We start from the raw sequence: 243,793 nt of genomic DNA, 5'->3' as shown, positions 1-243,793 counted from the left end.
TCTGCAAAATCTGGTAACACGTGGGCTTGCTCTTGAACCCGTTCTTTTCAAAGTCCCCTCTGTTGCTTCTTATGATAGCAAGTGTTAGAAAAAGCTGAATGAAGCATTAATTTTCTTTCTCAATAAATAGTTGAGTACTTAGAAATGTACTGGTGATATAAGATTGACGGAGACAGATGTGCTTTTTTAAATTTAATTTTTAATTGGAGGATAATTACAATATTGTGATGGCTTCTGTCACACATCAACATGAATCAGCCATGGGTATACATATATCCCAAATCTCCCTCTCACCTTCCTCCCAGTCCCACCCCCTAGGATGTCACAGAGCACCAGCTTTGTGTTCCCTGTGTCATACAGTAAATTCCCATTTTACATGTGGTAATACACCTGTTTCAATGCCACTCTCTCAAATCATCCAACCCTCTTTCTCCCCTACTGTGTACCAAAAGTCTGTTCTCTATGTCTGCATCTCCATTGCTGCCCTATAGATAGGTACATCAGAATCTTTGTAGATCAGATGTACTTTCTTATGGAGCCTACTAATTGTTGGCCAAAAAGTTCGTTTGCATTTACCCATAAGATATTACGGAAAGATCCGAACGAACTTTTTGGCCAACCCATAGACAAGAAAAACATTTAATAAATGTTACCTGGTCTTAAAAGCAAAGTTTAAACGTTCTTGACGGAAGAAAATAAAGAGGTAAAGAGAGACTGCACAAAACGTCATGAGAGTTTTGGAGGAGTGATACATATAGGGCTGTAAATGTTAATTCCTGCGTGAGATTCGTTCTGTGGTCTCTAACTTTTTGTATGCGTGCCTATGCGGGTGTGTATTCCCTTTTCCCTCGCTCAGTGGAGTCCTACTCTTTGCGACCCTATGGACTACATAGCCTGCCAGGCTGGTCTATCCGTGGAATTTTCCAGCCAAGAATACTGGAGTGGGTTGCCACTTTCTACTCCCGGAGATCTTCACTACTTAGGGATTAAACCCATGTCTCTTGCGTCTTCTGCATTGGCAGGCAGATTCTTTACCAGTCGCGCTAGTTGGGAAGCCCTAGGTTTCCAAATTGGTAGATTACAAATCCCTCCCTGGAGAAGTTACTTCCGTATCAGCCAAATGCGTATAACTGAAATAAATGTAAATCTCTTCTGTTTAGCCACACCCTTTTAATTTGAACCACGCCTCTTGATTCACAGAGCACGGCGTCAGCAAAGGGAATATCGCGAGAGCTCTTTCACCAACTCCGTGTTGACGTTTTCAACGGTGGTAGTGGCTTCTGTTCTCGCGATATTTCCGGGTAAATGGGAGCCCGGGCGACCCGGGCTTCTGTGAAACATGGCGGTCGGCTGGGACCGTAACACAAGGTAAGATACTGAAACCCTGCCGGGTGCTGTTCCCTCGCTTGCTCCAGGGCTGTTCAGGGCATGAATGTGGTTAAAGTAGTGAGAGCCAGTTATAGGATTGGCTCCCGGTCTTAATTCCTCTCTTCTGGAGAACGGGCCGGACCTGGGAGCCACTCTACCTATCTTCCCGGGGGCGTTACTGGCAGGACCCTGGGCAGCGCTGCGCCGGGAATCTCCTCGTTCTCCGGTCCAGTGTTTCTGCGCTGTCTTACAACTTGAAGGAGTTTAGGTACTTCCCCGTAGCTTCTGACCCTGGCCCATTGCTGCTTATAGCGCCCCGTGCCCCGGTGGCTCCTCCCGTCCGCAGGCGAGGAGGGTCCCACGTTGTAAAGACCTGCCTGATGGTGTCCGGACTTCCCGGGTGTCTGGCTTCCATCTCCGTTCAGACAGATATCAAATTCTTCGCAGCAAGTTGCTCCCTGTCTGAGAAAGACCTAGATCTTCTTAGCCTCTCCTCAGGAGGTTCGCGCACCGCTTAGGAAAATGAGAAAGGGGTTAGGATAGGACGAGATGCTATAGGAGAGAGAGGTTCGAGTGTCAATACTTTTCAGAAATCCTCGAGAGTTAAGAAACCCTCGTTAGGTAACAGTCGACTCGTGGTAGAGAATACCCTTGGGTATTGGTAATATATAGAATTAGTAGGTAATTGTTTGAGAAAAGGCGTTCTTGTAACTTTTATATTTAGGATTTAATGCCCTCAGGACAACGCAAAGTTACATAATATCTGTTAAAATGTTGCAAGACGGGCCTTCAGAAGCAGTCAAAGATACAGTTAAAAATGGGATTTACTTGTTCGCAATTGTATTTAAATATTTCACTGTACTCTAGTATACAGCCATTATAAAGAAATGAATCAGGTTTGTTCACGAAAGAGTCTAGTAGGTATGTTTGTTTACTTAATTTGTTTATTCGTATCTCCACATTGTTGCAATTATTCCAGGTCTCTTAGAGGAAAAACATGAAAAAAAGAAATTTCAGGCTGTCTTTAGGGGGAGAAGAGGGAGTGAATTTCTTTCTTTGTGATGGTAGAATTCAGTCACAGCTGATTGTTATAATTCAGGGTACAAATCATAAAAATATTCCAAGCTTTAAAGTCTCAGAGGAAATTAGTACTGACTTGGAATAATAACAGCAAAAAAAAAAAAAAAAAAAATGATAAATTTCCTAAAGGGTTAGTGATTTAATTGGAAGAAATGGTGAAACTTATTTTTAATAGAAGTTACTTTTTAGGCTGCAACAAAGTAGCAGCCTGGTACAAATCCTTTTCAACAGTTTTTCAATATTTATTATGATTTTGCCTCTTAATGTCCTGATGGATAAATTAACCTTTTTTTGCTTTAGTTTCCTTATTTGCAAAATGGAGGTAATAATACCAGACTCAGAAGGTGGGTGGTGATGCTCAAAGTGTTAGCTCTTGTTAATTTTTAATTTTTGTTTTCTATTTTCTATAACTACTCACAAAATGTTGCTTTTGTACTTAGCCAAAATATAGAAAGAAGAAGATGCTTTTTAAAGTAATTTATTTGATTCCAAAGTTGATTATACTTTTCAGTCTATATGGTTAATTTGTGCTTAAGCTCCATCTTCCAACTGCTTGCTTTCTTAAGCTGTTATCCTCTCTTTAATTACTAAGTTACAGATTTCTTCTTTCTACTACTTCATGCAGTCTTAATACAGTCTAGGTCAATGACCTAGTGCCTTGGTAACCCATTCTCCTTGCTTTTGGGGAGCTTCATTCTATTGTCAATATATTTCATTTGTCACTGACCTCTTCTTCACACTTTCCTTACTTTCTTAATTCAATTTTGTGTGCTTTTATTGAGTAGTTACTAGAGTCAAACCTTGCTTCATCTTGTTATTAGGTGCATCCAACTTGTGTTGCCAGCACTCTATGTCTCTCAACTTTTATTCTATTAATTTACATAATCCTCAGTCTATTCATGGTATTATCAACTAATTCAGATACTCTTTCCACCTTCCTAAAGACTTTAACAAATCTCAGCTATCTTATAAGTCTTTGCATTTCTTTTGAAAATTAGACACAGACATTTGTCAAATGACTCATTTTTATCTTGATTAAAAACTGTGAGGTAAACCATTATGTCTCCATCCCTCCTTTTAAAATAAAATTATAATAGAGAATTGTGAGAACTTGAGGATCTTTTCAAATTTGTCACATAGCTAGTAAGTGCCTAGAAGAACCCCAAGTATTTCCAATCATAGAACTCACATTTATGCCATCTTATTTGCTTCCAAGTAAACATTTTTTAAAAATGTCACTTGGAAGGTTGTTAGATTTGCTTGAATTATGTTAGTGTAAATAATTGTAATTATTTAACATTTTACTCTATTGTAAAAAGTTTTAAAGTAAAAAGAATGAGTCCTTTTTTGATATCTAGTGCTGTAAAGTGAAACTAAGTTATCTTTCATAAATTTTTTCTTTTGTATTCTAATGCAGTATTATTAAGTGGCTTAAATTTACAGATAAGTCATAGTTTTGTTTTTCATTTTTGAAGTTCAGTGGCAGCCTGAATAGTATTTATTCCACCTCTTTCCTCATTCTTATTAATGACGTGTTAATTTCACAGGGCTGACTTAGCAAATTACCATCTGCCTGGTTTTAAAAAATAGAAATTTGTTTTCTTTCAATTCTGGAGGCCACCAGACTGAAATAAAGGTGTCAGCAGGGCCATACTGCCTCTGACAGCTCTAGGAAAGAAACCTTCCTTGCCTGTTCTAACATTTGGGCAATCCTTGGCTCCTTGGCTTGTAGATTCATCACTCTAATCTCTACCTGTCTTCACATGGCATAGTCCCCAGTGTGTCTGTGTATCCTCACATGGCTTGTCATAAAGGCACTGATCATGGATGTCCGACTCTTTGCTACCCCATATACTATATACAGTCCATGGAATTCTCCAGGTCAGAATACTGGAGTGGGTAGTCTTTCCCTTCTCCAAGGGATCTTCCCAACCCAGGGATTGAACCCAGGTCTCCCATATTGCTGGTGGATTCTTTATCAGCTGAGCCACAAGGGAAACCCTCATTGGATTTGGGGCCACCTTAATATGGTATGATCTCATCTTAATTAGTTGTATTTTTGAAAACCCAGCTATTTTCAAATAAGACCCATTCACAGATACCAGGGATTAGGACTTGGATGTATCCTTTTGGGAGGCATAGTTCACCTCACAACAATGCATATGTATTAACCAATTAAATATTTTTCATATTGTCAAATATATGTTAAAAATAGAAGTTAGCTCATAAAGTGTGAGTAGCAGGAGTAAATTGTGTCTCCACAATTCCCACCTTTCTTCTTTTCTTCCTTTTTGTTTATAGAAATAATTAAATGTAATGGAGCCATGGAAGTGTCATGAATTCTGTATTTTAATTTTGGCAAAGCATCTGATAGTCTCATTGTATTCACATGGATGCAGATGATGAAATACTGGCTGTGTGGTATTACTTAGATTGAGTGTTGATAATATGTGCCTGTGTTCCAGCATGAAAGTTGGTTTCATATTTCTTATGCAGTTTTTCAAAGCATTGTTTGAGTCTCAGTTGTTATCAATGACTTAGTAGAGCTTACGTGTTTTATTTTTTAGTATACACAGCAGTATAGGAGAGAAATTGAAGATATGGTACTGGAGATTGTCAAATTATGAAAACCACTGGGCAAAGGAATCTAGCATAATGGCTCCTAAATTTTGTTAACCAGTACACAAAGTATGTAGAAATCAGGGAAAGGGGCTGGGCTTAAGGGCTAATGTAGAATTGAAGTTTTTAATTTTATTAAAGAAAGACATCCAAAAACAAAACAAAAAACTTTCTGTCTGCTTTACCGTTTCACCAAAGAAAGGATATTTGGCACATTAAAAAAAAAAAAAAAAAAGGAAAATAATTTCAGAATAAAACACAGATTTTTTTTTAATAGAATAAATTTAACTTTAAAAATTCTTATATTATTATTGTTTTTTTCATTTAGTAGGTACAGATTAGAAACTTTTGTGACAAAATGGCAGTCCTGTGGCTCTGGAAATCACTGATCTAGGGTCTTTCTAAATGTGTTTTTGAAAATGGCTAACTGAGCTGGATGGAGAAGCAAATTCAATGGGAATGGGAGCAGTGGAACTGCATGACGGGGAGGAATCCAAGGGATTGAGAACACAGGGAAAGTGAAGAGTAGGTTTTTCCCTAGTCAAGAAATTAAAGAACTGCAAGGATAATTGTTTCTGCTCAGAGAAGAAAAGTAGTGTTTTGGGTATTAGCAGCAGAGCAATTTTAAATTTGAGCTTCCCAGGTAGCTCAAATGGTAAAGAATCTGCCTGCAATGTGGGAGACCTGGGTTTGATCCCTGGGTTGGGAAGATCCCCTACAGAAGGGCATGACAACTCCTCCAGTAGTCTTGCCTGGAGAATCGCATGGACAGAGGAGTCTGGTGGGCTACAGTCCATGAGTTTGCAAAGAGTTGGAGAAGACTCTTGAGAGTCCCTTGGACTGCAAGGAGATCAGCCCTGGGATTTCTTTGGAAGGAATGATGCTAAAGCTGAAACTCCAGTACTTTGGCCACCTCATGCAAAGAGTTGACTCATTGGAAAAGACTCTGATGCTGGGAGGGATTAGGGGCAGGAGGAGAAGGGGACAACAGAGGATGAGATGGCTGGATGGCATCACTGACTCGATGGATGTGAGTCTGAGTGAACTCCGGGAGTTGGTGATGGACAGGGAGGCCTGGCATGCTGCGATTCATGGGGTTGCAAAGAGTCAGACACGACTGAGCGATTGATTTGATCTGATCTGATCTGGACACGACTGAGCAGCTAACACACACACAATTTTAAAAGTTCAGAGGAGCCAAATGTGACCTTGTTCGTGTGTGGCTTTGTATAGAATTAAGATGGAAGTGATTGGAGAATAAATGTTATGCTTACATGATAAAAGAGTTATCACTGTGAGTGAGTGCCTGAGTGTCATAAGATGGCAATGGGATGGGGAAGGAGAGAAGTATAGACCTGGGTTCGATCCCGGGGTTGGGAAGATCCTTTGGAGGAGGGCATGGCAACCCACTCCAGTATTCTTACTTGGAGAATCCCATGGACAGAGGAGCCTGGCGGGCTACAGTCCATGGGGTCTCAAAGAGTCGGATACATAATATGAAAGTTAGGTATAATTCTGTATAGTATGTGTGTTTATTATTATTAGAAGATAGACTTAAAAAGGGAAGAGATGGTCAAGAAATCATGTTGAAACCTGCTCTTTTTTTACCTGAGAGTCTCATAAAAGAAGTAGGATTCAAAGAGAAATGCCACTAGGAGAATGTCAAGTTTCATAAATAGCAGGTAGAAGGCTTGCTTTTAGAAAAACTAGAAGTTTTCAGATGACTTGTTCATATCAAAATAGTGGCTCTATAGAGCAGACTGGCAATTTTTGAGGTGGAACGAATTTCTCGGGTGTAGATTAGTGCTGAGGTAATAAGAATGAAATAAGAGCAGCAGAGTGGCGGGTGCTCAAGTGTAGAATAGAGCTGTCTTGAGGGGAAGGTGAGACCCTCGCCAGTTCACCAGGTACATGGCCTGTTGTTGTCAGCTTTTCTGTTCTAGGTTTGGGGAGAGCCAATGAGAGTGCCCTCTATGCGTTCTCTGGGTCAGGCTGTGGAATTGTAGAAACTAAAAATGGGAGAGGGAGATAGCCAGTGAGTACACTAGTTAAATGATTAAGGGAGGAGTACTGGATAGGCTGTAGGAATTATTAGAGTGTTGGGAAAACCAACTACTTGCTTGCCATATCTTTATACTTAGATTCAATTTATAAGAAAGCATTTGTAAGGCTTATTAAAATACATAGAATGTTTAGAAAAGAAAATTCACAGTTTTATTTTTTTGCTCAACAATGCTGTAGCTACTAGGAGCCAACCACTGTTAAAGGTGCTGGGGATATACTATAGTGAATGAAATAAGAAAAATTTCTACTTGTAGATCTTATGTTTTTACATATTTATCTAAGTATGGATGTTTTGATTGGAAAGCTGTGCTGTCATGAATGTTAATGGGGAATTTCCCACCTTTCTTCTTTTCTTCCTTCCATAAATATTTACCAAGTAACCTCATGTGCATTGGAGATACGAAGGCTAAGTTACCCATGGTCCCTGCCTTAAAATTACTATGGAGCAATCAAGCAGGTAGAAATAGTGTGATAAAACTACAGTGTTCTAGGAGCAAATGCTGTAACTCATGTTCGAGCTCATTGAAGGTTTTTCCTCCTTGAGAGAGATGTTTAGACTGAGACATGAAGAAAGTTAGCCAAATGTAGAGGTGGGGTAGGAGGGGGAGGATATTTCTAGTAGACAGAATAGTGTGTTTAAGGAATAGAAAGTGATTTTGTAAGTTGGGTCTGTGTTTTCAGAGCTTTGTAAAACATGTTGGGATAGATAGATTTCAAACTCCTTAAATGTAATGAGAACCTATATAAATGTTTTAAAATGAAACTTATATGATAAGTTTTATGTATTATATTAAAAATATTATTGACTGTCATATAGAGAGTGAATCGAAGGTTTGAAGATTGTTTGAAGCAATGAAGAAATAGATTATGGCAGCTGAGACTAGGATCCTAGTAAGGAATTTCTCTGGGCCTGGAAAAGTTAGAATTGTGAGAAATTTAAGAAGAGTTTAAGGATGAAATCCATGTTTCTAGCTTGTGCATTTGGATGCATGTGTCATCATTAATTTAGGGACACAGAAGGAGAAACAGGTTTGGTAGGGTGAAGTGTTTATTTTTAGGCATGTTTACTCTAAGTTGTCTTTCCAATGCGCCAATGAAAATATAATAGAAGGCAGAAAGATATTCATGTCTGCAGAAAGATTTGGATTGGTAGTAAAGTTTTGAGAGAAATCAACGTGTTGATGAAAATGGAAGGGATGGGAGACCACTTGGGGAAAGTGTGGAGGTTGAGAGAAGGGCCTAGTGCAGAATCTGAGAGGAAGAAGAATCTGCAAAATAAGCCAAATCAGGAATGTAGTATTACCTCAGCCAAGGTATGAGACTGTTTCAAGAGGAAAAGAAGTGAAGAACAAGTGAGAAAATGTATTCTCTCAGAAGCAAAACTGAATTAAGGCCAAAATTGTCCGTTGGATTTGGTACTAAGGAAATTGTTGATGACCTTGTTGAGAGCAAATTTAGTTGAGAACTGAGGAATTAGTCTCAGGATATGAATGGAGACAACTCATTCCTTTAAGTGTCATATCTTTTTGCCTTTTCATACTGTTCACGGGGTTTTCAAGGCAAGAACACTGAAGTGGTAGCCAGAGATCTGTACAGTAGTTGAGTTGGATTTGAGCTTGCCTTGAGAGTTTTGTTTTAAAGTTAAGTGGCTTGAACCTATTTATTATTTAACTCCTGTAGGAGAGAATGAGTAGAAATTTGAAAGATGGAAGAAGGATCAGTCTTGGTGCTATTACTGCTAAGTGGATATAGAAAATAAATTTGATTACTGAGTTGAACAAACATGAGGAGCCATGGCTTATGCTTAATAAACACTCAGAAGCTGAATTTACATCTATCGTGGGAATCAAACTCTGCCTTCTCTTTTGTCTACATGTTATTTTTTTCCTTAGGAAAACCATCTATATGAAAACCAAATTATAATCTGAAGGCCACTTTTAAACATGGAATCAGTAGGGGGAGTTAGTTGGATGTTTATAATAGCAAATGAAATCAGCCCTGTAATGCACTCAGCTTCCCTTTAGGGCCGTGGTTCTGCATGGGCTGATTACGTAGTGCCCCTGGTTAGGGCCTGCTCTCTTTTGGGCAGTGTTTGTGATTCCTGTCAGTGTTTACCTCTCTGGTCTCCTTTTTCTCCATGAATACTCTTTCTATGGTCTGTTCTTTCTGTATTAATACTATTTAGATTTTAGATAAGTCTTTCTGCTTTCTTCTAGACACTGCTTTTCTTTTAGTGACTTCTACAACCAATAGAATTTGACTTATTCTGTTAGGTGTTAATTTTTTCAATACAGCTTTGATTTTGGTAATGCTTGTAGTATCACCTATCATGTTAATATAAATCAGCCATATAAAATTATATAAATATTTGTGATTTCAGTTATGGCTAGCATATTTTAGATATAGTTGGCATACTGATCAAAAGGAGAATAGCAAGCAGTCAATTTTTAAATAATATTTTTACTATCAGAGCAGATCACATCAGTCGCTCAGTCGTGTCCGACTCTTTGCAACCCCATGAATCGCAGCACGCCAGGCCTCCCTGTCCATCACCACCTCCCGGAGTTCACTCAGACTCACGTCCATCGAATCAGTGATGCCATCCAGCCATCTCATCCTCTGTCGTCCCCTTCTCCTCCTGCCCCCAATCCCTCCCAGCATCAGAGTCTTTTCCAATGAGTCAACTCTTCGCATGAGGTGGCCAAAGTACTGAAGTTTCAGCTTTAGCATCAGTCCTTCCAAAGAAATCTCAGGGCTGATCTCCTTCAGAATGGACTGGTTGGATCTCCTTGCAGTCCAAGGGACTCTCAAGAGTCTTCTCCAACACCACAGTTCAAAAGCATCAATTCTTTGGCGCTCAGCCTTCTTCACAGTCCAACTCCCACATCCATACATGACCACAGGAAAAACCATAGCCTTGACTAGACAAACCTTTGTTGGCAAAGTAATGTCTCTGCTTTTGAATATGCTATCTAGGTTGGTCATAACCTTCCTTCCAAGGAGTAAGCATCTTTTAATTTCACCATCTGCAGTTGTTTTGGAGCCCAAAAAACTAAAGTCTGCCACTGTTTACACTGTTTCCCCATCTATTTCCCATGAAGTGATGGGACCAGATGCCATGATCTTCGTTTTCTGAATGTTGAGCTTTAAGCCAACTTTTTCACTCTCCACTTTCACTTTCATCAAGAGGCTTTTGAGTTCCTCTTCACTTTCTGCCATAAGGGTGGTGTCATCTGCATATCTGAGGTTATTGATATTTCTCCCGGCAATCTTGATTCCAGCTTGTGTTTCTTCCAGTCCAGCGTTTCTCATGATGTACTCTGCATATAAGTTGAATAAACAGGGTAATAATATACAGGCTTGACGTACTCCTTTTCCTAGATAATTTGTAAAGTTCAAAATTTTGTAGAGAGAACAAAATTCTCCCATGATCTACTTAAAACATTTTGTGTATAGGCTTTCAGTTTTTTTCCCAAATATCTTTTTCCCTGCCTCTAATAAAACTGGAATATGGCCTTCTAGTCTTTTCTTAACATGTTACGAGTATTTTTGTACATTATTGTATTTTCTTTTATAAGATTTTCAGTGCTTACCTAGATTCAGAACTTTTAATTCACTGAATTTGTATATTGGATATGAGAATTTTGTGAAATATCCTCATAATGAAATTTTTGTGCACAACACATATATTTTCCTTAGGATACATTCCTAAAAGAGGAATTTACTTGGTGAAAAGAGGAGTGGTGAATATTTGTGTTGTTGTTAGCAATATATGAGCATGTCTATTTTACTTCATTGTCATCCTTTAATGGAAATGTGTTATTTTTGTATGTTTTGTTAATTTAAAATAACCATTTTAATTTGTATATTCCAATATTACAAATATGATTGAGTAACTTTTCACATTATTTGGCTGTTACATGTGTTAGTGTGTGTAAATTGCCTTTCATTAGTACTTTTTTCAGGGTGGGAGTGGAGAAAGAATAGTGTTAAGCATTTTTTTTTTCCCTTGAGGAGGAATTAGACTGTTAAGTTGTTCCAAGGACATTTGTGAGTTATCTAAAAATAAAATCAGCCGTTTAATCTTTCTGAAGGATGCATTTATTCATTTTTTTATTTCTTAGCATGACTATATGAAAGAAGAAGAAGGTTTTCCTGAAGATGAGGCGACTGAATCGGAGGAAAACCTTAAGTTTGGTGAAGGAGCTGGATGCCTTTCCAAAGGTTCCTGAGAGCTATGTGGAGACTTCAGCCAGTGGGGGTACAGGTGAGTATCAGTTCAAATCAGAACTCCTTCAGGAAGTTCATCTTCTGAGTTAGCATGCTAGTGAGGGTTGGGGGTGAAGGCATGTCCACTAGAGGGGAGTGTATGCGTACATATGGCTGATTCACGTCATTGTACAGCAGACTCTAACACATTGGAAAACAGTTATACACCAATGAAAAAAAGAAGAAAAAAGGTTAAAAAAAACCTTTTTTTTTCAAAAAAAAGAACTTACAGAAATGTCGCTATGAGGAAGAACTCATCAGTGAATTTTAAAGTAACTTTAAACTCATCGAAGTAAATTTATAGCTGGTCTGTCCTCATGTCACAGTATTTGCCTTAAATTTATTTATCTATGCTTTTTGTCATCCAACCCATCCAACCCAGCCTATGCATTTAGCACTGTTTATTAAAGCATAACTGAAGAAATTAATTCAGTTATACTGCTTTGGTGCTCTTGAATTATTATTAAGATTTTTATATGTAGATAGACTTGAAGTTATTTAATGATGTTGAAACTGCCTTAGTCTGTTTTGGTTAAGAGTAAGTCACTTTAGATATCATAATAAAAGTCTTAAATTTCACATTACTGAAGAAAGGTATCATAGGATAGTAAGTTAAGAGCTTTTGGAATCAGACTGTCTGGATTTAAATGCCACCTCTGCCCCTTCCTAACTACTTGATCTTCAGGAAGTTCCTCAACCTGTCTATGCTTTAGTTTCTTCTTACACAAAATGGGGATGTTATCAGTGTTTACCTGGTAGAGTTGCAGTAGCAATTAAATAAGTTAATATTCATAAAATACTCATAGCAGTGCCTGGTACAGAGAGAATTTGTTAAATAAATTAATAATGAAATATATCAGAAAAATATGCCACTATAACAGTATTTACTATAACTTTTTTCTATGTGAAGAACTGATAAAACAATATTTCTCATAAGATTCACATTTCATTTGGTAAAATCTATAGTACGTCGGTTGCTATTTCTAATCTCCTGTGATTAACTTTTGTTAATGAATATAGTACAACTGTTCATTTTAAGTGTTTTTTGTCAAAGTAGATGATAGTTCTTTTTCTTTTAATTAGATCTTTTAAAATGAAGTGAAATATTTGTGATATTTCCAAGTAGATAGAGTTTTATCTATCTACTTTGGTGAGTACAGAGGGAGATTTTATTTGACTTTCTGGCACAGATTGTGAACTCTCAAGATCTAAGAAATTAGGCTGTTTTTTTGTTATTTTAATTGGACTACAGAATGGATACCGTTTTTAATTACGAGGGGACTACTTTCAAATTTGTGTTGTGAAACTTATGCTTACTTTCATCATTTATCATGTCTGTGACACTGCTATTTGTAAAAAGGTAAAAGTTTTGTGTCTTTGTGTAATTTTGACAGATCCATTTAGTGAGAAATGTCCTTAATACTGAAGAAATAACATGCTTTCTCAATAATGCAAATGTTTGTGTTCGTTAAATCTTCATTTTTAAGTTGTTTTAGAAAAAAATTTATAATATTTTAAGAAAAATGGTTTCCAGTATTCATTCATATGGCAATCACATTAGGGTATTCTTTGCTAATTTTAATCCCAGTGTCCTGCTGTTCACCTTTTAAAAATTATTTTAATTCTTTCTTTTTTGTTGGTCTCAGTTTCTCTAATAGCATTTACCACTATGGCTTTATTAACTATAATGGAATTTTCAGTATATCAAGATACATGGATGAAGTATGAATATGAAGTAGACAAGGATTTTTCTAGGTAAGTGTTTTTAGTTTTTGAAATGCCTTTAGATTTAAATTGTTCTGAAAATAACATGTTTTAAGTTTTATACATAGTTTATTTTAATTCTGAAGAAATAGTCCTGAAAAATTCTCATTATGCATTAGGTAAAATATTTTAGAATCATTTGAATACTGGTTAAATTTTAAAAGAGAGGTTCTCTGATTGTTTATACATTTGTTTAAAAAGGTTAGGAGAACAGAATGTATTTTTCCTTAAAAGTTGAAAAGATGGAAATTGTTTGATGTTTTGAGACTGTTTACTCTTTAGATTGTGAAATATCTTACTGATCTGTGTGAGCTGGAAAACAAATTATGGTAACATTGTTTATACTTAAAGCTTGATTGTTGTAAATTATGTATAAACTATATTTTAAGGTAAACATCAGTTTTAAACCTTTGAAAATAATAGTATCTTAATTAGGAAATAAAACATGCTTTATTCATATCATTTGGATTTTTTAATTGATTGAAGATAACAGGTTTATAACATATAGGTTGCATTAGATAGCAGGAAACATTTACATATTAATTTCAGTCCCAGATCTGCCAGTTACTTTGTTTGTGACTTTCGAGAACTGACTAAATCTATATCTGCATGTGCTCCAGTTTCTTTTCTGTAAAATGGGGATAATATTTATACTACTTTGCTCTTCAGATCAATGAGAATTCAATCAGCCAACATTTGTAATAGGTCCTGTGCAACCCTGGGCAAGTCATATAGCTGGCTTCTTTTGGGCCTTAGTTTCGTGATCTGTAATGTCAATATTATTCTTAATGCCATTAGTTTTTAAGGAGTTTGTTGTTTTTCTTATTTATTTATTAATTTTTTTAGCCCCAATGAAACACTTTTTATTCTTTACAAATGAAGTCATGTAGTTCACCTCAAGTGTAGTGGGGATGTCCAGAAGCCTGTCCACTTGGCTTCATTTTCCGGTTCCTATAAAATCTCGTGAGCCTAAACTCCGTGGTTATTTGAGTACAGTTTGAACTTTAGACAACTTTAAGACTACATGAAATTCTAAAAATCCATACTCTATGTTGAAACCAGATGAAAATTATTAGGGTGAAAAAAAGTTTTGATAGGAAGCACAGGACAGACAGGACTGATACTGATTGTACTCATTCTGTTATTCTTGGTGCTTAAGTCTTTTTGAAAATTTGATTTGAACTGATCATTTGAAAATAAGGCATTGATTTTTAAAAGGCCATGCAAAACTTTTTAAGAATCAGATTTCTTTTTTTCTAGTAATTTTGGTACATTTATTTTGAGTCACACAGACCTGATTTCCAGTATGCTACATCAGTGGTTATCTGGTCTTAAGCTAGGCATTTATTTATACTTCTGTAAACACCATTGCTTATCTGTAGAACTGAAGCTGTCCATTTTATAGGTCCATGATAAAGAATAAAGATTGTGGTATTTGTAGCATATCAGGCATAATGCTGTATGTATGGTATTTATTTGATAAGGGAAGAAAGACTTTGAATTCCTACCTTTTGATTTTGAAAGTTTTGCATTCTTTAGTCACATAGTCTATAAAAGATTTATGTAAACAGAGGTTAATACTTTTTTCTGAGTTGCTTAGAGTTCTTAGTTGTAAACTTGTCATTAAATTAAAGGATACTGTGTTAAAAACTTGTAAGTCAGAATGGCTTTTGGAATAATTACAAAATAGAATTTTTACTTTTGAAGAGCCTTTGTTTTGGCCATATGAAATGCTGTACAAGTTGTAATTGACATATTCTGTATGAAGTCCAAGTTTTTCATAGATCAGTTGATTTTTATTGCTCATGTTTTGCTGATCAATTATTAGATTATAATGTTTCCTTTTCATTTTTTAGCAAATTGAGGATCAATATAGATATTACTGTTGCCATGAAGTGTCAGTGTAAGTACATCTTTAACTTGATGAATGCATATATAAATTATGGTTAAATAATTGCTGCTGTTGCTAAGTTGCTTCAGTCATGTCCGACTCTGTGCAACCCCATAGATGGCAGCCCACCAGGCTCCCCCATCCCTGGGATTCTCCAGCCAAGAATACTGGAGTGGGTTGCCGTTTCCTTCTCCAATGCATGAAAGTGAAAAATGAAAGTGAAGTCGCTCAGTCGTGTCTGACTCTTAGCAACCCCATGGACTGCAGCCTACCAGGCTCCTCCATCCATGGGATTTTCCAGGCAAGAGTACTGGAGTGGGTTGCCATTGCCTCCTCTAAATAATTGCTAATAAAAAGTAAAAAATACTGGCTGTTTTAACTTTATTTTCCTTTTATGATATTGTAAAATACTGTTGTAGTGTTATTTAAGAATGCAAATAAGAATGTTTTTCTCCACAGCTTGTATTTTTTAAATTTCTTCTCCATGAAGGGATTTAACTTTTACATTAGTATGATTAAACTGAAAGAAAATTGAAGGTAATTTTGATAAATCAAAGTTCTAGTTTAGGTATGTCCTGTTTGGAGGTATTTCTTTTTGGTGTACCAGTTTTTACACCCACCTTCTGCAAACATTGTCTATCACTGTTTCAATTTACAACCCTTTACTTTTGCACACAGATTCAAATCTTTTAAGTTAATGGTGGTGGTACCGTTTTCTGTTTTCTTCACTGGCTTCACTTAATTATACTGGTAGAAGTGAAAAAATGTTTTTATTCCAGATAGATACTGTTTGAATCAGTATTGCTCTCAGAAATGAGGATGCTTTTTCATCTTAAATTGTATGGTAAAATACTGCTTGAAAAGTAGAGACCAAGAATTCAGTAATTCAGAGAGAACTTTTTAAAGTTGTGAACTCATTATATCCAATGTGAATCTCATTATATCCAAATTAATTTCTAAAAGATTTCATCTAAATCTGTTTCCCTTTTCCATTTATATTTTTTTTATGTTAGTGGTTTTAAGATAAATATTTTGTATCTAAACTATTGAGTTAGTGTTAATATTGAATTATCATATTTTGCTTTATTATAGATGTTTGAATACCATTAAAATTTTACCCTTTTCAAAATAAATTTTCCCTATTTGTTGACTATTTAAATGTCATCAGTAGCTTTGCCTTAAGATTTTTTTAATCTCTAAAAATAATTCTTGTCATTAATATTTTGTCAGGCAGCCATTTAATACTGTGATTAGTTTATTGCCAGTTTTTGCAAAGCTCTTCAGTTCAGTTAAGTTTATACTATTTTTACTGTGAGATTGCAAGTCATCTTTCTTACTGAGTAAAAAGTAGAAAAAGCATTATTAATTTTTGGAGTTATTTCCACCAAAACTATATAATACTACTGTTTTAACTTGAATAAATAAGTAGTATAGGAAAGTGATCCCACATACTTGAGAGTTTTCTATTATTCATCTTAATTTGTTAGTGTACATCACATAAAGTTTGGTTCTGAGCATAAAATATAAAACTTCTAATTTTTTTTTATGCAGATGTTGGAGCAGATGTATTGGATTTAGCAGAAACAATGGTTGCATCTGCAGATGGTCTAGTTTATGAACCAGTAAGTTTGATTCACATATCGTTTTCAGTTGTATGCTTTGAGGAATTTTCCCCTTGAAAACAGTTTTGATATTTGCTTTTAGTTTTGTCTGAGCTAGTTTTTAAAAAATACATTTTCTTAATACAGAAGTCACGTATGACAATGTAAATCAGCTATACTTCAATAAAAAATAAAACAAGGAAATAAAAGTGATACATATCATTTGTAAACATTTAGGGGAAGAAAAAAGTTATATTTGATACTAAAGCCTTGAGATAACTATTGTTAGCATTCTGGATATGCCTCTATAACAATAACCTTGTACTTGTTTTATATTTTTTGTTAATTCTTCCTAACAGTTTGCTTTTGCTTATCTCTCTTATACAGTTGCTAGAGTGATGACATTCCTTTTTTTCCGATGATTTAGAAATTCTGTGTCCTATTTGTATTCTTCTTTTACCAAATTTAAGCCCTTAAAAATGTCTGAGCTATATTTCTCGTGTAATGAAGAATGAAGCAGTACCTAGGAGGAGAATTTTATATGCAACACCGCCATTTCCCAGACGCAGTGAAATACTGACATTGTCTTATCGTTTTCATCGCACAAGTTGTGTGTAATAAAATTAATTTATCAGAAGACACCAGCACATTACAGGGGCAGGTAATAAACAGGTCCTGATCAGAACTAGACCTAAAGAAGCTTTAGAGAAGGACATACAGAAATCCCAGCTAGTTTGCCTGCGGGCTGCTCTGTTGGCTTTGTGGTACTTACGTTTACTTATGCATTCTTGAGTTGTTTGTTTACCATTGACAGTTGTGAACTCTCTAGAAACAAAATCGGAAAGTGAAGACTAAAGGTGATGGAGGATTAGAAGTAACTGAATGTGTGGAGGAGAAAAAGGAAGCCCTTAGGTTAGTTTTGATTACCAAGTTATTTTTAGTTTATAACAACAAAATGTATTTATGTCTTTTCATACACACTTTTTAAATAAAATTTTGTAAAGAAAAAGTAACTTTTGTTAGTGCCACTCTGAATCTCTCTACTTCCTAACTCCTCTACTCCACTCAAAAAATTGGTATCACAGTAATTTTTAATGAGGTTAGTTACCTTACAAAGTCAGGTACCATGTTACTGCATACTGTTATCTGGAAGTTTAGATGGTGATTATTGTCAGGCACGTTCACATTTGCATTACATTTCATACTATTTTAGGAATAGTTCTTCAACTTTCACTGAGTTTTACTGCTTTTATTTTTAGTCTTCTTTGTTTCTTTATTTTTATCATTTTTTAAGGGACTTTTTGTGACTTATTTATCACAGAAAGAATATTGGGATGGACATGTACACTCTGCTATATTTAAAATAGATAAACAACAAGATCCTACCCTATAATACAGGGAGCTCTACTCAACATTATGTGGCAGCCTGGTTGGGAGGGAGTTTGGGGGAGAATGGATACATGTATATGTATGGCTGAGTCAGTTTGCTGTCCACCTGAAACTGTCAGAACATTGTTAATCGGCTATAGTCCAGTATAAAATAATTTTCTTAAAAAGAATATGTGGATTATGTTTTGTGACAGACTGCCATTCTGTCATTCCGTTCTTCATACATGTTGGCTTAGGATAGAATTCTTGCTTTATGATACTTTGTACTCAAAACTTTGTAGACATTCCTTTATTGCCCTCTGGCACAATATTTTTTTCCTTGTAGGGAGTGTATTTATCTACTTACATGCTTTCTTTCCTTTACTTTTAAAATTCAAATATTTATCCTATATATATATCCAAATGTAGATCGCCTTTAGTTGTTTTTGGCTTCTGGCGGTATTAGTGATCTGGATTTTTAAGTGTTTTTTGGTTGTTGGTTTGCTTTAAAGATGTTCAGAATAATACTTTTGTTTCTGCTTTTAAAGATTCTTATCAAATGATGTTGACTTTCCTGGAGTGGTTCTCAGTATTTTATCAACTCCTGCATAAGATGTATATTTGGAACTTTACCTCTGACTTCTGGATCAGTCTTTTTTTTCAATGCCTTCATTATGTTTTAAAATTCAGTGATTATACTTCCCACCTCTAATATATTGCAGATCACTCCATTTTTTTCTATCTTCATGATATTAAATCTCATTGAGAGATAATTAGAAAAACTTTTCTTCTTATTTTTAGAAATGGTATCATAGAGGAAAGTTAGGCCTTGGGCCTCAGATTGACCACATCCTTCAAATTAATGAATCTTTTCTGTCTATTTTCTTGTTCTTCTTTTGGATGGGAAAATACATGGCCAAATAACTGACTGAGAGTTGAAGTAGACTGTTAACGTCAGTTCCCGTTTCCTCCTCAACTCCACTTTTTTTTTTCCCAGACCTAAATGAAACAAGAAGGATATATAGTTTAGATATGCTATGTTTCTTCTAAGTAAAATTAAAGCTTCAGATGTTTTTGAAGAGAAACGAAGTCACACTGGATTCAGGATGGCAGAGTGCTTCACTGCTGCTGCTGCTAAGTCGCTTCAGTCGTGTCTGACTCTGTGTGACCCCATAGACGGCAGCCACCAGTCTCCCCCGTCCCTGGGATTCTCCAGGCAAGAACACTGGAGTGGGTGAGGGCGCTAGTATTTCTTTTCCATGTTTATTTTTTGATAGGTTCAATTTAGCTAAGGTAATTCCTGTTTTGTTTAACTGGTGTGACTGTCCTCATTAGCAGGCAGCTGTGGCAGTAATTTTGCTTAATTTATATTACTGTCCAGGTCACATATAAGCTGGGACTAATACTGCTGTGGAATGCAGTCTGTGGCATTGATCAAATTATTAAAAGTGTTCTTAGGATGGACGCTGTCTCTTCCTCAAGTGTGTTATTGTCTTTTATCACCTGTTTTCCTTGTTACTGTGAATTGGCAGTTTAATTGCTGCTTACATGAACTTTTCTTGTCTCATGAAATTAATTATGTGTTGGGCTGTTTTCTCAATTTAGTCTCCCTTGTATGCTGGCTTGCATAAGTTTATAAAAATTTCCAGCAGGTGGATGCTGATTTAAAATAATTCAAAACAATGATATAGTTTGTGTCCTCATTTTTCTGTTTCTTTGAACATTGTGAGGATTTGAGGAAATATCATCTTGAGTTTATCCTCTGAAATTTATTTATGCTATTTTCTAGCAGTCTCTCCATATTCTGAGTGTCTGGCATTCTTCACGTTTATTAAGTCTCTGATTTTTTTTTTTAATGTATATTTTTTCTGGATAGCTTGTCTCTCTAGCTAGATGCTAAACTCCTGAGAAGAAATTGCTTGACTTTTTCTTTTTTTCTAGCTCACAAAATGTAAAGCATAACACATTACAGAACTGGGGCAAGATCATTGATTATTCCATTGTAACAATTTATTCCATTTCTTTCAATCATTTGTAAATAGGAAAGTTTTATTTTAACTGTCATATAATAAAAGTCATGTCTTAGTCATAAAGCTGCTGCTGCTGCTGCTGCTAAGTCACTTCAATCGTGTCTGACTCTGTGTGACACCGTAGACAGCAGCCCACCAGGCTCCCCTGTCCCTGGGATTCTCCAGGCAAGAGCACTGGAGTGGGTTGCCATTTCCTTCTCCAATGCATGAAAGTGAAAAGTGAAAGGGAAGACGCTCAGTCATATCCAACTTTTAGTGACCCCATGGACTGCAGCCTACCAGGCTCCTCCGTCCATGGGATTGTCCAGGAGAGAGTACTGGAGTAGGGTGCCATTGCCTTCTCCAAGTCATAAAGCTAGAAACTTTAAAATATGTATACTTCTTATATGTATACTTAAAAATTGTATACTTTTTGTCAGTAATTTTTAAAATGTTTAACAATGTTTTTGATAAGTATTCACTCCCTTGTCCTAATTTATATTAAAGTATTTGAAGATTATTAATGTAAAATTATTTGAGATAACTTACTTGTTTTTAAATTTTCACTCATTCTTTTAATATGCAGTCTGAATATAAAAATTCTAATAATTTTATAAATTTCTAAACCATGATCACATTATGCTATGTGATAGCTATTATTTATTTAAAGAAAAGAACCATTTTTAGGGATGTGAGAAAGTGAGAAATCTGAGAATTGGGCTTATACACTGACCCTTACTACCTGTGATTTTGAAAAAAAGTTTTTAACCTTTTGAGTTCTTTTTTATATATAAAAGAATAATAACAAACTCACAAGATTGTTATGAAGATTGAGATGTTAATTTAAGTAGCATGTGGCCTAGCCCAAAGCCACTCTGTGATTCCTTACCTGCTGTGTTAATCTGTTGTGTTACCTGCTGTGTTAATATGTTGAGCAGTTTGGGGATACCAAAGGAAAAATGGCATAGTCCCTGCTATCAACAGTTTTATTCACAGAGTAACTGGGGAGCAGGTGTATGTAGCCTTGTGTGTTGGCCTTGGTGTGTTTTTTAGATGTGAGCATTTTCTCTGTGTGCCATGGTATGAAAAGGTTGCAGGAGGAGTAACCAAAGTAATTTCATTGTAATCAGAAAGAGGGGGGCAATTTAACCTGGAACAAATGGTGTATAGAATTTAGACCGACTTTAGGGTCACAATTACAGGAGAGGAAGTCTCCAGGTTAACATAGTTAAATAACCAAAGGCACAGAATTAGAGCTGTTTGATGGAATGAGTGGTTAAGACCAAGAATTTGTAGAGAGTAGTATATTTAGGGCATGTTATGGGCGGCATCATTAATAATAATCATGAGTTAGAACGTAGAATTAATATGCCTAGTTATGAATTGTCTTTATAAATATCAAAGGTGGACTTGCTATTTGAAAATTAAATTATGAGTATTGCCACAAATTATGGGTATTGCCACAAACCATGAGAAGCTTGCCTTTTTCCTTCTGAGTCTACAAAATAACAAAATTTGTCTTTGAATTGATGAATATAGTGCCTAGATAACATTTCTTGAATTATTCTTTTTTGGTTAATACATTTGGGAATTACAGTATTACAGACATTGTTTAGCTTGTTTCAAAACTTGTTGATTTTATCTTGGTAAAATACCATGACAGAAACATAGGCTTTGGATGCTTGAATACTATACTTAAGCTGTATGAGTTTTTCATTTCTTCTTCTTTTTTAAATGCTTAAGTTTCTTGCTGGCATCATTTAAATGATTTTAAGCCGTAAATTATCATTTTGTATATGTGATAGATTGCATTGTATCCATTCCTATAAATGTAGGTTTCTATAACAGGAAAATATTTGCAGTTAGTAAAATTTCTGTGTACTACTTTTGAGTATAAGTATCATATATTTAAATTTATTAGTTTGACTTATGGAAGATTAAATGTAAATTATGAATACTTGTTTTTAACGGCACTATAAATTTGTTCCTTGCTCAAAGAAAATTGTTTTAAATTATAATATTAAAGCTGGGAGAAATTGACAGTTCTAGTGATTATGTTTTGTTTTATTTCAGGCAATATTTGATCTTTCACCACAGCAAAGAGAGTGGCAGAGGTAATAAGTAAACAAAGTATTGTGGTTCATAGAAATCTAGATCTTGCTTTGCTTATTTTGTCTACTGTGAATTATGTATAGATTCCTCTAGGCATTTGTTTGAATGAAATATTAACAGAATACAGTATATAATACAGTCTTTTCAATTTCAAGTTTTATCAAATCTTTGGAATGTCATATCTTTTCTCTAATCCACTTTGAACCATAAATACATTTTATTTTACATTTAAAATTGTATTATCTATTTAAATATTTTTAAAAGCATATGTGATCAAATTTGAATACAAAGGATATTAAGTGAAAATAGAAGCCTCCTTATCATTCTCTAAACCTAGTACCACTGACGAGTGCTAATAACCAGTTTTCTGTATGTGGCTGTATTTGCTTATGTTACTTTTTTCCTAATACAAATGGGGTCATTCTATACATCTATTTTATAACTTGCTTTTTACAACCTAACCTTATATTTTGGACATCTTCCCACTTAAGTATATACAGTGGTATATTTTATTGACAAACTATAATAGTTTTTGGATACTTATTGATGGGTATTTAGATTGCTTACAGGTTGCTAATATCAATGCTCAGTGAAAAGTCTTGAATCTAATTTCTCATGTGAATATATGTATATATTCCTTATGTACTTGTGTGAATATATGTATATAAAATTTCTAGAAATGAAATTTCTCTTTTAGATAATATTTAGTGTTTTGATAAGTTGTCACACAAGGAAAAAACATTTGTAATGATGAGGTGGTTGTTAATTAAACTTATTGTGGTAATCATTTCACATTATATATGTTTATACCTTAATCTTATACAATGTTATATGCCAGTTATATATCAGTAAGATTGGTAAAAGATTTTGATAGATAATGCCAAATAGTTTGATTTATACTCCACAACTATGTGAGGGTACTTGTTTCTTTAACCTCACCAACAGTGGGTATAATCAGACGTTTTTAAAAAAATGTTTGCCATTTTGATGGGTGAAAACTGATAATGCACTTTTAAATTAGCATTTCTTTATAAATAAGCTGAATATCTTTGAATTTTTTTTTCCCGTTTGTATCTTTGTATGAAACTCCTTGTTCATGCCACATGCCAATTTTGCTTGGTCATTGGGTTTCTTCTTACTACTGTTAAAAGAGTTCTTTGTATATTAAAGAAATTACTTTTTTATGGTAAATGGTTACTGCATCCCATCTCTGTCCTTTCTTTTTGGTTTCTAGGCTGTGTCTTGTGTTTAAAAAGGCATTAACTAATTTAAGATTATTAAAAAATAAATTTTTTTACTCATCCTTTTCTTTCTTTTTAGTCCCTAAGTATTGGTTCATTTCAAATGCCTTTTTCTTTTAAAAACACTTTCATTGTTTGGAGAGATTAAAAAATTTTTTTTTTTTTACGTATAACTAAATCACTTTACAGTACACCTGGAACTAACATAACATTGTAAATCAACTTCTGATATAAAGTAAAAAAAATTAAATTATAATACCATTATTGCACCTTAACAAACTAACAATAAATGTTTTATATCATCATATTACGATTTAGTATCCAAACTTCCCCCAATTGTCCTTTAAATTTTACATCATTTGTTTGACTCAGGATCCAAACTGCATCATTGAATTGGTTAATGATGCTTCCATTTTTTTTAATGGACAGATTCTCCCACCATATCTTCTTCCCTTTTGCAGTTTTTTTGTTTAGGAAATTGAATCATTTGTCCTGTAGAAGTTACACAGTTTGGGTTTTGCTGATTGTATTCCTAGGTTATTACTATACAAGCTCCTCAGGACTGTGTGTTTCTTGTAAATTAGTAGTTCTAGAGGTTTGGTCAGATTCACGTTTGATTTTGTGCCAAGAATACATTATGGGTGATGCAGTGGCCTTCCATCAAAAAACACGTAATGTCTCTTGATCTGTCCCTTTGAGAAGTGAGCAGCCTGTAATAATCATAGTCCAGATCCACACATTTTGTTAGAGGTTACAAAATGGTAATATTCTAAACCTACCAGTAGTTTTCATTTTTTAACTGAAAATGTTTCTATAAAGAGAAACCTTCATCATGATGTACACTCTACATAGGAAAAGAAAGATAACAGATTCTTCCCCTTTTACAGCCAACTTTCGAAATACTCTAATCACCAAAGGTGACAAGTGGGTTTTGTTGCTCTTGTTACTGTCTTTGGCATATAGTTGAAACAAATTAGTTGAACAAAATAACTTAATGTTTTGGTGTCTCTGGGCTTCTAGACCTTTTAGTAGAGAGCTGTCCAGGAATGAAATGTATTACTTTATTCTAGAAATGTTAAAAGTTATAAGTCTGCTTTCATGTGGAATTTTATTCAGTGTTCAAAACTAGTAATAAGTGAGAGACAACACTGTGTTTTTACTGTTAAAATTATAAATATGTTCCAGCGTGCAGTTTTCTATTTTCCATCATAGTGCACTTTTTCATATCCCTTCATCTATGGAATATTAGCTCGGGTTTTTACTGGCCTATTTGAGGCTCACACACACACACACACACACACACACACACACGGTTTGTTGTCATCAAGCTCTTTTCCCACTGCCCAAGCACTAAAATTTGAACTCTGGAAATATATGACATGCAAAAATATGAAGGTTTCAATTTCTGCTAGCATTAGATATAAAGTTTTTGAGTCTCTGTACATACATATATCTAAAGATGAAATCTGACCTCTTGAAGCTTCCTAAATTATTTGTGTTCTGCTTCCAAACAAATATTTGTGAATGGACTACAGATGCCTAAGGCCTAACAACCTTAATAATGTGCATACCAAAATGTTCTTTTCCTACAGAATTTGCTAAAAGATATTTAAGTTTTCTTTGATTTGTTCTGCTTTCTTAAATATTTAGGATCCCAACTAATCTTTTTCATCTCTCACTTGCCCTTCTAGAAAATGTTTATTATTATATCATGATAGTATGTAAAATATATTCTGATTTATATTTGCTTCTTCAGGTGTTTGTTTATAATTTTTCAAAATTATTTATGTATGTTTATATATGTTTAAAAACTTTTTATGAGTATTTTTAGTTTCACACCAAATTTGAGTGAAAACTATAGAGTTCCCAAATATCTCCTGTCCCTTCATATGCATGGCCTCCACCATTATCAGTATCCTGCACCAGAGTGGTACATTTCTTCCAGTTTATGCACCAATATGAATACATCCTTATTGCCCAGAGTCTGAAGTTTACATTAGAGTTCTTAGAGTCTTAGAGATGTACATTCTGAGTTTTAACAGATACCTAATGACATATACCCACCATTATAGTATATGTATTTTTGCTGCCCTGAAAATCCTGTTTTGTCTGTTCATCCTTCCTTCCCCTCTGGGTTATAAATTTTGTACTAGCTGAGTTTGAGTTCTAATATAGATGACTTTGGATGTTAGTTATATAAAGGTATAGAGTTAAAGTAGGTGAAATAGGATTATATCTAAAGATACAAAGTTATTGTTAAAAATGGTAGAAATAGAAGTAATACTTTTATTCTTGGTCTTGTTGTTCAGAATAAGTAATTTCATGAATTTAGTTTAAAAAAATGTCTTCAAGCAACTCTGTTTTATTTTGGCTAAGTATATTTAAAAAGAAAATCTAAGCATGAGTTCTCAAATGTATACTAAGCTCTCTATAATCCTATATCTTATATGCTGATACTTTTTTTAAAAATTATAGGTAGAATGTAATATTTTGTTTAGAATGGTCATGTCATAGAATAAAGTTCAGGTTACTTCGGGAAAGGCAGATACTAGGTGATGTTAAATTTCACTGTGGCCTAATTTGTACTGAGAATTGGAAGCTCATGTTGTAGATTTATACCCCAGTCATCTCCACTTTTTAGTTCAGTTGCTCACTTGCGTCTGACTCTTTGCGGCCCACAACTGAAGCATGCCAGGCTGCTTCCCTGTCTATCACCAACTCCTGGAGCTTGCTCAGATTCATGTCCTTTGAGTCAGTGATGCCATCCAAACTTGTCCCCTTCTCCTGCCTTCAGTCTTTCCCACAATCATGGTCTTTCCAGTCAGTCAGTTCTTCGCAACAGGTGGCCAAAGTATTGGAGCTTCAGCTTCAGCATCAGTCCTTCCAGTGAATATTAGGACTGATTTCCTTTAGGATTGACTAGTGCGATCTCCTGGCAGTCCAAGGGACTCTCAAGAGTCTTCTCCAATGCCACAGTTCAAAAGCATCAATTCTTTGATGCTCAGCTTTTTTTATACTCCAACTTTCACATCCATACATGACTGCTGGAAAAACCATAGCTTGGAATAAACAGATGTTTGTCAGTAAAGTAATGTCTCTCTTTTTCAATATGCTGTCTAGGTAGGTCATAGCTTTTCTTCCAAGGAGCAAGCGTCTTCTAATTTCATGGTTGGAGTCATCATCTGCAGTGATTTTGGAGCCCAAGGAAAGAAAGTCTGTCACTGTTTCCATTGTTTCCCCATCTATTTGCCATGAAGTGATGGGACTGGATGCCATGATCTTAGTTTTCTGAATGTTGAATTTTAAGCCAACTTTTTCACTCTCCTCTTTCACTTTCATCAAGAGGCTCTTCAGTTCCTCTGCTTTCTGCCACAAGCATGGTTTCATCTGCATATCTGAGGCTATTGATATTTCTCCCAGGAATCTTGATTCTAGCTTGTGCTTCATCCAGCCCAGAATTTTGCATGATATGCTCTGCATGTAAGTTAAATAAGCAAGGTGACAGTATACAGCCATGACGTATTCCTTCCCCAAATTTGAACCAGTGCGTTGTTCCATGTCCAGTTCTAACTATTGTATTGCTTCTTGACCTGCATACAGATTTCTCAGGTGGCAGGTCAGGTGGTCTGTTATTCCCATCTCTTGAAGAATTTTCCACAGTTTGTTGTGATCCGCATAGTCAAAGGCTTTAGCATAGTCAATAAAGCAGAAGCAGATGTTCTTCTGAAATTCTCTTGCTTTTTCTATGGTCCAGTGCATGTTGGCAATTTGATCTCTGGTTCCTCTGCCTTTTCTAAACTTGAACATCTGAAAGTTCTCGGTACATGTACTATTGAGACTGAACTTGGAGAAATTTGAGCATTACTTTACTAGCATGTGACATGAGTGCAATTGTGCGGTAGTTTGAACATTCTTTTGCATTACCTTTCTTTGGATTGGAATGAAAACTGACCTTTTCAGTCCTGTGGCCATTTCTGAGTTTTCCAAATTTGTTTGCATATTGAGTGAAACATTTTCACAGCATCATCTTTTAGGATTTGAAATAGCTCAACTGGAATTCCATCACCTCCACCAGCTTTGTTTGTAGTGATGCTTTCTAAGGCCCACTTGCCTTCGCACTCCAGGATGTCTGGCTCTAGGTGAATGATCACAACACCATCATGGTTTTCTGGGTCATGAAGATCTTTTTTGTATAGTTCTTTGTGTTCTTGCCACCTCTTCTTAATATCTTCTGCCTCTGTTAGATTTCTGCCCTTTATTGTGCTCATCTTTGCATGAAATGTTCCCTTGGTATCTCTAATTATCTTGAAGAGATCTCCAGTCTTTCCCGTTCTATTGTTTTCCTCTATTTCTTTGCATTGATCACTTAGGAAAGCTTTCCTCTCTCTCCTTGCTGTTCTTTGGAACTCTGCATTCAGATGGATATATGTTTTCTTTTCTCTTTTTGCCTTTCGCTTCTCTTCTTTGCTCAGCTATTTGTAAGGCCTCATCAGACAACCATTTTGCCCTTTTGCATTTCTTTTTCTTGGGGATGGTTTTGATCACCATCTCCTGTACAATGTTCTCTATCCAGAGTTCCTCAGGCACTCTGCCTATCAGATCTAATCTCTTGAATCTATTTGTCACTTCCACTGTTCGTTGCTCATTCGTGTCCGACTCTTTGTGACCCCACGGGCTGTAGCCCACCAGGCTCCTCAGTCCATGGGATTCTCCAGGCAAGAATACTGGAGTGGGTTGCCATGCCCTTCTCCAGGGAATATTCCCGACCCAGGTATCGAACCTTTGTCTCCTGCATTGCTGGCAGATTCTTTACCATCTGAGCCACGAATGAAGCCCCCAAGTCTGTTATTTGACCCTGTATTTGTCCTGTTCTTTTTATCTATAACACTTTATTCAGTATCTGACAAAAGCTAATTTTGTGATTGCTGCATATGTGCATGAAGAATGAATTTAGATATTCAGATGAACAGAAAGTCTTTCTCGGTGGCCCTCATTCCACCTGTGATGGACATATAAACAGGATCCACACGCTCATTATTTGTAGAAATAGACAGGATTAGGGACCCCAGCTTTTAGACCTCTAGCCACACTACCTCTCTTTTCTTACTTTCCAGGAAATGACCAAAGAATACTTGGAATTTTATTTTAGAATAAGTTTCTGTAATAATAAATATATGACTTAGCTAAGTCAACTAGCCATTGTTATTTTTCAAATACTGTTGACTTTCTCTTTGTGTCTTATTGTATTTTTAAACTGTTGCTTGTTTGTTTTGTATTTAGGATGCTACAGCTATTTCAGAGTAGACTGCAAGAAGAACATTCACTTCAAGATGTGGTATTTAAAAGTGTTTTTAAAAGTGCATCAACAGCACTTCCACCAAGGTGAGATGTGTATTTTAACTGTGAGACTATTTACTAAGGATTTACTGTGACATGATTTAGTAATGGTTTAGTTCTCTGAATCTCCTAGTTCCTAGAGAAAATATAATCATTCTGTATGATGAAGATGCTTTTTTAATTCTTGAATTTATGGCCAGTGATATTGATCAGGATTATCATAAATAATAATATTTTTATTTAATTTTTCTCTTTTATGTGTGTATGGTATACCTTCATATAAAATTGTACTAAGTTTTAAGAACAAATTAATTGCATTTACCATTATGGTGATGTATAAACTTTGGTTAGGAATTTCATGTTTTTATGTTACTTTTGTCTCTTTTATAGATTAGAAGAGCTGATATTTGGAAATGCTATTGTCATAAAAATGATTATTTAAATTTAAAACTATATAGAGGTTTTACATTTGTTGAGGAAGAAAATGTTCTTATGTATATGAAGTTAAGTGTCATGCCCTTCCCTTACCTCATTCTTTTTCCCATGCCTTCCTATCTCCGAAAGTACCAGAAACAAATGATGAAAGAGTCTTTGTTGGACTAATAATTCTTTACTTTTCATTTTTCTTCTCTCATTAGATTTAGTGTTCTGATTAAATTTGAATAACTATGAAATTTTAGGTTTGTGTAAATATATATTCAATAGTTGGGCTTTCCTGGTGGCTAAGATAGTAATATCTACTTGCAGTGTAAGAGACCTGGGTTCAATCCCTGGGTTGGGAAGATCCCCTGGAGAATGAAATGGCAACCCACTCCAGTATTCTTTCTCGGCGAATCCCATGGACAGAGGAGCCTGAGGGCTACAGTCCGTGGGGTTGCAAAGAGCCAGACACAATTGAGCAACTAACACTTTGATTTACTTTTCACTTTTATATATATTTTTTTCATTTTTGTAGTTTTTAAAAATAAATGTTTAGATTTCAAAAAACTGCTATTCTGCTTTTGACATTCAGAACATTACGTAAAATTGATCTTTAGGAGTTTTTTTCCTCTATAAAATTTCCTCACCAGTAAATGATAACTACTGACTATGCTGTAAGTAATTGTAATGTATCTTGTAACAGGGAAGATGATTCATCACAGCCTCCAGATGCTTGCAGAATTCGTGGTCATCTGTATGTCAATAAAGTAGCAGGGAATTTTCACATAACTGTGGGCAAGTATGTTCTTTTCACTTGCTGAAAATACTTTAGACAAGTTGGCAGTTTGGTTAAAAGTCAGATCTTTGCTAATTGAATAATATCTAACAACTAAAGGACTCTTCAAATGTGTATTTTTGATGTCTTCAGATTGTTTTGGCCTTCAGCCTCAGGATAGAGAAGACTACTGACTTTAAAAACTTCTACTTTAAAACAAAAGGATACCAGTCATGTTATCTTTCATATATTAAAGTATAGAAAATATAGGTAAATGTGAATTAAAACCTTCAGCTTGCCAAGTGTTGGTAACAAACCTCTTACTTAGACATTTCGTTAATTTGTTCGTTTTGTTGGATGATATCAGGTTTTTTGTTTTTCCTTTCAGTGATTCTCATCAAAATGGAATCCCTAATTCAAGACAATATTTTGATGTAGGTAGAAATGTGTCTGGGATAAGGTTAAATTAGGTGAATGTTAAAGAAAAATCTCAGACCACCTGCCTTTATGAACAGAACCCAGCACAGAAACTGTCATATGGTAAACACCTGGTAAATTTCTGAATAAATAGATTCTCTGATTATCTCTTCCCTCTTTCTTTGCTTCTTTCCCTCCCTTCTCTCCTCCTAGCTAGTTTCAGAGCTGAACAGTTGTTCATTGTGAAAAACATTTCTTGAGTATTTGCTACATGGCAAAGTACCATGCTACATACTATAGATTAAACAGTGAAAACCAGAGAAAGGGTTTGCCCTTACGATGCTGACATTCTATGAGAGAATCTGAACTTTAAACAGTGAATTACACTAATAATTACTTAATTATAGTTGTAGCTATAAAGGAAAACTGTGGCTGATAAAAAACTGTATAACAAGGTTGCTGGTCTACTCTGCAAATCAGTGGAGGCTTTATTGAAGAAAACCTTTGAACACTAATGGATGATTCAACATTTTATATGTAAAGGAGAGAATAGCATCTAGGCTGAAGGAAAGGTCATAAAACAGGAAAGAGCATGGCTGGATGGATATTTTTTTTAATGTACAGAGAAAACATTAGACTTTGTTTCCGTGTTTACAGTGATCAGGTCGAGCATTGCTTTGTTTTTGTTATCCCACTCCTCTTAACATTCATGTTTTGTTACTGTCGCCAGGAGCTATTCTCCCCATTCCCAACCTGTAGATGGAAACCTTAGAACTTCTTTGTATCATGTAGTCCAACAGATAATTGTTGGCTCAAAGAAATTTAGAAGAGTTTATTGCATCTCTGGATACAAACAAAATATCCTATTCCAAAATTAACTGAAAGAGGGAAACTGACAAATATATTTGGAACCTCTATATTTTGCCCTTTTTTCTTAATTTCATTAAGAACATTCTTAATTTCATCACACATCTTTCTGTGTGATAATTCACACGTTCAGTAAGAGAGGTAAAACGGAAAATCATTTGATTTGTATCCTATCCATATCATATCTGGGATTTTGAAAATAAGGAATGCCAACTCTAAAGCCCAATTAAGCAAATTGTTCTCTCCCAGAAAAAATACCTGGATTCCAAAAAAAAAAATGCAACAACCTAGATTCCATAAAAGTACTCAGTTACTACTATTATAATTTGAAGTTTATTAGTACGTTTGTGAAAATTTGTTTTCTCTCTTGTTATGTAACTACATGATATTTTCAGTTTTGCATCTTGACCCACAGACCTAAAATATTTACTGTCTAGGTCTTTTCAGGTGGCTCAGTGGTGATGAATCCACCTGCCAGTGCAAGAGACATGGGTTCAGTCTCTGGGTCAGGAAGATCCCCTGGAGAAGGAAACAGCAACCCACTCCAATATTTCTGCCTGGAAAATCCCATGGGCAGAGAAATCTGGCAGGCTGCAGTCCATGGGGTCACAGAAGAGTTGGATATGACTTAGCAACTAAAACAATAACAACTTTACAGAAAATGTTTGCTAACCCCCAGTTTATGGCATCGAGATAAATAGATTGAACTACTTAAATCATAGGTCAAGTATGTTATATTATTTAATTCTAAGAAAATCATATAGTTTAGGAAGGACCTGCTTTCTGATTTTAATTCATTATGTATTTAAATGTTATTACTTTAATCTTTTTTCCCTCCTTTCAGGGCAATTCCACATCCCCGAGGTCATGCACACTTGGCAGCACTTGTCAACCATGACTGTAAGCAGTTTTTGAAATTTCTTTCTGGGACGATATCCTTGGGAAAAGTTTGTTTTTAAATTTTTAGTGCAGGTACAAGGTGGGGCTTTGATAGTGGGCTGCTCTGAAAGAAGATATCTACAGGAGAAAATAAATGATCGAACTTAATGACTAATCCATTTTCTCTTGTCTTTAAGCTACCTATAATTCTATTTAGTCATAGCTCAGAAGTTGCTGAGGTTAGGGGAAGAGCCTTAGTGTCCTTTTTATCACTTAGTACACATTTCTGTTAATTTTTACAATAATGAAGAGAATATATTTGAAGTTTCCATATGTAAATTTAAATAGGGATATTTACACATGGATATAAAGTATTCAAGTTAGTGTCATGTAATGGTTATCATAAAATTTAGTTTTTAAAGTCTCTGCTGGAGAATAAAAACAAGTAATAAATTCCATAAAAAACAAATTTGGTCACATTTAGCAGTGATGTGTATTAAAAATATATCTGATCAGTTTCATGGACATCACCCCAGTTCTTCTAACAACACCGTTCTGTTTCTATATGATGATTTGGACTAGAAAAGAATTATATTTTTGGTTATCAGAATTAGATGTTGTATTATTTCTTAGATGTTAATTTGTATATAAGTATGAAATTTGTGATATAGCATTCCTATGTATTCATATACATTTTTCTCAAAATAATGTGGTTTTAAATACAGTATTAATCATACCACCAGATTTTAGATACTTTCATTTGAGAATAGATAAGAATGTGAACTAGTCTGTAACATGTAGTTTTAAATAATTTAATGTCTCTACTTAATAGTTTTATTTTTTTGCTTCTTAGCTTACAACTTTTCTCACAGAATAGATCATTTGTCTTTTGGAGAACTTGTTCCTGGAATTATTAATCCTTTAGATGGAACTGAAAAAATTGCATTAGATCGTAAGTATTTAAAAATTACTGTTGGAATTTGCATGTAGGCAAATTGTTCTTGTAACTTTGATAAAACATTTTAATTAATTCTTTTCCTAACCCCCTTGTAACAGATAAACAAATCTTTTAAGTGGTTTAAATGGTTGATAATCATTAAGTGACAATGTTTTGTGGAGAGAATGTCCTAGTAGTGGATGAATTTGAATGTTAAAAATGTACCATGAAACAGAATAAGGAATTAGTCAAAAGTAAGCAGAACAAGGAGTAGAATTTAAAAGCTCTCCAAATGTATGAAAGATTAGTGTAAGAGGGTATAACTGCTTTTCCATATTCAACAAAGAAAGAATAAAAGAAAATTTGAACATTATAAGAAGAATTTCTTTGTTTTTATAGATTCAGAGTTCTAAAATGCATGCTATGCTTACCATATCAGAAACCTCTCTGGAGAAGTTTACAAACATCAGAAACCTAGAGTTTTTCTAGAATGGTTTGTTGTTAATACAGAAGTAGTACAGATATCTTTTATAACTGTTTGTTTTAACCATCTGTTCAAACCAAATATAAATAGATTATTTTCTTAAGTTTTGTAGCAAGTTATCAGTTCTCATATTTCCTGAAGATTTTTGGTTGCTTTTCTTCTTAAATACTCATATTGTGTGACTTACCTTGAGGACTTCTAAAGCTTCCTGTGCTTTCATTTTGCAAAAGAAGTCTAGCCTCTGCAAAATTAATTAAGGATTTTGTTTTTTTAAATTCAAATAGATTTATTAATGTACAGTATTTTACTCTGTTAGCACAGTGTTGTAATCAGATACATTAAAGATGTTTTATTTAGAATATTCACATTCATGAGTATTATATGTTTCTGTTTGGGAATGTTTCACTTAAGGAAACTTGAAACATGTGAGTAGAAACATTCTGAGAGTTATAAGCTTTGTTCTCTGTAACCTCATGTTAAGTATATGTTCATTCCACACCGAAATACATTAATTATTACCTGAGGTGCTCATTTGAAACATGTTGGTTAATACTTTGTTTCAGGATCCTAAAATGAACTATAAATTTTTATAAGGAAGCAGATTTAAATATGAACAGATTAATTTTCAAAAGACTCTTGAAGTTTACTTGTTCCTAAATTCAGGGAGACTAAGGTGTTTAGAGTTATTTCGTAAAATGCCATGAGATGAATGTCAGCAGGTTTTCAAATCTTTAAAGCAAGTATGCTCTTCTCCTGCCTAATATATATTCTATTGGGCCTCTCTTTCAAAAAAGAAAAAAAAAATTCAGCATCACAGATCCGGTGGGTTCAGGTAACTGCCCTCTCTGATGTAGGAGTTTTCAAGGGATTACTTAGCAGTGACATCTTTAATGCTGTGCCGATTTGGACAGCAAATCTTGCAACACAATGTAATGCAACAGCATTTTCTGCCTTGCCTGGTCATTAAGTTATCTAGCAGTCTTATATATTAGACAGTCTGTAGCTTAAAAAGCTCTGGTGTTTCTTTGACCCTCATGGGTTATTATTCATTGCACTGGTACTTCACTCCTCATGGTAGGGGATTTCGTTTGTCTCTCCTTTTTTCCTACAAGTCTTAATTTTCCCACACATGTGTACAGCATTGGTTGTAACCTTACCACTCTCAATTTCATCTTTTTTCATAAATACTTAACACTTAAACACCTATCATTTTCATGTTGCTATTTTTGTTTATCATAAATAGAGTTATGAAACATCTAAAAAAATAAGCACAAATTGAGCAGTTCACTTCATATCAAAGAACAACTCAAAGGATGAAAGCTCAGCTGACAAGCCAGTTATTGGTGGTAGACAAAGTTGACACCCTCTTGCTCTAATATTATCTGTGTTAATATTTAGGATTTAAATTGAAATGTATAATAGAAGAACTGGTCAAAAACTGTTGGTGTTTTTGAAGGTGATAGTGGTACAAGCATTAGGTGAAATAAATGGTGAGGCTGAAACAGTCTTTGGTTTATTTTGTCAGAAACTTATCTAATGTTACTGTCAAACAGACCATTACTCTTACTTTTCCCTTCTATCTATAGTTTTACCTTTCCTTCTTCTACTCTGAATTATGCTGAGATAAGAGACTAAAAAATTGAATTGATGGAAATAAAAATTTATTCATGCTGAGCAAAAGAAGCAAGACACGCCAAAGTACATACATATACTTCCATTCATATGAAATTCTGGAATAGGCAAAACTAGTGTGTAACAATAGAAGGTAGGTTAGTGGTTGGCCTAGGCCAGATATGGAGGGAATGGACTGAAAGGGATTCAAAGGAACTTTGGCGGGTGATTTTCATAGACAATTATTACCATATGATGTGAAATATGTCACAAACATAATGAGGCCCTATCACTTACCTAGCTGAAATTATAGATAGGTATATCTAGTTCTGGAGAAGGCAGTGGCAACCCTCTCCAGTACTCTTGCCTGGAAAATCCCAGGGACGGAGGAGCCTGGTAGGCTGCAGTCCATGGGGTCACGAAGAGTCGGACATGACTGAACGACTTCACTTTCGCTTTTCACTTTCATGCATTGGAGAAGGAAATGGCAATCCACTCCCGTGCTCTTGCCTGGAGAATCCCAGGGACGGTGGAGCGTGGTGGGCTGCTGTCTATGGGGTCGCACAGAGTCAGACACGACTGAAGCGACTTAGCAGCAGGAGCATATCTAGTTCTAAATTTTCTAGAGTGTAAGACCTAGAGAATTAACATTGCTTTTTATTATGTGAATTGTTTAAAATCAATAGTTAGTAATATATGCTTTTTCTGACATATTAAACCTAGAAAAGCTTAATGACTATATAATCCCTTTAATTACATAGTGACCCCAGGCCATCATTGAGTAGCTTCTTTTTTTACCTGCTATCGTATTGATTCTTTGTATTTATCCAAAGACTACATTTTGATTCATTTGCCTGAGTGGTACATGCTTACTCACTCAGTCATGTTGGACTCTTTGTGACCCCATGGACTAGCCCACCAGGCTCCTCGGTCCATGAAACTTTCCAGGCAAGAATACTGAAGTGGGTTGCCATTTTCTACTCCAGTTCGGCTTATTTATCCAATGGCTAATTCAATTTTGGTTTATTTTTTTATCTTAAGATATTAGTAGAAACCGAAAATGTATCTCCTGGTGGTTATATACTATTATAACTTTATTTTTATTAGTTTCTGTACTATAAAGAACTTTTTTATTTTCCATATTTTATAAAAGGATGCTAATGACTATAAAGGCTATCTAACGAGGTCACTAGCTCATCTATTTTTTTTGACATCTTCTAATAGATATGTGTTACATCTATTTCTGCTTTATTGACTATGCCAAAGCCTTTGACTGTGTGGATCACAATAAACTGTGGAAAATTCTGAAAGACATGGGAATACCAGACCACCTGACCTGCCTCTTGAGAAACCTATATGCAGGTCAGGAAGCAACAGTTAGAACTGGACATGGAACAACAGACTGGTTCCAAATAGGACAAGGAGTACGTCAAGGCTGTATATTATCACCCTGCTTATTTAACTTCTATGCAGAGTACTTCATAAGAAATGCTGGGCTAGAAAGAAGCTCAAGCTGGAATCAAGATTGCTAGGAGAAATATCAATAACCTCAGATATGCAGATGACACCATCCTTATGGCAGAAAGTGAAGAGGAACTCAAAAGCCTCTTGATGAAAGTGAAAGTGGAGAGTGAAAAAGTTGGCTTAAAGCTCAACATTCAGAAAACGAAGATCATGGCATCTGGTCCCATCACTTCATGGGAAATAGATGGGGAAACAGTGGAAACAGTGTCAGACTTTATTTTGGGGGGCTCCAAAATCACTGCAGATGGTGACTGCAGCCATGAAATTAAAAGATGCTTATTCCTTGGAAGAAAAGTTATGATCAACTTAGATAGCATATTGAAAAGCAGAGACGTTACTTTGCCAGCAAAGGTCTGTCTAGTCAAGGCTATGGTTTTTCCAGTTGTCATGTATGGATGTGAGAGTTGGACTGTGAAGAAAGCTGAGTGCCGAAGAATTGATGCTTTTGAACTGTAGTGTTGGAGAAGACTGTTTAGAGTCCCTCGGACTGCAAGGAGATCCAACCAGTCCATTCTGAAGGAGATTAGCCCTGGGATTTCTTTGGAAGGAATGGTGCTAAAGCTGAAACTCCAGTACTTTGGCCACCTCATGCGAAGAGTTGACTCATTGGAAAAGACTCTGATGCTGGGAGGGATTGGGGGCAGGAGGAGAAGGGGACGACAGAGGATGAGATGGCTGGATGGCATCACTGACTCGATGGACGTGAGTCTGAGTGAACTCTGGGAGTTGGTGATGGACAGGGAGGCCTGGCATGCTGCGATTCATAGGGTTGCAAAGAGTTGGAGACGACAGCGACTGAACTGAACTGAACTGAATAGATATGTGTGTGTGACTTTTATGCTTACTGAGAACTTACTTATTTTATCAAGCATGAATTATTGCTTTCATTGATTCTTTTATAATACTTTTTTTGTTAGACATTGTTATAAATAGCATTAAATCTCAGATTAAATGTATTTAATAAAAGAATGGTATATTTGGAAGCAGTTTCATTGCTACTGGATTGATGGAAAAAACTACATTTTGTTTTTATTCTAGACAACCAGATGTTTCAATATTTTATTACAATTGTGCCAACAAAATTACAGACATATAAAATTTCAGCAGACACCCATCAGTTTGCCGTGACAGAAAGGGTAAGTTGAATCCAACTGGTAAAATGATCTTTTAAATCTTGTATCCTCCACAAATATATTTAAAAGTTTGTATCATGTACATTGTTATTAGATGTTCATAGGACATTTAGAAAAACTGACAAAAAGATAAACATTAAATTTCAAATTAAAAAAAATTTAAATTTCAAAAAACATTAAATTTCAATAAAGTTCAAAAGCATTAAATTTCAAAAAAGTAGAATTCTTTTTTTTAACACATTATTTTTGAAATTATTTTCCCTTATAGGTTTAAAATGAATTTTTTAAAGCATTTATATTTCTGCTACAAAATTAGGTTGAAGTATTAGGTAATGCCCTCCCTCATTTAAAATTTGGAATGCATTGATTGACCTTTTATTTTAAGCAAATAAAATATCAGAAATGGGTACTAAATATATGTTTTAGAAGAAGAAAAGAAGTAGATTTAAAAAATCTAGAATGTTTTCTGTCAATAAACTGTTAAACTATGATATTATTTTTCTCTTAATATCTTAATTTTTGATGTTTTCCTATGTATTGGTATAAGCAGGTTTTTATCTGCCAACAGATTTTCTAATTTCACCATTATTTTTTAATTAATGCACCTACCCTGGGGCATGCATGGTTATTGTGACTCACACGGCAGGTTTAGAGGGTTTTCCTTCTTAAGTTAGGGCTTTGTATTCATCTATTAATAATTGAGAGGAAAAAGGTTCTGTAACCTTAGGGTAGAGTAGCTCTATAAATAAATATTGACAGTGAGGAGCAGAGTTTTAGAATTGGACAGTTTAACAGATTGCTCATCTACTCTGGGACCATATTTTCTTTCTTTTCTTCTCTTTTTTCTTCTTTTGTTTATTTTTATAAGTTATATTTACTTATTGTGTTCAAATATGGTGAATATTCAAATACTAGTGTCCAGAAAAATTCCAAAATTTAAGTGCTTTTAAAAATTTGCTTTCCTCCATATGAGATTTTCCTTTGATAATCTTATGACTTACGTTGATTATGAGCTCAATAACTATAGAATTTTCTTTATTCTTAGGAATCTAAGTACTAAAGTTTTTATGGATGTAGTATCATGTGTTTATAACTTTTCAAATGGTTCAGAAGGGAAAAACCAAGTATATATATATAACTGTGTGTGTGTGTACACAGAGAGAGAGAGAAACTAGCTAAAGTGTCTGTAAGTATATATTGTGTTTGCTTTTCTGTATGGCTGGGGAGATACCATTTCTTGCTAAGGTTGGCAACACTGGAAAGTCAGGCAGTCTACACAGTGACAAGGCTTTGGGGAAAATGAGTGATATACATTGCTAAGAAAGTGTAAAGTGGCATAATAGCTTGGAAGGGAGTTAAGCAATATCTGGAAAATGATGTATGCATTTATCCTTTGACATAGCAATCCTACTTCTATAAATTGAATCCAAAGATTAAGAGAACAGAAGTGATGTGTGTATGAGGCTGTTAGTTGTGTTATTTGTAATTGCAGAGACTGGAAACAACCCACATGATACATCCATACATGGGGGAACATGCAATTTTAAAAAGAGAGAGAGAAAAAGATACCTATTTACTGATATGAAATTATCTCCAGGATATAAGTAAATCAAAAAGAAAAACAGAATCCCAGAGCATTTGGCCTTTGTGGGGTGTGTTTGTACTGATAGGGTAACTACAATAGTTGTGTTTCACTGTCAGAAAAAGTAACTGAAGTTGGCAGAATGGATGGATGATAAGGTCAGCACTGACCTTCATTGGTCCTGGACCAAAAGTGAACCGTTATGAGTCTTTTGTTATGTAGACACCATGATCCCTGAAACGACATCATCTCATATAGATGGCGACAGTATATTTATTATTTTGGCATTATATTTAACTTATCAGAACTCTTAAGATGAAGTCATTTTATATTGGAAACTTGATCAATGGCTTATAAGGAAGCTTGTAAGGAATAAGCTTATAACAATAGTTCTGTTGTGCTAACAGGCAAAGAGATTTTGTAGTACCCACATGAGTTGCTATAATTTTCCTTCTTATTTGTCTTCTTGAAGCTTGTAGTTTAGTTACAACGTAGTAGAAACAGGTAAGGCTTGACACAAAAGTCGTAACAAAGCACTGGGTATCATAGTTGTTTCATGCTATGATGCTGTCGTTCAGTTACTCAGTCGTGTCTGACTCTCTGCCACCCCATGGTCTGCAGCATGCCAGGCCTCCCTGTCCTTCACTGTCTCCTGGAGCCTGTTCAAACTCATGTCCATTGATATGGTCCTCTGTCGTCCCATTCTGCGTTCAATCTTTCACAGCATTAGGGTCTTTTTTGATGAGTCAGCTCTTTGCATCAGGTGGCCAAAGTATTGGAGCTTCAGCTTCAGCATCAGTCCTTCCAATGAATATTCAGTATTGACTTCCTTTAGGATTGACTGCTTTTGAACTGCGGTGTTGGAGAAGACTCTTGAGAGTCCCTTGGAATGCTATGATAGAGATGTATTAGAAGTTTGCAAGCTTGATTTTTGAAGTATAAACAGCATGAAACAAAACATTATTTTCTCACTTAGTGTGCACACTATGGTAGGTTTGTAAATTTAGTTACACTCCTTTCAAGAAAAAAATTTCATATAAAAACTGAACCAGTAGTCAGTCTTTCAAATTAATGCATTCTTTCTTCCTGTGCTATATCTCATATAGTTTAAAATGAACAACAGAAAGTGAAATTGTTTTTAAATTTTTTCAAATGACAAGGAAGTATAATTATTTTGTAAAATCTTAGCAAAGAAATATTACAAAAAAGTATGTTAAAATAGGAATGTATTGGGTTGGCTAAAAAGTTCATTTGGGTTTTTCCTTATGATGCTACAGAAAAACGCAAATGAACTTCTTGGGCAGTGCGCTGATTTTCAATGATTTGGCCAATGAAGAATGTGCCATATAGTTGTAAAGTCTTGGGTTAATAGAAACCTTGTACGTAAAGTGATTTTTTTGAGAAAATGGGAAAGAATGATTCAGTTCTTTTGATTGCTTCAAAAGCCAGTCATACAAAGAATACATAATAGAGAACTTGATCTAGCAGGACAATTCATGAAGAGATTTGGATGTCGTTCTTGTTCAGGAGGGCTGGAGGGCTTCCTGTTGACTGTATGCAAGTAGCCTAATGACGTGAATCCTGTTGTGTCTTCCTTCTCTCTTTCCCCTTCCTTTTGCCTTCCTTTAGGAACGTGTTATTAACCATGCTGCAGGCAGCCATGGAGTCTCTGGGATTTTTATGAAATATGATCTCAGCTCTCTTATGGTGACAGTTACCGAAGAGCATATGCCTTTCTGGCAGTTTTTTGTAAGACTTTGTGGTATTGTTGGAGGAATCTTTTCAACAACAGGTTAAGATTCATTCCTGTTTTTTTTTTTTTTTGTCTAATTTCTAAAAGTATAGCTCACACTCAGTCAAGATACTTTTACTCAAAAGGGGCAAGAAATATATTTTGTATATATTGTATATATATACATTTTCATGTTTCGATATTTAAAGAAGTTTTTCTTTAAGATTTAATTTCAGATGTCACAGATTGTATTGATTAAGTGTTACACTTAAGTTCACTGTATTCAGTGACTTAAGGGAGATTATTTAGTGTGGTTGGGCTTCCCAGGTGGCACTAGAGGTGAAGAACCTGCCTGCCAAGGCAGGAGATGAGAGAGATGTGGGTACGTTCCCTGGGTCAGGAAGATCACCTCAAGGAGGAAATGGAAACTTATTCTATTATTCTTGCCTGGAGACTCCCATGAAGAGAGGAGCATGGTGGGCTATAGCCCATAGGGTTGCAAAGAGTCAGACACAACTGAAGGGACTACACACACAGTGTGCTAGAGAGAGCCTAGAATTGAACCCAGGTTGTGTCGTTTACATGGTGATAGCCCTGTGTCAGTCACCTACATTTTCTAAAATTTTCTCTCTATAAAAAATGGGAATAATAATATCTAACTTGCAAGTGTGTTGTAGGATTAGATGAGAAAATGCCTGGAAGCAGTAGATAGTTTGAACATAAATTTTCTTTTTCAATTAAGGTATTTTTAACAGTATAGAATACAAAATTATATTTTATGATACATTGTACTATGAAATATGTGCAGCCAGCTTTTTAGTTAATAATATTTTATGAGTTCTGATCATTTTGCTTTAAGGTTATGGGATTTTCTTAAAGGTAATCTGAAAGAAAAAAGAAGTGCTATATTGTGAAAGTTAAAGTGTTAGTCATTTAGTCATGTCTGACTCTTTGAGACCCCATGGACTGTAGCCTGTCAGGCTCCTCTGTCCATGGAATTCTCCAGGCAGAAATATTGGAGTGGGTAGCCATTTCCTTTTGCAGAATTGTAATTGTGAAAATTTGAGTGTTAAATATAGAAAGAAAAATAAAATAGAAAGGATAAAGGAAATATTAGGTTGGTGCAAAAGTAGCTGTGGTTTTTACATTGTTGAAATTTACTATTTGATATTAGAATAAATGTGCTTATGTATACATCATTTTAATGTTCATTTCTCACTTTATGTTTTTGGCTAATGACTTATTACTTACTGTTTATTTTATATTTATTTTAGACCATGGAAATGATGTTAGACAAAAAGCAAATTTAAGTGATTTTCTTATTTGAGTTCAAAATGGGTTGTAAAGCAGCCAGTCTGACAACTTGCAACAGTGCACTTGGCCTAGAAACTACTAATGAATATACAGTGCAGTGATGCTTCAGTAAGTTTTGCAAAGGAGACGAGAGCCTTGAAGATGAGGAGTGTAGTGGCAGGCCATTGGAAATTGACAGCTTCAATTGAAAGCCATCATTGAAGCTGATCCTCTTAGAACTACAGAAGTTGCAGTGGAACTCAATGTCAACCATTCTATGGTCATTTGGCATTTGAAGCAATTTGGAAAGGTGAAAAAGCTTGATTTAAGTGGCTGCCTATGAGCTGACTGAAAATAAAAAAATTCATTTTGAAGTGTCTTCTCTTTGTCTGTGCAACAAGCCATTTCTCAATCGGATTGTGATGTGCAACAAAAAGTGGGCTGTATATGACATCCAGAGATGACCAACTCAGAAGCTCCAAAGCACTTCCCAAAGCTGAATTTGCACCAGAAAAGGGGTCATGGTCACTGTTTGGTGGTCTGCCACCCATCTAATCCTCTGTAGGCGAAATCATTACATCTGAGGGGTATGCTCAGGAAATCAGTGAGAAGCACTGAAAGCTGCAGCACCTCCAGCTGACACTGGTCAACAAAAAGGGCCCAGTTCTTCTCTACAACAGTGCCCAGCTGCAGGTTGCACAACCAACGTTTCAAAAGTTGAACGAATCAGGCTATGAAGTTTTGCTCATTTGCTGTATTCACCTGACTTTTCACCAACTGACTACCACTTTTTCAAGCATCTTGACCACTTCTTGCAGGGAAAATGCTTCCAAAACCAGCAGGAGGCAGAAGATACTTTCCAAGACTTCAATGAATCCCAAAACATGGATTTTTATGCTATAGGAATAAGCAAACTTATTTCTCATTGGCAACAATGTGTTGATTGTAATAGTTCCTATTTTAATTAAAAAAAGATGTGTTTGAGCCTGGTTCTAATGATTTAAAATTCAGTCTGAAACTGCAGTTACTTTTGTACCAACCTAAATAGTTCCTTTTTTATGCTAACTTCTGTTTAATATTACATGGAGTTTATAGTTTGAAGTATATTTTTTAAATGAATAAATAGCTTTTGTGGTTACTGCTTTATTTACAACAGAGTCATTTAAATTTGTGGTGGTATAAGATACATTAAGCACCTTTGAAAAGATTGCTTTGTCAAGGTCATGAATTATGTGGCCTTCTGATTTTGAAAAGAAGTTCATTTATTTTAAAATCCAATTGTCTTGATATTTTTAACTATGGATGTCAATAAAGCAAACTGTTAACCTTCCTTAACCTAGTCCATTGTAATTAGTTGAGTTTTATATTCTTACAAATTTAGGAAATAAATAATATAGGAAGAAATTTCATTAAAAGCATAATTTAATTAAAAACAAACATTTTGTTGTTACAGGCATGCTACATGGAATTGGCAAATTTATAGTTGAAATAATTTACTGTCGTTTCAGACTTGGAGCCTACAAACCTGTCAATTCTGTAAGTGATACAGTGATTTCCATCCCAGGTCATAGTATCATTGTTAAATATAAATATTAGTTCTTGGTGCCTGAAAGAAATTGCCCAAAATGAAGCATTATGTTTAGAGGAAATAGTGTAAGAAATAAAACTCATACTTTGGTCTTTTTGTTCCTCTCTAGGTTCCCTTTGAAGATGGCCACACGGACAACCATGTACCTCTTTTAGAAAATAATACACATTAACACCTCCCAAGTAAAGGAGAAGAACTTTTTGCCTGAGACATAAAACCTTTTTTAATAATAAAATATTGTGCAATATATTCAAAGAAAAGAAAATATGAATGAGAAGCAGAAATCACACCTAGGGAGAAAAAAAAAGAAACCCAAACTGAAATCCTATATGTTTCGTGTCTGTTACAAATGTTCTAGAAGAAATTATGCAGCTAATCTAATCAGTGAATACGCCCAGCTGAGTATTGCTTTGAACATGACCCCTTCTGATATTTTCATAGCAGATGGGCAGTACTGAAATCAGACCTTGCTTCTTGATGACAAAGAGCCTGAAGGAAGAAGTCAAACCACATCTAAAGAAAATGGCATTGATAAGTGCAAATATTTTCATCTCTTTGTTTTTTTAAAGATATGATGTCAGAATAAAATATGTAAAACATATGGAAAACTAGTCTAGACTTTAAAAAGTGTGGTCAGGTCACATTGTTAATAAAGGAAAAGGCGGGGTCCCTATGTTATAGCCATATTACTGTTAAGCCATAATGACAAGACCATTTATCCAATTTTGGGTCTTAGGGTGGTAACTGCTTTTCTTTAAACTCTGGCTATTGACATTTCTGATTGTTCAAGGCAAAGTCATGAAAGACTAAGGTAAATACTTAGAAGGGCAGATGCTGTAATATGTAACAGAGGTAGATGCTGTAATATGTAACAGAGGTATCATTCACAAATTGTATAGTGGGCACGTATGCAGGGATAAGAAAGCACATTGTTAAAAAAAGATGCTAAGTTTCCTAATATGATCCTTATTCTTGTTATAGTTTGGGAACAGGGGATGAGTAATAAAAAGATCCACTGCTAATGATGGAAATTATCAGTTTGTAAAATATTAAGAGGAAAAGTAGCATTTTTTATGTGTTGTGGTAGTGGGCAACAGGGTAACTTAAAAATAGAAGTATGAGGCAAATATTTAAGTAAGACAATGTCAGATCTGAGAGATTATCATATTAAACAATGTCATATTAAACATTAATATGATTAAATGTTGATCATATTAAACATTTAAACTGTAAAACTGTATTATGAAAGAACTATCTGCATTCAGTGTCCTGAATGTGATTGATTCTGTATTAGATTGTGTTGGTCTAGATTTCTTAACTATTTTAGGATTAATTTTAAATTTCTAGGTGATATAAAAGATTTAAAAAAGAGGGGTATATCACTCAGGTGCTGTTAAAACCTAAATTTGGAATATATGTGCCAACATCATTTTTCCTTTTGTAATGCTTTATAATGACAGTAGAAGAATCATCAACCAGTTCCTCATGGTTTAAGTCTTTTAGGGAAATGGGGAAACAAAAATTCCAGGTAAGTAACAAGACCAAGACTAAAAGACAAGATTTTAAATGGTTTTTAGAGAATAGGACACCACAAGTGAGAGTTTTTCAAATTCCTTTCTGTTAAAAGGTAAAAGAGAAAAATGTCCTGTTGAAAGCAGTTGGGGCAGATAATGGAAAGAAGAAGAAATACTGATAAAACTACTTTATAGTAAAGCTTATATAAGAATGCTATTTTGAAAATAATAAGCATCATTGTTTAAAATATACAGTTAATATGATTAAGAGCCATTAAGTTAACTAATATGTGACAAGTTTATGCTTTGAAAGATTTTCAAATTCAGAAAATTCCAAATAATGAATGGCCTTCTCATTATTTAGAAACTTCTGATTTCTTCAGATGTTATTTCCAGTGAAGGTAGACTGGGAAAAGGAATTTTTAATTAGAATTTTAGCTATTTTAGACTGAATGTTGGTTCTGTGAATCTGCTTGTCAGAAAATTCAGTTAAGTTTCAGGGTTATTTTAATAGGAAGAACTATTGATTTAGAATTATTTTCTTTCAATTAGGATTATAAAAGTTGAGTATCTTTAAGAAGGATTTTAAAAATTATTTTGGTACTTATATATGATTTTTAATTGTTACCGTTTTGTTTTCCAAATACCATATTAAAATTGTAATGGTATTAATCTGTCCCATTAAAACTGAGTATAAAAGGAATTTCATTGAAGCAAAATACTACTTTGCCATTGATTTTCATTTTAAAAGTTATGAAAGGTTTTCACCTGAAATCCCTCGAATAGTCAGGGTCAGATTTTGGGCGATCAAAGTATTAAGATTCTGACCAGCCCTTTGTATGATGGGTGATGCCGTACACTTGTGTATTAGGATTTAGTAGCAGTTTTTGACCTCACCAAGTGTTTCTTTTCCGTGGCAGAGAACACTGTACTGGCCTATCTATCTATGCCTCTAGTAGGGGATACCTGAGTTTATTACTCAATTTTTTATTTTATTAGGGCATTCATAGTATCTATGTGTATATATTCCATCCTAAATATTTTAATATTGAGATCTGGAATTATGTGAAATGAGTTTTCTTTTTCATCTGTGTTTGCATACATACAGCCTATAAAAAGAGATGAAATGTTTAAATGAAAAAGATGAATAATTCTCTGCTGCAGTATTTGTACACTTCAGACTACCTCTTGGGAAAAGCTTAACTCAGAATTACACATTTCTAATTCTTGACTTAGATGATTAATATTATGCTTTTCTCATATACATTTTATGATATAAAGCACTGAATTTTTGTAATAAAACTTTACTAACGACAGAGTTTATAATCTTTAATACAAGCTTTGGAATTCATAAAGGAATGACTAAGATCTAATTTTTTTAATGGTATAAAGACACATGTTGTACATTGTCTTTTGATGTCTTAGGTTAGTAATTCAGGTACCAAAAATTAAATGTACATGCAGCTCCTTTGTTTCACAATTTAAAACCTTTAAACTTAAGTTTGAGATGTGTGTATTTTTTAAATTACTTAACCTGAGCCTTAGGATCTTTAAAATCTCATCAGGCTTTAAATTAGTACTTAAGCTCTTCCCTGTCTGTTTGGAGGTCTAGCAAACCTTTAAGCCAAAATGAGTGACCCTTTGTCAGCACTATCCAAATAGATCACTACTTGTTCACTACCTTATGGTATGAAGCCTGGAGTAATATCCAAGTACTATTTATTTATTGTAATTCCTCCCACCCCTTTTGGAATATTTTAGTGATTAAATCAGCATTATTTTAAGAGTAGGAAACAAAATGCCTTGGATTTTTTTTTTTCTTGTAGTTTTAAAAATTGTTTTAACAGAAAGAAAGACAAAAGACTCATTCAGTGTCTCAATTCTAAAGATGGGACTCAATAAAATAAATTGTACAATAATTTTTTGTCCTTTTACGATCATGTACCCCCAAATAAGCCTTAGTTCCTCATATTTAAGCTTCTTTTTCCTCCTAGAAAAACTACAGCAATCTTTATCATTCAGTATCTTTCCTTTTGCTTCAGATGGAGCTAAATTATTGTACCATATGCCATTTATTCTATATTTTTCGTGTTACGAGTGAGTGAGGAAAAGATTTGACTCCAATGTGTCTGACTCTTTGCGACCCCATGGACTGTAGCCTATCAGGGTCCTCTGTCCATGGGATTCTCCAGGCAAGAATACTGGAGTGGGTTGCCATTTCCTTCTCTAGAGGATCTTCACAACCCAGGGATTGAAACTGGGTTTCCCTCATTGCGGGTGGACGCTTTACCATCTGAGCCACCAGGGAGGCCCCAAACAGATTATAATCAGCAAAACATTTAATGGTTTTGTTTCAGCGACTGCAAGTTGTATTTATCAAAAGACATTAACAATTCTTCCAAATTCATTTATGCTATTTGTGTAATAATTTTAATGTAAAGCCCAGAATGAGGAGGTGTGGCAAAAGGTATACATTGATGTAAGATACATACTACATACTAAAGCAGACCTTCAACAACACAGCATATAATTATGTAGTAAATATTTTGTAAATTCTCTTCTGCTTTCAAGCAACTATACAAATTAATTGGGTGATTTCTTGTATTATACTTACCTTTGATTTCTTTAAGATATTTTTCTAGAATTGGTGAAATTGACCCAACTCCACATCTTTCCAACCCATTTACGATTCTGGCTTGGAACTGATATTTCAAATAAAGTAGGGATACACCTAAAATATTAATCTATTTTATATCAGAGAGCTCTTCTAGCTGTTAACACTCAATTTCAGTTAAGTATCTGTTGTCATATTTGTATCTGCACCTCACAGGGCATTCCTATCTCTCAAGTCAGTTATATCTTAAAATCAGCAATTCTGGCAATTTGTTATATTTTTAAAAGGTAATCTAGGTAGTGAGCATTTTTTCATATATGTATATGGTTCCCAAAACATAATTTTTTAGATTTGCATAGAAAATGTACAGGGGAAAAGTTACACGGAAATTTGCATGTGATTCTTGGAACTTTGAAACATTGATATTTTTAGAAATGTTCAGTTTATTCACTCAGTTGTGTCCCACTCTTTGCAACCCCATGACTGCAGCACACCAGGCTTCCCTGTCCATCACCAACTCCCTGAACTTGCTCAGACTGGTATCCATCGAGTCAGTGATGTCATCCAACCATCTCATCCTCTGTCGTCCTCTTCTGTTTTCAATCTTCCCCAGCATCAGTCTTTTCTAAGGAGTCAGTTCTTCGCATCAGGTAGCCAAAGTATTGGAACTTCAGCTTTAGTATCAGTCCTTCCAGTGAACATTCAGGACTGTTTTCCCTTAGGATTGACTAGTTTGATCTCTTTACAAGAAACTTTAGGCTGACCTAATTGTTAATGTTCACTATGAGATACACTACTTACTATTAGTCCCTTCTCAAGTCAATTTTACCTTGAGATTCTAAGTCAGTTATTTAAATGAGCTAAAAATTTAAATGAGTTAATTTTATACTAGCTGGAGATGTTAGGTTAGTATAAATTTGTGAGAAATGTTTTTCTGATTTGTGTGCCCTTCTGCCTCAACTTTTTCTAGAATTAACTGCCTCATGTGTTGACTCTTTTCAGTTCTGTATGTAATGTTTGTTACTGTAATATCTTGTGGGTGCAGAATATAGGGATTACCAAAGCTTTTAAAAAGTAACCTTTTCTTTGTACTTACTGTCCCCTTCTCCATCAAAAGTAGAAAGTTCTTATTGGATTGTATATATTAGGCACTCAAATAATTGTTACTGGTCTTGATATAAAGTAGCTAGGGGTTTTCTTTCATGCAGATACCTACTTTTACAGCTTAATCATCACAAGAGAAGTTTGTGTCATTTCTCTAATACCACAGGTAGAACATTCTTCAGCATGTGTTACAAATTGCAAGTCCATGTGCCTGATGCACAGGTGAGGTCTGTCAATACTAAAACATCATAGAGTTTGGAACAGAGAAAGGTTTATTACAGATTCATACAAGGAAATGGGTGGCTGATGCCTTAAGAAACCCAGTTAGTGAAAGCTTTCAACAAGCCCCTTTAAAAGCAAAAGGTGAGGGAAGGGCGTGGTTAGTTGTTGCAAACTTCTTGGCATCAGATCCTTTGTTCCTGAGGTCAGGTCGTGATCAGGGAACAATGTTCCTGTAAATCTCTACCAAACCAATTTTATTCTCTGTCCTGTTAAGAAAGGGCAAGGTCCCAAGGCACAACTTGCATCCTCCAAGGTCCTGGTCCTGGCTAAGAGGAGGCAGATCTCAGTTGGCAGCTCCCTTAGGTCCAGGTCCCCAAACCCTGCCAAGCTGTCATCTCTGCCATGCACCCAACCCACTTTGCCCTCAGTCTCCTCAGGTTGCCCAAAAAGAGGGGAGACCAGGTCTCACAGACTGCAACCAAGGCAGATGGCTGTGGTATTTGGTAGCAGAGACAGGGATGGGGGGGAGGTTCACTGCTCCTCAAGGTCTGGGCCAAGACTAGTGGAGGGCCTTAGTGAGCGCTCTGGAGCCCTGCAGGACATAGTTCCGTCTGTTCCCTGGGTCCTTCAGTTCACTTGCTGGCCCAAGGCTGGATGAGCTGGAGGGCCTCCAGGAGAAGGCCTGAATCTGCCTTTCCACCTGATGACCACCACACCACTGACCCTTGGCTGAATCACTTCCCCAGTTGTCCCTCATTGACAGTTACTTGTGGGGCGTGCCCACTGTGGCACTGACCAATAACTGAGCAGGACAACTAAGGGTTGTTCATTGACAGATTGCTGCTTGTGGGTGGGGCCCACTGAGGCACTGACAATGACTGAGCAAGACCTGTTGCCTAGTAACGGTGCAGCGTAATGAGGCACAGCAATGGCTACCTGTAAAGGCTGTGCTCATCCTGCTCTGTACGCTATTAATGGTGTCTGAAAAAGCATTATGGGAATGTGTTAATTCATATTCATCTGGTAGTTTCTTTTTATTTTCCTAAGGATGAGGGAGAAGATCTACTGCAGTAGTCAGCAGTTAAAGATACAATACTAGTAGAGGAAATCAGTCTTTAATTCAAATTTTCATTTAATCAAGTCAAAACTGAATGATCAGTGGAATTTATTGAGTTGGTGAAACATAAAATAACCAAAAGATAGTAAATTCTTAGAACTATTATGTGTTGTCCAATTTCATTGAATTATATCTTAATTTCCTTTTTATCATCTATAGTTTTTATCTTAACTCAAACATAATCACAGAAATCTCAAACTGAAGATAACCAGCTGCTTTCTTTCAGAGCTGGGTTTTCTGCCCTGGAAAGTAGTTCACATAACTTAGATGAGATTGAGAAAGACATTGCCCAGAAGAGTCTCCCTGCCCCGACCCCAAATGTGCTTTATGGGGTTCAGAAAAATTTCAAATAATACTGGGCTAGAAGTTGCCCTCACAGCTCTAGTACACTTCTACCACATGAATGTGCCTTTCTGAGTATTAACCAATTATCCCAGGAAGTGAGCCATATGTATAACTAACATTGAATGTTTTATGCTCATATAATTTTCTAGTAATGATTATTTTTAGTTACTTAGGCCCCAGGTACTGTTATTTGAATCATATCCCACGTTTTTAACATGAAGTGCTGCAATCTAAAATGCACTCATCTCTCAAATATGAGGAAAGTTGGGATAACAGTTATATTATTAATATGGGAATCTGAGAACAGATTTTTACTAATTCATTTGCATTATACATAAAATATGTTTAAAACAACACCTGTTCTCTGAACTTCCAGTCACTAATGAAGTCTGTCCTTTTCGGCTGCACATTGTATAGGTAACATTCTGCAACTGGAGTGATCAAGATACTAAAGTCCTGGTGAAAGAGTGAACTTCCCCACAGAAAATATGACTAGCATTTACATTTTTATTTGCAATTTTGCTTTTCTCAGTGGCAAATATCAGGAAAATGGGTTTTTACGTGATTTTAGCCTAGGGCCTTCCTCTAACATTAGTCACTCTAATCGAAGGCCTGGGCAATATAAGCTTAAATATAAGGGATTTGGCCAGTTTAATGAACAAGAGGAAAACTCCTAAGAGGAGGTAATCAGGAAAATTTATGATTCAAAAGATTTAGAATAATAGTTGTCAAATTCAAATTACAAGAACCAATTTTTACTTAAAAGCATAATAATCACCCATAATGAAAATATGCTTGAGCCCTCACTCTATATACATTATTTACACCTCTTGGTTCTCTTCAGGTTTCAGATGTGGGTATAGTGAAGGAAAATGTTAGATGTGAACCCACTTTTCTAATTTCCCAGCCCTTGACCAGGACTCCATAGTATAGCACAAAAAGAAAGCAGAAACCTCCATGGAGAACTGTTTCTCTTACAGCATTTATGATGATGTTGAGACCTTTGTCTGCTTATCTTGATTTTCAGCCTTTATACTAAGTACACTATACTAAATGGTTCCAGTGACAACTGCCTTTCTTGAGCGTGTCTCAACTTCTGTCATGTGTCCTTCCATGTTTATTGAGCACATTAGTCCTCTCAAGGAGAACAAAGCTAAATAAGGGAAGATGGGTGTCCTTTGGTGTTTTATATTCAAGAGCACAGAATAGTGTTAAAGAAACAATCTGGAAACAATTTTTTTCCTAAAATTTGTATGATAATTGGCTAGGATATGACTTCTGTTCTCTCACTGAAATGAAATGAAAATTTATAGTTTAGAAATAAGGATGAATACATGACAGCACATTTGACAGGTAATGATGGGCATATTTGTTACCTAATCTTGAGAACCACAGTTGCTGTTTTAGAGGTATCTGAGAGGTTCCAGACAAAGGGAGATTGCCAAATGTTCTTAGACATTAAGTGTGCTAGATGCCCTAAAGTAGGAGAGGAATTTGTAACAGAAGCTCACGATGAAGAACCACACATTCCGAGCCACCTGAGATCTTGCAATGAGAAGACGCCAGGCGATGAGGAAGAGAGCAGTATTAAAGAGGTAGTGAATATTTCGGAGCCTGGAAACAGACATATATAACCAACGTCAACACAGTATCAAATACCCAACTATGTTACCTAAAGCATAAATGTATCTTTTCCTGGCTATGACCAGCAAATAAGTGTCCTCAGGTATATGGCAGTATCTGATAGCCTTTTGATTTTGATAGCTTTCATTTCCACCATGTTCATTCTGAGTAATCATATTTCTACAATATTCCCCTGACTAGTTTCCCTTTCTCATACCTCTGTGCTTTAACCTGTCTTATAAACACGGCTAATATAAGCTTTCTTAAATACACTTTGATCATGTTACTGTATATCACAAATCACTGATTCTCGTTTACTAGAGGGTAAATTCTAAAGTCTCACCTTGCTTTTCAATTCAAGGTTCCTGTCTGTTTGCAATCAACTTTTCCCATCCATATCATCTCTTCATTAAAAACCCTTTGCTTCTACCAGAATTATGCAAGACTGCTATAATTCTGTGTTCCTTAGGGAACATAGAATTTTTTATTGAAAAAAAATTTCAGGCAGTCAAAGCTATTGAAGAACAGTTAATTGATTTGACCATGTTAAATAGCATCATCAGGTTTCCTGCCTGTTGGGTATTCTTTATATCACATTATGACAGGATATGGTAGAAAAAGCAAACTTAGATACAAATCTGGCTCCTCTGCTTAGCACGTACAGCTTGCCCACTTCCCTCCTTTGAACCTAAATAGTTCTTTGATGGAAATGGGATAACAAAAATACTACCTGCCTCATAGAAGTATGGTGAAGTCTAAATAGTGTATACTAGGACATATAGTATAAAGGCTAGAAAAATATTAACTGCTCTCCTGCTCAAATTTCATGCCTGGTATAAAATGAGCTACACATGCTAAGTACTTAATAAATGTTATACTTACCTTTTTAAGTGTTGCTTTGCTTCTGGGATCCCAGCCATATCCTCTTTCAATAAGTACTTCTTAACTCCTAAAACATAATTTTCAATGTATTCTAACCAGTTCAGCTGACGTACATCAAAGTTGAATACCTGAAAGGCAAGAAGAGATTATGGATTGTCAGAACTGCTGGATGATCACTTTGCACATTTGATGAAGTTTCTTTTATATAAATAAGTGGCATTTGGTTTGGAAGATTTAGGTGCTGCTGCTGCTAAGTCGCTTCAGTCGTGTCTGACTCTGTGTGACCCCAGAGACGGCAGCCCACCCGTCCCTGTGATTCTCCAGGCAAGAACACTGGAGTGGGTTGCCATTTCCTTCTCCAGTGCATGAAAGTGAAAAGTGAAAGTGAAGTCGCTCAGTCGTGTCCGACTCTTAGCGACCCTATGGACTGCAGCCTACCAGGCTCCTCCGTCCATGGAATTTTCCAGGCAGGAGTACTAGAGTGGGGTGCCATTGTCTTGATACCCCTCCAAATGAGATTATTTGAGCTGTTATTTTAAAGGCAGTGATAATATGGATTGCCATGTATATAGAAATATTTAAACATTCAGTTCAGTTCAATCACTCAGTCATGTCTGACTTTTTGTGATCCCATGAACTGCAGCATGCCAGGCTTCCCTGAACATCACCAACTCCCAGAGTTTACCCCAACTCATGTCCATTGAGTCAGTGATGCCAACTAACCATCTCATCTTCTGTCTTCCCCTTCTCCTCCTGCCTTCAATCTTTCCCAACATCAGGGTCTTTCCAAAAGAGTCAGCTCTTTGAATCAGGTGGCCAAAATATTGGAGTTTCAGCTTCAACATCAGTCCTTCCAATGAAAATCCAGGACTGATTTCCTTTAGGATGGACTGGTTGGATCTCCTTGCAGTCCAAGGGACTCTCAAGAGTCTTCTCCAACACCACAGTTCAAGAGCATCAATTCTTCAGCACTCTGCTTTCTTTATAGTACAACTCTTACAACCAAAATGACTACTGGAAAAACCATAGCCTTGACTAGACGGACCTTTGTTGGCAAAGTAATTTCTCTGCTTTTTAATGTGCTGTCTAGGTTGGTCATAACTTTCCTTCCAAGGAGTAAGCATCTTTTAATTTCATGGCTGCAATCACCATCTGCAGTGATTTTGCAGCCCAAAAAAATAAAGTCAGCCACTGTTTCCACATCTGTTTGCCATGAAGTGATGGGACTGGATGCCATGATCTTAGCTTTCTGAATGTTGAGCTTTAAGCCAAGTTTTTCACTCTCATCTTTCACTTTCATCAAGAGGCTTTTAGTTCTCCTTCACTTTCTGCCTTAAGGGTGGTGTCATCTGCATATCTGAAGTTATTGATATTTCTCCCGGTAATCTTGATTCCAGCTTGTGCTTCATCCAGCCCAGTGTTTCTCATGATGTACTCTGCATCTAAGTTAAATAAGGAGGGTGACAATATACAGCCTTGACATACTCCTTTTCCTATTTGGAACCAGTCTGTTGTTCCATGTCCAGTTCTAACTGTTGCTTCCTGACCTGCATACAGGTTTCTCAAGAGGCAGATCAGGCGGTCTGGTATTCCCTTCTCTTTCAGAATTTTCCACAGTTTATTGTGATCCACACAGTCAAAGGCTTTGGCATAGTCAATAAAGCAGAAATAGATGTTTTTCTGGAACTCTCTTGCTTTTTCGATGATCCAGCGAATGTTGGCAGGTTGATCTCTGGTTCCTCTGCCTTTTCTAAAACCAGCTTGAACATCTGGAAGATCACAGTTCACGTATTGTTGAAGCCTGGCTTGGAGAATTTTGAGCATTACTTTACTAGCGTGTGAGATGAGTGCAATTGTGCGGTAGTTTGAGCATTCTTTGGCATTGCCTTTCTTTGGGATTGGAATGAAAACTGACCTTTTCCAGTCCTGTGGCCACTGCTGAGTTTTCCAAATTTGCTGACATATTGAGTGCAGCACTTTCACAGCATCATCTTTCAGGATTTGAAATAGCTCCACTGGAATCCATCACCTCCACTAGCTTTGTTTGTAGTGATGCTTCCTAAGGCCCACTTGACTTCACATTCCAGGATGTTTGGCTCTAGGTGAGTGATCACACCATCGTGATTATCTGAGTCATGAAGATCTTTTTGTATAGTTCTTCTGTGTATTCTTGCCACCTCTTTTTAATATCTTCTGCTTCTGTCAGGTCCATACCATTTCTGTCCTTTATTGAGCCCATCTTTGCATGAAATGTTCCCTTGGTATCTCTAATTCTCTTGAACAGATCTCTAGTCTTTCCCATTCTATTGTTTTCCTCTATTTCTTTCCATTGATTGCTGAGGAAGGCTTTCTTATCTCTCCTTGCTGTTCTTTGAAACTCTGCATTCAAATGGGTATATCTTTCCTTTTCTCCTTTGCTTTTTGCTTCTCTTCTTTCCACAGCTATTTGTAAGCCCTCCTCAGACAGCCATTTTGCTTTTCTTTTTCTTGGGGATGGTCTTGATCCTTGTCTCCTGTACAGTGTCACGAACCTCTATCCATAGTTCATCAGGCACTCTGTCTATCAGATCTAGATTTAAACATTGATCAAGCACACATATTTGGCTTTTAGGAAGTCTTAGCAATTTTAAGGAACTGATATTAGTCTGGTGAAACCTAATTTAATTTCAAGTAAAGGAGAATTATTTCTTAAGAGAGAATAATACATTAGGCACCAAGACAAATTACATATGTTTTTCTTTCCATTAGTAAATTTTGCTGTTTTCCCCTTGGGCTAGCACCCTTTCCTGAAATATCACTACTTCATTTTGCTGATTAAGGTAAACTTTGAGAAGCAATGTCTAAGGACTAACTAAGCAGAATTTATATTCTTATTTACTTTAGAGATGTTTATCCACTCTGTCTCTTGGTATGCCACTAGATGGAGCCCTTCAGAACCATTTAGAGTGGAACACGCAGAACACTAGTGTATTTCCTCCTCTTAAAGAATGCCTTTTCATGTTGCCACCAGAAATCTTAAGAACAAATTTCCTTCTCAAATGTAGTGACTTACAGCATCTTTTAGCGCTTTCCAGGTGGTGCTAGGGGATGACAGAGGATGAGATGGCTGGATGGCATCACCAGACCTGAGTCTGAGTGAACTCCAGGAGTTGGTGATGGACAGGGAGGCCTGGCGTGCTGCGATTCATGGGGTTGCAAAGAGTCGGACATGACTGAGCGACTGAACTGAACTGAACTGAGGTGGTGCTAGTGGTAAAAAACCCACCTGCCCATGCAGGAGACAGAAGAGACACAGGTTCAATCCTTGGGTTGGGAATATCCCCTGGAGGAGGACACAGCAACCCACTCCAGTATTCTTGCCTGGAGAATCTCATGGACAGAGGAGCCTGGCGGGCTATGATCCATAGGGTCGCAAAGAGCTGGACACAAGTGAAGCAACAGCACACACGGTAGGATCTTAAAGACTAGACACGAATGTCAGTTTTTTTTCATTCTTGCTCTTAAGTTCCTATTTTAGTACATATTTTCCCTGGCTTATATTTTATTTCTGCTTTGGTCTTTTACTACATGTATTTACTGCAAGTTACCTCAAATCTTTGTCAAGTAAATTGGAGTATTAACAAGGAAAGCAGATAAGACTAACGAGTTCCAGAGAGGTTCACAGACTTATCCAAAAACTGCTTTCTAAAAGTAATTCTGTATCACTTTGTTTGGATATTTTTATTTTCCACAGTACCACCAAATGCTGCGTATTCATCTATATATGCAGAGACTTTTATTTTTATGTTATTTCTAAATTAGATTTCAAAACTATGTTGAATAGTAATGGTGAAAGTGGGCACCCTTGTCTTGTTCCTGACTTTAGAGGAAATGCTTTCAATTTTTCACCATTGAGGATAATGTTTGCTGTGGGTTTGTCATATATAGCTTTTATTATGTTGAGGTATGTTCCTTCTATTCCTGCTTTCTGGAGAGTTTTTATCATAAATGGGTGTTGAATTTTGTCAAAGGCTTTCTCTGCATCTATTGAGATAATCATATGGTTTTTGTTTTTCAATTTGTTAATGTGGTGTATTACATTGATTGATTTGGGATATTGAAGAATCCTTGCATCCCTGGGATAAAGCCCACTTGGTCACGGTGTATGATCTTTTAATGTGTTGTTGGATTCTGATTGCTAGAATTTTGTTTAGGATTTTTGCATCTATGTTCATCAGTGATATTGGCCTGTAGTTTTCTTTTTGTGGCATCTTTGTCAGGTTTTGGTATTAGGGTGATGGTGGCCTCATAGAATGAGTTTGAAGTTTACCTTCCTCTGCAATTTTCTGGAAGAGTTTAAGCAGGATAGGTGTTAGCTCTTCTCTAAATTTTTGGTAGAATTCAGCTGTGAAGCCGTCTGGACCTGGGCTTTTGTTTGCTGGAAGATTTTTGATTACAGTTTCAATTTCCGTGCTTGTGATGGGTCTGTTAAGGTTTTCTATTTCTTCCTGGTCGAGTTTTGAAAAGTTGTACTTTTCTAAGAATTTGTCCATTTCTTCCTCGTTGTCCATTTTATTGGCATATAATTGTTGATAATAGTCTCTTATGATCCTTTGTATTTCTATGTTGTCTGTTGTGATCTCTCCACTGTCATTTCTAATTTTATTGATTTGATTTTTTCTCCCTTTGTTTCTTGATGAGTCTGGCTAATGGTTTGTCAATTTTATTTATCCTTTCAAAGAACCAGCTTTTGGCTTTGTTGATTTTTGCTATGGTCTCTTTTGTTTCTTTTGCATTTATTTCTGCTCTAATTTTTAAGATTTCTTTCCTTCTACTAACCCTGGGGTTCTTCATTTCTTCCTTTCCTAGTTGCTTTAGGTGTAGAGTTAGGTTATTTATTTGACTTTTTTCTTGTTTCTTGAGGTGTGCCTGTATTGCTATGAACTTTCCCCTTAGGACTGCTTTTACTGTGTCCCACAGGTTTTGGGTTGTTGTGTTTTCATTTTCATTCGTTTCTATGCAAATTTTGATTTCTTTTTTGATTTCTTCTGTGATTTGTTGGTTATTCAGCAGCGTGTTGTTCAGCCTCCATATGTTGGAATTTTTAATAGTTTTTCTCCTGTAATTGAGATCTAATCTTACTGCATTGTGGTCAGAAAAGATGCTTGGAATGATTTCTATTTTTTTGAATTTACCAAGGCTAGCTTTATGGCCCAGGATGTGATCTATCCTGGAGAAGGTTCCATGTGCGCTTGAGAAAAAGGTGAAATTCATTGTTTTGGGATGAAATGTCCTATAGATATCAATTAGGTCTAACTGGTCTATTGTATCGTTTAAAGTTTGTGTTTCCTTGTTAATTTTCTGTTTAGTTGATCTATCCATAGGTGTGAGTGGGGTATTAAAGTCTCCATAGTTTTGGAAGTTTTGGCTACAGCAATCAGAGCAGAAAAAGAAATAAAAGGAATCCAAATTGGAAAAGAAGAAGTAAAACTCTCACTATTTGCAGATGACATGATCCTCTACATAGAAAACCCTAAAGACTCCACCAGAAAATTACTAGAACTAATCAATGATTATAGTAAAGTTGCAGGATATAAAATCAACACACAGAAATCCCTTGCATTCCTATACAGTAATAATGAGAAAACAGAAAGAGAAATTAAGGAAACAATTCCATTCACCATTGCAACGAAAAGAATAAAATACTTAGGAATATATCTACCTAAAGAAACTAAAGACCTATATATAGAAAAACTATAAATCACTGGTGAAAGAAATCAAAGAGGACACTAATAGATGGAGAAATATACCATGTTCATGGATTGGAAGAATCAATATAGTGAAAATGAGTATACTACCCAAAGCAATTTATAGATTCAATGCAATCCCTATCAAGCTACCAACAGTATTCTTCACAGAGCTAGAACAAATAATTTCACAATTTGTATGGAAATACAAAAAACCTCGAATAGCCAAAGCGATCTTGAGAAAGAAGAATGGAACTGGAGGAATCAACCTACCTGACTTCAGGCTCTACTACAAAGCCACAGTTATCAAGACAGTATGGTACTGGCACAAAGACAGAAATATAGATCAATGGAACAAAATAGAAAGCCCAGAGATAAATCCACGCATATGGACACCTTATCTTTGACAAAGGAGGCAAGAATATACAGTGGATTAAAGACAATCTCTTTAACAAGTGGTGCTGGGAAATCTGGTCAACCACTTGTAAAAGAATGAAACTAGAACACTTTCTAACACCATATACAAAAATAAACTCAAAATGGATTAAAGATCTCAACGTAAGACCAGAAACTATAAAACTCTAGAGGAGAACATAGGCAAAACACTCTCTCGACATACATCACAGCAGGATCCTCTATGACCCACCTCCCAGAATATTGGAAATAAAAGCAAAAATAAACAAATGGGACCTAATTAAACTTAAAAGCTTCTGCACATCAAAGGAAACTATTAGCAAGGTGAAAAGACAGCCTTCAGAATGGGAGAAAATAATAGCAAATGAAGCAACCGACAAACAACTAATCTCAAAAATATACAAGCAACTCCTACAGCTCAACTCCAGAAAAATAAAAATGACCCAATCAAAAAATGGGCCAAAGATCTAAATAGACATTTCTCCAAAGAAGACATACAGATGGCTAACAAACACATGAAAAGATGCTCAACATCACTCATTATCAGAGAAATGCAAATCAAAACCACTATGAGGTACCATTTCACACCAGTCAGAATGGCTGCGATCCAAAAGCCTACAAATAATAAATGCTGGAGAGGGTGTGAGAAAAGGAAACCTCTTACACTGTTGGTGGGAATGCAAACTAGTACAGCCACTATGGAGAACAGTGTGGAGATTCCTTAAAAAACTGGAAATAGAACTGCCTTATGATCCAGCAATCCCACTGCTGGGCATACACACTGAGGAAACCAGAAGAGTAAGAGACACGTGTACCCCAATGTTCATCACAGCACTGTTTATAATAGCCAGGACATGGAAGCAACCTAGATGTCCATCAGCAGATGAATGGATAAGAAAGCTGTGGTACATATACACAATGGAGTATTACTCAGCCATTAAAAAGAATACATTTGAATCAGTTCTAATGAGGTGGATGAAACTGGAGCCTATTATACAGAGTGAAGTAAGCCAGAAGGAAAAACATAAATACAGTATACTAACGCATATATATGGAATTTAGAAAGATGGTAACGATAACCCTGTATACGAGACAGCAAAAGAGACACTGATGTATAGAACAGTCTTATGGACTCTGTGGGAGAGGGAGAGGGTGGGAAGATTTGGGAGAATGGCATTGAAACATGTGAAATGTCATGTATGAAACGAGATGCCAGTCCAGGTTCAGTGCGATGCTGGATGCTTGGGGCTGGTGTGCTGGGACGGCCCAGGGGATGGTATGGGGAGGGGGAGGGAGGAGGGTTCAGGATGGGGAGCACGTGTATACCTGAAATTAAAAAAAAAAAATTTAAAAAAAAATTTAAAAAATTAAAAAAAAAATTAAATTAAATTTAAAAAAAAAAAAAAAAGTTAGATTTCAATGAAGCCCTAGTTTGGAATCCTCATTCTATATGGCAAATGAAACTGAATTCTGAGCCACACCAGAGCTTGGCAACTATGCAAGTATTCAGGACTATTATCTTTGCTAAAATATTTTGCAAGCATATATATATATATATATATATATGTGTGTGTGTGTGTGTGTATATATATATATATATATATATATATACACACATATATGAAATACACTGCAGCTTTGATTCTTTTTTTCCACAAAATTTTTATTTTATGTTAAAATATTTTGAAAGTGTCAAGACTGAAACTATAAGCTTATTATCTTTTGCATTATTTAGATGGGTAAATTCCATGAAGAAAATGCAATACAGATAAGTCATATGTAATTTATAATAGCATGATGGGTTTTTAAAAATAATCTGGTTTGATCCATTTATTTTAAACATAGGTGCTTTGAAGAATTTTGTCTATACAAGATATGTAGACATTTCTGGGAAAAAGGTTCTATTTCATGTCCATTTTAGAGTTACTTGAGCTTCTCCTATAGCTCAGTTGGTAAAGAATCTGCCTACAATGTAGGAGACCCCGGTTTGATTCCTGGGTCAGGAAGATCCACTGGAGAAGGGATAGGCTATTCACTCCAGCATTTCGGGGCTTCCCTTGTGGTTCAGCTGGTAAAATATCTGCCTGCAATGCGGGAGACGTGGGTTCGAACCCTGGGTTGGGAAGATCCCCTGGAGAAGGGAAAGGCTACCCACACCAATATTCTGGGCTGGAGAATTCCATGGACTATATAGTCCATGGAGATGCAAGGAGTTGGACATAACTGAGCGTCTTTCACTTTTAAACTCAGAGGTAGGCTCCAAAATCACTGCAGATGGTGATTGCAGCCATGAAATTAAAAGACGCTTCCTCCTTGGAAGGAAAGTTATAACCAACCTAGACAGCATATTAAAAAGCAGAAACATTACTTTGCCAGCAGAGGTCTGTTTAGTCAAGGCTATGGTTTTTCCAGTGGTCATGTATGGATGTGAGAATTGGACTGTGAAGAAAGCTGAGCGCCCAAGAATTGATGCTTTTGAACTGTGGTGTTGGAGAAGACTCTTGAGAGTCCCTTGGACTACAAGGAGATCCAACCAGGCCATCCTAAAGGAGATCAGTCCTGAGTGTTCATTGGAGGGACTGATGTTGAAGCTGAAACTCCAATACTTTGGCCACCTGATGCGAAGAGCTGACTCATTTGAAAAGGCCCTGATGCTGGGAACAATTGAGGGCAGGAGGAGAAGGGGATGACAGAGGATGAGATGGTTGGATAGCATCACTGACTCGATGGACATGGGTTTGGGTGGACTCTGGGAGTTGGTGATGTTCAGGGAGGCCTGGCATGCTGCGGTTCATGGGGTCACAAAGAGTTGGACACGACTGAGCGACTGAACTGAACGGAGTGATGATTTCAGTTAAAATATTCATCTAAATCTCAACTGGGCTTTCCTAGTGGCTCAGTGGTAATGAATCCACCTGCCAATGCAGAAGACATGGATTCAATCCCTGGGTTGCAAAGATCCTCTAGAGAAGGAAATGGCAAGCCACTCCAGTATTCTTGCCTGGAGAATCCCATGGACAGAGGAGCCTGGCATGCTACAGTCCATGGGGGCGCAAGCGGTCAGACATGACTTAGCAACCAAACAACAACAAAATCTCAACTAGTACATTTAATATAACAATTATTGCGTCTGACTGCAAATCCAAGCCAGGCTTCAGCAATACATGAACCGTGAACTTCCTGATGTTCAAGCTGGTTTTAGAAAAGGCAGAGGAACCAGAGATCAAATTGTGAACATCTGCTGGATCATGGAAAAAGCAAGAGAGTTCCAGAAAAACATCTATTTCTGCTTTATTGACTATGCCAAAGCCTTTGACTGTTTGGATCACAATAAACTGTGGAAAATTCTGAAAGAGATGGGAATACCAGACCACCTGACCTGCCTCTTGAGAAACCTGCATGCAGGTCAGGAAGCAACAGTTAGAACTGGACATGGAACAACAGACTGGTTCCAAATAGGACAAGGAGTACGTCAAGGCTGTATATTATCACCCTGCTTATTTAACTTCTATGCAGAGTACATCATGAGAAATGCTGGACTGGAAGAAACACAAACTGGAATCAAGATTGCCGGGAGAAATATCAATTACCTCAGATATGCAGATGACACCACCCTTATGGCAGAAAGTGAAGAGGAACTCAAAAGCCTCTTGATGAAAGTGAAAGTGGAGAGTGAAAAAGTTGGCTTAAAGCTCAACATTCAGAAAATGAAGATCATGGCATCTGGTCCCATCACTTCATGGGAAATAGATGGGGAAACAATGGAAACAGTGTCAGACTTTATTTTTGGGGGCTCCAAAATCACTGCAGATGGTGACTGAAGCCACAAAATTAAAAGACGCTTACTCCTTGGAAGGAAAGTTATGACCAACCTAGATAGCATATTCAAAAGCAGAGACATTACTTTGCCAACAAGGTCTGTCTAGTCAAGGCTATGGTTTTTCCTGTGGTCATGTATGGATGTGAGAGTTGGACTGTGAAGAAGGCTAAGGGCCGAAGAATTGATGCTTTTGAACTGTAGTGTTGTAGAAGACTCTTTTTTTTTTTAAATTATTTATTTTTTTAATATAAATTTAATTGGAGGCTTATTACTTTACAATATTGTAATGGTTTTGCCATACATCAACATGAATCTTGAGAGTCCCTTGGACTGCAAGGAGATCCAACCAGTCCATTCTGAAGGAGATCAGCCCTGGGATTTCTTTGGTGGGAATGATCCTGAAGCTGAAACTCCAGTACTTTGGACACCTCATGCAAAGAGTTGACTCACTGGAAAAGACTGATGCTGGGAGGGATTGGGGGCAGGAGGAGAAGGGAACGACAGAGGATGAGATGGCTGGATGGCATCACTGACTCGATGGACGTGAGTCTGAGTGAACTCCGGGAGTTGGTGATGGACAGGGAGGCCTGGCGTGCTCCAATTCATGGGGTTGCAAAGAATTGGACACAACTGAGTGACCGAACTGAACTGACTGCAAATAATCCTTAGGTTTCCTGGTGGGAAGTAATTTTAGGACTTGCATTTGAATCATGCACTATGAGGCTGGTAGATAGGAGCTGACAGGTGAGGGTATTTATCTAACATTTACTTCTCAACATGACTTGGTTTCTTCTGCATGCTGTCAAGTACAAGATAAATGAAGAAATTTATCTTTTTTTTTAAGAAAATTTAGTGGAAAATGTCAGTCAAGAGATTGAAAACTTTAAAGCTTAATTGAAACCAAGAATGTGCTCAAGGAACAAATGGAGGAAAATCAAAGCTAGGAACATGTACAAAATACAGTTTTCTATATTCGTGAATTTCAGGACAACCATTTGTGACTGGTTAGAAGCTAATACAGAGAAATAAATAGTACTTATAGTAAAAAGTAAAGTGAAGTTGCTCAGTCATGTCCGACTCTTTGCAACCCCATGGACTGTAGCCTACCAGGCTCCTCCATCCATAGGATTTTCCAGGCAAGAGTACTGGAGTGGGGTGCCATTTCCTTCTCCAGGAGATGTTCCTGACCCAGGGATTGAACCCGGGGCTTCCGAGTTGCAGGCAGATGCTTTACCATCTGAGCCACCAGGAAGCCCAAATAGTACTTACACTAAACAATTAAAGTATAGGCCTGTCTTTTTTTTTTTTTTTATCAATTTTATTTTTAAAAAAAAAATCACATGCTCCCCATCCTGAACCCTCCTCCCTCCCAACCTCCCCATACCATCCCCCTGGGCCTTCCCAGCGCACCAGCCCCAAGCATCCAGCATCGTGCACTGAACCTGGACTGGCATCTCGTTTCATACATGACATTTCACATGTTTCAATGACATTCTCCCAAATCTTCCCACCCTCTCCCACAGAGTCCATAAGACTGTTCTATACATCAGTGTCTCTTTTGCTGTCTCGTACACAGGGTTATCGTTACCATCTTTCTAAATTCCATAAACATGCGTTAGTATACTGTATTTATGTTTTTCCTTCTGGCTTACTTCACTCTGTATAATAGTCTCCAGTTTCATCCACCTCATTAGAACTGATTCAAATGTATTCTTTTTAATGGCTGAGTAATACTCCATTGTGTATATGTACCACAGCTTTCTTATCCATTCATCTGCTGATGGACATCTAGGTTGCTTCCATGTCCTGGCTATTATAAACAGTGCTCTGATGAACATTGGGGTACACGTGTCTCTTTCCCTTCTGGTTTCCTCAGTGTGTATGCCCAGCAGTGGGATTGCTGGATCATAAGGCAGTTCTATTTCCAGTTTTATAAGGAATCTCCACACTGTTCTCCATAGTGGCTGTACTAATTTGCATTCCCACCAACAGTGTAAGAGGGTTCCCTTTTCTCACACCCTCTCCAGCATTTATTATTTGTAGACTTTTGGATCAGCCATTCTGACTGGTGTGAAATGGTACCTCATAGTGGTTTTGATTTGCATTTCTCTGATAAAGAGTGATGTTGAACATCTTTTCAAGTGTTTGTTAGCCATCTGTATGTCTTCTTTGGAGAAATGTCTATTTAGATCTTTGGCCCATTTTTTGATTGGGTCATTTATTTTTCTGGAGTTGAGCTGTAGGAGTTGCTTGTATATTTTTGAGATTAGTTGTTTGTCGGTTGCTTCATTTGCTATTATTTTCTCCCATTCTGAAGGCTGTCTTTTCACCTTGCTAATAGTTTCCTTTGATGTGCAGAAGCTTTTAAGTTTAATTAGGTCCCATTTGTTTATTTTTGCTTTTATTTCCAATATTCTGGGAGGTGGGTCATAGAGGATCCTGCTGTGATGTATGTCAGAGAGTGTTTTGCCTATGTTCTCCTCTAGGAGTTTTATAGTTTCTGGTCTTATGTTGAGATCTTTAATCCATTTTGAGTTTATTTTTGTATATGGTGTTAGAAAGTGTTCTAGTTTCATTCTTTTACAAGTGGTTGACCAGATTTCCCAGCACCACTTGTTAAAGAGATTGTCTTTAATCCACTGTATATTCTTGCCTCCTTTGTCAAAGATAAGGTGTCCATATGTGCGTGGATTTATCTCTGGGCTTTCTATTTTGTTCCATTGATCTATATTTCTGTCTTTGTGCCAGTACCATACTGTCTTGATAACTGTGGCTTTGTAGTAGAGCCTGAAGTCAGGTAGGTTGATTCCTCCAGTTCCATTTTTCTTTCTCAAGATCGCTTTGGCTATTCGAGGTTTTTTGTATTTCCATACAAATTGTGAAATTATTTGTTCTAGCTCTGTGAAGAATACTGTTGGTAGCTTGATAGGGATTGCATTGAATCTATAAATTGCTTTGGGTAGTATACTCATTTTCACTATATTGATTCTTCCAATCCATGAACATGGTATATTTCTCCATCTATTAGTGTCCTCTTTGATTTCTTTCACCAGTGTTTTATAGTTTTCTATATATAGGTCTTTAGTTTCTTTAGGTAGATATATTCCTAAGTATTTTATTCTCTTCGTTGCAATGGTGAATGGAATTGTTTCCTTAATTTCTCTTTCTGTTTTCTCATTATTAGTGTATAGGAATGCAAGGGATTTCTGTGTGTTGATTTTATATCCTGCAACTTTACTATAATCATTGATTAGTTCTAGTAATTTTCTCTGGTGGAGTCTTTAGGGTTTTCTATGTAGAGGATCATGTCATCTGCAAATAGTGAGAGTTTTACTTCTTCTTTTCAATTTGGATTCCTTTTATTTCTTTTTCTGCTCTGATTGCTGTAGCCAAAACTTCCAAAACTATGTTGAATAGTAATGGTGAAAGTGGGCACCCTTGTTTTGTTCCTGACTTTAGAGGAAATGCTTTCAATTTTTCACCATTGAGGATAATGTTTGCTGTGGGTTTGTCATATATAGCTTTTATTATGTTGAGGTATGTTCCTTCTATTCCTGCTTTCTGGAGAGTTTTTATCATAAATGGGTGTTGAATTTTGTCAAAGGCTTTCTCTGCATCTATTGAGATAATCATATGGTTTTTGTTTTTCAATTTGTTAATGTGGTGTATTACATTGATTGATTTGCGGATATTGAAGAATCCTTGCATCCCGAAAATCAAATCAATAAAATTAGAAATGACAGTGGAGAGATCACAACAGACAACATAGAAATACAAAGGATCATAAGAGACTATTATCAACAATTATATGCCAATAAAATGGACAACGAGGAAGAAATGGACAAATTCTTAGAAAAGTACAACTTTCCAAAACTCGACCAGGAAGAAATAGAAAACCTTAACAGACCCATCACAAGCATGGAAATTGAAACTGTAATCAAAAATCTTCCAGCAAACAAAAGCCCAGGTCCAGACGGCTTCACAGCTGAATTCTACCAAAAATTTAGAGAAGAGCTAACACCTATCCTGCTCAAACTCTTCCAGAAAATTGCAGAGGAAGGTAAACTTCCAAACTCATTCTATGAGGCCACCATCACCCTAATACCAAAACCTGACAAAGATGCCACAAAAAAAGAAAACTATAGGCCAATATCACTGATGAACATAGATGCAAAAATCCTAAACAAAATTCTAGCAATCAGAATCCAACAACACATTAAAAAGATCATACACCATGACCAAGTAGGCCTGTCTTGAGAAATAAATGTCTGAATGGTCAAAGAGACATCATTATAGGGAGGAAGAATGACAATCCTACAGAGAGGGAAATGCTGATGGTAGGAGATCTGAGATGGGCTAGAACGCAGAGGTGGAAAGTTAGCTTTAAAAAGGTAGGAAGAAAGGAACTGTAGCTTTGGTGATGCAGAATGATTTTGATTTGACAAGAACAGTGGATGAGAGAGTTGCTGAGCCATAAAATTATTATTTTTCATTGAAGGCATATGTTTGGGAGGGAAAGACAGAGGTACTGAGGATTTGTTGAAGAGAAGGAAATGGCAACCCCTCCAGTACTCTTGCCTAGAAAATCCCATGGATGGAGGAGCCTGGTGCAGGCTACTGTCCATGGGGTTGCAAAGAGTCGGGCACAACTGAGCGACTTCACTTCACTTTCACTCACCAAAGGTGAACAAAGGAGTGAAACAAAGTTTATGAGACCTGACTGCAGAATAGCAGGGAGAAGCTGACCAAAGGCTAAGAAACTAGATCTCTTACCTATGTTACACTTGTGTCCTGCCATTGTGTTGATAGCATTCACTGATTTTCTTAGCCCAAAAAGAAAAAAAAAAAAATCTGTGTATATAAAACTGCCTTTATTCATCAACTCTCCAAGTCAAATAGTTCTAACTTCCGAGTGGGGAAGGTTTGCCTGCCGGTTGTCGGGACTGTACTCACTCTCTGGTCTTCGGGACTCAGCTCGGACATCAGCATTTCAGTGTTGTAGGTGCTCCATTCCCAGCTCCGGTTGACGAAATACTCCAGCATGGAAAGGGTTCTTAAAAGCCGATTCATGAGCTTTGTCATCCTGAGGTAAAGATCACATAGGAGCCAATATCAGTGCACCACAGGTGGTGGCTTTCCTGCTACTACATAGGGGTATATGAAAAATTAGGTCTGAAAAATATAAAAGTTATTCCTTCCCACGTTTCCCTCAGTTCCTCATTAAAATTCTTATTCTTTTTTCTCTTCCACATTAACCCTCTGTTGAAAGAAGGGATGCAGCTGAACCTAAAGGAGCTTGTTCTAGCAGGCATTTTAATACCACTAAAGCTACTTCTCTGTCTCTTTCCTACCATCTCTTTTTCAAGAGTTGCAAGTATTTTAAAAGCCGAGTAAGATATTCACCCCCAATGACATACTCTTCGTTCTTGAATTCTGAGGTAGACAAGAAGAAAACCTATTTCTCTTCTTTAATGTACGTTCTTGGATTTTTTTTTTTAATTTATTGATTTGAGGTTTCAAATCAATGAGAGTTGTATATAACTCTGGGCAGAAGTGGTGACTATATTAGCATCTGGTGAACCAAAAACAGCTCTTAATGCAAATTTAAAGGGGAAAATATTTTATTTGTTAATAATCTACTCAGGCACAGTGCTGATAACGTTTAAAAAAATATTGTCTCCACTAATACCGGTAACATCCCTGTTAGGTAGGTTTGTGTTTTTATGAACAGATAAAGTTAGCTTAGAAAAGATTGAGTAGCCATGATAATATCATGTGTCAATGCCAAAATTACAACCCAGTTTTGATGGACTTCAAAAAGTCTCTGCTTTTGCAAATGGGACCCCCTGGATCTCATTACTTTAAATGGATCAAATCTTTTAACCCCGTGGTGAGGACCTGTTGTTTGAACTTCCCAATTTTGTAACAATTTATATTTTTAAAAAACATGCTTTCTTAATTTATACAGTATGATTCCATGAGGTAGTCAGGGTCTATATTGTTTATCTTCATTTTGCAGAAGGATTAATAGGTTCAGGGTCACATAGTTAATGCTCAAAACTAGATTTTCTAGCTACAAATCATATCTGGCCTAAAGATCATTTGATTTTTATCTTCCACCAGTTAGGCTAATCTTGGTAACAGTGACTACTATAGTTGACCCCATAATGACTTATGATGCTATTTTGGGAATTTGGTCTTATTTCTGGTCAAATCCTCATGTCCATATCTCTAATGACTCATGAGGTACTTCTCTCATTGTATGGGAAATTCTTAAGCAAGGCTGTAGAATCATTATTCCCTAATTCAAGCATCATAATAGGTTTCCATTTGCTATTGTTATCTAACATCTTGGCTATAGAATGAATATTTATATCCCCCCACAATTCACATGTTGAAACCTATTCCTCCTAATGTGGTAGTATTGGAGAAGGAGACTTTGGCAGATGTGGAAAGCCCTTATAAAAGGGACCCCAGAAAGCTCCCTTGGCCCTGCCAGCCTGTGAGGACACAGAGAACATGGCTGTCAGAAACCAGGAAGTGGGCCCTCAGCAGATGCTGGATCCACCAGCACCTTGATTTTAGGCTTCCTAGTCTCCAGTTCTATGAGAAATAAATTTCTATTGTTTATAAGCCACATAGTTGATGATATTCTGTTACAGCAATCCAAACAAATTTACAATCTTTATTCATTTTACAACTCTGAAGTAATTGATATGATTTCAATAGACTTACTTGTAAAAAATAATCATTGTACAAGTGATTATACAATGTGTACAATGGTTTTGAACTGTGGTGTTGGAGAAGACTCTTGAGAGTTCCTTGGACTGCAAGGAGATCCAACTAGTCCATTCTAAAGGAGATCAGCCCTGGGATTTCTTTGGAAGGAATGATGCTAAAGCTGAAACTCCAGTACTTTGGCCACCTCATGTGAAGAGTTGACCCATTGGAAAAGACTCTGATGCTGGGAGGGATTGGGGGCAGGAGGAGAAGGGGACGACAGAGGATGAGATGGCTGGATGGCATCACCGACTCGATGGACGTGAGTCTGAGTGAACTCCGGGAGTTGGTGATGGACAGGGAGGCCTGGCGTGCTGCGATTCATGGGGTCGCAAAGAGTCGGACACGACTGAGCAACTGATCTGATCTGATCATTGTATGTACAGGACTGTATCAGCAAAATAGTATTTTTTTAGAAAGAAAGAGTACACTTATTATTCTCATGTGGTGAAGATCTTATTAATACATACAATGCAAAAGCTATAAAGGAAAAATGACTCATTTTATCATATAAAATTTTTCTTTGGTAATAATAGTGATTATTTTATGCACCCTAATGTAAAATCCTGTAAAATAGGTATGATTACAATCTCTTTTTAACAAGTTAGTATTTAGAAAGGTTAAGTAATTTAGGGCTCATATGGATAAATTAGTGAAGGCCAGGATTTAGGTCTGTAAGTCTGACCAAACTCCATGCTCTTAAGACTTGCATTATATGTAGTTTCCCTTGTATTAAAAATGCTTCATAATCAGAGCTACAGGATAAGAAACTGACTTCAAGAAACCACATTAATTATATATTTACACATATATACATACCCACACCACTTTCATAATAAGTACAACCCAACAGAAAAATAGAATATTGTTGTTGATTAATTGCTACATCGTGTCTGATTCTTATGACCCGGTGGACTGTAGCCTGCTAGGCTTCTCTGTCCGTGGGATTTCCCAGGCAAGAATACTGGAGTGGGTTGCCATTCCCTTCCCCAGAAGATATTCCTGTCTCAGGGACTGAACCTGCATCTCCTGCACTGGCAGGCGGATTCTTTACCACGGAGCCATGAGAGAAGCCCCTAAATAAACACACTGAGAGAGAATTCCTCCTTTGAAAACTATATATTTAGACATATATACATATACACACAGCTTCCATAAATTAATAAGTAAAGTCCAATAGAAAAATAGAAATATTAGCCATAAAGAAGAATGAAATAATGCTGTTGTAGCAACATGAATGGACATAGAGATTATCATACTAAGCGAAGTAATTAAGACAGAGAAAGACAAATATCATATGATATGACTTATATGTAGAATCTAAAAAGAATGATATGAATGAATCTACTGTGAAACAGAAACAGGATCACATGGAAAACAAACTTACGGTTCCCAAAGGGGAAAGCGGGGGAGGGATAAACTTAGAATTTGATATTAACAGATACATATTACTATATATAAAATAAGCAATAAGGGCCTGAATATACATATATGCATATATATATATGAATCACTGCTGTACATCTGAACATTGTAAATAAATTATATTTCAATAAGAAACAAAATTAAAAAATAGGTGAGAAATAGAAGCAAGCAACTCATAACAGAGAAAACATGAATGTCTAATAAACAAATGAAAACCCAGCCCCTCCGTCAATCAAGGAAAATGCAAATCAAAGTGACAAGAGATGTTAGTTCTTGTCATTAGCTTAACAATTCAAAATATTGATTTCTGCGAAGTATTAATGAGCTGTTGTGATAGTGTATAAATTGACAGAGGCTTCCTTTAAGGCAACCTGGTAGTAGTCATAATATCCATGTTGAATGTACCCTCCAATCTAGCATGCCTACCCCTCAGCATCCTCCACAGACTAAAGGCACATTCTATCAAGATGCGTGTGCACTGACACTTGTCCCATTGTTTGTAATGGGGGTGAAAAAGACAGCGCTAGCAGAATGACTTGGATTTTCACGGAATACAAGTGAAAAAGAAAGTATGTAGGATTGATTTAAACATACATAGAGACACGCCTTACCTCTAAGCAAAACCATACATATGGTTGTAAATGCATAAGTGATTACACACAAACACACTTGGGGAAGGAAAGAGTCCAGAAGGATTCTAGCACTTTCTGCCTTAAAGATTATTCTTAAGATTCCTATCACCAAATGAATCATCGTTTCCCATGAATATTACAATTTAATTTCTTACAAACAAAATACATAAAGATTTTTACTGGGCCTGTTCCTCCTGTGTTTTTCTTTTCTTCTTACTGAACTTTGCTCTTCATCCAGGTCTCCTTCCAACTCTGATATATTTTAAAGGCTTGTGTTTCTGCCAGCAGTGTTTGGTTTTCCTTCTTTTCCCATCTTTATTTAATAAGCCCGTTATACAAATATTTCCCCACAAACATAGTGTCCCCCTTTTCACCTTACTCAAGAAGAAACTGACAGTGAGTTATGAACTCTAAGTAAGATCTCTGAAAATGTGGATAAACTCTACATTGCCTAAGCATTACTCATTTGCTCTACTAATAAGAATGGAAATAAACACACTGAGAGAGAATTTCTCCTTTAAAAGAGGCTAACATCAGGCTTCTGATGGCAGGAATTGCCTTTGGTAATTATGATAATGATGATGACTCAGAAACACAAAGTGTTATTCAAGTGAGACCAGAGTAGAAAGGGACATGCCCTAAGTCACCCAGCGTCAACACCCTGACACTCTACTTTGCTCCCTCTACTCTCTTCACTCATCTCCACGTGGCAGTAAGTTCAGTTCAGGTTTCTCCAGATCTTTCCTCTGTCTCTGCCTCTGAGACTACTTAAAATTCTTTCTCTAACTTCCATTTCCTCACCTGTAAAACTGGGACGAGAATACCCTCCTTGGGTTGTTGTGAGAATTAAAATGAGGTCGTCATGCATCACCCCTTGTGTGTATGTGCGGCTGTTACCATTGTAGCACATTGTAAGATTAACTGTCCTGCTAAATCACTGAGTCACATCCAACTCTTTGTGATCCTATGGATTGTAGCCCGTCAAGCTCTCTTGTCCACAGGATTCTCCAGGCAAGAATACTGGAGTGGGTTGCCATACCCTCCTCCAAGGGAAATTCCCAACCCAGGGATTGAATCTAACAGTTTACAAACTCCCAGATACAGACTCTCAGTTGCTTTTCTTTTTAGGTGAATTCATCAAGCAAGTTCCTTAACATTAAGGTAGGGTTCCCTTGGGGTTCCCACTACTACTGCTTTGATTGTCCCTCTGTAGAGATAAAATCATAACTAGAGATATAGTTAACTCCCTTAGAGATATAATCATAACTATGATTCAACTGTCACTTTGATCCGTAGGTGATGGGAAGGCAAAGGACTGGAGTCCTTAACTTTCATGCAGACACTCCTAAAGCTATTGTCTCCGTTTCTCACCTGGGCTTCCTTCCTGTGAGACGAAGATAGAAGTCATAGATGATGGCAGGGGCCCGGTGACTGACAGCATTCCAGTAATGGGTTGTGATGTTGTTGGTTGTGAAGTCAGCGTTCGGCCTCCTGAAAGCTCTCTCAAATGGGATTTTTTCAAAGGTTGCCAAGACTTGGAGTCCTGGAGAGGGGGTGGGGATGGGGGAGATTAAGTGCTAAATCCAGGAGCATTGCAAATGCCACCCATTATGGTGGATGGCGTTTGCAATGGGTCAAGTCAAGAATAATACTAAGATTTTTACACCAGGCAAGTGGTCATCTGCAAATTTAAACAATGTAAATTGGTTAAGAATTGAATCCTTCACTTGAAACCTTTACCCTAAAACAACTTCTTGGGAAAATAGTTTTAGTCAATACTAAAATTTCAATTCAATTTCAAGGTTATTTAGTCTATTCAGAAAGCCCAAGACAGAGCCTGGGGGTGTTATTTCTTTGGTTGGATCATCACTTGCAGAACAATCAGGAAAGTTTCTTAACACTTTACTTAAACTTTTATAAAGATTTATGTAAAAGAGAGACTCTAAAATTAGGATTCCTTCATGTTGGTTCATTTTAAATACCAGTCTTTTACTTCTTTGGTATTTCTACTACTCTGGCAATATGTCAGACTCAATTGTTTTACTCTTGTCTCCAGAGTTTTCTTAAATAATAATCTTAAAAAGTATATCATTACTTATATAAAACCTGGTTTAAAGCTTTTAATGTACATCTGTAAATCAAATACTTATTTTCAAAAGGTACTCATTCTTTTGAACTCAGTTTTGATTTTATTTTTGTAGAATTTTCAAAGTTGCCTAAGTTCATTGCTCAGTTATGATGAAGTTATCAATTATTATGATAATATGGTTACTGTCCTCTGTAAAAGATACTACCTGGAAGTCTGTATGAAAAATATATACCCCATACAGAAAAGATTATCCAGAAACATCTGATCCTGGGTCTTTTCCTCCCAGAGGGATTCATGTTGACTTTACAAATCCCTAGTGGGGTGATCATTAGACATTCATACCCCTCATCTACTTCTATGTCCGGCTCCTGCTACCCATGTGCAATGAATCAATCATTTACTCTCTCTGGGCTTTGTGTGTAAAATAAAGTGAGAACACTAGACTATTTTTTAAAGAATTTAATTTTTATTGTACCATACTTTCATTTCGAAAATACAAAGTTTGTAATGGTTTTGTGAATGAAAGGCTTTCCTCTAAATTTTATCCTTCTTGTTGAGTGTTAAAGTTAGTACGTGGCAAATAGAAAGCTAGATTTCTAATTTTAAGAAATTAGATATGCAACAAAAGTTTACAGTATAGCACAGGGAACTATAGTTAATATCTTGTAATAACTATAATGGAAAGTAATTTAAAAAATAATATCTGTGTTTGTGTATAACTGAGTCATCTTGCTGTGCACCTGAAACACTGTCAGTCAGCTATAGTTGAATAATATATACATATATAAAGAAAAAGGTTAATAACTGGCTGTGTAACATGGAACAAGCTGCAGTGATTTGACTGACTTTCACTGATTCAGCAATTTCTGTCAAAGCAAAGTTTATTTTAAGAGCAGAATGATATCTATCTATTTACATATCTATATCAGATATCTATCTGAATCACTTTGCTATATACACGAAATTAACACAACATTGTAAATAAGTATACTTCAATTTAAAAACAAGGAAAAGAGAAAAAAGCAGAATGAGAGTTTTATATGTACCATAATCAAAAGAAGTAAGCACATTAGATTATTTTTAAGATCACTTTTAACTATTACACTGTGTATGTTCATAAAATAGACAGTAAGAATTTTCAGCAAGAAGAAGACTATTTTGAATCCCATGTATGGAATTTACATGTAGCATCTTTTGATTTAAGAACTTAAGTATTTTGGTTACTTCTACTAATGCCTCTTTTTATGAGTGATACCTTAATTCTGTTACTGAGATAGAGAAGATTTATTTTTATTTCCAAATATTTCCAGAATTATTTCATTATATGATCTAAATAACTGGATATGATGGTAATAGATAATTTCATTTTACTTTTACTGAAATAATAACTTTGCAAATAGAATAGTGCAGTGGAATGCTCTGAATTGGAAATAAGATTCTAACAAATTAAGCACATTTAATTTTTTTCAACATCTAGTAGCTAAACAGCAATTAGATGATCTAAAAGTTTTAGATATTCATAAGAAAATCAGAAGCAGAGTACAAGATTGGTTAGCTAATTTTCTGGCATATGCAGGATTAATTCTAATTCAATTCAACAGGCTACTTTCAAGGTTACACTATGGCTGACTGCCTAAATTAATAAAGAGTATCACTGACTCAATGATACCAGTTAGTATCATTGGATTTTTCTAAATCTACTTGGCCATTAATCATGGCACATTCTCAGTGATATGTCCGGGGGGCGAGGGCTGTGTGCATGAGCACAGTGGCCAGGAGAAGTATTTTATCACTGATATTGCTTATAAATACTGACTTTGGCTTGACTTTATTTGTTTTTTAAATCCCTACAGCCAATGGACCCCTTATTGCTCACACTCATGCCGCTGTTTCGAGGGTCCCTTTCTTTGAGATACCACAGTGCATTCTAATTAACTCTACACATTCACAATTTGCAGTTATTTTTCTGGCTTTACCTATGTTTTATCTTTTCCCGCATTAGACTCAAAGCTCCACGACACGTTGTTTTCCCTGTGGCAGATGCTAATTGTGGACGCGCGTTCTCTAATGGCTCCTTAGGTACTTGCTACAGGCACTTACCCATTTTGCCCCAGTTACAGGGATTGAGGTTGCCAGATGTACAGTGGTAGACCAATGTCGACTTAGGTCTGAAAAACGAAAGTTAGGTGAATACAAGAAAATGGAGAACTAATGAAAGAAAGATAAGGGAAAATAACGCTTAAACAAATTTTTTTTTTCTCAATAATTCCCATGACTAAGGCACTCTTAGGTGGCTCAGGTGGTAAAGAATCCTCCTAAAATGTGGTAGACCGGGGTTCAATCCCTGGGTTGGGAAGATCCCCTGGAGAAGGGCATGGCAGTCCACTCTAGTATTCCTGCCTGGAGAATCCCGTGGACAGAGAAGCCTGGCAGGCGACAGTCCATGGCGTCACAAAGAATTGCGCACGACTGAGCGACTAAGCACAGCCTGACACACAGGCGCTCCACGCAACACTTGCATCTTTTGTTCCTTCTTTGGGTTAAAAACAAAACGGAAAACTAGGAAAAGTGCAAGTGTGTGTGTGTACATGTGTAGGAGGAACAAAATCCCAGTAGGCTGACATATTTATGGAGCAAATGGAGGCACCACGAGGATGACGGAGCAAATTGTATTTCTAACTCCTTGACATCTTTACTTTGCAAAAATATGGGTTTGTTTTTTCCTAAATCCAATGAAGCGCTGTTGGATTGGACAACACCTAAATATCTAACTTCAGATAATTAATAAAAATTTTGTTTACTAACAAAGTTAAATATACAAACAACCTATTAGTTTTCTTTGTACTAGAAAATACCTCTCTCACACACACATGGTGATCTGAACTTTTGACTTTTATTAGGAACTGAGAAGTAAAGAAAAATATGCTCTCATTTCATCTACTTTTATCTTCTTTGCCTTAAAAAAGGAAGCTGTGTTTTAGGTTGCTGAATAGAAAGAAAAGCTTTTCAATTATTGAGAATTTCATGGTTAAGTGATTTGAAGAATTTATTATTTTATGATCAACCAAGTACTAACTGGTATTTATAAAAAACTCAATGCCTATATTATGACATAACTGGAACTCTGAAATATCCAGATACCCTTTCACATTTGGGGTCTTCTTCAGTAAAATTCATATATTTTGAATAGGTGCCCAACATAGTTACCCTCCTCCTCATCAAATCTTCGAAAGCCAGTTTAAGGATCCACTCCACACCTGTGAACTGCCGTGTACCATCCTACAGCCAAAGTGAGATTGACCACTGTGTCTGCTGGAATCAAATCTGCCACAGCCATCGGAGTAGCTCTTATGGACCGAAGAAACCCTTTCCCAGCCTGCACAGACAAAAGGACATAAATTATTGAACCAGGCGTTAACTAACAGTCGGGGCTAAAGTATATATCAGACAGATAGTACCAATGCTGGTAGTAATAATAACTAACGCTGATCACTTTGCTTGCTAGGTTAATGTGCCAAGACTGACTGCTCTCAGGCCATCCAACCTCCCCAGCCAAGTTCAAGTGCCATCTCCAAGAACCACCAGTAATCCTCAGGTTCCTCTTCAGAGTGAAATTCCTCAAACTTGTGAGGAGTTTAATGTATTTAGCTAATTAATAAACACCAAGAATAAAAGAAAAAAAAAGAAAAAAATAAAAAAAAAAAAAAAAGAATAAGATTTAATATCTTAAAAATTAATTCATAAGATATTCTAAGAATTAAGTTTTCCCAAATTTCCCATTAATTTAACTTACCATTTCTTAAATGATGTCATTTTTAGCTAGAGTCTACTAGTTTATAAGAAGTAATAGGCACTAGAAGTTAAAGAAATGCCTTTTTAAACTGATAAAATTCCACTGCTTAACAACAACTTTTTATTACTTGTGGAAAAGGCCACCGTTATTTACTTTTTGTTCAGTATCTTTGTTTACTTCACAGATCACTGATGCTATATAGATGCAAGAATTGGGAATTGTTCATGTTAATAAATGCCATGTCAATAAATAAAGGAGCCAGTTTATTGACTTTTTGAAGTAATTGATTATTTACACCCTGCATGTTTCCAACATCAATTTGCAGTGGTCAGCACTTACATTCCTAATTTCTGTCTTCTTGTAACTGATTAACCTTCCTTTGGACAAGCATGCCTGCTAAGTTGTTTCAGTCGAGTCTGACTCGTTGCAACCCTATGGACTATAGCCCACCAGGCTCCTCCGTCCATGGGATTCCTCCAGGCAAAAATACTGGAGTGGGTTGACATGCCCTCCTCCTGTCCTTTGGAATGTGGGAAATCAATTTGGAAATTTTTAGAAAATCTGAATGCATGTGTAGCTTTGCCAACAGTGTAATAAAACTCACTCTGGGATCATGTTAAAATAGCTATGTTCTGAGTTACTGAACACTCACTTCCAACTAAGCCTCAAGAGTTGAAGGCAGGTAGGGAACAGAAATCGAAAGAAATTAAAAAGAAGTTCATTGTTACTGTCTTTGACAAGTAGTCATAATTCACTGTCTTTTATTTGTATTGTAGTTCATGTTGGATCTAGTTCTGTGAAGAACAGAGGCACAGTCTGAAACATGAGATCCCTAACAAAATTTAAACTCATTTAAAGAGGTGAAGTCCATTTCAATGTCCGAAAGAGAAGAGTTGTAGTTCTGAGCCTAAAATGCTTCAGTGTGAGCCGGAAAGCGCCGCAGCTCACAGGACCAGTCTCCCCTGCAGGGAGACACACGCAAAGGTCTGCTGACCCAGAGGAGCAGTCGGTGTTTTCCTTGTCTGTGAGAGGATTAGTGTTCAAAAGTGTGTCCTATAGTCATCAATTTTTATATTTGAAAAACTTGCTTTAATTGGTAGTCCTTTTTCTTAGATATATTGAGAAATCAATGTTGATGTATTTATGCATTTATATACTTTCTATCCAAATGCACATAAATTTAATAATCTTTGGGAATATGAGTTTTATCACATCCCTAATTCTAGCTATGGTTAAAGAGCAAAAAGAAGGAAATACCCCCATCCTGTGTTAACTAAGCATGGTACTAGAGGCTCAAAATTCTATCTAAAAATAAAACTCCTAAGTGGCAATTGATGATATCACAGTACTTCTATTTTCCTGATAATGATATTGACAGATAATTACAGTAATTTCATTCTGCCTTTATTTTTCAATCAGCAAAACTGAAATAATTTGCATCAATTGTAGTGAGTAAAGGAACGCTTATGGTTTTGCATCAGTAAAGCTAAGCCAATATTAGAATTTTGTTACTGTCCCTCCACTACATTTGAAGTAATTATTTCCACACTGTTATACATACCGCAATAATGAGCCCACTAGGTCCATTTAAGTTATCAACCCAACCCTAAAAAGAGAAAAGGGAAAAGATCTCTAGTTGGTTCCACATGTCAGAAAATCACAGTACCTTTGGAATATCTGCAATCTAATCTTAAACTTCAAACAACAACACTGAGACTCCAGCCAATAAACTGTCTAGTCCACTATTTCCAAAATTACAAACAGAGATCAGTGAGAAAGCACTGGATATTTTCTGCACTTGGTTTGTGGAAAAATTAAAATTCTGCCGGCATTTATTTCATAGCAGGAATCAAGAATAGTTGCAAGCTGTCTATGACATCTTAGGAGCTAAATTGGATCTCATCTTAATATCATAATCTGCTAATCAATTCATTTTCCTCACCTGGGCCTGATTTTAACTTCTCAGGGGAACATTTCAAACATAGTTTGCGGAAAATTGACTCTTACTTGACAATTGTAAGAGTCATAGCATCTTTCATTCATTCTATCTCAAGATCAACTTGTATTAGCTTGCTATAGATGGTAGAGAAAATATTATCTTCAGGAGCAGTTAGAGAAAAATGTCTTTATGAGTTTGTCTCCTAAGCCCAAAGCAAGCCAGTTGACCTCATTATGTCTGTTTATCTTTGAAAGTCAAAATGTATAAGATGGGAAAGGAGAGAGAACTTGAAGGTATTAATATTAGTTGAGCCTTTTACTAGGGACCAGGCACTGCAGTAGACATACCACTGCTGCTGCTAAGTCACTTCAGTCGTGTCCGACTCTGTGTGACCCCATAGACGGCAGCTCATCAGGCTCCTCGGTCCCTGGGATTCTCCAGGCAAGAACACTGGAGTGGGTTGCCATTTCCTTCTCCAGAGCATGAAAGTGAAAAGTGAAAGTGAAGTCGCTCAGTCATGTCCAACTCTTAGAGACCCCACGGACTGCAGCCTACCAGGCTCCTCCGTCCATGGGATTTTCCAGGCAAGAGTACTGGAGTGAGGTGCCAGTGCCTTCTACACTGTCTCATTTCATCAACCCTCCATAATGGGTGTGGTTAGCCCAGTTTTACATATGAGACAACTCATATGTAAAAGGTTGCATGTCAATAAGTAATGGAGCTTGGATTTATCTGGTACAAAAGCTTTACAGAATTGCTTCAAAAAAGATGGTATAATGCAAAGTACTTTCAAAAAGATACAGAAGTATATGCAGATAAAAATCATTCTTCCTAAACTGAGGACTTTCTCTGAGCTTTGCTCTTCCTATTTACCCTGGCAATTTGTTAACATTATCAATTTGGCCAGCAGGAACATTCTTGTATATTTAAACTATTGTGGAGAAGCCAAGAAATAAAGTTATTTCCCACGGGAATTTTGAGACTAGAGTTATTGAGAAACTAACTGAAGACTCCACCCAGCTCTAGGACAGTCAGTGTAACATCAGAGGAGCCCGGTGGTGAATAAATCCCGAACCAAACGTGCATTTTGGTCCTCACATTTGCTGTACTCAGCTATATATACTGGAAAACAAAAAAGACATCAGAGAGTAATTGGACAGGAGGGATGCTGGTTCAGAAGCAAAGCGCAGAATCCAGGCGAGTGGGCTTACTGGGAAGGGCTCCTGCCACGTTGCTCCCATGATGGAGGGCCGTATGATGGCAATGTTGAGGTTGCCACCTTCCTGCTGCACCACCACCTCTCCCAAGGCCTTGGTATAGGTGTATGTGTTAGGCCAATCTCCGATCAGTTTCGGTGTGATCTCGTCAATAATAGCGTCGTCTAACCACCTAAAGGTAGTCAGAGTGAAAAAGAACGTTGTCAGCATGTATTAGACAACATACCAAAAAGAAATTGTGAGACACTGACAAACAGAACTTCCCCATTCCAGCTTGAGTTCTGAAATTCGGAACTGTCAAAGGACACCAAGGCTTGAGTGTGAACCTATCCAGATGATGCCAGATGGATGAGATCTTTGCTCCCCACTCTTAGCCCAACATTACTAGTTGAATCCTATGGCCTTCTGTCTCAATAGATTTATCCAATTGTTATGCAGTCTGCTGCTTGAGTGTGTGTGTGCGTGCATGTGTGATAAGTCACTTCAGTCATGTCCAACTCTTTGTGACCCCATGGACTGCAGCACACTAGGCTCCTCTGTCCATGGGATTCTCCAGACAAGAATACTGGAGTGGGTTGCCATGCCCTCCTCCAGGGGATCTTCCCGACCCAGGGATGGAATCTGTGTCTCATGTCTCCTGCATTTGACAGATGGGTTCTTTACCCCTAGCGCCACCTGGGAAGCTCCCTGCTACTTGATTACATACAGCTAATTTCTATCTTCAATTATAGCCTCTCAGAGCGAATGTACCTATCAAGGTACATTCAATGAATGTATTGTGAGTGCCAGTTGGGTGTCCAACAGTGGGCTGGCTGCCCTGGTCATGGACTTGAGAGGCTGTCATCAGAGGTGTCAGTGGCAGCCCCTCTCATTCACTATTGTCCAATTAGAACCTTGGCACTAATCTTGAAACCTTCAGCTTTGATTTTTGTTTTAAATTCTACTTAATGTCTTAACAAAGAAAGGCAACTACATTTATCAGAACTTACAATCTGTTTTAGAATCCATGCACTGTATTTTGAAGATCTGTTTAGAGTCTATGCTAATAACTTGGTAATCATTTCCAGAGATTTCCAATGAGTTTTAAAGTGCTCTAATAACTATTAATAGTCTGTCAAGTGGGGTGAGAACAGCACAATGAAGCAACTTTAATACAGTGACTATTGAATACCTCTACCTTCAAGAAGATCTGTATCATGAATAACTGAGTTACCATGGCACCAACCTAATTTTTTTTTTTTAAAGATGGTAAAACCATTTTAATAATCCCAGAGTCTACCTGCTTTTCTCTAAGAGAGCAATGAAATTATTGTTGATTAAATATTGAATGTTTCTCTTAGCTGGTAGATCTATTTGGTGAAACTTTGCATATAATACAGTTTTTAAAAATTAGGTGACATGTCAGTGTGATTTTATAATTAATGTGTTTGGTACATTTATTCCCATTTTATTGGACCCAACACAATCATATTATTTTGATTGCAGAAAAATCTTATTAGAGGTTATCATTTTCCTCTCACGATAAATTATTGAGTATTTAAGAAGTGCTTAATGCCAAGACATTCAGAAACACAACTCTCAATTTCAATATCAGAGAGGAATGTCAATACTGTCTGTTATGGTCTAGTTTTCCTTGCTTTGCAGTTCTAGTGCTGAATATCTTCTAGCTATCAAATGCCTTCTGGTTTACACTGAAAAGAGAAAGGCTGAGAAGGTCTGAGAATTAAAAACAACTCCAAATACTTAGAAGAACAGAAGTTATTTCAATCACGTGGTCACTGAGTGTTGGAAGAGAGTGAGGGACAATCTAGGCGCCTCTCTATCTTTCTAATAATGTTACCTTTACCTCAACTTATTTGTGGGTCAGCAGTGGATTAACTGACCTAAGACCATTTTTATTTTCACCTACAAAAACATACAGGTTACAAAAAACTAGGTCTGAAGAAATACAGCCCAGTTTTAACAAAGCTGTAGAGAAAACAGGTTTAAGAAAGCATCAGGTTTAAGGAAACAGGTTTAAGGAAAGCCAGCAATACCCTCGGATTGTATGTCCCGTGGCTGGTACCATATGCTGTCACTGCTGTTGGTGTGCATGAAAAAGGTAACACTTGGAGGCTTCTCCAAGTTTGGTGAGTTAGCTCATCTTAGAAAACACTGGTTTCTAGGTTTCTAAGAACACACAGCAAAAGAAGTTGCAGTACTCTGTAGATGATCTGCCTTTACTATTTGTAGCTCCGCCATATTCTACTGTATCATTTTCTCATGTTCTCCACTGGCACTTGTGAAAAGTAGCAATAATTGCATGTGTTCTAAAGTTTCAGGTGATGAGGACAAACAGGAACATTCACAACCACACTTAAAACTATTTGATTAAACAAAATGAGCTAACACATCTAACACATATTTAGTAAAACCGCCAAGAAGCATGTATCTAGAAAGGTCACAGTTGGTTTTAAAATATCTTTTCTAATATAGCCAAACAGATCATATCTCACCTTGCCATTTCTTGGGTTCAAAGAGATTAATGTAACATTCATTGGTTAAGTGATGCCCTTTTCAGGACCTAAAATTGGTCCATGTTCTTTATCAAAATTTGATTTGGAGCTGTTGCTTGTCTTTAAACTAGTAAATAAATTAGCATGAAAAAAGGACACCATATAAACTAAAGCACATTTCTGAAACTAAGTCAAAGCACTTCCGGATACTCAAGGAGATGTCTGAACTCATGGGCTCCAAAGTCTAAACTTCTACTTAAACAGCTTTAAAAGAAGCAAAAAGTCACACACACATATACATACACAATACAGACAATTTCCTCTAAATATTATTATCTTTTTTGGTTTGAAACTTATTTATTCAACTTTTTATATCCTTATTTTCATAATTTTTGTATTTACTGAATGAAATAGCAAGAGGAATATATATTTTTCCTCAGTTTTCCTGTGCAGCAAACAGGGCCAACCTAGTAGTGAATCAGGAAAAGCTTTCTGGAGAGTAAGTACTGGACATCCCCCAAGGTAACCTTTGCTGTCTTTTCTCTGACCTGGAGTATGTTTGTCCCTTGATTACTGCAATTATCATGCTATATGTTCTTGCTCGGGCTTCACAGGGTAAAGAGTCTACCTCCAAAGCAAGAAACGAGGATTCAGTTCCTGGGTGGGGAAGATTCCCTGGAGAAGGAAATGGCAACCCACTCCAGTATTCTTGCCTGGAAAATTCCATGGACAGAGGAACCTGTACATTCCATGGGGTCACAAAGAGTTGGACATGACTGAGCAACTGAACACAAAAGTTCTTGCTCATGTCTGTTTCCCGACTTTACAATGAGTCCAGGAGTGCAAGGATTATATTTTTTTAATCTCTGTGTCCAATCACCTTACTCTCCCCAGGAACCAGCTAAATGTGTGCTCTTTCACAAAACAGTCATGATTGGCCAGTGCTGTCCAAAGTTTGGGAAGCTGAGATAGACAATGGTAGGAGAGAATGGGTGAACTCAGAAGGAGGTGAGGTTGTGGGGAGACTGTGGAAAAGTTAGAGAGGGGATGTCTTTGAGGAAATGAAGAAAAATTGGAACTTAAGGTATCCGGTGGCAGTGGTGAAAAGTTCTGGGACGCTGAAAGGCTAAAGGTTGGCCAACTTCAATTGGGTGGTGACTTCAGAGTAAATTTAACTGGCTCCAAAGTAAATTTGAACCACTTCTTGGGGAGAAGGGTATATCTGAGCCTAATGCTTGTGGTGACTTGGCCTCTGTATTACCCTTTAGACTTTATTGAGCACATATTGTGGTTCCAGTGACCTTACACCATGGAAATTATTCAGCTTATTTAAGAACAATTTAATTCTGCTCTGATTCATGTTGAAGTCTGGCGCTATTAAAAGTACACAGAATTTCCAGTTTTTTTTTTTTTTTTTTGTCAGCTGCTTAGATGCCATCTTAATGCTATACAATCCTGACAATAAAAGCACAAATGCTAAAATTAGCTTTTTCTGTTCCCCTAGAATAGATAAACAGGGGTTTCCACGTGGCTCAGTGGTAAAGAATATGGCTGCAAATGCAGGAGATGTGGGTTTGATCCCTGGGTTGGGAAGATATCCTACAGGAGGTAATAGCAACCCACACCAGTATTCCTGCCTGGGAAATCCCATGGACAGAGGAGCCTGGTGGGCTACAGTCCACGGGGTCACAAAGAGTTAGACAGGGCTTAGCAACTGAATGAAAACAAAAAAAAAGGTGTACGCAAGCTAATAGGCAAAGCAGTAGCCATGCCCTATTGGTTTTTCTTTCCACAAACACATACAGGTTTTCTACATGTATTGCCATTCAGAAAGGCTCTAGTCCCCTTCCCCATTCCATCTCAGGTGATGGGTCTCCATGCCTCTGGAGACTTCCCATGCTAACCTATCCCCTTTTGCTCCATAACCATCATGTTCCTAAAGCTCACTTTCATCAAAGTCTTTCCTTGATTAAAACAAAATGAAACAAATGGCCCAAGTCACACACACACACACACACACACATACACACACACACACACGAGTCCTCCCTCAACAGATCTGTCTGTAGAATTAAACATAATCCTCTGCAGGGTACTCAAAATGTCCATAGTGTGGCTCCATTCTATCTTTCCAGCTTGACCTCTAACAGCTTGCCTACATATAACCTATGTGATGCCAAAATGGGCTTACAGCTCTGTCCCAGGCAAGTCCTAGGTTTTCCTCCTTCGCTAGCTCTGCCCAGTGTGTGCCCCATCTGACTGTCCCCCACTGTACACATTCTTCCAGTTCTAGCTCCCACATCTGTCTTTAGAGTCCTTCAGCACCAGCAAACCCACTACATCCCATTTCCTCCACCACACCTCTGAGGTAATTCTGCTCTGTTCTATTTGCCTTTGACTGTGAGCTCCTTGAAAGTACAGTCCCTATCTTAAGAAAGCACCATTTAATCACATGGGAAAGTATGTGCATATACTAGAAAGACCATAATCATGTGGCCATGGAAAACCTTTGTGTCTCTGCACTTACTAGTTGAGAGATTTGTGAAGAGTTACTTAACCTTTCTGAGGCTGTGTTCCTTTGTTAGTACATTAGCCATAATAGTATCAGCCCTACAATGTTATGTTAAGGAATTAAATGTCTGTGAAAGTACCTTTGTTCCAAGTAATTGCTCAATGATGATTCATAGAATCCTTCCCTTCTTATTGCATATTTACTAGATTGGTTTAAGCATGCTAAATAAAGCACTAAGTAATTATGGATCCATTTTTCTGGTTCCTAACTCTAGTTATTTCAGGTTTTATACAGATATAAAAGCTTTTTTCTTCTACACAGCCCCTCTAAGAGGATTTACCTTGGCCTAAAAAGTATGGGAAGCATAAGCCCCAAACTTCTGTCCTTGTTGGTCAGCTATGAGCATCTTTAAAAATAAACATTCCACTTAAGCTGTTATTCTGGAAAACTGGAGTTTGTTGGTCATCCCTGATCCATTTACACACATGAGTTTCTAAAGGTAAATATTACCAACTATGTAGAAGCTGGAAATATACAGGTGGAAATTATAAGAATGGTGACATCATTACATCATAAAACGTCTGTGTTGGGATGAGGGGCAGAAGACAAGTGCACAGATAATCAGTTGCTGAACACGAAAGGCCAATTAAAAACATCAAGTCCTAATTTATTATGAAAATGTGTGTATACTAAAGTTTCCATAATAAGATAATCAAAATGTATCTTTTGGGAATGGTTAGGGACAAAGGAAATTCTGGATTTTCAGAGATGGGCTGAGGGAAGGGAGGGGCTGGGCTGTGAGATGGACAGAACATGGGGTGGGCTGAGAAGGACAGAAGTACAGGGCAGGAATGAGAGGTGTCGAGTTTGGTTCACAGTTCCATTCCCTTTATTAACAATGCCAAGCAGGATCTCTTCAGCCTGCACAATTGGGAAAGTTCCTGGCAAAAAAGTGCACACCCTCTTTTATTTTCCAGAACTGCAATTCCCATTAAATTGCTTCTCTGGAAAAACAAAGGTTCATTTTACTGTTTTATGGGTGATTTTCTTTTCTTTTTTTTCAGCTTTACTAAGGTATACCTGATGAACAAAATTTTAAGACAGTGCATATCGTGATGATTTGGTACACATATACATTGTGAAGGGGCTTCCCCGGTGGCTCAGTGGTATAGAATCCACCTGCAATACAGGAGCTGCAGGAGATGAGGGTTCAATCCCTGGGTGGCAAGGATCCCCTAGTGTAGGAAATGGCAACCCACTCCAGTATTGCTGCTGCTGCTGCTGCTGCTGCTAAGTCGCTTTAGTCGTGTTCGACTCTGGGCCACCCCATAGATGGCAGCCCACCAGGCTCCGCCGTCCCTGGGATTCTCCAGGCAAGAACACTGGAGTAGGTTGCCATTTCCTTCCCCAACACATGAAAGTGAAAAGTGACAGTGAAGTCGCTCAGTTGTGTCCGACTCTTCACGACCCCATGGACTTTAACCTACCAGGCTCCTCTGTCCATGGGATTTTCCAGGCAAGAGTACTGGAGTGGCTTGCCATTGCCTTCTCCGACCATTCTTGCCTGGAAAATTCCATGGACAGAGGAGCCTGTACAGTCCATGGGGTCACAAAGAATTGAACAGGACTGAAGCAACTTAGCATGTATACCTACATTGTGAAATAATTTCCTCTCCCTCCATCTAAAATTAATGTATTCATTACTCTTTTATGAGAGATTTTATTTGATCACAACGCTTCAAGATTTTCTTGCTGTTTAACTCTTGGTTCCTTTTTTGTAAAAAATGAGGACCACTGCAGTACTCAGAACAATAACAGTGGCTAGACCCCATAGGGTTACTGTTAAAAATCTCCAAGGGCAATTTTATTTTAACCAGAGGCCAATTACAAAATAGAGAAGAAATCAGAGAAAAATATTTTCTTAAAACAGAGCAACTAAACCTGGATTTAGGTGCAGTAGTATTTATTCAGAATAACTTTAATGCTGTCATTTTAAAACTTCAGAAAATTCTATCTGATATAGGAATTGTTGAAACAGTCGTGAACAATGGTCTAGTTGGTGAGGGGCTGCTGGGATTTATTCAAAGCATTATTCCAAACTTAACACATAGGTTTTATTCCAAGTTTAAGAAGGAAAAAAGAGCAATCCAAAACACAGATAAGATGAGGGCATATATGTATTTTATATGTAAGACTTCACACTCTCAAATACCAGCTTGCTATGGAATTCTATTCCTGCTTTGTCTAAACAAACAAGCAAGAACACATCTTAGCCAGAGTGGTATGAACAAAGATCATCCAGTTCCATCAAAAACTTTTCATTCATTCAGCAATATTTGAGTTCCTACTTTGTGCTGGCATTGAAGAACAAGAAGGAACAAGAGACAGTCTTCTCCTTTGAGAATCTCATTGGCCACTGGAGATATAGACAAATAATCAGACATTTGGAATGACCTGTGCTAAATGTCATGATGAGGATGAGCACAGGGTGCTCTGGGAGCACGGGAATGGCCACCTGAATCCATGTGCTCCCAGAGGAAAGCTTTGATGTCTGGATAAGAACTTACCAGAGGAAGCAGAGGTAGAAGTAGCTTCTAGAGACAGAACAACCTAAGCCAAGGCAGAGACGTATGAGAGAGAGTACTTTGTGTGACTGCGGCACACATGTAAGACTGAGAAGGATGGTGCTGGACAGGTGGTTCTGAAGATAAAAATTTAAATAAATAAACTGTGGTAATGATGTTCTCTTTGTTTAAAAAAAGACAGCGTTAGCTCCTTAACTGCATTGAAATGCATTTTGTTGAGACAAAATATAATTGTTCTCCTAGTTCTGTTTGGCCACATATGTGTATGTTTTAAAATAATTGTTCTCCTTGGAGAGCAGTACATGACAGACAGACATAAATTTTGTATTAAATGTCCATTACAGTTTGATCATCAATCATATAGCCGATACCTGCCTTTACCAGTTGACATATGCTGGGGAGTGGAGAATGCCTGTTAATAAATCAACTCTTCCTCTGGGAGGAGAGCTTATTCTTTGAAATGGGGTGTGGGAGGGTTTGAGCATCTGGACACAGTGTGAGAGGGAGAAAGTAGTATGGAATCTCTGGGTGAACTGAATCTCCATTTCCTACCTTTTTCTCTGGTGACCTCTCAGAAAAATCAAAGGACAGGGAGAAGTCTGCTCCTTTCCTGGGCTTCTGAGTGCTCATTTTCTCAGTTGGGTCTGACTCTTTTGCAATCTTATGGACAGTAAGTAGCCTGCCAGGCTCCTCTGTTCATGGAATTTTCCAGGCAGGAATACTGGAGTGGGTTGCCATTTCCTATTTCATGGGCTTATCACATCCATAAACACCACATTTACCAAAAGACAAAGCTGTAAGAGGATGGCTCAACAGCATACAAATCATTTCCATCCTGAAAACATGTCAAGGCTTTAGACCTCGACTTTCCTGCACTGACTTTGGCATCACAGTGTCTTTTCTCCAACTATCCTGAGAAATTCTGGACTCTGAAAGGTTCCTTTGCACCAGTTAAGCAAATCATGATTTATTAGCAACTTTAAGCAACCTCTGTCTCCTTTAAGTGACTTTCATTTTTCTTTCGTCCTGGTTATTTTAAAATGACAGGTAAAAATATCTGTTCTCAGAGCTGTATGAGATAAAAATGTTTGCCCTGAAGGGAATAAACTCTTGATTTAGCTAAAGCTAAAGTGTATATCTAAAATAGAAATACAGTATTATAAAAAATTAAAATCTGACAGATCCACTGTGAGAGTATATTTTCTCTGCTATAATATGTTTTATGCAGAGTCTTTTAAAAAGCAAACAAAATAAGGCAAATTTGGTAAATAGAACACAAGAATGAAGAGGCAGAACAGAAAAACATACTTATTTTGAGATCAGGGTGATGTCCTAAAAAGAAAATAGTTCCTGTTAGTTGGCCAAAGAGAAAAATGCTAGACTTCTGTCTCTCCTGCATAATAGGATCATAAGGGAAGTGTCTCTCAGCTGAACAGATCAAGAAACTGACACTTTCTGCCAGATTTGGAAGAAATTTCTCTTCCCTATTAGTTCTTCTTTATCAATTTTTTGATTAACTGCTATTAAGCACTGTAGTAACTGCTTTGTATAACTCACATTATCATCACAGGTATAAAGACAGGCACTATTATTAGCCTCATTTCACACATGAAAGAATTAAGGCTCAGAGAGGCCAAAGATTTGCTCAAGGTCACAGAGCTAGTAAGTTGCAGAACCTTTGCAGTCTAATGATAAAGCCTTTCTTCTGGACGTTTACATGCTATGTATGCAAACCTCCCTTGGGTGCATGCTAAGTCGCTTTAGTTGTGTCTGACTCTTTTGCAATCCTATGCACTGTAGCCCACCAGGTTCCTATGTCCATGAGATTCTCCAAGCAAGAATACTGGAGTGGATTGTCATGCCCTCCTCCAGGTGATCTTCCTGACCCAGGGATCAAATCCACACCTCTTGTGTCTCCTGTACTAGTGACACCTGGGAAGCCCTGATACTTCCCTTGAAAAAAATCTAGTAGCAAAACTTAGTTCACTAAGAAGTGAGAAACCACCTCCATAAAGTATTCTCAAGTACCTCATGGAATTCTAAGCAACCTAATACAGCTTTTCTATCCCAATTCTCCTCCATCAAGAAGCACTCTACTCCCCACTGGGGACAGAGAATAGCAAGGACAGGGAGCTGAAGCTGGCACCTTTTCAAAGCATTCTGCTCCCAGGGTATCTCACTGTCTTACTTTGTAAATGAACGAAAGTCCGTCTCCCTTCACCCCCACCCACCGTGTAACCCATGTTACTTACTCCATGGAGTCAATGATTTTTTTTGGCTCCACAGGACATGGATAGACGACTTCGTCAATGTGCTTCAGGTTACAATTTGAAAAGGCAGTAGAAATGTGTATGAAGGCTTCCAGCTTCGGCATCTGACTGGCCATGAGCAAAAGCTGCTGGGTGGCAGTGACATTAAGCTGCACAGCATGTCTGGAGAAGGTTAGGCAAAAGGAAATACAGTGAGGCAAGTCACATCCCATTTTGCTGGAGCTGCACCTACTTCAGTAACTGGCATATCCATCTGATTTTGTGGCTGCATCGAAGGACCAGGAGGAAAAGTGTGGGTCATGGCCATACAGTTATATGATACTTGGAATATGTTATATGCTGATGATGTCTTTTGTGCATATAAATTCTGTGATACATGTTGAGAAGTCATCTGATTCTAAATCAACTGGAAGGAAAGAAAATCACAATCCTCTGAATTTATAAAGGGACTTCTTAAGCAGCCATTAAAAGAATAAAAAACATAAATTAGGCATCTACCTTAAGTTAGAAAATTCAAATAAACTAGAGGAGAGCAACAGTGAATATAGAGTGATAAATATGTTTCTATTGCAAAGGTATAGGTCAGATATAAAAATTGATGTCAATAGAGAACAGATGAAGTTGCCAAGGGGGAGAGAGGTGGGGAAGGGATGAATTGGGAGTTTGGGATTAGCAGATGCTGACTATTATTTATAGGATGGATAAATTACAAGTTTCTAAAGTAAAGCACAGGGAACTATATTCAGTATCTTATGATAAACCATAATGGAAAAGCATATAAAAAAGAATGTATACATGTATATATGTGTGTATATATACAACTGAATCATTTTGCTCTACAGCAGAAATTAAAACAACATTGTAAATCAACTATACTTCAGTTAAAAAAATGATGTTAAAACTCTAAATTTTACCTAATAGAACACAAAGCTGCATAAACATATGGATATGATGACATTGAAGTAATTCTTTTTCTAGAAATATATGTTTAATACAAAATTAGGAAACCTATTACTCTAACTCAAAAAAAGAAAAAAAATATGTGATCATGTGTAAATATATATATATATAGAAAAATTTTTTAATGACATTCAATACCCATTTCCAGTTCAATTTTTATAATTTCACTAAAATAAGAAGAAAATTATTGAAAAATACATATACTTCAATTTGATAGCCTGTGTATACTTAATGGTGAAAAGTAAGGAGTACTGGTTTTAAAGTCAGAGTTAAGAAAAATGCTCACAATCACTACTGCTTAACACTGCTCTGAAGTTCCAGCCTTATAATTAGAGAGGAAAATAATAAATACCATCACTGCAAAGCCAACCACAAAAGCACTATCAGATTATATAACTGTATATCTGAGAAAAAACAGAAGCAGCTGGAAAAAACTGGGGTGAACTGGTGTTCACTTCTAAAAGTTACATGAAAAAATCGCTAGCTTTCCTGTATAGAAACAAAAATTAGAATCTGCAATGGAAGAGCAGCACATATTCAAAAAAGAACATTTAAAAGATATCAAATTAATAAGTAGGCTCTATATAAAGAAAATTATGAAACTTCATTAAGGATCATAAGAGAAAAATTGAATGAAGATATACATTGTTCTTGGGTAGGAAAAGTCAATGTCTAAATCATGCTATTTTTCTAAATCAATCTACATGGTCAAGGTAATCTCAATCAAACTCACAACCCTTAAACAAACTTGGCAGATTTATTCTAAGTTTAATCAAGAGGTGAGAAAAGTCAGGAAAATTCTTTAAGAAGAGAAAAATGTGTGTATACTTGCCTAATAAAATAAGAATAGTAGTCATTAAAATATTGTGGTACTGGAAAAGAAAGTCTAATTAATGGGATTTTTAAAAAAAAGGATTCAAAAAATAAATAAATAAAAATAAAAAATAAAAAGGATTCAGAAATAGGCATTTAATATACTATTTTATTTTAAACAAAAAATGAAAATAAATCATTTAATATATGTTGTTTAAAAAATAACCATCTGTTAATATTAAAAATATACTGTACAACACATACACATCACTCTTATTTTTATAGAATTTTCCTATTATTCTTTAGAGGTAAGTAAATTTTAAATGAGTCAGATTTAAATGTAAACATAAAACAATTAAAATACTAGAAGAAATAATGAAAAACTGTAAATAATAAAAACAGAGCTGAGGACAAACGATAAACTGTTAAAATATTTTGAGCCTTATAAAAGATGAGTTAATATGCTAAATCTTCCAAGAAGTCTTAAAATAGACCAAAAAAAAATTGTTTCAGGAGAAAAATAGGTGAAGAACACAAACAAGCATTTCACAAAAGAATAAACTGTCAATCAGCATTTAAACATTCTCAACCTTTCTGATTATCAAAGAAATAAAAACCAAAATTTGCAATACTATTTCCATTTTCATATTGACAATGATAAAAAGAATTAAAGAATTGTAATATGGTACTGAAATGAGCACTCATATGTCCAAGAACAGTGTAAATTCATACCACCTTTTTGAAAAGCAACTTAGCATTATATGTCAAAATATAAACTGTTCATAACCTGGACATATCTGGCATGTGTCTAATAATTCTACTTTTGGGAATTTACCTGAAGGGAAAAAATGTATATACACAGATGTTCATTGCAGAGCTGTTTATAACAGTGAAACATCTAAGCAATGTCCCTCAGTACAGAACTGCTTGAGTGTATTATATACATGTACAATGGGATGCCATGTAGTCACTACAAATTATAATAAATTATCAGTTGACAATGAAAGATATCTAAAAATAAAACTGAACAGGTTGCAAAAAAAACATCATTCCATTTTTTGGAGAAATTGAACATAAGGCTATTTTATTACAGATGCATAAAGAAAAGTTGAAATGGATGGTCTTCACAATATTAAATGGTTATCTGTGGATGGTAAGATTCTGGAAAAGATTTACTCCTTTGTTTTCATTGAGAATATCTCTTTTTTCAAAATAGAAATAATGAAGAAACATACACATATGTGTGCACACACACGTGTAATACAAGTCATGAAAGGGGCCTGGGACTGTACCTGAGGTGGTCATCGAAGCGCACGGTAGCGGCACAGTGGAAGATGATGTTTGTGTGGGAAAGAAGCTCCTTCATGTCCTCCTTGCTGATGGCAAAGTCATTCTGATTGAGGTCTGCAGAAATAGCTCGGATCTTCTCATGCACATTTGGACAAACTTCTTTGACTTTTTCAAACAGCTAAAACATATAAATCATCAAAGATCATCATCACCAGTAATGTTCTTATTTTCACTGATTTATTTCATTTTAATTCACAAAAACTGGTTATTAGTTGTAATAATATGACAGCCATCTGCTATATTTCAAGGTCATCTGCAATTCAAGGTCAACTTAGAGTAATTCTTGCTCCTCTTATTTTGATAAACATTTGGAAAAAGTTCCAGTGACCAGTAAGGAGTGTATTTTGAACTTTTCCTGGGTGAAGCAGTGGTAATAAGTCATCCATATCTTGCACCATCCTCTCTTCCCTTCCAAGACAGCTTCGTGTTTAAACATGGTGATTATTTCCATTTCTGCCTGGGAGATACTGTTTTCAGGGCAAACTCACCAGCCTTTATATACCTTGACAAATTACCAGCAAAATCACCAGCCTTTAAGAAGGTCTCATAAGCGCAGGTTCAAAACAACTTGGTTAATTGCATCAGATTAACAAGAGGACTTAGAAGCACAAAGATAATTAGGAAAAAAAACAAATTAAGCAAATTTGTAATGGGTAAAACAAATAAATTTTTTATATAATCTCATTTTAATATATAAATGGCAGTTATTGTCTAGTAAGAGGATTACATGAGCTCGTGTATTTTTTATCAGATTTTAATTGATTTTTTAATATTCTAATTTATTTATAAAGGGAAAAGGAAAGAGTACTGGCAGATATAGCTTTTATTACAATTATTCAGGTAAAACACAGCCTCTATTTTCCCTTCCACATAGAAGTTCTCAGGTTGAATTGGTATTTTCCATTTTCTTGGAAAATAACAATTTTAATGAAACCATCTTGGTTCCAATCTACTTTGATAAAATAAAACTTTATTGTAGTAATAGTTTGGTTTGTGAAAAGTAAGGGCAAGAAAAGTAAGGTTAAATGTTTAGAAAGGTTAAGAGCAGAGAAAATTAAGATGTGGTTTAATACTAATATAGTAGAGACAAACAATCCTCCTTTCCCTTTTAACTCCAAAAGAATGTTTTCATCTGTTCCTTGATCCTTAGCAGAAGGCTTCTCCTTCCTGCTAGAGATTTACCCCAGGCTTCTCTGCTGGGTAATAAGAAGCTGATTTCAGGTATTTACAGAAATCGTGTCTCGTTTGTATCAGGTAAGACCATGTTCAGAGGACATCCTGGAAATTTAATGAAGCCAACTAGGGAAGGGAATTAAATCCACATACTGACCTGGCAGGATAATATACATCTGTCCCCAAGCTACTATTTTTCTGCACTGTAGGACCAGCCTTTTTAATATTGTGTTACTATAATCCTGAAAATAATTCAAAAGTTAGGCCACTCTTCAATGCTTTTTTGACATCTAAGATTGATAAAGCATCTCAGGGACATTCTCAACAAAGGTCATTTAAATTCTTTTGAAAGACATTTAACAGCTCTCCAGTCATAAAAGTGAAGTCGCTCAGTTGTGTCCGACTCTTTGCGACCAAATGGACTGTAGCCTACCAGGCTCATCCATCCATGAGATTTTCCAGGCAAGGATACTGGAATGGATTGCCATTTCCTTCTCCAGGGGATCTTCCCAACCCAGGGATCGAACTTGGGTCTCCCACATTGCAGGCAGACGCTTTACCATCTGAGCCATCAGGGAAGCCATAATGGATCATAAGGATGTTAATATTTGCTTTCACAGTCGAACATTTTCCTTTGTGTTGTTGTTGTTGTTGAGTCATTAAGTCATGTCTGACTCTTTGCAACCCCATGGACTACAGCATGCCAGCCTCCTCTCTCTTCCACTATCACCTGGAGTTTGCTTAAATTCATGTCCAATGAGTCCGTGATGCTATCTAACCATCTCATCCTGTGTTGTCCCCGTCTCCTCCTGTTCTCAATCTTTCCCAGCATCAGGGTCTTTTCTGATGAGTTGGCTCTTTGCATCAGGTGGTCAAAGTATTGGACCTTCAGTTTTAGCAACAGTCCTTTCAGTGGATAATCAAGGTTGATTTCCTTTAGGATTGACTAATTTGATCTCCTTCCTGTCCAAGGGACTCTCAAGAGTCCTCTCCAGTATCAAAATTTTCTTTTGTAGTTCATGTTAATTATACAACAGACACAGGTTGGATTTTTTTGGATAAGTTTATGCCACATTTATACAGTTATCCTCCTTTTTAAACAACTGAATTTATAGGAGGCTCTTTCTGAGTCACGATAGATTTCATTCATAAGAAATCTATTTGAGGTTCTGTTGAGTCTGACTTTGTCCTGTGAAGACTTTTGGCTGCTTGAGAGCAAGACATGGAAGATGACCTCAGTGTCTACTTTTTTAGCAATGGGGCTGGTCACAGATGATGCAAGCTGCCATGCAAACATTTTCTGTTGCCTTTGGCTTTTATGATTATATTTTTTAAATTTTCTTTGGCTGTGCTGGGTCTTTGTTAGGGTATGCAGGCTTTCTCTGGTTGTGGAATGGAGGGGCTTCCCTAGCTGTTGCACTTGGGCTCTCATTGCCCCACAGTTGTGGGATCTTAATCCCCAACCAGGGATATAACCCAATCCCCTGCATTGGAAGGCAGATTCTTAACCACTGGACCACCAGGAAAGTCCCAGGTTTTTGAGACTTTAAAAGTCAGAGGATATTATTAAATTTTACTATACTTTCAGACCACCTGTACAATGTTGAACAGCACAAAGATACATTTACAGCATTACTGTTTTAGGAGATAATTACTATTTCTCCCAAATAAAGTCCTTTTGAAATAAAGGACTTTTGAAATAAAGTCCCAATCAACATCCTATTTATGGATTTATATTTTCAAATAAGAGGGGATATCTGAATGAACATAATGTAATTTAAAAAGAAGTTTAAGTATTCTGATTGAGGTGGTATTGATTACAATCCATTGATATAAATCATGAATTGGCTGCATCAACTGAAGCCACAGTAATAATTAGGGTCCTATTTTACTATATTAGCCAGGCCTGATAATATAACCATTACTAGATGGTCAATACTGAAATCAGATTGATTATTTTCTTTGAAGTCAAAGATGGAAAAGCTCTGTACAGTCAGCAAAACCAAGACCGGGAACTGACTATGGCTCAGATCATGAACTCCTTATTGCCAAATTCAGACTTAAATTGAAGAAGTTAGGGAAGACCACTAGAAAACGCTGGTAGGACCTAAATCAAATCCCTTATGATTATACAGTGAAAGCGACAAAGAGATTCAAGGGATTAGATCTGATAGAGTCCCTGAAGAACTACGGATAGAAGTTCGTTACATTCTACAGGAGGCAGTGAGCAAGGCCATTCCCAAGGAAAAGAAAGGCAAAATGGTTGTCTGAGGAGGCTTTACAAACAGCTATGAAAAGAAGTGAAAGGCAAAGGAAAAAAGTAAAGATATACCCATTTGAATGCAGAGTTCCAAAGAATAACAAAGAGAGATAGGAAAGCCTTCCTCAGTGATCAATGCAAAGAAATAGAGGAAAACAATAGAATGGGGAAGACTAGAGATCTCTTCAAGAAAGTCAGAGATACCAAGGGAACTTTTCATGCAAAGATGAGCACAATAAAGGACAGAAATGGTATGGACCTAACAGAAGCAGAAGATATTAAAAAGAGGTGGAAAGAATACACAGAAGAACTGTACAAAAAAAGATCTTCACGACCCAGATAATCATGATGATGTGATCACTCACCTAGAGCCAGATATCCTGGAATGTGAAGTCAAGTGGGCCTTAGGAAGCATCACTACAAACAAAGCTAGTAGAGGTGATGGAATTCCAGTTGAGCTACTTCAAATCCTAAAAGATGATGCTGTGAAAGTGCTGCACTGAATTTGCCAGCAAATTTGGAAAACTCAGCAGTGGCCACAGGACTGGAAAAGGTCACTTTTCATTCCGATCCCAAAGAAAGACAATGCCAAAGAATACTCAAACCACCGCACAATTGCACTCATCTCACATGCTAGCAAAGTAATGTTCAAAATTCTCCAAGCCAGGCTTCAGCAGTATGTGAACTGTGAAATTCCAGATGTTCAAGCTGGATTTAGAAAAGGCAGAGGAACCAGATATCAAATTGCCAACATCCACTGCCATCGAAAAAGTGAGAGAGTTCCAGAAAAATATCTACTGCTTTACTGACTATGCCAAAGCCTTTGACTGTGTGGATCTCAGCAAACTGTGGAAAATTCTTCAAGAGATGGGAATACCATCCACCTTACCTGCCTCCTGAGAAACATGAATGTAGGTCAAGAAGCAACAGTTAGAACTGGACATGGAACAACAACTGGTTCCAAATCAGGGAAGGAGTACATCAAAGCTGTATATTGTCACCCTGCTTATTTAACTTATATGCAGAGTACATCATGAGAAACGCTGGGCTGGATGAAGCACAAACTGGAATCAAGATTGCTGGGAAAAATATCAAAAACCTCAGATATGCAGAAAGTGAAGAAGAACTAAATAGCCTCTTAATGAAACTGAAAGAGGAGAATGAAAATGTTGTCTTAAAGCTCAACATTCAGAAAACGAAGATCATGGCATCCGCTCCCATCACTTCATGGCAGATAGATAGGGAAACAGTGGAAACAGTGACAGACTTTATTTTTGTGGGCTCCAAAATCACTGCAGATGGTGACTGCAGCCATGAAATTAAAAGACACTTGCTTCTTGGAAGAAAAGCTATGACCAACCTAGACAGCATATTCAAAATCAGAGACTCGACTTTGCCAACAAAGGTTCTTCTACTGAAAGCTACGGTTTTTCCAGTAGTCACGTATGGATGTGAGAGTTGGACTATAAGGAAAGTTGAGCGCTAAATAACTGATGCCCTGGAACTGTGGTGCTAGAGAATACTCTTGAGAGTCCTTTGGACAGCAAGGAGATCCAACCAGTCCATCTTAAAAGAAATCAGTCCTGAATGTTCTTTGGAAGTACTAATGCTGAAGCTGAAACTCCAAAACTTTGGCCACCTGATGCAAAGAGTTGACTCACTGGAAAAGCCTTGATGCTGGGCAAGATTGAAGGCAGGAGGAGAAGGGCTCGACATAGGATGAGATGGTTGGATGGCATCACCGACTCTATCCAGGAGTTGCTGATGGACAGGAAGCCTGCCATGCTGCAGTCCATGGGGCTGGTTGGACCCGACTGAGCTACTGAACTGAACTGATAATATGACTTGCCATAGTCAGGAATGGGCTTCCCTGGTGGCTCAGATGGTAAAAGGACTTTTAATCTGAAATCTCAGCATATGGCTATAGCTTCTAACAAAATAATACTCATTAAATGTTGGCAAAGCCTAGAGTGCTAGAGACTGCAGCCAACTGCCATGCAACAGGTCAGTGCTTTTCAGAATGTTATCCCCAAGTGAACTGCACTGAAATCAGTAGATATGCATCTTAAAAAATTCCTGGACCCCATACCATGCTCACAAAGTAAGAAATTACTGGGCCCTGCCCAGGAGTTTGCATTTCACATCAGGTTTCAAAGTTGATTTTAACTGATCCCAAGCTGAGAACTTCCTTAGTTGCATTGTTAACACAAATAACTGATGAACAACTGTGTATGACTCATTTCCCTCTCAACAGCCCAGGGCAGTTACAAGAGATCAGTGGTTTTCAAACTGTATAGGCAAAAGAAAATTCTAGGGGCCAATTAAAAATGATGCCTCTGTTTCTGATCCTGCCCACAGCACCAACTGTCTCACTGTTTAAACTGTTCACTGAACCCAGGATAGGCAAGGTGCAAGTTAAGAGGCTGGAAGAAGACTCGAGGAGCCAGAGAAACTGCAGACACATTTATTCTCTCCTGGCAGATGCTGCAGCCGTAGCAGTAGACACACTACATTCTCTCCTCCCGTGGCTGACCCAACACAACAGACACAGCAGTGATGCAGCAGTAACACCACCGTGTTCTAGTGAAATGAAGTGAAGTGTTAGTCGCTCAGTCATCTCCAACTCTTTGGGACCCTGTAGACCGTGGCCCACAAGGCTCCTCTGTCCATGGAATTCTCCAAGCAAGAACATTGAAGTGGATTGTCATTTCCTTCTCCAGGGATCTTCCCAATCCAGGAACCAAACCTGGGTCTCCCACATTGCAGGCAGATTCTTTACTGTCTGAGCCACCAGGGAAGCTGCCACATTCGAGGTGGAGCTCATAAATGCCTAGAGCACAAAGTACCTCATGACCAAGAGAGTGCCTTGTGTGGCACATGTGCAGTGTTATAAATGATCTCAGCTGTTACATAGTCATTATTTATAAAATGTGGGGTGAGAGGGCCTGAACATGTCATCTTGGCTAATTTGTTCTCTCCCCACAATGCCCTTACTCCACCCCCAGAGATCTTGACTCAGTAAGTTTGGTATGTAACCAAGAGTTGTATTTCTTAACCATCTCCATAGATAGGTCTGATGGTCCAATACCTTACTTAGAGAAACACCGACTCCAAAAATTCATGTCTGTTTTAAAATTCTGCACTTAAATTCCACCCTCTGGTTTGTAAACTCCTTGATTCTTCTTTTATCACTTTATGCTTGACAGCACCCAGTTCATTGAAACAACTCAAATTTTCCTTGTTAAATTGAAAGTAATTACTCTAAGAATGGGCTTTCCTGATGGCTCGGATGGCAAAGTATCTGCCTGCAATGCCAGAGACCTGGGTTCAGTCCCTGGGTCAGGAAGATCCCCTGGAGAAGGAAATGGCAACCCACTCCAGTATTCTTGCCTAGAGAATTCCATGGACAGAGAAGCCTGGCAGGCCTCAGTCCATGGGGTGGCAAAGAGTTGGACATGACTGAGCGACTAACACTTTCATTCTTCACTGTAAGAACAGTAATAGAACCATAAATGAGAGTTTGATTCCTGAAATTGGTTACCAGCTCTTTTGTGTTGGTGGGATAAAAGACAGCAGGTAACTACTGCTAAAAGAAGACTCAAAGTGATCTATGGGTCCTCTGTATTAACTGCCAAGGGTAGGGGATATGGAAAGGCTCAGAGCAGACCCTTTTCTTTCGTAATGATGACAAGATTAAAAGACAGACAAAATGATGCAAATGGATCATCAATAGATATTAGCTCTTCTGAAAGTTGTTTTTTTTTGGAGGGGTAAAGTCGGGGACAAAACATCAATTAAAGGCAAAAAATAGGTGGAATAAAAATGAGCTAAAAAATATAATTTCAAAAATTTTATTGAAGGCCCACTAATAAAGAACTTATTCATTGAAGGCCCACTAATAAAGAACTTAATATAATTATTTTAGATTCTAAGAGTTCATCATCTTCCTTCTCATATATTCTTTAATGGCACAGGACTAAGAAGGTAAAGAGTTGAATAACTACTTGCTATGTTTGAACACTCAAGAATGCTGCTTTTTCATTTTAGTAAACCATGCTCTTGATAGATGGAAGATACATTTATGTGGTCACTGAAAGATAATAGCTGGGAGATGATCTAAACATTTTGAACTGATAATAAAGCAATACATTTTTCTTTTTTTCATTTCACATATGATATTTTACATGTTTCAGTGCCATTCTCCCAAATCATCCCACCCTCTCCCTCTCCCACAAAGTCCAAAAGACTGTTCTATACATCTGTGTCTCTTCTGCTGTCTCACATACAGGGTTATCGTTACCATCTTTCTAAATTCCATATATATGCATTAGTATACTGTATTGGTGTTTTTCTTTCTGGCTTATTCACTCTGGTTCTTAGAAAGTTTAGGAGTGTTTCATTGATTTGACATTACACAGACAAGTATTTCTCTTTGAATTTGTTTTTTAAACATGAGAGACTATTTTGGCAATAGTTACTTATAGCCCAGATGCAAGAGACAAACTTGAAAATCCTAAGAAAAAAATTCACAGAAAGAGAAATTTGGGGGTTCAATAAACTGAGGTATGACTTATATGGCCAAATACTAAGACTGCATTTTTATTAAAAACAGGACTTGGGCAAAAATTGAGGGGCATGACATTTATATAATGCTTCTGAAACAAAGTAGAAGCCCTGAACTTGGACTTCTACAGTCAATTTCTTATCCACATGATCTCACTTGGGAGGCATCTAGTAGGTTACTACCTTCTAAAGGCTACTTTAGGTTATCATTCTTTTCTAATCTTGAGAGGTTTTGATCTTTATTCAGTTTACTGATTCCTCTCTTCAAATACAACTACTATTTAATCACAATAACCCACCAAAATTTGCTTAACATTTTTATTTTGTAAAAAAAAAGGGGGTGAGTCTCTTAAAATAAAGGGCAATCTCTATGAAATATCTGGTATCCCAATGAAAAGGAGAGCCTGGAACATTTATCATTGAAATTTTAGAGTGTTGAGTTAAAACAAGTCAATGAATTTTATAAGTCAGCTCTTGAGCAAGAAAGACTTATTTTAAAAGGATATATATATAATCTAAGTTGAGTACAATTAAATACAAATAAGTACGTGTAAATTAAGACAAAAAACCCATCATACCTAATGTAAAGATTCACAAAATGTTAGAATTTTGCTAGTTCACTGCTAACTTCCGTAAGATATAAAGGATTAACCTATAAGTTTTTACTGCTTTCATGAGAACTACTCTCTAGGACCACAAAGCAGTCTTAAGCATAGTACTATGGTTATCAAATTTTAGCATACAGTAGGGTTGCTTGAGAAGTTGTTTAAAAAGACAAAAACCCAGATGTACCACTCTTAGATATTCCGACTTAGATATTCTGAGTTGAAGCTTGGGCAACTGTACTTTGTACAGGCTTACTAGGGACACTGATACACACTGAAGATGAGAACCATTGCTGTATTAGAAAGATCCTAATTTGGATTTGGCTCTTTGGATTCAGGAAGGCCAGAGTTTGAAGCCTAGTTCTGCCATTTATTAACTATGTGACTGGGGTAAGTTACTCATTTCTTGGGGCCTCGGTGTCTTAGTGTACATGTTTATCTAAAATGTCAATCAAAGGACTGTAACACTCTATGATCTCAGAGAACTAATAATTTGAATATATGCTGCTATTCTTTCTTTTCTACTATTTTTTTCCAGTTTTATTGAGAAATAATTGGAATACATCACTATATAAGCTTAAGAGGTATAGCATGATGGTTTGATTTACATATACTGTGAAATGATTACAATAGGTTCAATTACTATCCATCTCCTCATAGAGATAACAATAAAAAGAAAGAAAAAAAGGAACAAAAATATTCTCCTTGTGGTGAGAACCCTTAGAATTTACTGTTAACAACTTCTATATCATACATATTCTGCTATCATTGAAAACAATTTTGCATTTTGCAAAATTATAATTCACTTAAGAATCTGTAATAAATGCTAGAGGTGACTCAGTTGATCATCCTGTTCCCACATCAAAAGCCACTTTCACAGAGTTCTTTCAGAATAAGTACCTGGTTAGAGGAATTAATTTCCTAGGGGTGGTAAAGCAATGCAGTGGAGAAAAAAATAGGCTTTAGAGATAAGAGAACTGCATTTAAAATATGCTTTACCACTTCCTTGGTACTTCCTTGGATAGGTGACAACTTTCTTGGATTAATTTCTTATCTGTGTTGCAGCAATAAGGCATACCATGAAGTTTTGTGAAGATTAAATAGGGTAATAAAAGTCAGATACCTAGCATAGTGGCTACGACTTAGTAGGTTTCTAATAATAGGAAAACTTCTCTTCTGTTTCCATCAGAAATACTCCACTTCCAAAATGTGCTAATCAGACAGTATGCATGTGTATTTGTGTGTGTTGGGTCACCCAAGGTTTCTGATTATGCCATGTGATCTATATATCTCTAAAAACTGAATATATTTCAGAGTCATGCTGAATCCTGTGGCTTGGTGACTTGTGGAGTGAAGTCAGTATAGGCAATATGAAGCTTTTAAGAAAAAGACAATATGACTGGAAGAAATTTTAAAAGAAGGAAAGAAGTTGGACATGTGAAATCATGCTAGTGATTGAATAAACTAGTGAATGGTATTGTAAAAGAAAACAAGAGATTGAGAAATAAATTACTTCTGTTTCTGGGACCTTAAAGAAGACAAAATTGATTTTAAAAGGCTTTTTGGGTTTTTTTTCTTAAAAGGAAAGAAATCACCCATAGAAGGGAGGTTTAACATGCTTCAACTAATTTGAGTTGAGTAACTATCAAACTGAGAACCAGTTATACCCTTTCAAAAGTATGTGTCTGTTAATCATGGGGAAATTTTAATTCCTGGAAAGGTTATATTCCCTCTGCTGCTAAGTCGCTTCAGTCGTGTCCGACTCTGTACGACCCCATAGATGGCAGCCCACCAGGCTTCCCCGTCCCTGGGATTCTCCAGGGAAGAACACTGGAGTGGGTTGCCATTGCCTTCTCCAATGCATGAAAGTGAAAAGTGAAAGTGAAGTCACTCAGTTGTGTCCGACTCCTAGTGACCCCATGGACTGCAGCCCACCAGGTTCCTCTGTCCATGGGATTTTCCAAACAAGAGTACTGGAGTGGGGTGCCATTGCCTTCTCCAATATTCCCTGTAGTTGTCCCAAATTTATAAAAGCCCCTTGCTTTTTGCAGGATCATTAGTTTCTTAGGAAAAATAAAATATAGTAATGGAACAAAACTGACTTTGGGAATTTTAAATACAAACTTTTTTTTAAAATTGTCTTTGCTTTAAATAGAGATCTAACAGAATCATTAATATCATCAGAAATTCATGTTCTGAAAGTTGTGAACAAGCAACTTTTACACAGGGTAGCCTGAACTGAACATGAAAATGCTATTCTTCCTTATGAAATTCTATGCAAACTAACAAGGAACTTTTATATTAGATGAAATTAACTTTTCTGTTGTAGGAAGGAAGGGTGGAGCCACAGTATGTGTGGTGTGCTGTGCTGTGCAAGTTGCTTCAGTTGTGTCCGACTCTGCGACCCTATGGACTATAGACCGCCAGACTTCTCTGTCCATGGAATTCTCCAGGCAAGAATACTGGAGTGGGTTGCCATGCCCTCCTCCAGGGGATCTTCCTGACCCAGGGATCAAACTTGCATCTCTTCTATCTCCTGTATTGGCAGGTGGGTTCTTTACCACCAGTGCCACCTGGGAAGCCCACTTTTCTGTTGGGTGCTTCTTAATAGTAGTGATGTCAGAGTGCTGGTCTTTTCTTTGCAGATGTTATTTGGTAGAAGTTATTTCTTTAAATGCATTATTTTTCACCTGAGGGATCTAATGTCTTCTAAAAACTACCAGTGATAGTTTTGCAAAAGGATCCAATAAACTATTTCATGGAATGTTGCTATCTTCTATTGTCTTAAATCTAATCAGTTCTATGAACCAAGGGCCCCATGTGTGTCCCAGAATAATTCACTATCCAAAGCTCTCCAGGGTATTTCAAAGTAGGTTTATCTTAAAGGTGCTGAAAGCTTATTGAGTAATCACATTTTTCCAGAGAAGTTGACTTGAAATATCCAGTGCAACCTGCCAAGCTCTGCTTTTGTTTATAAATCCACTTCCCAGTGACATAATACAGGATAGCCTTTCCCTGGAAAACCCTGAATTTTGCCTGATCTTCTCACATGCTGTATTCTAAACCTGGCAGCATCTCATCGTAACCCTTGCCTTACCTAATTACTATAGCTTAAGAGGAAAAGCCCAACCATTTCTGATATTCTCTCAAACATCTTTTTTTTTTAGATTCCAACCTCACTCTTAATTAACTACCTCACTCAATATAAATTCATCTACTTGTGGTTTTATTTTTCAGATATGGATATTGTCTTCTTGATGTTTTTTTAAAGTTATTCAGAGTAGGTTATGACCAACTTAAGATCCTAAATGGATATAAATGGGATATCATTGTTATACAAAGGAACACATCTTTAGGGCACTAAAAAACCTCAAAATGCTCTCAACATTCACAACTGAATGATTTATTTGCAATCAATTATCTGTTGTAGTGGGAAAGAATCATGTCTTGTTAAACAAAGCCATATTCTAGATAGCAACATAAAATAAATTTCACCACTGAAAATTGTTTTTCCTAGCTGGAAAGCTGGATGGTTCAGCTACGTGGGCACATTTTTCATAATAAGAGACTAAGCAGGCAGCTTGGGATTCCTGGCAACCCATAAGTGGGCCTGTAGTAAGCATGTCCACATGTCAACACTGGAAATTTGGCTTATTTCCTCTAGAAACTCCACAGATTTTGTAAAAGAAATTAGGAGATCTTTCTTAAAAACAATGTTATAGACTTAGAATCATATTTTTAATCAAAAGTAAATCAAACTAGTTTATTCTGATAAAGTCTCAAAACTAAACATCAACTGAACTTATAGCTGATTCCATAATTTTAGAAATTTGTGATTTCTTTGCTGCCTTATTTATTTACCGTCTTAAAAAGTGGGCTTTTTCTCCCACCATAAAAATACAACATTTTCATTGTGATTGTACTTAGAGAGTTCTTTTGGAAAATGATTATTGTTCTGATTTTCTACTACAAAAGACAGTACTTTTTTCCCTCACCATGAAAATACACATACTCATTATAATCTGAAACTAAAATTAATCCAAGATCCCATCAGCATTTATTTAGGGTCATTACTTGAGATTATACTGGATGTTATTTTGCATATTTTTTGGTTCTGAATGTATTATAAGCACTCTCTCATATTATTTAATATTTTATAAAATATAAACTTTAGTGCCTGAGTAACAGTCCAACACATCTGTGCACCTTTCCTCTACCGTGGGACATTCAGACTGGTTCCACGTTTGCTATTCTAAGTAATACTACAATAAATATATATTTTACAGTACTTATATATATATGTCTGGTTGTTTTTTTTAGAGTGCCACCTTATCTTTGTGAGAAAGTCCTCAAGAATCTGTCATTAATTCAGATAGATTTACCTCAATTGATGTGCTCCTTTAAATGCTCTGAAAACACTCAAGGAACTTAGTCACATGTGAAGAAACTGATCCTCTTTTTTGATTCTCAAGTCCCAGTCCTATATGACCAAATAGTTAAAAATAACCTTCTTTCCAAAGCATTCCCACTTAATTGTCTCCCTGTGAATGCATGGAAACAGGAAGTGAGAGGTGGTTGCTATCCATACCATGAAAGAAAAGGAATGAAACTGATGAACGAATTTTAATAGATAGAGGGACAGGCTTTTAATAGATAGGCTGGATCATATTTCCTCTGAATACAATGGGAATCAAAGGCAAACTGGTAATGTTTTTATTTATTATGTTTTAAAGAAAAGTTTCCAAGCCTCGCACACTCGATACCATTAATCTACTTTTAAGCACACTGTATTACTATTAATATAGCTCAGTAAGAATTCATGCATCACGTGTGACAGGAGACAAGTACTACTTAAAAGTGATACCAGGTCTTTCTTGGGAATAAGGCATGGGTACATTTAAATCACTCTATCTATGTCCAAATGAAGTTCAATGGTAGACTCTAGACTGGGTCTTGATTCATAGAAGATATTTAATAAAAATTTGTAAAATCAGAGGCCTTCCAGAAGAAATTCTAACCCATACAGGAAAACTTTTCTGAATAAAAACCTAGGGTAAGAGTAGTCTCACAATAGAAGTAACAGACTGGTCTGAAGAACTGGAATACTTTAAACTCATTCATTGAACAAATTTGGTTGATTACCTGCAGAGTGTCAAGTGAAAGTGAAAGTGTTAGTTGCTCAGTTACATCAACTCTTTGCTACCCCATGGACTGTAGCCTACCAGGCTCCTCTGTTTATGGAATTCTCCAGGCAAGAATACTGGAGTGAGTTGTTTTCTCCTTGGGGCTCTTCCTGACCCAAAGATCAAATCCAGGTCTCCTGCACCAAAGTTGTCTGTGTATATTTCTTTAAATATAACCCTATATTGGAAAGTTGGTTGTGGGGTCCCAAATGTTTGGAATAACCAATTTGCACTGTTTCCCTCCAAAGTCTAACCAAATAGAGGAAGATTAGACTTCATATGGAATATTTTCACTTTTTAGTGAAATGCTGCAAAAATATTAAACTACATTAGTCTCTTTTTATGAAGCCCAGGCCCTGTCCTTCTATCTGACCATATAAGTCAAAATTTGTGGAAGTACAAGTAATGCTTTTGCTACAAAACCAGAAATAGAGATGTAAGAAGAAATGTCCATATTTCAATATTTCAATTTCTTGAGCATTTTGGTGCTATAGTAATTGTTCACTTTATACTCATTTATACATATCTTCAGTAGTGTTACTATAACAGCAAAGTCTCTTCAAGACAAAGGAAAGATTTTTTAGTGACAAGGGAAAAATACCTTTTATTCTGGGGTTGAATTTAGGAGCCTGTGTGAAGGAAGGCTTAGCAAGGTGGTGAGACTGACTGCTTACAAGAAACTAAGTTTCTATGCTGGATTTGATTCTATTAGGGCTATCTTGAAAGATTTGGAGAAAATGTTTTAAAATTGCAACTAGAAGACAACTGCTGGACTAGAAATGGAAAGTCCCGAGCATTGAGGAATTTAGCAGATGACTGCTGAATGTAGTTTTTTCTTGGTTTTAAGATATCACCAAGTTCTCTCTTCCCTGTAGCTCAAATGGTAAAGAATCTGCCTGCAATGCAGGAGACACGGGTTCGATCCCTGGGTCAAGAAGATCCTCTGGAGAAGGGAATGGCAATCCACTCCAGTATTCTTCCCTAGAGAATCCCATGGATGGAGGAGCCTGGTGGGCTACAGCCCATGGGATCACAAAGAGTCAGACACAACTAATCGACTAACACTACGCTACGTTCTCTCTGCATTGGAGATGACAAATGTATGGGTATGCTTTGGATCAGTTAAAATACAAAGCTGAGGGGCTTCCCTGGTGGTACAGCAGTAAAGAATCAGCCTGCCAGTGCAGGAGATAACAGGTTGGATCCCTGATCCAGAAAGATCGTGCATGCAGTGGAGCAACTAAGCCCATGAGCCACAACTATTGAGACTTTGCTCTAGAGCCTGGGAGCCACAACTACTGAGCCCACATGCTGCAACTACTGAAGCCTGAATGCCCCAGAGACGTGCTCCACAAGGACAAGCCACCGCAGTGAGAAGCCCATGCACTGCAACTAGAGAGTAACCCCTGCTTGCTGCAACTAGAGAAAAGCCCATGCAGCAATGAAGACCCAGCACAGCCAATAAATAAATAAATCTTTAAAAATTAAAAAATACCACAAAGTATTATTTTATATTTTACATTAACAAAACACAGAGAAATTTATTTTTCCTTGTCAACCCATATGTCAGCTTGGATCTCCATATCCCTAATTTAAGATTCTCTGTGAGATTATTGAGAATTTCCATGTGGCCAGTGACAGGCTAAGATCTGGAGTTTCTGAACAAATTAGTATATGGCATACCTCAGGCCACACAGGTTGGTTCAGAAATTGATACATAACCTAACCCTGACTGATGAGATGTAAGGCAAATTTTGCTGAGGGTTTCCAGAAAAGAAGTTCCATCAATCTCGAAAGACAGCTTTAGGGAGAGCCAGCTCTCTTCATTCAAAGATTGTCATATATGTACGTGAGTAAAGTATTATCATCCCATTTTACAGATAAGGAAACTAAGGCTCAGTAAAGTGTATATCTTGCACATTGTCCCAAGGTTTATAATCAGTAGTGTGGAGATTCAAACCCAGATCAATCTGCTTCTGAAGCCCATGCTCTTAAGCACCATCAGATAGCAACAGATAGCTCCCAGGTGATACTGATGCTGCTGGTTGGGAGACCACAGTCTGAGAGCCACTCTTTATAAAAATTAACAGCTGACAGTTATAAATAGCCCAATAGTGAGAACAGGGCTAAAGGTTTGCAAGCCAGTTTCACAAATGTTATTAATAGTATAATCAAGAGTTCCATAACAAAAGTAATGTTTCAGAGATATCAAACACAGCACATTGAATGTAACAGGTGTGGAGACTGGGCTGACCACAAGATTCTCTGCCACAATATTTATCTAGAAATTCATAAGCTGACTACAAAGCTAAATGTGTGATGAAAACAAAGTCCATCAGGGATGTATAGCTGAGCAAAGCTGTATAAGAAGAGAGATCTGTGAGTTTCTTCTAGATTTTGGTTTAATGACACATCAGCCTTTTATTATTATTATTATTAAGGACCATTAGTTACAACACAGTCGTACTTGCCCTGGAGCCAGATGGGGGTAGGGTCTCTAAAGTCTAACTCTCTTATTTACTATTACCTTTGGTGAGCTTATTTATTAACTGTGTGACTTTTGGTGGGCTTCTCTGATGCCACAGATGGTAAAGAATCTGCCTGCAATGCAGGGAACTGGGTTCAATCCCTGGGTTGGAAGTCACAAAGAATTGGACACAAGTGAGTGACTAAGCACAGATCTTTGGTAATTTAATACTTCTGGTCTCACTTGTCTCATCTATTAAATTTGGATATTAATAATTCTAACTTCACAGCATTGTTGAAAAATCAATGAGATAAGACATGAAAGGGGCTTCCCAAGAGGTGCTAGTGGTAAAGAATCTGCCAGCCAATGAAGGAAACAAGAGACATGGGTTGGATCTCTGGGTGGGGAAGATCTCGTGGAGGAGGCTATGGCCACCCACTCCAGCATTCTTGCCTGGAGACTCCTATGGACTGAGGAGCATGGCGGGCTATAGTCCATGGGGTGGCAAGACATTTAGTTAAACACGACTAAAGTGACTGAGCACGCAAGTCATGAAAAAGCCATTGAGTAATGTCTGCCATTTACTAAGTATTCAGTAAGTATCAGCTATTATTACTTGTCCCAAAGCCGAGTTAGGCCATGAGATACAGGAGACACTTTTGTGCTTCTCTTGATGATGGTTTATACAAAATATCATGCTGGTAACAGCAGATAAAATATAGTCATCAAGCTTACTGGGTGTCTATAATGTGCTGTGCTATCAGATAGACATCTCTGTTAGATGTCAGCAGGCCTAAACACTGGAAAGGAGATTTTGTAAAAAATTCTTATTTAAATCTTCCTTTTGCTAATCTTGTACATTCCAGACACATATATTTAACTTCTATGGCAACCCTACGAGGTCAATGTTTCTAAACATTGCAAGCTGAAGGGTAAGAGGTATAAACTGACAACAAATTGATAAAGTGTTTCATACCAAAACTTTCAAATATATAAATTAAGACATGAGGTGATATATTCATAATTTTGGAAGGGAGTGAGAAAGTTTGGGACAAGGCAGTGGCACCCCACTCCAGTACTCTTGCCTGGAAAATCCCATGGACGGAGGAGCCTGGTAGGCTGCAGTCCATGGGGTCACTAAGAGTTGGATACGACTGAGTGACTTCACTGTCACTTTTCACTTTCATGCATTGGAGAAGGAAATGGCAACCCACTCCAGTGTTCTTGCCTGGAGAATCCCAGGGACAGGGGAGCCTGGTGGGCTGCCGTCTATGGGGTCGCACAGAGTCGGACACGACTGAAGCGACTTAGCAGCAGCAGCAGCAGAGAGAGTTTGAGACGCAAATGCTCATTCACACATGTATTTCATTTGCATGTTTTTCCCTTAAAGGAATTTACAGGATAACAGAAGTGGGGTAAGAGAAATGTCAAGTTATCATAGATAAAGTATACAACTTGCAGCATTTAGACAACTGAAGGTATTACTGTATGGCTACCTAGTAATCATATCTGTTTATATTAATAATATGATATGATATAATATGTAAATAACTCTTCAAAAATTTCGAGGAAAGCTACCCTCAATTTAGAAGAAAATCAAGGAAGAGTTTGGATGAACTTGTGATAGATTTGAAGCCTGGCGAGTCCACTCACTTATTCCTTGGAAGAAAAGTTATGACCAAAAAAAAAAAAAGTTATGACCAACCTAGACAGCATATTGAAGAGCAGAGACATTACTTTGCCAACAAAGGTCAATCTAGTCAAAGCTATGGTTTTTCCAGTGGTCATGTATGGATGTAAGAGTTGGACTATAAAGAAAGCTGAGTGCCAAAGAATTGATGCTTTGAACTGTGGTGTTGGAGAAGACTCTTAAGAGTCCCTTGGGCTGCAAGGAGATCAAACCAGTCCATCCTAAAGGAAATCAGTCCTGAATATTCATTGGAAGTACTGATACTGAAGCTGAAACTCTAATACTTTGGCCACCTGATGCAAAGAACTGACTCACTGGAAAATACCCTGATGTTGAGAAAGATTGAAGGCGGGAGGAGAAGGGGATGACAGAGGATGAAATGGTTGGATGGCATCACCGACTCAATGGACATGAATTTGAGTAAACTCCGGGAGTTGGTGATGGACAGGGAGGCCTGTCATGCTGCAGTCCATGGGGTCGTAAAGAGTCAGACATGACTGAGCAACTGAACTGAACTTAGTCCACTTGGAGAGTTTTATCATTTTGATTCTTACTTGGTAATGTGCAGAATATATTTAGATTATCTGCTCATTTGCCCTGGACAGGGTCTAAGCATTCTTTCCCCTTTTAAGGGAAAACACCACAGATTTCTTTTTTTTTCCTTCAGGAAGTTTATTCAGTTACAGTATATTTTCCATCAAAGCCCCCTTCCCATGAGGAATCTCAAATTTGACCTCATTTTCTCCTTTATCCCACCAGCATATTCTAATCCAATCAAGAGCTGGTTTCAACACACAGCAAATTAGGGAAAGGGCACAATGGCTCTTTCAAAGTGAAGTGAAAAAGCTTTTCAAGGTTCTTTTTCCAGTTAAACACCTTCCAGAAATGAAAGATGTTTCTTGCATTCTACCATAGATTTCCATGACCTGTTGGTTGCTCTCTTGTTTTGTCTCCTCTCCTCTATCCACCCAGATATTCTGGGTCCCATCTGCAGCTGGGGCTATAAGGGAACACTGTAGTGAGTCACCATCCCCCAAGACTCTTCCCATAAGGCATACCTTACTGTCTAGGATCTGGAAAACCCTCTGCTGCAGGGTCTGGCCCTGCTTGGGCCTCACCAGGATGTAAACGACTTTCAGGTCTGGGCTGGTGCGAAATAGCTTCTCCATCAACACTTTGCCCATGAAGCCCGTGGCCCCAGTAATGAGAATGGCCTTGCCACCATAGAAAGCTGCAATCATGGACATGGTTCTTCCCTTTGTCTTCTATAGCTTCAGAAAGAGGTTCCTGAAAAGAAAGAGAAGTAACAGAAGATTACATTCTCAGAAGTGCTAAAATGCAGTCATTAAAATGTTGCTGGCATTTCCAGGAGTTTTGAAGACAGGAAAGGGTCAGATGGAGTGATAGCATTATGGTTTATTGGCAACACAATTCATTGCAATCAATATTTATTGAGATTAATCTCTGCCTGACATCATGCCAGCAACTGTGGGCAAGAAATGAGTAAGACGTGGTTTCTGCTCTCAAGGAATTGCTTGTAGCCTAATGGAGGAAACAGATTCCTAGAAACTATTAAATATTATATGGTAACTCTAAAACCAAAGAAAGCACAAAGAAAGGGTACATAGCAGGATCTGGAAATCTCAGGAAGGCCCCTATAGAGGGTGAAACCAGTGGTCAAACTTGAAAAGAGATAAGGACTGGGGTAAGGGCATTCCAGACCAAGGAAGGATCAAAAGCAAAGGTCCAAGGTGTGGTGTAGGATGCTGTATGGAGAAATAAAACAAGGAATTCAGTGTAGGAGAATATAATTCATAAGGTTAGGAGTAGCCCCAAACCTGCAACACCAAAGATGAGAACAGTTATCAAATTTTAAAACTTATGATGTAATTTTTAAATTCGGTTGCAGTTTTATTTTATTTAAACAAAAAAATTTTTTATGTGGACCATTTTAAAAGACTTTATTGAATTTATTACAGTATCAATTCTATTTTACATTTTGGTTTTTGGCTGTGAAGCATGTGGGATCCTATCTCTGGGACTAGGGATTAAACTCACACTCCCTGCATTGGAAGGTGAAGTCTTAACCACTGGACGCCAAGGAAGTCCCTCAGTTGTAGTTGTATTTCAGTTCAGTTCAGTCACTCAGTCATGTCCGACTCTTTGCGACCCCATGAATTGCAGGACGCCAGGCATCCCTGTCCACCACCAACTCCCGGAGTTCACTCAAACTCATGTCCATCGAGTCGGTGATGCCATCTCATCCTCTGTCATCCCCTTCTCCTCCTGCCCCCGATCCCTCCCAGCATGACAGTCTTTTCCAATGAGTCAACTCTTCGCACGAGGTGGCCAAAGTATTTGAGTTTCAGCTTTAGCATCAGTCTTTCCAAAGAACACCCAGGACTGATCTCCTTTAGAATGTACCGGTTGGATCTCCTTGCAGTCAAGGGACTCTCAAGAGTATTCTCAACACCACACTTCAGAAGCATCAATCCTTTGGCACTCAGCTTTCTTCACAGTCCAACTCTCATATCCATACATGACTACTGAAAAAACCATAGCCTTGACTAGACAGACCTTGTTGGCAAAGTAATGTCTCTGCTTTTGAATATGCTATCTAGATTGGTCATAACTTTCCTTCCAAGGAGTAAGTGTCTGTTAATTTCATGGCTGCAGTCACCATCTGCAGTGACTTTGAAGCCCCCCAAAATGAAGTCTGACACTCTTTCCACTGTCTTCTTTCACTTTCATCAACAGGCTTTTTAGTTCTTCTTCACTTTCTGCCATAAGGGTGGTGTCATCTGCATATCTGAGGTTATTGATATTTTTCCCAGCAATCTTGATTCCAGCTTGTGCTTCTTCCAGCCCAGCATTTCTCATGATGTACTCTGCATATAAGTTAAATAAGCAAGGTGACAATATACAGCCTTGACGTACTCCTTTTCCTATTTGGAACCAGTCTGTTGTTCATTTATTTAGAGAAAATCATTTCCAGGAGCAAATCTGGTGGTGGGATGCCAGATGCAGCACTTGGATGCTGGGACTTCTGAGAAAAAGCACTCCACATTATAGAAGTGCAACCAGAAATGTTTGGTCTTTAAGCCTGGCCTCAAGATTGTTGATTGGAAGCAGTGGAGCTTTGAAGGAAGCAAGGCCATAGTGTGGGAGCAGACCTTCCTTTCTGTCCTTGACTGTGCTGCCTGCAGCCAATTCTTGGCCATTTGTGTGTATCTGATACAACACAACTCCAGGGACTGGCCTGGATATCAGGGCTAGTAAAGAAGAACAAAAAACAAGTGAAAAAGTCAACACCCTGCCTCTTTAGCTCCAGCCAAGTTAACTCCAGTGACTTCTTAACAAATAATGACTTGTCATGCTGTTGTTCAGTCACTAAGTCATGTCTGACTTTGCAATTCCATGAACTGCAGTATGCTAGGATTCCCTGTTCTTCCCCCTAGGAGTTTGCTTAAACTCAGGTCATTGAGTTGGTGATAACATCCAACCATCTCATCCTCTGTCACTCCCTTCTCCTCATGCTTTCAATTTTTCCCAGCATCAAGGTCTTTTCCAATGAATTGGCTCTTCACATCAGGTGGCCAAAGTATTGGAGCTTCAGCTTCAGCATTAGTCCTTTCAGTGAATAATCAGGGATGATTTCCTTTAGGATTGACTGGTTTGATCTTCTTGCTGTTCACAGGATTCTCAAGAGTCTTCTCAAGCACACAATTTGAAAACATCAAATCTTTGGTGCTCAGCCTTCTTTATGGTCCAAATTGGTATAAATTATGGTCCAATATGGTATAAAAGCAAAAACAATACCCAGCTGTGGATGTGACTGGTGATAGAAGCAAGGTCCAATGCTGTAAAGAGCAATATTGCATAGGAACCTGGAATGTCAGGTCCAGGAATCAAAGCAAATTGGAAGTGGTGAAATGAGATGGCAAGAGTGAATGTCAACATTCTAGGAATCAGTGAACTCAAATGGACTGGAATGGGTGAATTTAACTCAGATGACTATTATATCTACTACTGCGGGCAGGAATCCCTCAGAAGAAATGGAGTGGCCATCATGGTCAACAAAAGAGTCCGAAATGCAGTACTTGGATGCAATCTCAAAAATGACAGAATGATCTCTCTTCGTTTCCAAGGCAAACCATTCAATATCACAGTAATCCAAGTCTATGCCCCAACCAGTAATGCTGAAGAAGCTGAACGGTTCTGTGAAGACTTACAAGACCTCTTAGAACTAACACCCAAAAAAGATGTCCTTTTCATTATAGGGGACTGGAATGCAAAAGTAGGAAGTCAAGAAACACCTGGAGTAACAGGCAAATTTGGCCTTGGAATACGGAATGGAACAGGGCAAAGACTCATAGAGTTTTGCCAAGAAAATGCACTGGCCATAGCACACACCCTCTTCCAACAACACAAGAGAATACTCAACACATGGACATCACCAGATGGTCAACACCGAAATCAGATTGATTATATTCTTTGCAGCCAAAGATGGCGAAGCTCTATACAGTCAACAAAAACAAGACCAGCAGCTGACTGTGGCTCAGATCATTAACTCCTTATTACCAAATTCAGACTTAAATTGAAGAAAGTAGAGAAACCACTAGACCATTCAGGTGTGACCTAAATCAAATCCCTTTTGATTATACAGTGGAAGTGAGAAATAGATTTAAGGGCCTAGATCTGATAGACAGAGTGCCTGATGAACTATGGACTGAGGTTCATGACATTGTACAGGAGACAGGGATCAAGACCATCCCCATGGAAAAGAAATGCAAAAAAGCAAAATGGCTGTCTGGGGAGGCCTTACAAATAGCTGTGAAAAGAAGAGAAGTGAAAAGCAAAGGAGAAAAGGAAAGATATAAGCATCTGAATGCAGAGTTCTGAAGAACAGCAAGAAGAGATAAGAAAGCCTTCCTCAGTGATCAATGCAAAGAAATAGAGGAAAACAACAGAATGGGAAAGACTAGAGATCTCTTCAAGAAAATTAGAGATACCAAGGGAACATTTCATGCAAAGATGGGCTCGATAAAGGGCAGAAATGGTATGGACCTAACAGAAGCAGAAGATATCAAGAAGAGGTGGCAAGAATACACAGAAGAACTGAACAAAAAAGATCTTCACATCCCAGAAAATCAAGATGGTGTGATCACTCACCTAGAGCCAGACATCCTGGAATGTGAAGTCAAGTGGGCCTTAGGAAGCATCACTATGAACAAAATTAGTGGAGGTAATGGAATTCCAGTTGAGCTATTTCAAATCCTGAAAGATGATGCTGTGAAAGTGCTGCACTCAATATGCTATCAAATTTGGAAAACTCAGCAGTGGCCACAGGACTGGAAAAGGTCAGTTTTCATTCCAATCCCAAAGAAAGGCAATGCCAAAGAGTGCTCAAACTACCACACAATTGCACTCATCTCACATGCTAGTAAAGTAATGCTCAAAATTCTCCAAGCCAGGCTTCAGCAATATGTGAACCGTGAACTTCCTGATGTTCAAGCTGGTTTTAGAAGAGGCAGAGAAACCAGAGATCAAATGGCCAACATCCCCTGGATCATGGAAAAAGCAAGAGAGTTCCAGAAAAACATCTATTTCTGCTTTATTGACTATGCCAAAGCCTTTGACTGTGTGTATCACAATAAACTGTGGGAAATTCTGAAAGAGATGGGAATACCAGACCACCTGACCTGCCTCTTGAGAAATCTGTATGCAGGTCAGGAAGCAACAGTTAGAACTGGACATAGAACAACAGACTGGTTCCAAATAGGAAAAGGAGTACATCAAGGCTGTATATTATCACCCTGCTTATTTAACTTATATGCAGAGTACATCATGAGAAACACTGGACTAGAAGAAACACAAGCTGGAATCAAGATTGCCAGGAGAAATATCAATAACCTAAGATATGCAGATGACACCACCCTTATGGCAGAAAATGAAGAGGAACTCAAAAGCCTCTTGATGAAAGTGAAAGTGGAGAGTGAAAAAGTTGGCTTAAAGCTCAACATTCAGAAAACGAAGATCATGGCATCAGGTCCCATCACTTGATGGGAAATAGATAGGGAAACAGTGGAAACAGTGTCAGACTTTATTTTTCTGGGCTCCAAAATCACTGCAGATGGTGACTGCAGCCATGAAGTTAAAACACGCGTACTCCTTGGAAGGAAAGTTACGATCAACCTAGATAGCATATTCAAAAGCAGAGACATTACTTTGCCAACAAAGGTCCGTCTAGTCAAGGCTATGGTTTTTCCTGTGGTCATGTATGGATGTGAGAGTTGGACTAAGAAGAAGGCAGAGTGCCGAAGAATTGCTGCTTTTGAAGTGTGGTGTTGGAGAAGACTCTTGAGAGTCCCTTGGACTGCAAGGAGATCCAACCAGTCCATTCTAAAGGAGATGGGTCCTGGGTGTTCTTTGGAAGCAATGATGCTAAAGCTGAAACTCCAGTACTTTGGGCACCTCATGTGAAGAGTTGACTCATTGGAAAAGACTGTGATGCTGGGAGGGATTGGGAGCAGGAGGAGAAGGGGACGACAGAGGATGAGATGGCTGGATGGTGTCACTGACTCGATGGACGAGAGTCTGAGTGAACTCTGGGAGTTGGTGATGGACAGGGAGGCCTGGCGTGCTGCGATTCATGGGGTCGCATAGAGTCGGACTTGACTGAGCGACTGAACTAAACTGATGATATAAATTATAGTTGTAATTTATACTTTTGAGCATCTTGAGTCTATGCTCTTGGGCAGAACTCTTGCTTTGGAGGATTCATTCATTGATGGATTTACTCAACAAATAATTCTGTGCACCTGCTATGCCAGACTCTAAGTTCTTAAGATAAACAGTTGGATAAAGCAAATAAATCCTTGCTGTCACTCAAGCAGAGGAGGCCAGTGATATACTGATCGATAAATACACTGACAAGTTAATTACAGACTGTTACAAACATAAATATAATAAGAATCAATGACAAAAATCACAATCATTGAAGTCATTCACTTAGGGACCATTGCAGATTTCAAATATTAGCTTTATTCACTGAGTTATTTAAATTCTGTTTATTAAAGGTTTATATGAGAATAATATTTTGAAGAACACATTTGGACCTTGTGCAAAAGAGCAATGAAAGATACTTTTTGTCATGTTACATCAGGTTACTCATATTACAGTCTATCCAATTATTTTCTCAAGAATGTAGCATGTGGGTAAAGTATTGAATATTCTTGCCTTGCCTGCCTTGAAGCTCAGAACAGTGATGTCATCAAGTTTGGAAGGCAGTACATATTCTAGTTTAGCATTCAGATTCTAAGCAAGGCCGTCTAAAATCAAATCCCAGATCTACCACTTACGAGGTGTGTCATCTCATCATCTCAGGCAAATTATTAATCTCTCAGTGCTGCAGTCTGTTCATCAGTAAAGTGGGTATAAAGTATCCAGCTACTAGTGCTGTGGTAAGAATTATGTGAATGAATACATGTAAAACACTTAAAAAGTACAACTTACCTCTAGTACTGTCTATTCGTATTGTCACTGCTTCCACATTTTTCATCTTAATGGTTCCTGGCTTTTCCTTTTGACATGTATTTTATATGCCTTCTTTTGGAAATATGAGGAGATGATTTATACTCAATCATCAAGCCAAATAAAGTGCTTTCCCCAAATGAAACTCTACTTAATGATAAATCTTTCCAACTCCTTTACATATAAAAATGTTTACGTTATTAGGCATGAGTATGGTTGGCAGGAAAATATAGATGGGAAACTGAATTTAGTTCTGAAGATGTTATGTGTTGTTTTGTAATAATGTGTGCTTTAGTGGAGTCATATTTTCTAGAAATGCAAAGATACTGTTAAGATTTTTGGTCCCAGACAAGTTTGCAACGTGTGAGGAAACACTTTAGAGAGCAGGTTGCATATCTCTAATGAACCTATTTCTTGTGTGACAAAGGAAAACTTGATGTGTCCCCAAAGAATGGAATGTGCCTGCTCTGCCCACAGTCCAAGTATTTCTCAAACACAACAAAAACCATAGCACAGTATAATGAGTGCTCCGAGAGGGAAACAAAACATAAGCCAGTATCTCCTGGCACTCAGTACCCAGTTGGCAAAAGCAGGTGGCAGGGGAGTTGTGGTCAAGACTCTAATTAAAGCAAGTGATTCTGAAAAACGTCAAATCAAAGCTGCATCAGAGTTGTTTCTTTAAACTTTTGCTTCTGCTCTCAAGCTATTAGCTTGGTTATTGAACCCAGAAACTACCATATAAAATTTGGCCCTGGAAGCCCCATTTTACATGTCATAGATCTGCAAGGTCCAGGAATTGCTAATTCTTGATATAATTCATTTGGACTTCCCTGGTGGCTCATACAGTAAAGATCCCCCTGCAATTCGGGGGACCTGGGTTCGATCACTGGGTTGGGACGATCCCCTGGAGGAGGGCATGGCAATCCACTGTAGTATTCTTGCCTGGAGAATCCTCATGGACAGAGGAGCCTGGTGGGCTACAGTCCAGGGGGTCGCAAAGAGTTGGACATGACTGAACGACTAGGTGCAATATAATTTATTAAAATAATTAAATTGTTTCAGAACTTCCCTGGTGGCTCAGGGGCTAAGACTCATGCTCTCAATCAGGTGCCCCTAGGCTCAATCCCTGGTTAGGGAACTAGATCCCATACACTGCAAGAAAGAGTTCACATGACACAACGAAAGATCCCACGTGCTGCAACTAAGACCCAGCACAGCCAAGTAAATAAGTAAATACTTAAAAAAATACATATTTTAAAAAATAGAGTGCAGAGAGGTCTGCGTACCCTTCTTTCAGCTTCCTCCAATAACATCTTATATCCCCATACATATAATTTAAAAAATAATTAAATTGTTTCAAAAATTAAAATAATTTTATACTCAGAAATGGAGGATATATAACTCTAGAAGGAAGAACATATTTAGAACATGGCTTACCTTTCCTACAGTCTCAGATTACTAATGCAGAGAACAAAGGCCACTTTCCTATTCCTCATGCTTATAACATAGTTTGTGAGAAGCATAAACTACTTTGACAATATCTGAACCAGCCTGTATAATGCAAGGCTGAATGACAAATAGGCTGACAAGGCTGACGTGAGAGTCGGCCAATGCATTTTTAGCGATTGTCTGCATGTGCCAGGCACTGTCCAGGCACTGGGACTAACAGTGAACAGGCCTTATGCAGCTTAGATTCTTCCTATATTCTGGAGCATTTTTCTCCTTAAGATCACCAGCTCTCCATGGTAATGAGCGAAATTCCATAGTTGTCACTCTCCTTTTGTTTTCTAGAAGTGAGGCTGTTCTCATTTCTAGAGATTGGGTGTTAAAATATTGAATCACAAACACTTGTGCCAAGTTAAACATTTTTTGCAGGTTTAAGCATATGGGAACTTTAATTATTCTTTGGGTGGTTCCTCTGGAAAATAAAAAACTTAAGATTCAAAAAAGCATTTAAGGTAGACAATCCATATTTCTTGGTAGCCCTTGAAAGGAAAAATTTTTTTAAAAGAAACAGGAGTTTTGCCTCTCAGGAATCATACTTTGTCAAGGTTTTTTGTTTTTTGCAGTATTAACATTTTGGGAGGGATAAATATTTGTTGTGCGGGCTCTCCAGAACAATATGGAGTGTTTACCAGCACCCTGGCCTCTACTCACTAGAGGGTCATAACTTCCTTCTGTCCCCAGCCAGATGTGATAGTGACATGTCTCTGCATGCGTGCTCAGTCACTTCAGTTATAGCCAACTGTTTGCGACCCTATGGTCTGTAGCCCATCAGATTCCTCTGTCCACGTGATTTTTCTGGCAAGAATACTGGAGTGGATTGCCATGCCCTTCTCCAGGGGATTTTTCCCGACTCAGGGATTAAACCAGAGTCTCCTGCATTGCAGGCAGATTCTTCACTGACTGAGCCACCAGGGAACCCCAAAATGTCTCTGCTGCTACTGCTAAGTCACTTCAGTTGTGTCCGACTCTGGGCGACCCCATAGATGGCAGCCCACCAGGATGCCTCGTCCCTGGGATTCTCCTGGCAAGAACACTGGAGTGGGTTGCCATTTCCTTCTCCAATGCATGAAAGTGAAAAGTGAAAGTGAAGTCACTCAGTCGTGCCCGACCCTCAGCGACCCCATGGACTGCAGCCTACCAGGCTCCTCCGTCCATGGGGTTTTCCAGGCAAGAGTACTGGAGTGGGGTGCCATTGCCTTCTCCAAGATGTCTCTAAACTTTGCTAACTGTGCTCATGGGGGAAAACCTGCCTCCTCTTTCAGAGAGCCACTGCTTAGTAGTACTTTTAAAATTTCTCAGTTTATAATATTCTGTTCATCCTATTAAAGAGTCAAAATTCAAAGTTTAAATTTCTATTTGTGAAAAAAAAAATTTCTATTTGTGAAGCTAAGTATAAATATAATCCACTTTTACATTCTATTTTATCTATATTGAATCATTCGCAATTAATTACATTTACCCAAGCAAATTACACATGTGGTTAATCTTGACTGAATTCAAAATGAAGATAAAGGAAGGTTACTCCAGATAAAGATCCTCTACTTTTTATTTAACCAAATTCCTTTCCATCTCTGTGCTATGTGGGCATGTGCACTAAGTCGCTTCAGTCATGTCCCGCTCTTTGTGACCTTATGGACCGTAGCCTGCTAGGCTCCTCTGTCCATGCAATTTCCCAGGCAAGAATACTGGAGTGGGTTTCTGTGCCCTCCTTTAGGGGATCTTCTCCACCTAGCAGTCGAACCTGCATCTCTTACCCCTACCTTGCACTGGCAAGTGTGTTCTTTACCACCAGCACTGCCTGGGCAGCCTCTCTGTGCTATAAATTAGACTATTAATCCCACCTTTCACACAGATTGAGCCTCTCAACTTCATTCATCTAGACCTATCTGGGAACATTTAAGAAAGAATGACAATCAGACCAGCCTGAGATTGACTGAGAAACATAAAGCTATTTATTATTGGTTGCTGAATAGTAGTAATTCTATGAACAATCAAATTGGTCTCATCTACTGGTAGTTCTGTTGCCTTTTTTTGAAGATTCAAAGTATGTTGTTTAATAGGAGAGATCTCATGTAGGCAAGTGGGGTTTTAGTTGGCAATCTGCACAGTAATATGGACTAGTCCATTGAAAAAAAATCTTGTAAAACTCAGTAAATGAAAGTTGGTCTGCTTCATCAAAATTAAACACTGAAATTCTTTCAATAACTATGCTGAATTAAGGAAATTCACTTGTAAAATAATATTCAATGAAAACAAAGGAGACAAGAACTTGAAAAGACATCATGTTTATCACAAATCCCCGTTGAAAGATTGAAGGAAATAAATGACAGTGATTGTATAACAGTGTGATGGGATTAATGCTAAAGACTTCTGTTTCATGTCTGTAATTTTCCCCATGATTTAAAAGGGCATTTAATGATAAATATTAAATAATAAATACTTTCAAAAAGTGCTTAGGAAGCAATAGCAGCTGGCATTTTTATAGTCTCTTTTTTTGTGGGCACTAGAAACACAAAGAAACTTGCAAAACAAACTTCCTTAGTTTAAGATGTATTTAAAGTGTTTTTAAAGTGTGGCTCAACTGACATTACACAGTGTTATGGACTGAACTGTGTCCCCTCCAAATTCCTATGTTGAAGTCCCTGTCTTTAATGTCATGGTATTTGGAGACCAGGCCTTTGAGAGGTATTTCAAGTTAAATGAGATCACAAGAATGAGGTGCAAATTGGATAGGACTAGTGTCCCAATGGGAGAAGGCAATGGCACCCCACTCCAGTACTCTTGCCTGGAAATTCCCATGGACGGAGGAGTCTGGTAGGCTCCAGTCCATGGGGTCACTAAGAGTCGGGCATGACTGAGCAACTTCACTTTCACTTTTCACTTTCATGCTTTGGAGAAGGAAATGGCAACCCACTCCAGTGTTCTTGCCTGGAGAATCCCAGGGAGGGGGGAGCCTAGTGGGCTGCCGTCTATGGGGTCGCACAGAGTTGGACACGACTGAAGCGACTTAGCAGCAGCAGCAGCAGTGTCCCAATAAGCAGAGGAGGGGGCACCAGAGAACAGTTTCTTCTGTAACGGCCACAAGGAAAGACCACATAAGGACACAGTGAGATGGCAGTTGTCTACAAGCTAAGAAGAGAGCTCCACCAGAAGCTGAATTTACTGGCACCTTAATCATGGACTTCTAGTCTTCAGAACCATGAGAAATTAGCGTCTGTGGCTTAAGACATCCAGTTTGTGGTCTTTTCTTACAGCAACTTGAGCAGACCAACACACACAAACACGCATGGACAGTGACATGAACATTTTTGGGTAAGTGTGTAAAGTCACACAACTATAATCTATATCTACCTTTTCCATCCTGGAGTTAAACTCTATAATGGAACAAATATATCTGTCACGATGTTCCATCTTTGCGGCACAGAGGTAGGATACTCGTTCTTGATTTTTATACATTTGTGAAAATATGGACAGATCTTTTATGATAGCCAACAGAGGTCTCAATAATTCAAGCCTTAAAAATCCATATATAAGTCACTCAACCTACAAGTCTCATAGCCTATTTCAACCTCTTCCATCCATGGGCTTCTGCAGTCCATCCTGCTGGTCTCTTAATTTATTCTGTATTTATTTGGGTCTTAAGTAAATGTATATTCTACCTTATCAGGATTCATAAAATTCTAATCTCAGGAATATATAATTCTTCCCCTACCTCCTCTCAGCTTTACTGAGATACAGTTGAAATATAATACTGTGTAAAGTTAAGGCATACAAATGTTCTGATTTGATACACTTACAAGTGTATCAAATAATTAACCTCATTGTGTTAGCTAACACCATCCTTAGCCTCACATAATTACCTTTTTTGTGGTGAGAACATTTCCAAATCTGTTCTCTTAGCAACTTTTGAATATATAATACCGTACTGTTAACCATAATCACTATCTGCACATTAAATCCCCCCAAAATATTCATCTTATAAGTGAGAGGACAACATAGTGTTAAAAGGGCTCTAATTAGATTCTGGTCAGAGCTCATGGGGGCTTCCCTGTAGTTCAGCTGGTAAAGAATCTGCCTGAAATGAGGGAGACCTGGGCTGGGAAGATCTGGAGGAGGGCATGGCAACCCACCCCAGTATTCATACCTTGAAAATCCTCATGAACAGAGGTGCCTGGCAGGCTACACTCAGTCCAGGGGATGACAAAGAATAGATACGACTGAGTGACTAAGCACAGCACAGCACAGAGCCCATGGCTTTACATGAGTTACACTGCCCAAGTCCATTCTATTCACATACACACGCAGAGGCACAAAAGCCAGGGCAAAAAGAAATAGCTATGAAAGGCAAGGATTTTCAATTTCTGAGTCAAGGAATATCTTTTACATGAGAAGAGGAAATATACAAATTGCTAATGCTTTCTCAACAGCTTAGAAACAATTTTAAAGAAATCAGTAAATTTCTAAACACTATATATAACAATATATTTTAAAATAATATAAAGAGAAAAGTGACATCTGGAAGGACTAGGAATGTTTTACCTAATCAAATAGTTTTTTACTTGGGTAAGATCTCCTAAGTAAAACAGGGAAGTCATCTATTCTTAGTTCCTTGGATATCCATCTATGTAAACTGCTACTGCTAAGTCACTTCAGTCATGTCCAACCCTGTGCGACCCCATAGACGGCAGCCCACCAGGCTCTCCCGTCCCTGGGATTCTCTAGGCAAGAACACTGGAGTGGGTTGCCATTTCCTTCTCCACTGCATGAAGGTGAAAAGTGAAAGTGAAGTCGCTCAGTTGTGTCTGACCCTCAGCGATCCCATGGACTACAGCCTTCCAGGCTCCTCCGTCCATGGGATTTTCTAGGCAAGAGTACTGGAGTGGGTTGCCATTGCCTTGTCGATCTATGTAAAAGAGGAAGAGAAAAAAGCCCCCTTCCCCCCAGAAAAAAGTATAATTTTATTTTAGTACAAATCAGGAAAATTAAATATGCTGTCTCTATGAAAAATATCCATATATAAGTCACATATCTGTTTGTCAAGGACTTAGTGAAAGAAAAGTTTTCATCAGAGAGCTCTTTTTTTATAACTTTGGTTTCCTGAGTATATCCCATTATGTAATTCAGCAATGAACTTAGATACTTTTCACTGTGTGCTTGTTATGTAAAGTTTTTCTGGGAGAACTTTTAAGATCTTGATGGAGGAATTAATAACCGCCAGGGGTGTTGGGGCACAGGCCTCACTAATTCAATTAGCAATGCTCCATCATCAAGAGAAACCAATTTGGAAGCCGTCCCAGCTGGGGAAGGATGGTCCAGGCTGGCTTAAAAAAACAAAACTTAGCAATCACCTCAACACATTCTTCCTAGTTTGTTTCTTCTTAACTCCTTAGGAAGTCTTCAAAGAAAAAAAAAAAAAAAACCCTGCAATTTTAACAGAAATAAAAAAGGAGAAAGATATAATTTTAAAACATCGCTTCATCATAATTGATTCAATAGATGTATTTTGTACCTACTGTGGTGCTATACCCTGTTAAATGTGGATAATTAATATGCAAACATTCTTGCTAAATGGTAAAGTATTATAAAATTACATGATATTGTCACTATTTTTTATAGGTAAATAAACATCAGTCAGCATGTGATGATTCCAAAATCATACCAAGAGAATCACAATCAAATGTAAATCTTGATGCTTCCTATTTCCTCTTGGTGAAGTAAAAATTGAGTTGGGTTATGAATAAAAGAATAGTTGATCTATTAACCCAGTGGAAAAAGGAGCCTAACCAAATGAGTAGTAAACCAACACACTTTTTCATGCTTTGCTTAGAATTAAAGACTATTTCTTTTAGGGGATGACATGACATAGATTTTCTATATTTTCTTGGGCTCCAAAATCACTGCAGAAGGTGACTGTAACCATGAAATTAAAAGACACTTGCTCCTTGGAAGAAAAGCTATGACCAATCTAGATAGCATATTAAAAAGCAGACATTACTTTGCAGACAAAAAAGTCTGTCTAGTCAAAGCTATGGTTTTTCCAGTAGTCAGGTATGGATGTGAGAGTTGGACTATAAAGAAAGCTGGGAGCTGAAGAATTGATGCTTTTGAACTGTGGTGTTGGAGAAGACTCTTGAGAGTCCCTTGGACTGCAAGGAGATCAAACCAGTCAATTTTAAAGGAAATCAGTCCTGAGTGTTCATTGGAAGGACTGATGCTGAAGCTGAAACTCCAAAGCTTTGGCCACCTGATGCAAAGAACTGACTCACTGGAAAAGACCCTGATGCTGGGAAAAATTCAAGGCAGGAGAAGGGGATGACAGAGGATGAGATGGTTGGATGGCATCACCGACTCAATTGACATGAGTATGAGTAGGCTCTGGGAGTTGGTGATGAACAGGGACGCCTGGCGTGCTACAGTCTGTGGTGTTGCAAAGAGTCAGACATGACTGAGAGACTGAAGTGAACTGAACTGAAGGTTATAGCTGCCATAGACAGTGATTACACTGATGGATCTGGGCAACATAAGTTGAAAACCCTCTGGAAAGCATTCATCATTCTAGATGCCATCAAAAACATTTGTGATTCATGGGAGGAGGTAAAAGTCTCAACACTAAAAATAGTTTGGAAGAATTTGATTCCAACCCTAAAGGATAATTGGGAGTTTGAAGCTTCAGTGGAGGAAGGAGCTGCAGATGTGGTAGAAATAGCAAGAGATCTACAGTTAAGAGTGGACCCTAAAGATGTGACTGAATTCAACTACTCTTGAACCTTGTGGTAAATTATATCTTTCTTAAAGGTTAATATAAAGGTTAGTTGATTATACATACATTGATATGATACACTAAATCGGAAACCCTTATTTCTTCATTGAAGCTCCTGATCATAACCTGTGCCAATAAATTGACAGGAAGCATCCGAATAAAGGTAATTATCCTATGCATTTGGAAATACACAGCTAGGGCTTCATGAAGGACTAAGTTCTGAAGTAAAGCTAACACTTTCTCTTTGACAATTCTCTCCATAGGAATTTATCCCATGTCAGAAGAACAATAAGTCACAAACAGCACTCCTATTTTTCTCTGACAATGTGCAAGGAATTTTATAACAAAGATTTTAGGTACTTGTCTTTAATAGAATGTACTTAGAGATGTGAAAAAATCATATACTTCATATTTGTACTAAGCCATGGGTAGTAGATATAAAACATGAGAAGAAAAATACAGGTTTTATACAACAAAGTACAAGCTATCAGATAGACACCATCCATAAAAGCTGCATTTGGGGCAAATTCTTATGCTGACTGTTTGATGGTAACTTGAACAAAGAAATAAAAGCCAGTACCATACTGTCTTTATGACTGTAGCTTTGTAGTCAGGCAGATTGATTCCTCCAGTTCCATTCTTCTTTCTCAAGATTGCCATACAACCCAGCAATCCCACTGCTGGGCATACACACCAGGGAAACCAGAATTGAAAGAGACCTGTGTATCCAAATGTTCATCACAGTACTGTTTACAAGAGCTGGGACATGGAAGCAACCTAATGTCCATTGGCAGATGAATGGATAAGAAAGCTGTGGTACATATACACAATGGAATATTACTCAGCTATTAAAAAGAAGCATTTGAATCAGTTCTAATGAGGTGGATGAAACTGGAGCCTATTATACAGAGTGAAGTAAGTCAGAAAGAAAACACCAATACAATATATTAACACATATATATGGAATTTAGAAAGATGGTAACGATAACCCTGTATGCGAGACAGCAAAAGAGACACAGATGTAAAGAACAGACTTTTGGACTCTGTGGGAGAAGGCAAGGGTGGGATGATTTGAGAGAATAGCATTGAAACATGTATATTATCATATGTGAAATACATCACCAGTCCAGGTTTGATGCATGAGACAGGGTGCTCAGGGCTGGTGCACTGGGATGACCCTTAGGGATGGGATGGGGAGGGAGGTAGGAGGGGGGTTGAGGATGGGGAACACATGTACACCCAGGGCTGATTCATGTGAATGTATGGCAAAAACCACCACGATACTGTAAAATAATTAACCTCCAATTAAAATAAATAAATAAACAAAAGAAATAAAGGCACTCTGTTTCCTTCTCCAATTTCTATGTTATTTAAATCACTGTGGCTCAGATGGTAAAGAATCTGCCTACAATGCAGGAGACCTGGGTTCAGTTCCTGGTCAGGAAGATCCCCTAGAGAAAGGAATGGCAACCCACTCTAGTATTCTTGCCTGGAGAATCCTGTGGACAGAGGAGCCTGGCAGCTATAGCCCATGGGGTTGCAAAGAGCTGGACATCATTGATTGAATAACACTGAATTCCTTTATCATGCTGATTAACATATACTATCCAATCAAATAACCTATGTTTCATATGCTTTTCATAGTATATACAGGATTTGTAAAATCCACTCTGTTCATTTTACTGTGGACAGGGATAGAATATTTTTCATATCTTTTAAGCTGCTGTTTCACAGACTAACCTCTGCCATCTAGTTCTAAATTAGAACCATTATTTCAGCATTTATAGGCCAATGCAATTTATTATTAACCATTTTGTATCTAGTACACATTGATGTGTACTTATCAATCAAAAATGGATTTTTATTTCCTTTTGAATTTTGTGTACCCCACCTTAAGTTACGATAATGATGTGGGGCAAAGGGGAAGATACAAGAATTTCTGAGGACTTCCCTGATAGTCTAGTGGTTAAGAATCTTGGCTTCCACTGCAGGAGGCACAGGTCTGATCCCCGGTCAAGGAACTAAGATCCCACATACCTGCCATGAGGCATGACCAAAAAACCCAAACAAAAGAAGAATTCCGGAGTCTGGACTCTGGCCTATCTTCTAAGGGCCTGAATTCAATCAGGAAATGAATTCATATACCATGATGGTAAAAGGCAAAGTCTGGCATAGATATAATACTATATAAAGTATAAGATACTATATGTTATTCATATACAACAATATAAAATATTAAGATGACTTTAGGAAGGAGTTTTTACTTCTTTTGAGGGTGAACAGTAAATCATTTATGTACTGTCAAATTGGTTTTTGAATAAGGTATATGATGGGAGATGCAGAAATTCAGAAGGTATTTAAGGTAGTGATGATAATACAGCAAAGGGATATGAGAAAGTCTGGTATGTACATTAAGAGCACACTAGCATGGCTGTAGGAGATAATACCTAAAAAGAATTCAAGGAATCCTTGGCCAAAAGAGTAGCTGACAACAGACTGTGGGAAAATCAGTACACAGATAAAGAGGTAGGTCTCTACATGGGCAGAAGACTTTAAACAAGGGACTGATAATGCACAAGAGGGTCTGAGAATGGAGTCTGTTTCAATGGTCCAATCTATTTCAATGGCTGAAGGTAAGGAAGAGTTCAATGAGGGGCAAGACAGTACGGTTCTCACATGGTATTCTTTATCCAAATTGCAGATCCACAGTCTTCTCTCCACTCCCCCATCCCATTTTTTTTTTAATCTTATTTTATTTTTAAACTTTACATAATTGTATTAGTTTTGCCAAATATCAAAATGAATCCATCACAGGTATACATGTGCTCCCCATCCTGAACCCTCCTCCCTCCTCCCTCCCCATACCATCCCTCTGGGTCGTCCCAGTGCACTAGCCCCAAGCATCCAGTATCGTGCATTGAACCTGGACCCCCATCCCATTTTGACTCAGTAGATCTGGGTGGGAATCTTCCACTGGTTATATATGGAAAACGTTAATATAATTAGAGGAGTAATAACATCTAAATAGGTGAGATGTGAGTTTCAATTTCCACTATTTACTAGCCATGACTTTAAGTGATTTAGACATCACTAGATGCTATTTTTTCATTTATAAAATGGGAACATTTTTTTTGGGGGGGGGATTTAATTTAAAGAAAGGTTGGACAAAACCTGACACATTTTACTATTGGGTCAATGAGGCTGGAAGGGAAGGGATAAATGGTAGAAACACTGCAAGGATATTTTGTTTTTTATCTTACTAAGTAACCAAGTTCTCACTCTCATATTTGTGTACATGAATTTTCTGCTGTACAGGAACTAGAGTTCTTCAAGGGCAGAAATCTTAGTCATCATTGTGTGCTCTAGATACTATAATTGAATGAATAAATTCGGTCCGCTCTTGATTCTAGCTGCATTTATGTTCATCATTGATTTTATATCATACCCTTGAACTCTTTAAGGACAGTGGCTTCACTATTTATCTCTAGTGCCTAGTAAACTCAAGGTGCTCAATCAATGTTATTTAAGTGATGAATCAATGAACAAATTGATGTGCAGAGGATGAAGTGCACACTAATAATGGCTGGATGGTAATTCAGGTTCTTATGTCTGAAATCCTGGTCTCTGGGGACTCTGCCACACAAAATGCAAGTTGTTCTGCCTGTCACTTTGAGATGAACAGTTCCCAAGAGGCTGTGTGAACCAACTGGCTTGGAATATATTTTTGTGAAATCATTTGAATAAGTTTAGCATTTAAAGTTCAAATTAGACACCATTTCACATGGACACTAATAAGCTACTTTAAGTCATCTTTTCTTCCAGTTCACTGAACAGGGATTTAAAATTCCATTTAGTGTGTTCATTGGCACATTCTTTCCAGAATTCAGCATTTGTGGGAAGAAAGTGACCAAAAAGTGACCAAAATGATTTTTTTCTACCATTATAAACTGTGTGATCAATCATTTGATTATTTTTAGTTCAGAGTTTAAGTGTTCTAGTGAAGAATATCTAAATTACATAGGAATATCTAAATTACATAGGAAATAACAGGCAAGGTGACCCCCTACTATCTTTGCAATAGCTACTTGATCTAAGTTGAGAAATTCATCCATTCATTCAGCTGCTGAATAAGTATGTACGGTGTTCCGGGTATTGTGCCAGATGTTGGGGATACAAGGACGGACATGATACCCACCTGTTCAGGATAAGTCTCTTCAAATGAGAGTTTTTATTATTGAACTATTAATAGTCACAAGTGTCTTTAAGCTCATTGGCTTCCCCAGAACACATCTTAAACTCAGGATGAATTTAGAGACCTGTTAGGATCCTGGAGTTCCTTTTGGGCTTAGACAGTTCCTAGAAATGAAATTGATGGAATGTACAGCTTTTAGGTCTTCCTAAGGTATTCACAGATGTTTTGCCCACAAGTGATAAAGTACCTACCAACTCTGACATAACTCTCCAGAGAAGGACCTTCTTATGCCAGCATCATCTGACTTCTCCCACATCTACCTAACACTGACATCAAGGAAAATGCACCAGACAACACTGGTTTCAAACACTTGCAGAGACTGAATTTCTATTTATTGAGCATCTGCTATGTGGTCCCCTTGTGACGAATGCGATTCATAGGTATAACTGAGAAACTGAATATACCAATGGACCATGGCCAGAGTATATAAAAAAAGAGAACTTTGACTCATAACCTGCAGCAACCTGCCCAGGAGCCCCACCCGTTATCTATAACAAACAACCTGGAAAGCCAGCCAGCTAGAAGTCAGATTTTCAGAAGGTCAAATTGCTATCTCTAGGGATCATCCAGGAAGCTGAACAATAACTTCTGTAACTGTTGGCCCCAAAGAGTCAGAGCTTGATTCATAATCAACAGTTCCCCTAATTTTTTGTCCCTCCTTCCACTTAGCACCAACCAGAGAGAGCCAAATACATAGCATTAATCAATCATGCAGAATGCCCCACTCCTAGCGAGCCGGCCTACAGACACCCCCGTACCCCCAGTCAGGGCACAACTGCAGCTTCCCTTTTTCTACTATAATGCCTTCCTGGCTCTTGCACCTGCTTCTGAGTCTGTGCCAAAATGCAGGTGACAGTTGTTGACTTTCTAGCTATTGCCAGCTCAGAATAAACAGGTTTTGCTTATTCTCATTTGGTAGGCCTTCATTTATTTCCACAAAACTATTCTACTCCCTTTACAGGTAAGGGATCTTTACAGAGATTAACTTCTGAATGGGGGCACATGAGTGGCAAAGCTAGGTTTTGAATCTGATTTCATTAATTCCATAGTTACTCCATTAACCATTACCCAAATGTAAAAAGAAGTTTTTCTTCTATTGTCCTCTGATAAACCTAATTTGTATTTTGGGATGACTTTTATCTTTCCTTATCCTTTTAAGTCACTTCCTTTAGTGACTCCAAGTAGTATGACAGTCATCTATGGGTCTGCTGGTTTAGCCAAAAATTTCAATTTAGATGCCCTGTTAAGAGTTTAAGGAGCTACCTCGGATTATAATGGTAATCTTAATTCCATATTTATTTATCATGAATTGAAAGTATAAACAGGTCTAGAGTCTAGCAGGTGAAGAGAGTTGAGCTGTTCATAGGGAAATAATCCTCTGTGTTGTCTCTGATTCATGGGACCACAGTGCTGCCCATGTCTGCTGCATGCCAATGACTGAATTAGGACATTTCATTTACAGTAAGTCCCCTACATGCGAACCTTCAAGTTGCAAACTTTCAAAGGTGCAAATCTGCATTCACATGTCTAAACATGTAGGTTAGTCCATGTGTCTGGTGTCCATTGTAATGTGCTTATATCCTCTACAAGTGATTATGCTATGTGTACTTTACTGGATAGTGCTGTAAAGAGTACAGTAATACAATACCTTTATTTCAAGCCCAGAATGTCATCTATGACAAGAAAAAAAAAAAAAAAGAGCTACTACCCAGACATCACTGGATCATTTTTATAAGAGGATAGACAGAATTGAATCAGCAAGGAAACAGAACTTTTGCCATCAACGTCAGGTGTGAATGAAATTGCAGCTTGACGTCCATCTCCTATTGCTGACGATCCTTCAGCTCCACCATCTCCCACCACCTCTCCTTTCTCTAGTTAGTAACTCTTCTTGCCTGTTCACTCAATGCCAGCTCCTGTGTGCCAGCTGTTGTACTGTACTACTATACTTTTCAAGGTACTATACTGTAAGATTAAATATGTTTTATTTTGTGTGTTTGTTTTTTTATGTGTTATTTGTGTGAAAAGAATTATAAACCTATTACAATACAATATGTTATAGCCATTGTGTTAGTTGGGTACCTTGGCTAACCTTGTTGGATTTACAAACACACTGGACTTACGAATGTGCTTTCTGAACAGAACTCATTCCTAGGGGACTTACTGTACTGAGTGTGGGCCTCTATGTAACTTAAAAATAACTTGCTACCTCCATGATGCAGATTTTTAGCATCTGTATATTCACTAATTTAGAGTGCAGGGTAAACTTACTTGTATTATAATGCTCAGAGGTCAAGAAAGGGAGTTGATTAAGGACAATAAAATTTTAAAGAAAATAAGTTTTTTGTTTTAGTGCTACCTTTTGTCATTTGGATTATTTTTTATTTAGTCATGTCCGACTCTTTTGTGGCCCCATGGACTGTAGCCCACCAGGCTCATCTGTCCATGGCATTTCCCAGGAAAGAATACTGGAACAGGTTGCCATTTCCTTCTCCAGGGGATCTCCCCGACTCAGTTCTAAACGAAATAAAGGTGTCAAGGGTAAGGCTTCAAAACCCACAGAAACTTTGCTCTCCAGTTCCACAGAAATCCTGAAGTTTTGTGTCAAAGCCTGTGTGAATCCTTTTGTGTAATGTGAAATACTGTGCATTGAAATGGATGTGCAAAAAGTATATGGAGAGGCAAGGCTCATGCTGAGTGTTCAGACTCAGCATGCTAAGAAGCCAGGTGGCCTCCATGCCTGCCATCCTTCACCTTTGTGGAGTGAACAAATGCGAGTGATTTCTCTGGAGGGACCAAAGCGGGGCTCCTCACCTCTAGGGAACACTGCCCACCATCAGCAACTCTCTCAGGATAACCACTCCCTGGAGCAGCTGAGGTACCTCCTGGGGCATGAAAGGTGAGATAGGCAGTGAGCAATACAGGTCCCACTGCTGGGATGTGAGGCAGCAGAAAGCAGACTGTTTGGTTTTTATGTCAAATGTTCACACAGGAAGGAAAGGAGGGATTTTATATGTCATAGTTTTTTTTGAAAAAGCAGCTCAGAATACATCAAAGGACACACTGTCAGATTGCAGGGCAGTCTGCAAAAAATACCTCAGTATGTGAAAGTAAAAATAAATAAATACATAGATCTGGAGAGACAAGAGGAAGGGGAGAACAGGCTGAAGAAAAGAAAAGGAAATGGAGTAAAGACATATAAAAATAGAAACCACAATTTGCAGGCTATGTAGGTAAAATTAATCAAAAATTTCAGAAATTCCTCCTTCCTTTTCTTGAGAAAGTATTTTTAGATTTCTATCAAATTTAAAGAGAAAAGTCATAGCACTACTAAAGGACAAAAATGACAGAGAAGTGGAGGAGCATCTTAATATATGTTTACACACATATATAAATAGCTATATATTATACATGTACACACACAGATACACACATCATACATGTAGCATATACTGACCTTAACCTTTCTTTAGTACAAGTTCAGAATGACATTTTCAAAACTGTCCTTTAAAAATTCAATAAAATTTCTAGCACTTTAAGAAAATGTATGACTTTTCTCAGTGAATAATTCCACAGTTTAATTACCCTTTTTAATTATATCATCTCCCCCACTCCTCTCACCAAAAAAATTTGTATCTGGAATTGGTGTTGGCTCAGATATGCCTGGAAACATTTTTAACAGATATAGTCTCTTCTCAGGAAAAGCTTACAAAGGAAAAAAAAAAGATAATACTAATAAAATGTAAAGTGATGATATTATACATAGAGATTTACAATTCAAAGTTAGGAGGAGGGGAGAAATTCTGTTATACAGATCATTTCTTTTACAACTACAGGCATGTTTAGTCATGATAACCATCACATCTCACCCCTTCCACATGACAGGAAGTATATACATTATATAAAGAGAGAGAGAAAAAAAATATATTCTAGAGAGAAGAGAGAGGGCCTGACTGCAATGGTGGGAGCTCTCTGGGGAAAAGGAATGTGAATAAAAATCTGTGCTGTGGATAATGAAGCAGTGAGATAAGTACAGTGAAGTAAAAAAAAAAATTTTTTTTAGATTTTGTGCTATAATCTCTCTGTGCTAGCTCATGCCTTGAGGAAGTCCCTGCTATATATTTATGTTAGTGGTACTCTTCGTAAAGGCAGCCTTGTCTGCCATCAGAAGCGGTATGGAAAGAGTAGCCACAACAGGTGATGAGCAAACAAGAAGAGGAATGAAGAATTCAGTGGGAGCAGTAATTCAGAATGAGAGGTAATCGGGAGAATATAAGCCTACCAACCATTCTTGGAAATTTCCCAAAATGCCTGGGATGAGAGGCTAATGTTATTTGTATATTAAGGAAAGGTTGATTCCAACCAGACAGTGGGATAAAAATACCAGAAATTTTACTTTGTATCAGTTCAGTTCAGTTCAGTCGCTCAGTAGTGTCCGACTCTGCAACTCCATGAATCGCAGCACGCCAGGCCTCCCTGTCCATCACCAACTCCCGGAATTCACTCAAACTCACGTCCATCAAGTCAGTGATGCCATTCAACCATCTCATCCTCTGTCATCCCCTTCTCCTCCTGCCCTCTTTCCCAGGATCAGGGTCTTTTCAAATGAGTCAACTCTTCACATGAGGTGGCCAAAGTACTGGAGTTTAAGCTTTAGCATCATTCCTTCCAAAGAACACCCAGGGCTGATCTCCTTTAGAATGGACTGGTTGGATCTCCTTGCAGACCAAGGGACTCTCAAGAGTCTTCTCCAACACCACAGTTCAAAAGCATCAATTCTTCAATGCTCAGCCTTCTTCACAGTCCAACTCTCACATCCATACATGACCACTGGAAAAACCATAGCCTTGACTAGACGGACCTTTGTTGGCAAAGTAATGTCTCTGTTTTTGAATATGCTATCTAGGTTGGTCATAACTTTCTTTCCAAGGAGTAAGCGTCTTTTAATTTCATGGCTGCAGTCACCATCTGCAGTGATTTTGGAGCCCCCCAAAATAGTCTGATACTGTTTCCACTGTTTCCCAATCTATTTCCCATAAAGTGATGATACACAGTGTTAAAGTGATTTTTAGGAGGTACCCTGGTGAAGCTGGAATCAGAGCAATATAAACTCTGTCTTCTTGATAGAGGAAGAGCAATTTTGGACGTTATTGGAATGATTGATGATGGCTAGAGAATTAGGGCAAGAGAGAACATGTCGGGTATAGGATAAAAGAAATATTGGAAGTAAGATCAAGACAACTGGATAGTCATTGGGAAGAACTAATATAGTGAGGAAAAAATTTCTAAATATTTTTTTGCTTAAAACCCCCAAAAGCTGTCTGTCCCTCTTTCATAGCAACAATAAATGAAGTAAACAAAATATAATGTGAAACTACTCCATGTCATTAAAAAGCAAGATAATGGGAATATATAATAATTGATGTATTCAGAAGTTTGTTTTTTTTTCCCCAAAACTTAAGCTTAGAAGTATAAAAGATCTGTTAGATTTTACATCATAAGTACATACTGTTGAAGGATAATATTTCTCTGCCTTTGATCTTTGAAAAGTTATGCTACCTTTGATTCTGATGGCTTTTGTGGACACCTGTGTTTTGACCATCCAGTATCTTTCACTTTCTACTGTCCAAAAACCTCATTTTTGAGGCAGCACCTCTTTCTCCATTGTGGATAGCCTTCAAGGGGCTGTCATTAAAGACCCTCCGCGCCACTAAGCCAAGGAGGAGGATCTTTAATTTTGAGTAAAGGGACACAACATTAAAAAAAATATGGAGTTGATTCACCTAGTGCTGGCATGTTGACTAGATAATTTAGGCAATTAATACTTGTTGTATTGATACAAAAAGCAAAAGCAAGCAAGTCTTTGATAGCTTTCAGGATAATGGAAAAGGGCTTCTTGCCTTTTCCAAGACTGACTTTTAGCCATTCCTTTGATTGTGTGGTTACCTCGTTTTCTTTCAATAAATTCTCTATTTGTTTACATTACTATGGTAGGCAGATCCTAAAATGATCCCCAATGACCCACTTCGTAATCTGCTTCCCTTGGAAATGGGAAGGCCTAGTAATTTGCTTCTAACCAGCAGAATGATGATGGCTTACACTCCCATGTTTATGTTACCTTATTGTAATTAATATCCTCAGTTAAGTGAAAAGGGAGATTATCTTTGGTGGGCCTAATCTAATCACTGATTCCTTTATAAGAATTACTGTCTTCCTAAAGAAAGAGATTCTTCTACTGATTTTGAAAAACAAGTTCCATGAGTTCTAAAACTGCATGGAAACTATGAGATGACACTTACTTGTTGTTTTAGACTGTTTTATTTTGAGGAATTTGTTACACAAAAATAGAAAACTAACCCAGTTGTCTTAGTTGGTTTCTGTTGCTTTCAATCAAAGGACTCTGACTGATAAAACTTGCTAGATCTCCTTAAAACTTCCTTGGCTGCAATCTGTGAAGCATATTTTAATCAATAAGCAACAAAACCAATTACTTTCCTCTTAGGATTAAATATCACAAAATATGCTGTTTCTATGTACCTTTAGTTTAGCATAAGTAAAATAGTCTCTCTCTTGCTAGGATCAGCTAAACCACCTGTTCTCTAACTTTTTTGTCTCAGAACCTTTTATACCCAAAATTATTGAATATCCTAAATAGCCTTTATGTCATTATGCCTATCAATACTTCACATATGTGAAAATAAAACTGAGATTTTAAAATACTTACTTATCATTTAAAACTATAAGCTCATTAAATGTTAACAGAAATAACATGTTTTTTGAAAAGTCACTGTTTTGAATAGTGACTAATATTTTCCAAAATTAAAAAAAAAATCTATATTGAGGTTGGCACCATTTTACATTTTTACAAACTTCTTTAATATATGCCTTAGTAGAAGCAACTAGACTTCCATATCTGTTTCTGTATTCAATCTGCTATATTATTTTTGTCAAACATATGGAGAAAATCTGGCCTTCCAGCGATATGTATTTGGAAAGGGAGGGATATTTTATAAGTCTTTCTAGATAATTATGGATATACTTTTTTATATTATGCCAAAAACTTGGCAAATTACAGTTTCTTAAAGTTTAGTACAATGTGGACCATATCAATGAACTTTTCATATTCTGTTGACTAAGATCATTGGCCTATCTCACTATATATATGGCTCTTTTACTCATGCATAATTTTATAATATAATGATTGGTCATTTGGAAAATAACAATTCACTGAATTATGCAGATCTTCCAAATATTAACACATTTCATTATATCATTTTAGAAATAATATTTTTTAATATCATAGCCAGTCTTATCAGGGAAGTCAGTATTTGTCTCTTCTCGGGATAAACTATAAAATCTGAATTCTTGGATTTGGATTCTAAACCACCTTGAAACATGCTCTTTTACAGCATCAAAGGCCATAATAACATACCCGTCTCTTCTCTGACTTGTGAAAATCTAGGTTCCCAAAGTGCCAGGGTATACATCTAGCCATGGCTGTACTCCCATGGTTCTCAGAAACTCTGTTCCATTGCTACACATGTATTATCTCTCTTGTTCGACTGAGAAATCCTTGATAGGGAAGGCTGTTTCCTTTTTATTTTTGTATCCCCAGCAATTTGAGCTGTGATAGGTGATAGGTGTACAATGTGTGTTTGTTGAATGAACAAAGCATACAAATAAATATTCTTGTATCTGCACCCCTTTGGGATTAGCATATACACACCACTCTACATAAAATAGCCAATAAGGACGTACTATATAGCACAGGGAAATTCATTCAATGTTTTGTAATAAGCTACAAAAGGTAAAGAATCTGAAAATATACATATATATACTTTATCAGATTCTTTACCCTATATATACATATATATTTTTCAGATTCTTTACCATATATATATATATATATGACTCAATCACTGTGCTTACACCTAAAACTAACACAACATTGTAAATCAACTATACTTCAATTAAAAAATAAACAAAATAAAATAAAAGCCTCAAAGTTTACATTATAAACTTTCGACGCCTTTACTTCATCAACCAATTTCTTTTGTCTTCTCAGGCCTATTTTATTTTTCATGTAAGTGTTTTCTTTAATTTGAGAGATGAAGTTGTCAGCAGGTATATCATGAATTTAAAGTAGAATTGCTAGAATAGTGATGCCCATATGGACCACTTGTAGAACTCGTTTAAAAATCAGATTCCCAAGCCTCACACCTGAGTTTGGAACAACAGACTGGTTTCAAATCGGGTAAGGAGTACATCAAGGTTGTATGTTGTCACTCTGCTTATTTAACTTATATGCGGAGTACATCATGCAAAATGACGAGCTGGATGAAACACAAGCTGGAATCAAGATTGCCGGGAGAAATATCAATAACCTCAGACATTCAGATAACACCACCCTTATGGCAGCAAGAGAAGAACTAAAAGGCTCTTTATGAAAGTGAAAGAGGAGAGTGAAAAAGTTGGCTTAAAACTCAACATTCAGAAAACTAAGATCATGGCATCTGGTCCCATCATTTCATGGGAAACAATGGAAACAGTGACAGACTTTATTTTCTTGGGCTCCAAAATCACTGCAGATGGTGACTGCATCATGAAATTACAAGACTCTTGCTCCTTGGAAGAAAAGCTATGACCAACCTAGACAGAATATTGAAAAGCAGAGACATAAAAGCAGATGAAAAGGTCCATCTAGTCAAAGCTATGGTTTTTCCATTAGTCGTGTATGGATGTGAGAGTTGGACTATAAATAAAGCTGAGTGCCAAAGAATTGATGCTTTTGAACTGTGGTGTTGGAGAAGACCCTTGAGAGTCCCTTGGACTGTAAGCAGATCCAACCAGTCCATCCTAAAGGAGATCAGTTCTGAATATCCATTGGAAGGACTGATGTTGAAGCTGAAACTCCAATACTTTGACCACCTGATGTGAAGACTGACTCATTGGAAAAGACCCTGATGCTGGGAAAGATTGAAGGTGGGAGGAGAAGGGGATGACAGAGGATGAGATGGTTGGATGGCATCACCAACTCGATGGACATGAATTTGTTCAGCTTCTGGGGGTTGGTGATGGACAGGGAAGCCTGGCGTGCTGTAGACCATGGAGTTGCAAAGAGTCAGACATGACTGAGTGACTGAACTGAACTGAACACCTGAGTTTTTCATTTGAGTCTGTTAAAATATGCCAGATACCTCTCAGGAACCTCACACCTTATTTTGTTTCTCATCCTTAGAAGAATTAAAAACAGACTACAATTCCAAAATACATCAGTTATCATACTCAGGTAAACTATAAAGGAAAACTCAGCATACCATACTCAGTGGGGAAGATGGGCTTTAGAATATAATCCATCATGGGTAGAAATGTTTCTAAAAACAATATTGTTGACCTAACTGCAAAGAATGTCAAAACTAAAGTAGCTACAGAAAGAACATTGCCGGGTTTCCGCAAATGAAGAAACAAAACCTTAATAGTCTCTGTGTTTATCTTCTGCTCAAGATAAAGACATTCTTTTATGAGTTCAACTCTCAAATACTTCATATGCCAACCAGAGATATTCACTCTTCAGGGAAAATGAAGATTTTCTGCCAGAATGTGACGTAAAGAAGTTGGAATAAATCACTATGAAAACAATCAATTTTATAGCAAGTTTCTCTAAGGTTTCTGATATTTCAATACTTAAAACATAATAACTTGTTTAAAATTTAAACCTTTAAAATAAATGTAATCCTGAGAGAGGGTTCCACTTTTCAGAAGAAAAAAAAACAGATATCACCCCTATATTTTAAAACTAAAAATTCTATTTTTTAAAAATCTGGAAACAAAATAACCAATATCAAAGTCTGAAAAGTAGAACCTTGACAATATTTTCTGAGAAGAATGTAAATTAGGTTGGTGAAGGTAATAAGACTTGACAAATCCACTCTAAAAAAACCAAAAAACAAAATGGAAACCAATTTTATTGATCTTAGCAAAATATACCAGTGAAAAAGTTATCCAATTTGTGGCTATTATTCTGTCCTAGTGTTATGTCTTAAATAGAGTAGATGTTAATTGCCCTTGGAAACTAAATGCAACATAAAAATTCTTAGGAAAAGACCTTTTTTTCTGTAGTCCAGAAAATGCTGCTCTTTTAGATGTTTCCTTGGCTGACACTAGAAGTTCTTATTTCATAGTGTTTTTGAAAAATTGATTGTTTAATAAAGCAATCTGTGCAGATAAAACTGCCTGGAGACAACCAGTCATAATATCCCTGTATAAAAGACAAAAATCAAAAAGGATGATGCAGAATGTCTTGGAGCAAATGTTATAAATACAAAGAGTATCTATTCAACAGAGAATCAATTGTGAAATAATTTCTACTACTTTTTACTCATAATTTAAAATTATACATTCATTGTTCATTAGCCCTGAAAAGATGAAAGGGAGAATGCATGTTAATTATCAGGATTTAAATAGATATTAAGAAACTACCATAGCTGAGATAATAGATAGACCATTATCCATTTATATTGACAATGTTTTGTTTCAGAGATCCTCATTATAACATTTCTATTTCTTCTTTAAATTATCTTCTTAAACTTTTCTATTAGCTTTTTTTTAATACTGCCAATCAAAATGTCTTCAACTCTTAGCAAACAAGAGGACAAGTCTGTTGACAAATACTAGATGATCAGAATTTATAACAATTACAGCACAGAAGGTGCTCTGAAGAAACCTGGCTACCTTCACACTCTAAGAGATCTTGCAGTCCTCTCCAAGATATAAAAAATAATTTTCTTATAAAGTAGGAAGTGGTATTTGCTTTAAATTTTGTTTTTGAACCTTATTTTGTAAAGATCTAAGAAAAATAAATTTTCAAAAATATGTCAGCATCTTATGTTCATTCAAATAAACCACTTCATCATGGTTTTGTATGGAGCTCTGCAAAGTTACCTCTCCCATCTTCCCAAATTTTGCCATTTTTCCTCTAAAATAATTTAGTAGTTCTCTGTATCATTATTCAAAATATCTCTTTAGAAGAATTTAGAGGGTCCACACACTGGCTCCAAACCAGAATGCAACTAAGACTAAAATGATTTCAAAGTGAAATGAAAAAAATGTGAAAATTAGACATATATCCAAACTCTCTGACAAGATAGGCAGAAAATAAATGTTTATTCCACAATTTGGTGTTGTTTAGTTGGTGAGTCATGTCTGACTTTTTTGTGACTCCATGAACTGTAGCCCACCAGGTTCCTCTGTCTGTGGGATTTCCCAGGGAAGAATACTGGAGTGGGTTGCCATTTCCTTCTCCAGGGGATCTTCCCGACCCAGGGATAGAACATGCATATCCTGCACTGGCAGGCGGATTCTTTACCACTTAGCCACCAGGGAAGCCCAACAAAATCTAAATGATTTTGAATGTATTAGAATTTCATTTTGGAAAAAACTCACCACTTGTGTTCCCAAAATAATTTGGAAAAGTTTAAATCTTTTTCTGGAGCAATATTTGCCTATGAACTTTTGCTAATAAACACCTTAACAGCTATTTTAGTAAAAAAAGATCTTGTTTTGGTACTTTCTAAACCTTCACTACTAAAAGTGAAAAGAGCCACCATTTAAATCCTGAAGACAGTTACTGAATGTCTTCATAAATACTAAATAAAGCAAGTACAGAGTTGTCTATGGGTTTGAGAACAGGACTTCTAATTCCTCTTTCTCCAAATTCCTTTACTTTTGAGTCAAAACTCATAGAGGAAACCATACAATAAAATCAGAAGTATCTCTAATACCTGTTAAATTTACTAAACAAGGAGGCCATTAGACTGAGGTGGCTTTAATGGTTTAGTAACCTGCATAAGCAAATCAAAACTTTAGCTTGTAATTTTAGCCTGTGTCTTTAGCCTCCAAGTTAAAACAAAACAAAACTGGGACTTCCCTGGTGGTCCAGTGGCTAAGACTGTGCTCCCAATACAGGCGACCAGGGTCGATCCTTGGTTAAGGAACTAGGTCTCTCATGCTGCAGTTATGATCCACTGTAGCCTAATTAATTAATTTTTTAAAAAGCAAAACCTAAGGACAATCATGGGCTTCCCAAATGGCGCTAGTGGTAAAGAACCCACCTGCCAGTGCAGGAAACATAAGAGATGCGGGTTCGATCCCAGGGTAGGGAAGTTCCCCTGAAGAAGGGAATGGCAACCCATTCCAGTATTCTTGCCTGGAGGACTCCATGGACAGAGGAGCCTGGCGGGCTACAGTCCATGGGGTTGCACAGAGTCCAACAGGACTGACACAACTTAGCACGCACACACAAGGACAACCAATCACAGTCAACTAGACTTTCTCCAATAATGCAACTGCATAAGCTACAGCCAATCAAATAATATTCTTGCTTTGCTTCCACCTCTTCTCTATCAGACTTTCCTCTAACCTCTGTTAACAGAAGGTTTCTAATCTTTTATGCTTTGGTGCTGCCTCATTCTAATTGACTTTCACTCACATAAACTCTTGAAAGTCTTAATATGCCTGTTTCTCTTTTAACACTTCTCAGTGAAAATATCGTCGAACCAAAGGAATAAATGCGTCACTAACATTTACTGAGACTAGTATTACAGTCGGAGAAGGCAATGGCACCCTACTCCAGTACTCTTGCCTGGAAAATCCCATGGACGGAGGAGCCTGGTAGGCTGCAGTCCATGGGGTCACTAAGAATCAGACACGACTGAGCGACTTCACTTTCACTTTTCACTTTCCTGCATTGGAGAAGGAAATGGCAACCCACTCCAGTGTTCTTGCCTGGAGAATCCCAGGGATGGGGGAGCCTGGTGGGCTGCCGTCTATGGGGTCGCACAGAGTCAGACACGACTGAAGTGACTTAGCAGCAGCAGCAGCAGTACTCCAGTATACTAGACAAGAGAATCCCATGGACAGAGGAACTTGGAAGGCTGCAGTCCATAAGGCTGCAAACAGTAGAACATGACTGAAATGACATAGTATGCACAACAGTTGCAGAAAATGTCCCACATGGCATACAATTATTTTATTTAATCCTGACAATAACTATATGAGGTGACTAATGAAGCCTCTCCTCTCAGGGAGCTTAAGTAACCTATGCCAGTCTGATGGCAAGACAAGAACAGGAATTTGAACCCAGGAATTCTGTCTCCAGAGCTTGTTTCCTTCTGCACAAAACTAGTGAGAGGCCCTTAAATATATATGCTCAGGGTAAATAGTGTGCATCTTCACCCCTATAAGTTGTTCAGTTTGAAAATAAGGGAAACTGGAATTATTTTTAGAGTTCACTCAAGCTGAGGCCTTGAGTGCTGAGCACTCAACTGCTGAGCAAAGCTGTGGTGGCCCCACTCCAGGGAGAGCATAATCGCTTCCTTAACTCTTGCTGCTTATCTTAAAATTTCCACATCAGCCTTTGTTCTACATTCCTATTCAGTTCAGTTCAGTTCAGTCGCTCAGTTGTGCCCGACTCTTTGCAACCCCATGAATCGCAGCACTCCAGGCCTCCCTGTCCATCACCAACTCCCGGAGTTAGCCAGAAAGGCCAGAGTCCTATATAAGTTCTCACTGACACTGTTATTATAGAGCAGTCCAGAGTCCCTCCATCCAATTCTCCCACTGGGAAAAATTTATGCTAACTGTTTAGAGTAAAACATAACTGGAGCTGTCCTACAGCCCTGAACTTTGACTAACAACAGCAATAACAATAATAGCCAGGACCTTCTGTGCTAAGCCTTCTGGTAAGGGTTCCATGTGTATTATCCTGCTTATTCCTACAACAACCGTTTGAAGCAGGCATGATTATTACAAATGAGACAACTGAGGCTCAGAGAGGATAAGCAACCAGTCTGAAAGTGTTTTTTATTTACAAAGTTAACTGACTACAAGTTAATTAGCATTACTTTTGTATCCATTTACTTTAAAAAAGAACATGAGTCAATTAAGCACAGAGTAGTGACCTTTTAGTTAGTCTATATAATCCCAGGTCTTTCATACTATTGTACTAATTTCACTTTGCAATTTAAATGTGCTTTTAATATCTTTTTAAAACACTGCCTAAGTCTAACAAATCATTTCTTTGGTATGTACACACTTAGAACATGTGCCATGGAGAAGCCAGGTGAAGCAAAAATGTTGGCAAAATATAGAATGAATGTCCCAGTCCAATTCCCCCATGTCCAAGGAAATACAACAAGCTGCCTTTTGCACACTTTGAAGTTGCTTATTTAATGAAAACACACACACATACACACAAATGCACACAAATCTATTGTCAGGCATGAGATGGAATGATTAACCTCTGCTTTGAGTATGCAAATTAAAGTGTTAAATGGATTTTTCCAGGCAAATTCAATAAAATAACCAAATGCACCTGAAATATCATATTCCTCCCTGAAGCTCTCAAGTTCCTTGCTACTGTAGTCTATGTTTGAACCCCATATAAAAACTCTTAGACTGTCAACTTCCGCCAGACATGCTGAAGTGACACTTGGTACTGTGCACACTCAGGGCAGAACTGAATTTCAGAGATCACCAACAACCACCTCCACCCAACCCCACTGGTCCCTGGCTTCCACAAAATTCAGCATTTCATGTCATGCAGTCATAGCAAAAAGCAATTTTTATTCATTCAAACATTTAAATAACTCAAAACCATTTTTGGTTTATACTTCACAGCCCCAGGTGAACCAAGTACTCATTTTTAAGCAATTTAGAACATTGCAGATTTATTGATTCTACTTCACAGGAAGTAATTGATTTCTTATGATAAATGAGTTCTGATGAGCTATAGTGGAGACCATGGAAAAGTGAAAACGAAATAAAAGAACCAGTCTGTCACCCCAAGGCTCATTTAGCTTGTCACTCCTACTAATAACTTTAGAAATGTCTAGGACTCTGTTCATTTCTTGTTTTCTTCTTACCTTTTGTCTTTTTTTTTTTTTTCCAGGCTTCAGGTTTCTCTTGGACAAAAAGGGAAGGTAAGAGTTGAGCAGGAAATGTAGCAGAAGAATTTAAATCAGGTCTAAGAAGCAATGATAGGAGCGTCCCCAGTATCCCATGACCCAACAGCCTCTCATCACTGGAGATCTAAAAGCTCAGGAGAGGAAGGTTCATTGCACTGTTATATACATGTGACGGAGGTCCAGCTCAGCCCAAGCTGACAGGAGGGTTCTGTGGGTGGAGCTCCCGGGAACTGCTGCAATCACCTGTGTATTGTGAAATGCAGAGAATGCTTTCCTGTCCTAAAATATTGCCATTGTAGTCCTCCTTGGTGTGCCAGAGTTTGAGAAACTTTAATTGGTTATTTCACTGGTTATCAGGAACTGAATATCATGTAGCAATTTATTCACTCATCATTCATTCAACAAAACAAAATTACTGGTGACCTGCTATCTAAAGTACTGCACTGGGTAGTGGAAAGAAAGAGCTCTAAATGTGAAGAATGTGCCAAATACATGGACTTCCACAAACATATTAATATATCCTGCCACTGCCCCTTCACTCAACTCCCGGTTGTCTGTGTCTGCTTGGGAAAAAGGAGGGCTAGAGATTTCACAGAAGCAGGAATGTACAATGGTTAGGAGCACTATTCCAAAAGTTATATCACTTAGGTACTCTGACATATTTTAATTAAGTAACTTTGGACATGTTTTGTAACTACTACGAGCTTTAGCTTCTCTGCCTGTAATCCTGGGATGAGGGTGATATTGTAATAGTACTTACATCAGAAGATTGCAGTAAGGATTTGCATGATTAATTTACATAAATTATCCAGGGTAGTGCCTGGCAAATAGTTCAATACAAATACTACAAATATGCTCATCATTCTCTGAGTTTGATTGGATTTCCTGGATTTCACTTGGAACAAATCATTAGTGTGGGTACAGTTGTGCTAAAAGACTTCATGCTGATAAAGACCTTGATTCCACTCACCTATCATTATGAATTATAACAGAGCTTATCTTCCACAGATATAAAACTAGGACAGTATTTCTAGCATTCTAAATTGAGCCAAGTGAGTATGTGTGCTAAGTCGCTTCAGTCATGTCCAACTCTTTATGACCCCATGGATTGTAGCCCAGTAGGGTCCTCTGTCTATGGGATTCTCCAGCAAGAATACTGGAGTGGGTTGCCATGCCCTGCTCCAGGGGATCTTCTCGACTCAGAGATCGAACTATCTCTATGTCTTCTGCATTGACAGGTAGGTTCTTTACCACTAGTGCCACCTGGGAAGCTCAAATTGGGCCATTGTTGTTTTGAAGACAGTTGCTAAGTCAAGTCCGACACTTTGTGACCCATGAACTGTAGCATATCAGCCTTCCCTGTCCTTCACTATCTCCCTGAATTTGCTAAAATTCACATCCACTGAGTCAGTGATACCATCCAAACATCTCATTCTCTGTCACCCCCTTCTCCTCTTGCCCTCAGTTTTCCCCAGCATCAGGGCCTTTTCCAATGAGTCGGCTCTTCACATCAGGTAACCAAAGTATTGGAGCTTCAGCTTCAGCATCAGTCCCTCCAATGAATATTCAGGGTTGATTTCCTTCAGGATGGACTGGTTTGATCTTGCTGTCCAAAGGACTCTCGAGTCTTCTCCGATGACACAGTTTGAAAGCATCAATTTTTCAGTGCTCAGCCTCTGTTATGGTCCAACTCTTACATCCATACCTGACTCCTGGAAAAACCATAGCTTGGACTATAAGGACTTCTGTTGGCAAAGTGATATCTCTGCTTTTTAATACTCTGTCTAGGTTTGTCATAGCTATTCTTCCAAGGAGCAACTGTATTTTAATTTTGTGGCTGCAGTGGCCATCCACATTGACTTTGGAGCCCAAGAAAATAAAATTTGCCACTGTTTCCAAATTTTCCCAATCTATTTGTCATGAAGTGATGGGACCGAATACCACGATCTTTGTTTTTTGAATGCTAAGTTTTAAGCCAGATTTCTCATACTCTCCTTTTTCACCTTCATCAAGAGGCTCTTTCAGTTCAGTTCAGTTCAGTTGCTCAGTTGTGTCCAACTCTGTGACCCCGTGAATCGCAGCACACCAGGCCTCCCTGTCCATCACCAACTCCCGGAATTCACTCAAACGCATGTCCATCGAGTCAGTGATGCCATCCAGCCATCTCATCCTCTGTTGTCCCCTTTTCCTCCTGCCCCCAATCCCTCCCAGCATCAGAGTCTTTTCCAATGAGTCAACTCTTCACTGAGGTGGCCAAAGTACTGGAGTTTCAGCTTTAGCATCATTCCTTCCAAAGAATACCCAGGGCTGATCTCCTTTAGAACAGACTGGTTGGATTTCCTTCCAGTCCAAGGGATTCTCAAGAGTCTTCTCCAACACCACACTTCAGAAGCATCAATTCTTCGGCACTCAGCTTTCTTCACAGTCCAACTCTCACATCCATACATGACTACTGGAAAAACCATAGGCTTGACTAGACGGACCTTTGTTGGCAAAGTAATGTCTCTGCTTTTGAATATGCCATCTAGGTTGATCATAACTTTCCTTCCAAGGAGTAAGCGTCTTTTAATTTCATGGTTGCAATCACCATCTACAGTGATTTTGGAGCCCCCAAAAATAAAGTCTGACACTGTTTCCACTGTTTCCCCTGTTTCCCCATCTATTTCCCATGAAGTGATGGGACCTGATGCCATGATCTTTGTTTTCTGAACGTTGAGTTTTAAGCCAACTTTTTCACTCTCCTCTTTCACCTTCATCAAGAGGCTTTTCAGTTCCTCTTCACTTTCTGCCATAAAGGTGGTGTCATCTGCATACCTGAGGTTACTGATATTTCTCCTGGCAATCTTGATTCCAGCTTGTGCTTCTTCCAGTCCAGCGTTTCTCATGATGTACTCTGCATATAAGTTAAATAAACAGGGTGACAATATACAGCCTTGATGTACTCCTTTTCCTATTTAGAACCAGTCTGTTGTTCCATGTCCAGTTCTAACTATTGCTTCCTGACCTGCATATAGGTTTCTCAAGAGGCAGGTCAGGTGGTCTGGTATTCCCATCTCCTTCAGAATTTTCCACACTTTATTGTGATCCACACAGTCAAAGGCTTTGGCATAGTCAATAAAGCAGGAATAGAGGTTTTTCTGGAACTCTCTTGCTTTTTCCATGATCCAGTGTATGTTAGCAATTTGATCTCTGGTTCCTCCGCCTTTTCTAAAACCAGCTTGTACATCTGGAAGTTCACAGTTCACATACTGCTGAAACCTGGCTTGGAGAATTTTGAGCATTACTTTACTAGCGTGTGAGATGAGTGCAATTGTGCTGTAGTTTGAGCATTCTTGGGCATTGCCTTTCTTTGGGATTGGAATGAAAACTGACCTTTTCCAGTCCTGTGGCCACTGCTGAGGTTTCCAAATTTGGTGGCATATTGAGTGCAGAACTTTCACAGCATCATCTTTCAGGATTTGAAATAGCTCAACTGGAATTCCATCACCTCCACTAGCTTTGTTCGTAGTGATGCTTTCTAAGGCCCACTTGACTTCACATTCCAGGATGTCTGGCTCTAGGTGAGTGATCACACCATCGTGATTATTTTGGTCATGAAGATCTTTTTTGTATAGTTCTTCTGTGTATTCTTGCCACCTCTTCTTAATATCTTCTGCTTCTGTTAGGTCCATACCATTTCTGTCCTTTATTGAGCCCATCTTTGCATGAAATGTTCCCTAGGTATCTCCAATTTTCTTGAAGAGATCTCTAGTCTCTCCCATTCTGTTGTTTTCCTCTATTTCTTTGCTTTGATTGCTGAGGAAGGCTTTCTTATCTCTTCTTGCTATTCTTCAGAACTCTGCATTCAGATGCTTATATCTTTCCTTTTCTCCTTTGCTTTTCACTTCTCTTCTTTTCACAACTATTTGTAAGGCCTCCTCAGACAGCCATTTTGCTTTTTTGCATTTCTTTTCCATGGGGATGGTCTTGATCCCTGTCTCCTGTACAATGTCATGAACCTCCATCCATAGTTCATCAGGCACTCTATTAGATCTGGTCCCTTAAATCTATTTCTCACTTCCACTGTATAATCATAAGGGATTTGATTTAGCTTTTCTTCATTTTTTTGTTGTAGGGGTGATATCATCTGGATGTCTGAGATTGTTGATATTTCTCCCTGCAATCTTTATTCCAGCTTGTGATTCAGGCAGCCTGGCATTTTGCATGATGTACTCAGCATATAAGTTAAATAAGCAGGGTGAAAATATACAGCCTTGATGTACTCCTTCCTGGATTAGGAACCAGATTGTTGTTCTATGTCTAGTTCTAACTGTTGCTTTTCATCCTGCATACAGGTTTCTCAGGAGGCAGACAATGTGATCCGGTATTTCCATGTTATTAAGAATATTCCACAGTTTGTTGTGATCCACACAGTCAAAGGTTTTAGCACAGTCAATGAAGTAGAAGTAGATGGCTTTTTTAAATTCCATTGCTTTTTCTATGATCCAGTGTATTGTGGCAATTTATTTCTGGTTCCTCTGCCTTTTCTCAATCCAGCTTGTACATCTGGAAGTTCTTGGTTCATGCAGTGTTAAAGCCTGTCTTCAAGGATTTTGAGCATAATCCTGCTAGCATGTGAAATGAGTGCAATCTGAACATTCTTCGGCATTGCCTTTCTTTGGGATCGGAATGAAAACTGACCTTTTCCTGTCCTGTGGCCACTCCTGAATTTTTCCAAATTTTCTGGCATAATGAGTGAAGCACTTTCAAAGCATCATCTTTTAGGATTTGAAATAGCTCAGTTGGGATTCCATCATATCCACTAGCTTCATTAGTAATGATACTTCCTAAGGTCCACTTGACTTAACACTCCAGGTTGTTTGGCTCTAGGTGAGTGATCACACCATTGGTTATCTGAGTCATTAAGACTTTTTTGTACAGTTCTTCTGTGTATTCTTGCCACCTTTTCTTAATCTCTTCTGCTTCTGTTAGGTACTTGCCATTTTTGTCCTTTATTGTGCCTATCTTTGCATTAAATGTTCCCTTGGTATCTCTAATTTTCTTAAAGAAATCTCTACTCTTTCCCATTCTGTTTTCCTTCATTTCTTTGCATTGTTCACTTAAGGCTTTCTTATCTCTCCTTGCTATTCTCTCGAACTCTACATTCAGCTGGGTATATCTTTCCCTTTCTCCTTTGCCTTATGCTTCTCTCCTTTTCACAGCTACTTGTAAGCCCTCCTCAAACAACCCCTTTGCCTTCTTGCATTTATTTTTCTTGAGAACAGTTTGGGTCACCACCTCTTGTACAATGTTATGACCCTCCATCCAGAGTTCTTCAGGCATGCTCTCTATCAGATGTAATCCCTTGAATCTATTTGTCAGCTCTACTGTATAATCATAAGAGATTTGATTTAGGTCATACCTGAATGGCCTAGTGGGCTTCCCTACTTTCTTTCATTTGAGCCTTAATTTTGCAATAAGGAGCTGATAATCTGAGTGACAGTCAGATCATCATCCATATTAGTGAGTAAATCCAAATGTAGAAAGGTTATGGTCACAAAGACTCCCTTCTTGACCAAACTTTAATCAGGTTCCTTTGAGCCCTCTTCTTGATAATGTCTTAACCTTGACCTGCTGAATCCATTTTTAGAAAAGAACTCTCCTTAGTCAGTTTATTAAGAATCTTTCCCACTCTACAAATCCAATAAAGGTCCTCTTCCTCCACCTTGGTATCTAACCGAGATCCTTTCCTCATCCCCACCTTAATATCATAAATATCTTAAGGAGCTCCTCTTAGTAATCTGCCATGCTCTCCCTCATCCTGTCACCAGCTATAAAATCCTACTCATCCCTGTTTGTACTTGGAGTTGAGTTTAACCTCTTCTGCTATCACAATAGTCTGGAATAAAGTCTTCCTGCCATTTTTAACAAGTATCAGAATAACTTCTGCTTAACAATCATTCTAAAGGAGATCAGTCCTGGGTGTTCATTGGTAGGACTGATGTTGAAGCTGAAACTCCAATACTTTGGCCACCTGATACGAAGAGCTGAGTCATTTGAAAAGACCCTGATGCTGGGAAAGATTGAGGGTAGGAGGAGAAGGGGACGACAGAGGATGAGGTAGTTGGATGGCATCACCAACTCAATGGACATGGGTTTAGGTGGACTCCGGGAGTTGGTGATGGACAAGGAGGCCTGGCGTGCTGCCATTCATGGGGTCACAAAGAGTCAACACAACTGAGCAACTGAACTGAACTGAACAATAGAATGAAATATTACTATGGTTGACTTCTCTATTTTACTGAGCCCATCTTTGCATGAAATGTTCCCTTGGTATCTCTGTTTTCTTGAAGAGATCTCTAGTCTCTCAATAAAGGACAGAAATGGTATGCACCTAACAAAAGCAAAGATATTGAGAAGAGGTGGCAAGAATACACAGAAGAACTATACAAAAAAGATCTTCATGACCCAGATAATCACAATGGTGTGATCACACACCTAGAGCCAGACATCCTGGAATGTGAAGTCAAGTGGGCCTTAGGAAGCATCACTACAAACAAAGCTAGTGGAGGAAATGGAATTCCAGTTGAGCTATTTCAAATCCTGAAACGTGATGCTATGAAAGTGCTACACTCAATATGCCAGCAAATTTGGAAAACTCAGCAGTGGCCACAGGACTGGAAAAGGTAAGTTTCCATTTCAATCCTAAAGAAAGGCAATGCCAAAGAAAGCTCAAATTACCGCACAACTGCACTCATCTCACACACTAGTAAAGTAATGCTCAAATTTTCCCAAGCCAGGCTTCAGCAATACATGAACCATGAACTTCCAGATGTTCAAGCTGGATTTAAAAGAGGAATCAGAGATCAAATTGCCAATATCCGATGGATCATCGAAAAACTGAGAGAGCTCCAAAAAAACCTCTATTTCTGCTTTATTGACTATGCCAAAGCCTTTGACTGTGTGGATCACAATAAAGTGTGGAAAATTCTGAAAGAGATGGGAATACCAGACCACCTGACCTGCCTCTTAGGAAATCTGTATGCAGGTCAGGAAGCAATAGTTAGAACTGAACATGGAACAACAGACTGGTTCCAAATCGGGAAAGGAGTACATGAAGGCTGTATATTGTCACCCTGCTTATTTAACTTATATGCAGAATATACCATGAGAAACGCTGGGCTGGAAGAAGCACAAGCTGAAATCAAGATTGCTGGGAGAAATACCAATAACCTCAGATATGCAGATGACACCACCCTTATGGCAGAAAGTGAAGAAGAACTAAAGAGCCTCTTGATGAAAATAAAAGAGGAGAATGAATAAGTTGGCTTAAAACTCAACATTCAGAAAACTAAGATCATGGCATCCAGTCCCATTACTTCATGGCAAATACATGGGGAAACAGTGGAATGAGTGACAAACTTTATTTTGGGGGGCTCCCAAATCACTGCAGATTGTGACTGCAGACATAAAATTAAAAGATGCTTACTCCTTGGAAGAAAGAAAAGTTATGACCAACCTAGATAGCATATTGAAAAGCAGAGACATTACTTTGCCAACAAAGGTCCATCTAGTCAAGACTATGGTTTTTCTAGTAGTCATATATGGATGTGAGAGTTGGACTATAAAGAAAGCAGAGTGCTGAAGAATTGATGCTTTTGAACTGTGGTGTTGGAGAAGACTCTTGAGAGTTCCTTGGACTGCAAGGAGATCCAACCAGTCAATCCTAAAGGAAATCAGTCCTGAATATTCATTGAAAGGACTGATATTGAAGCTGAAACTCCAGTACTTTGGCCACCTGATGAGAAGAACTGACTCATTGGAAAAGACCCTGATTTTGAGAAAGATTGAAGGCTGGAGGAGAAGGGGACGACAGAGGATGAGATTGTTGGATGGCATCACCGACTCAATGGACATGAGTTTGAGCAAACTCTGGGAGTTGGTGATGGATAGGGAGGCCTGGCGTGCTGCAGTCCATGGGATCACAAAGAGTCAGACACAACTGAGCCACTGAACTGAACTGAACTGATGGTTAACTTATGACTCAGTCTCTACACAAAGCATTTGTGAAAAATTCTCAAAGATTAAAAGAGCTTGTAATGATCAGAGACACGTTTTCTTATGACAGTTGGTTAATAAAGGTGAAGAGGAGCTGGTCATAAAAGCAAACATAGAAAACTTAAAATACTTCCCAAAGTATCATCTCTAGGTTTTTTTTTCCCCTGTTTAAAATAAAAGTTACTATTCACATTGATCCTTAAACAAACTCATTTTCTAACATTAGTGGTAATAATAATGACATAACATTGTTAGGCATACAGCACAATAGTAGGGCTAGAAAGGGGAGAAAACTGGAAGTAGATCATGCAGTAGAAACAAAATATTTAAAATAACTTGATAAATTGGAAACCCCCCAAAATAAATTAAATAGAAGGGGTATTTATAGCAGTTAAATTTCAGCTCAGCTTGAATATATTTTAAAGAGAAGGAACCAATAATAATTAGGATATTTGCATTTTTCTAATTGAAAACAGTCACTTGCTTTCAAAATATATCAGTCTCCAAAAATCCTAATTAGGAGATAGGACAGAGGATAAAGAGAGGAAATATTGGTGCATGGAGAAAAAAAATGTGCACTTACACTAGTCATAAATATTTTTGTACTTTTTAAAATGGTAAATCACCATTTTCCTACAGGAAGTACTAATAAATAGTACAAAGTCCTTGACTTTAAGGTTAAGTTGTAGATTTTTCCGTATTAATGTCAAAGTCATCCATTAGATGAATAGAGAAATATAGCAACTCATTTAAGAGAACAAACTCTACCTCTCTTTAGGATTCCAATTCCAATATTTGCTCAGTCATGTCCGACTCTTTGCGACCCCATGGACTATAGCCTACAAGGCTTCTCTGTCCATGGAATTTTCCAGGCAAGAGTTCTGGAGTGGGTTGCTATTTCCTTCTCCAGGGGATTTTCTTTAGGATTACTGTAAATTAAAAATCTTTCCTATATACTCAAAATTATTTACCCATAGGATTCCTATTGCTTTCAATTTATGGTAAGAAACTAGTCTAAGCTTTCCACTGTATTCCCCAAAAGAATACTGCTCTTGATCTAACTCTATAACTGACATCCATTAGCAAGGAAAATCTAACAGCAAATGTGAAAAAGTGAAGGAAATCTTTAAATAAGATCTGCCAAGGCCAGAGTCCATTAAAAACTAACCTTGAATGTCAAAGAGGAGCCCTGGGTTCTGGCCCCAGCTCTGTGACTGATTAGCCCTGTAACCTCAGTGAGCTCAGTTTGCTCATTTGTAATACGCACGGATATCTCTAAGTCCCCTTCTAGCGCTAAAATTGTCTTGATGCAAAATCAGTACCATGGGCTCCCCCGGTGGCTCAGCAGTAAAGAATCTGCCTGCAATGCAGGAGCTGCAGGAGATTGCTGGGTTGAGAATCGATCACTGACTTGAGCAGATCCACTGGAGGAGGTCATGGCAACCCACTCCAGTATACTTGCCTCCAGAATCCCATGGACAAAGGAGACCCGTGGGCTACAGTCTATAGGGTGGCAAAGAGTCAGATACAACTGAAGCGGCGTAGCATGCAAGCACACAGTAAGGTACCATAATAATAAATGATTTGATCCTAAACACAATCCTCCAAAAGGAAAAAAAAAAAAAAAAGTTTTCTATATCTGAATAAGAAACACTAAAGCTTTTAGAAAAATCTAAATGATGCTATCATATTCCTCCTTGGGGTCTTTTGAAAATGAAAGGGCTGATTATCTGCACTACAGATATAAGCAATTGCAAAATTATTTATCTCTTTCTAAATAACCAATTTCAATTTTTAAGAACTTAAATGGGTCTAAACTCTATTTACCTGTCCTCTTTTCTTTCTTGTGTACATAGTTGCAACATATAAGGAACTATTTTCAAAAAGCATTTTCTCATCTTCATGGTATAAGCTAATTTATAGAGAAGTAGGTACTGTTCTAGGTGCTGAGGTACACAGTGAACTATACAAAGTCTCTGTTTCCATGGATCATACCTTGTATCAAAATTGTCTTGTTGTAATAATACTAGTCGGAGAAGGCAATGGCAACCCACCCAGTACTCTTGCCTGGAAAATCCCATGGACGGAGGAGCCTGGTAGGCTGCAGTCCATGGGGTTGCTAGGAGTCGGACAAGACTGAGCGACTTCACTTTCACTTTTCACTTTCCTGCATTGGAGAAGGAAATGGCAACCCACTCCAGTGTTCTTGCCTGGAGAATCCCAGGGATGGGGGAAGCCTGGTGGGCTACTGTCTATGGGGTCACACAGAGTTGGACATGACTGAAGTGACTTAGCAGCAGCAGCAATAATACTAATAGTACATGATTATAGAAAGTATGAAGGAAAAAGTAAGTGCCACATAAGTTAGTGTTTGGCATTGTCTCATTTGTTTCAGGAAAATTTTTCCGAAGAGATATTTTAACAATTTACAATACCAACTACCATGTAGCTTTTATTTTACATAACAAACATTTATTTAGAATTTACTTTGTGCCAGATACTGTTCAGTATTATTAAGTGATTAATAATATTAACCCATTTAATTTCTCATATAAGCCCTGTGCCTGCTAAATTGCTTCAGTCGTGTCTGACTCTCTGCAACCCTATGATCTGTAGCATACAAGTGTCCTCTGTCCATGGGATTCTCCTAGTAAGAATACTGGAGTGTGTTGTCATTTCTTCCTCCAGGGGACCTTCCCGACCCAAAGATCAAACCCAAGTCTCCTGCGGCAAATGCAATGGCAGGCAGACTCTTTCCTGCTAGTTCCACCTGAGAAGCATTTGGTAGGTAATAGTGGTAACTATCTTGGATATAAATTCATTATTTCTGAGGAGGCATCAGTTGTTTTTCTTACTGTGGTTTTCCTGAATATAACTTTTCTCCCTTACAAGTGCTTTTTAACATTTTTCTCTTTAACCTTGTTTTCCAGCAATTTTCTAGATGTCATTTTTTTTTAATTCATCCTTTTTGAGGATCTGAAAATAGATATAGACTGGACACAAATTTGAGGGTCAAATGCATGTGGATAACTTTGCAAGTGATAGTAAAGAATACAGAAGGGAAGAGAGCACCTGAGTAACTCTATGTGTAAAACATAAAAACTGAGTCAGAGAAAAATCAGCTAGAGAAGTAAAAATAGAAATGAAGAGTAGAGGTCACAATCATGAAGAGGAACCATTAAAGACAGTGGTGATCAGTGGTAAACAGAATAGGCAGGTCAGCAAGAATGAGGACTGGAAAGTGGTTACTTGAATTAGCAATGACTCCTTTTTCTTCAGGAGAATGCATTTGTTTTATTTTTAGGGCAGAGGAAGTAGAAGTCAGATTTTAAAGTATTTGCCTTATAACAGATTCAGGTTCAGATTCATATTTTTTATTGTATGGTATCTTGATGAGTATGTATTTATTTCCAATAAACAGATTTCTAAACACACTTTGGGAATTTCTAACTATTATATTCTTTAAGTGGTTAACCAAATACCACTAATACAGAGGGTATGTTAACCACAGATTTGTAGTTAAAACACATTTTCTACTTAGATCAAGTGAAGTCTTGATAAGTACTCCAGGTTTCTGTTAGAGCCAGGCACCTTCAAACAAGTAGAAAGATGGTTCTGGGATCACAGTGGCAAGTAAACTGTATCTTGGACCTTCTCACACCCTTTCTGGTGCCCACTTTCTTTCTTTCTTTCTTTTTTTTTTTTTTGTAGTGCATAATTTAGTTTATTTTTTTTAATTTTATTCTATTTTTAAACTTTACAATATTGTATTAGTTTTGCCAAATATCGAAATGAATCCGCCACAGGTATACCTGTGTTCCCCATCCTGAACCCTCCTCCCTCCTCCCTCCCCATACCCTCCCTCTGGGTCATCCCAGTGCACCAGCCCCAAACATCCAGCATCGTGCATCGAACCTGGACTGGTGACTCATTTCATACATGATATTATACATGTTTCAATGCCATTCTCCCAAATCTCCCCACCCTCTCCCTCTCCCACAGAGTCCATAAGACTGATCTATACATCAGTGTCTCTTTTGCTGTCTCGTACACAGGGTTATTGTTACCCTCTTTCTAAATTCCATATATATGCGTTAGTATACTGTATTGGTGTTTTTCTTTCTGGCTTACTTCACTCTGTATAATAGGCTCCAGTTTCATCCACCTCATTAGAACTGATTCAAATGTATTCTTTTTAATGGCTGAGTAATACTCCATTGTGTATATGTACCACAGCTTTGTCATCCATTCATCTGCTGATGGGCATCTAGGTTGCTTCCATGTCCTGGCTATTATAAACAGTGCTGCAATGAACATTGGGGTACACGTGTCTCTTTCCCTTCTGGTTTCCTCAGTGTGTATGCCCAGCAGTGGGATTGCTGGATCATAAGGCAGTTCTATTTCCAGTTTTTTAAGGAATCTCCACACTGTTCTCCATAGTGGCTGTACTAGTTTGCATTCCCACCAACAGTGTAAGAGAGTTCCCTTTCTCCACACCCTCTCCAGCATTTATTGCTTGTAGACTTTTGGATCGCAGCCATTCTGACTGGCGTGAAATGGTGCCTCATAGAGGTTTTGATTTGCATTTCTCTGATAATGAGTGATGTTGAGCATCTTCACTTTCTTTCATTTTTATACCTCTAAGTCTTCCCCCATTATCACTCAGATTTTTTTATTCTTTATTTCCCAAGACATGTGAAGGCTGATTTCCATGCTCTATAATTTTCTACTTTTCCTAATAAAATATTGTCCCTATTCATCACTGCATTGCTTATAATAAGGGAAAAAACTGTAAAAAAAACCAGACAATAGAATAAAGAATAAAGCACAGAAGAATAAAGAAATTAATTTAGCCATGCAATAAAATATTATGAGGTTATTTAAGAAATGTCTGGACTACAGAAAACAGTATGGAAGATCCTCAAAGATTAAAAACAGAACTACCATATGATCCAACAATTCCAGTTCTAGGAATGTATCCAATGACAACACTACCCCCAAAAGACACCTGCACTCTATCTTCATAGTAGTGTTATTTACAATAGCCGGGTCATGGAAACAACCTGTGTCTATTGATAGATGAATGATAAATAAAAACATTATGGCATGTGTATATAAAACGGAATGTTCTTCCATTATTTATTTAATTCCATAAAAATAATGAAATCTTACCATCTGCAAGAACACGGATGGATCCTGAAGGCATTATGCTAAAGTGAAATCAGATACAGAAAAACCAAAAAATGTATGATCTCACTTATGTATAGAAAAAAAGTTAAAAACTCATGGAAAAAGAGATCAGACTTGTGGTTATTAATGGTGAGGACTGGGGATAGGGGCATTGAAGGAAGGTATAAATAATGCAAACTTCCAGTTATAAGATAATCAAGTTTTAGGGACATAATGTACAATGTGATGACTAGAGCTAACATTGGTGTACAATATATAGGAAAGTTCTTAAGAGAGTAAGGAGAAGGCAATGGCACCCCACTCCAGTACTCTTGCCTGGAAAATCCCATGGACGGAGGAGCCTTGTAGGCTGCAGTCCATGGGGTCGCTAGGAGTCGGACACAACTGAGTGACTTCACTTTCACTTTTCACTTTCATGCACTGGAGAAGGAAATGGCAACCCACTCCAATGTTCTTGCCTGGAGAATCCCAGGGATGGGGGAGCCTGGTGGGCTGCCATCTATGGGGTCGCACTGAGTCGGACACAACTGAAGCGACTCAGCAGCAGCAGCAGTAAGAGAGTAAATCTTGAGCTCTTGTCACAAGGTTTTCCCTTCATTCTCTTCTTTCTTTTCTTTATATACGTATCTATATTTTATCTTTATCTACATATCTATATTAGAAGATGGATGTTAGTGGGACCTATTTTAATAATCATTTCACAATATATGTAAATCAAACCATCATGTTGTACACCTTAAACTCACACAGCCAATTGTGTCAATTACTTCTTAATACAACTGGAAAAATGGCTGGATGTAATTAACACAAAAAAGTCAATGTATTAAGCGAAAAACACATCTGACCTGCATTCTGGTTCATAAAATAAAAACAATCTTATAGCAACAGTAGAATAGGATATTTAAGATTGGGTTTACCTGAAACTAACATATGGTCACAAGTACCATGTAAAACAGTCTGAGACAGGGAGTTCCATATTATTCCAAAATATACAACCATTTAAGCAATATGCTGTAGTAATTGGCTACCAAATGGCTATGTATGAATCACTTTTCATTTCTCTGTCCTTTGAGTGATTTATAGGGAATGTCATATCCCGACACAAAGTTTGGATTTTCCATTAGGAAATTTAAAAACAGAATCACACTGGTATTTTTCTTTCACTAGCAAAGTTTAGTAGCTCTTCTAACAAAGGCATAATGTGAAACCCTTGATCAGTGTTCATTATCATTATATGGGCTATACTCTTGGTTGATTACTGTGATTTCATTATATGTCATTAAAATAAAAACCCTCTGAATTGTTTTATAATTTTTGATTGAAATTTAAACAGAAAACTGAAGATTTAGTTATGCTTCATTTAAAAGAAAAACTAACATGAAACTGTTCCTCATGAAAATGACTATAGTTAAATTTATGTGACAATAAGGTAACTAAGAGAGCCAAAGTATATCAAATAGAGAGTTCAAGCTATTCAAAATATTTCTTTTGAAACACAACTTTTTGAAATATTGATTTTTCTTGATATACATAGCACTCATGTCTCCATCAAGATGCTGTCAAAGTTAGTTTTCCTCTAACTTGTGTAGCACTTTGTAAATATATCTCATCAGTCTTTAACATCCCTGCAAGTAGAGGAAAAAAATGTTTCTTCATTCAATATACAGAAGATCTAGCACAAGAAATAGAGTCAATTATTTTATAAGATTGAATTATTCATTTGGAAAATGGAAATAGAATGGAGTTCACACTCTTTCCTCCTTGACACAGAGTTATAGTTTGGGATTGTTATATAAACACAGAAGGAAAAGTGATCCCATAAGTCACTGTTATAACTAAAACTATTAACAAAGGATTAAATACAGTTTTTTTTTTATAATTTTGTTTATTTATTTTTTTGGCTGGTCTGGATCTTCGTTGCTGCACAGGCTTTTCTCTGGTTGCAGCAAATGGGGCTACTCTGTAGTTGTGGTGCAAGGCTTCTCATTGTGATGGCTTCTCTTGTTGCAGAGCATGGACTCTGGGGCACAAAGCTTCTGTAGTTTTGGCTCCTGGGCTCTAGAGCACAGGTTCAATAGTTGTGGCACACAGGCTTAGTTGCCCTGTGGCATGTGAGATCTTCCTAGATCAGAGATTGAACCCATGTCTCCTACACTAGCAGGCTGATTCTTTAACACTGAGACACCAGGGAAGCCCCAGGATGTTTGTTAGCATAAAAATCCTGGTGATGCAGTCATCTATAAATATGCATACACACATGCACACACAATCAACTAAATTTACACACATAATATCTTATGTTAGTACCATTTTACTGCTGGAGAAAACAGAAGGATTAAATACTTGTCTGGAATACACAGCATGTCTAAGTTGAAGTATAGATATAGACCAAGTCTTAAAATGCCTGTTTTCCTCAATGCTATCAAAGTGTGCAGAAGAAACAACTTGTGAACACATGGAAGGTGCTTGCTATCTGGAAGAAATGTGACAAATGGTAGGATTCTTTACTGGTTAGAAGGTATTTATTTTCTGGTGGAGCTTAACAAAATAAAGTACAAACCCCCTCCTCCCAAATGGTGTAAGTTCAGGAGGGAATGCATTGTTTAGCATTTGTGTGTATTATATGCACACACACACACATATATATATATATATGTGTGTGTGTGTGTGTGTGTGTATGTGTGTATATACATATATATTCATTCATTTATTTGATGACTTATCTAAGTGCCAAACCACATACGGTTCTTATTTGGTGGAAAAAATGACTCAGGAACTTTAGTTAATTTTATGCAATATTACTGAACATAAAGAGCCTCCTGATGAAGGTGAAAGAGGAGAGTGAACAAGTTGGCTTATAACTCAACATTCAAAAAATGAAGATCAAGGCATCTGGCCCCATCACTTCATGGCAAATAGATGGGGAAAAAATAGAAACAGTGACAAATTTTATTTTCTTGGGCTCCACAATCACTGTGGGTGGTGACTGCAGCCACCTGATGCAAAGAGCTGACTCACTGGAAAAGACCCTGATGATGGAAAAGATTAAGGACAGGAGGAGAAGGGAACAATAGAGGATGAGATGGTAGTATGGCATCATTAACTCAATGATATTAAAAGACACTTGCGCCTTAGAAGAAAAGCAATGACAAACTTGGACAGCATGTTCAAAAGCAGAGACATTACTTTGCCTACAAAGGTCCATATAGTCAAAGCTATGGTTTTTCCATTAGACATGTAGGATGTGAGATCTGGACAATAAAAAAGGTGGAGTGCTGGGAAGAATTGGTGCTTTTGAACTGTGATGCTGGAGAAGACTTGAGAGTCCCTTGGACAGCAAGGAGATCCAACCAGTCAATCCTAAAGAAAATCAACTCTGAATATTCACTGGAAGGACTGACGCTGAAGATCAAATACTATTCCCACCTGATGCAAAGAGCTGACTCACTGAAAAAGACCCTGATGATGGAAAAGATTAAGGATAGGAGGAGAAGGGGACAGTAGAGGATGAGATGGTAGTATGGCATCATTGACTCAATCAATGGACATGAGTTTGAGCAAACTCTGGAAGATGGTGAAGGACGAAGCTTGGTGTGCTGCAGTCCATGGGGTCACAAAGAGTAGGACAGGACTGAGCCACTGAACAACAACAACAACAACAACTGAATATGGTGACGCTCCCCAAAGTTAATATAATCTTGCTAGCTGTTACTTCAGTCACATCTGACTCTTTGGGACCTTATCGATTATAGCCCGCCAGGCTCCTTTGTCCATGGGATTCTCCAAGTGTGAATACTGGAGTGGGTCGCCATTTATTCCTCCAGGTGATCTTCCCGACCCAGGGATTGAACCCATGTCTCCTGAAGATCCTGCACTGCAGGCAGATTCTTTATCACTGAGTCTCCATTAATTGAAGGATATTATCTAGAATAATAGTATATTTAATTTAATTCTAATCTCCACTATTGTGACCATTATCAAGATCTAGATGTTCCACTCTAAAGGAGATGAGGTAAACTAGACCACTCTATGGAGCTGATCAGACTGTGTCATGTGAGTAATAGTAAAAAGAACTCAAGAGCTATTTCAGGGAGCAAATGACTTAGGTGTGACACGATTGATGTGAAACACTGAAAGGACCCGACCTGTGAAAGGAAATTAAATGCATTCTTTCTTGCTTTAAAAAATTAAACTATAATAAATGGGTGAAAGCTATAGATAGATACAGTCCAGTTTAACCTAAAAAATTCTATTTTAATCAAATCTTCTAGAGTGGGTTGCCCTAGGAGTTTGGAGAAGGCAATGGCACCCCACTCCAGTACTCTTGCCTGGAAAATCCCATGGATGGAGGAGCCTGGTGGGCTGCAGTCCATGGTGTCGCAAAGAGTCGGACACAACTGAGCGACTTCACTTTCACTTTTCGCTTTCATGCATTGGAGAAGGAAATGGCAACCCACTCCAGTGTTCTTGCCTGGAGAATCCCAGGGATGGGGGAGCCTGGTGGGCTGCCGTCTATGGGGTTGCACAGAGTCGGACACGACTGAAGCTACTTAGCAGCAGCAGCCCTAGAAGTTAGAAGATGTATCCAAGCAGAGGCTGGAAAAACCAGTTAGCTAGTACATTGTCAAAGACACTCAATTATCCAATGAAAGGCTGAGCATGGTGACCTTATTATTTCTTCCAGACATGAAAGTGTATTAATCTATGATGCAAGTTAGAGCAATGCTGGGACAACACTGAATTTCTTTATCTTTTCAAGATGTCTGATTCTATCAATTAACTTCCTGGACAATCTTAATCAGCATTAATGTTCAGTGAAATATCTTAAGTGTACTTGTTAAAATATATACTTTCTTCATGTTGTAGTGTAGTTTGTGTTTTCTTATTGCTCACTCATTGCTCTATTAGATTTGTTTCCTTGGGCTGCTGCAACAAAGTACTACAAGCTGGGTGGCTTGGAACAAGAGAAGTTGTCTCATAGTTCTGGAGGCCAGAAGTTCAAAATCAAGGTGTTGATAAGGCCACACTCCCCCTGAGATGACAGAGAATGAATTGTTCCAGGCCTCTCTCTTAGCTTCTGGTGGTTTCTTGGATTGTGACTATATAGCTCCACTCTTCATATTCTGTTATCCCTGTGGGTCTCAGTGTCCAAAGTTTCCTCTTTTTATAAGGACTCTGGTCACCCTGGATGATGGGCCTGCCTTTCTTCAGTATGATTTCATATTAACTAACTACATCTGCAGTAACCCTATTTCCCAACGTGGTCACATTCTGAGGCTCTGGGGTTAGGACGTCAACCTATGAATTTGCAGGGAAGAAGAAGGGACACAGTTCAACTCAGAACACTCACACAACTCCCATCTTTTCTGATTTAATTTTCTAAAGTTTTGATTGGAAAGTTATACAGGACTTATTAATAGTTCTCTAGGGATTCATGTGAAAGCTGGATTTATTATTATTATAGGTTTCCTTGTTCATGATGGTATGACTACTGCAAAAGGAGAGGAAAAACTGGATTCTCTTTCTTGGTCAGCCACTCGCTAGAAATGTCACAGTTTCTCTGAATATAGTTTTCTCAATGTGTAATATACTAACCTTGCCATAAAATACATGACACAGTTGTTATCAGTCAAATACAGTGATGTGCATGCATTTGGTAAATGTGAAGCACTTGGGGAAAGTCTTAGAAAGAGGATGGAAGGGGCTTATCTAATTCTTTGCGAGGATTATTTAAGAGTATCTGTAGGAAGAATGTGACTCTACAGAGCTAAAGATTAGCCCCATCAACACCAGTCTGCTTCATATATGGATAAAAATGTATGTATAACCAATATAGACATGAAAGTAGTGACTGACTTTCCATACTTATATGAATGCAACATTTTTGCTTTATTTTTCAATTTATATAAATTAAAAAATAATCTATGGTGTCAACAATAGAACAGTGGTTTCCTGGTGTCAGGGTTAGAGGAAGAGATGGACATTTGAAAAGGAATGAAGAATCATTCTAGGTTTGTGGAATTGTTCTAGGTATTGACTGGTTATTTTATCAGTGTATATGATGGCTGGAACTCATTCATTTTAGACGTATCTTATCATGTATAAGTCATTCCTCAATAAAGTTGATAAAGAAAAAAATACCAGGACATTTGAAGTTGACTTTCCACCTCTGCTGAACTGTGGTTGGTGGGCTGGTGTCTTTGTCATTATTCTTTGTGTTTAAAAGGATATGCAAACTTTTACAGTGGTGTCCATAAAGGGTTACCAGTACTGTGTCTTGGGAGGTTGGTGAGCTTTTTTTTTCTAATTTGAATACGCATCTTTATAAGAGTAAATCAAATTTGGGCTGGCTAGCATAATACTCTGCTAACTGGTATCAAATCTGAATATTTAATGAAAAGCCTAGCTAGCCACAGAAAAGTCAGCCATTCTTGTCATGGCTGCTGCACCCAGGCTCTACCATTTTTTACTTATATACCTACAAGGACAAACAACCACCAGAGGTAGAAATGACCGCACACAGCATAAGCTCTACTTGACCACATGCACCACTGGGGTGAGGTGGCATAAAGAGCTTGGGCTTTCAAATCAGTCCTGGAACAGAAACTAACAAGTGCCTTCTGTGGACAGCTCTTTGTATTTCTTCTTCCTTGATTACAAGGAAATGTAATGTTTCTCTGATTATCTGTCTCACATAAATATTTCAAAACTGCCTACCATACATTAGTAATAGTTTTGATGCTGATGAGATGAAGCAAGGGAAGTTTAGGAAACAAGAAGAAATTAAATGACTTGCCAATGTCACAAAATTAGTATATGTGAATGAGGAGGTAGGGGACAGGGTTGAGTTTGACATTAGTTTGTCTGATTGAATTCATCATTTTTTCTTTTACACCTTACTGTATGTATGTGTGTTCCTTGTTGCAGAAAAGTCCTGATATGGGTTTTTTGTTTTTTGTTTTTTTAAACTAGTGAAAAGGAGGCAGTCTTATACTATTCATTTCTACCCAGCCTGCCTAGCAACACTAACTTCTATATTTTCCACCAGCAGGATTAAAAGTTCATTGGCAGTGATGACTTCTTCCCAGTCTGAGGTGGTGACATCACTGCTCCCACCACTGGACCAATTTAGCCTTTGTAAACTACTGAAAAACCTATTCATCCTAAAGGAAGGCATCACTTGATGAAATGTACAAGTTCAGTTTCAGATGAACTAGAACACAGGCTAGTCCAAATCTCAAAATAAATACAGTGATGACTGATCTACTCTACTCCATCTTGATGCCTCTACTCCATCCCTGAAGGCTCAGACAGTAAAGAGTCAGCCTGCAATTCAGAAGACCTGGGTTCAATCCTTGAGTTGGGAAGATGCCCCGGGAAGGGAATGGCTACCCACTCTAGTATTCTTGCCTAGAAAATGCCAAGGACGGAGGAGCCTGGCAAGCTATAGACCATGAGGTCCCACAGAGTCAGACACAACTGAGTGACTAACAGTTTCACTTTTCACTTTAACCTCATCTATGGGGAAAAAGAAGAAAGGCAGTGAGAGAAGGCTTTTTAGGAACATACTTGTAACATCAAAAGCATTTCTAAAGACAAAAATCTTTGCTGAACACACTGACACCAGAGGAAAACATTTTGTTATTCATTAAACTATATGCTCCTTAAGGTTTCTTTTAAATTAGAAAGTTTATACAATCTTATACCCTTTCAGAAAATGAGATTCTTCTTGGATCTTCTTTTTCTTTTGCAGATCTTTGATTTTAGTTCAGGTCCAAATTACCCCCTGTCTGAATTTTTGCAACAGCCTTCTAGCTTGTCTTCTAGCCAGATTTGTTCTCCTTTAGAGAGTCCTGTGTGTATCCTCTCCAGACTAAACTACCTAAAGCAGAGTGCTGTTCCCACATTCATTTCTATTTTGTCACACCAAAGTTATATTTTGTTATTGGAACATTCTCCCATGATGTTGCTTATTTTTCTCCCATGACTTGGAAATTAAATCCCACTCATAAGTAAGTCCCATGTTTCAGTTACGCACTCCAAAGCACACAATCATTTCCTTTTCAGAACAGGTAGTGCAGCTGTTTTAAGCATTTCTCACTTTAGCATTCATTTATTCTCTAATTGGCTCATAGTTTATAAGTCTGTCTTTCAAGCCACAATCACCAAAAAAATTTCTGTTTCTTCTCTCCAGCATTTTGCTCAAGACCACAGTTCTTCATAAATTCTTACTGCATGTGTGTGTGCTCAGTCACATCCAACTCTGTTCGACTCCACGCATGGTAGCGTACCAAGCTCCTCTGTCCATGGAATTCTCCAGGCAAGAATGCTGCAGTTGGTTGTCATGCCCTCCTCCAGGGGATCTTCCTGACCCAGGGATCAAACCTGCATCTCTTACATCTCCTGCATTGGCAGGCAAGTTCTTTACCACTAGTGTCACCTGAGAGGTGCTACCTAAAAAACAGACAACTGCATCTCTTCTTAACAAAACTGGCCACAGTAAACCTATTAGTAAAATTGGATAGCAGGAGTATAATTGAAGAGTAAAAAAGGTAAATACTGTGATATTTGCATGGGAACACACCCTGTCCTATCAGTCAGTTCAGTTCAGTTGTTCAGTAGTGTCCAACTCTTTGCAATGTCATGGACTGCAGCACACCAGGCTTCCCTGTCCATCATCAACTCTCGAAATTTACTCAAACTCATGTCCATTGAGTCGGTGATGCCACCCAGCCATCTCATCCTCTGCCGTCCCCTTCTCCTGGTGCCTTCAACCTTTCCCAGCATCAGGGTCTTTCCAATGAGTCAGTTCTTCTCATCAGGTGGCCAAAGTATTAGAGTTTCAGCTTCAGCATCGCCTTCCAATGAATATTTAGGACTGATTTCCTTTAGGATTCCTTTAGGATCTCCTTGCTGTCCAGGGGACTCTCAAGAGTCTTCTCCAACACCACAGTTCAAAAGCATCAATTCTTCAGCACTCTGCTTTCTTTATAGTCCAAATCTCACATCCATACATGACTACAGGAAAAACCATGGCTTTGACTAGATGGACATTTGTTGGCAAAGTAATGTCACTGCCTTTGAATATGCTGTCTAGGTTGGTCATAACTTTTCTTCCAAGGAGTAAGAGTGTTTTAGTTTCATGGCTGCAATCACCATCTGCAGCGATTTTGGAGCCCACCAAATAAAGTCTCTCACTGTTTCCATTGTTTCCCCACTTATTTACCATGAAGTGATGGGACCCGATGCTGTGATCTTAGTTTTCTGAACGTTGAGTTTTAAGCCAGCTTTTTCACTCTCCACTTTCACCAAGAGGCTCTTTAGTTTTTCGTCACTTTCTGCCATAAGGGTGGTGTCATCTGAATATGAGGTTATTGATATTTCTCCCAGCAATCTTGATTCCAGCTTGGGCTTCCTCCAGCCCAGCACTTCTCATGATGTACTCTGCATATAAGTTAAATAAGCAGGGTGACAACATACAGCTTTGGCATACTCCTTTCCCAATATGCAGTCTATTGTGCAATGTCCAATTTTAACTTCTGCTTCTTGACCTGCATACAGATTTCTCAAGAGGCAGGTCAGGTGGTCTGGTATCCCCATCTCTTGAAGAATTTTCCACACATTGTTGTGATCCAAACAGTAAAAGTCTTTGGCATAGTCAATAAAGAAGAAATAGATGTTTTTCTGGAACTTTCTTAGTTTTTTGATGATCCAATGGATGTTGGCAATTTGATCTCTGGTTCCTCTGCCTTTTCTAAATCCAGCGTGAACATCTAGAAGTTCATGGTTCACGTACTGTTGAAGCCTGGCTTAAAGAATTTTGAGCATTTCTTTGCTAGTGTGTGTGATGAGTGCAATTGTGCAGTAATTTGAACATTCTTTGGCATTGCCTTTCTTTGGGATTGGAATTAAAACTTACCTTTTCCAGTCCTGTGGCCACTGCTGAGTTTTCCAAATTTGCTGGCAAATTGAATGCAGCACTTTCATAGCATCATCTTTTAGGATTTGAAATAGCTCAACTGGAATTCATGACCTCCACTAGCTTTGTTTGTAGTGATGCTTCTCCCTAAGGCCCATTTGACTTCACATTCCAGGATGTCTGGCTCTAGGTGAGTGATCACACCATCTTGATTATCCAGGTCATGAAGATATTTTTTGTATAGTTCTTCTTTGTACTCTTGCCACCTCTTCTCAAAATCTTCTGCTTCTGTTAGGTTCATACCATTTCTGTCCTTTATTGTGCCCATTTTTGCATGAAATATTCTTTTAGTATCTCTAGTTTTCTTGAAGAGATCTCTAGTCTTTCCCATTCTATTGTTTTCCTCTATTTCTGTGCATTGACCACTGAGGTCAGCTTTCTTATCTCTCCTTGCTATTCTTTGAAACTCTGCATTCAGATGGGTATACTTTTCCTTTTATCCTTTGCCTTTAGCTTCTCTCTTTTCACAGCTATTTGTAAGGCCTCCTCAGACAACCATTTGCCTTTTTGCATTTATTTTTCTTGGGGATGGTCTTGATCACGGCCCCCTGTAGAATGTCATGAACCTCCATCCATAGTTCTTCAGGCACTCTGTCTATTAGATCTAATCCCTTGAATCTACTTGTCACTTCTACTGTATAACTGTATGGTATTTTAAGTCATACCTGAATTTTCTAGTGGTTTTCCCTAATTTCTTCCATTTAAGCCTGAATTTGGCAATAAGGAGTTTATGATCTGAGCCACAGTCAGCTCCTGGTCTTGTTTTTGCTGACTGTATAGAGCTTCTCCATCTTTGGCTGCAAAGAATATAATCAATTGCAGCAGCGGCTACATGGTGCAGGAGCGACTTTGAGGAGATACCCCATATCCAAGGGCAAAGGAGAAGCCCCAGAAAGACAGTATGAGGGGCAAAACTGCATTTATAATCAAGTCCCATATCCAATAGAGAAGCTCAGAGGGCTCAAACAAACCTTGTTGTGCACCAAGACTCAGAGATCCCACAGAGACTGAGACAGAACTGTTTCTGAGTATCTCCTGTGGAAGTACAACTCAGCAGCGGACAGCTGCAGGGGCAGGGGCTCTGGGTGCAGTAGACCTGGGAAAGGCATAAGCCCTCTTGGAGGAGGTCGCCATTAACCCCACCATTGAGCTGCCAGAACTTACACAGGACTGGGGAAACAGACTCTTGGAGGGCACAAACAAAACCTTGTGCACACCAGGACCCAGGAGAAAGGAGCAGTAACCCCACAAGAGACTGACGCAGACTTGCCCAGGAGTGTCCAGGAGTCTCTGGCAGAGGCACGGGTCGGCGGTGGCCTGCTTGCAGGGTTGGGGGCACTGAGTGCAGCAGTGTGTGCATGGGACCTTTTGAAGGAGGTTGCCATTACCTTCATTAGCTCCACCATGCTGCTGCTGCTGCTGCTGCTGCTAAGTCACTTCAGTCGTGTCCGACTCTGTGAGACCCCAGAGACAGCAGCCCACCAGGCTCCCCTGTCCCTGGGATTCTTTAGGCAAGAACACTGGAATGGGTTGCCATTTCCTTTTCCAACGCATGAAAGTGAAAAGTGAAAGTGAAGTTGCTCAGTCGTGTCCGACTCTTAGCAGCCCCATGGACTGCAGTCTACCAGGCTCCTCCTTCCATGGGATTTTCCAGGCAAGAATACTGGAGTGGGGTGCCATTGCCTTCTAGCATCAAGTCAAATAACAGGGAGGGAACACAGCCCTGGCCATCAGCAGAAAATTGGATTACAGATTTACTGAGCATGGCCCCACCCATCAGAACAAGACCCAGTTTTCCCCTCAGTCAATCTCTCCCATAAGGAAGCTTCCATAAGCCTCTTATCCTTCTCCACTAAAGGGCAGACAGAATGAAAACCACAATCACAGAAAACTAACCAATCTGATCACATGGACCACAGTCTTGTTTAACTTAATGAAACTATGAGCCATGCCATGTAGGACCATGCAGGACAGACAGGACATAGTGGAGAGTTCTGACAAAACATGGTGCACTGTTGAAGGGAATGGTAAACCATCCTATCAAGGATGACACAAAAAGTTAGAGGAAATGTTGTTTGACTCCTGGTTTCTAATAAACCCTAGATTCCCTATTTCAATGGACAAAGTAGCAGCGTTCAAGCCCCCACATCACTGAGGTTTGGGCAAAAGACTGCCCTGTCTAATTTGTGGCTATTCAGTGCTAAAAAGCTGAGTGAGACTAGATCGCAGGATCCCTGGTCAGGAAGATTCCCTGGAGAAGGGAATGGCAACCCACTCCAGTATTCTTGCTTGGAGAACCCCATGGACAGAGGAGGCTGGTGGGCTACAGTCCATAGGGTCACAAAGAAACAATCACAACTGAAGCAATTTAACATACATGCACAGTGTAAGACTTATCTCAAGATCTAATAGAATTTTATTTGCAAAGAATATTATGAAATGCCAGGTGGAAACAGAATCATTTCCTTCTCATTAGATGGGCTTCTTAAAAAAAAAAAAAAATCTCTAGCTAGCTAGCTAGCTATCATCCATCCATTCATCCATCAAAATGGCCTCAGCCCACTAAGCTATGATACAATTGAAACATTACCTGTGCACATCTTCCAAACAAGGAGAAAGAAAAAGAAGCAGAGAGACACTAGAACAAATCAAAGTGACAAGTGAATCCAAGCCATAGTGAAAATATCTGTGTGATTCAGGACGGACCAGTACAAGAGTCCCCTCATCCTAGATAAACAGGATGAGAATACCCTGCAAGGGAGTGCTAGCTTTGCTGCCTCAAGGGTGCCCCCTGATGGCTGTTACTCAGGGGATTCCCACACAGCACTACTTTTGTATGAATCACCACATCCCCGCAGTAACAGCCAGAATCCTGTATCTGAGAGAATGAGAAAGTGGTGAAGTATTAGCACATGCATGTGTGCGTGCTGAGTCGCTTCAGTCATGTCTGACTCTTTGTGACCTGATGGACTGTAGCCCACCAGGCTCCTCTGTCCACAGGATTCTCCAGGCAAGAATACTGGAGTGGGTTGTCATGCCCTTCTCCAGGGGATCTTCCTGACCCAGGGATTGAACCCATTTCTCATGTTTCCTGCATTGCCAGGAGGATTCTTCACCACTAGTGCCACCTGGGAAGCCCATATTAGCATGTGCTACTGCTAAGTCACTTCAGTCGTGTCCGACTCTGCGCGACCCCATAGATGGCAGCTTACCAGGCTCCCCCGTCCCTGGGATTCTCCAGGCAAGAACACTGGAGTAGGTTGCCATTTCCTTCTCCAATGCAGGAAAGTGAAAAGTGAAAGTCAAGTCGCTCAGTCATGTTCGACTCTTCGCGACCCCATGAACTGCAGCCCACCAGGCTCCTCCATCCATGGGATTTTCCAGGCAAGAGTACTGGAGTGGGGTGCCATCGCATTCTCCAATATTAGCACATATCTACACCTAATTTCTGTTAAGCTTCCAAGCAGGGAGTGGAAGTGGAAGTGAGGAGCTATGTGATACAGAGGAATTCTAATATCCTTGTCCAGTTGTGAGAGTCAGGTGCTATGGCTGAAAATACCCTACTATTCTGAGTCAAATATGTTTCCATAATTCCTTGGCCTGGCACACGAGGTTATTTAAAAATCAGATGAAACCTGACTTTTCTGCCTTCTCTCTTTTTTCTCCTCCTACATTAACTTTTTACAGCAACCAAACAAGCTTTGATTCTTTAAACTTTCTTTCCTTCTCAGAGTTACCCTCTCTTCTCTTTTATGCCTGTCTACTTGGCCTTTTTAAGAACCTTCCCAGATGGCCCTGATGAGCAGGAAAGTTTGCAAACTACTGGCCTACTCAAGGCGCAAATCAAGTTTGACTTCATCCATGACACCTGCCTGGGCTACTCTGGGATCCTGGCACATCTCCTCCCTCTACCCATCCCCTCAGCTACAGTTTATGTCAGTCCTTGGCACATAATCATTGATTGCTTCATGTCATTTCATCTTATGATCTCCTTTTATTCTTACTTAGCACCTTCACTGTTCTTTCCCTTCCTTAAATGCCTGTGTGTCTTAATTCCACAATTAGAGGTGAAAACAATGAGAGTTGAATCCCACTGTGTTTTCCTTTTAGTTAGGGATCAAGAAATATGTTAACTGCCTGAGAGAGGTCAGAGACACCGAAGCAAAGCCAAACCCTTATTTAATCCACACAGCCAAAGACAAGCTTTGCAGGAGAGCTGCATGCCCTGCAGTGCCCTGTGGTTCAGCTCTCAGAGTCCGAGCCCTCCTGCCAAGTTGCATACAAACCAGAGTTTAGGAAATTCAGCACAGTTTTTCAATCAGTCATAGTTCTGATGAAGCAAGAATCTGCATTAGGTAAATTTAGGTGTCACTTTTTGAATATTGTGTCTTAATGTTCTGAGTATCAAACCTTATAGAAACATTGCAACAACCTGAAAGAGTTCAAGTAATCTATAAAAGCCGCTAAGATCCAAGACTCAAACTGTGTTGAAAGAAAGACACCTTGGTCCAATTTTGCACAAGTGTGAGGACCACTGGATCCTCTAGTGATCCACTCCCAGGTTTTGGGAAACAAGTCAGATAAACAGGTAGTGTGGGACTGTTCTCATTGGGTAAGAATGTCCTTTCATGGAACATGCTTCCCAGTGATGCCTCCCAGTATAAACTTAAAGGAAGCACTATCATTTTTAAAACTGCATCTTTATCAGGCTTCTACTTTCAGGATGTGTTATCATTAAGACACCACCCTTGGCTCTAATCAAAGCAAAGGGAATTTATTATTTTTTTTAAGTAAGCTTTTTATAATGGACATTTGGTAACCACAAGTCAGTAAAATAGAATACAGGTTTCTTTTTAAGACAAATCAAAATAAGAATCAGGAAGAAGTTCTGGACCTCTAAGTCTCTGTTTGCAACCTCCGTTAGTTTCAGCTATGGTATAGCTGATATTTCCTAGAGACTAAGACTTATGAGAATACCATGGGTCTCTGAGGCCCTTTAAGACCTAAGGATGCTTTGTGTTCTGCCTTCTATATGAGATCCTTTGTGTTTGGCCAGTATCATTATTTCATTCAGATTTAAAGAATCATATGGGGCTTCTTCATTTCATTGATCCCCCTTTTTTCAGAGCCTTCCCTGTACCTTTTGGTATCACTTGGCTATTTTTTCTCTATGTACTTACCAAAATAGTGAGAGTTTAAAATATGGCATAGATTTTGGTATCTACATTTCATTCATCTTTTTTCCCCTCATCTAGTCATTCAATAAACACTGAGTATCAAACCTTGTAGAAACATTTCAACAACCTGAAAGAGTTCAAGTAAGCCATAAAAGCTGCTCAGATCCAAGACTCAAAATGCGTTGAAAGAAAAACACCTTGGTCCAATTCTGCATAAGGGTGAGGACTACTACAAAATGAAAATTTATTCCTTTCAGATCAGCAGAATAACTAAGGTAAAAAAGGCAAAAATCAGAGCAGAAATATATGAAAAAGAAACAAAGGAGACTATAACAGAAATCAACAAAACTAAAAGCTGGTTCTTTGAGAAGATAAAATAGACAAGATATTAGCCAGACTCATCAAGAAAAAAAGGGAGAAGAATCAAATCAATAAAAGTATAAATAAAAATGGAGAAATCACAACAGACAACACAGAAATACAAAAGATCACAAGAGATTGCTATGAGCAATAAAATGCCAATAAAATGGGCAACCTGGAAGAAATAGACAAATCCTTAGAACTATAACCTTCCAAACTGAACCAGGAAGAAATAGAAAATCTTAACAGTGCTTAATATCACAAGCATGGAAATCAAAATTGTAATTAAAAAATCTCCCAACAAACAAAAGCCTAGGACCAGATGGCTTCACAGGTGAATCCTATCAAAAATTTAGAGAAGAGCTAACACCTATCCTATTCAAACTCTTTCAGAAAATTTCAGAGGAAGGTAAACTCCCAAACTCATTCTGTGAGGCCACCAGCACCCTAATACCAAAACAGAAAAAGATGCCACAAAAAAAGAAAACTACAGGCCAATATCACTGACTAACATAAATGCAAAAATACTCAACAAAATTCTAGCAAACAGAATCCAACAACATATTAAAAAGATCATACATCATGTCTGAGCGGGTTTTATCCCAGAGATGCAAGCATTCTTCAATATTTGCAAATCAATCAATGTGATGCACCATATTAACAAACTGAAATATAAAAACCACAAGATTATCTCAATAGATGCAGAGAAAGCCTTTGAGAAAATTCAACACCCAGTTATGATCAAAACTGTCCAGAAAGCAGGCATAGAAGGAACATACCCCAATGTAATAAAAACCATATAGGACAAACCCACATCAAACATTATTCTCAATGGCAAAAAACTAAAAGCATTTCCTCTAAAATTAGGAACAAGACAAGGGTGCCCACTCTCACCACTATTAGTCAAAATAGTTTTGGAAGTCCTAGCCACAGAAATCAGAGAAGAAAAAGAAATAAAAGGAATCCAGACTGGAAAAGAAGAAGTAAAACTCTCATGGTTTGCAGATGAGATGATCCTCTATATAGAAAACCCTAAAGATGTCACCAGAAAAATCACTAGAGCTAATCAACAAATATAGTACAGTTGCAGGATATGAAATTGATACACAGAAATCCCTTGAATTCCTATATACTAACAATGAAAAAAAGAAAGAGAAATTAAGGAAACAATCCCATTCACCATTAAAATGAAAAGAATAAAATCCTTAGAAATAAATTTACCTAAAAAAAAAAAAAAACCTATATATATAAAACTATAAAACACTGATGAATGAAATCAAAGATGATACAAATAGATGGAGAAATATACCATGTTCATGGATTGGAAGAATCAATATAGTGAAAATGAGTATATTACCCAAAGCAATCTATAGATTCAGTGCAATCCCTATCAAGCTACCAATGCTATTTTTCACAGAACTAGAATAATTACACAATGTGTATGGGAAGAAAAAAAAAAAAAAAATAGGCAAAGCAATCTTGAGAAAGAAGAATGGAACTGGAGGAATCAACCTTCCTGACTTCAAACTATACTGCAAAGCTACAGTCATCAAGACAGTATGGTACTGGCACAAAACCAGAAATATAGATCAATGGAACAAAATAGAAAGCCCAGAGATAAATCCACACACCTATGGACACCTTATCTTTGACAAAGCAGGCAAAAATATACCATGGAGAAAAGACAATCTCTTTAACAAGTGGTGCTAGGAAAACTGGTCAGCACCTGTAAAAGAATGAAACTAGAACATTTCTAACACCATACACAAAAATAAACTCAAAATGGATTAAAGATCTAAGTATAAGACCAGAAACTACAAAACTCTTAGAGGAAAATGTAGGCATAACACTCTCTGACATAAATCACAGCAAGATCCTCTATGACCCACCTCAGAGAGTAATGGAAATAAAAACAGAAATAAGTAAATAGGACCTAATTAAAAGCATTTGCACAATGAAGGAAACTATAAGCAAGGTAAAAAGGCAGCCTTTAGAATGGGAGAAAATAATAGCAAATGAAACAACTGACAAAGAATTAATCTCCAAAATACACAAGCATCTCATGTAGCTCAATACCAGGAAAACAAACAACCCAATCAAAAAGTGGGCCAAAGAACTAAACAGACATTTCTCCAAAAAAGGACATACAGATGGCTAATAAACACATGAAAAGATGCTCAACATCACTCCTAATTAGAGAAATCCAAATCAAAACCACAATGAAGTATCATCTCACATCTGTCAGAATGGCTGCCATCAGAAAGGTCTACAAACAATAAATGCTGGAGAGGGTGTAGAGAAAAGGGAACCCTCTTACACCATTGGTGGAAATGCAAACTGGTATAGCCACTTTGGAGAACACCGTGGAGATGCCTTAAAAAACCTGAAATAGAAGTCCCATATGACCCAGCAATCCCACTACTGGGCATACACACCAAAGAAACCAGAACTGAAAGAGACACATGTACCCCAATGTTCACTGCAGCACTGTTTACACTAGCTAGGACATGGAAACAACCTAGATGTCCATTGGCAGACAAGTGTATAAGGAAGTTGTGGCACATATACACAATGAAATGTTACACAACTATAAAAAATAATGCATTTGAGTCAGTTCTAATGAGGTGGATGAAACTGGAGCCTATTATACAGAGTGAAGTAAGTCAGAAAGAGAAACACCAATATAGTATATTAAGGCATATATATGGAATTTAGAAAGATGATCCTATATGCAAGACAGCAAAAGAGACAGAGATGTAAAGAAGACTTTTGGACTAAGTGGGAAAAGGCAAGGGTGGGATGATATGAGAGAATAGCACTGAAACATGTATATTACCATATATAAAATAGATGATGAGTGCAAGTTCAATGCATGAAACAGATTATTCAAAACCAGTGCTCTGGGACAACTGAGAGGGATGGGGTGGGGAGGGAGGTAGGAGGGGGATTCAGGATTGGGGGGACATATGTGCACCTGTGGCTGATTCATGTGGATGTATGACAAAAACCACCACAGTATTATAAAGTAATTATCTGCCAATTAAAACATATAGATTAATTAACATCCCCCCCCCAAAAAAGGGCAAAGATTTGCATAGCACATCACTGCACTGAACATTACCAGGCCTGTTCTGTGCTGAGAACAGAGAAAATAAAATTTCATTTCAATTTTACAGATCTCTCTCCATTACCCCTGAAATCTGTGTAATGATACAATGATTCAGGTCTAGGAGAGGACATAGGAGCAACATTTCCTGAAGGTAGTAAAATGCATAAACTTTTACTACCCAATCCCAGGTACCCATATTTATAATTAATATAATATTATAAAGGAGTCATTGGTATGATTCTGTCAAGAAAAAAAAAAAAAGAGAGAGAGAGAGACTTTGTAAAAGCCCACAGCAGCTATGTAGCTACACAAGCTCACCCCAGGACCATTGCACAGACTGTTCCTTCCATGGAGCACACAGTTCACAAAGCTGGTTCCTGTCTTACCCTTCAGGTGTCAGATTAAATGCCACATGCCCAGAGAAGCCCTCCTGAACACCCCAGGTAACAGTAATGTATGTTTCCTTCTCTCGGATTCATGTAAATTTCCTTCACAAAACTTATGATAATTTTCAGCTGTTTCAGTTTGTATATATTTTGTCAGATATTCCATTAGAATATCAGGTCTTCAGTGTCTCTCCAGTGCCAATCTAGTCCTAGCTTAGAGGAGACACTTAGGGAAAAAATGAGGGAGAAAAGCAAAGGATCTAATTTTTATATGAAGAACAAATTCATTTCTTTTTTTATATACAGATGTTTCCCATTTGCTTCTATGGCCAAGAAACAAGTTGCTGTGAGGTGACTGCACTGTTTGTCAAGTCACTGATTACAAAATTAAGCTGGGCCTTACCACTCTAGATCCTATTAAAAGATTATATTTTACCTCTGATATATTTTCTAACTCAAAGTCTTCTGAAATGTGTAAGGTGCTGATGGTGATCAAGACCCCACCCAGTTATAACCTTTATTCCTGCATTGACACAGTTTTAATGAAGGTTAAAAAAACATATATTGTGGGAACTGCAATGACTTCAGTAATCTCAGAGGTAGATGGTCATATAAACCTAACGCAATTGCCATAACTTAGAGATTGTCATGGGGCCCAAGGGTTAAGTCTGCAGACACTTCCCACGAAATAAGATTCACACTAGGAGCTTCACTCTTGGGTGATATCCTCATGGCAACCCAAAATACAAGGAAACTTCCTGCCTACGTAATAATTCTTTGCAAAAGAGGATAGATGTACACCATAAATTACTTTCCTGAAAAAATGATAAAGGTAAAACAATTGTAAAAGAGTAAATATACTTCCATTTATTTTTCTGTGGTTCAAAGAGATTTCTCCTCTCTTTCTCGGAGATGCCTAGGAAGTGGCAGCCATCTCCTGCTTGGCGTCATGGCCGCTCTCAGACCCCTCCTGAAGCCCAAAATCAGCGTCAAAAAGAGGACCAAGGAGTTCATCCAGCACCAGTCAGACCGATATGTCAAAATTAAACAGAACCAGCAGAAACCCAGAGGCACTGACAACAGGGTGAACAGGAGATTCAAGGGCCAAAGATCTTGATGTCCAACATGATTAGGGGAGCAACAAGAAAACAAAGTGCTTGTGGGCCAGTGGCTTCTAGAAATTCCTGGTCCACAACCTCAAGGAGCTTGAAGTACTGCTGATGTGTAACGTCTTCCAGTGCCGGGACTGCTCACAACATCTCCAAGAACTCCAAAGCCACTGTGGAAAGAGCAGCCCTACTGGCCATCAGAGTCAGCAATCTCAATGCCAGGCTGCGTGGCAAAGAAAACGGAGAGGGCTACTGTGCAATTTTGTGTAAGTTAATAACACCATAAAACTCGGGGCAGGGGTGTGAAAGGTGATTTCTGGCTTGTCAGAATAGAATGCCATACAAACCAAAGGCCACAGCTTTAGACTGAAACTTCAGCAACATTAAATTGTGTTAAGTATTTCTCTTCTCTGTAGAGTACTGAATATCACATATCAGTTCTTTCTTCAAAAGTCATCTTTGAACAGAGTCATTCATACTATCTGTCCCTACGAATTCTTAGGGTCTAATGTATAATTTAACCAAAAGAGCATCCACTTTCTGGAAAAATATTACTGAGATTTCTTTCTTTTATGCTTTTCAGATTTTCCATGAAGATTTATCTAGAATGGATTTGGGATCATTGTTTCACTGAAGGTTATGGATAGCTCATGTCAGAACTTGGTTTTTGATTGTAAGAAAATAAATGAGGGCTTTCCTCATAGTTCAGTTCCTAAAGAATCTGCCTGCAATGCAGGAGACCGTAGTTCGATTCCTGGGTCAGGAAGATCCGCTGGAGAAGGGATAGGCTACCCACTCCAGTATTCTTGGGCTTCCCTTGTGGCTCTGCTGGTGAAGAAGCTGCCCTGCAATGCAGGAGACCTGGGTTCAATCCCTGGGTTGGGAAGATCCCCTGGAGAAGGGAAAGGCTACCCACTCTAGTATTCTAGCCTGGAGAATTCCATGGACAGTCCATGTGGTCGCAGAGTCAGACACAACTGAACAACTTTCACTTTCAAAATAAATGAAGTTCTCAAGAGTACTGACCACCAAAATATTTATCAGCTAAACAAATAAATGTTCATTTGAGAATACAAATAGCTCCCTAAATGGTCTCAAATGTTCTGTCTTTATCATCTGTGTGCACCAAATGCCCACCCATGTTTTACTTGGAGAAAATAAACTGTAACCATTAGATGATTTCCAGAAGGCATCAAATACAGACTTTGGACCAGATAAATCTGAGTTTGCATTTTGATTCTGAGTTTGTAGTACTTCCTTGGGGGAGACCCTAGGGCCTTTGTAGTTTTCATTTTTCATATAGAAACTGATGACCTCATTCATACACACAGCTTCAACCACCACCTACATGGTCTTAAATCATTATATTATCTACAACCAGACTTCTCTGCCGAGCACTAGACTCATCTCTAATTGGGTTTTACACAGTTCACCTCCAATGGTTCAATGGCACCAAAAACACAACAGATTAAAGAGATGAATTGATTCTCAATCCTGATTAACAGCACCACCACCACTTCATAACTCAAGCCAGAATGTGAGAATTATCTCTATGTCACTTCCCACAAAACATCAATCTATGAATCCTGGAGATTTTGCCTCAATTAACCTCTTTCATGTATGTCCCTGCTACATTCTCAGTGCAGCTGTTTGGGACCTTAGTGTGTGCTGTGCTCAGTTACTCAGTCATGTCTGACTCTTTTTGTGACCCTATGGACTGCTAGCTCACCAGGATCCTCTGTCCATGGGATTTCCCAGGCAAGAATACTGAAGTGGGATGCCATTTCCTTCTCTAGGGTAGTCTCCTGACCCAGGGATCGAACCTGCATCTCCTGCATTGACAGGTGGATTCTTTAATACTGAGCCACCAGGGAAGCCCAATTTGAATTTAACTAACAACTAAAGATGTTGAGAATTATTCATGTGCTAACAGTGGAAACAGTGTCAGACTTTATTTTTCTGGGCTCCAAAATCACTACAGATGGTGACTGCAGCCATGAAATTAAAAGACGCTTACTCCTTGGAAGGAAAGTTATGACCAACCTGGATAGCATATTCAAAAGCAGAGACATTACTTTGCCAACAAAGGTTCGTCTAGTCAAGGCTATGGTTTTTCCTGTGGTCATGTATGGATGTGCGAGTTGGACTGTGAAGAAGGCTGAGCACCGAAGAATTGATGCTTTTGAAGTGTGGTGTTGGAGAAGACTCTTGAGAGTCCCTTGGACTGCAAGGAGATCCAACCAGTCCATTCTGAAGGAGATCAACCCTGGGATTTCTTTGGAAGGAATGATGCTAAAGCTGAAACTCCAGTACTTTGGCCACCTCATGCGAAGAGTTGACTCATTGGAAAAGACTCTGATGCTGGGAGGGATTGGGGGCAGGAGGAGAAGGGGACGACAGAGGATGAGATGGCTGGATGGCATCACTGACTCGATGGACGTGAGTCTCAGTGAACTCCGGGAGTCGGTGATGGACAGGGAGGCCTGGCATGCTTCGATTCATGGGGTCGCAAAGAGTCGGACAGGACTGAGCGACTGATCTGATCTGATTGGCTATTAACATCAAGCTTTCATATTAGATGTGTGTGTGTATGTTCAGTTGTGTCTCACTCTTTGTGGTTCTATGGACTGTACACTGCCAGGCTCCTCTTTCCATGGGATTCTCCAGGCAAGAATACTGGAGTGGTTTGCCCTCCTCCAGCGGATCTTCTAGACCCAGGGATTGAACCCATGTCTCCTGCAGGTGGATTCTTTATCTCTGAGCCATCTGTAAAGCCCCTTGGGACCTCAATGGTCCCCTCCAATTCCCTGTCACCTTTTCTGTTAATCTGGTACATTATGTCTCTACCTAGCTTCCAGTGGGATCTTTGCATATATTACCAGGTCACTCTCATTGAAGCTTCTTCAGTTTTTATATCCTGTTAATCTGACCCACAATTAAATTTGAATTCTCAATTGTGGTATATAACAAGGCACTATAAGTGAGCTGATCCTGGCATGCTATTCTATTTTCAACTTCTACCATTTGTCCTAACATATCAGACACTTCAGTCATATACATTATTTTTGGCTTCCTTAACAGGCCCAGCTCAACCCCTCAGATTGGGTCAATGGTGTTTCCTGGAACTTCAGTGTATTTACCAGGGGACTTTTCAATAGTTTCCAAATCTGTCTTTCCCTTAGAATTTAATTTAAGTACCTTGAGAAAGGGGATATGATTTTATCTTTGTATCTCTAGTATTTGCTACTCAGAATAATTGTTTGACAAGTAGATGGGTGAATACATAGGTCAAAGAGAAAGGAAAGGGAGGATGTTATGAACTTCAAATTATTCTGAAAGATCAGGAAAGGTGAGGAGCATAAAGAGGTAGGAAAGAAAATAGTGGCTGTAATACAGTCCATATCTTTAGATTTCAAAATCACTCAGCTTTTATAACCAAGTAGGTGGAAGTGTAGCATTGATTGCATCTTTATTTCACAAAGACACTTAACATTTTTATGCTTCAGTTTTTTTTTTTAATCTTCAAAAGAGGACAAATTACTACAAAGCACTAATACTCTAAAACCTGTATCAAAGCTATGGATAGATATTGATGATAATACTTAAAGGAAAGGTGCTATGATATTCAAATGTAAAAGAATAATGGGAGAGAATTCAAATTGTCTTTACACAATGCTATTTCAAAACAGTAAGCATAAATCACTGCAGATGGTGACTGCAGCCATGAAATTAAAAGACACTTGCTCCTTGGAAGAAAAGCTATGACCAACCTGCTGCTGCTAAGTCACTTCAGTCGTGTCCAACTGTGTGTGACCCCATAGACCACAGCCCATCAGGCTCCCCCGTCCCTGGGATTCTCCAGGCAAGAACACTAGAGTAGGTTGCCATTTTCTTCTCCAATGAATGAAAGTGAAAAGTGAAAGTGAAGTTGCTCAGTCATGTCCGACTCTTCGTGACCCCATGGACTGCAGCTTACCAGGCTCCTCCGTCCATGGGATTTTCCAGGCAAGAGTACTGGAGTGGGATGCCATCGCCTTCTCCATGACCAACCTAGACAGCATATTAAAAAGCAGAGATATTACTTTGCCAACAAAAGTTCGTCTAGTCAAAGCTATGGTTTTTCCAGTAGTTATGTATGGATGTAAGGGTTGGACTATAAAGAAAGCTGAGCACCAAAGAATTGATGCTTTTGAACTGTGGTGTTGGAGAAGACTCTTGAGAATCCTTTGGATTGCAAGGAGATCCAACCAGTCAATCCTAAAGGAAATCAGTCCTGAATATTCATTGGAAGGACTGATGCTGAAGCTGAAGCACCTGATGTGAACAACTGACTCATTGGAAAAGACCCTGATGCTGGGAAAGATTGAAGGCAGGAGGAGAAAGGGATGACAGAGGATAAGATGGTTGGATGGCATCACTAACTCGATGGACATGAGTTTGAGCAAGCTCCAGGAGTTGGTGATGGACAGAGAAGCCTGGTGTACTGCAGTCCATGGGGTTGCAAAGAGTTGAACATGACTGAGTGACTGAACTGAACTGAACTGAAACATAAATAGCAAACTCTCTAAACATTATTTTTTCTTATATTTCTTTTAAAGTTTGTTATTTTGAAAGTACACACATGTTCACAGCTATAAAGAGGCAGCAATGAAACATCTATTTGAAGTACATTTAATGTCACCATTGTGGTTGTTGTTCAGTCACCCAGTCGTGTCTGACTGTTTGCAACCCCCTGGACTGCAGCACACCAGGCCTCCCTGTCCCTCACCATCTAAGTTCATACCCACTGCATTGGTGACATCATCCAGCCATCTCATCCTCTGACACCTTCTTCTCCTTCTGCCCTCAATCTTTCCCAGCATCAGGGACTTTTCTAATGAGTCGGCTGTTTGCATCAGGTGACCAAAATACTGGAGCTTCAGCTTCAGCGTCAGTCCTCCCAATGAGTAGTCAGGATTGATTTCCCTTAAGATTGACTGGTTTGAACTCCCTGCTGTCCAAGGGATTCTTGGGAGTCTCCTCCAGCACCACAGTTCAAAGGCATCAATTCTTTGGTGCTCTGCCTTCTTTACCGTTCAGCTCTCACAACCACGTGACCACTGGGAAGACCATAGCCTTGACTATAGGGATTGGCAGGGTAATGTTGGCTGAGTAATGTCTCTGTTTTTCAACACAATTATGCTGTATCAATTACTTCATATATGTATAAACAAGGGAGATGAATTTGGGGCTTGTAAAAATTAGCTTGCATTAAGTCTGAGATTTTATTTTGTTTCAAATTCAACAACTCTGTTTGCCATCATCAACAGAGCCTTATGATGGACTATATCATTGTTTAAATGAATACCCATAGACTTTTAGAAGAAGTTGACTGTCCACACCATTAGTTTGAGTTATAATTATATAACTCAAATAATTATAGAAACCATAAGGCTAGGAACTACATGTCATAATTTCAAACACAGATATTTTAAAATGCACTTAGGGGAGGGGAGAGGAGAGGGTGGGATGTATGGCAAGAGTAACATGGAAACTTATATTACCATATGTAAAATAGATAGCCAATGGGAATTTGCTGTGTGGCTCAGGAAACTCAAACAGGGGCTCTATATCAATCTAGAGGGGTGGGATGGGGCAGGAGATGGGAGGGAGGTTAAAAAGGGAGGGGATATATGTATACCTATGGCAGATTCATGTTGAGGGTTGACAGAAAACAACAAAATTCTGTAAAGCAATTATCTTTCAATAAAAAAATTAAAAGAAAAAATGAATAAAATGCAGTTAATTAAAAGAAAACTTTTAGTTTTAGAAGTTTACTGAGTCTATGTTTTGTTTAATTTGTATATTCCTCTACATCAGACATTCAAGGGAAGCTCAATAAATGCTTAGGCAAATTATTAAACCTTCTAAGTCTCAGTTTTACTCTTTTTTTACTCATTACTTACTCTTTTATCAAAGAGATGGGATTAATACTCACATCAAAAGTTGTTGGAGGATTACATGAGATTATGCTTTGTACTGTGTCCGGTACATAGTAACCATTCAATCAAAGGTTGCTATTATTATGTGTGTATCTGATCCTAGTTAAAGGGCTATTTTATCTTCAACACAGTCATAAAAATCTAAGACTGTGCATCTCATATTTCAGTTCCATAAATGGGCTAATAGTTGAGTAACAAAACACAAAGCCAGGTTCAGAGACAAACTGGAAACTCTAAACAAACTTAGCCAGCCAATAAGGAAACACTGCAGACTAAGTAGCTTATGAAACAAATTCTCGCGCTTTGGAATATTTTTTTATCTACTATGCAGGATAAGGTTAGTATGGAATAACAGTTTACATTATAGGTCTAAGGCAAATAAATGTTGCTTCACGTGAGTTTTTCTCTCCAAGTATTTTCATCAGCTTTCCCACCTATGACTCCAAGTAGATCAAGAATCACCGATCTAAACTATTGCAAGCATAAAAGGTAGTTTATTCTTCTTATAAGCAAATTCAAAAATAAACTTTTAAAAGGTTTTCTCCTCATTTTTTCAGGTGTATTCTGAATATTCTCTCTCTGTATATTCTTTTGATCTCTCCTCAGCAGATACACAGAACTGTTGTCCACAGTCATTCAGAACTGATCTCAACTTTGCTACTGTCCTATCCATCCATTAAACCATCATTTATAGCAATTTCCTCTGCTGTAACCAATATGCCACCTTATTCATATTATGTTCCTTGTAAATGATGATATGGAATAATGAGGTCAGTGTTCTGGATAGAAGATGAGACTTTATAAACAATAGAAGATTCACTATCATCCAGTTTAGAAAAATAATTGAAAGTGATTGTAGATAATGAACAGTAAAATTTTCTTAAAATGCTATGAGTTAAAATAGTTTATCTCCGCAAAAGATGAAATTTATTGATCTGAAGAAATCATCAAAAAGGTAAGTTGAATCTCAGGCTAAAGAATCAAGAAGGACTGGGTTTGTCAGAAAGCTTACCAAATTTTCTAATATCAAAGAATGTTTTCAGGGAAAATATCATAAACAGAAGGAAAGAACAAGAATTCGTAGATTTTTTTTTCCTCCCAACAGTGATCAAAAGATAGAGACATAAAACCCTGACATTATGGAAGCCAGAAGTACTTGTGCTGTTGTGGGACAGGATTCTGCTTAGACGTCACTGCCTCATTTTGTATGATCCATTTCACAAGTATTCACTGCATGTTGCACTAATTCCATGTTCACTAAACAATCTTCGTTTGGACCCAACATAACAGTCTGCTTCATGTTTGAATACAGATGTCTTTTATGCCTTACCCCTCCCTCTTCCCCTTCCGTCTCTCAGCTGGGCATGCTGATAAGAAAGCCGAGGTGCTTTGTCACCAACAGTAAGTGTAAATCATGCGCTAAAACCCTCACTCCAGCCTCAGTCCCTAACCACCACAAAAACCTGAAGCTGGGCTCCCTCCTTTCACAGTTCCTTCAAGACATTTCCGATCAGCTTGAGAGACCTGTACTATTCTCTCCAGAAAGCTTCATTATGGGAATAATAAACCTTTCCATACATTGTTGGTGTGTGTGTATGTGTGTGTGATGATCAGTTTGGAAATTCAAATCAAATTTTGAGTGGGGATCCATCTCAACTCTGGACTGGCCATAGCATCCAGTCACCAAGATACTGGAAGGAGGTTTCCTTGCAATGAAGACATAAAAATTTTAGTACCTAGGAAAAAATCTTCATCCAATAGAAACATAATAAACAGGGATTCTAGTTCACAGATCAATTTCTTACAAGTTCATATACTGGAAATTCATTCCATTGAATCTAATCAATGTTAAAATGATATTACAATTCAGTTTTAGAAACTGAGAAGCTGAAAGTTAGTCTTTGGAATCTGGTAAACCCTCCAACAAATTACTATAATATAATTTCTTTTTATTTTATTTATTGTATGGAAACACAATTTTATTCCTCTAAGAAATAAAGCACATTTCATTTGAAGGAACAATTCTATTTTATGGGAGGAAAACTTAAATGCCTGGAGGAGGCAGTAGGTAACTTAAATGGAGCAGGCAAAAGAAAGTGGACCCGCTAAGCTTTGTGTTACAACCCAGAACAATCTGGCTCTATTACATTTCCTATTAAAACACTTTACTATGCTTTAAAAAGGTACTGTAGTCAGATGTTGACCCTGTACTGTAACTGCTCATGTGAAAAGTTGCATAATAGAAACATCAGCATTTTAATCCCTTTGTTGTCAAACAGAAATAAAAACAAAAAGCTTTTGGTATCTGCAATGTAGACACCAACTTACAGGAATGTATATAAATGGGGAAAAAATGCCACTGAAGGAACCAAGGCCTTTATTTCAACTCTCTCTTGCTTTGCATTTCCACTTTCATTTTTACTTTATTCTGACCAGTCCCTTATATTTCATTAATTGCTATAAAATCTGATAAAAATGGACTTCACTCCTGAAATATATCCAGATGGTAATTTCAGTATTTCCAAATGTTTTTGAAAATACCAAAGTCAAAATTTCATGGACTATTTTATGGAAACTTTGAGCGATTTGATAAAAATGTAACAACAATTTGCTGAACTAGAAATCTGCAAAAACAGCTTTTTAAAAAAAAGAATTCTGGGATTCTAGAGTTATTCAGAGCTAGGTTCAAATAATTAGTAACTAACTGTGGGACTGGGGAAAGTTCATCAACCTCATCTGTCCTGTGGAGAATCTTGTGAGGATTACATGAGATTGGATATATAAAGCATCCACCATACAGCCTAGAACAGGAAGTGCTTCATAAATGTCAATTCCTTTCATTTCCAAGTTCATCTATGTGAATCCTTTTGAGTTTAGTACTCTGAAATCTTGTAGGGGCTTCATAAGCCTAACGGGTTCATATTTACACAGAATATACAAATCTGCATAAAGAATAGCTTAATTGATTTAACTTGTAGAAGCACATGATGAAACAGTAGTAGGAATTACAGTAGTGTGTTGATGCACCCATATTTGAATTTGATGTAATGAAGAAGGTGAAAGAATCAATGATGGTTATTTCTCACTTACGGCTACTCACTGAACTACTGCTTTTCTTCTCTTGCTTCTCTTCTCTTCTTCTTTGCTTCTCTTGACAAACCACAGAAAATCTACCTGCTTAGAGGCTGTGAAGACAAAGTTTTAATCAACCAACACAAATAACTAAGCAAGGAGCACTCTCTATAAGGGAATTCATTGCCTATCCTCAAAAAGCATCATTAACACACTGATTCTACAGAAGTAAACTCTGATGCTAGCAGTGAATGAGACTGAAAGCAATCAAGCTTTCTGCTTTCAACATCCTAAAGGATCTTTTCAAGTTAATCTCCTTGAAGCCTAAAACAAAGCCACTTACAAACACAGGGTAAATTCAAAAGCTTGTTAATACAATGTTAGGGGTAAATATGTAAATATATCAAAGGTCAAGTTTCAGTTCCCATAGCAATTGTAACTTAGCCACTTAACACGTGTAGCAACCCAGAGTATCCACAACCAGAGGAAACATTTCTTCAGTGGCTGTAGGCCTTTCTGTCTTTGAAAACTTTTGGCTATTATGTTGCATTTGTTTTGGAGTGTTTATTCACATTAAGATTTCAGAAGCATCACATTTAAGTTCTACTATTGAAAGCTCTTCAAAAAAGCTTGGCCTCATTTTTCAGTGGTGATGGTTTCAGCCACATTCATCCTGAAATTATTGTCCATTTCAGCCAGGGGTATTATAAATTCATCCCTATATTTTTATGGAGAAATATTTATGATAAACCATCCTTGGAAGGCTGTTTTTATGCTATAGCATAAGTCAGAAAGGCTTCACTGGTGGCTCAGCAGTAAAGAATCCGCCTGCAATGGAGGAGATGTGGGTTCGACTCCAGGGTCAGGAAGCTCCCTGGAGAAGGAAATGGCATCCACTCTAGTATTCTTTCCTGGAAAATCCTATAGACAAAAGAGACTGGTGGGCTACAGTCTACGAGACTGCAAAAGAGTCAGACACGACTTAGTGACTAAGCAAAAACAACAATACATCAGAAAACTTAAGAGTGTTCACCACGCAGCAAGGCGCTTCCTAGGTAGCACAGTGTAAAGAACCCTCTGGCCAATGCAGGACATGCCAGAGACGCAGGTTTGATCCACTGGTCAGCAAGAGCCCCTGGATTAGGAAATGTCAATCCACTCCAGTATTCTTGCCAGGAAAATTTCCATGGACAGATGAACCTGGCTGGCTACAGTCCATGGGGGTCACAAAGATTTGGACATGACTGAGATACTGAGCGAGCGCACAAATGCGCGTGCACACACGCACGCGCGCGCACACACACACACACACACACACACACACCATATAGTAAGAGAACTCAAAGTGGGAAATAACTAAAACTTAAGGGCTAAAACCAGTAAGCCTCAACCAAAGCTGAGGGATGCATTTTTATGGAAACTAGCAAAATAAAACAACAATGTAAACACCGGATAAATTTTAAAAGCAGGGGTGTATAAATGATTTTTTATTATACACATAGCAGGAAAATAAAGACATCAAATACAGTTTCATAGTCAGATGAGAATTAGTGATGTCTGAAATTGTCTTCATTGTATTCAAAGCTCAGTGTAACAACTCAACATCATGCCAGAATCAGGATGGGAGATTGAATGGCTAGTTTATACAGTCAGAGAAAAGTGAGTGATTCTAGAATATCTAGAACAAGGGCCAACAAGATCCCCTGGAGGAGGACATGGAAACTCACTCCAGTATCCTTGCCTGGAGAATCCCATGGACAGAAGAGCCTGGAGTGCTACAGTCCATAGTGTCACAGAGTCAGCCATGACTGAAGTGACCTGGCATGCATGCAGGCCAAATACACCTTGATGTCTATTTTTGTAAAGTTTTATTGAAGTACAGTCAAGCCTGTACTTTTACATATCATCTATGGCTGACTTCACACTACAGTGACAGGCACATGGAGTGGTTATGACAGATACCATTGAGTTGGCAAAGCCTAAAATACTTTGGGCTTCCCTCGTGGCTCAGATGGTTAAGAATCTGCCTGCAATGCAGCAGACCAGGGTTTGATCCCTGAAGAAGGGAATGCATGTGTGCGTGCTAACTGCTTCAGTCCTGTCCATCTCTTTGCAACCCTGTGTACTATAGCTGGCCAGACTCCCCTGTCCATGGGGTTCTATAGGCAAGAATACTGAAGTGGGTTGCCATGCCCTCCTCCAGGGGATCTTCCCAATCCAGGGATCAAACCTGCATCTCTATGTCTCCTGCATTGGCAGCTGAGTTCTGTACCACTAGCATCACCTGGGAAACCAAGAGAAGGGAATACTTATACTTAAAATGCTTATAACACGGACTTCTATAGAAAATTCAGCCAAAAAACTTAAATAAAAGCAGATGTAAAGATCCGTTGTCTGGATAAACAACAAGGTCCTACTGGATAGCACAGGGAACTATATTCAATATCTTCTGATAGACCATAATGGAAAAGAATATGAAAAAGAATGCGTGTTTATGTATAACTAAATCATGTTGCTGTACAGCAAAAATTAATATGAAATTGTAAATCAACAATAATTAAATAAAATAATGGAAAAAATTCCATTGCCTGAAATATACAACTCTCTGTATTTTGGCTGAGGAGAAGTTGACACATACACACACACACACACACACACACACAAACACAAAATGTATAGACTAGAAATGACCATTTATTTTGTCCACTTTCTGATAATAAAGTTACCAAATTCCAACTAAAATGTGGGTATATCATTCCTTAAGAATTTTGAGAAAAGTTGATAAGAGTGCCTCTTTTTCATAATCTAACCATTGATATAAAATCTATGGCTTGCTGGATTTAAACGTTTAATGTTCAAATGTCTTATACTTGAAATCCAAATAGTAAAAACTATATTTATATTTTTTACTTCAGGGATATCTTTATTGAAAGTCAAGTAGAAATAGAATTTTTATGAAAAATAAGTATATAATACCCCAGGCAAAAATTTTTATCATTTAATAGCTAAGTTTTAGAGAAGTGAGAGGAAGAATGGACAAAATAGTTATATTCAATATAGCATGAAAAAATGCTAGAAGGAACTTCAGTTCAGTTCAGTTCAATTGCTCAGTCTTGTCCAACTCTTTGCGACTCCATGAATCGCAGCACACCAGGCCTCCGTGTCCATCACCAACTCCCGGAGTTCACTCAGACTCACGTCCATCGAGTCAGTGATGCCATCCAGCCATCTCATCCTCTGTTGTTCCCTTCTCCTCCTGCCCCCAATCCCTCCCAGCTTCAGAGTCTTTTCCAATGAGTCAACTCTGCGCATGAGGTGGCCAAAGTACTGTGACATGCAAAACTGATCTTGTAAAAAAAATGGGCAAGAAATAAATAGTTTTATTAGCTGGAGGAAATGTGTGAATATTTGTGGAAGTTTCAGTAAGAGGAATTTAGACAAACTACTATTTAAAAAGAAAAACAGAGCCCTAAGAACAATCAAGCTATAAAACACTCTGGCAGGAAGGCTGGAAATTCATGTTCAGGTAATATTCTGAATAATGGAAGCAATTATGGCAAATGGCAAAATGATTGCATATTTTTCAGAAAAAAAATTAAGCCTGGAATTATAAAACAGTTGATTTACCTTCAAATATTAAGAAAAAAAATTACTCAGGTGACTCATACAGAAATCAATTTCCAACTCCTTAGATGATCAGGAGGTACAAAATAACAACCAACATGGCTTTAGCTTTCTGAAAAACACATTTAGTCAGACAAATCTTATTTCTTTCTATGACATAGTGACAAGAATGGTAGATGGAGTCAATTGAGGTCTTTCACTCGGTTGCTTATGACATGTATATTGTAAGAAAGGCAAAAATGGTTTAGAAAAACACAGACTCTCCAGGAGCTGCAATATGGAAGCCACTAGCTCCTGGTGACTATTATGCATTTGAAATGTGGTTAGTCTGAGTTGAGACAAGTTGTTAAGTGTAAATATATAACAGATTTTGAAGATTTAGTATAAAAACCATATCTCATTAATAATTACATTTTAAGTACATATTGAAATGATAATGTCTTATATCTTATATATTCTAGGTTGAATAAAATACATTACAAAATTAATTTCACCAGTTTTAAAATATTTAAATGGACTATTAGCAAAATTAAAAGTACACATAGTTTGCATCTGTGGTTCAAATGTTGTTCTACCATATAGCCCTGAAATATGAACACTAAACCCAGTATGGAGAATCTTTTGTCCTGTGTGAGCATCACTTTATCCTATGTAACAGAGGGTGAGTAGACTGGGAGAAGGGTGGGTAGGATGGGGTAGAGGAGTTCCTTTTTGGGCTACTGGGCTACCCTCTACTGCAGGGTAGTCTAGCACTTCTAGGCTCCACCCACTCATGCTTCCCCAACTCTAGTCATAACAGCCCAAGGCATCCTTCTCGTGGTTTCAAATGCCCTTAGTTCAGTTTGGTCACTCAGTCATGTCCAACTCTGTGACCCCATGGACTGCAGCACACCAGTCTTCCCTGTCCATCACCAACTCCTGGAGCTTGCGCAAACTCATGTCCATCGAGTCAGTGATGCCATCTAACCATCTCATCCTCTGTCATCCCCTTCTCCTTCTGCCTTCAATCTTTCCCAGAATCAGGGTCTTTACAAATGAGTCAGTTCTTCCCATCAGGTAGCCAGAAAATATTGGAGCTTCAGCTTCAACATCAGTCCTTCCAATTAATATTCAGGACTAATTTCCTTTAGGATTGACTGATTAGATCTCCTCCAAGGGACTCAACAGTCTTCTCCAACACCACAGTTCAAAAGCATCAATTCTTCTGTACTCAGCTTTCTTTACGGTCCAACTCTCACATCTATACACGACTACTGGAAAAACCATAGCTTTGACTAGATGGACATTTACATCTGCTTTTATGTCTCTGTTTTTCAATATGCTGTCTAGGTTGGTTATAGATTTTATTCCAAGGAGCAAGCATCTTGTAATTTCATGGCTGCAGTCACCATCTGCAGTGATTTTGGAGCCCAAGAAAATAAAGTCTGTCACTGTTTCCATTGTTTCCCCATCTATTTGCCATGAAGTGATGGAACCAGATGCCATGATCTTAGTTATTTTGAATGTTAAGTTTTAAGCCAGCTTTTTCAGTCTTCTCCTTCACTTTTATCAAGACACTCTAGTTCCTCTTCACCTTCTGCCATAAAGGTGGTGTCATCTGCATAGCTGAGGTTATTGATATTTCTCCTAGCAATCTTGATTCCAACTTGTGCTTCATCCAGCCCTGCATTTCACGTAATATTCTTTGCATATAAGTTAAACAAGCAAGATGACAATGTACAGCCTTGATGTACTCCTTTCCCAATTTGGAATCAGTCCATTGTTCCATGTCCAGTTCTAACTGTTCCTTCTTGACCTGCATACAGATTTCTCAGGTGGCAGGTCAGGTGGTCTGATATTCCTATCTCTTGTAGAATTTTCCACATCTTGTTGTGATCCAAACAGCCAAAGGCTTTGGCATACTCAATAAAGTAGAAGTAGATGTTTTTTTGGAACTCTTGCTTTTTCAATGATCCAGCGGATTTTGGCAATTTGATCTCTGGTCCCTCTGCCTTTTCTAAATCCAGCTTGAACATCTGGAAGTTGTCAGTTCACATACTGTTGAAGCCTCACTTGGAGAATTTTGAGCATTAACTTTGCTAGCATGTGATTGAATGCAATTATGCAGTAGTTTGAACATTCTTTGGCATTGCCTTTCTTTGGGATTGGAATGAAAACTGACCTTTCCCAGTCCTGTGGCCACTGCTGAGTTTCCAAATTCGCTGGCATAATGAGTGAGGCACTTTCACAGCATCATCTTTTAGGATTTGAAATAGCTCAACTGGAATTCTATCACCTCCACTAGCTTTGTTTGTTGTGATGCTTGCTAAGGCCCATTAGACTTCACATTCCAGGATGTTTGGTTCTAAGTGAGTGATCACACTATCATGTTTATTTGGGTCATGAAGATCTTTTTTTGTATAGTTTTTCTGTGTATTGTTGCCACCTCTTCTTAATATCTTCTGCTTCTGTTAGGTCCATACCGTTTCTGTCCTTTATTGTGCTCATCTTTGCATGGTGTGTTCCCTTGGTATCTCTAACTTTCTTGACGAGATCTCAAGTCTTTCCCATTCTACTGTTTTCCTCTATTTCTTTGCACTGATCACTGGGAAAGGCTTTCTTTTCTCTCCATGCTATTCTTTGTAACTCTGCATTCAAATGGGTATATCTTTCCTTTTCTCCTTTGCCTTTTGCTTCTCTTCTTTTCTCAGCTATTTGTAAGGCCTCCTCTGACAACCATTTTGCCTTTTTGCATTTCTTTTTCTTTGGGATGGTCTTGCCCTTAGGATGATTAAAAGCCAGTGGGCTAGGAAATTGTTCACAGGGTCTTTTTCAGTACTAAATTTTTATGTCTGCAGTGTGATTTTTATAAAACTCCTTTTTTGTTTGTTTGTTTTAGTTTTATGAAAATTTCTTTTTGTTAACATATGAATGCAGTGTTTAGTGACAGCCCACTTGAGGGATGAACACACAACTATTTTTAGTGTTTACCCTGTATAATTTTCTAAGTTTGTATGAGGTTTATTCATCTAATATTGTAGCACTTAACTCCTGCTATTTTTTATTTCATTTGTATACATGTCTTGTGCTCCAAATAGGATCAGAAGCTGTGATGGCAGGACGTTTCTTATATAACCTTTCTCTCCCATAGCAAATGAATACTAGATATCAGTGAAGCAAATGGATTCAGAGGTCAGGATAAATTTCTGGATTGAGTTTGAATCTGGTGTTATTTAACATTTTCAGCAATGACTATGATGGTCATTCATTTGATCTTAACCATACACTGCCATATGCAGTATAAAAATTCATAGATTTAAATTTGACTGTCCAAATTAAACAAATCCTTTGAGAACAGAAGATATATGCTATTAATACTATGGCAATATTTTAAAATAACTTTATGGTATCATATTCATTTTCTAATTTAGAAATTGAAAGAATCCTTAAAAGTAGACATTATCATCTCCATTTTACTGAAGAGTAAATTGAGGTTTAAGGAGATTGAAAACCTGATGGTGGAATGATCAGGATTTGAAGACACAACTTGACTTCAGGTAATTCGATTGTGGGCTGATGGTTTTTGTGTCACTCTACAAAACTGTAACATACTTTGCTTTGTATCTGACCTAGTCTGGCATTCCACAGAAGTTAATCCTGAGAAAAAGATTTGAGTAGAAGTTTGGGCATGTGCAGGGAACACTTGAGGAACAGGGATGTGAAAAGCACCCAGTAAGGAATGAAATTAAGTCACTATATTCCCAGACAGTTAGGTGGTAAAGAATCCACCTGCCAGTTCAGGAAACTCAGAAATCGTGGGTTCATTCCTTGGGTCGGGAAGATCCCCTGAAGGAGGGTATGGCAACCCACTCCAGTATTCTTGCCTGCAGAATCCCATGGACAGACGAACCTGGAAAGCTACAGTCCATGGAGTCTCATAGCGTCAGACATGACTGAGCATGCACACACTTATGAAAAGAGGCCTCCGTTTCTCAGCAAACCCTGGAAGTGGAGATATTTGAAGCATTAGGAGATAGGGCCTTAACAGAGGTGATTAAGCTAAAATAAACATGTTTGAGTGGGCTCTAATTCAATCAGTCATGTCCTTGTGAGAAGAAGGAATCTGGACACACAAAGAGACATCAGGGATGTGCACACAAAAGAAAGATCATTTGAAGACACAACAAGAATGCAACCAAGCCAAGGAGAGGGGGCCTCTGAAGAAACCAGACCTGCCAACACATTGACCTTGGACTTTTACCCTCCAGACTATGAGAAAATAAAGGTCTATCATTTAAGCCACCCAGTTTGTGATAATTTGTTATTGCAGCAATAGCAAATGAATACATCATGCTTGAGAAGCTTTCTCCTAAGGAGTTAATAAGCTGGAGTATTTGTACTAGAGGTTCACACTCTGTACTCATGGTTCTCATATGGTCTTCTTGTCAACTCAAGATCCCTAGCTAGGGGCTCTGACCTGTGAATCACCTGGACTGTCCTCATCATCTTTCTGTTTTTGCCCCTTATCCACCTGTTATGCTATGTTCCAGTATTGCTCACAGCCACACATAGAAAATACATCCCATTTCCATCTGAATAAGACATTGGAAGATTGGCCTTTCCAGGTTGGACTCAGGTGGATAAATATTTTGGAAATAGCTTTAGAATTCAAAAAGAGTTGGAAGCACTGAAAGGAAGTATACAAAGTGAACTTTAATAGCAAACACTCGTAAAACACATAAAACATTTCAGAGAGACAAGAGCCATCAGTAATAGCTAAAGATTTTGAATTCAGACTGAATTCTAATGCAGAATATAGCATAATGACACATTATCAGTGTCATTGTTTTAAATAAAAAAAATATGGCTGACAGAACAAATGAGATACAGATGTGAACACACATTTTAATTCATTTCACTAGTGGCATTTGATGATATTATTATGTGTCCAGAGAATATGTTAGAAGAAGAAATTAATTTTCCATCATACATCTGGGTAAAAATTTTATCTTGTTTAGAAGCCTATGAAATGATACATGAAATGGAAATATTGAAAAGAGACAAGAGGTGAAAATAGAGATAGTTTAGCATTTGTTTTCAAATCTTTGAGGAAAAGCTTGTGAAACTTGGAAAATGAAGATCAGTAACAATATTGAAGTTTCTGAAGTGGTATCTACTGGACCCAGTTCAGCTATTATCTATTCCTATTGAAAGAGAATAATATTCCTATTAAAAAAGAAGAAATGGGTATTAAAAGCAGAAAGAGAGATTTAACTGAGCCATACAAACTTTGAAAGTCAGAGCAAAATAATAGAAAATGCCACCAAAAGTTAAAAAAAAATTTCCTCTCCAGTGACTTTTAAGAACAAGGATGATAGCTCAACTTTTATAATGGATCTCAGGAACCAGGCTGCACAGTTTGTCATGATGAGAACAAATATTTTGGAAGAAGTACAGTTCTTAGACACTTGAGTGGTATTTAAGAATTCAGTGACAACTTAACTTGCCTACAACTTCTTTATTTAAAGCCTGATCTAATCTTTCTCAGAACTGCAGGTTCAAATTGATTTCTGTGGCCTGGATAGATACTTATCCCAGTGGAGTTATATAAGGTTCTTCTATAAAGGAGAGAGGTGAGCTTCTTGGAGATTTTTATATCTTTGTGTTGATTTTTTTTTTTTTTTTGAGATGAGGTTCACTTAACATAAAGTAAACCATTTTTAATGTGAACAGTTCAGTGGCATTTAATACACTCAGAATGGTACACAACCATCACCTTGATAAAGTTCCAAATTTGTGTTGATATTTGCAGTTAACAGTCACTTAATGCATGAATGATACATGTTTGTGCTTGATAAATAAAAAATAAGTTAGATTGCTAGTGGTTAACATAAAATGCTAATTGAGTGTTCTGCTAATTAGCTTCTGGAGAAATATAAAAATGTACTATACTCCAAAAGGCACATTTCAACTAAATTTTGATTACTGTTAGCTATAGAAAAATCAATCTTTAATGGGTAATTTTGTGAATGAATTTCAGAAAAACTAATAAAAAAGACTCTATATCCCTCTGTATGCATGCTCAGTCACTTCAGTCATGTCTGACTCTTTGCAATTCCCTGGAATGTAGCCCGCCAAGCCCCTCAGGCCATGGGATTCTCCAGGCAAGAATACTGGAGTGGGTTGCCATTTCCTTCTCCAGGGGGTCTTCCCAACTCAGGGATGGAACCTGCATCTTTTACGTCTCCTATATCCCCCTCTAAGTTTGCCAACTCTTACTTGATATAGTTGAAAAATGTTAAGCACTGGCAAGATAAACACTGCTCATTGAGGCAAGTAAAAATATGCAATTACATATTTTATAGATAAGTACATAAGAATTAATGAACATTTAAGGGTAATAAATAGGCTTTGATGATGTAAAAACATATATGCTTAGAAAAGAGCAAAAGGAGCTGTCTTCCCACTCTGACACCAATAAGGCAGAGAGAAGATATATCACAAGTGGATGTTTTACCTGCACACAGAAGGATTAAGATATGAGAGAGCCAAATGCTCTCTCAAGAAATCCAGAGATTTCCAGCCTTTTGTATTTTGTGAGTGGTTTTTACAGATAGATAATGATAGATAGATAGATACACTGAATAGAATATGTAAGCTTAGGAAAAGACATTCAGTTTGAAGAGAGGAAAGATTCTCCAGGCCACGTATCTCTCTCCTAGAAGTCCTCCACGGGATCTAAAACACTTAAAAGACAATGAAATTTGGGGTTAAACTGTATATATATGCTCTAGAAGTGGCCACATATCAGTTGGTTATGGCATCTCTCCAATTTAAGAAACTAATTCAGTAGGACCAGGAGTGACTAGACAAAGCAAGATGGAGGAATTTCCTCAAGACCAAGGATGTGACGTCGAAGACTTCATTGGAAGAGGGTAGTTTGGCAGACCTGACCCAGAGCAGCATGAGGGCACTGAAACCCATCTTGAAAGAAAAACTCAGGAGCACTCTGAATAGGTTTGACTATCTTTATGAGCTAGTCTATAACTGGTGGTCCTGGGCTCTCACAGAGATGCCTTCTTAATACAATTGTTATTCATTGTATTCAAGTCACTTCAGTCATGTCCAGCTCTTGGCAACCCTATGGACTGTAGCCCGCCAGGCTCCTTTGTTCATAGGATTCTCAAGGCACAGTACTGGAATGAGTTGCCATGCCCTCTACCAGGGGATCTTCCCAATCTAGGGATCAAACCCATGTCTTCTGCAGCTCCTGCATTGCAGGCAGATTCTTTACCATTGAGCCACTGAGGAAGCCCTAATTATTCATTATTACTCTGCAAAACACTTAGGGTTCAATGAATAACATTTCCTGTATTTGGAAGTGACAGCTCTTTTCTTTGATTGAGAAAAGTGATATTTCAGCTTCACATTCACATCCTCTTCACCAGCAGTGCATCTGCCTTTGGGTTAGCTGTACCTATTACATTTTCACCAGTAATGCTGACCTTTTGAAGGCAGTTTTTGTTGTTTGATTCTTCAGAAGCTTTTCTTGACTGATCTTGTAAAGTATTGAATTGTCCCCAAATTCCTCTTAAAGAAAATTTTCCATTGAAATATGAGATAAACAGCAACATCTTTAATATTAACATTCCTTAGCCCACCTACTTTGAAAGGCATGATATTTTTATCACCCACTTTTCTGTTCTTGGCAGTAGCCATAGCAAAGTTTTAAATTTTATGTGGGAAAGAACCCATTTCATTCCCATCAGCAATGCTCCCGGCTGCAAAACTCCATGTCTGACTGAGGCAATTGTAGTTGACAATGGACTACTTGCTTAGGATGACAGATCACCAACATAGAGGAGTCAGAGGGGCCAGGAGAGGTTTGGTTCTCCTTAGCCCTCAGTTTTCCCACTCAAAACAGGAAAATGTTTCTGAAATTGGATCATACAAGTTTGAATGGCCATGGGTTGCCTCTCAGGGATCTAGTGTATACAGGTGTCACTCTGGTGTCATGAAGAGTGAGCAAGGGATTCTTAGTCTGATATGCCTTGGTGTGAATCTCAGCTCAGAAAAGCACCAATCACTTCAGTTCTGTCTTCTGTTAAGTGGAGATCATGTCTGGCTTGAAGCTTCATTGTGAGGGCTGAAAAGAATGAACATAAAGATCCTGGCACAGGGTGAGTATGCAGCAGGTGGCTATAGAGGCATTAGCCTCTGAACTACCTAGCCCAGTGCTCCACACACAAGAGAAATATAAAAAAATCAATGTTGGTTTCCTTCCCATTTCCTTTTCTCATTATATATCTCAGCTACAACCTGAATTTTGGCATCAGGTTTCAGATGCAATACAGTTAAGATATTGTCATGGACTGAATTGTGTCTTCCCCCTTTGCCAAATTCCTATGTTAAAACTCTAACCCCCAGCACCTCAGATGTAACTGTATTTGGAGACATCTTTTACTAGGTGACTAAATTAAAATTGGGTTCTTTAGGGTGGGTCTTAATTTACTCTGATGTCCCTGTAAGAAAAGGAAATTTAAATACTGGGGGTGTTTGTGCACACCTGTGTGTGTGTGTGGGGGGGGGTGTGTGTGTGCAAGTGCACACATGCAGAACAAAGACAATGTGAGGACGCAGTGAGGAGGCCACCTCTGCAAGCCAAGGAGAGAGGCCTCAGAGGAAACCAAACCTGCCGGCACCCTGATCATGGATTTCTGAGCTCCAGAACTATGAGAAATTAAATTTCTGTCATTTAAACCACCTGTTTTATTATGGTATCCCTAGCAAAATAACCAGAGGTGAATATATTTCTGAATATGTGCATTTGGTGATATGTACAGCCCCTACCACTCTAATGACAGAAAGCAAAGAACTAAAGAACTTCTTGATGAGGGTGAAGGAGGAGAGTAAAAAAGTTGGCTTAAAAGTCAATATTAAAAAAACTAACACCATGGCATCTGGTCCCACCACTTCATGGTAAATAGAAGGGGAAATGTGGAAGCAGTGACAAGACCCTCTTCTTGGGGTCTACAGTCACTGCAGATGATGCCTGTAGCCTTGAAATTAGAAGATGATGCAAGTTATGACAAACCTGAACAGTGTGTTAAAGCAAAGACATTACTTTGCCAACAAAGGTCTGTATAGTCGAAGCTATGGTCTTTCCAGTAGTTATGTACGGGTGTGAGAGCTGTACCATAAAGAAGGCAGAGCACCAAAGAATTGATGCTTTCGAACTGTGGTGCTGGAGAAGAATCTTGAAGGTCCCTTAGACGGCAAGGAGATCAAATGAGTCAATCTCAAAGGAAACCAACACTGAATATTCACTGGAAGCATGAATACTAATGCTGAAGCTGAAGTTCTAATACTTTGGCCACCTGATGCGAATAGCCAACTCATTGGAAAAAACCCTGATGATGAGAAAGATTGACAGCCCGAGGAGAAAAGGGCAACAGAGTGGATGGCATCACCGATGCAATGGACATCAACTTGGGCAAACTCAGGGAGATGATGAGGGAGCAAAACCTGGCATGTTGCAGTCCCTGGGGTCATGAAGAGTCGGACATGACTGAACAACACAGTCCCTAATTTTTTTTTTAAATAGAAAGAAAGAGAAGAGGAAAGGAAGAAAAGGAAGAAGGAAGAGAGGAGAGAAGGGAGAGGAGGAGGAGAATCCTGGTACATTTTAAGAACAAAAAAAAAGAGTGACAGAATTGGAAATTAATGTTATTGAGAATTCTTTTTATAGTTATTTTTATTGTTATAATTATTAAGACAGACTTAGACCCTCACTATTTCTGAGGGTCATTAATTTTATACTGATCACCAGATAAAAAACATTACTTTAGCCTCCAAGTTGCAAGCCATGAGCAATGTGTCTCATTGATGTAATGGACAGCACTTGAAATTCTAGAGGCAACATGCAGATTAACCACTGTTCTTGGACTGCCACACAGCCCCTTTGCATCAGCAGTATAGAAAAACTCAATTTTCCTTACTTCTTCTTGCATGGTTCTTATTCATAAAGGCAAATGGTTTCCTGGACAGAAATATGGTTGTTGAATTTTTGTGACTTACATTAAAATTGCTATTTAACAATAAAATTAATTATTACACATAATCTGGGGGAAATTCTGCAACAGAGCTACAAAGTGAGCATAATTATACCTTCCAAAGTCCAGAGCAAGTGCCCAGTTGAGGTTTTGTCCAGCACTGAGATCTACGAGTCGGACACGACTGAGCAACTGAACTGAACTGAGATTTACAAGTGTGTGAATTTGATGCTATGTCAGCTATTGTGACACAGTAATGCCATTTCAATGCTTTATTCAACCCAATCTCCATTTTTATCATTTTCAAATACTTTGCTATTTATCCAACTGTAGGAGAAAACCCTAGAATGGCCCTTCCTATGTGAGTCACAGAAACAATTGATTCTATCCCAGTTTGTGTCTGAAAAGATGCCACCATGAAGTTAAGAGGATCCCTGGTTTAGGTCTCAGTGGCATCATTTTCCCATCCATGTTTCTCCACAGAAGGCTTTGTACAATAAGACACTCTTGTAAAAGCATAAACAGAAGCAGAAAAGGACCTCCCTTAGGAATGTCTAATCTAGACCACATCCCCAACTAGCTCTGTTATTTGCTCTGCGGATTCCTTGAAATTTATGCAACTCATCTCTACCTGTATTGTTACCGTGAACTCAATGCACCCCCCTCAAAAAAAAGAAGGGCTAAAATAAGACTGATGAAATTTGCCTCAAGTATCTGAAGGTCTGAGTGCCCAATGAAGGCAGTCAAACTTTATATCTAAATGCTCTGACTTCATTCACTGTTACACCAGACATAAACGTCCTCAGGCTTTGAGCTTGGGTTAGTTTCATTGACCGCACATTGGCTCTCAGTAAGGTTCACCATTGCTTCATTTTATGAAGTAAGCCCTGTGTGTAGGTTTGTCTTGCTTAAGTAAGTTGATGAATGATAGGAGTGCAGCATGGTTAAACACAATTCACTAGTCATCGGTTAAAGAATAATTTAACGTACAGTTTCTGCCCCTTCCACAACCAAAACTATTACTTTTTCTCTGAAAAAGTATTTGATTGAGTTATGTAAAACTTCCCTTTTGCCATTTTTTGTGCATTGACATAGGTAAAAGCCCAAGTGAACACAGAGTGATTCAGGCAGAATCAAAAGAGCCTAAACGATTACATATGACCATTTATAATTGAGGGCAAGGGCCAAACATCTGTATTTTATATACATAACATCTGTAGCATCATTTCCTCAGTTTTGTGATTATATATTTCAGATTTTCTGTTCAATTATAACAATTGTTAACGTTGTGATAGTTTTAGCTATAGTTCTTATTTCATTTTCCTCTAGATGATCTTTGAATTGCTTTATCTATATTTCATTTTCACTAATTTTTTTTCCTGAAATTACCTTTTCTTTTCTAGGTAAAAGAAAGTAATGTAAACTAAATAAGAATATTCAAAATGTTGTCTTCGCCATTGGCAAATTAAATGTCTGTTTTTGCTGTTCTTACCAAACACAGCTAGAATTCTGATAACTGGTATATCAGAGTGTTTAGCCTCAGGCCAATGGCCCCAATGAGATGATGCACACAAGTTAGCAAACAGGCTTAGGGGGAAAAAAATGCACACCTTGATTTATTAGCAATTGTCATTTACCACTTTTGCAATTATTGAAAAATAAACAGCCCTGGTGGTTCAGTGGTAAAGAATCCACCTGCAGTGCAGAAGGCAACTTGCAATGCAGGAGACGTGGTTTCAATCCCTGAGTGGGAAAGACTCTCTGGAGAAGGAAATGGCAACCCATTCCAGCACTCTTGCCTGGGAAATCCCATGGACAGAGGAGCCTGGTGAGGTATAGTCCATGGGGTCACAAGAGTCAGACACACTTAGAGGCTAAACCACCACCACAATCTATTAGGAATTAAATCTTCACTTTAACAAAGTTGGTAAACATTTTCCAACATTTAAACATTTCCAACATTTTCCAACATTTCCAAGGAATACTATGTTACTATTTTCCCAAAATTTTCATATGGGGAAAGAACAATCTGGGGAGCTTAAAATTAAATTTGATAATGAAGATCATAAAAATGGCCTACAGTTAGTGCTTTTGAAAACTTAAGCAACATGTACATAATTTTATAAAACTAAAGGAGTATAATATTTAAATTTACTATCCTTTAAATTTCACAAACTGAAGTCATCTAGTTTTTACTCATCATATTAATTTTGGTATTTTGTTTTAGTTTTCAATTTTTTACTCCACCATTTTTATAAGAGGAATTGTGTTGTTCAGTTGCTAAGTCGTGTCCAATTCTTTGCAATCCAGTGCACTGCAGCACAACACACTTCCCTGTCCTTCACTGTCTCCTGGACTTTGCTTAGATTCATGTCCCTTGAGTCAGTGATAATATCTGACCATCTCATCCTCTGCTGCCCTCTTTTCCTTTTGCCTTCAATCTTTCCCAGCATCAGGGTCCTTTTCAATGAGTCGGCTCTTTGTATCAGGTAGCCAAAGTATTGGAAGAATACTATATATAACATCAGATCAGATCAGATCAGTCGCTCAGTCGTGTCCGACTCTCTGCGACCCCATGAATCACAGCACGCCAGGCCTCCCTGTCCACCACAAACTCCCAGAGTTCACTCACACTCATGTGCATCGAGTCAGTGATGCCATCCAGCCATCTCATCCTCTGTCGTCCCCTTCTCCTCTTGCCCCCAATCCCTCCCAGCATCAGAGTCTTTTCCAATGAGTTAACTCTTCGCATGAGGTGGCCAAAGTGCTGGAGTTTAAGCTTTAGCATCATTCCTTCCAAAGAAATCCCAGGGCTGATCTCCTTTAGAATGGACTGGTTGGATCTCCTTGCAGTCCAAGGGGCTCTCAAGAGTCTTCTCCAACACCACACTTCAAAAGCATCAATACTTTGGCCCTTAGCCTTCTTCACAGTCCAACTCTCACATCCATACATGACCACAGGAAAAACCATAGCCTTGACTAGATGAACCTTTGTTGGCAAAGTAATGTCTCTGCTTTTGAATATACTATCTAGGTTGGTTGTAACTTTCCTTCCAAGGAATAAGCATCTTTTAATTTCATGGCTGCAGTCACCATCTGCAGTGATTTTGGAGCCCAGAAAAATAAAGTCTGACACTGTTTCCACTGTTTCCTCATCTATTTCCCATGAAGTGATGGGACCGGATGCCATGATCTTCGTTTTCTGAATGTTGAGCTTTAAGCCAACCTTTTCACTCTCCACTTTCACCTTCATCAAGAGGCTTTTGAGTTCCTCTTCACTTTCTGCCATAAGGGTGATGTCATCTGCATATCTGAGGTTATTGATATTTCTCCCAGCAATCTTGATTCCAGCTTGTGCTTCTTCCAGCCCAGCGTTTCTCATGATGTACTCTGCATATAAGTTAAATAAACAGGGTGACAATATATAGCCTTGACGTACTCCTTTTCCTATTTGGAACCAGTCTGTTGTTCCATGTCCAGTTCTAACTCTTGCTTCCTGACCTGCATACAAATTTCTCAAGAGGCAGATCAGGTGGTCTGGTATTCCCATCTCTTTCAGAATTTTCCACCATTTATTGTGATCCACACAGTCAAAGGCTTTGGCATAGTCAATAAAGCAGAAGGCAAGAGTACTGGAGTGGGGTGCCATTGCCTTGAATGGCACCCCACTCCAGTACTCTTGCCTGGAAAATCCCATGGATGGAGGAGCCTGGTGGGCAGCAGTCCATGGGGTCGCTCTGAGTCGGACATGACTGAGGGACTTCACTTTCACTTTTCACTTTCATGCATTGGAGAAGGAAATGGCAACCCACTCCAGTGTTCTTGCCTGGAGAATCCCAGGGACGGGGGAGCCTGGTGGGCTGCCGTCTATGGGGTCGCACAGAGTCAGACACGACTGAAGTGACTTAGCATAGCATACTAAGAGGAATACTATGTTATTATTATTGAATTACTTTCTATTCATTTCTTTCTGAGCTTGGTCTTCAGGAATCAGCTTCTGTAGCATCTAGACATGCACTAATTTAGTATCCCTAAAGGTCCTCATCCATCAGCAAACATACCATTCCCTACTCCCAGAGTTGACCAGGAACATCATCGGGGTAACTTGACACCTTCTAACAGTAAAAGGTTCCCTATAGTCCCTCAGAGCATCATAAATCTTAGTAATTTCTGTCAACCGAGGCAGGCTCATCTAATTACACACTCTCTTCTTTTATGGAGAAAGAACCAAAGTTCAACAACTGCCAACTGGTCTCTGGTTTCAAGCCAGGATAAACCATATAGAAGAGACTTCCCCTGACATCTGTGTTTACTTTTAAGTGACACATTAGCACAAACTCACCCTCCGGTATTTTCTGGAACTTTGAGTGCAAAACCTATTTATAATTCATTGATGAGGATATGCACATTTATTTTGACTACATTTTTTATTTTTGATGCACCATTTCTCTAAGAATCATATCAGTAACTGATAATGAGGGATCTTTATTTCCCCATAATTCCCATCACTATCTTTAAAGTTCTTATTTCCTACATGAGGTCTTACAAATGGTCCCCAGATACCATTCCCAGTCATTGGTAAAAGAAGCAAGTTACATTCACATACTCATCCAAAGAAGGCATCTTTATTGAGTAAGGTAAAATGTCAACATAGAAGAAAAAAGTGACTAAATAAAGCATCAAATTGTGTCAGAATAATGCATGAACTGGCTTTGATCATAGTATTTATATGACAACTCCGGACAGTTCACTTAATCAGAACAGGAAGTGTAAATTACCTCTGGGAGAAAGTGAGTAGGAAAAGAAAGAAAAGTAATGTAAGTGACAAGGTAGCAACAGAAGAATAGAAGAACATACAAATAAGGGAGAGTGGGGAAAGTTCATTTATTGGTGACAGGGGATGTTTGAGCATATGCAGAATCTGAGAAGAATTAGATAGAAAAGAGAGAGAATGAAAATAAATGTAAGTGAGGTTTTAGAGAAGCTGAGAGGACATAAAATTAGTAGAAAAGATAGAGTGATCAACACTGAACATAGCAAGGTCACTTCATCCTCTGAAAAGGAGGAAAAGAGGTATGGGAGAGGGGAGGTAGATAAATGCAGGTCGGAACAGAACCTGAGTGAGATCTTGGGTTACTTATTTTTTCCTCTAAGGAGTATAGGCAAGATCATATTTTGCCAATTAAAGAGCTAAGGGAAAGTGTTCCTGGAAAGGGATAAATATTCATAACCATTGCTCTAGGTGAGAAAGAAAACAGACCAGAAACCAGTGAAGAAGCTGAAGTTGCAGAGTGTCAAGCAGAGGTTAGATTTATACTATCCCACTTCATACAAATACTTACTTGGTTTTCTCCAGCAACACCTGAGTGCCTGCAGTTGGAGCAGGAAAAATAGATTGTTGGCAACATGCAGATTTGGGGGTATAAACAATGGACTTGGGGAAAACAAATGGAAAAGGTCAGCAGCTGGCAGATGGGTAAAGTAGTGGACCTGGTGCTCAGAGAAGGAAGTAAAACCAGGAGGAAGCTCATGATGAGTAGGAGAAAGTGTATGTGTGTGTGCGTGTGCGTGTGCGTGGGGCGGGGGGGAGGGGGAGGGAGATGGGCAGAAAGGAGGCAAATGACTGGCAGTCTTGCCAAATTGGAACAGTAGCTCTGGTGGGAGAAAGAAAATGAGAGAGCTGGAATAAAGAATGTCACTGTCCCAGTGTGAATTTTTAGATTTAGAGGTTTCAGATACAGCAGTCTGGAGCAACATGCAAGCCCAAAGGTTAGACTTGGAAGTAGGTTTCTAAAAACAAGGTGCTTTATTTAGTGTTTTATATGAAAGTTGACAGAAGTTTTAAAGGAATGGACATTTGTGAGCTGCGTGTCTGACAGATATTGAAGAATGATCTGGAGGTGAAAAGTAATGGCAACAAGGACTGGCAGAAGTTGCAGAAATTGCACAAGAGGAGAGGTTTGCCTTTGGGGAGAAAACAAAGACCTGCATGAGCAACATGGAAAGGTAGGATGACACTTGGCCCAACTCACATGGGAGGCTGACGTGAAACAGTGGAAAAATCCTTCATGGGGTATAAAATGTCATTTAAATTAAGGGTGTTATTATTACTATTTGTGTACAAAATTATATATAGACATGGATATTGGAATCTATCCACATGCATACAAATTTATGTCTTGTATGCTATCAATACTACTTACTATTAACATTTTAGCAACTCTTGTAATATCTTGCACTTTATCTTAACAGTTCTTCAAACATTTAATATGCACAGTTCAGTATTTTCTCACCACAACCCTGGGAGGTAAACAGTAGATACAATCATCCCTGGATGTGAAAACTGAAGAGACAGCAAGTGATTTGGCAAAGGCCAAGTTTTTTGTTTTTTTAAATAAAAGAAAGTGAAGTTTTCTAACTCCCAAAGGAAATGAGAAAAGAAAAAAAAATTCTTTACCAGGTGTTCATTTGCTTCCTGCTTTCCCTATATAATAACATCTAGGATGCATGCATAGCCGATGCCTCTCTGTTCCCTGTTTTTTCTTAGCCACCACATACAAGTATATTAGAACTTTAAAGGCTCAAATGTATTGAATTTGCAAGGTGATTCTATCTTCAACAGCTAATTTCCTTTCTGAGACTTCGTATATTTACCTGTTGATACAATTATTTTCCAAACTGTCTCTTGGTACTGAATAAAAACCCACAATTCTGTGCCTTAGACACTGTTCATCAAAAATGAATATAGAATAATTTTTCACTGATTTTCAGGAAAGTAGGATGCTACTCTCAACACAAATATCTACTATATCTAAACCCTGAGTGTTTCAATACCAAAGGTTTCTTTTTACTCACTCTCAAAATAGACTTTTGAGTTGGAATTGGCTCTCTTAAATGATTATGCTCCAACAATAACTGTATTTTTGAGTTAATGCTTGCCTAATGACTATTTTAAACTTTGTAGATATTAGTTTCCTTATCTGCAAAATGTGTAACCTCCATGATTGATTGGATATGGGTTTTATAAAGTGTATTGCATAGTACCTTAACTTGTTAAACACTCAGTAAAATAAGAGTGATTTTAATCAGCCATGATTTACTAGCATGCAATTCACTCTTGGAGTATTCCCTTCCTTTGTGTGAACTGTATCATTGCATTGACACCAATAGGAGGAAACAGACTAATTGTAACCTTGAGTCAGATTTGATAGACAGAGTGCCTGAAGAACTATGGATGGAGATCCATGACATTGTATAGGAGGCAGTGATTAAGAAGATCCCCAAGAAAAAGAAATGCAAAAAGGCAAAATGGTTGTCCGAGGAGGCCTTACAAATAGCTGAAAAAAGAAGAGAAGCAAAAGGCAAAGGAGAAAAGGAAAGATATACCCATCTGAATGCAGAGTTCCAAAGAATAGCAAGGAGAAAAGAAAGCCTTCCTCAGTGATCAATGCAAAGAAATAGAGGAAAAGAATAGAATGGGAAAGACTTGAGATCTCTTCAAGAAAATTATAGATGCCAAGTGAACATTTCATGTAAGATGGGCACAATAATGGACAGAATCAGTGTGGATCTAACAGAAGCAGAAGATATTAAGAAGAGGTGGAAAGAATACACAGAAGAACTATACAAAAAAGATCTTCATGACCCAGATAATCACAATAGTGTGATCACTCACCTAAAACCAGCCATTTTGCAAAGCAAAAGTCAAGTGGGCCTTAGGAAGCATCACTACAAACAAAGCTAGTGGAGGTAATGGAATTCCAGCTGAGCTATTTCAAATCCTAAAAGATGATGCTGCGAAAATGCTACACTGAATATGCTAACAAATTTGGAAAACTCAGCAGTGGCCACAGGACTGGAAAAGGTCAGTTTTCATTCCAATCCCAAAGAAAAGGCAATGCCAAAGAATGCTCAAACTATCGCACAACTGCACTCATCTCACACACTAGCAAAGAAATGCTCAAAATTCTCCAAGCAAGGCTTCAACAGTACGTGAACTGAACTTTCAGATGTTCAAGTTGGACTTAGAAAAGGAAAAGGAACCAGAGATCAAATTGCCAACATCTGTTGGATCATCAAAAAGCAAGAGAGTTCCAGAAAAACATCTATTTCTGCTTTATTGACTATGCCAAAGCCTTTGACTATTTGGATCACAACAAAGTGTGGAAAATTCTTCAAGAGATGGGAATATCAGACCACCTTACCTGCCTCCTGAGAAATCTGTCTGCAGATCAGGAAGCAACAGTTAAAACTGGACATGGAACAACAGACTGGTTCCATACTGGGAAAGGAGTCCGTCAAGGCTGTACATTGTCATATTGCTTAATCAACTTATATGCAGAGTACATCATGTGAAATGCCAGGTTGGATGAAGTACAAGCTGGAACCAGGAGAAATATCAATAACCTCAGATATGCAGATAACACCACACTATGGAAGAAAGTGAAGAGGAACTAAAGAGCCTTTTGATGAAAATAAAAGAGGAGAGTGAAAAAGTTATCTTAAAACTCAGCATTCAAAAAACAAGGATCATGGCATCCAGTCCCATCACTTCATGGCAAATAGAAGGGGAAACAGTGGAAACAGTGGCAGACTTTATTTTTGGGGCTCCAAAATCACTGCAGATGGTGACTGCAGCCGTGAACTTAAAAAATGCTTGCTCCTTGGAAGGAAAGTTATAACCAACCTAGACAGCATATTAAAAAGCAGAGACATTACTTTGCCAACAAAGGTCCATCTAGTCAAAGCTACGGTTTTTCCAATAGTCATGTATGGATGTGAGGGTTGGACTGTGAAGAAAGCTGAGCCCCTAAGAATTGTTGGACATGACTTAGCAACTGAACTGAACTGACTAAACCTTGAGTCTGAAATCACAGTCTCACTGAGGAAGAAGTTTACAAACTGATTACTTAAAAAGCAAAACAGACAGGAAAGGATGTCTTTAAACAAGACATAAAAGTCTAGGACAAAGAGAAAATGCTTGGTAAATTTACCGACATGAAGAGTTCTTCAAAACACACCAGAAAGAAAGAAGACAAATCACACAGCAGGACTTACTTCAATCCAACCCCATGAATCATAGTTAATATACAAATGATGCCAGGCAATGATCAGTAAACAGTTTTGTAAGGAACTGTAACTGGTATACTGCTTTTACTCAGGACATATTTTCTTCTTGCTTTTCAAATAGAAAATGTTTTGTTTTTGTTAAGTCTCTAGTATTCCTCAGTTAGCTCCTCCTTTGGGCTTCCAGCACTCTTAGAAACCCCTGCTCCTTTCACCTCCCTAAGGACCAGTCTGGTGACTGTAATGTTGAGGGTCCTCAGATGATGTGTGGAATTACACTCTGAGGGAGGTAGAAACTATGCCTGAGGATGCCAATGGCGGGGATGGGGAGGGAGTGGGTGGTTTGAGGAAAAGAGGTAGACAAAGCTACAAAGTTTCAACCCAGGAACTCTGATGTTAAAATTCCCTTTGGAGTAGTTACATGCCTGTCTAGATGAAAGCACTAGAAACAAGCAAGCTGGTAGTGGTAGCCATCCTGAAAGTGAATACAGTGGTACTTTGACAGACTAATTGCTTAACCAAGGCCTATATCTAAGGAAGGGAAAGAGGCTTAAATAGAGGCATTATGCAATGCCTATTGTTCTTACCAAATAAAACCTGGTGCAATAAATGCCAAACAAGTAAATAATGAGGTTTAATTTAATTAAATGAGGTTTAATAATGAGGAAACTATTTCTATGGCAACTTATCATGCATTAACTGCTGCCTTTAGATTGTTAGATTTTTATTTCTCAGTGTGTATGAGTGCTCAGTCACTCAGTCATGTCTGACTCTTGGTGGCTCGATGGATTGTGGCCTGCCAGGCTCCTCTGTCCATGGGATTTCCCAGGCAAGAATACTGGAGTGGGTTGCCATTTCCTACTCCAGGGGATCTTCCTGATCCAGGAGTTAAAACTGAACCTCATACGTCTCCTTCATTGGCAGGCGGATTCTTTACTAGTGTCTATTACTAGGTTGAAGCATGTGAAATTGCCAACAGTCAACCATCGTGACCTACAAATGGCCATTGTGCCCAGTTCAGCCTGCATTTTATTTGCATTTTACAGACGAAGAAACAGAGCACGTAAGTAACCTTCCAGAAAGAGTTAAGCCTGGGCCCTGATCACTGAGCCTCTGTTTCTATAATCATTGTGAGCCACTGAAACGCACTGCCTCTCCACCACCCTGAATTAAAATGATAGAAATAGTTTCTTTCAACCTAAAAATTCTATCCATGAATCTGTGCTACATCACCCCCAGTCTCCATATACCAGTCTCTTCATGCCTTGCAATTTCTTTTGAAATGAATCAGTGCTCACCTAGTCACTCAACTGGAAATCTCATAATAGAATTTTCTTTCTTTTTAAAATTTCTTTACCACTGGTGACTGCAGCCATGAAGTGAAAAGACACTGGCTCCTTGGACGAAAAGCTATGACAAACCTAGACAGTATAAAAAAAGAAGAGATCACGTTGTCAACAAAGGCCCATATAGTCAACGTTATGGTTTTCCAGTGGTCATGTACAGATATAAGAGCTAGACCATAAAGAAGGCAGAGTGCCAAAGAATTGATGCTTTTGAACTGTGGTGCTGGAAAAGACTCTTGTGAGTCGCTTGAACATCAAGGAGATCAAACCAGTCAATCCTAAAGGAAATCAACCCTGAATATTCATTGGAAGTACTGGTGCTTAAGCTAAAGCTCTAATACTTTGCCCACCTGATGTGTAGAGTTGACTCATTGGAAAAGACCCCGATGCTGGGCAAAACTGAGGGCAGGTGGAGAAGGGGGTGACAGAGGATGAGATGGTTGGATGGCATCACTGACTCAAGGGATGTGAGTTTGAGCAGACTCTGGAAGGTAGTGGAGGACAGGGAAGCCTGGCATTCTGTAGTCCATGGGGTCGCAAAGAGTCAGACATGACTGAACAACTGAATGACAACAACAAACCAGAACCCAAATGATATTTATTAAGCCTACCTCAACAGGAGCCACAGAACCCTAGGGCTTGAGAGCTGGGAGGAACTTTGGAGATAATCCAGTCATTTTCTAACTGAGTGAGCAGGGGGTAGAATCAGGACAATAGTTTAGACTCCTGAGCCCTGGTCTGCTCTTCTCTCCCCTCTCTTCTCACATTGGACTCATATGTTATAAATCAGGGGTCCCCCAGTCATGGACTGGTAACCGTCCATGGTCTGTTAGGAACTGGGCTGCACAGCAGAGGTGAGGGGAAGGCAAGCAAGAAAAGCTCCATCTGTACTTACAACTTCTGCCCATCACACACATTACTGCCTGAGGTCCACCTCCTGTCAGAACATTCTGATAGGAGCACAAACCCTACTGTGAACTACACATGTAAGGAGTCTAGGTTGCATGCTTCTTATGAGAATTGAGTGCCTGATGATCTGCTTTTGCATTATGGTGAGTTGTATAATTATTTCGTTATATATCACAATGTAATAATACAATTAAAGCCACAAGAAATGAGTTGGCTTCCCTGATGGCTCAGTGGTAAAGAATCTGCCTGCGATACAGGAGGTGCAAGAGATGCACGTTCAATCCCTTGGTCAGGAAGATCCCCTGGAGAAGGAAATGGCAACTCACTCCAATGTTATTGCCTGCAAAATCCCATGGAGAGAGGAGCCTAGAAGGCTACAGTCCAAGGTGTTGCAAAGAGTTGGAAATGACTGAGTGACTGAGCACACCTCAATAATAATAGAGTTAAAGGGCACAATGAATGTAATGTGCATAAATCATCCTGAAGCCATCCCATATCCCCAGTCTGTGGAAAAATTGTCTTCCACAAAACTGGTCCCTCATGCCAGAAAAGTTAGGGTCCTCTTTGTCTCTCTGCAGGACCCATGTAACTCTCTAACTCTCCCACATGACAATAGCTCAACTCATTGGGCCAATCACTCTTCTAAATGGTTTACCTGTATTAACTCATGAGTCAGCACAACAATTTAACAATACTTACTATTATAAACCTCATTTTACAAGTAGGAAACCAAGGCACAGAAAAATTAAAGCGATTTACCCTAGTTCACATAATTTGTAGACTAGTGGCAGAGGCCATTCCCCCTTCACCCAACCATATGCCTTTTGTCCTGTCCAAAGCACAGACTGACTTCTTTTGGGAAACAGTTCCCAACTGTTGCCTCACTCTGTTGAAAGTCCTTTATCTGCCAAACTCTCTGAGCCTCCAGGAAACATCAGCTTATGTGGAATTGGCTATTTATTTGTCTGTTTTGTCTACTGTTTGCAAACAACTTAAAAATGTTGATTGAATTCATGAAAGAATGACAGGCCAACTAAATCTCTCTATCTTTGAATTCTCCTTACTTCATCTATCTTCCATATAGAAGCGAACCGGGGAAACTAGTGAGACATTAGTGTATAGGTTCCATGGAGGCTCGTAAACCCTTTGTTTATCTTCCTTAAAAACCAAAGATAAGCCTTTTGATTGTTGTTCCACATGTTTGGTAATGAACTCATGAGGCTATAAAGACAGCAATTTTCTTCATCCATAGTCACTATATCTAGGGCCCAAATTTGTTTTAAATTTTATACTTTGACTTGTTTTTTCTTAATGTATACATTTTATTGAAGTATAGTCGACTTACAATATTTCAGGTGCACAGCAAGGTGATTCAGTTATACATACACACATATACTATTTTTCAGATTATTTTGCATTATTGATTATTGCAAGATATGGACTATAGTTCCTGGTGCTATACAGTAAATTTTTGCTACTTGTTGAATATCTATTTTTAAAAAAATAAGAAATCTAGCATTCTATCCATACTAAGTCAAACAAGTAGAATCAAAATGTCATAAATTTCTTAGGCAAAAATTCATAAGATTTCTAAAATATATATATTATACATACTATATGTATACATACACACACGCACACACACACAAAAGCTTTTCTACTATGCTTGATAAAGGCTTGAGAAAGGACATAAAAAAAACAGAGATGATTAAATTGGAAAACATACACCAAATGAAATGAGGGCACTGAATATAAAATAGAAAAAGTGAAACAAACTACACAAAAGTGAAAGATCATCATATAGTCCAGTTGTTTTTAAACATGGCTGCTCATTAGAAACATATCTGGAGCTCTGGAGAAAAAAATAGCAATACCTAGGCATTTGTATTTTTCAAAAAATTTCAAGATAATTCTGATATGCATCTGGATTTTAAAAAGTGATTGCAAGTTTCCTATTAAATTGTAATTTTGGAGATATAGAATTCTATTATTTTTCCATTGACCATTCATGATACAATAGTATTAAGAGAATAATAGTTACATGATCACAATAGTAAAAGATGTTTATCAGTTTTCACAATCAGTAGCCAGACAAAAAATAAAGCCATAATGGGAACATTATTAACCTAACAATATGAAACACTTACATACAATTTGGGGGGTTAAGCTGAGTGATGCAATAAGTGGAAATGCATACATATACATGTTTTCCCTGCCCAGCCAGTTGGTGCATTGAATCCATTTACATTTAATGTAATTATCAATATGTATGATTCTATTACCACTTTAATTCTTTTGGGCTTATTTTGTATGGATCTTTTCCTTCTCTTGTGTTTCCTGCCTAGAGAAGTTCCTTTAGCATTTGCTGTAAAGCTGGTTTGGTGGCACTGAATTCTCTTTAACGTTTGCTTGTCTGGAAAGCTTTTGATATCTCTATCAAATCTGGATGAGAGTGTTGCTGGTAGAGTATTCTTGGTTGTAGGTTCTTTCCTCTCCTCACTTTAAATATATCATGCCATTCCCTTCTGGCTTGTAGAGTTTCTGTTGAGAAATCAGCTGATAACCTCATGGGAGTTCCCTTATATATTATCTGTCATTTTTCTCTTGTTGCTTTTAATATTAATCTTTGTCTTTAATTATTGTCAGTTTGATTACTATGTGTCTTAGTGTGTTCCTCCTTGGGTTTATCCTCCCTGGGACTCTCTGAACTTCCTAGACTTGGTTGACAACAATTTCCTTTCCATGTTAGGGAAGTTTTCAGCTATTATGCTTTCAAATATTTTCTCAGGTTCTCTCTTCTCCTTCTGGGAACCCTATTATATGAATGTTGGTGCATTTAATGTTGTCCCAGAGGTCTCTTAGGCTGTCTTTTATTATTTTTTTTTCCTATATTCTGTTCTGTGGCAGTGATTTCCACCATTCTGTCCTCCAGGTCACTTATCCATTCTTCTGCCTCAGTTATTCTGCTATTGATTCCTTCTAGTATATTGTTCATCTCTGTTTGTTTGTTCTTTATTTCTTCTAGGTCTTTGGTAAACATTTCTTGCATCTTCCCCATTCTGTTTCTGACATCCTGGATCATCTTCACTATCATTATTCTGAGTTCTTTTTTCTGAAAGGTGCCTATCACCACTCCATTTCATTGTTTTTCTGGGTTTTATATTGTCCCTTCATCTGGGACATAACTCTCTGCTTTTTCATTCTGATTAACTTTCTCTAATGTGGTTTTTGTTCTAGCTGTGGGATTGTGGTTCTTCTTGCTTCTTCAATCTGCTCTCTAGTGGATGAGGCTAAGAAGCTTCTGTAAGCTTCCTGATGGGAGGGACTGGGTGGTGAAAACTGGGTTTTGCTCCAGTGGGCAAAGCCTTGCTCAGTAAAGCTTTAATGAGAGTATAAAAAGGCAAGTGACAGATTGGAAGAAGTTATTCAAATTACATACATCTAATAAAGGAATTGCACCCAAGATAGATAAAGTATATGCACAAATCATGAAAAAATTACCCAATAAATAATAAACCTGGTAAACAAATGAACAAAAACTTGGGCATATCTCAAGAAAAGATATCCAAATGGCCAATATACAAAATGGTGCTCCACCGTCAGTCACCAGAAAAATATAAGTAAAAGTACTGTGTCATACAACTACTCTCGCACTGAAATGGATAAAATGAAAAAAACAGGCAAAGGACACACGAAGAAATGTCAATTTGTATTGACAAATGGAACAAGTAGAACCTCTTGACTACTGCTTCTGGGAGTATACACTGTAAAACCACTTTGGAAAACCCTTTGGCAGTTTTTATTAAAGCTCTCTACATAAATCAATTCCATATGGAGGTATTCCCATCTGCAACTTGTACATGTATTCAGCAAAAGACATTCATAATAAAGTTCCTAGTAGCACTATTCCCAAGAACTCTATAGTGGAAACTACCCAACTTTTCATCAACAGAAGATAAATTAAATGTGGTATATTCGCATTCGGAATAATAGATAGCAATGTGAATGAATACACAAAGCCCTGAAAGAATCTTAAAAACATAACACTGAGTGAATAAGCGGGACATAAAATAATGCACACTGTATTTTACTTATATATAAAACTCCAAAACCTAGCAAAACTAATCTATCTTTGAACCTTGCTAATCAATGACTTGGGCTTCCCTGGTTGACCCAGTTGGTAAAGAATCCACCTGCAAAGCAGGAGAGGTGGATTCGGTCCCTGGATCAGGAAGATCCCCTGGGAAGGAAATGGCAACCACTTCAGTATTCTGTGGATATGGACAGAGGAGCCTGGCAGGCCACAGTCCATGGAGTCACAAGAATTGGACACAACTTAGTGCCTAAACCACCATCACCCACCAATCAATGACTTAGAGGTCAGTATAACGGATACTTTGGGGGGCAATAGGTGATGACAGGATGGCAGTGTGTGGAAAGCTGGTAGTGTTTTTCTTTATAATCTGGAACCTGAAATCTGAGAGCTATTTGCTATATTTATGACACATTCACTCTTTCACATGTAAGTTGTACCTCATAAAAAAATTAAAAACACATGAGAAGAAAGAAGAAAATAGTTATTACCTATGTTCATTATTCAGAGAAGGCGATGGCACCCCACTCCAGTACTCTTGTCTGGAAAATCCCATGGATGGAGGAGCCTGGTAGGCTGCAGTCCAGGGGGTCATGAAGAGTTGGACACGACTGAGCGACTTCACTTTCACTTTTCACTTAATGCATTGGAGAAGGAAATGGCAACCCACTCCAGTGTTCTTGCCTGGAGAATCCCAGGGACGGGGAAGCCTGGTGGGCTGCCATCTATAGGGTCGCACAGAGTCAGACACGACTGGAAGTGACTTAACAGCAGCAGCAGCAGCATGTTCATTATTAATCCGTATCTAAAATGTACAGTTTGGGAGTGTTCTTCTTTTTCTGTTTTTGGTTTTGGTTTTGGTTTCATGTTGTTTGCTCTTCTTTGCTTTTTGTGGAGTTTTTGTTTTGTTTGAGTAACACTGAAGTGCCTTGTAGATAGTTTCATCACCACATTCCACTGTGGTAAAGAAGAATCAAGTACTAGTTTCCTGGGTGTTATGGGTTGAATTGTGTCCTCTAAAACTCAAACATTAAAATCCTCAACTGTAGTATCTCAGAATGTGACATAATTTAGAAATAGGATTATCATAGAGGTAACTTATTAGGATGAAACCGTACTGAAGTAGAATGGGTTCCTAATCCAATATGACTGGTATCCTAGTAAAAAAAGGAAGTTTGGACACACAGACATACCTGAGAGAAGGGGATATGAAGATACAGAGAGAAGATGGCATCTACAAACTGAGAAGAGGCTTAAAATAATTGCTTCTCTCATAGTCTTGGGAAGGAACCAACCTTTCAACACCTCACTTTTTCGAGTCTCCAGATATCTGAGATGCAGGAAGGACGGGTGATGCTCAAAGTGCTTCTGCATTAGGGAGGCCTACCACCCACACCTACTTCAACTAGCATCTCAGGTTGAGAAGCAGAGGCTTTAGGCAAGGGGTGACATGATCCCTTTTTCTGTTTTGGAACAATGGAACACTCTGGATTATGTGACACATTGAAAATGGATCTAGAAAACCTAACCATCCAGAACAGCTCTAAGGTCCTTGTGAGAAATCCTCAGAAGGGATCTTTCCTGAGTCTGGAGGTCTTCAAGGAGGTAAAATGGTCATTTGATTGTTCCTAAGGCAGTGGTTCCTCATCTTGCTTTGATTATGACCCCTGTGAAAATCTGTTGAAAATTATAAATGTCCCATCAGACAAATACCTTCATCTAGATTTAAGAGTATGGTGATGATGGTTTAGTTGCTAAGTTGTGTCCAAATCTTGTGACCCCCATGGTCTGTAGCCTGCCAGCTCCTCTGTCCATGGGATTCTCCAGGCAAGAATACTGGAGTGGGTTGCCATTTCCTTCTCCAGGGGATCTTCCTGACCCAGGAATAGAACTCAGGTCTCCTGCACCACAGGCAGATTCTTTACCAACTGAACTATGAGGGAAGTACTTAAGAGTACAGGTGAGGATTTTTTCAAACAGAGGATTGGTTTTTGATCTCACTTATAGAAATAAAGTTGGATGGCTGAAGATACTGGGGTGTCCACGTGTCATCACACAGGAAGTCAGTGCCTAACTACTGGCCCTACACCAAGACTCAAAGGTATCATCCTGAAACTATAACTTGCTCACATTGGTTGTTTCTGCTCTTCCATTTCTTTTTCCCACTATGATTAGCAGTTAACTACTTAAAACACAAAGAGATTGTGTTATCTATCTTAAAAGGCAGAAAGGAAAGGAGGAAGCATGAAGACTGATCTCCATCCATGGCAGTTTGGGGAAAGAGTGAGTGACTAAGAGGAAAGTGACACAGGCTAGTCAATCCTCAGGACTTATAGTGGATACAGGAGAACACTATTCCTTAGGGAGAATTTTCATTATCTTCCCTGTGGACTTTAATTCATTTTAATTCCATTTCCCATCACTTTCTTCTTGGTGTTAACTGCTCAGGGTCATGGGAAGCTAAATCATTTGCTGAAGCTTGTTAGGAGGGGAAAGAACAGGAAATAAAAATATATGAGTATCTTATATTTTTACACTGAGGGTCTGCTGAAAGATTTCACAAACTCCAAAGTTTTAACTGGCTAAAAAATGTTCAATGAATAGAGGGCACTAAAACTTAATGGCAGGTACTATAACTTGTTTACCACTATATTTGCAGAGCCTAATACCCAATCTGACACATGGTAGATGCTCAGTAAACTGAATGAATGAATAAATAGAATTATCATGGAATTTGCAGTCATAAGATCTGGATAATATTCTACACTTATTCATTAAATAGATATGTGACAAGTCACTTCAGGTCTTTGGGACTGGCTTGTTCCTTATTATAAAATGACAAATTTAGATCAAATATTGATACGGTACTTGAACATTCTACAACTTAGAATATGAATAGAGTTAGTTAAGGCAAAGCTGTTTGCTCACCATTATGTATGGTAGATTAGATGGCACATGTGCTAGCATATAGAATGTCTAAGAGTTCAGGGGAAGGCTAATTTGAGAAAGTTTCACTGTCCTAAAAGAAACTGAGACCTAAATTTATCTAAAGTGCAATCCTGTGATCAGCAGTGCACTCAGTGTACTTGCATAACCACTGCTTCAGGTGGGACTGGACCAAAATAGTAAGAAGAAAAGAAAGAAGTAATGTCAAAATTCTAGTAAGGAAAGAGGTTTGACAAGTCCAGGTTACTGAGAAAGAAGGAAACTGCTCAGTTCAAGAACAAATAACTCTTTCAGACTCTCCTGCAGCTTGGAGAAGTTTTATAAGTAGATCTAATGTTCTCAAAGCATTTTGGTGAAAGAGTAAGAGTCCATCCTTCAGAAGACACAGTTATCTTCAGAACAGATATGTCCTGAAGGTCTTGTGTAAGTAAAACACAATGGAAGCTAGTCAATTCAGAAAGAGACAACAGTTATAGCATAATAGAACTAAAAATACACAGACTGACATAAAGTTGATTTCATTAATATTTATCAGGGTATCTTATTTACATTTATGTTTCACGTGGAATTAACTGGACAATTTCTCTTAATTTTTAGACAAATAGTTCCATTTTTATTAAATGAGTATTATCTATCTCTAAAATGATTTTATTATTGGATAAAATTATGCTATTACCAACACATTATTTAGTATTAAATGTTCTTTCTTGAAAACAAAACTTTAATACATGCACACATAGTGAATTGTTATACAGAGCTTCTTTTATTCAGGTTATCAAATTCTTCTGGGCAGATTATTCCAGTTTCTTAACAATATTGGAGAATCTAATTCTATTTGAAATGCTTTAGTGGTTTTAAATATATTGGGACCAGACACATAGTTTAATGGCCTTCCTAATTTCCAACTATCTTGCCTTCAAAAATACTGGGAACTTGCACTGACTTTTGTGGAATGTGTCCTCTCACTGACCTGTGATAAATAAAGCACCATTTTTCTGAAATGATCTAAAATGTGGAGCATTTTCACAATGACTTTTTTTCTCATTTCTTGGCTCAGAAAATATTATTCTTGCCTCCTGTGGTCATCCTGTTATTCACCAGTGAATGTTATTGACCCAGCATCTCCCCTGAGGTGGATGGGTGGGTAAGTGGAAGGAGAGGTCAGAGTTTGGCCTTTTCTACACAGATTCACAAGGCAGAGCTTCTCATCCTTCCCTCAAGTGTGTGCTTCAACAATTGGGGGCCATCTCTGGAGGAGCTTTGGAAGCTAAAATGCATTAGAAAGCATGTCCAAAAGCCAGAGGAGATGCATTGCCAGCTGCTGCTAGAAAGGGCTTTTGCTGGACTTCAGGGGTAAAGGATACAGAATTATCTAGGAGTTTTAAAATAAACCATGACTAAGACAATAGATATATGCTATTCCTAGTGTCTGTTGATTAAAGTAAGATGATTTTTTTCACTGTCTACTTAATCACATTGTCGGTTCCACAAAGAAATATGTATTATAATATATAATATATATTAAAATATATGTTATTTTTGCTTTGATACAGTGTTAAGTGGAAAAATTGGCTGTTGAATGAAGATCTCACCTGAAAGCATCCTTTTTTTAAAGCCAGGTCTCTGAATTAGTCATGCAAAGTACCCTGATGAATGTGGCTGGCAAGAAGCCCTGTATTTCATCCTATTTGATTGATTCCCCCAGAATACTGACCTCTGGATAGACTCTGTGACCACAGTGACAGACCTAAGTACAAGCCTCCATCTCCATCTTCTAAGTCCCACAGAAGCAACTGGACCAGCTGTTCTCACATTTGTACCTGTGCTGTGCTGGTTATGTACGAAGGTACCTGGGGAGTCTTGTACCAAAAATCCTTACTCAATACGTGTGGGGTAGGGATAATGAATGGAGAAGGCAATGGCAACCCACTCCAGTACTCTTGCCTGGCAAATCTCATGGACGGAGGAGCCTGGTGGGCTGCAGTCCATGGGGTCACTAAGAGTTGGACACGACTGAGCGACTTCACTTTTACTTTTCACTTTCATGCATTGGAGAAGGCAATGGCAACCCACTCCAGTGTTTTTGCCTGGAGAATCCCAGGGACAGGGGAGCCTGGTGGGCTGCTGTCTCTGGGGTTGCACAGAGTCGGACACAACTGAAGCGACTTAGCAGCAGCAGGGATAATGAAAGGTATAGTTGTCATCCCAAACTTAAGACTGTCACCCTTAAACCATCACTCTTCACAAAAAGGATGCATTAATAAAATACAAATTTGCTTAACTGAAATAAAAATCAAAGGTGACTACTCACCAGAAACCCATGCTCAGCAGCAGCAGACTTCAACAACTAAGTAATATCAGGGTTAATTACCCCCTAAACTTCTTGGACCCTGGGTATGTTTATCTGACAGCCCATCCTTTACATGAGTTTAAATGTCTGAGTAACTTTCAAAAGCTATCACCTCAAAACTATCTTCTGCTCTTTCCATTGGCAGGTAACACTAACTATACTGTTGTTGTTCAGTCATTAAGGTGTCTGACTCTTTGTGACCCCATGAACTGCAGCACGCCAGGCTTCCCTGTCCTTCACATGTCCAGGAGTTTGCTCAAATTCATGTCCACTGAGTTAGTAATGCTATCTAACCATCTCCACCTCTGCTGCCCTCTTCTTTTGCCTCAATCTTTCCCAGAATCAGGGCCATTTCCAATGACTAGCTATACTAGTCATCCACAATAAATGACATTGTTATGACTCCAATGACAATGTTTGAGGAGCTTCTAGTCTATCAATTTACCTATCTGTATTTCCAGCTTTGACATAGACTGAAATGTTTGAATCCTCGAAAATGTATATGTTGAAATCTACTCTCTAACCTTATGGTATTTGAAGGTGGGTCTCTGGGAAGTCATTAGGTCATGAAATGAGAACTCTGGAGAATGAGACTGCTGCTGCTGCTAAGTCACTTCAGTCACGTCCAACTCTGTGCGATCCCATAGACAGCAGCCCACCAGGCTCCCCTGTCCCTGGGATTCTCCAGGCAAGAGTACTGGAGTGGGGTGCCATTGCCTTCTCCGGGTGAATGAGACTAGTGCCCTTATAAAAGAGACTCCTAAGAACTCCCTTGTGAAGTTCCACAATGTGAAGTTCCAATGGAAAGAAGGACATTTGTGAACCAGGAAGTGGTCCTCACCAGACATCACATCTGCTGGTGCCTTCATATTGGACCACTGGCCTCCGTAACTGTAAGAAATACAGGTTTTTGTTGTTATTTATAAGCAACCCATTCTACGGTGCTTTATTATAGCAGCCTGAACTGACTACCCCCTAATATATAAAAGAAGTCTATTAAAATTTTTACAGCCAATGAGTTAATAGCCTAGAGTAGGGGATGACAAATATTTTATGTAAGGGTCAGATGGTAAATATATTAGGCTTTGCAGATCACAACTACTTATTATGTGGAGCACCAAAGCATCTGCAATAGGATAATAGGATGAATTAGTGCATGGCACTGGCTGATTTCCAATAAAACTTTACTTATGACTACTAACATGTGAACTTATGAAATCTTTCATGTGCCATGGAACATTATTCTTGCTTTTCTAAAAACCATTTTAAAAAACAAACACAATTCTTAGTTCAATAGATAGAGTAAAATAGGCAGGAGCCGAAATTGGCCCTCGAGTCACTGTTTGTAGACCCCTTGGCTAGAGCACTGAGTGGATGAAGCCCTGGCCAGAGTCCATAGCTGTGTGAACTTGTTTCTTCTGTTCTGCTCTGTTGGTTGTTCTTGGGTCATAAATTGCACTTCTGCCTTCAGCCCACCACCATGCAAATACACTGGGAAGCAGGAACAAAGATGAACGAGATTCACTGCAAAATCAGTTCCCGCAGACATCCTATGTGTTCACACTGTACCCTGTTGGGGATATACTACAAACATCAACTAAGGCTCAGAACTACCATGGGACACGAGAGGCCCTTCCCCACTGTTTATGCATCAGCTTCCTCATGGGTACATCTAAACTTGACAGAATGTACCCTCAAGAGGTCCTGCATAGCCTTGCCAGGAAAGTAGAAGTTAATTTTTTTAAATTGTTTTTAGTCACACTGCAGATCTTGCTTGTGAATATCATTTTATAACTGATTCATACAGTGGAATTGTTTTCATCATCAATTTTGAGCTTATTAACAGAGTCAATTCAATTCTGGTCTTCTGCTTTCTTCCAACTAAGTTGCATGAAAGAGATAAGAGAAGTTGATGGTTAATAGAAAGCTGTGGATGTTAAGAGCTTTAATCTATTAATATAGGGCAGCATTTCCCAAAGCGTGTTAGGCTAATGCTGACTCTGTCAGATGTTCTGCCAAAAAAAGCATTTCAAGGTCAAATAAGTTTAGGAAATGTGGCATAAAATACCTCTTCTTTCTTGATGATTCTTAAAGTGCATTATTAGTGTATTAAAGGCTCCAAGGACTCCTGCAATAAAACTGCTTAATTGGGTTAAATTGTTCCTTACACTTACATGATCAGGAAGCTTTTCTTTTTCTTTACTTGACTATTATTAACATCCCAAGAAACTAGTGATCCATAGACTACATTTCTGGGAAACACTGATACAGAAAAGGTGGAAGAATGGAAAGCTTCTAAGCAAGGGAGTACGCTATGCTATAGAGCAATCACTTTCACAAGGATCAGGCCTTTCTATCCGGGTTTTTGTCATTTTAGACTATCCCATATGCTATACATGTGTTCAAGTCAGAAAAGCAAGAGTCATATTTGTTGTGGTGGTAACCTCTTACAAAATTATAAAGTGTGTGCACATTTTATAAATAATCTCAATATTACAAAGGATAATATGAAAAGCATATTATTTTCTTCTCTCTCACCCCATTTCCAACATCCTGGCATATTTTTCAGAGGTACCAGGCAGTGTTATCAGTTTCCACGTCACTTTTCAGTTCTTCTGTGAAAACTCTAAATTCTATGCATCAAGGACAATAGTTTTGAGTTATAAAAACTCAGCAGTATCTACTGAAGGAATTTCTTCTCACACTTCTTTCCTCTGCCACCTCTCATCGTCAGTCTTTCACCAAGGTCTATCAATTCGACTTGTGAAATGCACTTCAAGTGTGCACACTTTTCTCCATTTCCCCTATCAGCACAGTCGCTGGCTGTGTCCTAACTGTATTCTACTTTTCATTCTTGATCCTGCTAGTCCATTCTCCTTATTTCAGCTACAAAGGTATCCTTAAAATGTAAATTACCCTCTGGCTTCAAAGTCTTCAAAGGCTTCTCATTAAAATAAAATTCACAATCTTTATCAAGATCTGTGACGGTCTGCATGACCAGGCTGCTGCCTACCCACCCTCCACAACACACACACACACACACACACACTCATGTCCAGCCTCTCAGAAACTCCCTTTTCCAACACACGTGCCTTCTTTTTATCCCTTGAACACTTCCAAGCTTTTCTTCTCTTTACAGATTACCTACTTGCTATTTCCTCTACCTAAATGGCTTTTCCCTCCTTTTTTCTTTTTCTTTTTTTTGCCAAGTGAATCCCTGTGCCTCCTTCAAATATCAATTTAAATCTTTCCTTTTCAGAGACCTTCACAGAGCACCAAATCTGAATCAGCCCATTTTTTTCACAGCCCCTTGTTCTTCTCCATACTACTTCTAACAATGTGTTATTATGTATTTATTTTTTAATGTCTGTAAGATCCAAAAGATCTTACAAATCTGTTTTATTCCATACTAAATGCAAGAAAATTGTCTTTTGTGTCTGGTCACAGAATGGGCTTAATAATTACATATTACATGATTAAAATTATCCAGTGGAAAGTTCTTTTTATCTCCTGCCTTTTTCTTATGTGAAACTTTACACCCTTTCAGATTTCCATTTTTTGCACACTTATCAGCCAAAAGCCTCATTCATTTATCTCTATTAGAAGGGGAACTTTAAGGACCAACTCATGTAACTCAAGCTTCACCAACCATTTGGTTTACTTTACTCTCTTCTTAGGAACTTATTGTATTTATTTTCTGTACCGTTCATTTGGTGCCTAATCTCATACTGACTTGTAACAACTTATCAGGTGTGTTAATTAACAACTTATATTTACATATGCGGTCTTGCCAATGATGTCATAAATCTATGGAGGACAGGACTTGTTACTTAACACTCTAAAGTTCACAGCATGCCTCTGCACAGAGTAGCTGAATGAAAGAGTCCCCATCCACCTTCTTTTAACGCCTCAACTTTAAGACTTTAATATGGAAGTCTGACCCATTTCCTTTCAGTTTATTTTCTTTCTCAACCCTGTGTGTTGCCATTTCCTTTCTTGCAGAAAGGACCCATTTCCTTTCAGTCTATTTCTTCCTCAACCAGTGTGTTGCCACCATGCTGGGAATGAAAGCTGTGGTAAGGATAAGTTCTGAGGTCAGAGGGAAGTGACTAAGAGAGGAATGCGAGGACAGAGGACTTGTCCAAGGGTTCTCAGTTCCTCCCGCAGTGGAACAGGAAGTGAAGATAACCTGTCAAGTGACTAGGTGTACTTTACATTGCCAGGTATCTCCCAGAACATTTAAAAAGAGTGCTTTGCTCAAGGTTTTGAAAATACGAGTATCTAAGGCAATGGCACCCCACTCCAGTACTTTGCCTGGAAAATCCCATGGATGGAGGAGCTTGGTAGGCTGCGTGCGGTCCATGGGGTCGCTAAGAGTTGGACACCACTGAGCGACTTCCCTTTCACTTTCCACTTTCATGCATTGGAGAAGGAAATGGCAACCCACTCCAGTGTTCTTGCCTGGAGAATCCCAGGGATGGGGGAGCCTGGTGGCTGCTGTCTGTGGGATCACACAGAGTCAGACATGACTGAAGTGACTTAGCAGCAGCAGCAAACATTAAATGAGGCAGAAAGGATTACCTTCTCAAATAATTTCAATCAATGACTCAGTTGTTCATTGTTCAATTTTGGATGAACTTCCCCCAAATATCAATTTAATTCTATAAGTATCTTTGGGATCCAGAAAGGTATTCTGTACTTTTAGTTGCCAATTCCAATCTTGCTCAAATAATGATTTTTAAGGAATACTTAAAATACGAAAAACCATAGCTATTTTTTATTTTCTTCTTCCACCAAAATATAATGGTTATAAAAGTTCTGCAACCCTTTTGATATACTTAACCAGATTTCCTCAAACTACTTCTGAAACATGGAGTAGAAAAGTAAATGTGTAATAATACCATCTTTATTAGTATACAACTGTTCAAGGTAAGCAGACAGTTTAACAATTATTAGCTCTTTTTACCTGTATGTTTTTACAACAACCTGTTAAGATGAATACAGTAGTAGATGTTGTCTGTTATGTTTAGTTTATCAACGAGAAAACTGGGTGTAGAAGGACTTAGTGGCAGAAGCATGCGGCAGCTAACTTTCAGATTGTATCAGAGAATTTACCGGCCACGTAGGACTGCTGAGACAGTGCTGTTATTCAGGAAGTAACCGAATAGGCTTATGAACCTGGGCTCAGCACTGGCTACAGAATTTGCAGGGTCTAGTATAAGATGGGAGAAGGCAATGACACCCCACTCCAGTACTTGCCTGGAAAATCCCATGGACAGAGGAGCCTGGAAGGCTGCAGTCCACGGGGTCGCTGAGGATCGGACATGACTGACTTCACTTTCACTTTCAATCAACGGAGAAGGAAATGGCAACCCACTCCAGTGTTCTTGCCTGGAGAATCCCAGGGACGGGGGAGCCTGGTGGGCTGCCGTCTATGGGGTCCCACAGAGTCGGACACGACTGAAGTGACTTAGCAGCAGCAGCAGCAGTATAAGATGAAAATTTGAAGCTCCTCTTTAAAAATTACTAAGACAGCTGACAGTGACAGCAGAACATTAAACCAAGTATGGGGCCCTTCTGGGTACTGGACCTTGTGAGCTGGCCTAGCCTGAGGTCTCTGGACCTCTATCATCTGGGTGACTGGGTATCCAAGAGGCTGTGAGCTCCTGAAATTATAGATAAAATTCTATGCTAATACGCATAAGTTTATTTTTCATATTTTGTAGCTTTTATCAGATCCTTAAGTGCTCTGTTAAGAAAATAAAATAAAGCATTAAGAATTCCTCTTCAAGAGTAATGAATGTTCTCAAAGAGACCAAACACAATGTCACAAGAGACTGGCAGAGGCGGCATGCTGGTGTCAGTGTACACCAATGTTCCTTCAGAGGTTGTGTTTGTTCATGCGTATGTTTTCATAGGCACACAAGTATTAACACAAAGAGTTCTTAGGGCTGCCCAGATGTTGCCAGAAAGAAGTAACATCTGATTGCATTTTCAGATGATAGTAAAGCAAATGATGAGACATTCAAGGTGATGTTGAGACGTTCAAGATGACTTTCTTCACAAACCCCAAAGTGATACCCAAACATGACCCTGATATGAGGTATTTTATTTATTTTCACCACCTTAACAGAAGCTTCTCCCTCTTCTGCAATTAGATGTCACACTCCCTCTTTTAAGGAGAAATGTCTCACTGTAAGATTTACCAGCTCATGCTGATTTACATCAATTTTATAGATAACTATAACTCAGAAATAGGAGTGAGGTAGGAATTTGTTAACAGAACAGGTGTAGAAGATGCTCTCAGAAAAGGGAAAAGAGTACTCTAAAGACCTGTACCCTGAGAAATACAACAGAGGAAATGCTGTGAGTCTTGAGTCTGGCTGCTAAAAACCGATCCCATCTCCTAGAAGATTCACATACAAATAGCCCTTAAAATGGATTTTGCTTTAAGACCTGCTCCTTCCGTTTGAGTGGCTGACTTAAAACTGTATTTAGTCTCTTTGTCCTTTTCCATTAAATATGCATCTCAGCCAAATCTCCAACTCATATGAATAGGGATACAGAGAGATGGGTAATTGAAACCTCAGGGTAATTCTCAAATTTTCATTTGCACAGCGTGTCAAACATTTCTTGATGCAACCTCTAACAAGTAGGAAAACACGATTCACTTGAGATTGTGGTCACTCTGCTGTCCCCACTCTCGTCCCTGTTCATGTCACAATGGGGCAATACATAATTCAACCAACCGCCAAAGCTCTGGCAGGTCCAGAAAGAATCTTTTTTGCTCACACTTAGTAGCCCATCCATGGAAGAATAAGTGTTCATAATTCTACCCATCCCAAGAGGTGAAAGAGTAGGAAGCTGGTAGGTGGGATGTTTTTCTAGGGTTTCTAGGAGGAAGATGGTCATTTAGTCCTTTAATTGCACGGAATTGCCCCGCGGGTTATCGTACACGCCAAGAGTGAGTGAGCAGCTTCCCTCAAGCCCATCCGCACCTGTGGTAATCTTCTGGTACCCGCTTACCTGCTCTCTCCAAGACGCCCAGGCCCAGCAAGAAGAGGTGGAACACACCTGATGGTGTAAGACGCCGCCCAGGCCCATTGCAGTCTAGGGGTCGGTAAGCAGCGAGGCCCGAGTAGGATGATTCATGCGGCCACAGCCCAGGGTAGGGCTCGGAGTCGGGAAGCGCGCCCCGACTTGTCTAGCGCGCAGAGAGGGCAGCCGCCACGCCCCACGTGGCCTGCGCTCTCCAGGAACAGCCCGGAGGGCCGAGGAGGCCTTTGCGAGACCTGGTCGGTGCCTCTTGCCCCATGGGCCCGCGGCCACGGCGGGACTCCAGCGTTAACCCAACCGTGCCCTTCCCGTCGCGCGCCCTTCCCGCCCCCGCGCGCCCCACCTCGGCTAGTGATGCCGGCGCCCAGCGCGCTAACCCGCTGGCGGTTGACTGCGGACTGCGAGGGCAGCTCCAGGGCAGAGCCGCGGAAATCCCACTTCTCCCGCCTGTCCCTGCGCCCACCCTTCCTCGGGGCCTCGAGGCCGCCCCGCCCTCGCTTTCGACCCCGCCGCGCCCTGCCTGCGGGCCACGCCGGCCGGCTCTCGCCGGCAGAGGCGTGGGCGCTCGCGCGGCCGAACTGCGACCCCGAGTACCTGCTCCTCCAGGCGAGGGGTGCTCAACTAGTGGACCTCGAAATCCCAGTCCTTCCCTGGGGCTCCGGGAAGTGCTCCAGTCTCAACGAAGCTGCTCTCGTCTTTTGGCTCCCAAACGTGACACTCTATATATCCGGCTCGGAGACTGGGTGTGGGGCGGGAGGAAACCACCCTCCCTCCGACCTTCCCCGCGGCCACCGCGGCCTGGGCGTCGGGCGCGGAGCCGGCGGCTGCTTCTACCCGGGGCGGGAGGAGGGCGAGGGGCTGGCGAGGGCCCTACAGGCCGCCGGGCGACCTCATGGTGGGCAGAGCGGCAGTGCGCGCAGGCCCGCCCGGCAGCTTCCATTCATTCAGCGCCGAGCAGATCCGCTCGCTATTACTCCCGGGTAGGATTTTTTTCCCTCATTTTTTTTTTTAAATCGGTGGGTGAGGGGGGAGAGGGAGCAGGAAAGGCGCCCCTCTCTGGTCTGGAAAAGAAGGGGAGCTCCCACATCTTGAGAGAAAGGGGGTGGGGGGGAGGTGGGAGAAAGGGGAGGAGGAGAGACAGAGAGCAGGAAGGGAGAGACGGAGACAGGAGACGGAGGGTCAGAGGTTCTATTGTGAACACTTGGAGGACGCACCTTTCCCCCAGCCACCCTAGCGGAAGAGGCAGCCAAAAATCCGATTGTACTCAGCTTGTCCGTACTGCACGCCCAGTGGGAGGGATGTTCTCTTATCGGCTCCAAACTCTGCGGAGGCGCCTGGCAATGACCGACCGGCGCGGTGTCCTTTTAAAAATCCAGGAGGGGCTGGATTCACGGAGCCCCTTGTGCTGGACGGAGGCACGGTTCACTCTTGCTCGGGGTGCGGAGGGCAAAAAGCAGGCTCTGTCTGCGTCAGGTGGGAGTAGGTAGGTGGATAGGAGACTAGAGAGGATCAGAGATGGGGCTGCAAAAACGCAGCCGGTCAGCTTTGCTCTGCAGCACTTCTTAAGATTAAGAAAAGAGAATGAGAGAGGTTTTGTTCATAAGCCTGGTAGCTTGGGGGAGAGGGCGGCGGGAGATTTGGTTTGGTCTCTGATACATTTTGAAAGGAAAAACTGGAGCCTTCATCAGGAAAGACTTTTAAGGGGACAGACAGGCACGAGTGGGCTTGTCACAGTTCTAACCCAGGACGTGCTCAAAAAAAGCAGTCAACGCCCAAGCTCATTTCTTGGACAATTTGGAAGATAATAAGAAAAGCCAAAAAAGGAATATTGTCCTATAAGTTGTCTGTTGAAGTTAATATGAACCACTTTTTGCATTCTTAAAAAAGATCACACTCATTTTGAATTCTGTTCTGTTGGACTCTCTACAATTAAATGTATTAAGCAAAATGTAGTCTAAAGACCCTGGGACTAATTTTCTCTGGTGATTGCCTGAAAGCAAGGAGACAGAAAAAGTTAGGACCACATAAATATACTTTGTTACCCACCCCACTGGAAAAATACCTCTAAATGTGTTGCCAAAACAGCTGGTATGACAGCACTTGAAATGACACTGTCAAATGGTGGTGAGAGATGTTGAAATCATTCATCACATAGCAGATAAAGGTAAACTGTTACAACTCTGAAAAACAATTTCCAAGAAGTTTCCAAGGCGAGTCCTTCAAACTTTTTTTATTGTTCTGAATCTTTTGAAATAGGATTCTCATTCTTTAGAACATAACCAAAAAAAAAAAAAAAAAAATCACAAAAAGGAAAATGACATATGGACAAAGTTACATGTTTATTATAGCATTATTTATAAAGTAGAAGTAAAATAACATACTTTCAATGGAGTGTTGACAAAACATTAAGTTGTTATTGTTTAGTTACCAAGTCGCGTCCAACTCTTTGTGACCCCATGAACTGCAGCACTCCAGGCGTCCATGTCCCGATCATCATCTCCTGGAGTTTGCCCAGCTTGATGTCCATTGAATCAGTGATGCCATCCAACCATCTTATCCTCTATCTGCCTTCAGTCTTTCCCAGCATCAGGGTCTTTTCTAATAAGTTGGCTTTTCACATCAGGTGGCCAAAGTAGTGGAGCTTCAGCATCAGTTCTTCCAATGAGTATTCAGGGTTGATTTCCTTTAGGATTGACTGGTTTGATCTCCTTGCTGTCCAAGGGACTCTCAAGAGTCTTCTCCAACACCACAGTTCAAAAGCATCAATTCTTTGGTACTTAACCTTCCTTATGGCCCAACTCTCACATCCGTACTTGACATTAGTATAGGTTACTAAACCATAATTTTACTTTCACTATTTAAAATTATTTTCTTTATGGATAATGTATTCATTTGCTGGGACTGCCTTAACAAAGTACATGGAGGGGTGAATTAAACAGAAATTATGTCACAGTTCTGGAGTCTGGAAGTTCAAGATCAAAGTGTTGACAGGATTCTTTTTCTGAAAGCTGTGGGGGAGAATCAGTTTCGCGCTACCCACCTAGCTTCCAGTTTTTTGCTGACAATTTTTCTGGCTTTTCTTGACTTCCAGAAGTATAACCCTGATCATTACCTCCATCTTCACACTGTATTCTCTATGTGCATGTATATTTCTGTGTCCAAATTTTCTTTTTCTATAAAGACACCAGTCATATTGGACTAGGGCTCATCCTAATGGCCTCATCTAAATTGATTACATTTGCAACAACACTATTCCCATCAGGCGAAATGCCTGGCTGGATGACGCACAAGCTGGAATCAAGATTACCAGAAGAAATGACAATAACCTCAGCTATGCAGATGACACTACCTTTATGGAAAAAAGCAAAGAGGAACTAAAGAGCCATTTCATGAAGGTGAAACAGGAGAGTGAAAACACTGACTTAAAACTCAGCATTCAAAAAACAAAGATCATGGCTTCCAGTCCCATGACTTCATGGCAAATAGATGGGGAAATAATGGAAACAGTGACAGACTTTATTTCCTTCAGCTCCAAAATCACTGCAGATGGTGACTGCAGCCACGGAATTAAAAGACACTTGCTCCTTAGAAGAAAAGCTATGACCAACCTAGACAGCATATTAAAAAGAGGAGACATCACTTTGCTGACAAAGGTCCCTCTAGTCAAATCTATGGTTTTTCCAGTAGTCATGTATGGATGTGAGAGTTGGAACATAAAGAAGGCTGAATGCAAAGAATTGATTCTTTTCAGCTGTGGTACTGGAGAAAATTCTTGAGAGTTCCTTGGACTGCAAGGAGATCAAATCAGTCTATCCTAAAGAAAATCAGTCCTGAATATTCATTACAAGGACTGATGCTGAAGCTTAAGCACCAATACTTTGGCCACCTAATGTGAAGATCTGACTCATTATAAAAGACCCTGATGCTGGGAAAGATTGAAGGCAGGAGGAGAAGGGGACACCAGAGGACGAGATGGTTGGATGGCATCACTGACTCAATGAACATGAGTTTCAGCAAGCTCTGGGCGATGGTAAAGGAGAGAGAAGCCTGGCATGCTGCAGACCATGGGGTTGCAAAGAGTCTGACATGACTGAACAACAACAAATTTCCAAATAAAGTCACATTCTGAGGTACTGAGGGTTAGGACTCTGAAACATGAATTTGGCAGAAATGTGGAGAAAGACATAAATCAACCCACAAGCATATAACAGCAAGAAGAGACCATGTAGTCATTATTTCCTCCAAGCACATACTACTTACCCTGCAACAGGCCAATAAATCAAAAAAGTGAATTGGTAGGGAAGGTAATAGCAACTTTATTCAGAAAGCTGGCAGACCAAGAATATGGTGGACTCATGTTCCAAAGAGCCAACTTGTGTGAGTTAGAATTCAGGCCTCTTTTATACTAAATGAGGAGAGAGTAAAGTCAAACATTTCCTGGCTCCAGTCAGCTTCAAAAGGGGATGTGTTTTTTCCTTCCCGCAGTAATTCAAAAGTGGGCCTGGTAAGGATGTTTCCTGTGAGCTAAGCAAAGTTATTTTAGCTTAGTGCTCATTACCTGAGAGTCAGGGTTTCCAGAGAGGAGCTATTATGTATAATTTAAGTTTATAGGCAACATCTTTTTAGTGAATAACTTGTAACAGAATACAAAGATTCTTCCCTATTACATAGTAGGTTAAATTGTGGCTCCTAAAATATATGTCCTGGTGCAGATATCTGAAACCTATGACTGTTACCTGCTTGGACGAAAGAGTCTTTGCATATGCAATGAAATTAAAAGGCTTCAGAAAAGGTCTTACTGGATTGTCCAGATGCGCCCTAAATCCAATGGAAATTGCCTTTATAAACAAAAGGCAGAGGGACATTTGAAACATATAGAGTGATAGCATGCTTAGTTGCTCAGTCACGTCTGACTTTTTGCGACCCCAAGGACAGTAGCCCACTAGACTCTTCTTTTCATGAGATCCTCCAGGCAAGAATACTGGAGTGGGTAGCCATTCCCTTCTCTGGGGTATCTTCCTGATTCAGGGATTGAACCTGGGTCTCCTGCATTGCTGGCAGATTCTTTACCACATGAGCCACATGTTGGATAAAGTGATTTGAAGATAAGACAGAAACTGGAGTAATGTGGGGGGCAAGGATAGAAAGCCAAGGAATGCAGACAGCTTCCAGAAGCCAGAAGACAAGGAAGGATTCTCCCCTAGAACCTCCACAAGGAGCAGGGCTCTCACCTTGTAATCAGACTTCCATCCTCCAGAGCTGTGACAGTATAAAACTTTGTTGCTTAAGCTACCCAGTAATTTATTACTACAGCTCTAGAAAATCAATTCAGGCAATTTGGGGTGGAAACCTGCTTATTTACTTTTTTGTTTTTTTCTTGAAAGAGATATCTATGATTCAAGGCATTTCAAATGAGTATTTTACTAGAATTCTTAAAATTCTCATCCACTTTTGAAGTCATGGACAGAAGACTTGCTAAATATTTTATCATCTTGCTCTCCAATAGGCACAAGTGCTGATAAAACTGCAAAGGATTTTGATTTTATGAAATGGGTCCTATGGTTCTGCATCCTCACACATGCTATACACACAACTCTTGTCAAGACAATTCGGCTCCATGCTGATTTGGTTAGAGAGTAGTTTCCAGGGTTGTATCTTAAAACCGTGGCTGCTCATGGTCAATGTTGAGAAATAGACTATTAAAATAACTAGCTTCAGTTATTTTAATAACAAGTCCAGTTTTCAGTCTTCTGAAGAAGACTTTCAGTCTTTCAGAAGACTGAAGAAGTTTTCAGCCTTCTCTCCCTAACTACTGCTTAATGACTTACCATTTTATTCAACCCCATAAAATAAATGTTTTTCTGTTAATCTGCCTGGAGGTTTTTAATTTCATATGCAAAATAGTTATAAAACATGACAGATCTAAAATAATATGTCTGATCATTCTAACGACACCTTAAAGTTGGAGACTGTAAATTTACCCAAGTGTTCCCAAAGTGGTGTCATTGCTAAATGCTGCTGAAACAAACAAACCATGGTTCTGTTAATCAAGAGTATCATGGAAATAGAGGTTTGATTTTGATGTACAGTCAAATCATAAAAATATAGTGTTCTACAACTAGAAAGCTCATCCTTTGGGCCCACTTTTTTAGAGTATGGAAGACTCGACTTATGTCTTGAATAAAGTCACTTAATTAGTTTTCTGTTGCTGCATAACCAATTATTGTAACCTTAGTGTTTTAAAACAATACCTATTTATAGTTATCAAAGTCCCATAGGGCACTCATTCTAACATAGATAACAGGTTTTTTGTTCAGGATTAAGAAGGCAGAAATCATAATGTCAATCTGGGCTTTAATCTCATATGGATTTTTACAGATTTTTTTCTTGTCTTCTTTTCCCTTATGGAGATATATAGGTCCTTAAAAGTTATGTAACTCCTTTATTGACCATTGTGAAAGTGTAACAGGTGGAGACTAAACTCATATATTCTGATTCTAAATATAGGCCTATTCAAGTGCTTTCTCAAACCCTGAGTCATAACATTCAGAGTTTTTTGAGAATGATGCCATTGAGAGTTCTTTGGAGAACTGTTGTAGAGCACAATAGGGTTATAGCTGAATTAACTAAAAGCATATCTTCTCTACTGACTATTATGAAGACATTAAAAAGAATAAATTCAAGCTATGCCAGCTGAATTGCACAAATTTCCAAGAGGTTTAGTGTATGAAGAAAGTAATATGCTGAAAACATGTATAATGTGATTTTATTCATATTAAATCAATGTCAAATAACTGAATATGTATATGTATATGTACATGTATAGATTTATAGGTCTATGAAAGCTAGGGAAAAGAGGATACATGTATCCTTCAGAGGATACATCAGTTCAGTTCAGTTCAGTTCAGTTGCTCAGTCGTGTCTGACTCTTTGCAACCCCATGAATTGCAGCACGCCAGGCCTCCCTGTCCATCACCAGCTCCCAGAGTTCACTCAAACTTACGTCCATCGAGCCAGTGATGCCATCCAGCCATCTCATCTTAGGTTATTAACATGTTACCTTGGTTGGTGAAGGAGAAGCACTAATGCATGAAGGGGAAATATGAGAGAGGAGTACTAGGCAAAGATGGAAAAAGAAAAAGAAAAATTAAGACATCATATGCTCATATCTATGTATTTATTTAAATTATATTAAAACGTTTAATTTTTAAAATGCTATGAGTAACCACACCATTCCAACAAAGAAAAAACTGAACAAAGTAAAAATTAATTCTTTTTAGATTTGGCAGAGAAATGAAGTCACAGGGCCAACTGCTGCCACCAAAACTGGAGAAACAAATGAGGGGGTACAGAAAATCACAACTGACAGAAACAGAAACTGATCCAAAGCAGAAACCTTCAAGTTATCAGTGCCAGTAGGAATGCCTGAACTGTAGTAGATGAATTGTTGGAGGCTCAGTGTGGACAACTCTGAGAGTTACAGTCACCAGGGAGACACAGTAATCAGACAGGAGAGGGACATGCTTTTTTGAGTTTTACTTCTAGCCTCTCCCAAGTTTCCAAGTGAAAAATCCCCTGGTATTTCCACAGTGGGAGGGGAAAAAGAACCACTTTTTAAAAGCCAGAATATTCTGCTCTTCTTAACAAGGTTGCCATTAGGAGAAATTATTTTGCTAGAGCCTAAACTGTGGGGATTTTATCAGAACCCAACATAACTGCAGAAAGGGAAATACCTGACTCCAGCCCCCTCCCCTGTCTCATTCCATCTAAGGTGGGAAAAACTGAGAAGAATCTGTAAAGTTCACAGCCCAGGGGCACAGACTTACCAAAAGATTGAGACATAACCATAGGACTGTACAATGCTTCCCTTCTTCACATGTAACCATTACATTACTAAATGCCTATTTATTGTGATTACTTTTACCCAGCACTCAGATCAGCTTTCAACAACCACCACCACAACAAATATTACAAGGTATACTAGAGGTAAAAAACACAGTGTGAAGACACTGAACAAGTATCAAAATCAGTCAGATATGGCAGGAATGTTGGAATTATAAGACCAAGAATTTCTTTAAAACTATCATTAAGATGCTGAAGACTTTAGTGGAAAGACCAGATAATATGCAAGAACAGATGGATAACATAACAGAGAGATGCTTGCATCTCTCTTGCATATTATCTGGTCTTTCCACTAAAGTCTTCAGCATCTTAATGATAGTTTTAAAGAAATTCTTGGTCTTATAATTCCAACATTCCTGCCATATCTGACTGATTTTGATACTTGTTCAGTGTCTTCACACTGTGTTTTTTACCTCTAGTATACCTTGTAATATTTGTTGTGGTGGTGGTTGTTGAAAGCTGATCTGAAAGAATAAAAAGTAAATGCAAGAGATGGAAAATATTGTAGCAGAAATGAAGAATGCCTTTTGGGCTCATTGATAGACTAGATATCACTGAGGAAAGAATCTCTGAACTTGAGGGTATGACAATAGAAATGTCCAAAGCTGAAAAGTAAAAGAAAAAAGAAGAAAAAGGCAAGAAGAATATCCAAAGACTATGGGACAACTACAAAATATATGTGCATAATGAGAATACCAGAAGGAAAAGAAAGAGAGAAACAGAGCATATTTGAAGCAATAATTATTAAGAATTAACCCAAATCAGTTTTAGATACCACAACACAGATCCAGAAATCTCAGAAAAACTAGGCAGGATAAATGCAAAAACAAATAAAAATAAAAAACAAACCAAATAAAAAACCAAAAAAACCCACCAATCTACAGATGTATACCAATGGTTTTCATATTCAAACGTTAGAAAATCAAAGGTAAAGAAAAAAAAAAATCTTGAAGAAAGTCAGAGGAAAAAAACACCTTATCTATAGAGAAACAAAAATAAGAATTCTTAAGTTCACCCAACTTCTCGTCAGAAAATACTCAAAGAATAGCATGAAATGAAATGTTTGCTGTTGAGAGAAAAAAAGACCATCAACCTAGAATTCTGTGCCATATAAAATTATATTTCAAAAGTGAAAGAGGAAAACAAGACTTTCTCAGATTAATAAAATTTGAGGAAATTTGTTGCCATTAGAACTACCTAGCAAAAAATATTAAAAGAAGTTCTTCAGAGAGAAAGAAAATGAAACAGGTCAGAAGTTTGGATCTTTGTAGAGAAAAGAAGAGTACCAGTGAATAAAAAATTAGAAGTAAAATATATAGAAGACCCATATAAAATGCTTAATTAAAACCACAAAAAACAGAAAAAGTGCAAAACACATAAATGAGAACAAAGAATAAGGGCAAAAAAATAAATAAATAAATAAAAACCAATCACAAATATGGGAGATATTTATACAGCCATATCAGTAGTCCTCTTAAATGTCCATGGTATAAATATGTAATGAAAAGATTGTGAGAATGGATCAAAAATACCCAAGACCCAACTGTGTGTTGTCTACAGGATTTAGATAATTTAAATATAGAGACACATAGAGATGAAATGCAAAAGTAGGAAATCAAGAGATACCTAGAGTAACAGGCAAATTTGGCCTTAGAGTACAAAATGAAGCAAGGCAAAGGCTAACACAGTTTTGCCAAGAGAATGCACTGATCATAGCAAACACTTTCTTCCGACAACACAAGAGATGACTCTACACATGGACATCACCAGATGGTCAATACAGAAATCAGATTGATTTTATTCTTTGCAGCCAAAGATGGAGAAGCTGTACACAGTCAACAAAAGTAAGATCGGGAGCTGACTGTGGCTCAGATCATGAACTCCTTATTGCCAAACTCAGACTTAAATTGAAGAAAGTAGGGAAAACCACCAGACCATTCAGGTATGACCTAAATCAAATCTCTTATGATTATACAGTGGAAGTGACAAATAGATTCAAGGGATTAGATCTGATAGACAGAGTGCCTGAAGAACTATGGAATGAGGTTCGTGACATTGTACAGGAGGCAGTGATCAAGACCATCCCCAAGAAAAAGAGATGGGAAAAGGCAAAATAGTTGTCTGAGGAGGCCTTACAAATAGCTGTGAAAAGAAGAGAAGCAAAATGCAAAGGAGAAAAGGAAAGATATATGCATTTGAATGCAGAGCTCTAAAGAATAACAAGGAGAGAGAAGAAAGTCTTCCTCAGTGACCAATGCAAAGAAATAGAGGAAAACAATAGAATGGGAAAGACTAGAAATCTCTTAAAAAAAAAATTAGAGATACTAAGGGAATATTTCATACAAAGATGGGCACAATAAAGGACAGAAATGGTATGAACCTAAGAGAAGCAGAAGATATTGAGAAGGGATGGCAAGAATACAAAGAAGAACTATACCAAAAAGATCTTGATGACCCAGATAACCACGATGGTGTGATCACTCACCTAGAGCCAGACATCCTGGAATATGAAGTCAAGTGGGCCTTAGGAAGCATCACTACGAGCAAAGCTAGTGGAGGTGATGGAATTCCAGCTGAGCTATTTCAAATCCTAAAAGATGATCCTGTGAAAGTGCTGCACTGAATATGCTAGCAAATTTGAAAAACTCAACATTGGCCACAGGACTGGAAAAGGTCAATTTTCATTCCAATCCCAAAGAAAGGCAATGCCAAAGAATGCTCATACTACCACACCATTGCACTCATCTCACATGCTAGCAAAGTAATGCTCAAAATTCTCTAAGCCAGGCTTCAACAGTACATGAATTGTGAGCTTCCAGATGTTCAAGCTGGACGTAGAAAAGGCAAGAGGATCCAGAGATCATCAAAAAAGCATGAGAGTTCCAGAAAAACATCTAAGTCTGCTTTATTGACTATGCCAAAGCCGTTGACTATGTGGATCACAACAAAGTGTGGAAAATTCTTCAAGAGATAGAAATACCAGACCACCTTACCTGCCTCCTGAGAAATCTGTATGGAAGTCAAGAAGCAACAGTTAGAATTGGACGTGGAACAAAAGACTGGTTTCAAATTGGGAAAGGAGTATGTCAAGGCTGTATATTGTTACTCTGCTTATTTAACTTATATGCAGAGTACATCATGTGAAATGCCGGCTGGATGAAGCGCAAGCTGGAATCAAGATTGCTGGGACATATGTCAATAACCTCAGATACACAGATGACACCACTCTTATGGCAGAAAGTGAAGAACTAAAGAGCCTCTTAATGAAAGTGAAAGAGGAGAGTGAAAAAGTTAGCTTAAAACTCAATATTCATAAAACTAAGATCATGGCATCTGGTCCCATCACTTCATGGCAAATACATGGGAAACAGTGGAAACAGTGTCAGACTTTATTTTCTTGGGCTCCAAAATCACTGCAGATGGTGACTGCAGCCATGAAAATGAAAAGACGCTTGCTCCTTGGAAGGACAGCTATGACCAACCTCGACTGCATGTTAAAAAGCAGAGACGTTACTTTACCAACAAAGGTCCATCCTGTCAAAGCTATGGTTTTCCAGTGGTCATGTATGGATATGAGAGTTAGACTATAAAGAAAGCTGAGCACCAAAGAATTGATGCTTTGAACTGTGGTGTTGGAGAAGACTCTTGAGAATCCCTTGAATGGCAAGGAGATCCAACCAGTCCATCCTAAAGGAAATCAGTCCTGAACATTCATGGAAGGACTGATGCTGAAGCTGTAACTCCAATAATTCAACATTGGAAAAGACCCTGATGCTGGGAAAGATTGAAGGCAAGAGGAGAAGGGGACGACAGAGGATGAAATGGTTGGATGGTATCACTCACTCAATGGACATGAATTTGAGCAAGCTCCAGGAGTTGGTGATGGAAAGGAAAGCCTGGTGTGCTGTAGTCCATGGGGTCCCAAAGAGTCAGATATGACTGAGCCACTCAACTGAACTGTACTGAGAGATGAAAAGGAAAGGGATGGAGAAAGATATACAATGCTAATACTAAACAAAAGAAAGCAGAATTATCTATGTTAATTGCAGACAGATCAGACTTTAGAGCAAAGGAAGTTATTAGGGATAAAGATGGAACATTAATGAAGTTAAAGGTAAAGAGAAGAATAACCGAAGAAGACATAATTATCTTTAACCCCTAGGGGGGTCACCCCCTAAGAAGACATAGTAACAAGAGGATATCAAAACACATGAGGCAAAACTTGATAGTACTTCAAGGAGAAATAGATCAGTATGTTGTTACAGTTGGAGATTTTAACATCCCTCTATCAGAAATGGATAGATACAGCAGGCAAAAGATCAGTAAGGAAGTAGATGATTCAACAACACAATCAATCAACTGAATGTAATTATCTACATCCAACAATGGTAGAATATGTATTCTTCTTAAGTGTACATGTAAAACCAAGAGCGTTTGGGAAGCAAACTTGTCCATAAAGCACATTCTAACAAATTTAAAAGAATAGAAAGCATACAATTTCTGTTCTCATACAGCAGTTGAATTAATTAGAAATCAATAACAGAAATAGCTGAGAAATGACCAAATACTTGGAAGTTAGACAACCCACATCTAAATAACACATAGAGCAGAGAAGATTTTATCTAAGTGAAAATACAACTTAAAATTTGTGGGATGCAGCAAAAGTAGAGCTTAGGGAAATTTTTAAAGCATTAAATATATATTTTTAGAATATAAGAAAGCTCTAAAATCAGTTATCTAGGCTTCTACACTAGGAAACTAGAAAAAGAGAGTACATTAAATTTAATTAAGTGGAAGAAAGGGAATAATAGCAATTAAAGCAGAAATCAATGAAATTGCAAACAGGAAATCAGTAGGAAAAATCACAAAAATTGGAAAGATTAATAAAATTGAAAGAATAGCCAGGCTA

The 243,793-nt window shown here is 38.2% G+C and overlaps 2 protein-coding genes and 1 pseudogene across 4 annotated transcripts; 2 read left to right on the top strand and 1 right to left on the bottom strand.

Moving 5' to 3' along the window:
• The first annotated feature begins 1,249 nt into the window (after nt 1–1,249).
• ERGIC2 (ERGIC and golgi 2) lies at nt 1,250–44,987 on the top strand. Of its 2 annotated transcripts, none has more exons than XM_070371264.1 (14): nt 1,250–1,368; nt 11,256–11,398; nt 13,101–13,155; nt 15,021–15,067; nt 16,607–16,677; nt 22,107–22,147; nt 28,667–28,768; nt 29,847–29,942; nt 32,047–32,102; nt 32,935–33,033; nt 37,676–37,773; nt 40,982–41,144; nt 43,831–43,913; nt 44,075–44,987. In XM_070371264.1, the coding sequence occupies exons 2-14, from the start codon at nt 11,293–11,295 to the stop codon at nt 44,135–44,137; spliced, it is 1,080 nt and encodes a 359-aa protein (XP_070227365.1). In that variant the 5' UTR covers nt 1,250–1,368; nt 11,256–11,292; the 3' UTR covers nt 44,138–44,987. The 2 variants fall into 2 exon arrangements, with proteins under 2 accessions (XP_070227365.1, XP_005894625.1); XM_005894563.2 differs by having other exon boundaries at nt 13,047–13,155.
• A 4,726-nt stretch (nt 44,988–49,713) lies between these two features.
• FAR2 (fatty acyl-CoA reductase 2) lies at nt 49,714–231,965 on the bottom strand. 2 transcript variants are annotated; one of them, XM_070371261.1, is made up of 12 exons: nt 231,577–231,965; nt 113,206–113,434; nt 94,149–94,324; nt 91,066–91,245; nt 81,216–81,393; nt 79,627–79,671; nt 77,530–77,648; nt 76,373–76,440; nt 73,555–73,726; nt 68,300–68,429; nt 53,387–53,514; nt 49,714–52,495 (listed from the first exon to the last, which is right to left on the bottom strand). In XM_070371261.1, the coding sequence occupies exons 2-12, from the start codon at nt 113,392–113,394 to the stop codon at nt 52,333–52,335; spliced, it is 1,548 nt and encodes a 515-aa protein (XP_070227362.1). In that variant the 5' UTR covers nt 113,395–113,434; nt 231,577–231,965; the 3' UTR covers nt 49,714–52,332. The 2 variants fall into 2 exon arrangements, with proteins under 2 accessions (XP_070227362.1, XP_070227363.1); XM_070371262.1 differs by lacking the exon at nt 231,577–231,965 and adding an exon at nt 230,953–231,279.
• On the top strand, nt 180,349–180,794 carry LOC102275126 (large ribosomal subunit protein eL32-like; annotated as a pseudogene).
• Nucleotides 231,966–243,793: the final 11,828 nt, after the last annotated feature.

The sequence above is a fragment of the Bos mutus genome, chromosome 5 (assembly GCF_027580195.1).
Source record: "Bos mutus isolate GX-2022 chromosome 5, NWIPB_WYAK_1.1, whole genome shotgun sequence".
In the NCBI taxonomy this organism is placed as follows: Eukaryota; Metazoa; Chordata; class Mammalia; order Artiodactyla; family Bovidae; genus Bos; species Bos mutus.
This window is presented reverse-complemented; position numbering and strand designations above follow the sequence as displayed.

Excerpts from the sequence above, each read along its gene's own strand:
- ERGIC2 (XM_005894563.2), top strand. The coding sequence starts at position 11,293 with ATGAGGCGACTGAATCGGAGGAAAACCTTAAGTTTGGTGAAGGAGCTG. Across the intron at positions 15,068-16,606 it reads TGTTGCCATGAAGTGTCAGT|ATGTTGGAGCAGATGTATTG; the intron begins GTAAGTACATCT and ends TTTTTTATGCAG. Across the intron at positions 37,774-40,981 it reads AGTTTGCCGTGACAGAAAGG|GAACGTGTTATTAACCATGC; the intron begins GTAAGTTGAATC and ends GCCTTCCTTTAG.
- FAR2 (XM_070371261.1), bottom strand. The coding sequence starts at position 113,394 with ATGTCCATGATTGCAGCTTTCTATGGTGGCAAGGCCATTCTCATTACT. Across the intron at positions 79,672-81,215 it reads CGTGGCAGGAGCCCTTCCCA|GGTTGGGTTGATAACTTAAA; the intron begins GTAAGCCCACTC and ends TTCTCTTTTTAG. Across the intron at positions 52,496-53,386 it reads GCAAAGCAACACTTAAAAAG|GCTCCGAAATATTCACTACC; the intron begins GTAAGTATAACA and ends GTCTGTTTCCAG.